General features: G+C 41.0%; 2 protein-coding genes across 2 annotated transcripts; one reads left to right on the top strand and one right to left on the bottom strand.

Moving 5' to 3' along the window:
* Window positions 1-25,784: 25,784 nt before the first annotated feature.
* On the bottom strand, window positions 25,785-98,731 carry LOC124616277 (actin-related protein 1). Its single transcript, XM_047144583.1, has 9 exons — window positions 98,626-98,731; window positions 93,174-93,238; window positions 88,811-89,012; window positions 88,600-88,724; window positions 65,535-65,678; window positions 38,352-38,517; window positions 38,069-38,242; window positions 37,869-37,931; window positions 25,785-29,409 (listed from the first exon to the last, which is right to left on the bottom strand). Exons 1-9 carry the CDS (start codon window positions 98,671-98,673, stop codon window positions 29,266-29,268), a joined length of 1,131 nt encoding a protein of 376 aa, XP_047000539.1. The 5' UTR covers window positions 98,674-98,731; the 3' UTR covers window positions 25,785-29,265.
* Window positions 98,732-98,941: 210 nt separating this feature from the next.
* On the top strand, window positions 98,942-235,343 carry LOC124616265 (suppressor of fused homolog). Its single transcript, XM_047144572.1, is given in 10 exon segments — window positions 98,942-99,130; window positions 188,349-188,441; window positions 196,289-196,338; window positions 196,341-196,466; window positions 198,869-199,097; window positions 212,421-212,599; window positions 221,941-222,127; window positions 224,495-224,650; window positions 225,157-225,364; window positions 233,542-235,343. Coding segments are annotated over 10 exon segments (1,455 nt in total). The 5' UTR covers window positions 98,942-98,981; the 3' UTR covers window positions 233,620-235,343.
* The last annotated feature ends 9,142 nt before the right edge of the window (window positions 235,344-244,485 follow it).

The following is a 244,485-nucleotide window of genomic DNA, read 5'->3' as shown; positions in this document are numbered from 1 at the left end:
TCAGGTTGGTCTCCTACCACTGTCCAGGGCATCTTCAGAAATGTCTTTGGCCTGGAATTTCATTGACTGGAGTAGAATTGTCTTCAGTGATGTGTCCCGCTTCGAATTGAGCTCCGATGACTAATGAAGACTTTTTGGAGATGCCTCAGACAGTGGTGAGATATTAACCTGACTGTTGCTCACCATACAGACCGACAACCAGGAGTGATGGTTTAGGGTGCCATTTTGTTTCATAGCAGGAGCCCTTTCGTTGTCACCCATGGCCCTCTTACATTGCAGTGATACATCAGCGAAATTCTACACCTCCATTTTGTTACCCTCATGGTAAGCCATCCTGGGCTTACATTTCAGCAAGATAATGCCCACCCACATATGGTGACAATTTCTACTTCTTGTCCTCGTTGCCAAAGCCTACCTTGGCCAGAAAGGTCACCAGATCTCTGCCCAACGGATAACTTTCGAAGCATTAGGGGCAGGGTCCTCCAACCAGCTTGGTATTTTGATGATCTAACACACCAATTTGACAGAATTTAGCCCACTATCCATCATGAGGATGTCCAAAAACTTTATCAATCCAAGCCAAGCCGAATAAGTGCTTGGATAATGGTCAGAGACGGACCAATGCATTATTGACTTGCTCAATTTTTGAAGCTCTTTCTCTTGAAGAAATCATCCATTTTTTCTGAAATTGTTATCATTTGTTTTCCTGTTCATGTACATCACATCTATCGATTTCTATACTGTTCAGATAATTCCTTCATGGTTTGTCTTTTTTTTTTTGTCTTAGAGTGTATTTCATCATCAGTGGGGTTCTGAATCATGTTGCTTACTAAAATGTTATTAAATGAAGTTACATCTAGACATTCCTCTTTGAAATTTGTCAAATGCAAAGTAATTTGAAGTCTCTTAAGAAGCCAAGGTAATGATGTGCTCTGAGCATGGTGTAAGACATTAATATGAGCCACACCAATCTTTGAAAGGTGATTCTTTGCATGGCTTGTGAAGCTTGTCAACTCCCACACTGTCCACAGCTTTGAATCTAGTCACTTCCAGTGATGGTTCAGGAGATACCACTCACCTGTTTAATAACCTAACCCCACGGGAGGCAGCTATACAAAAGTATTTCTACACAGATGCTACATAACAAGTGTTTACTATGATATTGAGGAGGCCTTTGATACTGCTTGGAGGCACAGTATCCTCAGACAGCTTCATGAATGCTGCTTTCAAGGGTGTCTTCCCATCTTTATATGGTCCTTTTTCTTCCATGTTATTTTAAATCACGAATCAGCAATATCCCCACTGATGGTGTTGAATGAGAGAATTGTGTCCCTCAAGGTATTGTTTTAAGTGAAACTGTGTGTGCCATAGCAGTTAATAACATAGTAAAGAGAGTAAGAAGTCTGTTCAGTTTTGCTTGTTTGTTGACAACTTCTCCATCTTTTGTTCTTCATCCAGTGTCACCACAATAACCTGTCAAATGCGTCTGACAATCAAAGGGCTGGAAGAATGAATGGAGACGTGTGTCCTTTTAACTGCTTAATTCAGTTTTCCTCAATTAAAAATGGGGACACTGTTATCAATTTATTGTAAATCAGTGCTAAGTGAAAGGCTGGGAAAGTGTCAATAAATAAGTATAAAATGAGAAATACAAAGAAGAAAGAAAAATAAGGAAAAGGCAAAGGGAGGGGAAAAAAAGAAAATCGGGCAGCAAATGAGGTTGATGCTACATGAATGTACCAGTTTTACTGTAATAGTCTGCCCACAGTCACCTATTGTAGTTAACTAAGATATTGCTGACTCGGTATTTACAGTAACATGGTAAGAGGAAGGATCATATAAAGATTGTAAGACATTCTCAGAGGCTCCCTTCAGTATTTGTCGATGAACATTTTCATCCAATAGTAAATATAGAATTTTTAAAAAAAAGTGCTACTAGTGAGAGTGAAATCAGCAACTTTGTCATTAAAAGACTTATACTACACACTGAGCTGTTGGCAGCTTTGTTAGAATGCTTGAAATCTTTTGCACATATCGCCATATGGAAATCTTCAAAGGCAAATTTTTCAAGTTTTTTTGAGAAGTGCATCATACTACTTTAGGAAATTGATGCTTTGGTACTGACCTTCAAGTCATCAGCATGAAGAAAACCAGAGAGGGTAGATCAGTCTGTAAGATCCCCTTGGTTCTAGAAGAGTTCATGATGGGAGGGACCCTGCATGGTGTATAGTCCATACACCACGGAAAAGATGACTACTGCACAATACATGTAAAACAAAGCATATCAGTAGAGAAATGCTAAATGTGACATGTTTGGCTGCATGAAGACTTCAATGAATGCTGCAGCAGAATCTTATCAAAAGACCTCCTAAAAACCCAAAGAAATTCTGGTCATATGCAAAGGCTGTACATGGCACCCAGATTGGTGCCCTGGCACTCATGGATGACACTGTAACTGAAATTTAGGGTAGAAAAGCAAAATCAGAAATGCTGTGCTCAGTTTTCAAATGTTAGTTTACAAAGGAGGATCAAAGAGCAGTGTTCTAGTGTAATTCTTGCACAACAGCAAAGATGAGTTATGTAGACATTAGTGTCTGTGAAATGATCGTATGGCACTGATGACCAGGAGTCCTCACCTGGGGAAGATCGGCTGCCGAGTTGAAAGTCTTTACAGTTGATGCCACATTGGGCAACTTGCCTGTCTATGATGGTGAGGACAAGACAACACCTAGTCCCTGAGTGGAGAAAATCTCCGACCCAGGTGGGCATCGAACCCGGGCCCATTGCATGGCAGTCAGATACGCTGACCACTCAGCTAAGGAGGTGGACTATTAGTGTGTGTGGTGTTATTGAACAGCTGGAATTACTGAAGTTAAACAAAGCTCCACAGTCCGGTGGAATGCTTGTCAAACTCTGTACCAAATTTGTGCTGGAGTTGGCCTCTATTTTAACCGTAATATACTGAGGTCCATCAAACAAAAGTATGTGCCCAATAGATGGGAGAAAAGTGCAGGTTAGCAGAAGTGATCCATAAAACTGTCATCCAATATCATTGTCATGTATCTGTCGTAGAATTGTAGAACATATCCTGAGCGCAAACATAATGAGTTACCTCAAACAGAATGACTTCTTCCTGCATGGCAAGAAACATGGGTTTCAGAAATGTTGATCATTTGGAACCCAACTCACACCTCTGTCATGTGACATCCTGGAAGCCATGGGTCATGGAAATCAGATGACTGCAGTATTTCTTTTGTAGTATTTCTTGACTTCCAAAAAATATTTGTCGTCGTACCACACCAACACTTACTAATGAAAGCACTAACATAGTAAAAGAAATTTGTGACTGGATTCAATATTTCTTGATAGGGAGGATAGTGAGTCACCAACAGGTATGCTCCAGGTTACTATGTTGGCAGCCCTGTTGTTGATATTGTAAGTTAATGACCTGGCAGCCAAAATTTTTTTCAGAATATAGTAAACTCCCAATTATCCACAGGTGGATTATCCATGGCCTATTTCTCCGACTTTTTTTCTTTGCTGCTGAAAATTTTACATTAACCTGGGAGTGGTTGCGGGTGCGCGATAATCACACGTTACAGCACAAATGAAGTAAACAATGTGCTGCTCGAATGCTAAAAGAGCTGGACAGTGTTTTGTTCCAAAGTAGTGTAAGGTAATGTGTAATTGGGTTGTTCTGTATTCCTTGTAACTACCGAATTTTCACATATATTATGATGATTAAAGCAGAATTTGTTATAAACTGTAATTAATGATTTCAATTATGATATTGTAATTAATTTTTGTTTTTGAACAACTCTAATACATTACTGTGCACATGAACTGTGGACTATCAACAGAATTCAATTAACTACAATTTTCAGGTCCACAATTACTGTGAGTAATCAAGAGTTTACTGTCTGTAGTTATCTATTTTATCTTAGCAAAAAGGCAAACTTACATTTATAGCATTTTTAGATGTAGAAAATTAATTCTAAAGGTAGCAAGGATAAAGTACAGGGAGAAAAGTTGAAGTTACAACATGTACAGAAACCAGGATATGAAAAGGAGGCAGTTGTTAAGAAGGGAGTGAGACATGGTTGTAGATTATCCCTAATGTTATTCAGTCTGTACATTGAGCAAGTAGGGAGATTTGGAAAGGTAATTAATGTTGAGTGTGAAGAAATACGAACTTTGAGATTTGCCAATGACGTAATTCTCACAGAGACAGCAAAGGACTTGCAAGAGGGGTTGCATGGAATGTCTAGTGTCTTCAAAAGAGGTTATAAAATGAACCTTACTAAAAGTGTTGCAATATAGAAAAATTAAATCGGGTGCTGCCGATGCTACAGAGTGAATCACATTAGGAAACAAGACACTAAATGTAGCAGATCAATTTTGCTTTTTTGGCAACAAGGTAATCAATGTCTGAACTAGACAGGACATAAAATGCAGACTAATAATAGCATGAAAATTTCTGAAAAAGAAAAATGTTTCAAGACCTAATACAAATTTAATTGTTACAAAGGTTTTTCTGAGGGATTTTGCCTGGAGTGTAGTCTTATATGGAAATGATGTGTGAGCCACAAACAGTTCAGACAAGAGGAAAATATAAACTTTTGAAATGTGTTACGGAAGAGTGCTGAACATTAGATGGATACATTGAGTAACTAATGAAGAGGTAGTAAATTAGATTTGTGAGAAAAGGATGTTATGATGCAATTTGACAAAAAAAGGGGGCAATTTGTTGATAGAAAGCATCCTGAGGCATCGAGTAGTAAGTTTGGTTATGAAGGTTAAGTGTGGAGTAAAAATTGTAGGAGGAGACTAAGATTTGACTACAGTAAGCAGTGATCTATCAGGCTTTCTCACTGTGACTGATTAATGGCATGCTTCTGGGTGTTATGCTGAGTTGTTTCCACTGTATGCACAATATTTTGAAATCTGGCCAAGCCATATTCTTCAGGTCCTCCGAGTTTTGCTGTTATGTGTACTGGCTGTTTACGCTCCAACCAGACTGTGAATTATTGTTGGTTTTGTGCCACTTACTGACACTCATTACACCATTTGATACCTTATTGTTTTTCAGAGCCCACATTGCTATTCGGTGAAATGCAAATTCTTGCAGCATTTTCCACCTGTGATAGATGTGAGGTTTGGCGAGATCTTGATAAATTGAGTGCTTTGTTTAAATTGAAAACTCCATCCCTATTTATTAGGTTTTCTGACATATTTATTTCAATTCAATCCTTAATGATGCTGTTCCAGAAATTTCACATTTGCATCATGGTACTAGTCTCATCGTATTTTAATTCAGGATTATATTCGAGGCAGTGTTCAGTAACAGCTGAGTTGTTTGGTTGTTAAGTCAGGCACACCACTGATGTTCCTCTTATCTCTCCTTGACCGTTCTGATAGTCTGCCCCATATAAGACATGCCACGTGCACATGGAATGTGATACACACCTATCTTTCAGGGACTTAGATCATCTTTAACATTACAAAGATGCCTTTTTTATCTTTGTTGAAAGGAAAAAATACACTGGATGCCATGTATTCAAAGGACTCTACCAGTCTTTCCAAATACTCGGCCAGCTTAAGGTGGATAAGTGATTTTAGGCTTCTCTTCTTTGGTTCCAACCTCCTTCTCAGGCCTTCTTGATTTTGCCTGCAATTCCTATTCAGTTTGACAAATTGAGCACTCGTTCCTTCAGAACACTATTTGTAGGTGTTTTAACTCTTCTGCAAGGTTCTCCCTGTCTGACAGTTTACAAGGTCTGGAGATAAGAAGCCAGTGTGCATAGGTTTTCTGTATATACTGTGACAAGGGAACCTGTGGTGAACCTATATATGGAACACACGGAGGCAAATGTACTAGAATCCACTAGTTGAAACCAATATGTTTCTGTCAGTATGTAAATGGCACATTTGTGATTTGGCCACATGGAGCAGAAGAAACATAAAGGGTTCCTGGAAAATTTAAACTCCATCCATTGAAATATAAAATCCACAAAGGAACTTGAAAAAGAGGGTCAACTACCTTTCCTCAAAGTATTAATTAAGTAAATATCAGATGGATCCCTGGGTCACAAGTGTGGACAGAAAACATATGCGCAATATCCATTACAAAGAAATGCGGTGCCAAAGACTCTGTTCCATAGAGCTTGTACACATTCAGACAAGGAGAACCTAACCAAAGAATTACAATGCCCACAAATACTCCTCCTTAGGAATGATTGTCAAATTGAGCAGGTGTTATAGTCAAAATCAAGAATGCCCGAGAAAGAGGTTGTGACTGAGACCAAAGAAAAGAAGCCAAAAATCACTTACCTACGTTACGCTTCCCCAATATCTGAAAAAATCGGTAGACTCATATGGAAGCATGGCATCAACCATATTTTGCTCCCTTCAGCTAAGATAAAAAGGCATCTTTGTAATGCTAAAGATGATCTAGGCCAGATGTGTATCGCATTCCATGTGTATGTGACATGTCTTACAAGGGGCAGACTATTAGATATTAGAATAGTCGAGGACAGATGCAAGGAACATCAGTGATACACCCGACTAATAAAACAATCAAGCAAATCACCTGTTATTGAGCTCTGCCTTGAATATAATCATGATATGAAATACGATGAGACCAGTATCGTTGTGCAAACACCAAGTTTCTGGGACAGTATAATTAAGGATTTTACTGAAATGGAGATGTCGGAAAACCTAATAAACAGGGATGGCAGTTTCAGTTTAAATAAAGCTTGGAGTCTGGTGCTTAATTTATTAAAATCTCACCAGCCATTGCATCTACCAGAGTTGGAACACGCTGAGAGAATTTGCATTTCACAGAATATCAGTGCCAGCTCTGAAAACAAAAGAGTCAAAGTGCGTAGCGGACATCGGGAGTTGAACTCTGCTATGTACAGCTTTGTGAGACCAACAATAGTTCACAGTTTGGCTGAGACCCGGCAGTGAGTAACAACAAAACTCACAGTGCCTGAAGAGGACAGCTGGGTGCTCATCGGAATATTGTGCACTAGTGAAGAGTGCTGCATCAAACCAGTTTTCATATGATTGTTTTTCAACAAGATAAAGCTCCCTCCATTTATGCGATGAGAATTTTCTAGTTCATTAGCCATATAAGTTTCGTTTCCTGTGCAGTTTGGTAAAATTATGAAAGTACCTTTGGAAAACTTGTAATTATTGCAGTCTTTTCTCTCATTGCCTCACTTTTATTGTGCTGATTTTATAGATTCATTTTCATTTTTTTCCAATTGTGTGCTGTTATTTTTGTGCATTTCTGTTTCTCAGTCATGACCATCTGTTTCCTATAAATGAGCAGCTCCTCCCCCCTTTTTTTGTTAATATAATTACATTTCATGAGTAGCTCATGAATGGTGATAAAACTGTATTTTCAAGACATTGGAGCTTCATTTGTATTAAAAATGTCAAATTATTACTTTTGTTTTGCTATGATTTTATAATTATTATCATTACTTGATTGATTACTAGGGTTGAGACTGGATTAATAAAAAACAGAGAAGAGGTAACATAACGGTTTTAATGCTTCAGGTGTTCTACAGTGTCTCCCCCATGAGTAAAACACATACAACATTCTTATAATTGTGTGAAACTGTCAGAAATGTCCATCTGTGGGATGTTATTCAACTTGCGTGCTATATTGACACAACTGTCAGCTATGTTGTCAAAGCATTGAGCCTTCATGTCACTTTCTGCTCTTTGTCATTTTCTGGTCGGTTTGAATTGGTAACACCAAGTCTTATCATCCACAATGATTTTTTCCAGAAAAGAATTGTCCACGTTTTGTATTTCAGTCAAGTGACGATAGGCGTCCATGCATTGTTTTTTTTCGGTAGTTAAGTATACAGGACAAACTTTATATACACTTTTCTCTTCTTCAGAACATTTGGAGAGTGAAACTTCTTTGCAGATTAAAATGTGTGCCAGACGGAGACTTGAACTTGCGACCGTTCCCTTCCGTGGGCAAAGGTCCCAAGATTGACTCTCTATCAGCACACTGTTTTCAGCTGGCAGGAAGTTTCATATTGGTGCACACTCCACTGCAGAGTGAAAAATTTTGGTCTGGGAATTCTGGAGAATGTCTTGACTACTTGATTTAGAGTTGTTGCTTCATTGCAACACAATATGGCTGGCTGCATGTTCACTACTGAACACTGCCTGCTCACAATATCTGATGGCATGCACATCTGTTGTCTACAGTTCAAGCTGTCGCCATAGTTACCACACTGTTGCTTGTGTCTAAGGAAGAAAATCTATTGGGGAACTTTGCAGATGGATGGTTTATATTCCGGTCCACAGCTGTTGTGTATTTTGTAGTACTCTTTCTTGTCAGCCACAGTTCGTCTTTTTATTTCACTCCTTGTTACAGTCACATGATTATTTTAGGTGGTAGAAATATGTCATAATAAAATTATGTGATATTAGAAGTACACATCAAATTCTTACACAGTATTTATTATGGTATCAATTACAAAATCCTAGTTGTCATACATGAAACAGCTATTTGCTGTGATTATAATGATTTGTCATTTTATACAAGAATATATTTCCCTACATGTCTTCACTCCAATATAACACTGTTTGAAGTTTCTCTGTCACTTTTTCTGAAGTTGTTTCCTGACTGTTTTGTTGTTGAAACACATTCCATTGCATGGACTCTCTTATGTCCAGTTATGCATACAATGACCATTCCAAGGAAATGACAGTTGGATGTCAACTGGCAGGTGGTTGGTGGTCAGGTAACACTGCATTGATTGGGCAACTGATATCACAAATATACCACACTTTTAGCTTATTGTTTTGTTGACATGGGAGAACCACCACCACGTGGCAATAACACGCTACTTTCTTCTAAACTCAAATCTTCTTTAGCTTCATGTTAAATACTGGCACATAGACTCGATACAGTGCAACAATATTTCCTTTTCAGATTGAAGAGTGGCAAATTTTCATTAATAATGATAACAAAATTAACTTTTGTTCTTTGGGACATGCAGTGCAAAATATGTCCTCTAATAACATGATTATTATTAATATCAGCCAGCTACACTGTTCTTTAAATGGTTTTTAATTTAAAAATACTCCTGATGAGCCTGTTTTGTCATATTGCCATCTTCAGGTGCTCCATAAACACATTAGGTAAGAGGTGGTCTTAAAATAAAGGCCTGTAGCTGTGATCATAAACGTTATAATACATTCATTTGGTGTTTTTATCTTACATGTAATATTGTTGCTGCCATATCCTGTGTCTGTCTCTCCTGTTTTTAAGAATAATTAGTTTCTTGATAGATGTACATTGGAGACATATCTCTGCATTTAGTCAGTTTTTATGTATGCTATTTTTCTCTTGACAGCTTAGATGACAGTTGATCAGAAGTATGAAGTGTTTACTTATAAATGGTAACTAAGACAGGACATGGCAGCAACAATACTACATGTAAGGTAAAAACACCAACCAAATGTATTGCAACTTTTCTAATCATAAGTTACAGACCATTATTTTAAGACCATCACTTACTTATGTATTTACAGAGCACCTGATGATGGCAATATGCTGAAATGGGCTCATCGTGAGTGATTTATTTGTAAAATAAAAACCATTTAAAGAGCGGTGTAGCTAGCTGATATTCATAATAATGTCATTGGACAACAAAATTGGTAATTTAACCTCATAACCTATGAGCATGGCAATTTTCATAACTTTCATGTTTTTATATTTGTGACAATTAAAGTCAGTGAATTTTTCCTTCTTCATTATTTTAATTAAAAAAGTCTTAGGGATAATTGCTTTCTAACCATCCACGGAATTAAAAGTGACTTCATCTGGTTCTTCTACTCCAGTGTAAGAAATTCACAGTCAGGGGGATATTTCAAGTCATTCTTGGAAATTTCTCATTTAAAAATGTTATATAATATTCTTTTTAAGAGCAAATGCCCTGTATGGGATGAAAACATCTGTTTAAGAAACTGATCACTGACAGGCATATGAAAAACAAGTGAGTCATGTTGAGTTATTAAACTTTCATTTTTCTTCAGCAGACAGGAAGCTGAAGAAAGAGCTATTGAGGTATCTTGCAAGCTGTTGTGTTGAAGCAACACAATTTTTTGGCTTCAGACCAAGATGCAATCAGATATTCTCATGTACTGACATGTTATCAGTTTCTGATATACCTTCTTCTCCAAGTCCTGGTGTACAGAGAGGGATGAAACCTGATTTCCAGCAGCTGGGTTACTTTGTGGATGTTCCATGCATTGTCCATGCCCAAGAGTGTGTGACCATTGTCACAAGAGGCTGTCACTTGGCTATGTTCCATGTGCCATTACAAATGCCACAGTAGTGCTCACTGTGCAAATAGAGCTTGCAGTTACCTTCACACTACACACCTGGAATAAGACTGGAAGTCCTTACCTGGACTCAGGCTCACATCAAATAGAACAGCTGCATGTTGACAGATGTCAAGCTTGCAGTGTCTCTCCAATAAGCATTTAGCTAAGGTACACAGTCAGACGGTCATTAGTTTAACTTACAAACATGTGGACAAAGCTACAACTTCAGCACATGGATATTTACCTTTCACTAACATTCGAGTGGCAGACTTACTCCAGTGTATTTTTTTTTAAGTTTGATAAGCCTGAGAGACTGAACTTGTGCACTTACATCTCTCTCCTTTATTATCAAGTGAGAGCATTATGAACAAACTGTTGGTGTGGGCATGGGAAGCCCACTGACAACTGTGCTTGTAAATCCTAATCACTCCATGAAAAAGTAAAAGTTCAGAGTAGTCTCCTCATGACAGTAAAAATATCTGTTTAACTAAATATTTAGATATATCAATTACATGCTTATGTTGTGGCTTTAACAGCCTGTGGAAGCCTTTCAGTCTTTCTTTATTCTGCTCCCCCCCCCCCCCCCCCCCTTCATTCTTTTTACACACATGTGAAATTATTCACATGTTGGCTGAATGCCTTTGTGGAACAAAATACCATCAAATTTTAATCACCAATAACTACAAGACCATAATTTTTGAACTGAACAAAGGTGGAGCCCACAATATCATGTCCTGTCTGTAAATGTTCGTCTCACAGTACTTATTTTTCCTGTGATGTCTTCATACCAATGCAGGTGCACAATGTGATAGCTGCAAATAAGCTTTGCATAAAGCTCTAAATTAGTGTAGTGTGGAAACACATTTAGCTAGAACATTGAGTAAGGTGTCATTGTGGAGAGCATGCGGAGAGAGCACTACTAGGACACAGAGCGAGACAGTAAAAATAATCACGGTAATATAAGTAAAAATCAGTATTAAATTGGAGATTACAAAATAATGAAAGATGTCATCTTATGTTATTGTGCTGGTCTTAACTCTGAAGACTAATTTGATGCAGCTCTTCAGGCTGCTCCATCATGTGCAAACCTCTTCACCTCCTAATAACTACTGCAATGTAAATCCTTTTGAACTTGTTTACTGTATACATCTCTTGGTCTCCATTTACGATTTTTACCACCCACACTTCCCTCCAGTACTACACTGCTGATACCTTGATGTCTCAGAATCGGTTCTGCCAACTGATACCGTCTTCTAGTCAAACTGTTGCACAACATTTTTGTATTGCTGATCTATTCAGTACCTCCTCATTAGTTACGCAATGCAGTCTACCCATTTAATCTTCAGGATTCTTCTGTAGCACCACATTTCAAAAGCCTCTATTCTTTTTTTGTCTAAACCATTTATCATTCACATTTCATTTCCACTTCCATACATGGCTACACTCCAGACAACTACCTTCAGAAAAGAATTCGTAACATTTAAATCTGTATTTGATGTTAACAAATTTCTCTTTTTCGGAAACACTTCTATTGCCATTGCCAGTCTACATTTTATATCCCCTCAGTTATTTTGCTGCCCAAATAGCAAAACTCATCTACTGCATTTAGTGTCTTGTTTCCTAATTTAATTCCTTCAGCATCATCTGATTTAATTCAACTACATTCCATTACCCTTGTCTTGCTTTTGTTGATGTTCACCTTATATCCTCCTCTCAAGACGCTTTCCATTTTGTTCAACTGCTGTTCTGAATCCTTTTCTGTCTCTTACAGAATAACATCATCATCGGCAAACCTCAAAGTTTTTATATCTCTGTGAACTTTCATTCCTACTCCAAATTTTTCTTTTACAGTTTGTTCAGTGTACAGCTTGAATAATGTCAAGGATGGGCTACAACCCTGCCTCACTCCCTTCTCGACAACTGCTTCCATTTCATGCCCCCTCGACTCTTATAACTGCCATGTGGTTTCTGTACAGTTTGTAAATAGCCTTTTGCTCCCTCCATTTTTCCCCTTCTACCTTCAGAACTTCAAAGGGTGTATTCTAGTCAACACTGTCAAAAGCTTTCTCGTGAGCTTCATAAGCATTGTAAATATGCTCAAAATTATAGTACTGCAGTAAATATGCTCAAAATTATAGTACTGCAAGTCAGAGGAAAGCTCGCATTGAAGGAAATCCAAAAAGCCTAAATGGTCTAGTATTGAGTCAGTGCAAGAGCTACGGCAGCATTAAAGAAGGAAAAAAATGATTACATAGCTGGTCCATCAGGCATGTAGTGGCCAACTACTGTTCAAACTTGTGAATTATCTAGTCTGTCCCATTACCCTACTTTGTTTAACCATTGTGCTGGGCGATTGATAATTAAATTACATATTAATAGAAATTTAATCCCAAAATTTGCATGAAAAATCTATGGTGCAGATCCAAACTGCTCACACAGAAATATGTTACAGAAAGCTCGTACATCTCAACATCAAATTCAATATGGTGCTCAAAAACAGTGGCCAGCTGTTGCTGTTGGACATTCTGGTTAAGGACAAACATGGTGAGTCACATAGGCACACACTTGTGTACATGAAACCTACACATACTGCAATTTATCTACTTAGGCCCAGTAGCCATCACCCAGCAAAGTATGCTCATGCATTGAGCTCATTTCTTTTCTGACCAAGAAGGTCTATAACAGGTATTAATGGAAGTGGAAAAAAAGGATATAGTGACTGCCAGATAAGTCTGGTTTTCTATTGTATACCATCAGCACATACAGAGATATCTTGGAGAACCACATTCCATGGTCTTCTTGCAATGTGCAGGCCAGACATAAAAGAGAATTATTTACAGTTGATAGAAATCTAGCATCAAGTATGTTTTCCACTTCCTTGCCAAAACACAGGTGCTGTTGTACACAGTGAAGGATAGCTTCAAGCTTTGAAGATGTGGTATATATAGTATTCCCTGTAGCTGCAGGTGTAAAAAACAATGGACAGATGATATAACTGGTAAATGTAATGCTGGAAAAACATCAGCACTGAACAGAGCAACTGGTACCCTGCATAACAAGTGTTGCACGGATCACGCCAGCAAGCAAAAATCCAGGAAGACATCCATGATAACCTCTGGTGATGACACTCAGTCCTTCCTGGCTGTTTGTCCATGGAACATCCATGACGAATGACAGTATACAGAATCAAATCTCCTCCCCCTTCCATTTATGCAAGAAATGGGGGAACAAGATATATCATAAACACTGCAATAGCATCCCTGTGTCGGAACACACCTGACTTGGTCTTGGACTGACACAAATATTATGCCACATCACACACTACAAATATACTTGGTTTCTATAATAGACACACCAATAAAGATGACAGTTTCAAACAGGAAGTCAGTACCCATCCCCCTCTCATTTGTTCTCTTTCCAAAAGCAATTAAAAAGTCTGTAATGCTTTCATTGACTCAAGTGCTGTTTCTAACATAATGTGCTTTTAAGATATTTCAAGTAGTGCCAAGTAACACCCTTTTAGATTTTTTTAATAGGAAGTATTTGTAATGTCATTGATAGAACGCTGCAAAACAAACTTCTATGAACTGTGTGAAAATGCCAACAAGGTACTTAAACACTGAACTCTCAGAAGGATCAGTTTAAGCCTTGTTATTTTTTCAGTTACTAGAGTGTCATAATATCCAGAGTGCATTTCTGGGAGTTTGGGTATACTAATAACTTGTCTGTCAAAACTTGCCTTTATCTTTGGAAGCCGCTCACTGATGATGAAACCATCATGGAAGTACGTGTACTTCCAGAAGTACAGGCTCTGTCCAATTATAGCCAAAACAAAAGTGTTATTTCCATCTTAACAACAAATTCGCATCAGAGGCTTATACCATAATGTATACAAATACTTTGGTGTGGCATCTACTGAACTCCTCTGCACAATCACTGCCAAACTTGAAGCTAACAACAGCATCCAGCATAAGTTATGTAAGATTCTATACTCAGTTTGTGGCTGAGTTAGCTCCTCTTCTAACTATAATCTGTCATAGATCCCTCAAACAAAAAACCGAACCCAGTTCTATGAAAAATGCACAGGTCACACCCATTTACAAGAAGGGTAATAGAAGTGATCCACAAAACTACCATCCAATACTGTTGACACCAATTTATTCTGAGTTCAAACATAATGAAGTATCTTGAATGGAATGACTGCCTCAATACCAACCAGCATGGTTTCTGAAAACATGAACAACGTAAAACTGAACTCGCACTTTTCTCACATGACATACTGAAAGCTTTGGATCAAGGCAACCAGCTGGATGCAGTGCTGCTTGATTTTTGAAAAGCATTTGACTCAGTACCACACCTGCGCTTATTGTCAAAAGTATGATCATATAGGGCATTAAGTTAAACTTGTGACTGGATTGAGGACTTTTTGTAGGGAGGACTCAGCATGTTGTCTTGGATAGAGTGTTATCGTCAGACATAGAAGTAACTTCGGGTGTGCCTCAGGGAAGTGTATTGAAATAAGGCTGTTGATAAAATATTGATGTTTTTCCAAAAAAAATATCTGTATATATCGGCGATACTTTTTTTCACCAATGTATCAATATCGAAATCTCGAGCCGATATTTTTATTTTGTATTATATTTTTTCTGCAATTTTTTATAAATATTTGAAGTTGTTCTTTTGAAATTGCAGTAGAACATAATTTGCTTTCGCTGTGTGAAGGTCTTTCTCTTTGACTGTGTGAATGGAATAACAAGATATCCGATGTGAAGAAATAGTGCACCAGTTGTGTTAAAAAACAATTTTTATTGCAACTAGTGTGCTGTTTCTTCACGACAGCATTCTTCAAAAACACTTGCTGAAACTGATGAACAAAAATCTAAAAGACAAGATTGGTCTTTGTGGTGGGCGGAGATGTGTGAGGGGAAATGCTGACGTAATAGGCACTCGGCGCTACCAACAGAAACTGGAGCATTTAACTTCACTACGCAATTTTGACACTACAACTGCTAGGTTGCTGGCGTTTGCAGAAATGAAAAAACAGGGAAGCCAACGTGAAGTGTTCCAGACAAATCCAATAAGTGATGAAACCGAACGATGGACCCATCGGACACCTTTTAGTGCCACTTACCTGCAGTTACCATTGTTAGCAATGTGGTTATCACAAGTGTGAAAGTGTTTCATTTCCCTTTCAATTCTTGCTCTGAGGGGAATAAGCAGGCTGCTAGCTTGCTGACATACAGAATATCTAATAATAACTTGCTCCAAATGTTCAGAAATGTAAAATTGTGCACTTCACAAAACGAAAAAACATAGTATCCTATGACTATAATATCAATGAGTCATAGTTCAAGATCATACAAATACCTGGGTGTAACACTTTGTATGAGTACGAACTAGAATGATGACATAGGCTCAGTTGTGGGTAAAGCAGGTGATAGACTTCGGTTTATTGGTGGAATACTGCGGAAGCACAATCATTCTACAAAGGCTCTGCTTACAAATCACACGTGTGAACCATTCAAGAATTTTGCTCAAGTTTGTGGGACCCTTACCAAACAGTACTAACAGGGGATATGGAACATATACAAAGGAGGGCAGCACAAACAGTTACAGGTTTGTTTGACCCCTGGTAGTGTGTTACTGTGAAACTGAACTGGTAGACTCTTGAAGATAGGTGTAAACTATCCCAAGAAAGTCTACTAACAAAGTTTCCAGGACCAGCTTTGCATGACGACTTTAGGAACATACTACAACCTCTACATATCACTTACATGGGGATTGTGAGGACAAGATTAGAATAATTACAGCGGAAGAAACCCTAATAACTGGTACAGTGGCACATATCCTCTGCCATGCACCTCTTGGTGGTTTGCAGAGTACAGATGTAGAGGTAGATCTGGATTTTTCTTGTGTTTGCAATATGATATTCTGCCATGGACTTTCTACATTCCACTCTAAAGAGGTGAAGGTCACATGTTTCGGATAAAACTAGTGGACAGGCAATGCAGTGGGTCAAGACATACAGCATTGCTATCTGTTTAAAGTGCAACACCAGGAAAGTTAGAAAATAATGAAATTTTACTTCTTGTGAATATACACTACAACAGAAAGAACACGACTACATTTGTAGACAATTTTGGGGTACACACTGTTGTGGCAATATGTGCAACAGAAACCCCTACATCGCAGTGGCAGTACTCCGGATGCAGAAATTCAAACTGACCAGCTCACTACCCGATCAACAGAGGGTGGCATTATTGGCCAGGCCAAAGCAGCTCAAAGTCATGTTTGCATCTCTGACCATCACAAGCAGACTGAACTATTTCTTACTTCCACCGAAACTAAGTATGAGCCAATCAAACAGAAGTGTCACTCTGCAAGCTTACTATTTAGGCTTGCACTGCGATGGGAACCAGCAGCTCCAGCCACATCTGTAAGACCACACCTGGACAGTATACTACTACGATCGACATCTCTACTCATCATTGCCACAATGAAGTGGAACTTTGCTAGTGGGATGCTGCCAAGTGGAGAGGACTGGGTATTCTGTTTTTGCTACATTTACCACACTTGGAAAGTGTCAGAATTAGTGCCATTATAAGAAACTTCATTTATACAGACTAAAGGATTCGTCCTGCGACTGTTACTTTTGAATCTAAGTTATTTGAGCATTCACTCATTGAAGGTAGTGCCCCCCCCCCCCCCTCCCCTCCTTTCAGGAGTCAGTTATTGTGTTCATACCAATCTGTGAATTTATTTTTTTGTGTTGCATTTAAAATTTTAATGGTACATCTGGTGAGTGTTTCTTGTGATATAACCAAAGTAACGGACATATACACTGTAAACTTAGTAGACAAACGGCCACCTCTGGTTGTATCTCTAGCCAGATTGGGCATTAAGTTGAACTGAACTTGAATGAGAGATCAGGTACATCATTCCACACTATTTCAGCTTGCCAGAGTTCATCAGTTGTAGTGTCTGGCGAATAGTGGAGTACCATTCTCTTGGAAATCCATGACCAGATGTTTTCACTGGGTGAGAGATCTGGAGAACATACTCGCCAGGGCAATGGTTGAATGTCCTCTATATTAATGTAGGTCAGGACAGCATGGACAACCTGTAATTTTTCTTTATCTTCTTGAAAGATGAGTTCAAAGATACAGCACAGCTACCAGTGTTGGGTATCTGACTACTACAGTTCAAATTACCAGCTATGCGAACCAGACATGATTCTTTTGTCTAGCAAGTGGCACCCCATACTATAATTCCAGGTGCTGGACCTGTACGATAACAGCAAATGGAATCTGGCATGATGCTGTACACAGAACTGGGATTCATATGAAAATAATGCATGGTGTCAGTCTTATGTCTAGTGCTGTCATTGGATGCGTCTGACCTTCCTGAATCCCCCAATATTGCATAACAGTCATAGGATCCCAATAAACACAAGCAGCAATATTGCAGAACAATGATTCCACCACTGCTGAAGTCTCATATGCACAGGTAGACATTTCATTACAGAAGTGCAACACAATCTTCTCACAAACCACCAACATTCCAGTATGACTGCTGAATGAGGAAGTCATTGCATAATCTTTCCTTACATACTGAATGCAGATGGTATTACTTATATCTTCCTTGTGTGGTCACACTGAAATGCTCATTATTAGAATACCAAGCATGTACCATGTGGTTATAATCAAACTGATGGAGTTCCAAGAGTGTGCATGCGAGCTATGCTGAAAAACATAATAGTTCCACTTTCTGCCACCAGTTGAAAATAGGGTGCTGCTGTGGGTGCAGGAAACAAACACATGATAACGGTGGTTCAGGCACTTTTATTAGGATATGGTCTTCTGATTCAGCGACATGCTGTATCTGTAACACGGCGTGGCTGACACTTGCTCACAGCATATTCAATGTAGTCGGAACAATTGTCACGTTATGCTACCTTTCAGATCACAAAGAGTGAGGATACATTCCTGACAGGTACTATCTGTCGGATGTCCCCACAATAAGAAGTCACATGGATTTAGTTCGAGGGAGCTGGAAGGTCACGCATCTTGAAATTGCCTAGAGATGATGCGGTCATTAGCAACGGTTTCTCGAAAAAATCTTCCACCTATCGAGCAATATATGGTGCCACCTTGCGTGAAAATAATGACGTGGACGCAGTTGCGTTCTTTGAAAGCTGGAATCACATTTTGCACAAAGAGGTCCATATAACATGCAAATTACTGTACACTCAATGCCTATGAGGTGTCACCTCCTCAAAGAACAACGGACTAAGAATGAAGGAGCTTTTAAAATCACACCACAAAGCCACATAAGCTGAGTGCAGTGGATGTTCCTGCATAACGTGTAGCAGAGCAGAACCCCATAACCGACAGTCCTAAACATTCACAGCAATACGTAGAGTAAAATGTGCCTTTTCTGTCCAAAGAATATTCTCCAGCCATATCATCCATTTCCATGCGTGCCAAAAAAACAAAGGGCAAAGTCACAGCGTTATAGCCTATTTTGGGGCTTCATTTGATGCACATTCTGGAATGCGCACCAGTGAAAAATGTGGTGCATTTCTTTAGCCCTTTTAGTGATATGGAACCTCTTTGCAGCTGTTTCTGTTGGTGATATTCCCACAGTGCAGCACAAGTATATTGCTGCCATTCTTATAAAGCACCTGTATCAGCAATGCACAATCTTTCTTCTCAACAGCCATTATGTTTCATATGGAAAACTTCAGATTTCATAATTCTTTTCACAAATGAAATCAATGTGCGTCGCCAAGCGACAAACAGCATATGTCGCCGAGCGACAAACAGCATACTGACGTCAAAAGCACAAATCATTTCAGGTTCAGACTACTTACAGCCCAAATTTTCAGCTGGTGGAAGAAAGTGGAACAACAGGATTATTCTAAATGATGGAATTTTTCAAAAATTCTTATATATTCGAGTACAAATCCAAAATGAACAAGCTTTATACCAATGAAAAGTGGAAGTTTCAAAGATTTTAGCAGGTGGCAGGCAACTGGTGATGATTTCAGAAGTGGCCGGTAGAGTTTGCGGAGCAATAGGGCCATCATTGTGTTTCACTGTCAGTTGCGAGTGAGATGGTGACTGTGGATCACAAGGTTTTCTGCTTTCTTAAGTTCGTGAAAAGTGAGTCACAAATTGCAATGCAGCGGGCATTTCGTACCAAATTCGATATTCAACCACCAACTCGAAAAAGCATTAGCCATTGGTTTAAGCAATTTAAACAGACTGGGAGTGTGTGCAAAGGAAAAAAAGCACAGTTCGACCGTGTGTGTCAGAGGATGATGCTGACGGATTCAAGAAAGTTTTGTGTGCAGGCCTAGTAAGTCTAACAATAGAGCCAGTTGAGAACTTGGAATACCCCAACCACCTGTATCGAAAGTTCTGAGATGGTGTTTGCTGTACAAGCCCTACCGATTACAACTTGTGCAGGCTCTCAACCCCAATGACAAAGAGAAGCATCTCACATTTTTTGGTTTTGTACTAGCAAAGATGGAGGATGACACATTTCTACAGTGTGTAATTTTTAACGATGAAGCGATGTTCCACCTTAGTGGAAAAGTCAACAGACACAATGTTCGCATGTGGAGCTTGGAAAATCCACATTCACCATTGCAACACGAAAGACTCACTGAAGATCATTGTGTTCTGTGCCGTATCCCGTGCAAAGGTTTATGGGCCATTTTTCTTTGCAGAAAGAACTGTAACAGGAATCACGTACATGTTGGAACAGTGGCTGTTCCTCCTCCAATTTATGGAAGATTCCCACGACTTCATTTTCCAACAGGATGGAGCTCCACCCCAATAGCACCATGGTTTACGAGGCATTTTGAATGACTCCCTTCCTCAGCGCTGGATCGGTCGCAGAGGACTTGAGGACCTGGCTCTGCTCTTCTGGCCACTGAGATTTCCTGATCTCTCACCCTGTGACTATTTCTTATTGCATTATGTGAAGGAAGCTATTTATGTCCCGCCTCTACCAATCGCTCTGAACGATCTGCACAACCGGATCACAGGCTTGTTCATTTTGGATTTGTACTTGACATTAATGTGCCGATTAATGAATATACATACGTCGTTTCATCATCTCGTGATGTATACAGCCTGCACTCCAGAAACATGAACATCATCAGTTTAATTATAATTTTTGACATGTTGCTTGCCAGTTTTGATGGTGTTGCAATTTTAATGTTCAAGAATCCAGGTGGCACATATGATGAGACAGGCACTGAGGTCACAATATCATATTGTAGAGCATGGTCTACAGTAGGATATTGTGTGTTGTCAGTTTATGCCCATTCAGTTTTAGTTCTGTTTATTCTGAGTTGCACGTTCTCATAAGTAATATAATTGGACAGATAAGAAATCTACTCAACTAGTGGTGGCAGGAGAAAACATACATAAATAAAGAAATGTGCAAGCTTTTGGAGCCAGTAGCTCTTCTGGCAGATTTGAAGGAGGAAGAGGGATGAAGGAAAATAACTGGTGAGGTTTAGGAAATGGGAGAGTAACAAAAAAGTTGCCCAGAACCTTAGGTCAGAACAGACTTATCAGATGGGATGAGAAGGAAAGACTGATTGTTGGGGACTGCACCAGATAAGATTTGAAATCCTGAGACCTTAAAGGTGTAAGATGGATAATAAGGAAGACAGATTACTGGCAAAAACATCGTGCAAGTGTTAACAAGAGTGAAAAGCTATATGCATTATATATGGTAGAGGTTGGGGTGGGGATGAGAGAAAAAATAGACAGGTCAGAAAATAAAAGAGAGAAAAATTAAAAGCGACTGAAGAAAGGAGAATACTAGGGTGACTGGAGGCTGGTCAAACACAGCAGGTCGTGGCATGGGCCCTCCATGTGCTGCAAAGTGTGATCTCAAGATTATGGCAACGATTCTAGCAGACAGGAAACGTGTCCAGCACTACAGTACGGGACGTGCACAGTGTACAACACCACAAGAAGACAGCCATGGAGTACTGCAGGTAGCCTTGCTCGGGACCTTACCGCAGCCACTGCAACAGTTGTCTCCAGACACACAGTCTACAGATGACTGAACAGACATGTTTATTCGCCCGGAGACCTGCAAGGTGCATTTCACTGACTCCTGGTCGTAGGAGAGCCCGTAAAGCCTGGTTTCAAGAACACTGTACATGGTCATTGGAACTGGGGTCCCAGGTTATGTTCACGGACGAGTCCTGGTATAGACTGAACAGTGATTCTCGCGGGTTTTCATCTGATGTGCACCAGGAACCAGATACCAACCCCTTAATGTTCTTGAAAGGAACCTGTATGGAGGTCGTGGTTGATGGTGCGAGGTGGGATTATGATTGGTGCACGTACACCGCTGCATGCCTTTGACAGAGGAACTGTAACAGGTCAGCTGTATCGGGACGTCATTTTTGCACCAGTATGTCCGCCATTACAGGGTTGCAGTGGGTCCCACCTTCCTCCTGATGGATGATAATGCACAGCCCCACCAATTTACCATTGTGGAGGAGTACCTCGAAACAGAAGATATCAGGCGAATGGAGTGGTCTGCCTGTTCTCCACACCTAAACCCCATCAAGCACGTCTGGGATGCTCTCGGTCGACATATTGCTGCACGTCTTCAAACCCCTAAGGCACTTCAGGAGCTCCGACAGGCACTGATGCAAGAATGGGAGGCTATACCGCAGCAGCTGCTCGACCACCTGATCCAGAGTATGCCAACCCATTGTGCGGCTTGTGTACATGTGCATGGTGATCATATCCCATATGGATGTCAGGGTACATGCACAGGAAACAGTGGCGTTTTGTAGCACATGTATTCCGGGACGGTTTTCTCAAATTATCACCAATATTGTGGACTTACAGATCTGTGTTTTGTGTGTTCCCTATGTGCCTTTGCTATTAGTGTCAGTTTTGTGTAGTGCCACATTGTGTGGCACCACAATCTGCAATTATCCTTAATTTATGAGCATGAGTGTAGTTCATGGCATGTGTCACTTCACAGGTGGCTCTCCCTTTACAGTATACATTTTATCAGTTATGATGCTGGTATAGGTGGTTGTAGGAGGGTGCATAGGGTAAGTATTACACTGGGAATGGACACAGGGATATGGGGCACAGAGTAGTGATTAGATGCAGGAGCATAGAGTCTGACCTATTCTAGGTGTGGTGAGCAAAAGATGCAACAGGCCTCATGCATGATTTTAATGTGTCATAGCCTTGTCAAAGTACCTGATTAATACATTCAAGACCAGGATATTACTGAGGGACAAGAGGTGTACTAAGCTTTTTTTTTTTTTTCTTGGAGGGCCCAGTATTATCAAGGTTGGATGTGATGACCAAGGAAATTTGCTTTATTGGAACTAGGCTTATGGAGTAATTATGTCTAGTGAAGGCAAGGGTGAGAATGGTAGGTATTGCTGTGCTGTAAAGAGTCTGCATCAGAACAAATATGTTTGCCTCAAATGCCAAGGCTGTATGGGAGAGAATGTTTGATATGGAAAGGATGGCAAATGTCAAATTGTAAGTACTGTTGCTTTTTTAGTAGCCTTAATACAAACAGAAGTGTGTAGCTGAATGTCGATGAGAATCAGGTCAACACCATGGAAAGTGGCATAGGACCATGTGAAATTTAATTGGAAGAATACATTAAGAGATTCCAAAAATTTTAACAGGTCACCCTCACCATGATAAGTGTTGCAAGGACATCATCAGTATATCTAAACCAAACCAGGTGCTGAAAGCTAATGGATCCCACAAAAGCCCCCACCAAGCAACCCACAAAAAGGTTGGCATAGAAAAGAGCCAACTCTTTTTCCCAAGGCTAAGCCCATGATCTGTTTGTTGTCTATGTGTCAAACGTAAAGCAGCCATTTGTAAGTACAAATCTGATTAAGGTGAGCGGGAAGAAAATCGTATGTTTGGAATCAGGTGGCTGCTGGTCGAGGTAACATTCAGCAGAGCACCTCCTTCTTTACGAACATTCCCCACATAACATGCTCTGCCTACTGCTAAACATTACATTCTCCCAATTAAACATGACATGGTCCTATCCGAAATCCCATGTCACTTTACTTGATATTGACCTCATTCTCACTGAGGTTCAGCTACACACTTCTGTTCACAATAAAGCTGCTAACAAGCAACAGTACTCACTACATTTTGACAACTGGCATCCTTTCCATATCCTTGTCTTGAATGTATTTATCAGCTACTTCAACAAAGTTGTGACTTCCTAAAATCATGACCCGAAATGAGGTCCATTCTGTCTGACATTTTGCCACCACACATAAAATAGTTTTTTTGTTGCCCTCTGAATCTCTGCAATATCCTGGTCAGACCCTATGCTCCTTGTGTACCTGTTTCCTTACTCTACAGCTCCTACACCTATGACTTAACCTACGCACCCTCCTACCACTACTTATACCAGCTTTGTAACTAGTAAAACATATACTATTAAAGGGAGAGATATCCGTGAAATGACACGTTGTGTATTATCTGTTATGTAAACACTGTTTGGCCTTCTGCATTGGTATGACAACCACAATGTTGCCAGTTAGGATGAATGGGCATAGAAGAGGATGTATACTGGCAACACGCAATATCCTGTTGTACAGCATAATGTGCAACATGACATTGACTTTGGTGTCTGTTTCATCACACGTGCCATCTGGATCTTTCCTCTTGAAACCAGCTTCTCAGAATCCACAGGTGGGAACTGGTGTTACATGTTCTTGGTTCTTGCCATCCACCTGGCCTTCATTTACATTAATTTCTTCGGTCTCGGCATTTCTTTACAGTAACTATTCCCTTCTTCAGTCCCTTTTTTTTCTGACCTGTCTATTTTTTCCCGCTCCCATCTTAATGCACTTAGCTTTCCACTCTTATTACCTCTAGCATAATGTTTAGTCAGTAATCTGTCTTCCTTTAAGCCCAGGTTTTTAAATCTTGTCTGGTGCAGTCAACAATCAGTCTTTCCTTCTCATCCCATCCAGTAAGTCTCCGCTGACCCTGGGCAACTTTCCCATTAGTTAAGTCTCCCCATTTCCTAAACCTCTCCAGTCTTTTCCTTGATCCCTCTTCTGCCCGAAGGAGGAGCCACGGGCTCTGAGAGCTTGCACATTTCCTTAAATTTTATTTGTATTTTCTCCTGCTGCCACTTGGCAAGTAGTTCTAATCTATCAAATTATGTTATATTTCCAAAAACTGATTATTTTTGTTGATATATTAAACGCCACAATATGTGTAGAACAGGAAACCATGGTTGGGAGAGAGTATACTAAATCCTCCCTGTTCACCAAGAAATTTAATATTTCCAAGTTAATTTACTTTGTTCGAGAGTTTCATCTTCTGTAATAGCTGAACATTTGGAAAGGGAATTTTATTCCTACTGAAGCTCGGAAAGACTAATGCACAACTCTACTCCCTCACAGACAGCATGTGCTAATAGGTGTCTTACGCTTTTTGACTCGCCATGCTAAATTGGAGTCACAATGAAACAAGATAAGTAGAACTGTGAAATAAGAACATATGCTGTTTTACTTATGGAATCATCCTCACCAGACTTCAATTGTCTACTAGTTACTTTTGGTATCAAAAGTGTGCAAAGTGTGATCTCAAGATTATGGCAACGATTCTAGCAGACAGGAAACGTGTCCAGCACTACAGTACGGGACGTGCACAGTGTACAACACCACAAGAAGACAGCCACGGAGTACTGCAGGTAGCCTTGCTCGGGACCTTACTGCAGCCACTGCAACAGTTGTCTCCAGACACACAGTCTACAGACGACTGAACAGACATGTTTATTCGCCCGGAAACCTGCAAGGTGCATTTCACTGACTCCTGGTCACAGGAGAGCCCGTAAAGCTCACACTTTGCACACTTTTGATACCAAAAGTAACTAGTAGACAATTGAAGTCTGTTGATAAGCCTTTTTCCCCAAGGCTAAGCCCATGATCTGTTTGTTGTCTATGTTGATAATATGTAATGTACTCCATATACCATTTCTCTATTCTGCCTCTCTAATTTTATAAATGTAACTGATATTGCCTTGAAATATGTTGTGCCTTCACCGTTTTCATTTTTAACTTGTTTCTCTGTAGATCTGTATCTAATACGGTTCTCTGAGTACATGCAGAACTGCAGGAGAATCTGATGTGATGCTTAAAACTTGTAGATAATACTTGGCAATCTTTTGAGCAACCAAATAGTGTCATTATGAGAAACTGTAAAATCCAAGTTTTAACACTTTCGGTTCCACATCCAAGGAGATACTCCACTTTTCTTGAAAAATGTTCCTAGTGCTATAAATAATATGAAACCATAGTGGGATAACGAATGAGCCATAACAATGCTCCCATTGTCGAAGTTCTAATGCCACAAAGCACTCAGAAAATAAGCAAAATGTATAAAATTTATTACAAACAAGGTAAACACACAAATTTTATATTTTAAAAATTAAAGTACACAATCAGCTTGCAACTACAGAAACTCAATAAATTATAATCTTAAAAAAATAATACTGTTTGCAGCAAGCTCTTGTGATTTCTGAAGAGAAACTGCAAAAGCAGCACAGCCTCCATCTGAATGGAAGATATTATATGGTATTATCACTCCCAAAACATCACATACATAACAAATTCTGCTTTATAGTTGGTAGATACCACCTCTGTTTCACAATCTGCATTTTACAATGTTTGTGGTCTGAATTACAGGATTTGAGTGTTATTGTCGGCATTATTAAACTCACCGAGTCATTTTTACTGAAAAAAATCTAACCATTACAAAAGTGGCATTCAGTTAATTAATCTTTCATTGTTTAAAGAATTACATTATCTATCGCTCTGCATTCCAACACCACAGTTATACATCATTTAACTCAGTCATTGTCACTCAGTTTCAAGTATACCAGATAATTCACAGATTACAAAATACAGGTTGTGTGCTTTCACTTATTACTAAGGAATGTGTGCTTAATCGGAGTTTAAACATATGACAGTAATAAACAGGCATGATTAGTAAGTTATTGGTGAGTTATCACAACGCAAAAGGCACTGAAAAAAAGTTTCCAAATGAACAAATAATGAAACAATTTCTGAAATATCTTTATATTTCCATAACAGGATACTGTTTATTTTTCTTGAATAAGTATACGTAGAAGGACTGCACAAAAGAAAGACTGTTGCAAAAGCTGCACTATGAAAGTTTTCCATTTTGTCTTTTAAAAAGTCAGTGTGTTTTATTGTGATACATGCTGTATTTATTCCTTGTATCAAAACTAATATGAGAAAATGCATATTTAATTTGTCCAAAAATCAAACTTTTACAATAATGACTACAGTATGCTGCAGGGCTAGTGCATTAATTTCTGGAGGGGGCACTATAGTTTTATTATGTATACACACTACAATGTAGAAAACTGTGAGTATAATTCAATTTATTAATAAATAGAAATGAGAGCAACAACAAATCTTAATGGTTATTGTATAAGTGCACTGTCTTTTTTATGAGTTATTCAAGCTGATACTGCAATTATGTTGTGCAGAATGAATGCATCCACAAGATAACTAATGCAAAACAAGCAACTTGCAGTGTGTTTATGCAGCAGTAGCAACAAATTAATGTTCTTCTCAATATTAACAAGTATGCATCTATTATACTTTCGAACAATTTCCTCCAAACTAAAGGCCACTGCTTTACACTAAAATGTATCTCTGATGATTTAACTTTTACTTTGCCATTAACATAAAAATTACAGTGACATGATCAGCGCATTATATCCTACTGCTTTTTTTTAAATTTTTTTTTAGCCTGACTGTCAGAGCTGGAGTTCAACTCTGCAATTACTCCTGAAAAGACAGTTTAAGCCAATGCAGGCTGAGTAATAGACCAGTTGCTTACCACATGCATTTGCTTTTCATTACTGCTCCTGTTTCATGAAGCAAAATAGTACTGGAACATAATATGCAACCTGTTTCTCAGTGTTTCATTTCACAATCCTGTGAACAAATACCTCCTTATAAAGACATACATTTCTCATATTTAAATAAACTGATGCACCAGCAACACCATACACTTGTGGCATATCTGTTACTATTCGAAGAATGGCAATAGGCAATTAATTTGAGAAAAATAGTACACCATTTTTTTTAAAAATTACTACTGCCTCACTAAGACATGCCTCTTCCCTCGCCTGTTCCTTTCAGATCTTTTTGTTACTGGAATCCCAATTTACCAATTTGTTCCATAGAGGCAACATTGATATGTACTAAACAACAACGTCATTTCTATTAGCAAAATTGCTGATAAATACACATTGTGTTGAAAAACCATCTTTCATAACAAAATTATACATATTACTGTGCCCAAAAAAACAATAATTACATTGCAACACAGGACCTGTAAATTCGAAAATGCAGCTTCATAAGTCCATCTTCCAGTTAAAATTTTAAAAATTTAGTTAAAAGAAAGTCACAAGACTGAAACAATGAATGACAAACACATTACAGCATTGAGTATGAACTAAAATTTAGCATACACCAACGATTTACTGACAGAGGTAGTCCTGAACTATCTCACTAGTTCCCTCATAAAGTGAAAAGACATTTACAGACTAGGAAAATTTTTCCTTAAATATAACAATATTGGAAACAAAACAAAGCTGTGCACTTATCTCATTAGTTCAGATTGGAGGTAATTAAACCTATTTCTTCCTAGCCCTGCACAAGTGTGGATTAACACCTCTTCTGTAAGTTTAACTTACAAACAGAAAACATTAAATATGAACACTTGGCCACCTCAAGCCGCCTCCTTTGGTACCACCGCACAGAAACAACAGATAAATTGTAATATATTTCCTCATTGATGACAGTGTTTTTTTCAAATTTATAAATTACCTGCACAAATTCTGGCACATAGCAAATGTTATCTGGTTATGACATACTGCTGCCCCACTTATAACAAAAGATAGTAATGGTTGTCGCACTGATTGTATATTCAAAGCCACTAACTATTACACAAATAACATTACAAACCATTATTTCTACAACTCAAATGCTCTACACATTACACACACTAGCAGTTTGAGTGCATTCCACCATAATTCCATAAGTTAGCTGCCGATACTGTTGCAACATAATTTTAAATTATTCAAGAGGAAATTACAAATAAATAATGTACACATCAATAGAATAGCCTCTCTCTCAACTTTCCGTGAGATTACAACCATTAAAATTTCATAATATAACAATACAACAATAAATAATTATGCAATAAAGACCTGCTATTGCCTACTGACATATATCCTACTTTTTCAAATGAAATTAAATATGCACATTAGTTACTTTAGCCTTTTCTGTGTAAAGGATGAGATCGAATTTGAGTTACATTATTGAAACTTAACATATTTCTGACAGTGATACTCACATTAAGTTTCCCGTTAAAACAATTTCGTTTGAAACTCAACATCCAGAAACTGGCACTCTGTATATCAACAAGAGTCAGCAAACCTGTGTATTTCTTCATTACCCTTTCTTTATTTTCTTTTTTGTTTTTTTAAAAAAGAAACTAAGAATTCAATACCTTGCACATTTGTATAATAAAGCTCAGACAGACTTTAGCAATAAATTATACATCTGAATGTTATCACATGATAGCTACAGTGGCTTGTAAAATACAGCAGTATAGTTCTTAAATCATCTTACTGTAATATAAAGCAAAGTTTAATGCATTTACCACATTACAACCAAACAAGTTAATCACTTAAACAGACATGTACTGTTTTGTGGTCCAACATTTTCTCAAGGCTGGTAACATAATTGCTCTGTACCAGCCTACGCAATATTGGTATATTATAATTCCAACAGCAGTGGTCTCTTCAGAAAGTCTTTCTATGGATTGCTCGGTGACCTTCTTCATCATACTCTCTTTTTGATACCCACATTTTCTTGAAAGTGTCAAGAGAGGCAAGAATTGAACCACCAATCCATGTTGTGTACAAACGTTCTTGTGGTGCCGATATCTGAAGACAACAAAGGAATTGTTAATAAATGCACTGAAGGTGTGGACAAGACTTCTTATTTCTTAGTGAAACTGTCATTCAGCTCAAGAGAAATTTCATTACAATATGGAAAAGATATAGACTGCTACTCACTGTATTGGAGATGTTGAGTAGCAGACAGGCACTACAAAGAGACTGTTATACATTTAAGCTTTCGGCCAAAAGGCCTTCTTCCAAAGTGGAAAATACACACACATTCACACAAGCACAATTCACACACATAACCACTGTCACTAGCCAATGAGGCTGGACTGCTAGAGACAATTTTGTGTGTGTGTGTGTGTGTGTGTGTGTGTGTGTGTGTGTGTGTGTGTGTGTGTGTGTTCTACTTTGAAAGAAGGCCTTTTGGCCAAAAGCTTCAACGTACAGCAGCCTTTTCATTGTGCCTGCCTGCAATTCAGTGTCTCTTCTACAAGGTGAGTAGCAACCTATGCATTCCATAATGCTGTCATTATTCCATTCTAGATTTTCCATTGTTTAAATTTCATTATGTACTTGACTTGTGTATTTCACCATATAGTACGCCAAAAATAGTTTACAAATTAAATTTACAAATATGGCTCTTTTACGAACATTATTATTATTTTAAATACTGGTGTTGAATGCAATGCAATGCAATCCTAAAACAATTTCTACAAAAATTGTGCTACTGTCTTCACACTAGTCCTGAAGAATTTAAGGAAACTTTAATCGTGGTGGTCAAATGGAAACTGAGTTCTTATTCCACATGAAATTTGCAAGGGTTCTTTGCTAGATGGTATTCATTCATCATTCCCATATGATATTTTGTAGATCTCATCATGAAGAAGAGTCCTCACACATCTGGAACATTAGTAACTGTAATTAAAGGAAATTCCTGGGTGGAATAATACGTAAAATAAATGAAAGGCACCGATAACTAACTGGTCAGTGGCACGTAGCTACCCGCAACAGGAAAAAGTATTCCATCAGTTAACTAAAGGTGAGTGCTTGTGTTTATTTTACATATAAACTATCACAAAGAATGATATGAGCAACAGCTCACCCACTGTATGGGACCCCCCCCCCCCCCCCCCCCCCCCCCCCCCCCCCACACACACACACACATGCAAAACTCAAAACTGTGCTTTAATATCACAGTAACACCATTGGCAGGGGTGGGGTGGGGGTGGGGGGCTAACATCCAAGTTCATCCAAAAACACTCTGATACTAATAAATATAAATTTTATTGACAGGTTGTGTTGTGTATTTTTTGTTAACAGAAAGCCAAGGACACAACCTTCCATCAGCAAAGTTGTAGTGCTTATTTAAGTTATACAATCACCACCCCCACCTCTTTGCATTGTACTGGGATTGTTTCCTTAACACATTGTTTGTTTGGTTGCTTTGTGGGGTTTTTTCCATGACCATGAAACGCCCATAAGGAAGAGAAACAAGTACTGGAGATAACAAGGGATGACACAGAACAAGAAAGACAAAGACCAGAAAAGAGGAATTAAAAACACAGTGTTACAGTGGTTGGCTGACCACAGAAACAAAAAAAGGAAAAGCCAACCACAAAGAGACACATTAAAAACCTCAATCTAAAACCGTAGGCCAAAAAGGACACAAACCCTCAGATCAAGCGATAAAAGCCCCCTGCCTGAGTAAAACTCAAAGCATGGCAGCATCCTATTTGAGTGCGGTTAAAAGCGGATAGTCCAACAAGATGTGGACCACTGTCAACACTGACTCACAGAAGTGGGTTCTCATGGTGCAATAACTCGATCAGCAACCATCAAACCATCGGTATAGACTACGTCAGAGCTGTGAAATGTGGCAAGGATGGAAAGAAAGCGTCAGCAGAGGGCCTCAGTAGTGATTGAGTCTATTGGGCCTTGTGCCTAATCCAGCTGAAGGCATGGGCAGGGTACACATCACGAGGGTATACATAAATGGGCCCAGAAAAGAGGTGCGAGAGGCAAAAAGTCAAGCCCAGAGAGAAGAGACCAGACGCGAACCGCAATCGTATACCCTGACTGGGGCTTCTGATCTGGAAGATGGACGACCGAGTTGGGGAACAGGAGATGGTAATTTGGATGCCTGGACAAGCTACAAACATGTGCAGCATAAGTGGCCAGTTGTCGTTGGCGCCAGATCCACAATGAAGGGACACCAGCCTCCACAAGTAGGCTGTTTACAGGGATGTGCGAGTCGGATCCCACAGTGAAGTATGGGCTCAAGCAACCGCTTCGCGGAAGATGATGCCGAACTGTAAGCCAGGCTCCCATAATCGAGACGGGACTGAATCAACACATGATATAGCCGTAGAAGGGTAGACCGATCGGCACCCCAGCTGGTGTGCCTCAAGCAATGAAGAGTGTTAAGATGCTGCCAGCATGTTTGTTTAAGCCGCCGAATACGAGAGAGCAAAGTCAACCAGGTATCAGAAAGCATTCCCAAAAACCAATGCGTCTCCACCGCAGCAAGAGGTTCGCTGTCAAGATAAAGCCTTGGCTCAGGGTGAACAGTGCGACGCCGGCAGAAATGTATGACACAAGTCTTGGTGGCCGAAAACTGGAAGCCGCGCGTTACGGCCCAAGACTGCACCTTGCGGATAGCGCCCTGCAGCTGCTGTTCAGCAACTGCAATTCCAGTGGAGCTGTAGTACAGGCAAAAGTCATCAGCATACAAAGAAGCTGATATGGACATTTGCACAGCTGCAGCTAGCCCATTGATAGCAACTAAAAAGAGCCAGACACTCAAGACAGAGCCTTGCGGGATCCCATCTCCTGGACTCAGGAGGAACTATGGCAGGAAACAACTTGATGCGGAAGGAACGAAGCAACAAAAAAATTTGAATAAAAATCGGGAGCGGGCCCCTAAAACCCCACCCATGAAGCGAGGTGAGGATGTGATGTCGCCATGTTGTATCGTACGCCTTCCGCATGTCATAAAAGATTGCAACCAGATGCTGACGGCAGCCAAATGACGATGCTTTCCCACCATTGTGATGGGAACTCACCCTCAACCCAGATACGGTTGAAAAGGTCTAGGAGGTGTCACAGGCAGTCCATGCAGCTTTTTGAGCATCTGACGGTGGATGCGATCTGGCCCGGGAGCCATATCAGGGCAAGAGGCTAGGGCACTTTGAAATTCCCACTCACTGAATGGGACATTGTACGATTTGGAGTGGCGTGTATGGAATGAAAGGCTCTGAAGTTCCAACTGCTCTTTCAGGGAGTGGAAGGCCAGCGAGTAATTCGTAGAAGTGTAACTCTGAGCATAATGCTCTGCTAAGAGTTCTGCAATCATGTCCCATTCAGTACAGACTGCTCCATTCAGGGAAAGCCCACGTACACTGACGGGGGTCTGATATCCGTAGTCACACCTAATCTTGGTACAAACCTGCGATGGAGAGGTACGGATCCCAACGGTGGAGATATTACTTTCCCAGCACTCCAGCTTCCGTTGGTGAATAAGGTGTCGGGCTCGGGCACGGAGCCGCTTAAAGGTGATTAGGTGTTCATAGGATGGGTGCCGCTTATGACATTAGAGGGCCCGCCTGCGATCGCTAATCGCCTCAGCTACCTCTGGTGACAACCAAGGCACAGTCCTCTGCCGAGGGGACCCGAAAGGACAGAGAATTGCAGATTCTGCTGCATAAACAATGCTGGTGGTAATCGTGTGATCCACCATCAATAGCGTCATGAGAAAGAGGCTCAATAGTGGCAATGGAGGCGAACGAGTCCCAGTCAGCCTTATTGAAGGCCCATCTGGGGAGGCCCCCAAAAGAGCAATGCTGTGGCAGTGACAGAAAGATCAGAAAGTGGTCACTACCGCACAAGTCGTCATGCACACACTATTGGACAGATGGTAGAAGGCTAGGGCTGCAGACCGAAAGGTTGATGGCCGAGTACGTGCCGTGCACCATACTGAAATGTGTGGAGGCACCAGTATTTAAGAGGGAAAGGTCTAGCTGTGCCAACACTCACTCAATGACAGTGCCTCAGCCTGTTGCCACCAATCCACCCCACAAAGGGTTATGGGCATTGAAGTCGCCCAGTAACAGAAAAGGTGGCGGCAGTTGGGCCACCAGCACAGTCAATACATGCTGCACGATATCACCATCAGGTGGAAGATAAAGGTGGCAGACAGTAACAGCCTGTGGCGTCCACACCCTAACAGTGACAGCCTCTAAAGGTGTTTGAAGATGGTCACGCTCACTGTAAAGAGAGTGAAGAGCGTAAACTCGGACTCCACCAGATACCCTCTCATAAGCTGCCCGATTCTTATAATAACTCCGATAGCCACAGAGGGCAGGCATTCACAACGCCAGAAACCAAGTTTCCTGGAGAGCAATGCAGAAGAAAGGGTGGAGGCTGATAAGTTGTCAGAGCTCAGCAAGGTGGTGGAAAAAACCTCTACAAGTCCACTGGAGGATGACACTGTCCACGGCCAAAAAAGGCATGAAGGGACCAAGGAGGTAGATTACGCCACTGGGTCATCAACCACTACTGAAGGAGAGCCTGAATTGAGAATCAGTGCGTCTGAGGTAGGGATGAGAGTGAGACCGTCGGGGGAGGCCAAAATCTGCAAATCGTCCTAACTCAGAACTGGTAGGAACAGGGGGCATGGAGGCAAACCTGAACCTCGTCCGTCCTACCCAGCCTATTATTTTTCTTCTTCTTCTTCGCCTCCTCCTGCTGCTCCTTAGGAGCAACCGAGGAGGGAGACTCAGACAGAGCGTCAGGGACAGACGAAGAGTGGGAAGCTCTCTGATCCACCGCTCATGGCTCCTTGAGCCACTGACTGATGTCAGCTGTCGCGCTGGAGGTGGTCTTAGAAGGTAGACTTCCAAGGGACCCTTTCTGCATGAGAGAAGCCGGAGGAGGCTGGTGAACCTTCGGCGCGGGGGGTCCGATATCCCCATCAGTTTGAGGGGTTGGTCTCCCAAAGGCGGTACCTTGGGAGCACCAGAAGAAACAGCATCCCCCAGCACAGACATGGGGGAAGAGCCAGTGTGGCCCCAAGGGCCCACTGGAGGCTTAACAACCGCAGGGACAGCCGTCTCCACCGGGGGCAACGAAGTGAAGTCACAGTTGCAGCATACAATGTAGTCATCTGCACAGGATGAAGTCGTTCGTATTTCCTCTTCACATCCTGATAGGTGAGCCTGTCCGGGGTTTTTGTTTCCATGATTCATCACTCCTTATGGAGAACAGGGCAGTCAGGTGAGCAGAAGGAGTGGTGCTTCCCACAGTTGACACAAGTGGGAGGAGGCACACACGGAGCGCCCAGGTGCAGAGGACGACCACAATCCCTGCATGTGACGCTGGAAGTACAATGAGATGACATGTGACCAAACTACCAACACTTAAAGCACCGCATAGGGGGAGGGATGTATGGTTTTATGTCACAATGGTAAACCATCACCTTGACCTTTCAGGCAACAAGTCACCCTCAAAGGGTCTTTGGGTCCCCTATGCACGAGCCGGATGACGTGGACACCCTGACGCCCTAAGTTGGTGCATAGCTCCTCATCCGACTGCAAAAGGAGGTCACGATGGAAAATAAGACCCTGGACCAAGTTAAGGCTTTTATGGGGAGTAATCGAGATGGGAATATCACCCAGCTTGTCACAGATGACCAACTCCTGCGACTAGGCTGGGGAGGCTGCTTGGATCAAAATTGCCCCGCTGTGCATTCTAGATAACACCGCCACTATCTTCAAGGTGGTCTATGAAAACAGAGGCTTCGTTGCCTGAAAAGTCTCGGCATCAGTCCTGCAGCAAACTAGGTACCGAGGCAAATATGGCTCACGAGACGAGTTGCCCTGGGAACGATCGGGAATCATACGTTGCAGCATTAAAATCATTTCATACACGCTTTGAGACTGCTGGGGCTGAGCGACCACCAGCTTGAGTCAATTTAACCCATTTCATTGCGGGTCATCCGCTCTGACGCCACCCACTCCAATCAGGGGCTCTGCCCGCAGGCACCACCCAGCCATAACAAGGGCCACATGGCGGGATGGCCATTTCTGGGAGTCCTGGTGCCCCAGAAAGGATGGGCACCTATTCCTTGCATATGCGGGGAGGTCGCTGCTCAGGCATCAGCAGTGCGATCCCTGTGTTGTCAGGGGGCTACCACCAAGACGGTACACTTGACAAACCCACCACGATGGACTGGACTGGACTGGATTTCGGGTGCCAAAATGCGCAGAATTGTTGGAGGTGCAAAGGATGGTTAGGCGCAAGAGACAAAAAGTACGCAACCTACAAGACTGAGGGGGCCAAGCCTGCCACACGACAATAAGCAGCATGCAAGATCTCAGTGCACGATGTACACACAAAAAAACACCACGTAAGACGTCCTTCCACAAATGGCACGCACTATCAACAGAAATTTGGAAAAGGTGGAGGTCAAACCCGAGAGGGGACCATGACAGAAAAGCTGACATGTTGGAGACTCCTTTTAGTCGCCTCTTACGACAGGCAGGAATACATCGGGCCTATTCTTACCCCCGGACCCGCAGGGGGAACACATTGTTTATTTCATTTTTTATTTATTAATTTATTTAACCTGGCAAGACTGTTGTGTCTTGCCTCCCGCTTTTTTCCCTTCTAACAAATTGGAAAGTCATGGGAAAGCGATCTGCTTATCTGCAGACTGTAGTAGTATCGCGTACACAAGCTATAAAAGGGCAGTGCATTGGCGGAGCTGTGATTTGTATTCAGGAGATTCACGTGAAAAGGTTTTTGAACTGATTATGGCCACACTACAGGAATTAAGAGACTTTGAACGCAGAATGGTAGTTGGAGCTAGATGCATGGGACATTCCACTTCAGAAATCATTAGAGAATTCAATATTCCGTGATTCACAGTGTCAAGAGTGTGCTGAGAATACCACATTTCAGGCATTACCTCTCACCTCAGACAATGCAGTGGCCAATAGTCTTCACTGAACGACCGAGAGTAGCAGCATTTCTCTAGAGTTGTCAGTGCAAACTGACAAGCAACAACTGCAGAAATCAATGTGAGGTGTACTACAAACGTATCCATTAGGATATTGTTGATAAATTTAGCATTAATGGGCTATGGCAGCAGATAACCAATGTGAGTGCCTTTGCTAACAACACAATATCACCTACAGCGCCTCTCCTGGGCTCGTGACCATATCAGTTGGACCCTAGCTGAAATCGTGGCCTGGTTAGATCGGTCCCATTTTCAGTTGGAAAGAGTAATGATAGTGTTCGGCTGTGCCACAGCCCCCATGAAGCCATGGACCCATGTTGTCAACAAGGCGCTGTGCAAACTGGTGGTGGCTCTATAATGGTGAGGGCTGTGTTTACATGGAATGGACTGGGTGCTCTTGATGTTCAGCTACTTGGAGATCATTTGCAGCCATTCATGGGCTTCGTATTCCCAAACAACGATGTGCCATGTCACTGAGCCACAATTATGAGAGACTGGTTTGAAGAACATTCTGGACAATTCAAGTGAATGATTTGGCTTCAATGGAGCATATTTTTCTTTCATAAGATTGATAAATAGTTGCAACTTATCCATTTGAAGACATAATTAATAATTTGTTCTCTTAAGAGGCTGTAAGTATCTCGTAAGTTGTAAACTCTTTAGGAACATAATAATAAAACAATTTTATTAATCATGAATGAAGACCTTGATTAGAAACAATGGTATGGGACAGTCGATGGGAAACAAGGTATACAAATAAAACAGTGCCACGATAAACTGAGAAATGACAACTTAACTACAATTTATTATTTTCATTAATGGTAGACTTGTCGGAATGTGTGCCTGTAAACAGTGGTAAGTGCTGAAAGCATTATTACCAGTAGTGTAATATGTGCTGTGTTCATGATATGAAAATGCTTTCCAGGGAAGATTTGTACAAATCCAAGGATGATGTCGATAACTATGACTCAAATAAAATCCGGAATATGTTCCTGAACAAAAATGTGCCTCAAAAGTTGTTGCTAATCAGATAAATGTGAATAATTATTTAAGCAATTATATTATGTTGTGTCCCTTGCCATGGTTTGCATGAATTTAAATGACAGTGTGGTGGCAGAGATGTTAAGGACCATCCCTAACATTGTTTACAAAATACCTTAACTAAGAAGATTTTACAGAAACTTTACAGCACAATTTGCTCAAAACAAACAACTTGTCCCACACCATTGCTTACAGCAGAGATACTCAAATGACATTCCTGACAGTACACCCTTGTGTAGTTATAGGTTTATAAGAAGAAAGGCTTTTTTATTTTGAAAAACATGGGTGTTTTAGGAATTTGATTTAGAGAGAGAGAGAGAGAGAGAGAGAGAGAGAGAGAGAGAGAGAGAGAGTAAAACATAAATTAAACAGTAATTGGAAGCTTATATATAAATTCAGTTTATTACAGCAGTTCACAACTAAAAACCAAGAAGAAACTTACCCGAATTTTTATGTCTTTTGGTGCCAATTTTCGTATTTCTGATAACAGTCTGTCTCCAAATCCCTGAAAACAGAAGAACATCAAGTACACTATGAGATCACCACCATCTAATTTGGATGATAAAAATAACAAATACATACAATGAGAGGGGAAGAACTTTATTATATTATGTACACAAGAAAAAATACAGACGACTTTACCTTAAACAATGTTGAGCCGCCTGACAAAATGATATTCTGAAAGAGTACTTTACGTAAATCTAGATCAGATTTCTGAATTGAGTACAGGAGAACCTCATGGAGTCCTTCATATTCTTCTCCAATCAGATCTGGTCTGAACAAAACCTCTGGTGCTCTAAATCTTGCTGGACCGATCTGGCATAGAAAAAAGGCCCATTAAGTTGTGTGCAGTGATTTGGGTGCAGTTATATAACTCTTGACTTTTTTTTTAAATCGACTGTTTTACAAGAACAAAATTACTTACTTCAAGAGTGCTGCCATCTGGCAGAACATACTGGTACTTTTCAGTTTCAACAGTTTCTTCCTTCTGAGGATTATTTGCAAGATAACACGCCTTTTCTTTAATTGTTCTCACTATTTCAAATTCAGCAGTTGTATAAAAATTAACACCTTCTCTCCGCAACAGTAACCTAAAAATATATGTACATCAGATAACAGAGAAAAGTTTAGAACAGTTAAATGAGTAAAGTTACTGTTAGACTGTAGCTGAAAACATTGGCAGTTTATGAGATTCCTTCCAACACTGAACAACTAAATTCATCACATTTTCTCAACACAACTGTCACTGTTAACCTCAAGAAAAGCCTAGTTTACAATATTCTATGCCAGCAAATTCATAAACGTTGTTTGCCTATCAATGTATGTAGTACAACAAAGAAACAAAGTGGAGTTTGAAAAGACGGATAGAGGTACTGACTGACTGACACTGTGAGCCTCATTGTGGAACATGCCCAAATGGATTAGTCCATAACAGCATAATTTTTCTCCAGAAATAACAGAAAGGTAGTGAGGGATGGTAAAGACCCTCCTTGACCATGTTAGAAAGTTGCTACAAAAGCAAAGAGGGCTTCATCTCTGATTTAAACGAACTGAAAGCCTGGTAGACAAACAGAAGCTAAATGGGGCCAAAAAGGGCGCACTGAGAGTAATGTGAAAAGCATTAAATGAATTTTAAGTAAAATTTGTCCAAACAATCTGACTACATACCCTAAGGAGTTTTGATCTTACATAGTAAGTTGCTGTTGTTGTTATCTTCAGTATAAAGACTGGTTTGATGCAGCCCTCCATGCTACTCTATCCTGCGCAAGCTGCTTCATCTCCAAGTAGCTACTACAACCTAAATTATTCTGAATCTGCTTAGTGAATTCATCTCATGGTCTCCCTCTACGATTTTTACCCTCCATGCTAATACTAACTGGTGATCCCTTGATGCCTCAGAACATGTCCTACCAACTGATCCCTTCTTCTATTCAAGTTGTGCCACAAATTCCTCTTCTCTCCAATTCTATTCAGTGCCTCCTCATTAGTTACGTGATCTACCCACCTAATTCAGTATTCTTCTGTAGCAACACATTTCAAAAGCTTCTACTCTCTTCTTGTCTAAAGTAGTTATCGTCCATGTTTCACTTCCATACATGGCTACACTCCATACAAATACTTTCAGAAAACACTTTCTGACACTTAAATCTACACTCAATGTTAACAAATTTCTCTTCTTCAGAAACGCTTTCCTTGCCATTGTCAGTCTACATTTTATATCCTCTTTACTTCAACCATCGTCAGTTATTTTGCTCCCCAAAACTTCTGTTTCGGTGCCAGTATGGTCACCGAGCGACTAAATACATGATTTTGATCTGTTTTCTGACATATTGTGCATAAACACGTGAAGAGATAATTCCTGTATTGTATCATGGTTCCTCCTTTCAATCACTGCATGAATACCTAAAATGGCAGATATTGAGATAAACGATTGTGGAATATAAAACAAGGTGAACTGCTTAACAATGGAAAAGCAACTCAACCAGGTGAGAATACCTGTAAGATTCTACTGAGATTAGGTTAAATAAGTTCTAGCAGTATTTTATCGTAGGTCACTGGAGCAATGAAGAGTACCTAGAGATGGGAAAAAATGCAGGTCATTCTCATTTTGAAAACCGCTCAGCAGACAGATGCGCATAACTACACGCCTATATCACTGACGTCAATGTGTTGCAGAATTATGGAACATGTTTTATACTCACATATTACGATGTACATGGAGAATGAAAAGCTCCTCTACAAAAATGAACAAGAATTCTGGAACACATATTATGTTCGAGTATAATGACTTTTCTGGAGACTAGAAATCTACTCTGTAGGAATCAACATGGGTTTAGAAAAAGACGGTCGTGTGAAACCCAGCTCGCGCTATTCGTCCACGAGACTCAGAGGGCCATAGACACGGGTTCACAGGTAGATGCCGTGTTTCTTGACTTCCGCAATGCGTTCGATACAGTTACCCACAGTCGTTTAATGAACAAAGTAAGAGCATATGGACTATCAGACCAATTGTGTGATTGGATTGAAGATTTCCTAGATAACAGAACACAGCATGTCATTCTCAATGGAGAGAAGTCTTCCGAAGTAAGAGTGATTTCAGGTGTGCCGCAGGGGAGTGTCATAGGACCGTTGCTATTCACAATATACATAAATGACCTTGTGGATAACATCGGAAGTTCACTGAGGCTTTTTGAGGATGATGCTGTGGTATATCAAGAGGTTGTAACAATGGAAAATTGTACTGAAATGCAGGAGGATCTGCAGTGAATTGACGCATGGTGCAGGGAATGGCAATTGAATCTCAATGTAGACAAGTGTAATGTGCTGCGAATACATAGAAAGAAAGATCCCTTATCATTTAGCTACAAAATAGCAGGTCAGCAACTGGAAGCAGTTAATTTCATAAATTATCTGGGAGTACACATTAGGAGTGATTTAAAAAGGAATGATCATATAAAGTTGATCGTTGGTAAAGCAGATGACAGACTGAGATTCATTGGATGAATCCTAAGGAAATGCAATTCGAAAACAAAGGAAGTAGGTTACAGTACGCTTGTTCGCCCACTGCTTGAATACTGCTCAGCAGTGTGGGATCCATACCAGATAGGGTTGATAGAAGAGATAGAGAAGATCCAACGGAGAGCAGCGCACTTCGTTACAGGATCATTTAGTAATCGCGAAAGCGTTACGGAGATGATAAATAAACTCCAGTGGAAGACTCTGCAGGAGAGACGTTCAGTAGCTTGGTACGGGCTTTTGTTGAAGTTTCGAGAACATACATTCACTGAAGAGTCAAGCAGTGTATTGCTCCCTCCTACGTATATCTTGCGAAGAGACCATGAAGATAAAATCAGAGAGATTAGAGCCCACACAGAAGCATACCGACAATCCTTCTTTCCACGAACAATACGAGACTGGAATAGAAGGGAGAACCGACAGAGGTACTCAAGGTACCCTCCGTCACACGCCGTCAGGTGGCTTGCGGAGTATGGATGTAGATGTAGATGTAGAATTCTGCAAACACGTATCTTGTGAAACTCAGTTGTTGTTCTCCTTCACGAGATCCAGGCTACCATACACAAAGCATGTGTGCAATTCTGCACTGTCATTTAGTGAACAGAATAAAAGCTTACCGATTACCGGACCAGATCTTTCATTGGATACAAGACTTCCTTGCAGACAGAACTGAACAATTCATTCTCAATGCAACTAAACCAACAAATTAGAAGGTAATTTCGGGTGTACCTGAAGGTAGTGTTATAGGGCCACCACTATTTGTCATTTATATTAATGATCCTGTAAATAATGTTGGAGGTCTCACGATGCTATCCAAGGATGATGCTGTTGTCTATAAGGATGGTTGCAACACCTAAGACTGTTGCAAAATGCAGGAAGACCTGTGAAAGATCGACAATTGGTTGAAGGACTGGCAGTTGCCCCTTCTTGGTTTCCTTGTGCCTCTGTCCCACATCATCATGGTTATGGTTATTAACAGATTTAGTATGGTTAATTTATGGCACAGCCGGGTGCTCTCCCTGTCACACCCCATTACCCCCTGGGATGGTGCCCTCCCTGTCACACCCCCTGGGATGGGGTATGTGTAGCCCAACTGACTGCGTGTCATGTTATTCATGTGAAAGTGAGCAAAAGTTCCCTATATGCTTGAGAATCATGTAACTGAGGTCAAATGGGGGTAACAGTCTGGTATTCAACTAGAGGGATTTGGGGAACCACCTAAAAACCATACCCAGGCTGGCCAGCACAATAACCCTTGTCGTTAATCTGCTGGCTGGAATTGATCCAGGGCTCGTGCACCTCCCTGTTCTGGAAGCAGTGCTTTAACATGCACAGCTATCTGGGCAGGTGTAAGTAAATGTAACATATTGTGCACAAATACGCGAAGAAAGTGGAGTGACCACACAAAACAAATAGTTGGATAAACAGATGTCAGACTGTTATTCATTGCACAATACTTAAGAAAATGTAATACATCCACAAATGAAGTAGGTCACAAGACACTTGGTCAATAGATTCTTGGTTATTGTCCCTCTACCTAAGACTTTTACCACGCAGGATCAATAAAACAGATAGACGAGATTCGGCAAAGAGCGGCACGTTTAGTCACAGGATCCAGGATCGTTTACTTGGCATGACAGCGTTATGGAGATGCTCGATCAAGTACAGTGGCATACACTGCTAGAGATGATAGTAAGTGTGTGTGTGTGTGTGTGTGTGTGTGTGTGTGTGTGTATGTGTGTGTGTGTGAGGTGGGAGGGGGGGGGGGGGGGGGAGGGGGGGCATGGGAACAGCAACACAGATCATAACTTTACATGAACAACTTTTCAATATGTGTGATTAAGAATATAAACAGGCAAAAAATGTCAACTACAAGGGGGGTTCCCATACGTAAGTTTCTATATTAACTAAAAAAAAATTTATACAATTTATCATGGTGAAATAATTCTATTGGCATTGTACAATCTTTCTGTTACTTTTCTACATAGCCATCATGTTTTTCCAAGCATTTTTAGTAACACAACACATTTTTCCAAACTAGTATTGTACCAGGTCAGGTCCCTTGCCCGTAACCAGTCGTTCACTGTTGATGTGACTTCTTCATCAGTGCAGAAATGTTTATCTCCAAGACGACCTCCAGGTTGGGGGAGCATATAAAGATCACTTGAGGGCAAGATCTGGTGAATAAAGAGGTGGCGGCAACACTTCCCAGTTGACACTTCCAAGCTCCACCTGGGTCATTCAAGCTGTATGAGGCAGAGTATTGTCATGAAGAAAGAAAACTTTTCCTCGTGTCTTTACAGTACTTCACTGCATTTATTGTGGTGTTGTGATGCAGGTAATGAACAAGTAACACCCCAAAAGTTTCTTGCTGTAACTTTTTGTGCCAAAAGTGTGACATTTTTATTTTTTTATTTATTTATTTTTTTTAGTTTAAATTATTATTTTTTTTTTTTTGGGGGGGGGATGCTTTCACTACGTTTCTTACACATCATGCTCTGATGTTTTGTCTCGGGGTTGGAATGATGGACCCAGGTCTCACCCCATTTGAATGCTCATAAGGCCTTCCCCACTGACAAAGATTAACTACCAATGGATACTGACAGCAGGTAGTTGTTTTGCTGTGAGAAAAAGAATGACAGAGTGCAACTTACAAGCAGAAACACTTTGTATTGGTAACTCCTTGCTAACTGGCAGCATACTAGCAAGATACTATGACGTGCATCATAAGCCAGTGTGAGCACTGTCAGCACATACCAGTCCAAATCGCCAGCCCTCATATGTTAAGGGCACAGTCTACTTATAGGATGACCCTTGTACACAAAATATTGTGAAAGAGCTACATCAACAAAAACATCCAATTATGAGATTTTTTAAAAGCAAGTTTTTTTTTCGCATGCAAAGGGAAAATATTTTCCACAGAAATACATGAAAGAATAAGTTATTCCCTCCAGGATTAAAGAACTACCTTTACATGACTACTCTGTATTTCACACTTAAGCACCTGGTACAGTGTTCATCGAACCACTTTCATTTGTTAAAGTAACTTATGGGAATGCAACTCAACAGGTGATCATCCTGTCATTTCGAAGGCAAAACTGCAGCAAGTAAGTGTTGTGCAAGGGAATTTAAGACCTATGTTTGCAGAGCAATTCCAGAAAGATAACACACTCTCTCTCTCTCTCTCTCTCTCTCCGTGTGTGTGTGTGTGTGTGTGTGTGTGTGTGTGTGTGTGTGTGTGTCTATCTGTGAAGACTAGCACCACAACACAACAAAAGGTGACCAAAGACAGAAGTTATTGATAGTGAGAACTACTAAACAATGGCTGAGGTAGTGTTCATTTCGTCCCTCTGTTTTTTGACATGCGAGAGAGCAGGATTCCACACAGAATTTAAGCAAAAAGCTCCACCTCTATTTACAAGGTTATTTTCTAATTTAATTTCAATTGCTTCCTTAATAATGGGAAGGGAATGCCAGAATCTCCGTGTAGTTATAGTCTGTAGGATAACTAGTACCAAAACAATGTTCTACGATAGCCGACTGCTCGTCGTTTTAAGTGTGTGAGACACTTGTGCTCAGTACACTTGTCCTCCATGGGCCTGATAGTCTGACCACCTTGGCTTTTCACCCCCATCCCTAGGCATGGTAGGTGTATATCGCCCCACAGTATTTTTTACAAATAGTGAGTCATGAATCATACAAAATTTGGTTGAAATCGCACCATAACTTCTTGAGTTATGCTTCTATGTCGCACCTCTTTTGGCTCTGAGTACTATGTGACTTAACGCACCTCTTTTACCCACACCCCCACCCTTACGAGAGATAGTGGTTCTTACCCCTACAGTGCTTCTTTCCAGATACTAAGTGATATGAGTAACAAGTTTAGTTGAAATTGGTGCACTTAATTTGGTGTGGAACATACAACCATTTTCATAACATACTAGCTTGTTTACCCATGACTTTGCGTGTGTATGCTTATGTCACATATATTGCTTACATATGTGACAGATTCTCTGCTGTTTTGTACCACACAACCCAAGTAACTATGTTAAATTTATCTGTTGTATTCAGCTGTGAGGCATGATATTCAGTCATGAAACATGCTGACAAGATTATTGGCCTACTGCAGTGCTCAGTCTCACGACTTAATCGAAACACTGAACAGCATAAATACGACACATATTACACATAATACTTTTAAAGTATTCCTTGTCAACTAAATACACAGAAAGAACTACCACTGTACACTACAAAAGGTAAAGGAAAGAAATATGGAATGAGACAAACAGAAATTACTCTGAACTCATCAATTCGTGATGGTCCCCTGGACATTACAAAAGGCAGCGCATGGTTCTTAATAGGGTTTGTGAACGCCACAAATGGCAATGCATGCTCTGCAATGTGCTCCATTACTGATCACAAGGTTACTAAGGAGTTCTTGTGGTAGGCCATTTCATTTCTCTAACAAGCGGTTGACAACTGCTGGATGGTCACTGGTGCATGCGAACATGTTGCAATACATCTCCCCAACACATCCCACAAATGCTTGAAGGGATTTAAGTAGGGGGGACAAGCAGGCCAGTCTACCCTCAGAATATGTCTTGGTCAAGCTCCTCCACCTGCACTGTTTGATGAGGTGGCACAATGTCATCCATAAAAATGAAGTCTGGGCCAGATGCATCACCAAAAAGATGTACATGGGAAAGGAATACAGTGCCATGGTAACAGTGACTGGCAAGTGTATCATGTTCAAAGATATGAAAGTCAGTGTGCCCATGTAACATTATGACTCCTCATACCACAATACCCGGACCACCAAAAGATCATGTTTGACAATGTTCCTGGGTGCATTCCATATGAGGACACATCCATTATTGTCGAACATAATCATTTTGGTGGTCTAGACGGTCCAGTTGTCCTGCAGTGATGGAGGAATGGAATGCCTTACCACAAGAACTCCTTACCAACCTTGTGGGCAGAATGGGAGTACATTATACAAAATCAATTGTCACCCACGTTGATCACACACCCTATTAAGAACCATGTCGCACCTTTTGTAATGTCCAGGGGACCATCACGTATCTCAGTAACTTCAGTGTAGTATTGTCTTCACATAAAAGTGTCATTTTTGTTCACCTCATTGCATGTTTCTCTCAGTTACCTTCTGTAGTATACTGCTGCAATTCTTTCTATGCATGGTTCGCACTTCATCGACCTATGTTACTTGGCAGTGGCACATCATACAAAAGTTGTGTTCGTCCTTAATTTTTTCACACCACTACGTATGCACACACACCATGCAACCACAAAGAGAATGTCAAAGTTATCTGTGGTATTCAGCCATATGGCATGATCTTTGGTCCCTAAAAATGCTAAAATAACCAGACAGGTGTGAGTAGGACTCTTGCACTGAGGGTTCTGTACAAACTTAATTACATAGACAGACAGTTTATCCATTCTGTGAATCAAGGATACTGACGATTTTTGCCTGTTTTCACGTTGATACTGATAAGATGTCAGTCACAGGCATTCCACGACTTACGAGAATGTTTTAATTTCAAGTCTGAAATCTGATAACAAATGGCAACAGAAATATTTTTTGGTGTGATATAATTACAAATTAACAATTTCAGATCTTCGTATTTACTTGCATTGTGAAACATTGCTTCTTGTCAAATTCCACGATTCTAGGTCAACAGGAAAATACCATGTAGGTTTTGGTGAGTGAGTTTCTGAGTATCAAAAAAGAAGCTTAAAATTTTTACACTGCCAAGACACCACAGACCTCAGTATGCGACAAATTTGAACTCGATAGGTCCACTGTTCCTGAGAAAAAGGGTTCTTAACAGTTGGGCGGGCAGATAGATGGACAAACTTTTTTAAATGTCACCCCCTTTTTTCATCCCTGTCACTAAGGATAATGGGGTACCTTAAATCCACAGTACTCCAACCTGCTGCCTCACACAAACTTCCTTTTCCACCTGCCCAATACCCCTCTCCACCTTCCACTTGCTTCCTACACCTCCCCTTCCTCTTCCTTCTCCTACTCCTCTTCAATGTCCCCTCTTCCTCCCCCTTTCTCTGTTAGCCATGCCCATCTGCATGTATACTGCATGGAATTCATTCCAATATTATCTGCACAATACGTCTCTCCTGCGGGAATGCCAAGATGTCAGGGTTACCACTCACATTCACACACATTTATGTACTAGCCTTTTCCCATGGCCTCACCTGCATATGCGTTCGATACATGCCCTCTTTCTGACTATATCTCCCCCCCCCCCTCCAATTCCCCCTCCCTCTGGTCATATCCTCCTCCCCCTATCTCTTTCCATATCCACCTTCCCCTCTTGTTTTTTCACCAGTCCACTACTCCTGTAGAACTTCCACCTGGCTCATGCATCTTCCCCCCCCCCACCCCCCCTGCCCCCTCTATCCATCTCAACCTGTCCCCAGCCATGCTCAATGGGACATGTAGCCCCTGCAATACTATTCAATAAAGCAAGCCAATATTACTCCCACAACACACTTTTCATGCAGAGCAGGCTACAAATAAGGGGCATGAAAATCATGTATTTGCCTCGACATACAGACCACGTTGCGAAGCAGGTCGATACTCCTTCAACACGACATGCCTGTCAGCCGGCATTTCTGGTCCCGGACAACCATTTCTTGCCTTAAAATGAAGGCTGCCCTGCAAACAAATTGATTTTGCAGACCAATACTGTTCCAACACATTTATGTTGCGCAGGGGAGCCTATACACAAGGGACTGGAAGTAAAACACAATTTACCTGTATCTCCGCTCCTATTGGAGCTAGAAGGTTATAAACCTAACGGTGGTCATACCTGTGACATATGTTGTTTCTGTGCCACATATGGTTAAAATAAACAAGTGTTTGGCAGGAGGTCCTGTACACACGCATGAGCACGCGCGTGCACACACACACACACACACACACACACACACACACACACACACACACTCACACAAGTAAGTACACTTCACACATTGTTTCTTTCTTTCAAATATTGTACAATATGTGTAATACATAAAGCTATGATCATAGGGTCATCAATTACACCAATATTGTCTTGAATAATAACTTCAGTATCTTTAATTGTCATCATTAAGCTTTAATCCTGTACAGCAATAATAAAAGAGGATTTGAACGAAATCTTAGCAGAAAGTTTTCACAGAGAATTTATGAAAATCTGTGACAGTGCATTTTGGGGTGTGAACTGACATTCTCCCACTAGAAAACATTGTACAACAATAACAGAATGGGCTGGATGATGATCTTGTTGAATACTGCACATTCTGATGTTACCTCAACAAAACCAAACGTTTCGGGTCACTACACGTTAAAAGCTACTGGCACCATGACGCCTAGAGCTAGTGCTAGTGCCACCCTCCAATAATTGCCTGCTCTACCTACAAATAAATATCAATGGTACCAAGGCAGAATCTCCACTCATCATCCAATTCAGCTTTGCACCAACCACACCTCATATTTGTGCCCTACATTTACAACTACATGAGTACCCTGTAAGTATTTGTCAGAGGGTTCAACCACTATCAAACTGTTTGTCTACTGTTCCACTGTCAAACAGTATGTGGGAAAAATGAACATCTAAATCTTTCTGTGCAAGCTCCGATTTATTTTATTATGATGGTTGTTTCTCCCTATGTAAGTGGAAGTCAACAAATTCTTAGGAGTATGCTGGTGGTTGAAATTCTGTGAAAAGATGTTGCCATGATGAAAAATGACTGTCAATTCACTTATCATACCGGTCACACTATATCCCGTATTTTGAGTCAGTATAAAACAAGCTGCTCTTCTCTGAAATTTCTCAATGTCCTCGATTGGTCATACATGTTTAGGATCCCATATTGCACAGGAACACTCCAAAAGAGGATGGACACGGATAGTGGAAGCCGTTACTTTGGCTGATCTGTAGCATCTTCTAAGTGTTTTGATAATAAAAAGGCAATCCCTGGTTTGTCTTCTCCACTAAATTTTCCAACTATGGTTCAAATTTAAGTTATTCATAATTGTAAACCTTAGATATTTAGATGAATCAACAATCTTTAAATTTGTGTGTCCTTTTGTGTAACCAAAATTTAATGGAAATTTTCTAATACTCATGTAGAGGACCACATTTTTATTGTTCAAGGTCAACTGCAACATTTCGCACCACGGAACTATCTTGTCTGAATCATTACGTAATTCATTTTGATCTTCTGATGACTTCATTACACAACAACAGCAATATCTGAAGAAAAGTTAAGAGGGTTGCTCAGGTTCTCCCCTAAACTGTTTACAAACATTAAGAAAAGCAGAGGGACTATAACGTTGGGGCACCCAAAATGTAATTTTGGTTTCACTAAATAACTTCCTGCCAATTACTACAAATGGTAACCTTTTGGACACGAAATCACAAACCGAACTGTATAGCTCCATAGCTCACAATTTGGCCACAAAGCATTTGAGGAATAGTGTAAAAAGCCTTCTGGAAATCTACCATATTTACCCGAGTATAAGATGACCCTAAATACAAGACGATTCCCCCTTTTCATATAAGAGGCTCCTTGAGAAAAATTTATTTTTTAACGAATTCTGGTTAATCAAAATTACAAATTTTTATATTTATTTAACGCATCTGCCTAAAAAGTTAACAGTGCATCTATTGTAAAGTTAGGCCATTTATTCATTGTCTACATCTTGATAATACGCGGGGAAGTAAAATAAACAAAAAGAAATGGTTTTACATTAATTTTTATTTTTACTGCCTTTTTTGTTTATTGTCATCCATGGTATCACTATTGTTAATCATCATCATCCTAACAGGACAGCTGTGAAACCTACGTATTTGTTGTCACAAATATTTGGCTATTTCTTCCGAACATGTTGTGATTTCTGAGGTCATGGTAATGTTGGGATCCGCGAGCTAACACCCCGCCCCATACACATAGTGGATTTCATTCCTATACTGACGTGGGAAAGTTACATTATCTCTTGCTTCAAAACATACCGTATGCCCTCCGATCTCTCATTGCCTGTGTTTAACCAGTAGCTGACACATCCCTTTATCACTCCTGTCGTACTTCACGGTGAGTGTTGACAACATTACTGCATGAAATGCATAAGTATGCTAATGGCCCCAATCTAGACTTTAAGCATCACCTGTAGAAATATATGCTACTGTTGGGTATTTGTCCAATTTTAAAACCAATTCTATTCAGAGTACAAATGGATTCAGGTAAACTGCAGTTTAAACACAGTAGATGTTCATAAAAAGCCATAATACGCAGTATAAAATCCCTTTATTAGCAGCACAACGAAATTTGCTGCCTTCTCACCAATCCATTCCTCGCACTCATCCTAGTTCTCAGCCAAGCTAGTGTCACTGCTCTCCCTCCAAATTCTGTACTGCTGTGCTTGAGCAATGGTGAAACATGGATGGCAGGGTGCAGGTATAAGCAGAACAACAACTAATACATAAATAAAAGATCGCAATAATGATCTAGTCCAATTCTCGAACTTTTGCTAATCCTGTGACTAGTGACATCTGTTGCTACTATCTTCACAATATCTCTTTCCACTGTAATATATTCTTGTAATACTTACAGTCGGTGTAATGCAATTTATTTTGTTTGTCAGACATTTAGCTCTGGTTTAAATTTCTTTCTTGTTTCATCTGACTGTCACCATACTACACAAAAGCTGATGACTTTTTCTCCTGCCTCGTAATATGTGAATATGGAAAGAATTTCTCATCTGTAATCTGCTTGGTAAATAATTACAGTTTTTCATAATCAAGTAAAATATTGAGTTGGGTCCAGAAACAAGGAACAGTTTGTGATGGGCAAGATTTTACCCTCTGAATGTTATCTTTACTTAAAAAGCAGCATATATGTATGTATCAAAAATGGAAAATCCAGTATGGAATGTAACAATATTAAGAGAAGGAAAGTTGCTACATATCATATGGCAGAGATGCTGAGAGACAGATAGGCACAACAAAAAGATTTTCACACTTAAAGCTTTCACCCAATGACCTTAACAATAGACTCACATACGCACATGTGTGTGAGTTGTGTGTGTGTGTGTGTGTGTGTGCGTGAATTGTTGACAAAGGCCATTGGCCAAAAGCTTTGGGTGTGAAAATCTTTTTGTTGTGCCTATCTGCGACTCAGCATCTCAACTATATCGCGAGTAGCAACTTTCCTTCTCATAGTATGGATATATGTATGTATATGATAACCACTCATGTACGAAGACTTTTATTGCAAACTTGTTCAAATATAACAAAAGTTAAGTTCTGCGTTTCACATAATTGTCAGTTTTTAGGGCAAAGCATTAGATTGCTGTAGTGGCTAGTTCATAGTCCCTCATTAGTTCATAGTCCCACATGTTTCCCTTGCACTAGCACTTAAGAGTCAAATATCGGGTATCACACAATTGTTCAAGCAAGGTCAATACAGTATCAAGCTCTTTGGCATATTCAGAAAGTCTTGAGCCTTTTCAAATGAACGCATTGTTTGACAAGCCCTATCCTCCAGAATCTTCAAAATAAATTTGTAAGAAACCTCAATAGCCAAAGCTTCCTTTGTAAATTTAAGATGTCCTCTCCACTAATCTACAAAAGAATGTAAAAACGTTGACATCAGCAGCAATAGTTTAATCTGAAAATGCAAGACGACCGCAGTTTTTCAAATGATGAATCTTGGAAAAACCTAGTCTTATACTTGGGTAAATACAGTATTTCCATTCTTACATATAGGTGTGATCTTACAGATCTTTCATCAAGCAAGGGGTTGTATTCAGTTGTTAAAAAAGGAGCTACTTCATCAGCACACTCTGAAAGGAACCCAATTGATATACAGTTTAGACTAGAAGACTTTCAAATAATACCAGAGAAGGAAAGTTGCTACTCCCCATATAGCGATAGGCGCAATAAAATGATTCACACAATTAAAGCTTTCAGCCATTAAGGCCTTTGTCAGCAGAAGACGCGTGCGCACCCACCCACCCACCCACCCGCCCACCCACCCACCCACCCACACACACACACATACATACATATAAACACAATTTGCACACACATCTGCAGTCTCAGAGAGCTGAGACCACACTGCGAACAGCAGCACCAGTGCATGATGGGAGTGGCGACTGGGTGGGGGTAAGGAGGAGGCTGGGGCGGGGAGGGAGAGGGATAGTATGGCGGGAGTGGCAGACAGCCAAGTGTTGCAGTTTAGATGGAGGGCAGGAAAGAAGTTGCGGAGGGGGGAGGGGGTAAGTAGCAGAAAGGAGAGAAATAAAAGAAATTAAAAGACTGGGTGTGGCGGTGAAATGACGGCTGTGTAGTGCTGGAATGGGAACAGGGAGGGGGCTGGATGGGTGAGGACAGTGACTAACTAAGGTTGAGGCTAGGAGGGTTACGGGAACATACGATGTATTGCAGGGAAACTTCCCACCTGCGCAATTCAGAAAAGCTGGCGTTGGTGGGAAGGATCCATATAGCACAGGCTATGAAGCAGGCATTAAGATGAGGGATATCATGTTTGGCAGCGTGTTCAGCATCAGGGTGGACCACTCGTTTCTTGGCCACAGTTTGTCGGTGGCCATTCATGTGGACAGACAGCTTGTTGGTTGTCATTCCCACATAGAAAGCAGCACAGACGTTGCAGCTCAGCTTGTAAATCACATGGCTTGTTTCACAGGTAGCCCTGCCTTTGATGGGGTAGGTGATGTTAGTGACCGGACTAGAGTAGGTGGTGGTAGGAGGATGTATGGAACAGATCTTGCATCTAGATCCATTACAGGAGTATGAGCCATGAGGTAAGGGATTGGGGGTTGTGTAAGGATGGATGAGTATATTGTGTAGGTTCGGTGGTCGGCGGAATACAACGGTAGAAGGAGTGGGAAGGATAGTGGGCAGGAAATCAATGAAGCCATCACCACTTGAAGAACTGGAATCAATTCTCGCAACTTGGTTCAAGCAAGCCTGCACAGCAAATGTTGCCATAGATGGCACTATCTTGAAAGAAAAGATCCTACATATTGCTGTCTAGTTAGGAACTGACAATTTCCAAGCATCCAATGGATGAATAGACTGATTTAAAAACTGCCACAATCTAGTTTACAAAACATTATGTGGTGAAAGTTCAAGCGTTAACGAAAAACGTTTGTGAGTGGAAAGTGAGTTGATGGAATTGATTGAGGACTATGAACTGGGAGATATTTTCAATGCACACAAACGGACTGTTCTATACTGTGCAGCCAAATAAAACTTTGTAATATAAAGAAGATGTCTGTCATGGTGGCACTAATTCGAAATAAACAGTCACAGTTCTGCTATGCTGCAATGTACACTCATGCTCATATATTAAGGATAATGCTGATACATAGTGAAAAAATGCTCTGGTGGGCAGTTTGCAGGTTTAAATCACCTCGGGGTATGACCATACGGTTTATTTGACCTGCGGTCATCGTACGGTGGCACTGGCAACAATCCACATACGCGGAGGTGTGTTGGTGCATGTCAGAGTATGGTGCAGCGGGTAAATGTGCAGACATTTTCAGACGTGCTAATTATGACTGTGTGTTGAAAATGGCTCAAAGAACACATATTGATGATGTTATGAGGGGAGGAATACTATGGCGACTGGAGGCTGGTCAAACACAGCAGGTTGTAGCACTGGCTCTCCGTGTGCCACAAAGTGTGATCTCAACATTATGGCAACAATTCCAGCAGACAGGAAACGTGTCCAGGTGCTACAGTATGGCACATCCACAGCGTACAAAACCACAAGAAGACTGATATCTCACTATCAGTGCCCACAGACGGCCACGGAGTACTGCAGGTAGCCTTGCTTGGGAGCTTACCGCAACCACTAGAACAATTGTCTCCAGACACACAGTCTACAGACGACTGAACAGTCATGGTTTATTTGCCTGGAGACCTGCAAGGTACATTCCACTGACCCCTGGTAACAGGAGAGCCCGTAAAGCCTGGTGTCAAGAACACTGTACATGGTCATTGGAACAGTGGTACCAGGTTATGTTCACGGACAAGTCCAGGTATAGTCTGAGCAGCGATTCTCACCGGATTTTCATCAGGCGTGAACCAGGAACCAGATACCAACCCCTTAATATCTTTGAAAGGGACCTGTATGGAGGTTGTGGTTTGATGATGTGGAGTGGGATTATGATTGGTGCACGTACACCCCTACATGTCGTTGACAGAGGAACAGTAACAGGTCAGGAGTATCAGGACGTCATTTTGCACCAGTGTGTCCGCCTTTTCAGGGATGCAGTGGGTCCCACCTTCCTCCTGATAGATGATAACGCACAGCCCCACCAACCAAGCTGCCATCGTGGAGGAGTACCTTGAATGAGGCGAATGGAGTGGCCTGCCTGTTCTTCAGACCTAAACCCCATCGAGCACGTCTGGAATACTCTCGGTCGATGTATCACTGCACGTCTTCAAACCCCTAGGAGACTTCAGGTGCTTGACCACCTGATCCAAAGTATGACAACCCGTTGTGCGGCCTGTATACGTGTGCATGGTGATCATATCCCATATTGACATCGGGGTACATGCACAGGATAGTGGCGTTTTGTAGCACATGTATTTCGGGATGGTTTTCTAAACTTATCACCAATACCGTGGACATATAGATCTGTGTCGTGTGTGTTCCCTATGTGCCTATGCTATTAACGCCAGTTTTGTGTAGTGCCACGTTGTGTGGCACCACATTCTGCAATTATCCTTAATTTATGAGTATGTGTGTAAATCTACACTGCTTAAAAAGTATTAAAAAGCTTTCCATATAGAACACAGCAAATTCGAATTCCTAGGTGACTTTCGAAATTTTGAAGACTTCCTCATCGCATTATATCATCAAATGGGGGAAAAAAAACAGAAAAATTTCTACTTGTCAATTAGTGTGCGGCACATCCGAAATATTTTCATTTGGTGAGAAATGTGAAAATGTTTTTTTCCTCAAATTGCACTGGGCACTTGCAGCCTCTAGATTTGGGGATTATCCATGCTTTTAAATTTAATTACTGATAGCAGCTAGTTCAGAAAGCAGTTGTGATGGATTGACAGAGGACTACTTGGAGATGCATCCACACTGAAGATAAATCTCCTCACTGCTCTTAACTTTATTTCAGAAGCGTGGAACAGCACCACAATACAAAACTGCTTTAGAAAATGTGGCTTTTTGGCACACAGGGGAGACTATAATGACATTTCTACTGTTCTGGATGAAGAAGCAGCAAAAGATTGGGATTCAGTGTGACCAGCAGACGAGGAGGAGGAGGAGGAATCTGATAAAGAAATTCCCGAGAAAGTGAGTTTCTGTAGACACTACAGGGTGTAGAGACTAAGAAAATATCTGCAGTAATCTGACGTGGGAGACACTATCTAGCAATGTCATCAAATGTAGAAAACAAGCTCTATTTAAGCGGCAAGAAAAATCCAAACCAACGAGTAGTCTGGACTCTGTTAAGGAGTGAATATTGTATTGCAATTACTAAATAATTAACCTCCAAATAAAACATATAGTTCAAATCTGTTTTGTATTTCATACATGGACTCTTTGACAATTCAATTTAGTAACCTAATTCGTGGATGTTGAGTCACGTGACCGTTCCTTTTGTATTTTATGTCCAAGGAAGCCTTTCTTTTGTGTCGTGTTTCCTATTAGCGCTTAGCGGCTCCTGGCAGAGCATGGAAAGTCTGCCACATTAAGTTCGATTTATTTATCATTCCTGTCAAGAAAACTTGGTACTGTATTTTACTTTCCTTTTACTTTACGGCATGTAAAGTGAAGAATGTACTTTTGAAATTATCATCTCTGATTGCCGACATTTTGTGTAATTTATAGTGTTCTGTAGAATAGTGTACATGAGCTGTTCTGCCAGCGAAATATGTTTTTAGCCCTACATGAAATTCTTTACACCCCCCCCCCCCCCACTGCTTATCCCTCCCGTCACTCTGTACCAGTCAAACCCACTTTGTTTAGCTCATTATGTAATAAGTTTACAGACCTCAGCCTATGAAACATTCGAAATTCCTAAAGTAATGGATTATACAGTATAAACAGGCACAGAAGCTATATCTAAGTAGGTGCTAGAATTTCATTCTTCTCCTCCTAGGTAGCAATTTTACAAACACTCACTCATAACGTCAACTGACATGACCAAATCCATAACCAAGCAACAAAGAAATTTCAAAATTTTACGTCATATAGAAGACTATTACGAAAAAAGGTGGCTTTTGCCATAGTAAGATACGAAACTGAAAATACTATCAGACTATTACTTTTGGTAACTATGTACAAGGTAACTGAGCCATTTATCAACACACTACTGCCACAAACTGTACTACAAAACTTTGCAGTTTTGAGGATTCTTTCATTTTATGTTCACCTCGAATATAGCAAATATTTATAGCCTATATGATGAAATAAACTGAAAACTGCTGTAAAATACAATGAAAACTGCTGGATTACGACATCTTGGATGTTTGTTTTCCCCCTGCAGCCAATAGCTGTATAGCATGGTGACCTCACGGTAATGCAGTGGCTTCTAGCATATAGAGTGATAAACAGCAAGCTTACTTGGTGGCTTGTTCCAAAGTATGACTGATGTGTCTTGTGTAAAGCAAATTTAGTGACTGTTTTGTTTTGTTTCATTTTGTTTTAGGGCGCAAAAACAACTAGGGTCACACATGCCCACATCAAAACTCTAGAACCAGAAGACTGAGGAGCCAGAAATGACTACACGTCAATCCCAATCAACAAAAGAGAAGACAGTTAAAAACAGGGATGTGCAGAAAGGTCTGTAAAAAATGCCAGAACTAAAAATTAAATGGCCTTTGCCATATTGCTACAATGGATAAAAGGTAAAACACTGTCGACAGCCCAGGAGTCGTTCGCTTAAAGGGCCAATAACTCAGACGGCAAACACAAATGGGAACGTAAGCAGTTAAAAAAAAAAAAAAAAAAAAAAAAAAGCCATTCTGTCAGAAAATCGTGGACAGTCGCAAGTTGGGCATAATGTGGACAAAGTGGTGGGGTATCACCAGTTAACAAATGGCGATGGCTAAAAAGTAAAAAGACAGTGCCCAATACAAACCTAGTCAAAATGAGAGGCCTGAAGCCGCTGGGAGAGGCTTAATGACCTAGAGCTTGTTCCTGTGAAGGGAGTACCAGTGGTGATGCCAAAGTGACACCACCTGCTGACAGACGGCAAACACAGAGATGTTCAAAGGGAATGTAAGGACTGGCAGGCTGACGTACAAGGACTGCAACCGTGACAGCAGCGTCAGCAGCCTCGTTTCCTGTCAGACAAGTGTGACTACGAACCCACATATACATCACAGTGGCTCCATCAAGAGCGAGCAAGTTACAGCTTTCCTGGCCCCGTTGCACTAATAGATAGATGGTGTCCAGCACACAGAGGCTTTGGAGGGCGCTGAGAATGTCTGAGCAGATGACACAATTGAAAAGCCTGTGTTGCCAGATGTACTGCATGGCCTGATACAGGGCAAAGAGCTCTGCTGTAAATATTGAGGAATGTTCTGGAAGCTGATACCGAAAACCATCAGCGCCAATGATGAAGGCATACCCTAAATCACGGTCAGTCCAAGAGCCATCAGTGTACACAAAGGTACTATTGCGAAGTTCCATGCGAAGGTCGTGAAACTGAAGGTAATAGAGCGTGGCTGGAGAAGTGTCCTTAGGAAGCAAATGAGGGCCTAGGTGAACATGGCCACTGCACAAAGCCGAGGTAGTGGAGGGAAAGTTGCAGACAGCGTGACATTAAGCTGCTGGAGCAAGAGCCGAAAGCAAACTCCAGGAGGTAACAGAGAAGAGGGACGCATCCCATACTGGCAATCAAAGGAGTCATCGAATGAGGAAGCATAGAAAGGGTGGCCATGCATGGCAGACAAATGGCACGCATATCTGCTGAGAAGGAAGTTATGGCGGTAGGACAGCAGTAGTTCGGCAGCTTCTGCATACAGGCTCTTGACTGGGCTAGTGTAAAAGGAGCCACTGACCAAATGTATGCCACAACGGTGGACAGTATTGATACAGCGTAAGAGGGATGGACGTGCAGATGCATACATGAAACGCCCATAGTCTTGTTTCGAACGGACAAGGGATTGGTACAAACAGAGGAGGGCAGCACGATCTGCTGCCCGTGAAGTACCATTGAGGACACTGAGGGACCACACACAGCATGTTGCCAGGTAAGACAAGTGGGAGGACCTATAAAGTTTCTATCAAACATGAGCCCCAGGAATTTTGTTGTTTCAATGAACGGAAGAGCAACAGGCTCAAACCAATGGCGCTGTCAGAAATTCATACAAACGGTTTTGTCAGTGGAAAAACAAAAGCCATTGTTGATGCTCCATGAGTAAAGACAATTGAGACATCGCTTAAGATGCTGCTCAATGAGACAAGTATGTGGAGAACTGCAACAGACGGCAAAATCATCAACGGAAAAAGGAGCCAGAGATGGCCGGTGGGAGACAGGCCATTATAGGGTTAATGGTGATAGTGAAGAGGACGAAGACCACGACAGAACTCTGAGGCACACGGTTTTCCTGGGTAAAGGTGTCTGACAAGGCAGAACTCAAATGTACCTTGAAAACTCGGTCTTTTAAAAATTTCTCAAGGAAACGGAGCAGGTGGCCACAGAAGAACCATGCATACAGACTACGGAGGGTACCAGTCCTCCAGCAGGTGTAATAAACTTTCTCCAAATTGAAAAACACAGCCACAGCTGGGATTTCTGGAGAAAACCATTCATGACACGGGTGAAAAAAGTGACGAGATGGTCAACTGCAGAATGGCGTGCTCGAAATCCATATTGAGCAATAGTTAGTAAACTGCAAGACTTGAGCCACCATACCAGCCGGGCATAAATCATACGTTCCATCACCTCGCAAACAAAGCTGGTGAGAGAAATGGGGCAGTAGCTAAAAGGAAGGTGTTTGTCCTTATCACACTTAGGTATGTGTATGACAGGGGCTTCATTCCAGCAATTGGGAAATGTACCCTCTGCCCAGATGCGGTTGTACGTATTAAGCAGAAAGTGCTTGCCTGCAAGAGAAAGATGCTGCAACATCTCAATGTGAACAACGTCTGGCCCTGGGGCAGAGGATTGGGGGAAGTGAAAGCATGATCCAGCTCCTTCACAGTAAAGAGGGCATTGTAGCACTCATGATTCTGAGAAGAGAAGGGTATCGCCTGAGCTGCCTCCACTCGTTTCCGATGGAGGAAGGCAGGGTGATACGGAGGAGCTTGAAATCTCCGCAGGAGATAGCAATAGGTTCCACAATGACATCATCTGCTACCGTCAGGCAGGAAATTAGGGAATGGATCTTGGTCCCAGAGGGCTGTGAGGTGTTGACCCACATGATGGAAGAGGGAATGGCACTGTTGGAAGAAGGAAGAGGGAACGGTACTGCTGGAAGAACTAGTGAGTGAAATCCAGCTAGCTTTTTTTTTGCTAGCCTGAAGAAAGCGATGACATTGTGCACACATCTGTTTATAATGAATGCAGTTTGCCACTGTAAGAGATGGTTAAAAACTGCAAGTCTCCACAAACAAATTGCATTGTGGCACGCCTCAGTCCACCAAGGGACTGGGACACAGTGTGGTATAGAGGAAGTGCGAAGAATGGAACATTACTAACCATTGCACAATGTGGATTTCGAGCACGCCATTCTGCAGTTGACCATCTCGTCCCTTTTTTGACTCATGTCATGAATGGTTTTCTGCGTTTGTAAGGTATTCCATCTGGTCATCACAACTGGAGAAATGTTGTTTGTCGAAGGTCGCCAGTGAGGAATAAAACTTCCAGTCAGCCTGAGTAAGCTGTCGTTTTGGTGTGCACATAGGCGGGGTAGGAGTCAGCACACAGATAGCACACAGGAAAAGTATGTGTCGGAGAGAACTGTACAATCAAAACGATGAGAAAGCTGAGCAGTGCAGGATAGGTCCAAATGGGAATAGGTGTGTGAGGAGTCTGAAAGGAACATGGGTGCTCCTGTGTTAAAGCAGAAGAGGTTAAGTTGATTGAAAAAGTCAGCCAAGAGGGCACCTCTTGGACGTGTTCTGGGAGAACCCCAAAGGGGATGGTGTGCATTAAAGTCACCAAGTGGCAGAAAGGGGTGAGGTAGCTGCTCAATAACTTGGAGGAAGTCTGCCCTGGTGACACTGAATGACAGAGGGATGTAAATGGTACAAAGGGAAATGGTCAAGTGAGGAAGGAATAGGCAAATTGCAACAGCTTGAAGGCGGGTAGTCAGGGGCCTGGGTTGGCTATGAACGTCATCCCATATGAGCAGCATGAATCCCCCATGAGATGGAATGCTGACCTCAGGAGGAAGGTTAAAACAGACTGGGAAGAACTGCAAGAGCTCAATGTGGTCGTGAGGATGCAATCTTGTTTCCTGAGGCAGAGAACAAGTGGAAGCTGTGATTCTAGGATGAGCCGTAAATTCTCTTGGTTGGATCAAAGCCGGCCGAAGTGGCCGTGCGGTTAAAGGCGCTGCAGTCTGGAACCGCGGGACCGCTACGGTCGCAGGTTCGAATCCTGCCTCGGGCATGGATGTTTGTGATGTCCTTAGGTTTAACTAGTTCTAAGTTCTAGGGGACTAATGACCTCAGAAGTTGAGTCCCATAGTGCTCAGAGCCATTTTTGGTTCAGAGCCATTTTTGGTTGGATCAAAGGCTGTGATCGTTCCACTGGAGGAGAATCACGACAAGGAAAAAATGAAGGGGTGTCACCTTGGAGGCTAGTCTTCAAAGACTTGCTGCTACAGGGCACAGAGGCAGGAGGATCCTGCTCCATGAGGATTACAGGAGCATCGGAATTCATCAGCTGTTGGCCTGCAGAGTCCAGGGCAGAAAAATGGTAGGTGGTGTGCACTCGCGGAAAAGAGGTTGGGTGGGTGAGGGTATCACATAACGACACCGTCGAAGAGGATCTTTGAGTCAACGAAGGAGAAGCCCGTTTGCCTTTGTTTGACTTCTTTGAACCTTTCCGGTTAGCAGAAGAAGACACAGATGTTTGTTGGCTGAAGGGACATAGGAAGTCTTCATGGGAGTATGCCTTCTGTCCTTTCTTGCCTGCCAATTGTGTGGCTGGTGACTTCGCCCACAGAGGCGAAAGTTTGGTAGCGTGTTGCACAGCTGGAAGTGGAGACAGGAATGCTACTATGATGCTGTGCAATTTCACAACAGCTGTGCTAAATTTGTCGTCATATGTCTGTGTAGCCATGTTAGTGATTGTGGCTTCATTTAGGTTTAATTTATACAGTTAAATCTTGTACGCCCTCCACTACCATGAATTAACTTTACTTACAGTAGTTCTGCTGTAAGCCTGTCGACAGAATCCAGAACGTATCATGCTTCTACCGACTGCGGCCAACGTAGGCTACTCCATTTGCTATTTGCAGCATCACACTTAATAAAACGTATTCAATGAATATGTTGAGCGATGGCTTGTTTGTCTTTGTTGCAGTCCACAATGCTATTTAATACATTGTGATGGCAGACAGATTGTTATAAATTTAATGGATTGCTGGTACTTAGTAACACAGAAATCACAGCAGGCTTAGCTTTATTTCATATTCACTGGTATAAATAAGCACCACATGTGAAGGAAAATGTTTGTATATACAAGTGCTTTCATGAAACTTGCTTGTTTACAATACAGCAAGTGACATGCTCCAAGTGCAAAAAACGCTTTGGCAATCTTGCAAAATGCTCCACTTTGACTGCTCAGCACATGAATAAGGTAAAGTTTACAAGCAATACACTAGAGGTCAATACGCTTATGTCACCAGAATATGCTGCACTGCCACTAGTTACAGAAGGAAAACACCCCCACATTACATTCTTATACCATTCACCTTGTTCGCCACTTTTTGCTTTTTTCTGGATGAGCATTTCTGGATGAGCACAAAGGAAGGGTTTCCCAAAAAAGCATGTTTTATCTTATAATTTATGATCATAGCATGTCGGAAAACAGTCCAATTACTTTGTACCCAGATACCATTTTCAATTTTTTGATGAGTTTTTACATGCTGTTACACATCTGTGATTTTTTAAAGAACTGATGAATTTCATTACTACAAATTATTGTACAATACATTTAATTTCCTCCACTTACACAGATTTTATACAATGCATTGGAGAGGATTACAATTTTTAATCATTTATGTCAATTGCATATATTTTTGTCCGTATTTTGGGAGTTTCAATATTTTCCTCGATTCTGCATTTTCTTCAGTTTTGTGTTTTTTTACATTTGGACTATACGAAAACATAAAATAGGGCTTCACTGTATTAAATACCAGTTCCACCCCCTAAGCGCTTGGGTCCAAGCCCCTTTGTTGTTCTGTGTATTCTCATATTATTTATTCCTGCTGTGTTTCCTTCCAGTTTTATGCAGTCATAATGTGAGGAATATTTCGGTGTTCAGCAGATCCAGAACTCGAAATACCAATGAAAGTTACAACTCTCTGATGACAGGAAAGCCAACCTCCAAGACAACATTTGTTTACAAAACTGCTGAAGAAGTTGTAGCATTTGATGCTTGTTTAATTTTTAACAGTGCTAATCTTTGCACACTACAGCCTCTCAGGAGGCTAACATTCGATCCAGGAGCTTTCACGCTGCAGATACTGAAGGAAACCAATAACAGGAGAATTTATGCAGATGTTACTCAATTTAGAATTCTGGTTAGCATGACACGACAACAAAGAAAAGACTGCTTGAGGATGAAGAGGAAAATGCATATGGCTCGCACTAGTTCACACAAGGCCTAATACAAACACTGCCAGATCTTTGATTCAGGTTTCCCTTAACTTGCAAAAGATGATGTAATATTCCATTCTACAGATCTCTGTAATAATTGTATATCAAACTTTATCCAAAACTACATTAAATTTGTTCAGACAGATTTTTCAAAAAATGAATACTTGTACCCATCTTGCCGAAAAAAATTTAATTGTTTATAATTTCAAATGTATAATTCAATAAGCATGAAAATGTATGTGTCCATCCATATAACATTCCTTAACAACTGTACCAAATTTATGCCTTGAAAACTTCGAACTTTGTAAGGTTCAACCCCCCCCCCCCCCCCCTTCCTCTCACCAAATTATTGCAACTTCGCAAGTGTCCATCCTTAAGGTAATGGTAAGAACGACACTACTTAGCTGGATTAGGATGCACCAAACAGAATATTGAACGAAGATCCAAAAACAGAAACACGGCGAGGTAATGTTGTCAAAGCCATGTTTCAGGGGAAGATCTGTAAACTTGGGTTAGAATAGAAGACAGATTAAACTCATGATAGGACTGATGAGTGGCTGTGGGAAGTTTAAGAAACCCCCACACACACTGGGTGTAGACAATAGAGTCCCTAAGTGCAGACTATGTGGTGAGGGGGATGAAACCACACCATATTTAATCTTTTGATGTGAAGAGCTGGGAAGCAGAAAGACAGGATACGAAGGTCAGTAATTCTAAAAGAACTTATATCCACTAAAGAAGTAATAATATGCCTCTTACTACTCTTTAAAGGTACTGGCTGGATTTACTAGACTTCCAGGGAAAGAAACAGCACAATAAACCCAGTTCTAGTACAGCCAACAGTCTACTAAGACCACTGTTGTTTTCTCTTCCTGCGTAAATCAATCAATCCTCATAAATATTGTACACTACTAAAGCAATAAACAAATTTAATCTTTCCCACTATTAAAGGGGAAGAAAGAAAACCTTGGGCTGGTGGCATGTCCACAGTGATACTTCTACAGATATTTTATCATGCAATAGTTACAGCACATCTCTTGTATGTGGTGTCCTCAGTATGAATGTAAAAGGAATCTTCAGAAATATTGTAAACACAGATGTAAATAACTTTCACTAGCAGTCACATAATTTGATACAAGCTGACAAAGGGAGTAAATTAGGTGTCTAAAAACAGATCATCAAATATCAAACTTACTTTCTGATGAAAACCCACTTTTTCATGTTTTACTCACATAAACTGCGAGGGTGTTTTGAAAAGTTCTCGGAATCACCACGAGAGGTCAGTGTTAGCGCAACAAGTTGTTCACGCGATATTCATTGGACTGTTGCCTGTATACACGTGCCTCGTCAGTGCTCTTGGAAGAGAGCTGTGGCTGTGACATGGCTCTGTTGTTCCCGCGGAGTGATTTGCAAAGTTGGAAAAAAATCGAGATTCGAGCGGTGATTAAGTTCTTCGTAAATAAAGGTGTGAAACCAAAGGACATTCATGTCAATTTCCAGAATACAATGGGGGACTCTGCTCCTTCATATTCAACTATTGCCAAGTGGACAAATGAATTTAAATTTGGTCAGGAGAGCTTAGATGATGATCCACGCAGTGGTTGGCCAACATGTGTCACTAATCCAGAAATCACTGCAAAAGTGCACAAAATGGTCATGGAGGATTGCTGATTGAAAGTGCATGAAATTGCTCACACTTGCCAGATGTCATCTGAAAGGGTGTATCACGTTTTAACTGAAGAATTAGAAATGAAAAAATTATCTGCAAGATGGGTGCCGCGACTCTTGACGCTGGATCAAAAATGCACGAGAATGGACATATCAGAACAATGTTTGACCCGCTGTAGGAGAAACGAACAAGATTTTTCGTGCTGGTTTGTGACCACAGATGAAACTTGAGTGCACTACTACACCCCAGAGACAAAACAACAGTCAAAGCAGTGGAAACATGCTGATTCTCCGCCACCAAAGAAAGCAAAGACAATTCCTTTGGCAGGAAAGGTCATGGCATCAGTGTTCTGGGATGCGAAGGGGATTCTGTTTGTAGATTATCTCCCTACTGGGCAAACAATTACTGGAGAATACTATGCTAAACTCCTGGACAAATTGCAACAATAGACATGTGAAAAAAGGCCAGATTTAGCAAGGAAGAAAGTCCTCTTCCATCAAGACAATGCGCAACCGCACACATGTGCCATCACCATGGCAAAATTACACGAACTAAGGTATGAACTGTTGCCACAACCACCTTATTCACCTGATATGACTCCGTCAGACTTCCACCTCTTCCCAAAACTGAAAATTTTTCTTGTTGGATGAAAATTCACTTCAAACGAAGAACTGATAGTCAGAGCTGACAATTATTTTGCAGGCCTGGAGGAAACTCATTTTCGAGATAGGACAAAGTTCATTTATCTACAAGGAGACTACATTCAAAAATAAAATAGTTTCAGTGATGTAAGTACTTCTTTTCTATTCCGTTCTGAGAGCTTTTCAAACCATCCTCGTATCTTACACTATAAGTAATTATAACATATGAAGCAAAGACAAATGTAATTATATTCTATTGTCAAATTTATTTCTAAAACATGCTTGTGCATGAATCACTTAAAAGGTATTTCTGTGAAACTAACATGACCCATTACGATTCTTCAGGGACAAAATGAATCATGCATCAATCAGCATTTTGAGACTAGGCAAGTTGCCAGAGACAGAAATAATACAAAGTAGCGTGACATACCTAAGGTACCTAGTTACATCTCTTCCAGCTATATCTACCCTCATTATGCTATGAGGCATGGCAAATCCCTCATATATAGGTACTGCATGAGTAACGCCATCTCCTGCATCCAAAACAACACCTGTTGTGCGTCCTGTTGCATACCTGTGAGAATAAAAAAAGGCAGTAAACATGGATGACTATTACATAACATCAGAAATAGACCTCTTACAACACAATAAGAGGTGAGCGATAAATGGGACTACAGATGGATAGGTATGAAGGAAGGAAAGCATAGCAGGAAGCGATCATAGGTTGCTGCTAATACACATAAAAATGAACAGTTAAGTCTTCCTAACCTTTTGAATTACCTTAGAAGTAAAATTGAAAAAAAAAAAAAAGCTACGTTTATAGCATTTGTAGATTCAGAAAAATCTTTTGACAATGTTGACTGGAATATACTCTTCGAAATCCTGAAGGTAGCACGAATACAATATAATGAGGAAAAGATTATCTACCACTCATACAGAAACTAATCTGCAATTATGAGTCAAAGGATATAAATAGAAAGCAGTACCAGATAAGGGATTGAGACAGGGTTGTAGCTTATCCCTGATATTCAATCTGTACATTCAGCAAGCTGTGAAGAAAACTCCGGAGCAGTTTGGAAAGAGAATTAAAAGTTCAGGGTGAAGAAATTAGAATTTATATGTTTACTTATGACATTGTAATTCTATCAGAGACGGCAAAGGAATTGGAAGAGCAGTTGAACAGGATGGATAGTGTCTCAAAAAAGTTATAAACTGATGGTCAACAACAGCAATACTAGAGTAATGGAGTAAAGTCTAATTAAATCAGACACAGGGAACTGATTAGGAAAGGAGAGACTAAAAACATTGGACAAATTTTGTTATTTGGGCAGCAAAATAAGTAACAATGGCCAAAGTAGAGAGGATACAAAATTCAGGCAGACAATAGCAAGAAAATATCAAACATAAAGTTAAGTGTTAGAAACTTTTTTCCAGGCCTCTGCAGTGCCATCTTGTACGGAAGTGAAATGCAGGTGAAGGAAGAGAATAGAAGGAGTGTGTGTGTGTGTGTGTGTGTGTGTGTGTGTGTGTGTGTGTGTGCGCGCGCGCGCGCCCCACAAGTCAATATTGCTCCCTCCAGTGGATAGAAAATTATTTGCTATATTATACCAATTATTTCTTACCCAAATATGATGAGTGGACACTTCAGTACCTCATCTGATATGAACTAGCACTAGACTAATTATACTTAATACATGTAAATCAGTCCGAACCACTATTGTGTTAGTGTAAGTTTTCATAAATGAAGCTGCCCTCAACCCAAATGTCGGCTAATTATACGCATGGTTGTATCTGAGTTTTCAACCTGAACAAATCAGATAATTATAGTGTGAACTTAAAAGTTCTCATGAACTCTGAATCACAGTAAAACTTGGCATTTTTTCCATTTACAAATCACTGTCAGAGGTGAATGAAATGATAAATAGATAGAAAAGAATCTTAGGGCCTTCTGAGGACTGAATCCCAAAATCTTTGGATTGGTAGTCTGCATTTACCCACTCAAAATCATGGATTTATTTACATAAGAGAAAATTTGTAAATAAATGAGACAAGTGCCAGATCTGGTACTAGTGCAACATACAAAGCTGGAGTAATATGAAATTTCACATAACAAAGGCTAATCAGTCTCTCAAAACTTTTATTTAGTTGTAGCAATAGTGTAGACTTCATGAGATAGTATACATACTGTAATTGGATAAGAACTTCACTCCAGGCACAAGTTTTTGAAGCACAGAAGAAAGTCGAGTGGGGAGGGGATTGGGCTTAACTAACTTGTAACGTACAGAACACCGCCGACTCATCTATCCAGCAAGATAAGTACAACTGCACACAAACTACTTCCAGTTTGTTTAATCTAAAATAAATTATTCGTGTTATTACTAGGGCCCTGTACTTCCTTGGAATAAGTTCAAACACACTATTTTAACCTTTTTGGAATCTTTTAATAAAAAATGTAATGAAAATTAATGTTGACATAGAAAATTTTATTATAATTATGACACAGTTATCCTACTTCTTTGTAGAAAATGAACAATTCACTATTTCTTATATGGCCCAAAAAATAAAATAAAAAATGCAATAACAATTGAGGTATTTTAATCATGCTACAATTATTTTCACTTCTTTTAATATTTTAATGAAAATTCTTTTACTGAAAAATTATTTTCATTTGTCGCTAAGATGAAAACATAAACTTAAGGTCTGTATATGTGTATGTATCACCACTGTCTGTGGCCTAGCATGACAACTAAAAGTAATTTTATATTGCATTTTGGTGCAATTTAAAAATATTTCTATATTTTTAAAATGAAACTTTTTTTATTGGGCTATCGGCACACTTTTGCACACTGAGAAATATCTCTCTACAGCACACAAGGAGCATATTTCATCAACACAACTGCTTGTGGCTCTCAATACAATCTACCTTCAAAACCTCTCCCCTTCAATAATGGAGGACGTTTTCTTCGTATTTGGGGTGCTTCAGAAGAATATTCCTTAATTTGGTGACATGCTATGCCCAATGATTCTCCTGATATCTGCACCTCAGAGATCATGTCTACAGCATCTTTTGGGGCAAAGATGTGGACTTTAGGCATTGTATTGCAACAGATAGATGTTGGAAATAAATTCTTAAAAATGTCAAGGATGCAACATTCTTGTTGTTCTTAATGATCATCAATGGTTTCTTCAGTGAACACTGATTCACTACAGCCGAATGTGTCTACTACCTCTTTAACTTTCTGGTCGTCTTTGGCATAATATAAGGGAGCGATCAAAAAGTTTCCAATCGAAGACCGCACAGTCCAGAATTGGTATGCCACTCAGACAAAACCGCTGTAAGCACTGAAGCATTCATCCCACCAACACACCAGGTTGAAGATACACGTTTGGTAAAACATCGTGTCACGCTGCATGAAGAAGTCCACAACTATCTGCTGTATATCCTTATCTAACAGGAATCATAGTGCATCCATGGCCTTATTTAATGGAATGAAGATTTAATATTCGCATGGGGAATGATCAGGACTATACGGCACATGATCAAGTGTCTCCCAATAGAATTGGTCCGTAACGGAAGAGGCTGGCCTCCCAGATCGAACGGCATCTTGTGTCAAATCACAACCAGCATGGAACTTGGCCTATTTCACAACCATGGTTTCCAGCATACATGTTGCCCCATACACATCCTTCATTCTCCAATGGATGTCTACCGGTGTTTGTCCTTCGGAAACCAAGAAAATAATAACATCATGTTAGTCTTGTTTGGAAGCATTTGGTAATACTGTTTGGAAGCATCTGGTAATAATGTCGCCATAGTTCATGTTTTGGCATTTACCATACGCATTTCAGAAAGACACAAATGCCACACTAGTCTCTTCCTACATGTCGATGCTTACACACCTAAATCAGAGTCGCACTGTGTTGCATATACACTGCAGCAATGCCCTCAAAAGGAAACTATGAAACTGCCAACAGCCATGTGGCCAAAAGTGTAAGTCTGGGTTCAGGTGGGAGAAGAATGTTTGGAGATTTTTTTAAAGGGCTAGGAGCTTTGAGAAGTATTTTCTTAATAGAAGAAATAATACTGTTAACCCCAGGAAAATTATTCTGACTTCCTCTGCTACATGGTGTCGACCATGGGCAAGGTAGGTGTAACAGATTATACAAGGACAGAATTCTTGCAGTGTTGCTCCCACTTTGAACATATAGGCAACACAGTCTTGTCACCAACACCAAAATTTTTTTATCCTTATCTTCTCCTGGTCACAGGGACCAGAGGTCTGTGCATGCCCTTAAAAAGCACTACCCACGCAATGGGTCGCTGGTGTAGTGCTGCACATGCACAGTAGACCTGCTGACAGCAGTCAGCGACCAAGTAGCCTTGAGGCACGCTGCTTGAATGTTGGTGAGCACTATTCTAACACTGGAGGCCTGAATGTGGGTGGTAGTTGTTGTAACTGGTAGTTTACTACAATTGGATGCATAGGGAATCCCTGACAGTGCAGACTACAGTACTGTGACTTGTCTTTTCCAACTCTTTACCCAGAAGTAAATGAAGTTTTCTTGCTGTTGTGGAATCTAATTTCCCTACCATGACATTAGCTATAAATAAACCACAACTGTCAGTGGTCTTGTTGACTCAAAGCCAAAAATAGTGGTCACCAATTTATGTTTTAATATCAGCAATAGCCGTTTCATACATATTTCAAATAATTTTTGTGCACCGTCTGCTCATGGGAGGGCATTGTGAGCTGGAACAGTCTGTACTGTATCAACTGCAGAGCACTACAGAAATTGGAAAAGGAAAGGAATTCAGGCCGTGATCACATTTCATCAGCTCCATGGCCCTCAGAAATGCATACAGCTCAGCATCAAATATGCTTAGAGAAAACAAATGAACAGCTAAGAGTTTCCTCCTGCTTAGGCCTGTTAGTAGAGCTCACTGGAGGAAAAATGCATTCTTGAGTAGACACTATGTAGTACTCTGTCATGTTTAAAATTATTCTGGACCTCACTAATACTAACAGTGGGGGTTTGCACAAACCCCATATCAGTGAAACCCCATGTCTACTTCAAGAAGATTTATAATGTGCTCCTATTCCAAATGGCTTCCACACTTGAGGATAATTTCAATACAATCATCCTAAGATTTCATTGATATGAATCATTTTTAAAATAATCAGCAAACAGTTGCACAAAAGAAATTTTATTTCCTTTGCTGGTTTCAGACAGCTAGTGCCCCTCTTCAGAAGGCTTATTGTCAGTTCCTTCCTTATTAAAATTAATGTGGTTGGAGATCTCACGATTCTTCAGTTTGTTTTTCTTGTACAAGTAGATGGTTCTTTGTGTCTGGCTTGACGTTAAGATTAGCATTTTATCCACCTTCAGCAACTGTATTTCTATAAATGAGTAAAGGAAATAAATTTCTTTTGTGCAACTGGTTACTGATTATTTCAACAAATGGAAAAACAGTTGCTGAAGAGGGACAAAATACTAAATATGAATGATTATACGAAAAATTAACAACTTAATGACCATAGCTTTTATACTTTGTTATCCACAAAGAACATTTCGAAACACATCACATCATGGAGATTATTCTGCCTCTGCGCATAAGATGCTATGGTGCTTGTCCAATTCAATATCCTTGTCGTGTACTCCATTAAGAGTTTTAAAATATGATTGCCACACTGATTCATAGATCATGCAACCACAATTTGAATGAGGCTAAATGCAGCCTTTGCAAAATTAGAACAAAGATGCCAAAACAAACGTAATGCTCTTTTATAGGTTGTCATTCACTTTTCGCGTTATGTCTGCTTTTAGAACAAAACCTCCATTCTTCTGCTCGGCAGGATCCTCATTCAGTAGATTTTGCATGCACAACCCTCAACTAGAATTTAGTTTTATGTACTTCATGTACACTACTGGCCATTAAAATTGCTACACCAAGAAGAAATGCAGATCATAAACGGGTATTCATTGGACAAATATACTAGAACTGACATGTGATTACATTTTCACGCAATTTGGGTGCATAGATCCTGAGAAATCAGTACCCAGAACAACCATCTCTGGCCGTAATAACGGCCTTGATACACCTGGGCATTGAGTCAAACAGAGCTTGGATAGTGTGTACAGTTACAGCTGCCCATGCAGCTTCAACACGACACCACAGTACATCAAGAGTAGTGACTGGCGTATTGTGACGAGCCAGTTGCTCGGCCACCGCGGCCGGCCGAGTGGTTCTAGGCGTGACTGCTATGGTCTCAGGTTCGAATCCTGCCTCGGGCATAGGTGTATGTGATGTCCTTAGGTTAGTTAGGTTTAAGTAGTTCTAAGTACTAGGGGACTGATGACCTCAGATGTTAAGTCCCATAGTGCTCAGAGCCATTTGCTCGGCCACCATTGACCAGACATTTTCAATTGGTGAGAGATCTGGAGAATGTGCTGGCCAGGGCAGCTGTCCAACATTTTCTGTAACCAGAAAGGCCCGTACAGGACCTGCAACATGCAGTTGTGCATTATCCTGCTGAAATGTAGGGTTTTGCAGGGATCGAATGAAGGGTAGAGCCACGGGTCGTAACACATCTGAAATGTAATATCCACTGTTCAAAGTGCCATCAATGCGAACAAGAGGTGACTGAGATGTGTAACCAAAGGCACCCCATACCATCACGCCGGGTGATACGCCAGTATGGCGATGGTGAATACACGCTTCCAATGAGCGCTCACTGCGATGTCGCCAAACATGGATGCGACCATCACGATGCTGTAAACAGAACCTGGATTCATTCAAAATAATGACTTTTGCCATTCGTGCACCCAGGTTCGTCGTTGAGTACACCATCGCAGGTGCTCCTGTCTGTGATGCAGTGTGAAGGGTAACCACAGCCACGGTCTCCGAGCTGATAGTCCATGCTACTGCAAATGTCGTCGAACTGTGGGATCCAGTATGACATTCCATATTACCCTCCTGAACCCACCAATTCCATATTCTGCTAACAGTCATTGGATCTCGACCAATGCGAGTAGCAATGTCGCGACACGATAAACCGCAATTGCGATAGGCTACAATCTGGCCTTTATCAAAGTCAGAAACGTGATGGTATGCATTTCTCCTCCTTACACGAGGCATCACAACAACGTTTCACCAGGCAACACCGGTCAACTGCTGTTTGCGTATGAGAAATCGGTTGAAAACTTTCCTCATGTCAGCATGTTGTAGGTGTCACCACCGTGCTGAATGCTCTGAAAAGCTTATCATTTGCGTATCACAGCATCTTCTTCCTGTCTGTTAAATTTCGCGTCTGTAGCACGTCATCTTCATGGTGTAGCAATTTTAAGTGCCAGTAGTGTACAATGGGTACTGGCAAGCATGTAAGATTTTAAATACTTAGTCGCTTGTAAATATGTAGCAGTTTTTATCATCAGTGAATGTTCCCATAGTCTCTCCTAAACTTTGGGACTTTTGCAAAACCCTCTATATCCTGTGTCCACCGAGTCTTTTGCAGTGGCACGTCCAAATAAAATCTCCTCGGTTTTCATGTCGCATCAATTTGGATAAAACACTCAAGGTTTCGATGGTTGTCTCTGCCATTGTCATCAGGAGTAAAAAGCACTGATTGCCAGGGCTAGCACAGCTTTCCACTTATATAGGCACGATTGTAGCATCTGGCACACATCAGAAACAGCTGGAGTGACATGTGCATGAAAAGTGAGTTTAGAACGGAATCCCAATATGTTGACAAGAGCCAAGAGTCTCTTCTTTTCAAACAGTATTTTGTGTCTTTTTCAGGCAATGTTCAGCTATAGCTATCTTGTCAAGCTCACTTTCATTTATTTAAAGTGTACCTTCTGCTTCCTATTGTTTAATATGGCACTTGTGCTTAGGAAAGTGCTCCACAACTGTGCAAATTTTTAGACCCATACAGATGGTGCCACTTGTCTTTAATGCTGCAAAATCCAGACTATAAGTGATTGTCATCAGAAATAATCTTTGCCCTGCTGTTCAGGACTGCTTTCTTGTGTACAAGATGATGAAAACTATCAGCGTTCAAGTATCGATCAGTATGTGTTGCTTCACTGTAACTGAATGACCAACTCAGCCTTCTGTCTTCCGCTGAACTAAAAAATTCAAGTGTGGTGCCTTTCCAGCCTTCATCATCTTGATAGGAAATTTAATTTTGAGATGGGCAACCATTTGTGTGACCGACGAAGAGCTGCAGTGCATTTTCCCTATGAGGCCATATCAGGAGCGTCATTCAATGGCCTTAGGGAGCAAGACAAACACGACACCAATAAAGTTCAGAGTCTGTTCATCAAAGTGCTCTGTGAAGAAATTCGCGACTGCTGGAAACAGTGGTGATCAATCGCTGTGCCATCTGTTATTTCATAATATTCGTCATGGCACAGGAAGTAAATTTGATAAATTCGAAGCTCGCTAGGTGGCTGGAGAAATGTACACCCCTGCTGCAGCTGTAGCAGACAGCGCATGCTACAACATGTTCATATACAACAATGTCAGTGATAAGTATCAGTGGATTACTGTTTCTGCAGCTTTATCTCTGTCTCCAGAAAATCAAGGTACATCAGGACCAAAAATTTGTAAAACAGTGTATTTACTTGTAAAAGTCTTGTAATCAAAATAGCAAAATCTGCAAAAACGGGACAGAATACTTTTCAATGTTACATCAAAAACTTCTTACCATCTGCAGAAATAATTCATTACTTTTGTTGGACTCTTGGCGTGAACACACTGACACCTGTGTCTCCGACAGCACTTTGTCGTTTCAGAATTATCAGCAAACAGTATTGTTAAACTCCAGTAATTTCTGTATTGTCAGTTTGCATCAACATACTTTACAAATTTGATGAAGAGTGCCTGGAACACGCCACCAATTTGCAGAAAGGCAGCCAAAACCATTTTTTACTCCATTCCAGTTCTGTCTAAACAAAACTAGTAGTGTGAAGCACCTGAATGCATTAGTTCTTCATTTATCAGGTGAGCCTTGTGTATGGAAAATGTTTGTTTCTGTCATCCAACAGACACTCCGCATTTTAAAAAAAACTAAATGCTAACAAAGACCTGTTACATTGTTAGTGAAATACATGTTATTGAAAAATTACAAGAACTTTGCTACAGTAATTGTAAATTCACTAAATGGCGAAGCCAATTGCAAGGTAAACATGCTGAAAGGCTAATAAATTAACATCTACAAAATATTTCATGACAACAAATTAAAGTATCGACCGACAGAAATCCTCTGTAATGTGACATCAAACACTGCCTCAATTTTCTCTCCTCTACTAGCCAATTGTTTAACAATTACTTTTGCAATAGTTTAGTTGTCAATAAGAACTGCAAGTTATTCAAAAAATTAATGATTTGAGGCAGCCTTTGTACGGTTTAAGTGGTTACAATTCACATGTGTGCACTTTGGAATTTGCATTGCATTCCATTGCAATGCATTCCATTGTGCTTTGTCCTCTTGTCACGACTGCTTCTGTTTATTCACTGAATCGCACACTAGACAGGTAGGGCTACAGAACCTAGCGCAAAAATGACCAACTAAAAACACCACCTTACAGTGCATCTTAACAGCTAAAATTATGACAGTGCACTTCTTTCGGTGTATTCTTCCTGCACGAAAAATTTTAGGTTGGGTTTTGACATGTCGGAATGGACCATCTCATGTTAGGCCCATTGTTAGTGCAATCAGCCTGACCACCTACAGACTGGCAAAACATCTGGCAGGTTTATTAGCACCAAAACTGGGACACTGCAAACATTATGTTGGCGTTGGTGTGTGACTACTACCACTCTCCAACCCAGATGGCAAGCGAATTCAAATCTCTACAAAAGTTATCTTCTTTTTACATCTGCTGCATTCCTAGAGTATCTGCTTAAATCAATTTGTATGTGGTTTGCCTGCCTGTGAATTGATAGTCACTATCAAAGCTGTGTGTGTGTGTGTGTGTGTGTGTGTGTGTGTGTGTGTGTGTGTGTGCGTGCGCGTGCGTGCACGAGGGAGGGACTTGTAAATATTCACAAAATATCACACTTGACCTACCACCAAATCTTTGTACTTACATTGCTTTTGTCACAACTTTTTCCCTGGAATTTTTAACATTTTGTAAGAATGAAATTCACCAAACAGCCATGCAGTTGAGAAGTTATTTTATTTTGTTTTTGCTACCAGTTTTTCCAAGAAGGTAATTTTTTCATGTTGTGTTCTCAGAGTTTCAAACCAGAGTTCCATTTCATTTTCACTCACTTCAGTCACTAGTATACATATTCAAATTACACTTTGTCCCTGTCTTACAATTTTCTTTTCTTCTTTCTTTTTCTCTAATTAGAAAAGCAACATTATTACTGGTTAACTATCCCTGTACAGTAAAACCATTTTCAATGCCATTAACAGAATTGCCTGTCGTCTTTCGTTACATTTCCTGTCAAAGCTGCTTCTTCTTATTATTATCCTCCTCCTTGCTTTCCCACAACTACTGTTTCCTTCTGATGTACATGTCCTGTGACAATGTGTTATTTTTTCCAATTTTTTTACACACACATATTTTCCATGTGGAGTCTGATTTTGTAAATCAGCGTAATGTTTTATGTTTCACACTATGACCTCAGGAGCACCAATTGCCAGCCATGGTATAGTGATAGTACAAGTCACAGCCTCTGCTTCAATATAAAATCATAGTTCAATATATGGGCAGAGATATATCTTATTGTGTATGGGGTAGTGAACACACCCTCAGGTAGCTCGCAGATGGGACGTCAGGCAAGGGGGCAGGATGAGGTTCCGACAGCCAGAAGTGCTCAATTTGAATGTGGCGACCACGAGGGCAACATCTGTTGTATAAAATCGTACCAATGATAAATGAAAAGTGCTAGTTTGCTTTTGTTCTGCAGCATTAATTTACTATGTTAACCAGTTTTCAGCCGAGTTCAATAAATGTGTTTAGTGAATGTGAAACTTTCATTTCAACCAATTGCAAATACTCTTCAAACATTTAACAGGTCTATACTTTTAATATGGTAAGATGATATCATAACATGGGGCCATGTCTGATTTGTCTGACAATCACAGACAAACCCAAAGTCGTGATTGTTTAACTAGCCAAATTAGAAGAATATGCTCAAGAGATTCCTTTTGAAGACTAAATGACTTCAGAAGTGACTTTGGAAGCCTCAATGGGTTTGGCGATGATGAAAAGCCAGGTTAACCATGTGGTACCACCAAGCAGTGGTAACAGTCCACACCAGCCAATGGAAAATCTAGCGAATGCAGCAGCCCACCTGAGCCAGGAAGCAGGAAACCCTACGAGCAGCAGAAGCGGCAGTGGCAGAGCAGTGTATCGGCTCGATACGTCTTGTGGGAAGCAACAAGACTACAAAAGTTAAGTACAGACTGCGAAACATGAACTGTCTAACACAGTGCTGTGGCTTTTTTAAAAAAGATGTGTTGGTTCATATAAAAGTACAACAACAAGTAATTCAAATAGTATTTGTGATAACAGAGTTGCCAGGTATGGCAATCTTCAGTCAGCGCACAATGAAAGTGGATACATTAAATTCAATAATGAAAGCTATAGTTAAAGTCGATGGCCAAATGGCTGAGATTAAGCAGAGTATTAAAGAACAGGGGACTGAATTTAAGAAGAGCATCCAAGTAATGGAAAGTATGTGGAATAGTTGATTAAATGACACTGAAAACACGCTGTAATCATATATGAACAAGAAATTTTTAAATCTGGAGCATGGAAGAGTAGTGAACAATGGCACCTTTTATTAGTAATTTTGGAATGAAAAGTTTTGATAATGCTGGGAATTAGGATCCTTTAGACTTTCTACAAGATTCTACGGATAGATTTCTAAATGCGAGTATTGATGGAGATGGGCCTAAAGCTAAATTTGTGATATGTTTGTTAGAAGGTGAAACTTTATCATTAATGAATTGGAATACTAGCAATTTTAGAACAAAAGGATTTCTGCACAGATGTTGGGGAGAAGCAAAGCAATGTAGGATACAAAATGAATTTTTGAATGGTTCACTATACAGACCAGGTAGACAAAACATAAAAACATTCTATATGGAAGAAACTGAAAAGCCCCATTAACAATCATTTCCACTCTAAAAAAGGCAACCTGACAATATTCAATGAGATTTGATTAATACACCAAATGAAACACAGATAGTTTCCTAGAATACATAGAAAGATAGACAGATTTTTCTTTTTTTAAGAATGGCAGGTAGAACTAACAAAGGGAAATGCATGGTGACAGAAACACAGGATGGGGCAAATAAAAGTACCCTAGATGAGTGGGTACAATTGGATGTGAATTAGTGGTAGCATTAACCTACAGTTACCTCCAACAGGAAGGAAAAACTGCCCGATCAGCCACCAAATCTTGAAGCACATTCACACTATCTTCCTGCCTGACAAAGCTCAGTCTGGTTGCAGTTCTGGCTGGCCACACAGATCACTTGATCTGTCAGCGTTTGATTACAGGGAGCCCTCAAGTCTATGGTGTATCCCAACAACCCTCCTAGCATTCAAAAACTGTAGCAGAACATTTCAGATGAGATTGCAGGAATTCTAGCAGTCCAGCTTCAATCCGCCTTTAGCAACTTGCTGACCGTGACCCAAAAGTGCAAAGACATGAATAGTAGCCACTTTCAACATCTGCTATAACCACTGTATTTCCTTTCCTCTACTATGTTTCTTTGTACACTGGTACTCTGTTCTTCAGGCCATTTTTATTTGTACCACCCTGCATAAATGTGCATGACAATGAGGGATGAAGCAGAAGTAAAGAAAACTATAATGGGCAGTATAGGCTATGGTACGGGGAGCATGGAAGAGAGATTTGGCAAAACAAATAATGGGAGGCTACACAGTAATACGGTGAACAGGATTCCAAGAGGCAGAAAAAAATTTCAAAGGCCAAAGGCCTGCCCTGAGGGCAGGGCACCACTGGAAAGAAGTGATGTGGATAAGTGTCTGCAGCAGCCAGATAATGTGAATGAGTGTGAGAGAATGAATGTGGAAGTGAGTGACATGCATGTTAATTGAGGTCAAAATTCTACGGTTTTGCAAGTAAAAATACTTCTCATGATAATGTTGATGATTTCATTTGTGTTAATGCAGAAATGGGTATTAATGAAGTTGGCAGTGATTCAAACAATGACATAGTGATTTTTTTTATATATGTAGAAAGTACTAATGAGGCTGAAGACTTTCTAGTTCTGGAATCAGCTGCAACAGTTGGGAAAAATGAAGACGATACTGTGAAATCAAGTGAGTTAAGATCAAGTATGAGTGCATTAACATAAAATGATAGAGAATAAATAGTACATAAGACTGGTGATGCTGCAAATTTTAAAGATATGGGAGACTTTATATTTAGCAGTTAATAAATTGCACGAAGGATATGATACTATAGAGAGGAATGGCTAGTTTTATAAACATAGAAATATATACAGTCAGGATGAATGTAAAGAATTTACTCACCTGTAGCAGGAGACATGTATAAGTTATTGGAAACCTAATAAAGTCAAGTTCGCAATGGAGAAGTTTGCAATGTACAAAACATTATTTCCTGAAAAAGACTTGTAACAAAATTTTTAAAGGTGATTTGGAAATAGAGCCTCCTGATGAGGAAAATAATGTAGGTACCATGTAGTCAGTTTGTGGTGTTTCTGCCACATCTCTGCCTAAATTTCATGACATTTTGTTGTTACATTTCAATGTACAGTATAGAAGGGTGTTGCTGGAAGCTAGGATGAAGGTAGGAACATTTGGTGTACTACAGCAGGTTGAGTGGAAGCTGTATCATGTTGGAGCATAGACAGACATTGGTGATTTCAACTATGAGGCTGAGTACTAATAAGTGTGACTTTTATTATTTATATTTAATGTTTAAATGTTAATGTACATCTGCAACACTTCTGCTGACATTAATTGCAATGAGAATTTATTAATAATAATTTCTGTAACTTTCATTTCACATTTAGAGACTTATTACAAGTTTAAGTTACCACTGATAGTCATTGGCAGATACTGAGAACTGATCACAAGTGTACCCTGAGCAGGCAGACGAAAAATAGTTAAGATAGCTCAACTACTAGTCTATGATCAGTTTCTGGGGAGGTAAAAAGTGGTTTATCGCGTGAAGTTTGATTTCACTTAAACATTGGTCGAATTTTTAAAGGATGCTTCAGAAAACATATATGTGAATTCTAAGATTATGTGGAGCATTTTGTTTTCACTATTTATGGTGGTCTGGGAGTAGTTAATAACAGGGAACTTTGCTAATAGCCGACCGGCTCTTAAGATTTTTATGATTCTATCAATAAAAGGAAAATTAAGTGGCATCCCAATAATTCAAAATTTCTCTTTCTAGTAGCACTAAGATTTTCCCTATCTGCCACTTCGTTACGCTACGTTTATTGCACACACATTAGCATAAGTGGCCAGTAGAGGTAGAGAAGAAACCAATCGGGGCCATGGCCAAGAGTCATCTTTACAAGACAGGAGGTAAGCAAGTTGCCTCCGGTTGTTTTACAACAGTGACAGCGGATGTTGCATTCAGAAATGCACCATGTTTGTTCCAGCAGATATATCTTCTATGTGGGAAGCATTACATCCACTGTGAACCATATGAGGGTTACAATTTGCTTTTTCCATAACACTGCTAATAATTTGAACCTTGAATGAAATAATTACTAGACTTGGCATCTTCTACAAACTTCATATACATAACAAGCTCCTTACACAGATAATTTTGAAGAAATACAGAGAGATCAGTTTGAGGAAGAGTAGCTTGAGGAGAGAATCACTACTAAAACTCAACCCGATGTGAATATATAAATAGGAGATTTTGAAGCAGAGCCTTTACTCGAAACAATGAGTCAGGTTTATGATGTATCAGAAATGTTTGTAGATCACATAAGAGCACACACTGAATTATCTGTGATGCCAGCCACTGGGGTGAAGATATGAAGAGCAGCAAATAAGCTAAGTAAGCCAATAAGAAATCAGATTTGCCTAACATTCAGAATACATAATGTTGAATTTAGTCAGGTGTAAGGGTCTACGGGTTGCAAGTAGCGGTACAGTACGTAACAATTGCTTGCCAGCCAACCTATCTTGGAATGCTGACAATTTGCTTGGTCAGTAGACGTGCGTCGGGCCGCAGTGTGCCACAGGAGAGTAAGCCACTGGCCACCGTCTGCAGCGTGCCGTATAACTATCGTGGCCTCGGGCATGAATATGTTTCTTTTCTAAGCTCACCAGGGAGCCTTTCGATAAGACCGTAATTAGCCGGTATTAGGATGTCAGAAACAGTGATGATGGGTGTGCATAGTGTATGTGTTTTATAATCAGTCTTTTGTTAATAAACTGTTTAAAGTTACTTCTTGGTGTTTGCGTATTCTGTACCTCAGAGACCCACTGCTTACGAATCCTGACAAATATTTCGTGTAATTATCATCCGGGGGTAACAACACAAACAACCTCCTTCTAGAAGAGGTGTCAGCATGGGGATAATTATAGAAAACCTACAGTCCTGAAGAGGTGCAGCACAGTGTGAACTTCGAGCAGCAGCAGCATGAACATCTTCCGACTATGCCGGGACATCCAACGCTGGAATTCAGGTTTGCCTACTCCAGTATGGCTAGAATATGAAAGGCAGTGATGGATTTTTATTTTACACTTTAGTGACTCATTGGCGTTAAATTAGACAAAATGTTGTCGATCTACGAACTGCAAGGAGAGATTTGGCAGTTCAAAGCAGAGAAGTGAGCATAACATTCCGAAAGAGTTGTCAAATGATAGTTCATGTGGTACAAGTACAACTACAATAAAGAATTTTTCATTATTGCCATCAGTACTAGTGTTTATCGGGAAACCCGAAGATGATGTGAGAGTGTTTTTTTGTAAATTTGAAGATGCCACCCTGTTAGGATCATGGACAGATTCCGATAAGCTAGTGGTTGCCAAATTAAGAATTCAGGGAGCAGCACAAGATTTCATTAGTGCGGAGCCTACTTGCGTGAAAACAGAAGATTACAAGGAGTTTAGAATGGCTCTTGTTCAGAGATTTAAATGTAAAAATGCGATCAGATTTTACAGAGAGCAGCTTTACAGTTTGAGAACGTGACGAGACGAATCTATCGAGCAGTTTGCTGGCAGAATTCGAAACATCAACGCTCAAACACAGAGTTAGAAGAAGTGAAAATGAAAATTGCATTCAGTTCTTCAAAGCCGATAGATTGGCAAGATGTAAAATGTTTCAGGAAGCAATAGAATCAGCTGTTGGTTTCGTTGAAGCACTAAGACGACCGAATGAGATGCAGAAACAAGAATGCAGAGTTTTCAACACAACAGTACAATTCCACAGATGCAATAAGGTGGGTCACAAGTGTAAGGATTGTAAAGAGAATTGAACCAACAAAAAGAAAAGTAATGTGAACAAAGATAATCTGCCAGATCTTCAAAAGAGTACGGGGACGTACAGGCCACCATTCTTTCCGCCCCCTGCCAGAGACAATGATTCCTGTTAGTTCTAGTGAAAATCAGACCGAAAATGATGTGATAGGTGCTGCATATCGTGGGAGAAACATCAAACTACTTATTGACACAGAAACACAGACTTCATTAATGTGGTGTTGCATAGATAAACAGGATAAACTGAAACCAGTGCTATTAAAAGTGCAAGGGTTAAACGGAGAAAACTACGTAACTATAGTTGACGTAGAATTAATTCTTGGCCAAGTCCAAGATGAAAGTGAAAATAAAGATACAGATAAATACACAGCAAGGGTACAAGTAGTTTCAAATAAAGAAAAGCGTTACAACAGTGTACTTGGATTTGATTTCTTGTCCGTTAACGAGGCAGAGATATTTGTTGCAGAAAGAAAGATCAGACTAGGCTGTAGCAACTACAACCTAGGAAATCAGCCTCAGCAAATTCCCAAGGTAGCAGGAAACACACTCTACGTTGAAGTTAAGTCACCCTGATGCAAGGAAGGAACTTTGTTATTAATTGAGCGATCTGGGAAAAGTGAGTTACTGGATACAATGCATTGTTATGTTGTTAGAAGTGTAGGTGTCACTACAATGGTGAGACAGAATGTTGCAAAAGTCCTGGTTACAATAACAAATATGAACAATGAGTTAGCTGTTTTGCCATGAGGAACGAAGGTTGCTGAAGTGTCGAGGATAAGTAAAAGCGATGTAATACAGATTCCAGATGAAGTAACAAACACTGCGGTTATGAACACAGGTTTTGGTAACAGTACCGCAAAATTGCAATGAGGAGACAAAGTTAATAATGAACTGAAGCGCAACATTTGGCAGAAGATAGAACATTTGGCAGCTGATTAACAGAAGATTTTGGGCCTGTTTTATTGGAGTATATAGATTTATTCCAAGAACACGCAAATTTACCTGTCACTCATTTAGTTTAGCATCATATTCATACAGGGAATGCAGCCCCAGACACACAGAAGCCTTACCGAATACCATTTAGTCAAAGAGAGTTGATAGAAGACATGGTTAAAGAACAATTAGAAGCCGGAATTATAAAACCAAGAGATCCTTTAGACACACTGTGGTGTTCGTCTGTTGTAATTGTAAATAAGGAATCAGTTTCTGGAGAACCACAGTTCTGTTTTTGTGTTGATTACCGATCTTTGAATGCTGTAATCACACCTGACATTTACCCCTTACAAAATCTAGTGGAAACCTTGGATTACTTGGGCAGATGTCGAATTTTTTCAGTAAGTGATTTAACAAGTGGTTATCACTAGTTAACAGAGCACCCTGATGATCAAGCAAAACCTTCATTTGTAACTGCAACATGAGTATACAAGTACCTTCGTATGCCATTTGGACTTCATAATGCTCCGGCTACATTTTAATGCCTGATGGATTCAGTTTTACGAGGGCTCACCCCAACACAGGCACTTGTTTATCTAGATGACGTAATAATTTTTTGTGAAAACATGAAGCAGCATACTGAGAGACTACAAGCTGTCTTTGAGGGTATAGGAAGTGCAAACCTGTCTTTGTCAATATATAAATGTCATTTTGCACAAAGTAAGGTTAACTGCCTTGGTCATGTTATAACCAGTGAAGGTGCCCTGATCCAAAATTAATTGAAGATGTAAAGAATTTTCCTGAACCACAGAATTTGAAAGAACTACAATCATTCTTGGGATTGTCAAATTTCTACAGATGATTTATAGCCGGTTATGCGAATATAGCACGTCCAATGACACAGCTACTGAAGAAAGGAGCCACATTTAATTGGTCAACAGAATGCAAAAGGGCAATGGAAGAACTTAAAACTGCTCTAACCACAGCCCCAGTGTTAGCCTATCCGGATTTTAGTACACCTCTTATTCTTTCAACAGATGAATCCAATTTTGCCATAGATGCAATCTTGTCTCAAGAAGTTGATGGTCATGAACATCCAATCTCATTTGCTTCCAGACAATTGAACAAAGCAGAATGTTATTATACTACTACCAAGAAGGAGCTTTGTGCTTTGGTTTTTGGTATAACACATAACAGATGTTTCTTAACAAGAACAGAATTTACAGTTATTACAGTTACTACAGATCACGCTGCACTTAAATGGTTGTTGAGCTTAAAGGATCCAAGTTCCAGATTAATAAGATGGGCATTAAGACTGAGTGAGTACCAATTTGTTCACCAACTTGGTAAACAACATGTGAATGCTGATGCAATGAGTTGAAAAGTCAATGTTTGTGCTACAATAAGTCGAGAAGAAGAGTTAAAGGCAGCTCAAGAAGAAGATCCACAATGTAAATTATGGAAAAATGAATAACGTTTTGTTGAAATAGATGGATTATTGTACAAAATCACTAGAAAAGGGAACCGCCTAGTTATTCCAGACAGCATGAAAGATCAAATCATGAGAAAACAACATCATTCTTTATTATCAGGACACTGCGGCAAAAAAGCAACAAACAGTAAACTGCTCAAATGTTTCAGTGGCCGAGCTGCAAAGCTGACGTTTTTGAGTTTGCTTTACAATGTGATTCCTGTAACAGACAGAATAATGTAGGAAAAAGTAGAGCAACACTGCAAGAACTGCCAGAGACAAGTGGACAATTTGAAAGAGTAGGACTAGATGATGTAGGACTGTTGCCTAAGACCAAAGATGGAAACAAATACATACTGACAATGTTAGATTATTTCTCTAGATACCTTCTGATGATACCAATACCTGATCAGAGTGGTGAGACTATATCTGAAGTTTTTGTAAAAGAACGGATTCTTAAGTTTGGATCACCATAAAGTATAATTAGTGATCAAGGAATGAATTTTATGAGTGAATTACTTAAACATACTTGTAAGTTCATACAAATAACTCAGTTAAGGACTACTCCAGCACACTCTGAAGGAAATGGAAGAGTTTAGCGAGTCCACAGAACAATTATTAAAATGGTTAGCCATTATGGGGGCAGCAGACATGACAATTGGGATGTCTGTTTACTGTACTTGGTAAGTTGTTACAATGCCAAAATGCACAGCTCAACGGCCTAAGTCCATATGATATCGCCTACAGAAGAAGAATGCAATCACCTTTGGACCTTGCACGATCGACTGCCAGAATCAGCAATGAACACACTAGGTATCTAGCACACAAACTAAAGGAAGCATGCGACCACCAAGCATCAGTGTCACAGTATCGAGTTGGAGATACTGTGTATCTGAGCAACGTGGTGTTAAAGAAGAGTCAAGACAAAAAGTTTAAGAAGTTTTGGAAAGGATCATATCCAATCTTGAAAGGTGTTGTTGCCAGTCACTCTTAATCTCCAACTGCCCTTTCGTTCTATTGTCATTCATGTCAATTGTGTAAAGTCATTTCTGGGTAGATTTCCTGTAGCATCGCAAGACGACGAGGACTGACCGAGAAGCAGACCTGCTGTTCTCAAACCCAGGAAGCGAGAAACACAAGGTCGCAGTCCAGACTTCGAGGCTGAGGCATCGCCACATTCTGAGTGATCCTGTTCCAGACACCCCTACAATCTGCATAAGTGTGTGTAGTGTGTGAGAGTGCAATGCATGTGTTTATTTCAGCCATGTGCTTATGTGAATGTGTTGTGAAAATTTAGTATTGAAGCTATTACAAAGGGTGCACAAGTGAAGCTAAACCTTTTACTACACATGTTACCAGAACTAATTAACCATGTCCATTTTTATTCTAATGTTTGCTATGACAGCATATTCTACTAATGCTATAGTAATAGTACCACAGAGTACAGGCGTCTTTTTTGAACCACAATCAGACAGGGTAGTTTCAACAAGTAATGCAAAACTTGTTCTGAAGTACAATCTGAGTGAAACCCAGGAACAGTTCAATTCTGTAAAGAAGCAAATTGATCTAATTCGTTCTGTTAAGGGTAATTATACAATTTTGGAAATCTTGGTATAGTCACTGAATCCCAGCCAAAATGCAGGTAGGGTCTACATTTGATAATTAAGAATTACTAATAGTTTACCAAATATTACAATTGATGCCCTTAACTTAAGAACAGCCTTAGAAAGTAGTACCCTGTGAAGTGGAGACGGGCAGGTATTCATGTAAAGTACGTACTAAATGATTATCTACTGATCAGCAAGGATCAAAGATATTTTTTGTCCCTAAATGAAAACGATTTGCATATGTGTAAACATAGTCATAAGTTAATTTGCCATGAACTGGCAGTATTCTAAGATAGCAGAGTGTACAGCTGTGAGAAAGAACTGCTTATGAATCATCCCCCAAGAGATGATTGCCCTAGAATTTTAACATGTCTTTATCATCCATATATTAAACGATGTTTTGAAGTTATAATTTTCTCATTTAACTCCACCCTAGATGTCACATTTACATGTAGCAATTATGATACACCTGAGCTACCCTTTACACTCAAACTGAATAACAGTGAATTAATCTTGAATGCCACACATTGTGATTTATCATTTATTTGATATGCCTAGTGTATTGCCAACTACATTTCATGCCACTGGACATTTGCCATTAACGAGAATGTTATCTGTTTATTACAATGATTCATACATATGGAAAGCATTCCGTATCAGGTTTTTCTGAAGACAATGATTTAATTAAGGATATCCATGAAAATGTAATTTCTTCCAATAATGAGTTAAACTTCATTGAAGCAGCAAATAGTATTAGGAACTTCGATTCATCCAATAATGTTAACGCATACTTGATTGTCAGTATTGTGTTTTTATTGCTTTTATTAATTTGTCTTTTGTCAACAGCATTTGTCATGTATGAAACTATCATCCTGAAAGCTTGCTTCTCTGTACTGAACGTTACTGTGTCTGCAAATGAAATACATGTTGGGATGCATTCTGATGCCACGAATGGCAAAATAAATTCATAACACCCAGGAGGTTGTTTTGAGCTACCTGTAGTTGCTCTTTTTCTCTGGGGAGAGTGATGTAAGGGTCTACGGGTTGCACGTAGTCATACAGTACATAACACGCGCTCACCAGATGACCTATCTTGGAATGCCGACAATTTACTTGGTCAGTAGATGCTCGTCCGGCTGCTGTCCGCTGCAGGAGAGTAAGCCACTGGGCGTCCACAGCACGCCATATAACTAGCACGGCCTTGGGGGCAAATATGTCTCTTTTTCTTAGCTCGCTATGGAGCCTTTAGATATGACCGTAATTAGCCAGTGTTAGGGTGTCAGACACACTGATGATGGGTGCACGTAGCATGTGTGTTTTATAATCAGTCTTTTGTTAATAAACTGTTTAAAGTTACTTCTCGGTGTTAGTGTATTCTGTACCTCAGAGATCCCACTGCTTACAAATCCTGACAAATATTTCATATAATTATCATCCAGGGGTAACAACACAAACAGCCTCCTTATACAAGCATGTTTAGTGAACCCAGATCTGAGTGAATTTTATACTTGTTATGGGATGAATGACAAAAGTAGGTGCCACAATTAACTGCAGCAGGTATCTGTTTTGAGCTTAAAGTAGGAGATAACAGTTTTAGAGTTCAGTTTTAAAGATTTTATTAGGCAGTAAAGTTGTAGCCGAACTGTACCACAAGTCTCCTGATAATTACAAACACTGAGATCAGCCTGTATTGTGTAACGAAAAGATAGTTTGTGCAGTTAATGAGAGGATTAAAGGGACTGAGGGATAAATGAAGCACAGGGGGAGCAACTCTCTGAATTGTTAGGAAATTTTAGTTGTCTACTTTCTGAATCTCCATGGAAGAATTTTTAATGCAACTTGAACATCAAGTAGCCATGAGGACAACATCCTTTGCATACGCTCAATAAACGGTTGGCTAATTTGGGGAAGGGGACCAAACAGCGAGGTCATCAGTCTCGTCGGATTAGGGAAGGATGGGGTAGGAAGTCAGTCATGCCCTTTCACAGGAACTATCCTGGCATTTACCTGAAGCAGTTTAGAGAAATCATGGAAAACCTAAATCAGGATGGCCAGACACAGGTTTGAACCATCGCCCTCCCTTCAACAAATTAATTCAGTGCATGTTGAACTTTTATTTCAACCAACCATGAGTATTCAACCCTTCTATATTTTGAAAATGACGTGAGAACATCATAACCTAGCTATTCAAAAGTAATAAAAGACTTGCACAGATAACAATGGAAGGGACACACACACACAGCTAGCCACTCTTCACATGGAGAACATATGGTACCCGGTATTTTTTATGCAAATCATGTTCTTCTCCTGGTCAAAGATATCACATGGCTCTATGACACATTACCCAACTGAGTCAATGTATGCATCGAGGCCAGAGGGGTGCAACATCATACTGATAATTGGGCTCATACTGTCAAGGTCTTTGTAAATTTTTACTCACTGAAATAACATCACATACCTTCTCAATCTGTAAAGTGTTAAGTTTCCTCCTCCCCTTCTTGGTGTTTCACCTTTTTTGCCAGGGATGCTATAAGCTGCTCGAAAAAATTTACTTGAGAACCAGCTAGTAAGTATTTACAAGCTCACTGGACAAAAAATTACTATCATGCAGATACTAGAAACTTCAGTCTCCTGCAGAGGGCAAAGAATGAGATGGAAAATGGCAGGTATATGCTTCAAGATCTGCATAGCATTAATGAGTTCCCAAGGATGTCATACAGCACAGTGCCCGTCTCATTCTTCCAAGTGTGTAGCATTGTGAACTACTTTTATTGAAAGACGGACAACAGGAGGCAATATGCACACAATGTGGACACACTATGCAAGTGCTCCAACAATTAGATAGTGTACGATCAGAAGCTTGTCAATTTATTCCCCAGTGAATCACAGTTGTCACTGAGGTTTACAGAAGTATTACAAGCTTACAAGAAAAGATAACTTTTTTGTCTAGTGAGGTTGTATATAGTACTCAACATAGCAGATTCAATTTTATTTCATGTTAATGTTTCACTGGGCATACTTACAAACTAAGCACAGCCTGCATTGAAACAAATAATGCTGGAACATTAAATGTTTCAAAAAATATTTCTGCTGCCTTCTCTCTGTTACGCCTAGGATTTAGTGGTGCCTCCGTTAACAGCACAGGATGCTGCAAGAAAAACAATTACGGCAATAATACCTAATTAAGAAACAGTAAACACACAGAACCACATAATTTTATGAAGACTTCTCTACCTCTTCAGCAAATGTATTAAGCTGATCTTTACTGTAGATATATTGCCAAATCCTTTCCATATCGTTCCAATCAGAAACAATTCCATGTTCCATTGGATACCTTATGCTTAACAATCCCCTGTGCTCTTCAGCTTTAGGTCCTACAAACAAGTCAGCTTCAAGTGCTCCAGCCATAACGCGGATATGCTTTGGACGTCCAATACTACATGAAAAAGCACAATACAAATATTAATGGAAGGACCATACACTGCTTCATCACACTACTGGACATCTCTCAAAATTCTGTAAAATGCAAGCTATGAGTTATATTGCACTAAAAGTACATAGACAAGCAAAACAGCTACATAACAACACTAAATCTAACACTGTCTTTCTTAAGAGAAACTTTGGTAAAGTATAATTGTTAATGGTCCTAATAGAATTTTTTTTTTAATTATGTTATATTATCTTAGTGAGATCTTTTAATCTGGCAAAAAGCCTTAAAAATTTGTATATTAAAAATTTTCTAAATAACGGTGTAAAATTATTGTGAGCGAGACTTTCTTTCAATCTGAAACAAATCACGGCAGATCAAGAAACTGTATCATGGCTTGAGATTTAACAGAAAGAGATAGTCCCTGTAGTGTTACATGTTTACGTGCCACATATCAAATAGAAAATTGTGGGCAAGTGCAATTTTGTCATTTCTGTTTATTAATACATAATTATATATAAAAAACAAAGATGCTGTAACTTACCAAATGAGAAAGCGCTGGTAGATAGACACAATAAGAAACACACACACACAAATTTCAAGCTTTCACAACCCAAGGTTGCTTCATCAGGAAAGAGGGAAGGTGAGGGAAAGACAAAAGGATGCGGGTTTTAAGGGAGAGGGTAAGGAGTCTTTCCAATCCCGGGAGCGGAAAGACTTACCTTAGGGGGAAAAAGGACAGGTATACACTCGCACGCACATACATATCCATCCGCACATATACAGACACAGGCAGACATATGCAAATGCAAAGAGGTTGGGCAGAGATGTCAGTCGAGGTGGAAGTACAGAGGCAAAGATGTTGTTGAATGACAGGTGATGTACGAGGGGCGGCAACTTGAAATTTGAAGTTGAGGCCTGGTGGGTAGCGGGAAGAGAGAATATATTGAAGGGCAAGTTCCCATCTCCAGAGTTCTGATAGTGGGAAGTATCCAGATAACCCGGACGGTGTAACACTGTGCCAAGATGTGTTACCTTTGTAAACTCTTGGTTCATCCCTATGAAATCCCCAAACCACCTTCCCTACCCTCTGGCTCCTACCCTTGAAACCATCCCCGGTGTAAAACCTGTCCCATGCACCCTCCCACCACCACCTACTCCAGTCCTGTAACCCGGAAGTTGTACATGATCAAAGGCAGAGCCACGTGTGAAAGCACCCACGTGATTTACCAACTGACATGCCTACACTGTGAAGCCTTCTATGTGGGAATGACCAGCAACAAACTGTCCATCCGCATGAACGGACACATGCAGACAGTGTTTGTTGGTAATGAGGATCACCCTGCGGCTAAACATGCCTTGGTGCACGGCCAGCACATCTTGGCACAGTGTTACACCGTCCGGGTTATCTGGATACTTCCCACTGACACCAACCTATCAGAACTCCGGAGATGGGAACTTGCCCTTCAATATATTCTCTCTTCCCGTTACCCACCAGGCCTCAACCTCTGCTAATTTCAAGTTGCCGCCCCTTGTACATCACCTGTCATTCAACAACATCTTTGCCTCTGTAATTCCGCCTCGACTGACATCTCTGCCCAACCTCTTTGCATTTACATATGTCTGCCTGTGTCTGTATATGTGCAGATGTGTGTGTGTGTGTGTGTGTGTGTGTGTGTGTGTGTGTGTGTGCGCGTGAGTGTATACCTGTCATTTTTTCCCGCTAAGTAAGTCTTTCCACTCCCGGGATTGGAATGACTCCTTACCCTCTCCCTTAAAACCCACATCCTTTCGTCTTTCCCTACTTCCTGATGAAGCAACCTTGGGTTGCGAAAGCTTGAAATTTGTGTGTGTGTTTCTTATTGTGTCTATTACCAGCGCTTTCTCGTGTATATATATATATATATATATATATAATGGAAGGAAACATTCCACGTGGGAAAAATTATATATAAAAACAAAGATGAGGTGACTTACCGAACAAAAGCGCTGGCAGGTCGATAGACACACAAACAAACACAAACATACACACAAAATTCAAGCTTTCGCAACAAACTGTTGCCTCATCAGGAAAGAGGGAAGGAGAGGGGAAGACGAATGGAAGTGGGTTTTAAGGGAGAGGGTAAGGAGTCATTCCAATCCCGGGAGCGGAAAGACTTACCTTAGGGGGAAAAAAGGACAGGTATACACTCGCACACACGCACATATCCATCCACACATACAGACACAAGCAGACATATTTAAAGACCGGTTAGGTGGTTGTGTTGCGGCCAAAACACGTTAAAGGACGGAGAAATTCGGGAAAATTTCGAAAAAACTGCGTGTAGTATATTAAAAGGAGTGGTATTGTGGTGGCAGATTATGAAAATGAGGCTAACAATTGTCTGACGAAGAAATAATGGCGTTAAAACCTGTGGGAAGCGGCTAAAAATGATCGGTGATGTGGGAAAAACGGAAATGGAAATAAAGCGAAAGTTATTAGAACTGGCCGAAATGGTTGTTTAAAAGGTGAAAGGAGCTGTTTGTGAACTAGAAACGGTGGATATTATAGCGGCGGTAGTGCTGAAAGCGGCAAAAAAATTTTTTGGTTATGGTTTGGAAGTGGGTTACGTATTGTTGAGTATATATATAGGCGGGATAAAATAGTATAGCAGATTACGGTAAAAAGGAGAAGGTGAATACAAAGTGAAACTACTGGCAAAAACAGAAAGAGGAAAATAAGAAAGAGGAAAATGGAAAGAGGAAGTGGAAAAGGAAGAGGATGTCTGCTTGTGTCTGTATGTGTGGATGGATATGTGCGTGTGCGAGTGTATACCTGTCCTTTTTTCCCCCTAAGGTAAGTCTTTCCGCTCCCGGGATTGGAATGACTCCTTACCCTCTCCCTTAAAACCCACTTCCATTCGTCTTCCCCTCTCCTTCCCTCTTTCCTGATGAGGCAACAGTTTGTTGCGAAAGCTTGAATTTTGTGTGTATGTTTGTGTTTGTTTGTGTGTCTATCGACCTGCCAGTGCTTTCGTTCGGTAAGTCACCTCATCTTTGTTTTTATATATAATTTTTCCCACGTGGAATGTTTCCCCCTGTTATATTAATACATAATTAATTTGATCAATAGAGTAACAATATTTACTTCAACAAAGTTTTGGTGAAAATACTGTTCAGCTTAAATCTTACTGTCATGCAATGTGCCACTAGACTGAAAAAATGCTGCTTATAAAGCCTTCAACAATTTCTCTCCCTTGCTGTTATTGTCTGTGAGACATCTCTGGAAAGCAAGTACCATTTTGGAAAAACTCATAAAAAACACTTTTTTCAAACCAAAATTTATTTTTACAAGAAAGACCACTTCTTAAATTATTTTTCTACACAGTTGCAAGCATTGTTCAGACAGTTGTCATAGAGGGAAAGCAACTTTTCTCTGCCCTCTTCATAAAAGACACCAAATAAAAATACAGCCACTGCTGAATATCATTTTTCGCATATTCATCACTGTCAAAGTGCCTTTCCCCAAAATAATGCCTCAAATTCGAGAACAAATGGTGGACAGATGGTGCAAGATCAGGGATGTACCACGGTTGATTGAACTACTCCCTACTGAACTGGTGAACACGGTTTTGAACGACACCAGCAGAATGGGGACATGAGTTGTCATAATGTACCACAATGCCTTGACACAGTGATCCAAACCTATTCTTCTGAAATGCGCGTTGAAGTTTTCTCAGTGTTTCATAGTACTACACCAAACTGATGGTTGCATCTCTGGGAAGGAACTCAACAAACAGAATGCCCCGTCTGTCCCACCACGCAATAAACAACCCCATTCCGCTGTTATTCAACAATTCGGTTGGGAGTAGTTTCATCACCCACTGTGGAGCCCTGGTCTCGCATCTTCCACTTGTTCTTGACCTTTAAGTGTGATTTTGGAAGGTGCTTTTACAGCGATGATTAAGCAAAAAATGCGGTTTCTTGTAAAAATAAATTTTGATTTGAAAGAATGTTTTAAGAGTTTTTTTTCTCCAAAATGGGACTTAATTTCTGAGCATCCTTCCTACATTCAACAAACACTCTCAAACATTAAGAACTTATCAAAAAAATATAATATCAATGATGATAATGTAATATTATGTGAACATATCCTTCTGTATAACGAAAAAAATATTGGAACTGACTTACTAGTTTGGAAACCGACATTTTGGAATGTGATCTCCTGCAAATCCTGCTTTGATGACTCCAGAGCCCTGTAAATAAGCATCTAGCAATAGAAATAACAAAATAACAACAACATTTATTGATTACAACAAAGTACAACCCAAATGGCACCCATTATCCTTTATTTAACCATAGAAAAACAATATAAGTCTTCTTATGCTGCAACTCTAGATCAGAAGATGACTAATTACGCTGAAACCAGTAATTGTATGAGTAAAACTTGCGATTGTCATCTGTCTACATAAAAGAAAACAGTCTCACCTACTGCCCTACATCCAAATATAACCATGTTGGACTTCTCAAAGAACTAATCTCCTTTTCTCAATCCCTGCAATGGAAACATTTCTTTGCCACCAATCCCTCCACTCAAAGCCAACCAAATCTCAACACTGAACCTGCCTCTCCACCATCCAACCATGACACTACCCCCTACCGCTAACCAGCCTGTGGTCACCTTCAAATAATTCCTTACCTCCAACTTGACCTCACCATCCTTCCCCAGGTTTCCTACTAAGGACACCAACCTTTCACAAAGGAAAGGAATACACAGTGTCAAAACAGAAAAGCCAATTGCCTGACTCCTCCACCTATTAACTCTGCCACAGAGACCCCATCTCAGAAGTTCAACATAACCTCCAATTCCAGCTTAAAGCCTTAGGCATTTCCCAGAGTCTCTCCCCTAAATCTGTTTTCTTCCTCACCCCACGGGCAACCATAACATACATGCCTTTTGAGATCTACAAACTCCACAATCCTGCACACCCCATTGTAGCTAGTTACTGAGTTCCCACTGAAAGAATTTCAGCCCTTACTGAGCAAACTCTGCCAACCAACTACCCAAAATCTAGTCTCCCAAGTCAAAAGATACCAACCATTTCCTTCAACAACTCTTCACCATATCTATCCCTTAACCTCCTGCATCCTTTGCATCACTGTTGATGTCACTTCCCTACACACCAACATCCACCATGACAATTGTCTTGCTGCTCTTGGACACTCTCTCTCCCCACATCCTTCGGACTCCAAACCAACTACTTTATTCCTCATCTACCTCAATAACTTTATCATAATACATAATTACTTTTCCTCTGAAGGAAAAGTATACTAACAAATCTGCAGTACAGCCATGGGCACCAGCAAGGCATCTTCCTATGCCAGCCTGTTTCCCACCCCTCCTAAAGTGGTGTTCCATTACCCACCCACTCTCCAAAACATGTTAGTCCATTCCTATGCCACTCCCAATTCAACCCACCCAGCACTTCCTATTCCAGTCTTGTCACAGACTTAACCTAATCCATCAGAGGTCGGGCCACCTGTAAAAGCAGCAATATGTTATACCAGCACTGCTCAAATTGCTGCAACGGTAGCAGTGACTATCAACTAGCTGTCCATCAAGATGAATCGCCACCATCAAACTGTGGCCACCAAAATGTATCACCCTGTGGCACAAGCTGAACATAAGAAGCTTGATTTCAATGGCTGCTTCACAAACGAGGCCATCTCAATCCTCCCCTGCACCACCAGCTTTTCTGAAATGCACAAATGGGAGTTATCTTTACAACACATTCTTTGCTCCCGAAATCGTCCAGGCCTCTAACCTACTGTGCACGCAGCCTGCACCAACAGTACCAGTATCCACACCTGTCCTTTCACCTCCTCCTAAGTCATGTCCACTCACACTTATTGTGCGCCTGTCAACATTGTCCTGCCACTACCTTGTACCTTGCCCCTGCACACTCCACCAGGGAGTGCTCACTTCTCCCCCCCCCCCCCCCCCCCCCTTGCAAACACACATCCCTTCTCCCACCATCCCCACCCAACTCCAGATTGCTGCTTCCAATCGACACAACACATTTGCTTTCCACCTGGAAGTGGTCTTGTGTGTGTACGGTGTGCTTGCCTGTGTGTGTTCCTTTTGGAAGAAGGATTTGGTTGAAAGTTCAATGTGTAACAATCTTTTGATTGTGCCTGTCTGCAGCTCTAGTGAGTAGCCATTTATCCTTTTCATAATATTAGTGATATGTCAATTTGGACTTTCCACTGTTTGATTTTACATAATGGCTTTCCCTGAATGGTAATTGTTTTGTTTCACATCACTTTTTTTTCTTTTGTGGATTTATCACAATTAATTGATCATGAATTTATCCAGTTCATATTTGATAAGGATTCTGGGGCATCTTTCCATGTCTATTTTTGGCAAGCCTTATAAAATCAGTCTCTCTCTCTCTCTCTTTTCTCCTCTCGGACATTCTTCTTCCCAGAAAGACATATGAGCAATTTTTTCGCAGATAGTGATGAATGTTGTGTATTTAAGCTGGGAAGAGTTCTATGGTGCTGTCAACCCTGCATTTTTTCATTTTATTTGCCATACGCATCAAAATACTTGTCAGAGATTTGCCCAATACTGTTATTCTGAATGCAATTTGTAGTTGTGTTTTTATAAATAAAGGTATGTTAAATGTGGCATAAACGTAGAATAAGGCTACACTACAGATCAATTGGATAAAGCAACCTTTACTTTGCATTCACACTTGTTGGTGTCACCAACTCAACTGAATTGTCACTTCCCAACTTAACCTAGACCTCTGGCTATGCTGCAGATCAGTCTGTAATTATGGAAAAGTTTTTATTTTATTTGTTTTAGTGTACTATAGCCATTTACACCAGCAAAATGGCAACAATATCAAATTTAATACATTTATTGATACTTTGAACAAGATATACATCAACAGACGAGCTGTATATGCTTAAAAAAACAATAATTATTCATCAATATGAAACACAATGTGATAAGAAAAACTATCATTGATAAATACAGAGGAATGATCAAATTTCACACACAACTAGAAGAACAAAATTCCTTGAAACTGGATCGCAAGTGTCCATATTTAAATCAAGACACATCAAAATATGTGTTGCAGGGTACTTTTCAATGTTATATGGATTTCTCAGATACTTATCTTTTACAGGTTCAGTTATGCCTATATACTTAAAAGAACAACATTTAATACTAAAATTCTCAGCATATAAATCATTTTGTTTGTCACTACCCACTCAGATTTCTGTATGTGTTTTTAAATCCCACTTGTCATGTTCTTCAAACAGCTTATTTAGTACATAAATAACTAGTGTTCTCACCATCTTTGGCATTTATCACTTTGTCTTTGGCAAGTACGTGAGACATTCCCACGAGACTGGATTTACTTCTCCATGTCTTCAGTACTACTTCCAGTTATATTTTAAACAGAGGAGCCAGTGGAAAATTCTGTCAAACCCCTTTGCTAATTTGGAATTTCTCCTACAATACATTACCCACTTTCACAGAGTTGATGCTTCTACAATACAACGTTCTACCTACATTGATGTAGGTCATTTGGACACCATAATTCTTCATGCTCAGTTAAAACTTATTAAACGGCTCAGAGTCTTGCACCTTTTCTTATTAACGAATATTACACGGACTGTTTGCTGTCTTTAAGCACATTGCTCTGTTAGATAGCTTACGTATAAAAAACAACCCACACATAAATGAAAAACTCAGAATCAATTTTTTTTTGTTCTTATCCGATAAAATGTTTCTCAATATTATTTTTTAACATATGTACATAGAATCTTGCCACCGAAAGCATTACATTTATACCTCAATTATTTCTTCCAGTCAAGGGATGGACACTTACCACTAAAGCTTTCCATAAACACAACAAAAAGTTGTTCTTCAAAAAGGGTCGCATTCAATTAATCATAAATTGCAAACGTGCTTTAGGGCACAAACATGCTATCTCCAACATAAAACTGTGTAATCTGTTGACATTCATTTGAAAAAGATGGATAATATTTATTCTTATTTACTTAAAAGAATATTCCAAGAGCAGCTAAAAACTTAAAAAATTCACGGTTGACACATTTTCCAAGGAATCATAACAAGTCTCAGGTCGAATGATTAGATACAACCCCCTCATATTTGTTTCCATTCTTCTAAGAGTTTACTTTCACTTAACAATTACAATCCTTACTTATCAACCTTTGCACTTGAAGTAATCAACCCAATAGTTCCTTAGTCTGAATACCGCTATTTCTGCACAGTAGGAATTACTTACGATACTTGTCCTGTGATAATTCATTTGTTCGCACATCATCACATTGCACGAATTCCATCATGAAGGAAAGGATACTTCCTATATGTGTTGGTGTACTAGCCTAACAACAAATTAAAACTAGTACTCATCTACTAATGATGATGGTTATACAAGACTTAATCTAGATAAAGATAATTGGAAGAGTGGGGGGGACTGCAATTCCTCTTACACTGTTCAGCTGTTGTTTCTCCATAATGAATCAAACTAAGATAATTTGTAACTTTACACAGAACATGCTCTGTCACTATATTCTGGGAAAGTCGAAGCCTGTTAGTTTTAACCAGACTTTACATCCAAATACAGAAATACTGCGATAAATTATTGAAGTGATTAATTTGGTTCCCTACAAGTAGGTTTTATTATTTTGCTATTTACAATTTCCTATCTGATGTCTGCTGGCATTATCTTACAGACATTTGCAACAAAACAAAGTTTTCTGAACCCGATCTCTAGATGAACATGATTTTTACATCTAGTATTGTGGCTGTGAATTTTACAGTTCATCCTAAATTCACTACTACAATTAACTACAAATACCATTTGGGCATCAATGTATTAACTCGTAAGCGTAAGAATTCCCAGATTCCTTAAGAGAATTCTGTAAGATGTTTTGCTATTAACTTTACATGATACTGTTAATGACCTTTTGCCTAAATACTGTTAAGGTCTTAGCTGCGTTGCCAGAGAAAGAAATGCTTGTATCAGATATGTGTATTTTATGCAAAACCATGTACACGAATACAGGGCTTCAGTTCATCTATTCCTTCTAACTGTATGTTCAAATCCTAAACCACGTTCGTTTATCTTCATAACCTCCAGAGAACGGACGCGGGACACTTAACACACTGGTTAAATGATCGAGTATCTCTCGCAATTATTTATTTACTTTTAACAATCAACTGCCTTGTAACTATTCAATATGTGTGTTTTGTGCGGCTTCTGGCTGTTGTGACTTCGTGGAGGCAAAAACTTCATCGAAATGACATGTGATGTGATAGTTATTTTTGGGAGTATTAGAATGATATTGGCCACCTCACAATTATTGATAAGGAATTCAAAGGTATGCTTCCGCACACAATATCGTTGCAATCTCTATGGCGATGCAGCAAAACTATTTGCTGTTTATTTTACTAGAACAATCGCAGTAAACAATGTAGACACTTTAGTGGTCACAGTGTTTCTTAAATATGGCGTTCCATAACACAAAATATTGTATTGATGGTATTAATACAACATTTATTCAGGAAAGTAAGGAACGTGTTTTACTAAATCAAACTTACATTATCAATGACAACTGGCTGGTTGACTATAACATCGTAAGGTTCCATCTCTGTTACAATTCCTCCTCCCACACTTCATCCAACCCAACCCGGCTGATTCACAAGCAGTCAATGTATTGAGCTTCCGAACCAAAAGTTCAGAAAGGAGGTCACACCGATACAAATTGATATTTCGACCAGAATAAATTTGTAACGATTTATTTTTCTATTATTGATTCTAACTGTGGCGTCAATTTATTGTTAAATATAAGTATGCTGATTTGGACTGCATCTCCAACCAGCCAGTGACACCTTGCGTGAAACGTACGAACTATTGGCAGTGGAAGTGGTGTGCTCGAGTTAGTTCCAAAAGTGGAATGAGCGAGTTAAGTGGTGCGAGGTATCGGTTGCCAATGGAGCTTTTTCCGCCAACTCCGGCAGGACTCGATGCTATTTATTCCCTATGTCGAAAAATTTATCCAGATCAGGTGAACCCTCTCCAAGTAACCGCACTGGTGAAGTATTGGTAAGTCCAAAAAATGCAGAAATTATCTAAACTGATTTCTACACGAAAATTGTTTTTGTACGGATGCTTTTTACACTATAAAAATGACTTGAAGTGTTAGATTCTATTTAAAAATGCGTTAGGCATTGACCTTAGTATTGTGAATCATAGTAAATACTTGCTTATTTGTAAACACTACCGTAAATAACTTCAGCCCGAAGCAGTTCCCTTTAATGTGTGCGCGCGTACTGTTTTTTTATTTTTTTAATAAGCTTTTCAGTACTACTGCACTTACGCTACTCATTACGTAGATCAGAATATACCTACTTATATATACACTTTTTGGGGTTGTCTGTGTTTAGATTTCATAACGTCAACACCATGGCGTCAAGTCTGTGCTCCATTGTGGTTTTCATTTTTTTGACAGACATCAACATTGCTTCTCAAATGTATGAGTTAACGTTTTTGATTGAGACTTCCATCAGAAAATAATAAATGTGAAGGCATGAACGAAAGTTATGGGCTTAAAACATGAGACGCAGGTTGTCTAATGTAACCCACGGCATTGTTAACTTCTCTCGTTGTAAATAAGCTACATAATTGTGTGTCAACGGTCTATATAAAATATTCAGTTCATGAGGAAGCCATTTACTTTGCATTTTCTCTATTTTACGAAAGAGTAAGACGTATTTTTAGACTTGTTTTCTTACAACAATGTTTTGTTGAGAATAATTGTGCTGTAAGCTCATCACGCCCCTCCCCTTTCCCCCACCCTTTCTGCAATTTCTCTCTCTCTCTCTCTCTCTCTCTCTCTCTCTCTCCAGATATTAATAGCAAAGGGAGGTGTCTTCGGAGCAGTGTTCTTCTTTCAGTTCTAGTAACAGTGATTTAAACCTATACTTCCGGTTTAAAGAACATTAAAATGTAGTATTGGATTTTGCAAAGTGATGTATAGGGATCCCCAAGATCTTGTAGGGTGCGGAAGTAGACGATCACCACATCTTTCTTTCATTGGCAGTGATATTCCATAGTCCTGTCATTTCATTGTTGCTTCAGACCAGGAGATCCCAAATCACAAGAACGACGATTTGTGCAGAGTACTGTGATGGTCAGATTCTGAATGTCAAATTTTCTTTCAGAGGTATGCCCAACTATTATATGTTATTCTTAAAACCTTATATATTTTCATAAAATGGAAAATTTCCTTGAATTCTACTCATTCTTCGTAGCTTATACAGTATGTTTACCTTTCCGCCATGTCTACAGGTTTCATTAAAGTTGCCAAATCATGCTGCTAGTTGGTTTGGTATTTCGTTTTCGTTCATGGTGTTTATAACGCCAGTCTAATTTTGTAAATGTTGTTTTGATAGGTGCTTGAAAACAAGTCAGAGTATTTGCCGTTATGCGCATAATTAATTTGCCTGAAGCAGGCATCACAATCTGTTGTAGGAATATATTGTTGATTTTAATCGGTTCAATTCAAAAAGTATGCGATGGAATGATATGAATAGTCGATTTAGTGGGAAGAAGCGGTGAAAGACTTAATGAATTTTCAAATTGAGGATCACAGTGATTTACAGAGCAATTGTAATTTAGGTGTTGTCCTTTAGAATTAATGTTTGTTGTAGAATCCAACCCACAATGCTGCTGTAGTTGTTTAGTTCGCATAAGCAGTTCTTTGCCAGAGGTAAGGCATGTACAGTATGTTGGACAAAAAGTTGAATGGAGCTTGGTCCCGAAGATATACAAAACAATAAGATACATTGTTGTTTTCGTGTCTAAGACGTGAGATTGGCTCTAATGGCTCTGAGCACTATGGGACTTAACTTCTGAGGTCACCAGTCCCCTAGAACTTAGAACTACTTAAACCTAACTAACCTAAGGACATCACACACATCCATGCCCGAGGCAGGATTCGAACCAGCGGTCGCGCGGTTTCAGACTGTAGCGCCTAGAACCGCTCGGCCACTCCTGCCGGCGACGTGAGATTATAAACTTATACTTTGAGATAAAGACAGATTTTCGAACTGTTCGAGGAAGAGAGAGAAATATTATGACAGTAAAAGATAATACATTGATCGAAGTAAGAGCCCAACATTCTGCTGTCTGGATAGGATTTTCTTAGAGTTGTTGGACAATAGGATTTTCTTAGAGTTGTTGGACACTACATAGGCTGGTGCAATTTCGTGAAGACACAAAGGTAACGTGCGTCTTGCAGGTCCCCGAAACAACAGTGCCTGCTGATGCCACTGCTTCAAGTTGTTGCACTGCGAACCCTCCTGTCAGAAACCAGTATTCAAGTAATGTGGCTTCTGATGACTGTTAACCAAAACCTACGGAAAATTTGGGGGAATTGGTATCGGATTACGGGATATTAGTTGGTAAATGCCATTGTTACCGCGACAATAACAGAGTAAGACCAGTGAACAAAAAACTTTGCTGGTAAAAATATAGTGCTTGAATGAACGTTAAATACGGTGTCTTACCCGGAAGTAATTTACATCGTTGGGATACATGCGTTCCGTAGACCTTTCAGTTGTTTGCTTCTTATGGTACAGCGAGACATGGCTGTGACGGTTGGATCCTGGTGTCGTCGCCAGTGATGTGATGCGTTAATGACCGGAATAAAGGTACGAGAGCTGTATACCGGAATGAAACAAGCTCTGGCAGAAAATATGAACCATTTGCACAGATAAATGTTGAAATATTCGAACGGCTCGTGGGATCTCATTTAAGGCAGCAAATTTACTTTGCACCTATCTGTCATGTTGAGGTTTAAAAAACAAAGTCACAAGACAGAGCACACAGGACAAAAAGAATCAAGTTTCTGTCGTTACGCAGTATGCGACGTGGAGCCGACAGTTACAGTTTTTCTAATTTATAACTGAAAGCTTGATTGACTTGTTGAATCAGCATTACACGTGTATGACTAACAAGATTTCTCCAGAATTCCCAGTATTAATGCGAAGGTTTTCATTCCTACGCTTGTCCTGGCGAAACGACAGTTTTAAGCACTATATTGACAGTTCTTTCTTTTCAAAAGCGACTTCAGCGAAGTCTTTGATACAGTGCGAGTCACTTAGTTCGCTGTTCCCGTAATAGTATAAGAAGTAGTAGTATTAGTGTGGTAGGAACCATTTAGTTTCCTCAACAGTACATGTGAAATGATGTATTATGCTTGCATAAGTAATGATATCAATTTCTATCAGCTATGTTCGATTTATAAACAAAATAAGCGTTTATATTTTATGACCTTTATTTAATCTTGTACAGATACCGAAACCACATCGAGAAGGTAAGTGTAGTTCATTAGAAATCGTTTATTATACAGAAAATTTTCGCAGTGAGTCAGTTATTGAGATACTGTCGTACGTCGATAGATACACAGGGCTGGACAAAAATATGGAAACATCAAAAACACATTATCATGCCAAATGCAGTGTAGGAAAACAGTTTGCATTCAAAGCAGCTTCCATTCGTCACGGGATGGATATGTACAGGTCCGATATAATTTTCGGGTGAGTGCGTCGTGACTCAGTTCAGTTAACTATTGGGGAGACTGATAGCGATCACATATCCATCTCTCCAAAGTAGACTACAGAAGCTCAGTAATATTGAGATCTGGTTATATGGTGGCCAGGGGAGAGGCGTCAATTCATCCTCGTGCTCACAAAACCAACCGTGGAGTATGCGAGCTGTTGAACAGGTACCGTGTCGCCTTGGAACACAGCATCACCATTGGGGAACAAACATTGTATCGTGAGGTGGACCTGACGCCGCAGAGTAACCATGGTGCCCATGGATTACCACGATATGGCTGCCCAAATCACCACCTAACTCCGCCATGTTTCACTCTTGTGACGTAAACTCGGCCAGAATTTGGAAACCGTGCGAAACTAGACTCATTCGACCAAATGACTTTGTTCCAGTGCTCCATAATCCAGGTGTTATGGCTCCGGTATCACGTTTTCCTGTTATGTGCATTTGCATCGCTGATGAGTGATCTTGGAATTTCATCTCCCCCTGCAATCCGCATCTTATGGAGCTCCCTTCCTGTTGTTTTGGTTCTGACAGGGTTCGCGAGTGCCACATTCAGTTCTGCAGTAACTTTTCCTGGTGTAATCGTCTTATTTTTCTCCAAATCCTCTTCAGTGAGAGTCTGCCATGAACACACAGCACACACTTTCGTCCGCGTTGTGACTCGCGGTATAAATCTTCACTGCGACGCTTCTTGAAACACTGAACGCTTACCTATCTTGGTTACGAGCACCAACAATGTGTCCACGTTGGAATTAATCTAGCTGCGACATAATTCACTCAGTGCGCAGAATACTTACGACCACGACAGACACTTGCAACGTGTTTAGGACATTGCACGTGTGCCGTCAGTGGTAACCAACAACAGCGAAACCTGCAGGCTTGTATAGCAACTGCATTTACATTCAAGTGTGCATTTCAGAAATTGTTTCCAAATTTTTGTCCAACTCCTCATTCAATTCGTAATACATAGACGCAAATTAATACTCACAATAGATAATTTCTACTTGGCTTGATAACGATATCACTCCATAACTTCCCTGTAAATTCACTGACTTAATTTGGAAATTATGTTCACAATTTTTTGCGTGTTTTGTAAGACAACTCTGCAAGTGAAACGACTTACTTTCACGTATTTTTCAGTGCAACCAAACGCTGCGCAATATAACTCCACTGTAATAAAGGAACTTCTGTTGGTGAGACTACATGTAAGATAAACTGAGAAGTACTTTGGAAGACGCCTGCAAATGTATGCCGATGTTAGTGAGATGACCGAGTTGTTGGCTTCACTATGACGACCTCCCAAAAGACGACCTTCCAGAAGAAGTGCTTTGACGCGCTAAGTTAATTCTTTGATATGTGGTAGATTAAAACTTATCGAAAGAGAAGAACTGGATTCGAGTTTTAACGAAAGCTAAATGTACGTAGAAGTAACACGAATAGTGTGTTGCCAGCCCAAGATTCACCGAAACAGGAGGAGACAGTTGACTTTGTGGCTATATACAGGGTGATCAAAAAGTCAGTATAAATTTGAAAACTTAATAAACGACGGAATAATGTAGAGAGAGAGGTAAAAATTGACACACATGCTTGGAATGACATGGGTTTTATTAGAACAAAAAAAATTCAGAAAATGTCGGACAGATGGCGCTGGACAGCAAAACTGCTACTGTGACAAGTGAGAGGTACGCCGACATGTTACAGAATCGCATCATCCACAGCCTGGCTGATAAACACTTGCTGGAACGTACTATGTTTATGCTGGATGGCGCTCCACCCCATATTGCTAGACGCGTGAAAGATCTCTTGCGCGCGTCGTTTGGTGGCGATCTTGTGCTCAGCCGCCACTTTAGTCATGCTTGGCCTCCCAGGTCCCCCGTGCGATTATTGGCTTTGGGATTACCTGAAGTCGCAAGTGTATCGTGATCGACCGACATCTCTAGGGATGCTGAAAGACAACATCCGACGCCAATGCCTCACCATAACTCCGGACATGCTTTACAGTGCTGTTCATAACATTATTCCTCGACAACAGCTATTGTTGAGGAATGATGGTGGACATATTGAGCATTTCCTGTAAAGAACATCATCTTTGCTTTGTCTTACTTTGTTATGCTAATTATTGTTATTCTGATCAGATGAAGCGCCATCTGTCGGACATTTTTTGAACGTTTGTATTTTTTTGGTTGTAATAAAACCCCATGTCACTCCAAGCATGTCTGTCAATTTGTTCCTCTCTATCTACATTATTCCGTGATTTATTCAGTTTTCAAATTTATACTGACTTTTTGATCACTCGGTATTTCGTGTTTGGTGAGCACAGAATAAATAGACCATAACTGAAACGCTTCTGGTTTGATTAATTCCCATCTCAATTTAAAATTAATGAAATGCTATCGATAAATTTCACGTCTAAGTTGACTCCTGTGCTATCATAAATAGCTTGCAACAATTGTAACGCGAAAAACTGAAGCGACAACGACACTTTACTCGGTAAGTTGAAAACATGTCAAGTAATGTACTTTGCCACTAAACAGTACTTGCTGAAGACAAATTCTTCCGAAATACGTTTGAATTTAAAAAAAAAAGGTTTTTATGCAAAAATTTACCATCAATTTCACAAGAATGTGTTTTTTTTCTTCATATGTCGTGGTAGAAGCCAGGATAATTTCACTAAATGTGTAGGGCAGTCGGGGCGTAGTACTTGTTTAAGCGAAATGGTTTAATCTGCAGTAGTAAAGAGATATCATCTCGCTCATTCAGCACTTCTCAAACAGGTGTGGATCCGTCGGAAAGGCTGGGAATGTCTGCAGCCTCCGGATCCAACAGGTGCAGTATGTGTGTGTGTGTGTGCGCGCGCGAGCTATTTCTGCGTTTAAATGGACGAGCGCTCGGCGCGGCGACGTTCCACCCGCCTGGCCCCTGCGCTGGGCTCGTTTTTTAGCGGCCAACTGTTGGTCGTCTGGCTGGCGTGACGTGTCGCACGCGCTGCTGGGGGCGCTGGCTCCGGGCTGCAGCGTGGGACCGGCCACTTCCGAGTCTCGGTCTGGAGCTGGCGGTCCGGGCCGTGGGAACGGCACCCACGCGGACGCTCACACACTGTTTTTACGCACCTCCCGCAGCCGCGTCGCCGAGGTGGCGACAGGCGGCCTCGCTCGACCCCCCACCCCCGCCCCTCTCGTCTCGCTCTTATCCGTTAGTGAGAGAAGTGTTTTGTACTGAACTAACCGCGGCATACGCTGAGGTGACAAAAGTCATGGGAGAGCGGTATAAACATATACAGATGGCGGTAGTATCGCGAACACAAGGTATAAAAGGGCAGTGCATTGGCATGAAGCCATGCGTCTTGACGGAAACAATTCTCAGCCAAAAACATAAGGAACAGCACGGGAGCAGTCTTTCTCGATATTGAGAAAGCCTTCGACCGTGTCTGGCACCAAGGTCTAATATACAGGGTGTTACAAAAAGGTACGGCCAAACTTTCAGGAAACATTCCTCACACACAAATAAAGAAAAGATGTTATGTGGACGTGTGTCCGGAAACGCTTAATTTCCATATTAGAGCTCATTTTAGTTTCGTCAGTATGTACTGTACTTCCTCGATTCACCGCCAGTTGGCCCAATTGAAGGAAGGTAATGTTGACTTCGGTGCTTGTGTTGACATGCGACTCATTGCTCTACAGTACTAGCATCAAGCACATCAGTACGTAGCATCAACAGGTCAGTGTTCATCACGAACGTGGTTTTGCAGTCAGTGCAATGTTTACAAATGCGGAGTTTGCAGGTGCCCATTTGATGTATGGATTAGATCGGGGCAATAGCTGTGGCGCGGTACGTTTGTATTGAGACAGATTTCCAGAACGAAGGTGTCCCGACAGGTAGACGTTCGAAGCAATTGATCGGCGTCTTAGGAAGCACGGAACATTCCAGCCTATGACTCGCGACTAGGAAATACCTAGAACGACGAGGGCACCTGCAATGGACGAGGCAATTTTTCGTGCAGTTGACGATAACCCTAATGTCAGCGTCAGCTAAGTTGCTGCTGTACAAGGTAACGTTGACCACGTCAGTATATGGAGAGTGCTACGGGAGAACCTGTTGTTTCCGTACCATGTACAGCGTGTGCAGGCACTATCAGCAGCTGATTGGCCTCCACGGGTACACTTCTGCGAATGGTTCATCCAACAATGTGTCAATCCTCATTTCAGTGCAAATATTCTCTTTACGGATGAGGCTTCATTCCAACGTGATCAAATAGTAAATTTTCACAATCAACATGTGTGGGCTGACGAGAATCCGCACGCAATTGTACAATCACGTCACCAACACAGATTTTCTGTGGACGTTTGGGCAGGCATTGTTGGTGATGCCTTGATTGGGCCCCATGTTCTTCCACCTACGGTCAATGGAGCACGTTATCATGATTTCATACCGGATACTCTACCTGTGCTGCTGGAACATGTGCCTTTACAAGTACGACACAACATGTGGTTCATGCACCATGGAGGTCCTGCACATTTCAGTCGAAGTGTTCGTACGCTTCTCAACAACAGATTCGGTGACCGATGGATTTGTAGAGGCGGAACAATTCCAATGGCCTCCACGCTCTCCTGACCTCAACCCTCTTGACTTTCATTTATGGGGGCATTTGAAAGCTCTTGTCTACGCAACCCCGGTACCGAATGTAGACTCTCTTCGTGCTCATATTGTGGACGGCTGTGATACAATACACCATTCTCCAGGGCTGCATCAGCGTATCAGGGATTCCATGCGACGGAGGGTGGATGCGTGTATCCTCGCTAACGGAGGGCATTTTGAACATTTCCTGTAACAAAGTGTTTGAAGTTCTGTTGCTGTGTGTTTCCATTCCATGATTAATGTGATTTGAAGAGAAGTAATAAAATGAGCTCTAACATGGAAAGTAAGCATTTCCGGACACATGTCCACATAACATATTTTCTTTCTTTGTGTATGAGGAATGTTTCCTGAAAGTTTGGCCGTACCTTTTTGTAACACTCCACAATCAAGGGTGTCCAAGGCAAATTACCAATATCGTAGCTTCGTTCCTGAGGAATCGTACATTCTTCGTCCATCTTTCTGGTGCAGTCAGCATCACCAAAGAAATAGAGGCTGGAGTCCCACTGGGCTCAGTTATGGGCCCAGTCCTCTACTCTATCTATACCAACGATATCCCGAAACAACCAGGTCACCTCTCACTCTTCGCTGGCGACGCTGCCGTCTACAGGAGCAGCCCAAACCTTCTCTTCATCGCAAAGAAGCTGGAACAAAACCTCACAGCCATACAGGAGTGGGAAAACCTGTGGAATATAACAATAAATAGTGCAAAGACGCAGGCGATAATGTTTACCCACCGTAGGATGAGCCCAAATGTTAGCATTACTTTCAACAACGTAGTCCTACCCTGGAAAGACAGCATTCGATACCTAGGAATTGTCTTCGACCAAAGACTTACATTCAAGGACCACATCACACAGATTTGCAACAAGGGCGCACAGTCTATTTACCAACTATACCCTCTGCTATAGGGAAATGGCCTCACGGTCAAATCAAAACTCAAGATGTACAAATCGATAGTACTGCCAGCTATACTTTACGGGTCGGAGCTCTGGTCGCTAGACAGTGACACTAACATTAGAAGCCGGCCGCGGTGGCCGAACGGTTCTAGGCGCTCCAGTCCGGAACCGCGCTGCTTCTACGGTCGCAGGTTCGAATCCTGCCTCGGGCATGGATGTGTGTGATGTCTTTAGGTTTAAGTAGTTCTAAGTCTAGGGGACTGATGACCTCAGATGTTGAGTCCCATAGTGCTCAGAGCCATTTGAACCATTTGAACTAACATTAGAAAAGTCAAAGTAGTCCACAACAAGTTTCTGAGACTGGCGTCAAATGCGCCCTGTTATCTGTCAAACAGAGACTTATACACAAACACAAATTTCCCCTCAATCACAGACATCATCATTAGGAAATCAGAAACATTCTTTCGCAACTCGCAGAACTCTCCTTACCCACTCATTCGAAACATAGGCATTATCCCAGACCATCACACAACCAAATTTCCAACAATGACGACCGCTCGCCTCTTCAAGTCTAGACGCCACCACCAATCATTATACAAGAACACAACAAAATAACACTTCCTACATCAAAAACCAATTAGCTTCGTTCCCTGTAAACATTTCTGGCAGAAGGCATGAGCTAACTGAAGCCTGAACCTTCAACACCAAGGGGTCCCTTCACCCATTCGACATATCGCTCGCTCGCTCGGAGCTGTCATTTCTCCTCATGTGATTCATGTGGAAAGGTTTCCGGCGTGATCATGCATCCATTCCGGAAATCGTTAGGGAATTCAGTATTCCGAGATTCAGTGTTAGGAAGAATATGCCGAGAGAGAATACAAAACTTCATGCATTGTTTCTCACCAACGACAATGCAGTGGCCGACCGCCTGTACTTAAAGACCGAGAGCAGCAGCGTTTGCGTAGGGTTGTCAGTGCTAACACACAACCAGCACTGCATGGAATAACGGTAGAAATCAGTGGAGGAGGAGCAACGAACGTGTCCATTAGGACATTGCGGCGAAATTTGGCATTAATGGGCTATGGCAGCAACGCGACGCGAGTTCCGTTGCTGACAGCACGACGTCGCCAGCGGCGCCTCTCCTGGGCTCGTGACCACATCCGTTGGACCTAGACTGAAAAATCGCTGCCTGGTGAGAGGAGTCCCGATTTCAGTTGGTAAGAGCTGATGGTAGGGTTCAAGTGTGGCGCAGACCCCACGAAGCCATGGACCCTAGTTGTCAACAAGGCACTGGACAAGCAGGTGATAGCTCGATAATGTTGTGGGCTGTGTTTACATCGAATGGACTGGATCCTCTGGTCCAGCTGAACAGTTCATTGACTGAAAATACTTATGCTGGGCAACTTGGAGGGCATTTGCAGCCATTCATGTATTTCGTGTCCCCAAGCAACGATGGAATTTTTATGGATAACAATGCGCCATGTCACCGGGTCACGGATTGGCTTGAACATTCTGGACAATTAGCGCGAATTGTTTGGTCACCCAGATCGCCCGATGTCAATCCCATCTAGCATTTATGGGACACTTATAAGAGGTCAGTTCATGCACAAAATCATGCACCGGCAATATCTAGGTAATTATGGATGGCGATGGAGGCAACATGGCTCAGTATTTCTGCAGGGGAAGTGCAACGACTTGTTGAGTCCACGTTACATCGAGTTGCTGCACTATGCCGAGCTAAAGGAGGTCCGATACGATATGAGGTACCCCATGACTTTGTCACCTCATTGTATTGCTTGTACTGGGAAAGGTTAGGCAGTTACGCAAGTTAGAGAAAGATTTTGGCATTATTATTATTATTTTTATTTTTATTTGCAGCTTCTCAGAACTATTATTACCGAAATACCCAGTTAGCCTACACTGTTATGCTACTTCCTAAGTGACGTTTTCACAGCTTGCATGGAGAAGACCAGAAGCAGCGGCTCTCCAATTTCGACGACCTGCGGCCGGGACCACTTGAAAGTAACTCACACTGTGAGAGATTTCAGGTAGACCTACTATGCTTCCATTTTCGGAAAGAAATGGAAATCATGAGGCCATGACCTAGGATCCATTTCGGGCTAGGAGGAATCATTAGAAGACTCGAAAACAAGCAAATTTCATGCTACACATCAGACCCGCAATTAAATAGTTTCCAGTTAGTGGGAGAATGTGTGATTTCTATCCGTTGCTGATACGCTAGAGGGAGGAAGAAACAAAGAAAAGAGGGGGCGGTGGAGATGATGTATGAGGCCTGCAGTTGGATCACTGGCAACTTCCGTATGCGTAGGTTTGAGTCGCACTTATTGAAACGTTTTTCGATAGTTGGAAAGAGAATGAAAGCTGACGCAACATTTACGTATTAATATTTTAGATGATATTAATTTTATTATTGCAAGGAAAATGACACCCGTTTTATACTCGATAGAGACTATGCCTGGCATTTTCTAAAAGAAATGCAAAGGAAAAAAAAATAGATAAGTGGATATGTTTCACGTTCTGTGGTTTCCGTGCAAATTTAATTGAAGCTTAAATTTTTACACTGCCACGGGACTGTAGACATTAGTATTTGATATAAATTTCAACTTGATTCCTGTTCCCATTCGTGAGAAAAGGGGTCCCAAGAGACGGACGGATAGACATACGGACAACGAAGTGATCCCACTAGGGTTCTTTTTTACCGGTTGGGGTACGGAGCCCTAAAAAGACCAAACCAGTTGCACAGTTCTCTCTTTCTAACTGGTAGATAAACTCACCAGAATACATTTCAGCCAGCCATTTAAAAAGAGCACACTGGGTGCCTTGCAGCACTGGAGATGTTGTATAATTGGTACCGGGCAGTCACGTGATCCTGTTCCACTGGCAGTGAAATGGTTTGTATATGCCAGTCTGTTGTACAAATCAGTACAGTAGGATGAGTCTATGTGGAGACGTGACAATGGCAGAGGAGCTATCGTATTGCACCTGCTCTTGACTATACTTTGAGCGAAGTTGCCTTATTTGTTGATGTGTCGCGTATCACCCCGATGAATAGTGGGTGCTGTTTCCATCTTTTAACATTTTGACTGTAACGGATCGGGGGTGGATGGCTATGAGAGGGACGACTCCCGTCGCGTACAGAGTCCCGGGCACACACGCCTGACCACACCCACCTCCAGACCTGATTATTTCTCTCACCTTAGTTTATTATTGTCGGTTCAGCTGATGTCTTTTACATTTAGCGTTCTCGCTTCTGCTATTATGAGTGGCCTGGCTAGAAGGCATTCTCTACTTTGTAACTGTTTTAGCCCTTAATCCGTTTGGAGTGGGTAAATGCGGGTGATTTTTCTCCGTTTGGAGTGGGTAAATGCGGGTGATTTTTCTCTCGCCACATATTAGCCCCATGGGAGGGGGTTGCTCCCTTCTGCTCCTCGTTGTACGTATCGGCCCAACCAGAGTATTTTTAAGTTATTTCTCAGATCTTGAATCAGTATTGCCTTCAGTGCCTTGACTTTTCCACTGCTACATACTTTCATAATTCAGTCAGATTTCTGATTAACGTCATTAGTTCAATCTTGCCCGAGGGACTTATGATCTCATTGTTTAGTACTTTAAACCCGCAACCAGCCAACCAACGTTCATCTGCCGTAAATACAAAAACTCAAACTTGTTCTGTGACTTCATAGTTAATTTGTACAATTATATTTCAATAATGTTTGTATATTATGTTTGTCTCATTGATTTTCAGACCTATTTTCAGATCTGCTCTATTAAGTTTTCCCGTTAGTAGATTATTTGCATTATATGCATAGAGTGCAATGTCATCAGCAAAACTAAGGGGAACCAGCTACGTTCTAGTAACATGTGCTCCTTCGTTTCTCCTTGATTGAGGGTATGAATACTTCCTCAGGAACTGCTGTGAGTAGTTTTGGTGCCACGAAAGCACCTTGCCTTTGTGTCCTGTTCCAGTTTTGACCTCTTCGCTAACCTGATTAAGTCGTAATGAAAGCTGTATTATTGACGGGGCAACCAGATGTTTATGTGTAGAGGTTCAAAACTAGATTCCGTACTCAATGTACTCATGTTGGCGGGATTTCTCTCCCCGCGTTTGACGAGTCTCTGCTGAGGACGCGTACGAGTTACTGCTATTACACGTCTTCGTTACCAGTGTGTGCGTATTACCTCACATCCGACATTGTGTAGTTTGCTGACAACTTTAGTGGTAACCGCCGTGTGGTCTTCCCGACTGTTTCATCACTCCACAGATTGTACTTCTGATAGTAACAAGTGTCCATATACTTCTTTTTCCTTTGGCTTCGGTTACTGAATCATATTGCCATCAAATTGGTACAAATGTAGAATCATATGTACAGAGAAATCGCAATGTAAATAGTTTGAACAAAATAAGTAGCGTTCGAGTGTTACATAGGCGCAGTACTTGCAACGAAAGAGTATCAGGTGTAGACAGAATACAAAAAAAAAAAACAAGGGATTGAGGAGCATAAACCTGGAGGGTAGAGTGTTCGTGTAAGCGCATATAGTACGCCAAATTTCGTACAGACTCGTTATTATCTCGTATGAAGTAAAAACTGGCTTCAGACAGAATAAAACTTGAGCTGTTGTTGGGAAGAACACCCTCAATTTCACGAGGTTTCTCAGTAATTAGTTTTGCTGTGCTTCGAAGAAACTGCAGCGAAACAAGTGGTTTACATCCTCTTTCGTCTGACAGTCCCCGAAAGGCTTATCTGTGATGTCTATGTGATTTAAGTGGGGTAGGTATTCGTGCTAAAGAAGCTTCCTGCTCGCGTAAAATTTTCGAACCCAGGGTCTTGAAATGTGGTTCGGCTGTGGCGGTAGAATGGATAACCATCTGTTCCACCATTATTCTGTTCACCACAGCGCCTACACAGCATTTCGGTAAGTAATATTCACACTTGTCTTCATAATCATTCGTGGATGTGTGTGTGTGTGTGTGTGTGTGTGTGTGTGTGTGTGTGTGTGTGTGTGTGGTCGGTCTTCAACCCGCTCCAGTTCCGTAACAATCGAAAATCGGACACAGGTCATGTGGGTTTTTTGGCTTATTTCCACACGTAGAATCACCTCACAAATTATGTGATATTACTTCTGAATCACCCTGTATACTCTCGAAACCACTGTTAAGTGAATGGCAAAGGGTACTTTCACATTGACCTGTCTGGATTGCTGAGCGCGTTAACGGTCTGCTCCTTGCTATTCGGGGAGGCGAGCCAGTGCCGGATGGAATCCGCTACACCAAATAACGACGAGGGCTGACGAACCGGCCAGTCTGGCTGTGGTTTTTTAGGCATCGACCGAGGTAAATACCGGGCTGCTGCCCACGTCCCGCTTCAGATATACGCTACGCAAACATATAGAAAATGTTCTCATGCTTGAAGATGAGATTTACTCTAGACGCAGACAGTTGAAATACTCTGGTCCATCCCGGGCTGAGTTGTAGCGTCAGGACATCCGGCCAACAATTGCCACTAACAGTGCCAAAATCCATATAAAAATGCCTGCCAGATAGGAACGGGAAAAGACGAAGAAGAAGGAAAAGAAGGGAGCGTACTTCACATTGTAAATTTATAATTTTTTACCGCCCCACTTTTGTATAGAGCGCGAGAAGAATGAACTCTGAAATGCCCTTTTGCGCAGTGTAATTATTCTGATCTTGCTTGGAGTCATGACAGACATCGACAGATACAAGCCGGCCGGGGTAGCCGAGCGGTTCTAGGCGCTACAGTCTGGAACGGCGCGACCGCTACGGTCGTAGGTTCGAATCCTGCCTCGGGCATGGATGTGTGTGATGTCCTTAGGTTAGTTAGGTTTAAGTAGTTCTACGTTCTTGGGGACTGATGACTCAGAAGTTAAGTCCCATAGTGCTCAGAGCCAATTGAACCATTTTTGACAGATACAAATACGTGCTGCTGTGATCATGTCGAGTCCACATTCACGTAAACTGAGGTGACTGAAGTCATGGGATACCTTCTAATATCGCCTCAGACCTCGTTTTGCCCCGCGTAATGTAGGAACTCGACGTGACATGGACTCAGCAAGCCATTGGAAGCTCCCTTCAGAAATATTAATCCATGCTGCCTCTATAGCCGTCCATAATTGCAGGATTTTCTGCACTAACTGATCTCTGATTGTGTCCAATTAAATGTTCGATGGGATTCATGTCGGGCGACCTGGTTGGCCAGATTATTCGCTCGAACTGTCCAGTATGTTCTACAAACCAATTGCTAGCAAGTTGTGCTCCAGTGAGTTGGCGCGTGGTCATCGTTGTTTGGGAACAGATGGTTTCCAAGCAACCGAACATAACCATTTCCATTAAATGATTGGTTCTGTTGGACCACAGGACCCAGACCATTTCATGTAAACACCATCCCATACCACACGCCGCTGCTCTCGGTCGGTAAGTGAAGGCCATCGGCCACTGCATTGCCCGTGGTGAGTGGTAATGCCTGTAGGTTTCGGAATACTAAATTCCCTGAGGATTTACGAAATGGAATGCCCCATTCGTCTAGCTCCAAGTACCATTCCGCATTCAAAGTCTGTTAGTTCCCATCGTGCGGGCGTAATCACGTAGGAAAGTACAAGTGACAATTCTGCCAATTCACTACCCTTTTACACCCTGTGTGCACGGTATTACCACCACTTGTGTATGTGCTTATCGCTGTCCCAGACTTTTGTCATTTCAGTGTAGTGTTATAACAGGGTTGCTTTGGAGGGAGGACCTGAGGCTGTCGCATGTCAAGAGAATGGTATGGCAGAGATTAGGCCGCGTACCGAGATATATTTAACCAGTAATTTACTCATACACGATTAGTGACTGGAGTGGGAAATACGAGGCGTGTTTTTTTAAGTAAGTACTGTTTTGAAATTAAAGAAAAGACGTGCTAAGGTATCTCAATTTTATTTTTACATGAAAGCCAGTACCTTAATCTACTTTTCTACATAATTTCCGTGAATATTGAGGCACTTGTCATAACGTTGTGCCAGTTTTTGAATATCCTCCTCATAGAAGTCTGCCGCCTGACTTGTTAACCACTGCATCACCACTGAATCACCACTGTTTTGACTTCGTCATCGTCTTGAAGACGCGGACCGCCCAGGTGTTTGTTCAAGTGCAGGAACAGATGGTAGTCACTCGGCGCAAGATCGGGACTGTACGGAGGATGATCTAGAGTTTCCCATCGAAAAGATATGATGAGATCTTTGGTCTGATTCGCCACATGCGGACGGGCGTTGTCTTGCAGCAAAATGATGCCCTTGCTCAACTTCCATGGACTGTAGCTTGATTCTGGTGTGACGTAGGCCACCCATGTTTCATCGTCCGTAACAATTTGGCTTAAGAAATCATCACCGTCGTTGTGGTACCGCTCAAGGAAAGTCAGTGCACTGTCTAAACGTTTGGTTTTGTACACATCCGTCAACATTTTCGGTTCCCAACGTGCGCACAATTCTCGGTAATTCAAGTGCTCGGTCACAATGCCATACAAAACACTACGAGAAACATTAGGAAAGTCATCCTGCATGGTGGAAATCGTAAAGTATCTGTTTCCTCTCACCTTATTTTCCACTTCCTGCATCAAACTTTCATTAACGACCGAAGGACGCCCACTCCGTTGTTCATCATGCACACTTGTGCGGCCATCGTCAAATGCTTTCACCCACTTTCTTACCAGTCCATCACTCATAATGTTTTCTCCGTAAACTGCACAGATCTCACGATGAATATCGATCGCCTTTAGGCCTTTACCACTAAGAAATCTTACAACAGCCCGTACTTCACAGTCGGCGGGACTCACGAATATCGGAGACACCTTAAACACTTAGTACCCAACGTAAACAAGGAAGAATCAGATTGTAATGGCGTCAGTGCGTAGATTAAGGTACAGGCTTTCATGTAAAAATAAAATTATTGAGATATCTTAGCACGTCTTTTTTTAATTTCAAAACGGTACTTAACTTAAAAAACACGCCTCGTATAATCGCTAATATTGGTATGAAATACCTTCCGCGGCTTGTTGTAGAATCGCTTGAGGAATACGTGTGGATATAAATTACGATGGCTTAGCTTATATCGAGGGTTTTTCGAATATAGTGTGCTGCTCCTTTTATTTATTTATTTATTTATTTATTTATTTATTTATTTTATAACAGAAAACATTTTCGTTAATTTCTTAACAGTTACCCACTCGTGTCATTATTTCGCACCCAGGAGCATTGCCTGCGAAGATCTACTCTGGTGAAATAGAGGCTGGAACTACATGAATGAGATCGGACGCACGCGCCACTTCACGAACAGTGTTCGCTCACAAAATTGGTCGACGGGGGCCCGTCGCGTCGACGGCGCTGTTCGTACAACTCTTCCTCGTTGTCCGTGGCCGGCTGCAGATGTGGCGCGCACGTGTTTGGTCGCCGGCGTGCTTTTGACGTATGCGCAAAAAAGGGCGCGGCGTGAAGCGAGAAGGCCTCTTTACGGCCCGCGATTCTGACAGATACAGGCCGGCGGGTGGGTGGCTGCCTTTGGGCGGCTTGGCTCAAAGACTCGCCGAGAACACCCACCCGCTTCGCTGATTTTTTTTTTCTCCTCCTCGCGAGGGGAAAGTTATTGTTCGAAAAACGTGACTGTATGGCCATGGAATACTAAACGGAACTGTAAGCTGTATACTGAAGAGGCGCCAGTGACTTCGAGAAGCCCACATTTCTCGCGACACGTGCTATCCAGTTCTTGCCTATGAAGAAACTGAACCTAGAATAACGGAGTAAATTCCTGAACATTACCTGGTGGTGCCATTATAATCGAGTGTGAAGGGTGCACAATACTACAAATCAGCTGCTAATGACGAGAGACCATTGTGACACAAAATGGAATGAATTACGATTTCATTAGTACACTCTTAGTTTCACGAGAACTCAGTATAAATGTATGGTGTTATCGTCACATGTAAGATTAGAATTTGCTAGCTTTAGGATGTCGTCCTTTGTTTTCAGTCAGTTAATTTGCAATAAGTAAATTTCATAATGTCCCGTGTATTCGGGGAAAAAAGAATTAACGGCGGAAATGAAAAGAGGGACAGATGCGCAAGACTGTAGAGCTGATCGTATAACAGCTCAACGCTGGTCTGATAAATCAGTTTTCTGAGCGTCATTCAAATGGCTCTGAGCACTATGTGACTCAACATCTGAGGTCATCAGTCCCCTAGAACTTAGAACTACTTGAACCTAACTAACCTAAGGACATCACACACATCCATGCCCGGGGCAAGATTCGAACCTGCGACCGTAGCGGTCGCGTGGTTCCAGACTGAAGCGCCTAGAACTGCTCGGCCACTCCGGCAGGCTGAGCGTCATTTGTGTTAGATGAATATCACTGTGAAGTGTAGTTACAAGTATGTTCGTAGGATTTGTAACGTAGAGTGAGTACGGTTTCCTTAAGGATATCTGTGAATTCTTAAAAATATGGAGGGGGAGATTTTTCACAAGAGATACTTGCATAACCTTTTTTATTATACCTGCCAAGATCTTGCTCGTTGTGGAAAAAGTGCGAAGTGGTATTTGAAGGGACATTACTGCATTCTCAAAATTTTGGAGAATTGGATTGGCTAGAAAGCTCCACAATTAGTAAAAATACATTCCTAATCTCGTATGCAGAATTGGCGAGTCTTTTGTCACTAGTTGTCGGTTGTGTGCGATAACCTTCGTCACTAAAATAGAGACTTGGTCTAGCAATTTACAAGTACCTATCCACGTATAGGGTTGTTGCCAAGCAGTTTAGGTTTGCTAGTTCAGCAAATGTAACAGCATATACGTATTTTTTATCTAATAACGATTAAATGTTAACCTCTTCAGTTAAGTAAAGGAAATAAATAACTTCCTGGTCAGTCCAATACTAATGGCAGGCAAATGGTCGGTGGACTTTTTGACGATGGTAGTGACTCCGATACCAACTGACTAGGGAACCAAGAAATGCAGTGAACAAAGGCCGATTATCCTCATTTCATGTGCAACTAAAGTTATGTTCAGCATCACGAATAAAAGACTGGAAAAGCTAATGGAGGGGATTCTGCCCGAGGAGCAGTTTGGGTTTAGAAGGAATACAGACACAGGAGATGGAATACGTTTTTTGCTAACTTCAAGTGCGAGGGTTATTGAAAAGGGAAAGACTTAATATGTAGATCTGGAAAGGGCATTTGACAATCTGGCTTGGGATAAGCTTACAGCTATAATGGTGGGAAAGGTAAAGGTGACATATAAACTCTCTCTGTGTAACAGAAAACTATCGACGAGATTAAGAGGGGAAAGTGTCAGTTGGACGGTATTTGAAATAAGTAGTAAGAGACGGCTGCTGTCTCCTACCATTTCAGTCTGTACTCAGAGAATATGATTGAACTCTATCCATTATATGACAGAGGGAATGGGGGTATAAAAATTGAAAGAAGGTCTACTATTTTTTTTATAAGTACATAGACCTGTTTATTTCTACAATGGTTTACATCAGTTTAGAGCTTGAACATTTAGCTATTTTTCGACATAATTACCATTTCTGTCGATGCATTTTCGTAGACGCTGTGGCAGTTTTTGTATGTCCATGTCATACCAGCTCGCCGACATGCTGTTCAGAAAGTTATGAACCTCTTCTTTCACCTCGTCGTCGGAGCTGAATGCGCTGGGCCACAATTAACACTGACACGTACTGTGAGACTGAAAAAAATTCAAACGGGCAATTCAGAACCGGAGAAGAGGAATGTTGAGCAAGGGCGTATACATTCTCCATGACAACACTCGCCCACACATCGCTCGGCAAACCGTTGCTCTCCTGCAGCAGTTTTAGTGGAACATAATGACCCACCCACCCTATAGTCCTAACTTGGCGCCCAGTGACTGTCACCTGTTCCCTAGGTTAAAAGATCATTTGGCCGAAAATCAATCCAGCTCCGAAGACGAGGTGAAAGAAGAGGTTCCTAACTTTCTGAACAGCATGGCGGCGAGCTGGTATGACATGGGCATACAAAAACTGCCACAGCGTCTACTAAAGCGCATCGACAGAAATGGTGATTATCTCGAAATGTAGCTAAATGTTCAAGCTGTGAACTGACGTAAACCGTTGTAGGAATAAACAGGTCTATGTACGAATAAAAAAAATAGAAGACCTTGCTTTTGCGATTACCCTCGTAGGTTTGCAGTCTACATAGTCTTTCTAGCAACTGAAAACAGTTGCAGGAAATAGTTGTTCATATAGAAGCTAAAGGAAAGAACTACAAGATGAAAATCAGTACACCGAAAACAAAAGGAGAACTTGATAGGGTAAAGATAATGAATCCTAAATGGAGAAACATTAGAACAAATGCAGAGCTTTACATACATAGGAAGCAGAGTAGAAAGTGACAGAAAGTTTAGTAGTAGTAGTAGTAGTAGTAGTAGTAATAATAGTAGTAGTCTGTCGCTTCGTGTGGTCTGCCCCACATTCGAACCTTATCATGAGCTCTTGCCAGCCGAAATCGGGACACATCAGACCAAGCGGCGGTTTTCCAGTCGTCAAGGGTCCAACCAGTATTGTAGTAGTAGTAGTAGTAGTAGTAGTAATAATAATAATAATAATAATAGTAGTAGTAGTAGTCTATCGCTTCGTGTGGTCTGCCCCACATTCGAACCTTATCATGAGCTCTTGCCAGCCGATATCGGGACACATCAGGCCAGGCGGCGGTTTTCCAGTCGTCAAGGGTCCAACCAGTATTGTCACGAGCCCAGGAAAGGCAGGCGATCTCGCGCTGTTAGCAAAGGCACTCGCGTCACCCATCTGCGGCCGTAACCCATTAGCGCCCCAATGCCCGAACGGATACGTTCGTCATAAGTCCCACATTGTTTTCTGCCGTTTATTTTCCGCAGTGTTGCTTGTCTATTAGCATTGACAACTCTACGCAATTGTCGCTGTTCTCGGTCGTTAAGTGAAGACCGTGGGCCATTGCGTTGCCCGTACTGAGAGGTAATGCCTGAAACGTGGTATTCTCGGCTCACTCTTGAAATTTTGGACCACGGAATATTGTATTTCCTAACGATTTCTGAAATTGACCTTACTAGCTCCAACTAACTTACCTTTCCACGTTCAAAGTCTGTTAAGTCCCGTCGTGCGGCCCTAGTTATGTCGGAAATAATTTCACGTGGATCACCTGAGTACAAATGACAGTTCCGCCAATGCACTGTCCTTCTATACGTTGCGTACGCAATGCTACCGCCATCTTTATACGTGCATATCGCTATCCTATGACGTGTGCCGTCTCAGTGTAATTTATCTGTAGAACACTTTTACAAGAATGTTGGACATGTCATGATATTGCATTTTGAGAACAAGAAAATAAAATTCATACGCACGGGCATTTACAGACGTTATGAAAAAATATACAGCTTTAAAATTTTTCACAAAATTAAGTGTGTCATCGTAAGCAACGAACACAACAAGAAATGGTCAAAAACAAGCGGTTGTTTCATGGAGATGGTTTCACATTGGAGATACGGCTATCAACTTCCGGTCATCTGCTGTGGAAACAAGCTCAGAAACACCTCCACCGAAGATTCACAGCTTACATCAACATTTGGTCCGACGTCTTCAGTGAAGGTCATGCACAGCTGCTAATTTGTACCGTGTAAACCATCTTATTTGTGTGTATGTCATGGCAGGCTCGCCTTCAGTATCATCAACTTCGTCATGAACCGCATTTTCAATGAGTAGTTTAGGACCTGTTCGCAGCTCGTGGTCTCGCGGTAGCGTTCTCGCTTCCCGAGCACGGGGTTCCGAGTTCGGTTCACAGCGGGGTCAGGGATTTTCACCTTCCCCGAGATGACTGGATGTTGTTGTGTCATCATCATCATCATCATCATCCGTCCCCATTACAGCCGAAGAAGGCAACGGGAAACCACCTCACCACCTCCATTAGGGCCTTGCCTATTACGGCGGTGCATGTCTCCCGCATCGTTCCCCTACGCGGTGTCAAGAAGCATGGGACTTAATTTCCAGTTCAGAACCTGGCAAAGGAATTAAAGTTGCTAATTTACCTGCCTGATGAGAACATTCACGGAAGCATCCTCATGGTCACTTCCTCCCTCAGATGTTTCTGAATCCAAATCACTAGGAATTTCATCTTCTAAAAGACGGACGTTTACATCATGGATGCTGTCTCGAAACTTCCATCAATCATAATACCTAAAGCAAATTATAGTCCTAAATAACAAACAAAAAATGGGCCTACACTTAATTTACATCCAGTTACAAAATTACTTATAGAAGTACATAACGCCCCAGTGGTTTCCTGTCGAAACTACTCATAAAAGCTGTAGTACAAACTCACATTTATGTGACAGTGATTTTAGATCATCTTAGCGAGATCGCTATGCAAGACCACACGCCAAGTAAATTATGTTACAAAAATTTGTAGATACAAATCTTCTACAGTCATGTAGCAAACACTAAGCACCAACCGTTGCTTCGAATGCTATAAGCGATTGCTGCATTAGTGTACTGCTTGGCGTCTCTGTCTTGGAATAGCATCGGTGGCACCGTGTTTTCACGTGAAAGACGCTGGGCTTAAAAAAATATAATAAATGCTGGTTTTAGGCAGAAACCAGGGCTTAAAGGGTTAACATCTGCAGTTCGACTAGGATGGGACACCTAGTTGCCCGTGGCCTCATAAGAACCACTATCGTAGCATTTGCCTGAAATAATTTAGGGAAGATACTGAAATTAGAACCAGGATAGCAATGGCGAAAGAGGCATTTTTAAGAAAAGGAGAATTTTCTGCAGCAGTGTGGTCAAAAAGGGAAAAGCTGATCAAGTGTTCTGTATGAAATGCCCTGTATGGTGAACAACGTGGGCGTGGCGCAGGATGGAAAGATTAGTTTGGTTGGCTAGGGATGAGACATGAGTAGGTATTGAGGAGGATCGGAGTGCAAAGACGATTACTGAGTGTAATACAAGGGAATAGAAACTGGATAGGACTAATATTAAGGAGAGGCGTATGAAATCAGTCTGAGAGGGGTGTTTGTGTAGAAAGGAGAGATTTCAGATCCTGAACGATGTCCTGGACGGCAGCACATACAACTTCATTAAGAAGGAAGCGCCAGAAATTGGAAACACCAAGGACCTACTAGCAGAAAAGAAAATATGATGATGGTAATGATATAACGAACCAGTAGTTATATTTGGAAACGTGTTTGTGATAAACAAGAATTGGGAGCTCTAGTAACCGTGGTAAGAGAAATACAGGCGACTGCTCAGAGAGCCGCCTTTGGCTGTAATAGCGTGAGCAGCGTTTACCCGGACTTCCTGTTTTAGCGTCTGCGACCGCTAGAAACCAGAAGCCCCCGCCCGCTTCCTGGCGCCAGTTTTTCTGCCGTCGCCTCACTCGCGCGCGCTCCTCTCCGTCTCGCAGAAGAGCGTTTTGGGCGCTAGGCAAATACACCAACCGCACCGGTAAGGTATTTTGGGACTGTCTCGTCTGTCCGCGCCGACTCATAAGTCTACAAGCAGGGACCCGGAGGCATTTCCGGCTGTTTGGGTACAAAGGAAAGTCCCGACGCCTGAATGACTGTGAGAATAACCTCCGCAAAATACACCACGACCCTCTAGGCCATCTTAGTCGCCTGCGAAAGGCGGTGGAACGGGTTCGGATCCCTCTTCAGTACCCAATTTTGTCAGGAAATATGAGCACTTAGTCTATTGTTTATCTGAACACGACTATTAAATCCTCACTAAATCCTTTTCTGTGCCGGTACACATGCCTTGAAGCCATCCTATTCACTGATAAAGGAGTTAATGGAGACGTATAAATCATATCACAAATAGAACAGCATAAAACATTTAGGCTTACTTATTGATTCAAGATTAACATTCAATAAACACATTGAACATGTCTGCAACAAAGGAAAGACACCACTATATCAGATCTACCAAATGATTAAAGGAGATACTCTCAACTTCAGTATTAAATTAAAGCCGTGCGGGATTAGCCGAGCGGTCTTGGGCGCTGCAGTCATGGACTGTGCGGCTGGTCCCGGCGGAGGTTCGAGTCCTCCCTCGGGCATGGGTGTGTGTGTTTGTCCTTAGGATAATTTAGGTTAAGTACTGTGTAAGCTTAGGGACTGATGACCTTAGCAGTTAAGTCCCATAAGATTCCACACACACATGAAATAAAAAAAAAAATCCTCACAGTATTTTTTCATCCAATGATAACTTACGGTTCTGAAATTTAGTAGTTTGCTGTAGCCACTAACACCAACAATGATAACTTGCGGTTCTGAAATTTAGTAGTTTGCTGTAGCCACTAACACCAACAAAGTACAAGTAAGGCAGAATCCTTGTGGGTTGTTGCTGATACTACCAGTTATCTACGAAACTCGCTTTTACACACAGAACACAAAATCCGAAATACGCGTAGTATCATTCAACAGCAAGTGCATAACTTTTACGCCGAGACTGAATCTTGGCCCCATCACCTGATCCAAGCCATAACCTAGCCCCGATTGAATATGAATTGTCACTTCAGTTTCACATTTATTCATCCCCAAAATACTTGCAAAAAGTAACACTGAATGCACTGTCAAACCGTCTTTACATAACGCCCCCACCCCACTCCCATCCCATCCCACCTCACCTCACCTCACCCCTCCCCACTTAAGGCGCGCTGAATGAGAGCAGTGCTATCGCGGATCCTGAAATTCAACTGGTCTTACTCTCTGTAGGGCACGAGGAATATTTAACTGTGAGACGTATTTGCGTACACGAGAATTAGATCAAAATCTTGTGACTAAGTTGTATGTGTTGTCGCATTTTAAACGAAAGCGAGTAAAGTGAGCCTTGCGCGAAGACGATGCAAGACTAGCTATTAGCAGGCATGTAGTGTTGAGAGATGCGCGTGACTTTCATACGTTAGCTGCATGCGGCCTCTGCTGTGGATGCCGTTCGGATGTGCTAGCGACAGAGAAGCTATGCGAATTGCTGCTTCGCCCTTCGTGTTGTCGCATTACGGGTTGTTGAGAGGCGAGTCAGCTGTTAAATGTTGGCGTCAGCATACTGGCACCCACCCGGAAAAAACTGACAGGATGTCTGTCTTCTATACGTCACTTTCTGTGTCACTTTGTAGAACATTCAACCAGAGAAGCAAATGTCCGCCCGTTTCTCGACGTAAGTAGATTTTGACGTATGAACTGAGTTGTAATTGAGTTTACGCCTTTCGGGATGTATACAGCGGCCTGAGGTAATTTAGTCGCGGTGACTCACCGAGTTATAGCTCCAAAAATAATAATGAAGCTAACTAACTCTGCCCGTGACATCTAATTACTTTGATCAAATCTCGGAGCTGTAGATTTATTCTCCATTTTTTATTTTGAAGCTGTTTAAAATGGGCACTTTGTCAGTTACATTTGGCATCCAGTGTGTGTTAATGTACTAAATTTTAGTGCAAGAGGGGACATCACTTGTGATTCTATTTAGTGAGCCCAGTCACATGCACTATATATCTTTTAATGTTGCCAGGCGCGTTTCTTTACGTACACACATAAATCAGTGTTACCTGTCACTGAGTTCCCAATAGGTGCATCTCATTGATCATACACCACAGTGTTACTTGATACTGTACTGCACGTATTTCCATACAGTGTGATTACAGGTACATAGAATTAGTAAAGAACGTAATATGGTTTGCCAAGGCACACTCGTTTTTGCTTGAAATATTCCAGGCATCATCTGAATGACTTTGGAATTCATCAAGTCCTTTACTTGATGTAGCTGTCACCAGGGAAATGGCTTTGATTACTTGCAATTCCGTAATTGGAGAATATCTGACAGTACGTTCAAATTTTGTATTTCTAGAGAAGGCGATAGGAAACGCCGAAGAACTACAGGCACATATGAGACACGGTTGGGGGACGGAATTTGCCATAGACATATTGAAGATATATTACCGGCATTAGTTTGAAGTAAAGTGATTAGTGACGACAGGAAACCAAAAGTACGAGAATCTGAAGTTCTCTCCTCTAGGAAAAAGTGCTGTGTCTTACGCAGTATCTTACGTGGAGGGGGCGGAGACAGTTTCACTCAGCAAACGCTTCATCATAAGTTACCGATCGATAGATTTTGCCTCTGATATGATCGACCTGTCGGAGATTACTGGATTGCTAAAAGCTTTCATTCAGTGCACAATAACAATTGTTAGGCGTTTCGACTTGTAAAAGTAATTATACAGAATGAAAATGCGAACCAGCCTCCATGGACTAAATCGGCTCCTGCTAAAAGAACTTGCAAGTGGCAATACTCTTCACAATTAATATTTCTTTCGCAGTCCTGTCCCTATTGTTACTGCTGTTGACATGTTTTACTTGTTAATTTACTTCCAGCACACCTTCATAAAGAACAACGAAGAGCGCTACCTTGTGAGACAGGGTGGTCATTCAGACCCAGATCGAATCCATACAACAGAAGACGAACCGTCAGATGGTCTGGGAGGAGGGATGGCGCCACTTCGTATGTTGGTTGGTCTGCTTATCCATCCCCGCACGAAAACACCAAAACCGAGTTAATACTAAACGCCAGATGACTTCAGCGAAATGCAGGAAGAACTGCCGAGGATCGGAGACTTGTGCTACGGCTAAATGCAACATATTGGGCCTAAATAGGTGGAAGCATTGATCCATTAATGTTGGGTTGCAGTGCTGGTGATAGCTTACAGGAAAACCTAATGACTGTCTGGAGCGACCTAAATTGCAGTCATCGCTGAGATTGATTGGATGAATCCTAAGGAAATGTAGTTGATCCAAGAAAGAAGTGGCTTGAACATTCGTTCAGTGGATTCTTGAATGCTGCTAGTCTGCAACACTTAACGGATTGGATTAATAGGGGACAGAGGGTTGGATTGTTAAGGGGGGAGAGAAAGAGAGAGAGAGAGAGAGAGAGAGAACCAACGAAGAGTGGAGCGTTTCGTCGCGAAGTTCTTCAGTAATCGCGAGAATGTTACATTGATACGAAGTTTCAGTGGTGGTAGATACTACAAGAGGTGCTTTGTACATCATGAAGAGGTTTGCTATTAAAGTTCCTAGAGTGCACTTTCCTAGGAGAGTGTAGCATCTTATTTCCTCGAACGTACTTCGCTGGCCGGTGTGACCGAGCGGTTCTAGGTGCGTCAGACTGGAAGCGCGCGACCGCTACGGTGCAGGTTCGAATCCTGCCTCGGCCGTGGATGTGTGTGATGTCCTTAGGTTAGTTAGGTTTAAGTAGTTCTAAGTTCTAGGGGACTGATGACCTCAGATGGTAAGTCCCATAGTGCTCAGAGCCATTTGAACCATTTGAACGTACTTCTCGCGAAAAGACTACTACGGAAAAAGGGGAGAAATTACAGCTCATACGGTGGCCTATTGGCAGTCGTTCTACCCACAGCGACACTAATCGTAGAGGTTAGAATATATTCTAATGTTGCGAGTACTGTACACTCTTTGCACAGTTCGGAATAACCTGGCAAGTTTTACGAACATGAAGAGAGAGCACTTGCTCGCGAAAGGCAAAGGTCCCGAATTCGAGTCTCGGTCCGGCACACAGTTTTAATCTGCCAGGAAGTTTCATGAGCATATCTGACCTTTTTTGTGTGCCGATAAAACATTTTTTTTTTACTTTCTTCTATGTGCCAGAATGTGGTCTATCGACGAAGCCATTATTTTACTCAAATTGTACCATAATTTTCTTTTGTCTCTTCTTCGATCAATACGTAGTCATTTAATGAAATTCATATCGGTAATGAATACAATTTTTCGTTGTTATGCCCAGAAAACAATTTTTCGTTGTAATGTCCAGATCGCTACACTTTGTCTGTATAAGAAACATGGGAAACGTCCCCAGGCCCTGACAGCGGAATGTTTATAGCGTTTTCTTGACTCGCACCGAGATGGTGCATGGCCGTTCCAAGTATAAAAAGAAAGCCTAGTGAGCATTATAATAAAGTTCTATACCTCCTCCTTGGGCAGGATTATAGCCTATCGCCGGTATTATTCATTGTGCACATTTACCAAGCTGTAAAGAAAACCAAGGAGGAATTTGGGAAGAGAATAAAGTTCAGGGAGGAAAAATAAAGTGTTTAAGGTTTGCTGATGAAGTAATTCTATCGGAGACGGGAAAGGACTTGGAAGAGCAATTGAATGGAGTGGGCATTGCGATAGAAGAATATAAGATGAACGTCAACAAAAACAAAAGAAGAGCAATGGAATTCAGTCGAATTAAATTTGACATTGCTGGTGGAATTAGATTAGGGAACGAAACACGAAAATTAGTTGCTGGGTTTTGCCATTTGGACAGTAAAATAAATGAAGATATGAGAAGCAGGGAGTACATCAAACCTAGATTGGCAGTGCAAGAAAAACGTTTCTGGAGAGGGGAATTTGTTAACATCGAATATAAACTTAAGTGTTAGGAAGTCTTTTATGAAGCTATGTGTCTGGAGTATAGCCTTGTGTGGAAGTGAAACGCGGTCATAATGAGTTCAGGCAAAAAAAAAAGAATTGAAAACTTTGAAATATTGTGCTATAGAAGAGCGCTTCAGATTAGATGGATAGGTCGCATGATAATGAGTAGGCACTGTATAGAACTGGGGAGATAAGAAATCTGTGGCCAGACTTGGCTAAAAAAAGGTTAAAAGGGGTGTGAAATCTTATGGGACTTAACTGCTAAGGTCATCAGTCCCTAAACTTACACACTACTTAACCTAAATTATCCTAGGGACAAACACACACACACCCATGCCCGAGGGAGGACTCGAACCTCCGCCGGGACCAGCCGCACAGTCCATGACTGCAGCGCCTTAGACCGCTCGGCACTTGGTTGAAAGAAGGAATCGGTAGATAGGACACTTTCTGTGAAATAGGGAGAGGGGGGGGGGGGGAGAGAGAGAATTGTAGAGAGAGACTAAGAGATGAATACAGTAAGTAGGTCCAAATAATGCAGGTTGTAGTAGTTATTGGTTACAGGATGTAGTAGCATGGAGAGCTGCATCAAACGAGATGGCAAGAGCAACTACTACTACTACTACTACTACTACTCCTCGTTAGGTATCCGATCTACACATCTGGTCTTCAGCATTCTCCCGCTCTACAACATTTCAAAATCTTCTATTTTCTTCTTCCGCAAACGGTTTATCGTCCGCGTTTCACTTGTGTGCAATGCTATATTCAGATTTCTGGATTTCCGGAAGGCTTTTCACACTGTACCACACAAGCGGCTCGTAGTGAAATTGCGTGTTTATGGAATATCGTCTCAGTTATGTGACTGGATTTGTGGTTTCCTGTCAGAGAGATCACAGTTCGTTGTAATTGACGGAAAGTCATCGAGTAAAACAGAAGTGATTTCTGGCGTTTCCCAAAGTAGTGTTACAGGCCCTTTGCTGTCCCTTATCTATATAAACGATTTGGGAGACAATTTGAGCAGCCGTCTTCGGTTGTTTGCAGATGACGTTGTCGTGTATCGACTAATAAAGTCATCAGAAGATCAAAACAAACTGCAAAACGATTTAGAAGAAATATCTGAATGGTGCGAAGAGTGGCAGTTCACCTTAAATAATGAAAAGTGTGAGGTCACCCACATGAGTGCTAATAGGAACGCGTTAAACTTCGGTTACACGATAAATCAGTCTAAATCTAAAAGCCGTAAATTCAACTAAATACCTAGGTATTACAATTACGAACAATTTAAATTGGAAGGAACACACAGAAAATGTTGTTTGGAAGGCTAACTAAAGACAGCGTTTCATTGGCAGGACACTTAGAAAATGTAACAGATCTACTAAGAAGACTGCCTACCCTACGCTTGTTCGTCCTCTTTTAGAATACTGTTACGCGGTGTGGGATCCTCACCACATAGGACTGATGGAGTACATCGAAAAAGTTCAAAGAAAGGCAGCACGTTTTGTATTATCGCGAAATATGGGAGAGAGTGTCACAGAAAAGAAACAGGATTTGAGATGGACATCATTAAAAGAAAGGCATTTTTCATTGCGACGGAATCTTCTCACGGAATTCCAATCACCAACTTTCTTCTCTGAATGCGAAAATATTTTGTTGACACCGACTTACATAGGGAGAAACGATTACCACGATAAAATAAGGGAAATCATAGCTCGTACGGAAAGATATAGGTGGTCATTCTTTCCGCGCGCTTACGAGATTGGAATAATAGAGAATTGAGAATTGTGAAGGTGGTTCGATGAACCCTCTGCCAGGCACTTAAATGGGATTTGCAGAGTATCGATGTAGATGTAGAAGAAACTTCCTAGCACCAAAATTCTGATTAGATTGACTTCTTAAGTAATAGAACCCAGGTAGAAGAAACTTCCTAGCACCAAAATTCTGATTAGATTGACTTCTTAAGTAATAGAACCCAGCACGTTGTCCTCGATGGTGAGTGTTCATCGGAGGTGAGGGTATCATCTGGAGTGCCCCAGGGAAGTGTGTTGGGTCCACTGTTGTTTTCTATCTACGTAAATGATCTTTTGGATAGGGTGGATAGCAATGTGCGGCTGTTTGCTGATGATGCTGTGGTGCACCGGAAGGTGTCGTCGTTGAGTGACTGTAGGAGGATACAAGATGACTTGGACAGGATTTGTGATTGGTGTAAAGAAAGGCAGCTCACTCTAAATATAGATAAATGTAAATTAATGCAGGTGAATAGGAAAAAGAACCCTGTAACGTTTGAATACTCCATTAGTGGTGTAGCGCTTGACACAGTCACGTGTATTAAATATTTGGGCGTAACATTGCAGAGCGATATGAAGTGGGGCAAGCATGTAATGGCAGTTGTGGGGAAGGCGGATAGTCGTCTTCGGTTCGTTGGTAGAATTTTGGGAAGATATGGTTCATCAGTGAAGGAGACCGCTTATAAAACTCTAATACGACCTATTCTTGAGGACTGCTCGAGCGTTTGGGATCCCTATCAGGTCGGATTGAGGGAGGACATAGAAGCAATTCAGAGGCGGCTGCTAGATTTGTTACTGGTAGGTTTTATCACCACGCGAGTGTTCCGGAAATACTTCAGGAACTCGGGTGGGAGTCTCTAGAGCAGGGCTTCCCAACCTTTCCAGCTTGCGGACCCCTTCTTCAGTCGAAAATCCATGGCGGACCCCTAGTCAGTCAAGAGTACATTAACTTTAAATTTCAGAGCGAAACCCATGGGAACTGAAAGCTTCTTAATACAAGTGCCATGTTCCGAATGACACCCCCCCCCCCCCCCCCCCGCTCTCTCCCGGAGTATCAATAGTCTTTGGTTTAGAGATGAATGAAAACAACTTGAAATTAACGATCCAATTATGAGATTTTCTGCAATGGTATGAGCTTTGCTTGTTTTTGCCACTCGATAACTAACCAAGAAAGAAGCTTTTAATGAATTTTCATTAATTGTTTTTGCAAGAGTTTTCATGCAATACTGAGAAGCAGCTAGTTCAGCACTCTTCCTTTTAAATAAATCGATGTCTTTAGCCTGGAAGCCCGGGTGAGTACCTTCAAAATGAGGGCGCAATTTAACTGGAACCCTTTTAACTCCTCGGAAGGACAGGCGCACAAATTACACATTGAGCTTTACCCTCCTTTGTCTCCATAAAGCCCATATCTAAATAGTTTCGTTGTACTTACGCTTCTTGGTTGTCCCACTTCCACAGGATATTGCAACCAATGGAGTACTTGCAGCGTTTTCACATAATAAATCCGGCTGTGGAGCTTCTTGTGATTGTTCTTCCTTTGGTCGTCCTCCCTCTTCATTCATTTCAACTGGAAACTTCCCTTCTTGTGAAGGCGATGGAAAAGCTGCACCCTTCTTCAATGATCCCGACTTCAGCCACCGTTCCATGTTATAAGTAATAAACTGGTCAAAAATCGACTTACGAAATAGGTAGTGCACTGACAAAGCAAGTTTAACATTTAATGATGCCTGAGGCCGCATACGTGCCAGCGAGCGCTGTGATTGGTCGACAAAGCTCGCTCCACGCATGCGTAAAAGGTTTCAGTGCATCTAAGCGCCGTGAGCCGGCACACAAACGACTCCCGTATTCTTGCGAAACAGTAGATCAGAGAACCCGCATTCTTCGGCACTAAACTGTGTATGCGTTCTCACTTAGGAACCGCAGAGGCTGCTTGGGAATACGACCTGAAGTAAAAGTACACACGTTTTTCACACAAATAAAATAGTGATGAATTTGATTTTCACATTTTTATTCAATAATTTTACTCATTATTTTATACGATTTCGTGAAAGGTGGCCGCGGACCCCCTAGGGAGAAACGGCGGATTCCTAAGGGGTCCGCGGACCACACGTTGGGAAGCCCTGCTCTAGAGGAAAGGAGGCGTTCTTTTCGTGAATCGCTACTGAGGAAATTTAGAGAACCAGCATTTGAGGCTGACTGCAGTACAATTTTACTGCCGCCAACTTATATTTCGCGGAAAGACCACAAAGATAAGATAAGAGAGATTTGGGCTCGTACAGAGGCATATAGGCAGTCATTTTTCCCTCGTTCTGTTTGGGAGTGGAACAGGGAGAGAAGATGCTAGTTGTGGTACGAGGTACCCTCTGCCACGCACCGTATGGTGGATTGCGGAGTATGTATGTAGATGTAGATATTAACAAATTTTTAATATTCAGAAATGCTTTTCTCGCCGTTGCCTGTCGCCATCATTTTGTTCCCTAAATAGCAAACGAACATTCGTGTCCAGCTTCGTAATCTAATTAGCTAAGCATTACGCTATTTAATTGCCCAGCTTTACATTACCCTTTTGTGGACTTGAGCCAGGCGAGGAAAAGGAAAAGCAGGTCGCGGTGGTTTGAGACGCGTGTTGTGAAACAGCGCGGCGGGGGAGCGTCCGCGGGCGGCGAGTCGGTCATCCGAAGTACAAGGCCCGCATGCGGCAGCGGCTGCGGCTGCGGCCAGGGCAACGCGGGCCGCCGGCCGCTATCAGCGGCGCCGCGGGAGACGCTGCCCCGGCGACCCCGCGATCCGCGCGGCACACACGCCACACACGCGCCGGCACGCTTCTCACGCGCCGCGCACCGCCGCAGCCGCACCAACTGCGCAAATTCCGGCGCCTTCTGCCGGCGTCGCACCGAACACAAGCAGCCCCTAGGACATATTGTACAGACAGCCGAGTACCCGGCGTTGCCTCAGTATGTATTTATTCCGGTCTTCTATTAGTCCATCTCCTCCTTTCCCCTCTGTTTATCATTTGCTTCATCCCGTCTGTCTATCTCCTCCTGCCCGACTGTCTGTCCATCTCCACCTCTCCCTCTCCCTGTCAATCTCCTCCTCCCGCTCTCCATGTCAGGTTCCTCCTCCCCTTCTCCCTGTCACTCTCCCCCTCCCCTTCTCCCTGTCACTCTCGTCCTCCACTCTCTCACTGCCAATGTCCTCTTCCCCCTCCCCTGTCAATCTCCTCTTCCCCTCTGTCCACCTGCTTCTTCCCCGTTTGTCTATCTTCTCCCCCCTTCTTGTCCATCCCCTCCTTCCCCTCTCCCTTTCATCTCCTTTGTCCTTTCTCTGCCTGTCTCTTCTTCCCCCCACTCTCTCACTGCCAATGTCCTCTCCCCCCCCCATCAATCTCCTCTTCCCCTCTGTCCATCTGCTTCTTCCCCCTTTGTCTATCTTCTGCCCCCTCCTTGTCCATCCCCTCCTTCCCCTCTCCCTTTCATCTCCTTTGTCCTTTCTCTGCCTGTCTCTTCTTCCCCCCATTAATTCCCTTTCCCCCCCTCCTCTCTCCATTCATCTCCTCCTTCTCAGTGCCTGTCTCCTCCCTTTCCCTAGCTGTGTGTCTATCTTCTCCTCCCCCTTTTCCTTCCACATTACCACACTCACCCCAATAAGAAGCTGGTGGTTCTTAGGCCGGCATTACAAAGAAATATGATCAAATATTAGTCCAATTTCTGTGACAAAGATCGTTGACATGGCGCTAAAAAGGGATATTACACTGTCGTCGCCGGCCGGAGTGGCCGAGCGGTTCTAGGCGCTACAGTCTGGAATTGTGCGACCGCTACGGTAGCAGGTTCGATCCTGCCTCGGGCATGGATGTGTGTGATGTCGTTAGGTTAGTTAGGTTTAAGTAGTTCTACGTTGTAGGGGACTGATGATCTCAGAAGTTAAGTCCCATAGTGCTCAGAGCCATTTGAACCATTTTGAACACTGTCGTCATATTTTTCGTCAGATTTCTAGATGGCGGGAAACAACTTATTGTTATGTGCTGCACTTGCTAATACCACGATTGCATTGTGTATTTGGAAGAAAAAGGGGAAAAAGGAATCATACTTGGGTGAGGCCACAGGTATTACGTTGAGATAATGAAAGCATTCAGGAAAATTTCTTACGAAAGCTCCAAGTGGAGGACGTCAAGTCTTACATGTAAATTACTTACGAATGGATCAGAGTGTATGTCAGTATTTGCACAGTAAAGTGGCTTCTCATATTAGAAAACAGAAAACTCTTGAGAAATGCTAAATGTGCAGAAGAGAGGCAAACATCTTGATACAGGAAGAGCTACCGTAGTTTACAACACGGCACTCGAATGTCACATTGCACATAAACCAAGATAATTCCCTAAGCGTGTGAAGCGATTTCTAAAGCACTGAAGGGAGGATATGTGAAGGTAAATAAATGTTTAGTACACTACATGGGCAAAGAACTACTTTTATTTTTTAATAATTTAATTAATGGAATTAGTGTTCCAACAACTAGAAAATTAATAAAAAGTACGATCCAGAAGTCAAAAATAGACAAAGTAGAATGCAAAGCTAAGAAAGATTTTTTTTATTTTAGAATGTGACCACATCCACTATTCCGGCTTGTTGAAAAGCTGCCTGGATGTTTCCAGAAGTAGAGGTGGATGGCTCTAGCTGTGTTTGCGGTCATGAAGTCGCCTGCAGAGTATTTCACCTGCCCGTCAACATACAATTAATCATCGGCACTGTGCCGTCTTGCTCCCCCTCACCCCCCCCCCCCCCACCCCCTCTCCCCCTAGTCGAAGCAAGTTTATCAAAAAAAAAAAAAAAAAAAAATAAAGGTCAAAGGAACACTCCAATCTTGAAGCCATGTTTACAAACACATTACAGAGACGTCAAATAGCTATAGCAACGCCACCGCTCCAAGCGGTTGCATTTCGCATTGCAGTGAACAGAAGACGAATGACTTTTATAATGAAATCTGGAGCCTCACCGTAGATTTGAACATATTTATTTGACGACAGGCGAGATTCGACAAAGTTCCCTATTACACCATCCAATTTCTTTGCAAAGAAACATGGTAGTGCAATACCGGCCTTACTGCCACCAACTAAGAGAAGGCCGTGGGGCGCCCGGTGCGACGTCACGCAAGCGAGCGAGGCTTGGCGAGACATTGCAGCGAAAGAATTTAGGCGCAACCCCTGCAGCAGTCTTCCTATTGTAGCACGTTTAATTCAGATCACACGCGTACAGGAGTTAAATATTCATAACCACACAACGAGCGAGCCGCGGCCATCTCATTAGGTGGTGGTGTTTTCTTTCCAGGTTGCAACTAATATGTGTACCAAATTTCGTTGAACTCGTTCCAGAGCTTTGTACCAACATACGTAGATGTCAAATATATTTCAAGAATATTTAACATTTTCGCGTTTATTTTTACACATATTTTGATCGTGTCTCTAGCGAATTTCGCCCTGCTATTTCGTCTTCACGCAGCTCAATGTTTATGACGTCATGCCTCCCGAACGTTGTGTCGTACAGTTATATATCAGCAGCATATGTGGATACTGTCTGCGAAGTGTGTTGCTAATAGAGGTAGTAGTAAAAAAATAATAAATTAAAACATCATGCTAATGGGGCACTTTTATTGCATGAACAGCGAAAATGTAGTAAACGGTAAACTTTTTTCCTTGCATCAGTTTGTGGATGTCATCCATGGAAGAGGTTTCGTAAATGTTATGAAATTATGTGTAAATTTTGTTGCAAGTCTCGTAAGTGTCGCGCGCTACACTGATTTTTAACACCTTTGATAGGTAGGTGGTTCTTATCGCCACAGCGATTCTTTCCAGACGGTAAGTAAAAATTGGAAATGTGTGGTAAGGTCTTATGGGACCAAACAGCTGAGGTCGTCGGTCCCTAAGCCCACACACTACTTAGTCTAACTTAAACTAACGTACGTTATGGACCACACACACACACACACACACATATATATATATATATATATATATATATATATATATATATATATATATATATATATGCCGGAGGGAGGACTCTAACCTTCGACGGGGGTAGCCGCACGGACCGTAACAAGGCGCCATAGACCGCGCGGCTGACTGTAAGTGGTATGTCTAGTAAACTTGCTTGAAATCTGCCCAGTGGTCCTGAAGGAGATGTGGAGCATAACACACATGCATACATACATTCGTACATACATACATATATTTTTATAATATGTAGGCCCATGCATACAGGGATATTGCAAATTATTCATTCGTTTTCGAAGTACCAAATGATTACATGTACAGATGTGACTGATAAACTCACGGAGTTTGCCTTGTGTCCGCCAGTTGCCATTGCCATTTGCAGTACGGTGTCAAAATGACGACGAAGCAGCAAAAAAAGAGTTTTTTCTTTGTTGGAAAATGCGAGATGCGTATCTGTTACAACAGTGCAGTGTGCATTCAGAAGGCATTAGGAAAAGAACGGCCATGTAAACAGAACACTTTGCGCTGGTATCGACAATTCGGGGACACTGGTTGTCTCTGTAAGCAGAAAAATACCGAAACTTCCTGGCAGATCGAAACTGTGTGCCAGACCGAGACTTGAACTGGCGACCTTTGCCTTTCGTGGGTAAGTGTCCTACCGACTGAGCTACCTAACACGATTCAAGTTCCATCCTCACAGCTTTACTTTCACCAGCACCTCATCTCTGACCTTCCAAACTTCACACAAGCTCTCGCACAACATCCAAGACCAGCACTCTTGCAAGAATGGATATTGCGGAGACATGGCTTAGCCCACAGCCTGGGGGATGTTCCAGAATGAGATTTTCTGCTCCGAAGTTTGCAGTAACCTCAGTAGCAGTCTCTGGTTTTATAATCATGAACTAGGCAATATTTTGAGATACATACATAACAATCAGATTAATATATTTACAAGGTAGAGTTAAATCTTTCCAGCATTTTAAAAAATTTGAGGCAGTGAGCTGTCTCTCCACTCTTGGTCATTACATGTATTTTTTTTTTCAGTCTGAATACAGCTTGAATATTTCTCTTACTCACTCCCCAAAAAGTTATGCCATAGCTAATAACAGAATGAATATAAGCAAAATACACTGATCTGATACAGTAAATATCACATACTGTTGTAAGAATTCAGTGGGCATTGTGTGCTGTAGAGAGGCTATTACTAAGTATTTTTACATGCTCTTCCAATCTTAATTGACAGTCAGCATGCAGTCCCAGAAGTTCTGTGCTTTCCACGCGTTGTATAACTTCATTGTTTATTTTCTCTTTGTTTCAATCTGACCTTTTGTTTATGTAGAATTTATATTAGGAGTAACTTTATTGTTTACCGCCCACTCATATTCGCAGCTAAGTGTGTCTTCAGCTGTCTCTCTTAGTGCTTCTAATGATTTGTCAGTGATCGGTACACTACAGTTATCTACAAACAATATTGTTTGCTCATGCTTGATACTTTGTGGGAAATCATTTATGTAAATTAAGAACAGTACTGTACGTAGCAGGCTAGCCTGTGATACCGCTATATTTGTATATTTAGCGTCAGAAGTACGTTTTTCAATATATATATATATATATATGGTGCTATGTGATATATGTGTAATTTCAGTCAAGTGCAACCTGTTTTGTGCATATGGCTGCAACCACTTTTTCACCACCCCACTTATTCCCAGTCCATCTGAATTATTTAACAGTATTTTGTGTCAACGTGGCGAAAGCTTTAGTTAGATTAAGTGACATACCTGTTGCGCAATTCCCATTATTCAGTGCACCAATAAATGTTTTCTTAGACTTGCTTCCATGCCACAAGATGTCGCCACTGTTATCTGTGCTAAAAGTGGACATACCGGCTATTATGTAGATGGACATAATGTTCTGGTTGATCAGTGTGTATTGGCAGTACTATTCATTTCTGTGATAAGCACACCAGACTAAGAATTGGGTATGCCGATGAGGCATCACCCTAGTACTGTGTGTCTAGTCTTGGTAATGGACTGAGTTTGGCGAGGGAAAAAATCCACAAGTTTCTTCAAGCAAGCTACATGCAGCTGAAATCACGCGTTGTTGTGGTTTTCAGTCCAAAGACTGGTGTGATGCAGCTCTGCACTCTTTAGTATCCTGTGCCAGACTCTTCATTTCCAAATAACTACTGTAACTTACATTCTTATGAATCTGCTTACTTATTTATTTCTTGGTCTCCCTGTACAATTTTTACTCCTCACGCTTTCCCCCAGTATTAAACTGGTGATCCCACGATGTCTCAGAATGTCCTATCAACTGATCTCTTCTTCTAGTCACGTTGTGCCAGCCATTTCTCTTCTCCCCAATTCTGTTCAGTACCTCCTCATTAGGTACGTGATCTACCCACCTAAGCTTCAGCATTGTTTTGTAGCGCACATTTCAAAACCGTCTATGCTCCTCATGTGTAAACTGTTTATCGTCAATGTTTCACTTCTGTACACGGCTGTACGTCGGTTAGAGATACAAAATTGCAGGGATGCTTATTGCTATGCTCCACCCGCTGCTCCAAATAGTTCGTAACATTGCCAGTGGAATTAAGGTGGGTGATTTTTCGGGTTAGTCATGATACGATAGGATGCCTGAGTGTTCGCCCAACTACGAATATGCGTGCAATCCTTTGGCCATGGCTGTTGCCACCTTGGAGGACGGGGATGTCCACAGCATGCAAGTCATAAAGATGTAGAAGAAGGGTTAACACTAGTCACCTAGGATGTTGAAATAACTATCTTGACTCATGTTCACGGTAACCTAAGTGGGCCACATTCCTTATAGATTAAACGCGTCATGGGACCATCGATAACTCGTCACCTTGCATCCTTAGAAAGAAGTCAAATTGACTAGCGTTCTCTGATAGTAATTTTTTTCTGGGTTGAAACGTATTGTCACTGACAAGCCGTGTGACAACCACTGTTCTTACGCCGTGTTACATGGCAGCGAGTGCTGCACTCGTCCTGGCAGACGCCTTGGACATTCCTTGTTTATACACCAACAAACCGGGCTACTTCATTCTCGGTGTGACCGTGGGCACGTCCAGACTCGAAATATCCTTTCTACCACGCTGTCACATCTCCACATTGACCTATCTTACTGCACTGATTCCTTACAACCGGCTGGCATATACACGCCACTTCAGTGGCACGACTTTCATTAGCTGTGGAGAGTCACGTGACCATCTGATACTGTCTACAGAACTCTACAACGACCGGTGCGCTGTTTTAAGTGAACGGTTAATAGTTTGTCCGGTGGTTAATAATTTGTCCGGTAAGGTTATCGACAGTGTGCAGAAACAATATCGGTATCGTACACGAATATTATACTGTCGGTGTATTTGCAAGATTAATGCATTTTGTTGGTATGTTGTGCTTTCTTAATTCAGTTTTGTGAAGTACGACATCGTTTTCACCAGGCTGCTGGTTTAAATGAGCAGTCTGTTAAGCTCTAATGGCCGGTATACAGCTTGGTTCTCATTTTCAACTGCTCATAAAAACATAAGCTACTAGAAGTGCAAGAAGTTCAAAAATACGGAAGTCTTTACAACTGAAGCGGATAGTATGATCGTCACTGGACGCACCCTTGGTATAGATGTTCACAGACCACGTATGATTGATTACACTGATTTAAAACTTGAATGCATTCTGAAAATAAGAATGATTCTAACCATGTCGGTAGCAGATAAATCTTCTTTTCTGTTTAATGTTTACTCGGGCATACGCTACAAGCGCAATTAGACTAGCACTGTATTAAAGTGCGCGTCATTTATGTTGGCGGCCGAGTTTAGGTTCGTTCTGCGCATCTGACGTCACAAAACACAGTCAGCCAATGAACAGAGAACGACGTTGCCAGATCTCGACTGCAGTGCATAGCATGGACGAGTGTCTTCAGTTTTAGAAACGTTCAGTCATAAATAAATAAAACAAAAGCAATGTCTTCATAGCAGACTTTCTTTTATACTGCTTTTTCGCAATAAGGAACAGCGGTAATTGTTTATTTCCTATTGTACTTCGACGAAGCGTGAGTAATTCATAGTTATACCAAAAGTGTTTGTCAGTATTTTGCGTTATAGGGACGAGCCGCGATAGCGTAACGGTTAAGGTGTTTGGCTTCTATGTGAAAGGTTATGAGTTCAAACCTTGTGTGGTGTTTAATATTTTCATTATTTAATAACAATATCGAAGTGACTTACTTCACGAATTATATTCGTTTGAATGCAATTTTTTGAAATTTCTAGTGCTTTGTCTCTTCATTAACCCTTTCGCTGCTGCAGACACGTGCTCCCCGCATTCCGCGCTGTGGGCGATTTTGTCATCACTGCACTGCTCGCCTGTGCAGACACATGGTGTTCGCACTGCTTTGACACGCTTATCATTCGATTTCACAAAAACTATTTGGCCCAAAAATTTGATTTTTACACGTCTTCTTGACTGATACCTTCCCCCCATAAATGACATAATTTTGTTTCGATGTTCAACGCAGTTATTATGCAGCATTAAATGTAGTAAACCATTGCACGAAATTTTTAAGAGTTTGCAGATGTAGAAGTCCATAGCGTATACTTTCCGTATGGTCGATTTTAGTAGCCACAATGTTGAGAATGAAATGTTGACAAGATACCTAAATTTCATATAAAATTTACTGTATAACAATATCTCATTTAATTTAAGTACCACATAGGTGTCGTATGTAATATTGAGAAATATTCTGTCTTTCGCGACTGTAATAAAAGTTTTATTTACACCGGACGCGTTTGGCTGTATTTTAAAGCACTTCAATCAATGAAAGGTATGGCACATACATAATGGTACTCATGTTCTCTTTCTTGTTTTTGCTCCACAGTCGCAGTTTTACCAATGGTACTGAAATATATTCCTCTTCTGCAACTGTAATAAGCGGCTTATTTAGACCAGACGCGTTTTTCTCTTTTGAAGCACCTTCAGTGGACAGTATTTTGTCTCCTCCATTGCCAAGTCACCTTTCGTAGTTTTGTGCTGCGGTAACACAATATTCAACATTTGTGTTGGTTGATCAGTGTTTTAGCAAATAAATGATGTTTGTGTGTGCCACACACAAAAATTATATTTGACATAGCTCAGAGCGCTTCACTGATAGACGGTATATTCAAGTCCTAATGTTTTTGTAAGTCCACAGTTTTGTTTAATGTATTTTGTCAACTTCCTTTTGATTGATTGAAGTGCTTTAAAATAAAGCCAAACGTGCTCAGTGTAAATAAATCTTTTGTTACAGTCGCGAAAGACGGAATATTTCTCAATATTCCATACGACACCTATGAGTTACTTAAATGAGATATTGTTATACAGTAAATTTTATATGAAATTTAGGTATCTTGTCCACATTTCATTCTCAACATTGTGGCTACTAAAATCGACCTCTGCAAACTCTTCAAAATTTCGTGCAATGGTTTACTATATTTAATGCTGCATAATAACTGCGTTGAACATCGAAACAAAATTATGTCATTTATGGGGGGAAGGTATCAGTCAAGAAGATGTGTAAAAATCTAATTTTTGGGCCAAATAATTTATGTGGAATCGAATGATAAGTGTCAAAGCAGTCGGAACACGATGTGTCTGCACAGGCGAACAGTGCAGTGACAAAATCGCGCACAGCGCGGAATGCAGGGAGCACGTCTTTGTAGCAGCGAAAGGGTTAATGCGGCCGTGGTGGCTTTACTTCATGAACTGCGCGCTGCCCCCTAAACGTAAGCTTGCGAACTACGCTATACTATGGCGCTGCTTCTATTGGCGCGTGCGTTGTGTGCAACTGGCAACGCAGCAATCTCCCGCGTCTGGGCGGGCATGAGCGAGCCGCCAAGATAAAAGAATTGAACGTAGATTCCTTAGAGAATGTGTGATGCAGTTTCTTGGATTTATGAACCGGTGACTTACATGTATTATTAATTTTAAAAATGTTTTGTTTATTATAAAATATATTGACATTTGCTGTCGCGAAGCTGAGTATTAGGCAATTTTTTTTGTTTCCGTACCTCAGCCTGTCACCCAAGATTCATTCAACAAAATTTAAACCATGGTGCGAGGTCGTGGCTGACTTTGTATGCTGTTCCTACAAACACGACAGGTGGATGGTGTTTCCAAACTATCCGGCTCATTGTGACACAGGACGTAGGCTGCAGTAAAGAAGCCAGCAGGCTGCGTTGTCACGTTCTCATGTTATAGCCGAGACGTTCTCTGGAAGTAGAGCCCGTGGTGTGGGTGGCGCGTGTGTACGTGAGCTGCTTGCTCGTAGGGGAGCTAATAAAATATCGATATATCGATAATGTTGCGAAACATATCTATATGTACTAGAGATTACCAGCTGCTAGATCGCTGCCGTTTGCAGAAACGAAAAACAGGGGAAGTCGGCATGCAACATTCCAGACAAATCTGATATGTGACGAAATCGAACGACGGACCCATAGGACACCTTTTATTGTGCCACTCACGTGCAGTTACCATCGTTAGCAAAGTGGTTATCACGAAGCATAAACATTCATCGTTTTCCTTTCATTTCTTGCTCTGAACGAAGTGATTTGTGATGCGACCAGCTTAAGACTCAAACTTACTATGGGTTTTTACTTGCTGTGGGTTTTTACGTAATGTTATTTAGAAGGAATATCATTGTTGGAAAGAAGCAACAAGAAATTGTGGGTAGCTTTGCAACATTGGCTCCCAGAATGCCATGTGTAAACGCAGATAAGGAATGTACTTTCGCAAGGATGGTACGCGAAGACATTTCAAGTGGTACACGGTCATGTAAACAAGAGCGCTACTGATATAAGTAAAATTATTCTCTTTTGTTTCTTTATTTTTAAAGCAAAATAATAGTGAGAAAACTGACTGATAAGTAGCGTCTGTATAATGTTAAAGAAAATGGCTTTACTGGAGAATCGTTTGATTAGGACTGTACGCGGAACAAAGGAAGGTCGGATTATACTCACCCCGGCCCTCTCTTCAGTAGTCGTCCCTGCCTTGGCCGGGAATGATTCGCCTTTTTGTGAAGTTGGTAATATTTTGATATGGTCTTGTCTGCGTTTATTCGAAAGTTTTTTTTGCAACTGCTGCCAACTACGGCGTGTACCAGTGTGAAGCTCCGTAGTAGTCTTAACGCAGTGAACGCTATTGTTGTTGTCGCCGCTTTGTTGACCATTACGTTAAATGCTGAATATTTGTATCAGACCAGACTTAATTTACTTGCTACAAATACGTACCACGTTTGAACTTGAAATGACTGTAAAAAATACTTCCACGAAACCTTATTACTTGTTGTCACATTATGTACCGCACACGGCAGTTGACTGGCACGACGCAAGAACTGTATGTGCGTTGTCAGCATCGAGCAAGATGGCGAAAGTTTTCTCTCCGTACTGCTCCTCACACCTGAGCAGTCGTCGCTCAACTCCCACTCCTCACCCGCTCCTTCTCCACCACAAGGTTCGTTAGAAAGTGAACGAGTTAATAGTGGTGCGACCAAATTTTTGCTAATGTTGTGTGGTAAGCAGTGACAAAAAAAATCTGGAAACCGCTGCACTATTGTATGAAGTGTCTGGTGCCCTGACCCGTTCAAACCTTGCAAGTTACCGTCGTTCTGACTGGATAGCTGGCTGCAATCAAACTAATAGTCCTCAGTGCTACATGCTAGTGCGGTTACATTGTCTTATTGCGAAGGAAACTTCCCATCGCACCCCCCCCCCTCCCCCCCCCCCCCTCCACACACACATATCCTTAGATTTAGTGGTAAGCCCTTCAAAAACTGAGCGTAGATCAAGCATGAAAACGTGAAGAATGTGCACTGAACTGTGGGGGGGAAAAAAGCAAAATAGAAACTGTGAAAGGCCTAAACTTACAAGTGCAATATTGTGATTAGGTGAGTGGTGAATTGCAGCGGCGTCCTGGTTAAGTTGTCACGGTGTTGACTGTAAAGCGGACGAGCAGTGTTCAAAACTCCCTCGTGCCATTTACTTTCTTCTTCTTCTTCACAACATTATCGAATGTCCGTCCCGTCATTGAAACGTTTGTTCTCTTTCTGCAGTCTTGGCCGTTATCATACTACACATTGATTGTAGAATCTGTTCAAGAAATGGTTCAAATGGCTCTGAGCACTATGCGACTTCTGAGGTCATCAGTCGCCTAGAACTCAGAACTAATTAAAGCTAGCTAACCTAAGGACATCACACACATCCATGCCCGAGGCAGGATTCGAACCTGCGACCGTAGCGGTCACGCGGTTCCAGACTGTAGCGCCTATAACCGCACGGCCATTCCGGCCGGCGTAGAATCTGTGTCATGTGGTAAGAATACGTTAACGTCGCAGGCACACGTGATGAACAGTGATGGCAGGCGAGATATCACATAGAAGTGTCACCGAAATGAAAACAAATAAAAGGGTCTGAACTATATTTCAACAATGAAATTCAAGAGTCAAAGCTTCCAAAACGGAAAGCAACTTCAAAAACGTTAAAAACATATATTTTCACAGAGCACAGAGGAACAGTGTGATTGTGAAACTGTTCAGTTATTGCAGTCTATGCGACAATTATGTTTTCATAAATTTCTTGGGAGTGATCACATTCACATTCATACGAACACATAAATCGGAGAAAGAGGCATATCTCACTCATTTACCAGGTGTACAAATTACGTGCGTAGGTAAGATATTCCTACCATATGACACACGTACTGTCATTAACGCTGGCCCCGGTGGCCGCGCGGTTCTAGGCGCTTCAATCCGGAACCGCGGAACTGCTCCGGTCGCAGGTTCGAATCCTGCCTCGGGCATGGATGTGTGTGATGTCCTTATGTTAGTTAGGTTTAAGTAGTTCTAAGTTCTAGGGGACTGATGACCTAAGATGTTAAGTCCCATAGTGCTCAAATCCATTTGAACCATTTGAACTGTCATTAACGCCGTGTGTGACACAGCAGACGTGTTTTCCGGTGTAGGATTCAGTAGATTTGTCACCCTGTCATCAAACTTTGCGGTTCCCTTTTGAAAGCCACTTCCATTCGGCAGCTAATAGAGTAGTTGTGCAGAATCAACTGTCGTTATAGGTCGCTTCCTTACACCGCGCTGTTGCAAAGGAATGTTACACCACTACACAGACTCAGATTTGAGTACAGCGAACTACGGAGGAAAAAAATTGGTGTGAAGGTGGTTTGGACACGGCTCGCCTGCTTGACAGGCCAACATTGTGACCACTTAACTACGCCGGCGCTCTGTCACGCTGCTCTATATTGCAGTTCTTGTCCTTGGGCTGTTTCACTCTTTCGATTTTTTTTTCATACTTCATTGCACCTTCTTCCTGGTTTCAAGCTTGATTTACGTTTAGTTTTTGTCCGCCTCGACAGCTGAATGGTCAGCGTGACGGACTGCCGTCCTAAGGAGCCCTGGTTCGATTCCCGGTTGGGTCGGGGATTTTCTCCGCTGATGGACTGGGTGTTGTGTTGTCTTCATCATCATTTCATCCCCATCCGGCACGCAGGTCGCCCAGTGTGGCGTCGAATGTAATAAGACCTGCACCAAGGCGGCCGGACCTGCCCCGTAAGGGGCCAATAACGCCAAACACTCATTTCCATTACGTTTAGTTTTCAAGGGGTTGTCCACTGGGGCCCTGTTACTACTAAATCTGAGGGAGGGTGCGATGGGAAGTTATCCTTGTGAGCTGTTAAAAAGAGGAAATCAGTTTCAGAAGCGCGTGACACTAACGTTGGCGGTTTTAGAAATGTCTACGCTAAGGAGCGTTCTCTCTCTCTCTCTCTCTCTCTCTCTCTCTCTCTCTGTGTGTGTGTGTGTGTGTGTGTGTGTGTGTGTGTGTTTACGCCCGCCCATATGCATGCGCGTATACACTGTGGGTTGCGTCATTGCTTGTGTTTGTAGGTCTTAACTGAAATCATCAGTTATTTTGTCGCTTTGTTTAGGGAAGGAAGTTTTCAAGAGCCCTCAGCTGCATATACGTATAACGAGGAGCTCGTACGTCTAGCCATACTCTTCCTTATGCCTGCTTCGTGACGAGAGGGCAGACGACATATACTCTTCTGCGGTGTAGAGAGCCGAGTCATCCTTCCGCGAACTGCGTTGCGAGGCCGGTGCTCGACACGACCGCGGTCGCAGCTGCTGCAGGTTTCTGGTTCCTCGGAGGGCGCCAGGGCGGCCCGTCAGCCAGCAGACGGCGGTGACGTGGGGCTGTGCCCGCAGCACGTGCGCCGCTTCCGCCCTCCCTTCAGACGGGCCGCCGAGGAACAGCTGCTGTTTTTTTGCCGCTTCTATTATTATGAACACCTCTGCCTCCGCACACGGTGTTCCAGAGCAGCGGCACCGACTGATCACCTCGACGCGAGCGTGCGATGACGTAGTATTCGGGTCGAGCAGGAAAGCAGTGGGTTGGGAAGACTAACGGGAATTAATGAGACGGACCACCACCGAAAATGTTAGGGAATTATTATTCTGGTAGATATTGTTTGGCAAAATATGGCGCAGTCTTCAAATAAGTAGTGTGAAAGCCCAGACTTCTACAGCTATACTTCGCAATCCACCTTACGGTATGTAGCAGAAAGTACTTTGCATACCACTCACTTCTCGCCATTCCTGTTCCAGTCGCGAATGGTTCACAGGAAGAACGATGGTTACAAAACCCTTGTGTGAACTCGAATCTCGGATTTTATTTGCGCGAGATATATGTAGGAGAAACACTATATGGCTTGTTAGTAATAAACCAACTATCTTCACCTAATCATTACTGTAATGTTGAGAATGACTTTCCATGCAAACATTGTACCAAATATTTCGACCGACTCACACAATGGGCTTGAGTAAGTATGTTGGACACTGTTTCCTTAACTTTATTCCACAATTGACTTCCGGGTACAGTCATTATAGTTCGATCGAGTGAATAATCCACATGAAAATCCCGTAGTAAATTTTGCTCTGTCGATTGGTACCGGTATGAATCTAACCTAATTTGCAATAAAATTCCAAATTTCTTTGCACACAGAAACCAGCGTGTTATCTGAAACGGAGAATCATGTAAATAAAACATATGTAATGTCTAGTGCAACTCAGAAAATTATAGTTGGCCGTACGGGCACTTCTATTTGTGTTGTACGTGACAGGCTTGGAGTATATTAGTTACAATTTCTGACTTTTCCTTGATATATGCATGAGAAAGTTTAATCCGTTAAAAATGGTTATAATGCCCAGGTGATTCCTGACAAAATATCGATGTAGTCCAGAGTTCCGCAGCGAGCTCTTAATGTCGAGAAGTGTAAGGTTGTGTAGGCTTTGGTTGACTTTACCTAAACACACGGGAGTAACAGTATGGGGAAGTACGAAAGTGAACGATCAGGTACACCAAATAGAAGGCATTAATTTATTGATGAGGTGCTAGGAAACGGCAGTTGATCTGCCAAAGGAATCACTTAGAAAGCTCTTATACTTTATACACTGGAACATCGCTCATGTGTGTGGGATCCGTACAATGCCTGACCAACAAGGAATGATTTCATCAAGGAATCCATTATGGGATTTCGACGCGCAAGAGAGAGAAATACCAGCAATGGGGAGCAGCAGTGGCACATGATGGATTGTGCGAAAAGCCTTAGAGCTAGACAGTCGCCAACGTGGTCCTCTGTGATGGGACACTGACTGTGCAGTCGCTACGTTGTTGACTGTACCAGCACACCGACAGAAGTGGGGGTGAGTGACCCGGCCGGGTGTTGCCGTATTAAAAAGACTCTGTCCCAGCAAGAAAACAGTAGACTGTCAGGGCTGTCACTGTTGTCTGTTGCCACCATAAATAGCCGTTCCTCCAAAAGTTCTGTCGTCTTTAAACGCGAGTTCCGAGGGAACTCTCCAGACCTACGACGTAACCATTGCCTAGTTGCTGCTAACCGCCAGCTATCTCTAAGAAACATAAACCTGCGCTCCTGGCGTCCTTATTCAAACCAAAGAACTCTTGAATCGGTGACAGTGTCCTGGTGACCACCAACAATTATTGTTTGAAAGGCATTGGCAGAACCGTGACCACCAATAATTACAATTTGAAAGGCGTTGCAGAACCTGTCCCAGAATTACTCTTGTACAGAGGGGATGGTATGTAATTTCCTTCTTGTCGAGAGCAGTTTTTTTTTTCGAGTAATTTGTAGCCTAATTCCTTAACAAAATAAGTGTATTACAGCGCTTTTTTTCGTCTTCCGTAAATTACCCGTCCGGCGGTTAGAACGGTGAACTTAATCTGTACTGGTAGTGAACAAGCTGGTGTAGGCAGGTTCGCCCTCAGACTTGCTGCAATGTGAGCCCTGAAAAGCTCGGGGCACGCTTGGCGGAGCTCACAGCTCACGTTGCAGTTTGTGGCGTGCCAGCCGTCCTCTTGTCACGGCAGCGCAGGCAGCCCTATTACCGCAGGTTGCCACTCGTGTCCTGGTAGGGCAAGGAGGGGCCACGTAGCTGGTGTTGGCCGGCCCTGTAAATATATCTGCCTATTTATTTAATGTATCACATGTTGTAGAGGATCAGCAGCACAGAGGTTAGCGCAACTCGAAACCCATGTTGCTCTCTCCCCGATTCATAATACTGGCGAAGGCTTGTCCCGTTAATTCTAGCTTATAGTGCAAATCAATTCACATTCCAATTGCAGCTCTGCATAGCAAGGCACCTAATATTTTTTTCGTGTTCAAAACAAATTATTACTATTCCCGTCGGCTCAGTTTTAGGGATATATAATTTCTAGATATCCTGATCATTTTTAACCTCTCTAGATAAATTGGAATTATGAAGCTTTCTAAAAAACATCTCATTTTTTGACATGGGAGCCATTTCATCACGTCTGGCAGCAAAGAAGAGTCGCAGGGAGCAGTGTCGAGCGAATACTGGGGTGCGGCCCCGGTCATTTTTAACCTCTCTAGAAAAATTGGAATTATGAAGCTTTCTAAATAAACATCTCATTATTTGATTTGTGAGCCATTTCATCACGTCTGGGAGCAAAGTAGAATCGTAGGGAGCAGTGTCGAGCGACTACTGAGATGCGGCCCAGTTCATGCAGTTTTGCAACTTCAGATGAATGTGCTTGTGCGTTGTGGTGAAACAGCACTTCCTTCATTTTATTATCGTAGCAGTCCGATAACTCAATGTAATGTTGTCAAAAGATAGTTATTCTTTCTTTCTTTTTTTTCTTATCTAACAAGTCTTAGCGATGATGCCCATCATACCCCAAAATATCGTCTGTATAATGTTTTGGCCCCTGGGGCCGTTTTTGTCTTGTTTGGAGCAGGTTTACCAGTAGCAACCCTTTGTTTGTTGCTTCGCTCTCCACGGCGAGAACTCGATGTACCTGAGAATTTTTTCGTCGTTTACGGTATCTGTGAACATATGATCTCAGCTACTTCTCGAACTTTCGTTCGACGATTAGGAGAGTTACGGCGTGGACTTTTTCAGTGATTTCGTCGGTGGGCCTAACCACGTCTGCGCGGCTTCCTGAGCGATCCTCATCGAAAACGGGTGTTAGACCACATTTAAATTCGTTGAACTAATATCGAGTTATTGACACTGATGGTGAATGTCGACATAAACACCATCGAATTTCGTTTTGTCTCGTCACATGTTTTTCCACCCAAAATCAAAAATCTCATCACCAAACGTTACTGCACTTTTCTCATCTCTGCGAAAATCCCGAAGCACAACTTACTGAAATGGCTGTCAAATCAAACTTAACATGTTGTGTTATGTCGTCTATCAGTTGGCTGTACTCGACGGATAGTTAGTGAACCGCCGTCGTAGTATCCATTATGGTTTGGTTTACCACTAGTGACTTATTTTTATCATACGTAATATTTCCTCCCAAATATCTGTATCAGTATCCGGATTTTCTTCTTTTAAAGACTTGCAATTTTCAGGCTTCTGAAATTTCTTCTGTTTTCACATTCGTCACGAAGTAGAACAAGTTCCGCCGAACTCGAGCATTGTCATTAGTACTCAAGTGCCATGCGTTTCTTCAGTACGGATGTAACGAATGCTTAAAGTTTTCATGACTGACTTCTTGGCATTTTAATTTGTAGTCAGCATTTGGCGACATTTTTAATTATTCTTCTCATGTCGCATTTTAACCAAAACTCGACCGTAGAGTAGGCCTTGTTGGACCATAAATTGCTTCATCACGCAGACTGAAACAAGCAAACCTATCAGCGCAACATGACTTTCACTTACGTATACTGACAATATTGTAATAGTTCGATCTGTAATGTTGGAAATAGCCAGATACAAAACATTAGCGCTTTGAAGTCTTCCCATTACTAATGTATGCAGATGTGGAACTAACTAGGGAGTCAGGTGATCAGTAAAAGTTCGATCATTATTGCGTGTGTGTGTGTGTGTGTGTGTGTGTGTGTGTGTGTGTGTGTGTGTGTGTGTGTGTGTCGCTAGGTTATGTATGGCGTCTTGTCTTGTTGTCCAGTAAATAACTTCTACGTGGCTGCATAAATCCCATAATACTATAGAATCTCAAGGGCATGAAGGACGTCAACGGTGGGGCTGTTCCCTTTTCTCTTATTAATGAGAGAACGTCATTGACGTTATTGATTATTGATTCTTGCTTCAACAGATGGTTGGCTTATGTAGTTATCGTACGCAAGAGAGGGTAGTAAGAAGGAAACACCGAGCGAGGTGGCGCAGTGGTTAACACACTGGAGTCGCATTCGGAAGGACGACGGTTCAAACCCGCGTCCGTCCATCCTGATTTAGGTTTTCCGTGGTTTCCCTAAATCGTTTCAGGCAATGCCGGGATGGTTCCTTTGAAAGGGCACGGCCTTCCCCATCCTTCCCTAATCCGACGGGACCGATGATCTCGCTTTTTGGTCCCTCCCCCTAATCAACCAACCAAGAAGGGAACAGGACTTCCAGTTCTGCGCAGTAGGTATGAGAAACAGAAAAGTGATATACGATGGGAGAAATGCGATGAAGTGCAGTGATCTGTGGCTTGTCGTATGTGAAAATGTACAAGTTGACATAACCGACCGAGCCAGCTCTTTTCATTTTTTAGTTTTTTTACGTTTGTGCAGGGAACATTCTCCTTCGAAAGCTGGAACAATGTATTATTGATACGGTCGGTGTAGTTACTAAACGTACACGTCATTCTACAATAGGGCTGCAATTTGTTTTTATGCATGTGTTTACCGTAGGGCTGTGCTTTTGTTTTGAACTTAATGTTGCTCTACAAGCGCGCGTGTTATTGATGCGGTTTTCCTTTTTAGTGACCGGGTAGAGGTCACCATTAACTCGTTTCGTCCTTATCAATAACCAGTTCTCGCGGGTTGGTGGTAGTCTTATCGGTATTCCAGCATAAATAGCCTAGACACAGCTTATCTCTGTGCCCCCTGCACGCTTCTCGCTTATGACTAGTTGCTTTCTGCGATGTTTATTTTCCGAAACTTTAACTTCAGGGTCAAATTGCGTTTCTGTACCAGTGTCCACCTAAGAGAAATAATAAGCTGAAAGTCGCACAGTCTGCTCGGTTTTCCCAGTTTCGTTATTAATTTACTCTATAGCACATGGTCCGTACTAACCACACTTCAGAATTAACGCATTTGCGTGACTGACGTCTGTGAGAATATTTCTTTCTACCTAAATATAAATATTTAGAAATGTTTCCCTCCTTTGTCCGGAAGCTGAAAAAGATGCGCTTCGTTTGCCTTTATTTTCATTTGTTTTCTGATAACATTCCTGATCACTCCAGAACATCGTAAAAATAAACATTCAAAAATATCGAAAAACATTAATGTTTTACGCTCAAAGGTACGCTAGAATGTTCAGAAATCTCTTCAGTTATCTTAATTCTACTTAAGTAAACGGCAGTACCCTAACTTGAAAGAAAACACACCGTCCTTATTTATTTCTTTGTAGAGCACCAAGGAATCCCACAAAATTCGTTTGACAATGGCAACAGTGATCCTACCTTATGGCAAACTTAACGAAGGAATGAATCGATTTTCTTCACTGGTCATGGAAGTGACATCAAATGATGTCGTTCGAAAGTAAAGATTATACACTCTCATTTTGCAGGAAATGTTTTGATTCTGAAGTTTCTCTCAGTCATGCAATGAAATAATTCTGGTGGTTGCGCTTCTAGTGGTGCTAAACGAATTTTTTCACTCATGCCACACAATCCTAGTGTTCCTCTATTGAATGTCTTGGCATCACAGAATGGATACACTTATCCATTTTATCAATTACGTGTTTGTTGTGCCCTTTAGTGTGATCATAACGGAATGCTTAACCTGCCAAATTTTAATTTCTACTTCTTTTGCTTTGCACTTCTCATTCAGTAATATTTTGCTCATTCGTTTGCGATCGTTGTCTCTCAAGAACTTGTCTCAGTGAGATTTATTTATGCATTCATTTTGAAATCTTGTTTCTTCGACAGTGCCTCTCAATTAGCTTGTTCCCGCCCACTTCTCTTGTTACTTCTCGTTGTTCATGTATTAATATGTTCATGATCTTCCATTGTGTAGCTAAAAGTTATTCTTGCTATTCATTAGTTTCATTTCTTTTCTGCTCCTTCTGTTTCCTTCTTGTCACACACCACTGTCAGTTTTCTGATATTTTTCAATGTTTATTTTTACGATGTTCTCGAGTGACCAGGAATGTTCTCAGAAAACAAATGAAAATAAAGGTCATGAAAAGCGCATCTTTTTCAGCTTCTGGACAAAAGAGGGAAACATTTCTAAATGATTATATTAGGTATAAAGAAATATTCTCATAGATGTCAGTCACGCAACAACTGGCAACAAAATTCACGTTTCGGCATCTTGTTATACGTTTATATTAGTTACACACTAACATTCAATCTCCGTACACTGCTCACTGTGCTAAGCAGTTCATTTTACATCAACTTGATTTTCAAAACTATATTGACGCATGCCTCTCGCCAGCGCCTATATATACCCTTTTAAGTTGAACGAATACTTACCATAGCAGGACAGTGGAATATACAAAAACTTTGTCAAACATCCTTAAGAATTCGAGAACATTCTTGAAAGAAAATTCTAGCCGGACTTGGGCATTTCGGCACTCGATTCTCAGCTGTTTCACCCATAAGGAGTCGATTGGTACAATACCCTCGTTTGCCACCCGTATCTTCGAACTCAATAAGTGCATTTCCAAACCAAAACCTTCTTCGTGGTTGACGGTTGGAGGCCTATCGTACCGTATAATCCCTATGAGGGCTGCGGGAGTTGGTTGCCGAGTCAAGCGGCACGCACGGAGAAACCAAGCTGACATTTATTATTTATATAACTTTTTGGCATACCCCTTCCATGATTTTTCAGGCCTTTCTTTGGAATAATGTTTTGCGTCTTTATAGGATGACTGTCAAAAACTTTGGCACCATCCTACCACAGAAGTCACGGTTTCCCCATGTGTGACCGCCGGCCGAAGTGGCCGTGCGGTTAAAGGCGCTGCAGTCTGGAACCGCAAGACCGCTACGGTCGCAGGTTCGAATCCTGCCTCGGGCATGGATGTTTGTGATGTCCTTAGGTTAGTTAGGTTTAACTAGTTCTAAGTTCTAGGGGACTAATGACCTCAGCAGTTGAGTCCCATAGTGCTCAGAGCCATTTGAACCCATGTGTGACCAATTATTTTCCCATTAACTTGCAGTAAGTTGAAATGTAACTGCCAGACTCAAATAATTTTCCTATTTCGTATTCAGCTTTATTAGAACACAAAACAGTGTGTCTGTGGTTTAGTAACGCGTCAGGTTTTCTTATTTCAGCCCAGTTTCATTTTTTTCTCCAGGCGTATGTGCAGTACATCTACGTACAGGGTAGCACCTAAGAAAGGCCACCCCAAATATATATGCTGAACTAGGAAATGTATCGATGCGCGGTTTTCGCTAAGTTATTTAGTGATGTATTTACGACGAAGAAAGTAGCCTGTGATCATTGAAGACAGTGTTACAGGTCACCCAAAAGACGCAGCATAACACACACATGTAATATTAGTACACATAAGTCCCCATGGTGATGGACCTTTGAAACGCTTTGTGGAAATAAACAGTGACTGGTAACAGTAATCTTGTTGTTTCATTCGATAAAGGTGACACTTGACGAATTCGGTGGCATATGCAAGTAAGTTTGAACATTTGTAGTTGCCAGGTTGTGATACTGGTATTTGTTTTATATGTGTGTAATTCGAGTTGTGTGGTGGTTTTTTCGTTTGGGACTGAGGGGGAGATGTTTGTGGGATCTCCTTTCGTGATGACGTGACAGTGATTTGTGGTGCGTTATCTTGTTACAATGTGATCAAGTTCCACAAGGTATTCCGTTTAAGTCCTCTTCGAATGTGCTTTCCAATGCCACAAGAAAAAAGTATTCGCACTTGGGTAAGTCCAGTCCATACATTATTTCTAATAGAACCAGGCTATGTTGTAATAGGTTTGTGAAATCATTGTACATAGTAGATTTATCTTTGTACTTAATTGCTTAATAGAAGCCCATTGTTCCACACGGGGAATGGGAGACTTGATCTTCTGTTATTGTCTGGCAAATGGAAGCAACTGTTGAGCCCGTATCTTGTAAATTGAAAAATATCCAGAAAGTACTAACAGAATGTGTCCTTATTTGTTTACTTATTTGTTTGCTGCATTCTGCAGTTCTTTGACATATTTTGAGTTTTTTTACGCGGTTTCCATACCTTCGATTGAGTGAGATTCCAGACGCGCTTGCCCGTATCTTGTAAGTTGAAAAATATCCAGAAAGTACTAACAGAATGTGTTCTTATTTTTTTACTTATTTGTTTGCTGCATTCTGTAGTTCTTTGACATATTTTGAGTTTTTTACGCGGTTTCGATACCTTCGATTGAGTGAGATTCCAGACGCGCTTGCTTGCGTAATTCAGCCACCGAAGTAGTCATTTTCATTCTACTCGCAGACTATCAGAAAATATAAAAGACATGCACCCATTTTATGAGCCTGACTTCTTCGCTGGATGTCACTTCTTCGTTAGATCTAACTTCTGTGATAGCTTATTCTGCAACAGACGATTTTTGAGTGAAATTTTGTTTCGGCTTTCTTACGACATTAGCGCTGATTGAGTGTATATCTTAAGAGTAAATTTTGCGAACTATTTCTTGATAAACATTCAGTCTGTTATTGTGATTGTGGTTATGCAGAATGCATTCTAAGGTAATAAAGTAATATACAGGGTGATTCAAAAAGAATACCACAACTTTAGGAATTTAAAACTCTGCAACGACAAAAGGCAGAGCTAAGCACTGTCTGTCGGCGAATTAAGGGAGCTATAAAGTTTCATTTAGTTGTACATTTTTTCGCTTGAGGCGCTGTTGACTAGGCGTCAGCGTCAGTTGATGCTAAGATGGCGACCGCTCAACAGAAAGCTTTTTGTGTTATTGAGTACGGCAGAAGTGAATCGACGACAGTTGTTCAGCGTGCATTTCGAACGAAGTATGGTGTTAAACCTCCTGATAGGTGGTGTATTAAACGTTGGTATAAACAGTTTACAGAGAATGGGTGTTTGTGCAAAGGGAAAAGTTCTGGACGGCCGAGAACGAGTGATGAAAATGTAGCACGCATCCAGCAAGCATTTGTTCGCAGCCCAGGAAAATCGACTCGCACAGCTAGCAGAGAGCTGCAAATTCCACAATCAACTGTATGGAGAGTCCTACGAAAAAGGTTAGTTATGAAACCTGAACTTCAACTACCCGAGGCGATGGATCGGCCGTCAGGCAGCCCGTGACAGAGGACTTCATCACTTGCCTCCAAGAAGCCCTGATCTTACCCCCTGCGATTTTTTCTTATGGGGGTATGTTAAGGATATGGTGTTTCGGCCACCTCTCCCAGCCACCATTGATGATTTGAAACGAGAAATAACAGTAGCTATCCAAACTGTTACGCCTGATATGCTGCAGAGAGTGTGGAACGAGTTGGAGTATCGGGTTGATATTGCTCGAGTGTCTGGAGGGGCCATATTGAACATCTCTGAACTTGTTTTTGAGTGAAAAAAAAACCTTTTTAAATACTCTTTGTAATGATGTATAACAGAAGGTTATATTATGTTTCTTTCATTGAATACACATTTTTAAAGTTGTGGTATTCTTTTTGAATTACCCTGTATAATGTGAACTTACTTATAACTGGTATTATTTTTAAAGTTGTGGTATTCTTTTTGAATTACCCTGTATAATGTGAACTTACTTATAACTGGTATTCTTTTTGAATTACCCTGTATAATGTGAACTAACTTATAACTGTGAATGTTTGTAGATACCTATCAATCAAGAACGTATGAAATATTAATGGCAATTTTTATTGAAAATAGATGTGAAATTTCGTGATCTTATCTGGAAGGATAGAATTTCACAGTCTTTATTCAAATTAGTTTTTATTTTCCTGATACATGAACCTGCTACGTATCAAATACAAACGGTGAGATTATTCATAGTAAAGCCTACAATAATTAGAAGTCCTTTCCACTGCCAATTGCTACCAGATAAGATGGATGTTATTGTCATATTGAATACTATTACCGGCAAACAAAGTACAGTTTTCGATATTCCCATGGTAGTCGAAATTTTATAATAGTGCCTGCCACGCTTCTATTATAGGTAGTAGCGAAGATAACCGCTGCTCATAGTTTTTAAGGTATGCTTTTTAGAACCTATTTTTTTCTTGTTTTGTTCCATACTACCACTTATCAAAAATATGGAATACTTTAACAACATGTATAGTTCCATAAAAAAAAGAGTTCTGTCATAATTTGGCAACTGTAATGGCTGAAAATTATTTGCATATCTCAGAAAATTTGCCACATTTGCCCTCTATAATTTAGCGAAAACCACAGCACTATATGTTTATTCACTCTGGATATTTTTAGGTTGGCCTGTCTAATTGTTAGCTGACGCTCCATGCGAATGTAACTCAGCAAGCTACTGTACGTGGCGGAGTGATGAACGTAGCAGAACTCATAAATTTACCCGGTAATATATTGCGACAACCACTTCATCTTTCTCCCAAACGTTCCCATTTGACATCCATGAGCACCTGTGTTAAACCTTTTTACGATCATAGCAACGAATCCCTAAATTCCTTTGGTATCTTGTCAAGTTGATACGGACCGCAGACGTAGGTTGAGTACTCAAGGACTCTTCGCAGTAGCTGTTTTATATTAGATCGGTGCACAAGTTCGCAGCGTTTTTCCGTAACTTTAATAAATACAACAGATACATATACAACAATCTGCCAACGCAAGGGTAACTTTTCGATTACGCGACTGAAGAAATCCGAGGTTTTGAGGCGAAGAACTCGTCGAGCCGTGTTCAGTCCGCATTTTTATGTGGAACGGAAGTTCATTGGAGGCTCTTCTATAGAGATAGGAAATGGTGAAAATCTGAGGGCGCAAGATCAGGTGAATAAGGCGTGTGTATAGTGTTTTTTGTCACTAGCGGAAAGCGCAATCTTCCTGGTCGTTGTTCTTGCATTGCGTCTGCAGGACATCTCAGTTGACAATAAATGTCAGCAGTGATGGCTACACCTCGGGTAAGCAATTCGTAGTACATCATGGCGTCGCTTTTCCACCAGATGCACCGCGATATCTTTTGTGGATGTGTGCAGTTCTTTGTATGGAGAGTGCTGCTTTGTTTTGGCTTGACCATTCGTTTTCCTTAAGTTAGCACAAAGACATCATTTGTCGTCGTCATTTACGACACAGGATAGGAATGGTCGATGTTGTTCACGAACTAATTTATGACGAGCAAGCAGAGATGCTGGAATGGCCACCCGCTGATTTTTGTGGTTTTAGCTTACAGCATTCGGTACGCATACACCCGATTTTTTGATCTTACCCGTTGCATGCAGTGTCGCACGATGGTGGGAAGATCACAGTTCATCACGTTTGCTATTTCTCGAGTACACTGACTGGATCGTTGTGGATTACTGCGTTTAAAAGATCTTCGTCAAACCCCGAAGGGCTTCCTGAACGTGGAGTGACTAATGTCAAAAAGATCCTGCTTAAAATGAGAAACCCATTTTCTTGCCGTGCTCTACTCAGTGGTATTATCCCCATACACGGCGCAAATGTTTCTGGCAGCTTCCGCTGCTGTCACCCCTCTATTGAACTCAAACAGAAGAATACGTCGGAAAGGTTCCGATTTCTCCGCTTGGTATTCCATTTTCTAGCGTCCACAGCTCCACTCACTATCTCCAAATGACAAAATGACAATTTGTGAACTCAGATAGCAACAGTGCACTAGAAATTAAAAAAATGACAATCGGTAAAAAAAAAAGCCGTAGCAGCCGGAATATCAACATGAGCAAAACAAAACGCTGCGAATTAATGCACCAACCTAATACACTGCCCCAGAACTGTTGCAACAAATCTTCTGTTCACCTTCCCTTCTGCTGACGTTACGTGTTCGCCTCATTTTATGTCGCTTCTTAGTGCACCCATAAATATTTAAACGGTGTGATGGGCTCCAGAATTTTACCACTAATCAAACGGTTGGATGCTATCGGTGTGCGGGCATTTGCCACGATTTTACCTGCTCTGAGGGGTTGGGTTCCTTGTCTTCTCCTCCTCCTCCTCCTCCCCCCCCCCCCCCCCCAATCGCTTACTGAGCCTTTCCGCTGATTTACTTAACATAGAACCAGAATCTCTTTGGATTTTCCTCCACATGTCTAGAGAGAGTTTTGTTGTGGAAACTATTAAAGGCATCTCGCATTGAAATCCGCACCAAATTTCGAGCCCCAGTAAAACTTCGCAATCTTGGAGATTTTGCGTTCGTCTAAATTATAGTTGCATTTTTCGGTGCTCCTGCAGCAGCTTTCTGTCGTGTTTTGTGTACCATGGGGGATCAGTTCCGTCTCTTATTAATTTACTTGGTATGAATCTCTCTAGTGCTGTTGATACTGTTTCTTTGAACTTAAGACACATATAGTCTTCACTTACATAGTTTGGAAGGATTGGAGACTGTCTTAGGAAGACGTCAGACGAATTTTTAGTTGCTTTTAAAAATAGATATATTTCGCGTTTAATTTTGGTGAATTTCTTTCTTACCGAATTGAGCCTCGCTACGACTGTGTGTTCACTAATCCCTGTATCCGTCGTGATGCTCAGGATTATTTGTGGCTAAGAGGTCAAGTGTGTTTTCGTAACCATTTAAAATTTGAATGGCCTCGTGAACTAATTCTTCAAAATAATTTAAAAAAAGCATTTAGAACAATTACGGAAGTTGTTTTCTATTTACAATAGGGTCTGAAAATGTATTTTTTTGTCAACATACGGAAGGTAGGTAGAAGTCACTGTCAACTATAATTGTGTGAGTAGAGTACCTATTTGTGATGAGACTCAAGTTTTCTCTGAACTGTTCAGCAACTGTTTCATCTGAGACCGTGAATCAGTAAAAGGAGCCAGTTATTAATTTATTCCGGTTGTCGAGTATAACCCTGCCCATACTAAGTCACAGGAACTATCTGCTTCAATGTCGCTTGTGAGCTGGAACACACTCTACATTATTTTTCCTTAAGTTGTGCTTCTTGTTTCTGTTGTAGTGCAGACCATTACAGTTAACGGCTTTTCCCTCCAAAACCTAGGATGCTTTCTCTGTGACCCTGTAAATACCAGAGCTAAACAATATAGAACAACAACGTACGTTACAAGCATAGCAATCTGTGTTACTTTATTTCCTTATTTCTAACATTTTAAAATTGAACGTCGACTTTAGATGACATTGTCAATCATAGATGTTCTTATCTCCATTTAGTGAACGTATTTTCAGTCATGTTTTGAATATTGTCCCGCTACACTTTATTATATAACTAATGTTTCGCCGCAAGGGATATCTCATTTTAGAGAGTAAATTAATATGGAGTATGTCGTTCTTCTTTTCAAACATTCACATACCCATTTCTTTTTTCCTTGTTGTCTTTCGGGCATGCAGTTGTAGTAATTAAAGTAGGCACAAATGTGGTGATCAAAAAGAAATGATTAGCGTACATTCGCATTCTCTTTACATCGTTCCTTTTTTGTTGCTCCCATGGGGATGGACTGTTTCTATCGCAATCAATAAGTGTGAAAGAAAGCTACCGCACAGACAGAGGGATCTATATTTATACTTGGCAGAACTAATTACATACTGACATAATAGTCGATATTGCTTTCGTTTTCCAAAAGTTATAAATATTTCGATTTCAGAAAAGAAGCTCTGTATTTGGCCAAGATGTCGAAGAAGGAGGTCGCTTACGTACTGGTTGTATCGAGTAAGATGTGGAGACGGCGCTTTGAAAGCGGACAGAAGTAGTACGAGGGAGGGCGTCCCTTACCTGAGGGATCGCTACCTGGCGAAGGGGCAAGTGTGGCAAATGTCCGGCATTCGATGCTATCGGACATCTCGGCGTAGCAGTGCCGTACGGAAATTTGTGTGTGCACCGGCTCACCCAGGCGGTCGGCCCCTGTCGGACACGCACGTCTGCCGCAGAGGCCGCCTCGCTGCTGGGGGACCCAGCCCTTCTTTTTATTTCCGTCCCTGCCGTCCACAGTCGCGTTCCAGCTCCGTCGAATGCGCTTCGTGGGTGGTCTCGGACGCTGGGCGCCTCGGCAGCAAACAAACGCAGACGGTGCTTCCTGCACCGTCCGCCGCTATTTTCGGACCCTCACATTCCTCCTTTGACCACTGTCCGGTCCTTGAAGTCTAGGACCTAAACGTCCTCATTCAGTTTCATTGTAATTTTAGGGATTCGTACCCTACTCTGTAAAACGGAACCCTTATAGGCTCTCCTTGTTGTCGTCTATCTGTCCGACTGTTAACCCCACCCCCTGCTTTTTTTTTTTTTTTTTTTTTTTTTTTTTTTTTTTTTTTTTTTTTTTTTTTTCAGAAAAGGGTATAGATGTTGTTGTTGTTATCTTCAGTCCTGAGACTGGGTTGATGCAGCTCTCCACGCTACTCTATTCTGTGCAAGCTTCTTCATCTCCCAGTACCTACTGCAGCCTACATCCTTCTGAATCTGCTTAGTGTATTCATCTCTTGGTCTCCCTCTACGATTTTTACCCTCTACGCTGCCCTCCATTACTAAATCGGTGATCCCTTGATGCCTCAGAATATGTCCTACCAACCGATCCCTTCTTCTAGTCAAGTTGTGCCACAAACTCCCCCCCAATTCTATTCATTACCTCCTCATTATTTATGTGATCTACCCATCTAATCTTCGGCATTCTTCTGTAGCACCACATTTCGAAAGCTTCTATTCTCTTCTTGTCTAAACTATTTATCGTCAATGTTTCACTTTATACATGGCCACACTCCATACAAATACTTTCAGGAACGACTTCCTGACACTTAAATCAATACTCGATGTTAATAAATTTTTCTTCTTCGGAAACGCCATCCTTGCCATTGCCAGTCTACATTTTATATCCTCCATACTTCGACCATCATCAGTTATTTTGTCCCCCAAATAGTAAAACTTCTTTAAGTGTCTTATTTCCTAATCTAATTCCCTCAGCATCACCCGACTTAATTCGACTACATTCCATTATCCTCGTTTTGATTTTGTTGATGTTGATCTTATAACTTCCTTTCAAGACACTGCCCATTCCGTTCAACTGCTCTTCCAAGTCCTTTGCTGTCTCTGACATAATTACAATGTCATCGGCGAACCTCAAAGTTTTTATTTCTTCTCCATGGATTTTAATACCTTCTCCGAATTTTTCTTTTGTTTCCTTTACTGCTTGCTCAATATACAGATTGAATAGCATCGGGGAGAGGCTACAACCCTGTCTCATTCCCTTCCCAACCACTGCTTCCCTTTCATGCCCCTCGACTCTTTATAACTGCCGTCTGCTTCCTGTATAAATTGTAAATAGCCTTTCGCTCCCTGTATTTTACCCCTGCCACCTTCAGAATATGAAAGTGAGTATTCCAGTCAACATTGTCAAAAGCTTTCTCTAAGTCTACAAATGCTAGAAACGTAGGTTTGCCTTTCCTTAATCTATTTTCTAAGATAAGTCGTAGGGTCAGTATTGCCTCACGTGTTCCAACATTTCTGCGGAATCCAAACTGATCTTCCCCGAGGTCGGCTTCTACCAGTTTTTCCATTCGTCTGCAAAGAATTCGCGTTAGTATTTTGCAGCAGTGCCTTATTAAACTGATAGTTCGGTAATTTTCACATCTGTCAACACCTGCTTTCTTTGGGATTGGAATTATTATATTCTTCTTGAGGTCTGAGGGAATTTCGCCTGTCTCATACATCTTGCTCACCAGATGGTAGAGTTTTGACAGGACTGGCTCTCCCAAGGCTGTCAGTAGTTCTAATGGAATGTTGTCTACTCCCGGGGCCTTGTTTCGACTTAGATCTTTCAGTGCTCTGTCAAACTCTTCACGCGGTATCGTATCTCCCATTTCATCTTCATCTACATCCTCTTCCATTTCCATAATATTGTCTTCAAGAACATCGCCCCTATCAAGTTTAAATTTATGTCACATTTTAAGTTTTACGGTCCCTTCGTAGCAAGAACAGTTTTAGACTCTTTAAGTCAGTGCAATAAAAAAAATAGAGTCAGTTGTGTCGTACTTCGAGATTCGCAATCTTATTCATCAAACCCTGTTCGGTACTCTTCCCGTTGACCCAGAATCAAGAAATTTTACAAGAAACAAGGTTTCACAGTAAAAGTGAAGGGGAAAAACGGTTAATTTGTAATTATATCACATTAGAAAAGAATCATTTTTTTTGTTTCTGTCGTCCGTCTGTTAAAACCCTGTTTTCTCATGAACGGGGCCGGCCGTTGTGGCCGAGCGGTTCTAGGCGCTTCCGCCCGGAACCGCGCTGCTGCTATTGTCGCAGGTTCGAATCCTGCCTCGGGCATGGATGTGTCTGATGTTCTTAGGTTAGTTAGGTTTAAGTAGTTCTAAGTCTAGGGGACTGATGATCTCAGATGTTAAGTCCCATAGTGTTCAGAGCCATTTGAACCATTTTTGAACATATATGCCATGCAATAGAAGATACATGTTTACACAACACAAATATCAAGACTGAGGCAGCAACAGGAAATGTGCCTAAGATCCCATCAGTGCGTAACAAAGAAAGATATTCTTCATTTTTCTGCCTCGGTCTTTATGTTCAACTTTTTGCATTGCCAAGAACTGTAGATTAATGTCACTCGAGATCATGTCCTGATGCTTACTCTCTAGTTGATACTACTGAGGTGAGATGATGATGTGACTGAGAAACTGCCTTGTGTTCAAGACAAATTGATTTTATGTTTCCATCTCATCATCTTGGTTAGGTGTTCTGTGATTTCCCTTAATCAATGAATGTGAATGCTGGAATGATTCTTTTAACAGGCCATGGCTTCTTTCTTCCACATCCTTCTCTAAGCTAGTGCTATTTGTTTAAGGTCCTTACCATCAATGTGCTAATCTCAAGGAAACTCTATCTGATATGTAGCGACACCTTTGATACTAGCATTATTGCTCATTACAAAAATTACTGCAAAGTAGTGAAGAAGGTTGTCCAGAAATCTAAACACCTGCATTATGAGAAGAAGATAAATTGATCCAGCACTAAAATAAAAACAATATGGGTGTAGTTAAGTCAGACACAGGTAGGACCAGAAACGAGGAGGAACAAATAGCTCTAAAAATAAACGAAACCCTGGTAACAAATGCATGTTGTGTTGCAAACCATTTAAACAAGTATTTTGTCTCTGTTACTGATAGCATGGGGTTGTCATGTTCAGTAAATAATGCAATGGAATATCTGAGACCAGTGCACACAAGCACCCAAAGAATTAGAATCCATCATCGAATTTATGTCAAATGCTTAGGTGCGCATGGTCCCTTAGCGGTGTGACAAATTTGTGCTTCAGAGTCAATGCAGTTAAACGATACGGCCTTATGCGTCATATATTTTGATACTAGAAAACTCGCCCATCAAAACCTGTAGCTGAACTACTTATATACATGTCGGTCCTGGTGATCTAGTGGTCATCGGAGCTGTAGCTCAGCGCGTCCGCTCAGGGGCCTGGTCACTGTCTGTATTAAATAAAACAAATAAATAAAAATAAAAAACTGAGTGCAGCTCTCATCGATAGAATGCAAAAGATGTCAGGCGACATTCGCAGCGAAACGACGACGAATATACTGATCGGAAGGAGGGAAAAAAGTAGTAATGCGCGTGCCTGGAAACCGAGAGGTTGCGTGATCAAACCCAGGGCGACCACTTATTTTTCAGTCAGCGCTTCAGTGTGTAGCCATCACGTCTCAGTGATTTGAGTAGTCGCTAGAAGCCACTCGGGGTTCGGATTCCACCTTAAACTGTAGGTCCCCTTTCCCCGGTTGGATAACTGGAGCAGTTGCGGGACATGCAAGTCGCCGAAATGGAATCCAGTAGAAAGACTTGCACTAGACCATTGCACCAAACTCAGATATTATCCACATACATAATTACGTTTGAACGTACTCTCAGAGCCCGAGACCTACTCGCACTAGTCCGGTTTTTATTATTATTTAACTAGCGCCCTTGATTTCTTCGTTCGTGTAATGCTTCTCCCATAGATACTTCTTTATTTATGCAATTGCTTCTCCTGACAAGATTTTCGGGCCCTATCTTATATCTAACCAAACGTTTTTAGTGAGTCAACCTTGCAGTATCTTTAATACAAGCGATAAAATAGAGAAATCAGCAGAAGACCCAAATGTGCGGATCTACAAAGAAGCTGAGGAAGCAGTGAACTATATCTTGAACTGTTGCAGAAAGATCACTCAGACCGATTACAGACGGAAGTGCTATGACACGAATGATCCACTTGAACACAGCCCAAAATTGTCATCTGCCGGTAGCAAGGAACTGGTGGGCTTACAAGCCACAAAAAGTAGTCAACAACGAACATGCCAAATTACTATGGGTCTTAAGATGAATCGAATGCTATAACACAGTACATCAGACATCACAATTCTGTGGAAAAAGAGTGTGTGGGTCATTGACATTACCATCCCAGATTATGGCAAACCGACGAGAGACAACTTGAAAAACTTGCCAGATTCGAAGAGTTGAAAATCGGACTACAGCTACTGTGCTGTGAACCAGTGAAAGTGGTACCAGTGGTTCTCGGCACACTGGGAACACTGCAAAAGATGTCATGGACATTCCAAAATCATTGGCATGGATAAAATGTTCATTTGACTACTACAAAAAACCACTTTACGGCAATCTGTACGGGTTACCCTGCAATATATCACGCAGTCATAGACGCTTGACAAAGTATTACACATTGATCTCATCTGTTGTGTTTACTGTTGTAGTAAGGGTAATACACTGAAGAGCCAAAGAAACTGGTACACCTGCCTAATATCGTGTAGAGCCGTCGCGAGCACGCAGAAGCGCCGCAACACGACGAGGCAAAGGACTCGACTAATGTCTGAAGTAGTTCTGGAAGGAATTAATCCTGCAGGGCTGTCCTCCGTAAGAGAACGAGAGGGCGGAGATCTCTTCTGAACATCACGTCGCAAGGAATCCCATATATGTTCAATAATGTTCATGTCTGGGGAATTTGGTGGCCAGAGGAAGTGTTGAAACTCAGAAGAGTGTTCCTGGAGCCACTCTGAAGCAATTCTGGACGTGTGGAGTGTAGCATTGTCCTGCTGAAATTGCCCAAGTCCGTAGGGATGCACAATGGACATGAATGGATACAGGTGATCACACAGGATGCTTACGTACGTGTCACCTGGCAGAGTCGTATCTAGACGTATCAGGGGTCCCATATAACTAGACGCTTGACAAAGTATTACACATTGATCTCATCTGTTGTGTTTACTGTTGTAGTAAGGGTAATACACTGAAGAGCCAAAGAAACTGGTACACCTGCCTAATATCGTGTAGAGCCGTCGCGAGCACGCAGAAGCGCCGCAACACGACGAGGCAAAGGACTCGACTAATGTCTGAAGTAGTTCTGGAAGGAATTAATCCTGCAGGGCTGTCCTCCGTAAGAGAACGAGAGGGCGGAGATCTCTTCTGAACATCACGTCGCAAGGAATCCCATATATGTTCAATAATGTTCATGTCTGGGGAATTTGGTGGCCAGAGGAAGTGTTGAAACTCAGAAGAGTGTTCCTGGAGCCACTCTGAAGCAATTCTGGACGTGTGGAGTGTAGCATTGTCCTGCTGAAATTGCCCAAGTCCGTAGGGATGCACAATGGACATGAATGGATACAGGTGATCACACAGGATGCTTACGTACGTGTCACCTGGCAGAGTCGTATCTAGACGTATCAGGGGTCCCATATAACTCCAACTGGACACGCCCCGCACCATTGCCGTCCGCGGTGGCCGAGCGGTTTTAGGCGCTTCAGTCTGGAACCGCGCGACCGCTACGATCGCAGGTTCGAATCCTGCCTCAGGCATGGATGTGTGTGATGTCCTTAGGTTAGTTAGGTTTAAGTAGTTCTAAGTTCTAGGGGACTGATGACCTCAGAAGTTAAGTCCAACAGTGCTCAGAGCCATTTGAAACCACACCATTACAGAGCCTCCACCAGCTTGAATAAGCCCCTGCTGACATGCAGGGTCCATGGGTTCATGAGGTTGTCTCGATGCCAGTACACGTCCATCCGCTCGATACAGTTTGAAACGAGACTCGTCCGAACTGGCAACATGTTTCCAGTCATTAACAGTCTGACGTCGGTGCTGACGGGCCCACGCGAGGCGTAAAGCTTTGTGTTGTGCAGCCATCAAGGGTACACGAGTGGGCCTTCGGCTTCGAAAGCCCATATCGACGATGTTTCGTTGAATAGTTCGCACGCAGACACTTGTTGATGGCCCAGCATTGAAATCTGACTTCCGCCATGTTGAACGATTCTCTTGAGTCGTCGTTGGCCCCGTTCGTGCAGGATCTTTTTCTGGCAGCAGCGATGTCGGAAATTTGATGTTTCACCGGATTCCTGATAATCTAATCACGGTACACTAGTAAAATGGTCGTAGAGGAAAATCCCCACTTCACCGCTACCTCGGAGATGTGTCCCATAGCTCGTCGCCGTCTATAACACCACGTTCAAATTCACTTAAATCTTGATAACCTGCCATTATAGCAATAGTAACCAATCTAACAATTGCGCCATATACTTGTTATCTTATATAGGCGTTGCCGACAGCAGCGCCGTATTGTGCTTATTGGTATATGTATCTGTATTTGAATACGCATGTCTATACCAGTTTCTTTGGCACTTCAGGGTATATTTTTTTCTGTTTACTCGTGTGCACATGGGGCCTGCAATAGTTTAGAAAGGACAGTATTTTCCACTTGGATTGTTTTTACATTTACTCAATCTTGAACGTATTGAATTAAAAATATATCAGTTATTAACATTATATTGAGCAAAGGTGAGTAATGGTATCTAGCAGAAATGGCAACAGCACAGAAGGACTCAGTGTGGAGAAGAAGTTGATTTATCTGAGGATAAGCGAGAAATAATAGGATAAGAGTAGCAGAAGCTTTGGAAGGAAGAAAACAGAAGTACATTATGGCTGAGAAAAGTATGGTTAGTTTACAACGTGAATGATGCACCTGTTCGTTATTGGAGTGAAGGAAAGCAGCTGAAATATGAAGAGAGGGATAATAACAAATGAAGCGTCACCAGTTTCTTCTTGAACGCAGAGTGGTTTTGGGTAAGACGCAGATTATAGGGTAGTTTGTTCCAACATCGTGTGGAAAATTTGAAGGAGGAGATGGAGAAAGTTACAGCAAAGTTACAGCAAAAACACTATACTTAACCGTTGTCGTATTGCTGTTACAGAATAACAGATATATAATAGTCAGGAAGAGATATGGAGGATACCAGTCACGTAGAAGCCGACGACGAAAACAGGCGTGTGAAAAAAACACCATAAGATGTTACATCTCATACGCAAGCATTCGTAGCTGGCTCGAGTCATCTGCAGTTTCACTGCTTTTTCCATATTGAACTGTATCATAGGAATAAACAGTGGTAGGACTAAAGACGCTAGACTAATTAGTCTAATTGATTAATTTGAGGTTTCAGTATTTCTTTAAATCCTTGATTGCTTGTTGGTAAGAGAGATTTCTTGCATCCCGCAAAAGTCTGTTCTTTCCAGTTTAGACGTTAATATAATATGATGGATACCGATATCTTGTACTGTTTCCTGGTAGGGGGAAATGAATACTGTCAAGAATTCTGCGAGAAACGGTTTCAAGGAAAAGCCCGATCATGGTGTGTTATATTCTGCAAACAACTGTGAAGGGCGTGGTTGGGAGTATTTCCCGTTGTACCACACACAAGGGTTTCCTCCCGTTCCATTCGCGTGTGGAGCGTGGTAGGAAATGACTACTTTAATGCGTTATGCGCGCTGTAATTAATCTAATTCAGTCTTCACGTCCGCTACGGGAGCGATACGCAGCAGTATTGTATTATATTACTAGATTCCTCATTCAATATTGGTTCTCGAAACTCAAACTTCGTTCGCACAGGCCTCAAAAGGCACAACGATGCCGACCGACTGCCGCGTCTTCCTCAGGCGATAGGCGTCACTGGGTGCAGATATAGGTGGACCTGTCGTCAGCACACCGCTGTCCCGTCCGTTTCAGCTTCGTGACCGGAGCCGCTACTTCTGTCAAGTAGCTCCTCAATTGGCCTTCAAGGGCTGAGTGCATCCCGCTTGCCAACAGCGCTCGGCTGTAGGTTACGGCTCGCCAGACCCGGACAGTCATCCATCCAAGTGCTAGCCAAGTCCGACAGTGCTTTTTTGGGTGATCTGACGGGAACCGGTGTCACCACTGCAACAAGCCGTTGGCAAATACAGCTTCTTCGAACTATGTAAGTAGTCTGTCTTCATGCGTCTGCCGTTTCAGAGTTTTCTGCATCTCCATCGCGCTTTGTCTTGTTCAGGTAAACCATTCGAGCGACACACTCAGTATTCTAGGGTGGGTCGCTCGATTGTTTTGCAAGCAGTCTTCTTTGTAGACTGATATCCTTTTCCCCAGTATCCCACAAGTGAACCACCTGCTTTACCCCCGACTGAGCGTACGAGTAGGTGATCGTTCCATTTCATATTCCTATAAACTCCTACACCCAGGTATTTGTATGACTGATTCCATTTATGACTGATTCATGTAGCAATAGAAAATTAAAGTTCTTATACTTTTTGAAGTTCTCAATTTTTAATTTCTGAATATTTATTTTAATTTCTGAACATTTAAAGCAAGCTGCCAATCTCTGCACCACTTTGATGTCTTATTAAGACCTGAGATCGAAAAAGTTCAAAGAACGGCAGCACGTTTTGTATTATCGCGAAATATGGGAGAGAGTGTCACTGAAATGAAATGATACAACATTTGGGCTGGACATCATTAAAAGAAAGGCGTTTTTCGTTGCGACGAAATCTTCTCACGAAATTCCAATCACCACTTTCTCCTCCGAATGCGAAAATATTTTGTTGACACCGACCTACATAGGGAGAAACGATCACCACGATAAAATAAGGGAAATCAGAGCTCGTACGGAAAGATATAGATGTTCGTTCTTTCCGTGCGCTATACGAGAGTGGAGTAATAGTTTAACTGTGAAGGTGGTTCGATGACTCCCTCTGTCAGGCACTTAAATATGATTTGCAGACTATCCATGTAGATGTAGGTGTATATGTAGACAGAATACCTCTTAAACTTGTTCCCGGAATTATAGACAATTACCTCTTCCGCAAGAAGTGTAAGATTACTATCAGTATTCTCTGCCAGGCGATTAATGTACAGCATTAACAGCAAGGGTTCCAGCTCAATTCCCTGGGGCTCGCTTGTAGTTACTTCTACATTTGTTGATGATTTTCCATGCAGGATAAGGTACTGCCACTTGCCTACCTTGAAATCAAATATGATTTGGTTACTAATTTTTGGCGTGGTACTGAATCAAATGCTTTTGGAAAGAAATTTTGCATCTATTTAATTGCTTTAAACCGTGGCGTTTAGGATGTCGTGTAACGGGTTGGGCTTCCCTTGGCCGATGCGCGTAGCCAGTTCGTACTGGTTGGCATAGAGGAGATAAATAATTCCGTTCGAAATACCTCAGTGTATTTGAGTTCAGAATATGCCGTAAGATTCTACAACAGATGGAGGTCAACGATATTGGACGGTAGTTTTGTGGATAATTTCTACTGTCCTTCATGTAGGTGGGTGTGAACTATGCTTTCATCAGATTTCAGGCACTGTGTTTTGCACAAGGGTGTACAATACATTATTTTTAAAAGGAAGTGCTGTCTCACCCGCAAACTGTGAATATAATCTGATATGAATTCCATCAGGCGCTGCAGCTCTGTTCAGCTCTAGTGATTTTAGGTGTTTTCGACAATACTGGCATTGGTAACGGTATCATTCAAGTTTGCAGTGGTGCTAGAAGTAAACTTAGGCAGTAGCTTGGGGTTATAATTTTCAAAGGAACAATTAAAAGCGGAGTATAGCATTTATGTTTTGCTTTGCTATCCTTAATTTAAGTTGCTGTGTCATTCACGAATGTCTGTATAATATTTCTTTTGGTTTTGTGAGAGGTTCTTCGATTAGATCCTTCTCCGGTAATCAGTGAAGACTTCACGCGTGGACCTTTTGACAGCCAAACTATTCGTTCAACACCTATCTATTCTCCTATACTTTGTTTCCCACGTTGTGTGCAGTAGCCTCTATCTGTTTCGAAGTTTCTTTGTACATACTGTATTTTGACAACTTCAGAGAATATATTGGAATGTTCGCGCCGAAATGTTCTATAACGTTTGAACCTGTCGTGATTTAACACTTTAGTGGCCAAGCCCGAACATAGCTCGGGCCACAACGCTGTGTTTTAAAGACCGCATCCGAGTAAAGCTCGGGCCGCGATTTTCTCGACGCACGAGCCACCTATCGCTCGAAAACTGCGCTCATTTAGTTTGAGAACAGTGGACAGACGTCTCGTTACATGTCCCTTGACAGTTGCTGCCTTCTGTTGTTACTTCCTAAAATTATTTCGAGAGAAACAGTAGCGAACGTTAACAGCTGATGTCGCGAATGGCTGAGCTAGCATGTGATCGCGTTGACGTAATTTTGGGCATGTGTTCGTTAGGTTACGCACTTTGCTGTAATTCTGCTACAAATATGTAAACGTTTGGTGAGTGAGCATAACATTTTGGAAGAAATTGCCCAATAATTCACCTCACACTTTTTTCTTGGGATGGTAATTGTACTTTCTATCACTATTATTTTAAAATCTGTAATCTACACCCCTGGAAGTACAGTATCAAGTAACACTGTGGTGTATGATCAATGAGATGCACCTATTGGGAACTCAGTGACAGGTAACACTGATTTATGTGTGTACGTAAAGAAACGCGCATGGCAACATTAAAAGATATATAGTGCATGTGACTGGGCTCACTAAATACACTCCTGGAAATGGAAAAAAGAACACATTGACACCGGTGTGTCAGACCCACCATACTTGCTCCGGACACTGCGAGAGGGCTGTACAAGCAATGATCACACGCACGGCACAGCGGACACACCAGGAACCGCGGTGTTGGCAGTCGAATGGCGCTAGCTGCGCAGCATTTGTGCACCGCCGCCGTCAGTGTCAGCCAGTTTGCCGTGGCATACGGAGCTCCATCGCAGTCTTTAACACTGGTAGCATGCCGCGACAGCGTGGACGTGAACCGTATGTGCAGTTGACGGACTTTGAGCGAGGGCGTATAGTGGGCATGCGGGAGGCCGGGTGGACGTACCGCCGAATTGCTCAACACGTGGGGCGTGAGGTCTCCACAGTACATCGATGTTGTCGCCAGTGGTCGGCGGAAGGTGCACGTGCCCGTCGACCTGGGACCGGACCGCAGCGACGCACGGATGCACGCCAAGACCGTAGGATCCTACGCAGTGCCGTAGGGGACCGCACCGCCACTTCCCAGCAAATTAGGGCCACTGTTGCTCCTGGGGTATCGGCGAGGACCATTCGCAACCGTCTCCATGAAGCTGGGCTACGGTCCCGCACACCGTTAGGCCGTCTTCCGCTCACGCCCCAACATCGTGCAGCCCGCCTCCAGTGGTGTCGCGACAGGCGTGAATGGAGGGACGAATGGAGACGTGTCGTCTTCAGCGATGAGAGTCGCTTCTGCCTTGGTGCCAATGATGGTCGTATGCGTGTTTGGCGCCGTGCAGGTGAGCGCCACAATCAGGACTGCATACGACCGAGGCACACAGGGCCAACACCCGGCATCATGGTGTGGGGAGCGATCTCCTACACTGGCCGTACACCACTGGTGATCGTCGAGGGGACACTGAATAGTGCACGGTACATCCAAACCGTCATCGAACCCATCGTTCTACCATTCCTAGACCGGCAAGGGAACTTGCTGTTCCAACAGGACAATGCACGTCCGCATGTATCCCGTGCCACCCAACGTGCTCTAGAAGGTGTAAGTCAACTACCCTAGCCAGCAAGATCTCCGGATCTGTCCCCCATTGAGCATGTTTGGGACTGGATGAAGCGTCGTCTCACGCGGTCTGCACGTCCAGCACGAACGCTGGTCCAACTGAGGCGCCAGGTGGAAATGGCATGGCAAGCCGTTCCACAGGACTACATCCAGCATCTCTACGATCGTCTCCATGGGAGAATAGCAGCCTGCATTGCTGCGAAAGGTGGATATATACTGTACTAGTGCCGACATTGTGCATGCTCTGTTGCCTGTGTCTATGTGCCTGTGGTTCTGTCAGTGTGATCATGTGATGTATCTGACCCCAGGAATGTGTCAATAAAGTTTCCCCTTCCTAGGACAATGAATTCACGGTGTTCTTATTTCAATTTCCAGGAGTGTATATCAAAGAACTGAAATAAACATGAAAATTAAATCTCGAAGCTTAGACTTTTTCAATATTACTCTTGAAGATATATCAATTACGTATATGCCAGTAACGCTTTAAATAACGGCATAACTGATCGGCTTTCTAGGCCCGACATTCTTCTAAGTGGCTTTTCTTCGAAGTGTTAAGTAAATCGTCTAATTTCTATCCTGACGATGTTAATTGAATGTGTGTATAAATATCACCTACCGTCACACAATTTCGGATCCTGTGGCACCGTGCTTCTTTTCTTGAAGTGTCGACGTTGTCCTCTGAAACGGATTCATGAATAAGTGTATCTGCGTAAACTTGACTGTAATACAACGAATAGTTAACGTAACACGGCAACAGCACAACAGTTAACTTAATGTTTGCATATTTAACGTGGGGAAAGTATGGTAGGCGCTGCGAACTGCTTCCATAATATGTTGTCATTTTGTTATCTGTGTCGCTATTTTGCTGGGAAAGAAGTGATCTAGCACGACGGCAGTATGTTCATATTTGGGGGTTACTTTGCGTTGCTCCTGAAATTGTTTTATGACTGTCCTTGTTCCTTCATGGAGCTTAAAGCTTGCACCACTAAAAATCATGGAATTTTACGTTTAGATGTTTTCCTCCGTACATTTTCAGAGTACGGACTTCATTGTGTGTAAACTTTGTCGGTGCAGCTAAACATTGTAATCAACTCAAGATTGATACTTTCACTATGACTCCGTGGTTAACTGGATAAGTGTTTGAGACTTTCCCGACGTAATAACTTCTTCATTGGTTCAGGGCGTCTCCTCGGATACTGCTTTGGAAGCTGCGCAGTATTTCAACGAGACAGCTGCTCGTCATATTCAGGTGCTTACTGCTGTTGTTTTTCTCGTAATTATGGGCTCTTTCTCCTTTGGCAATGTTTTGTACGTTTGAAAAATGCAATGCGCACGTTAATATGTGAGGTCGCTTGTAACTATCTGGGCAAGTCGATTACGCGGTCGGAGGAAGGCAAGGGCACATCACATCAAATAAAACCATGCAAAGTTGATCGCAATAGTGTTCTAACCAGCCGTCGGGTTCAGGGCGGATGTAACGACCTAGCATTTAATAGAATGCATATGTGGGCACAGAAGATATCTCTCTTAGTCGAACGTTGAATCCGGCTTCAAAGAGTGCCATCTATCTAGTTTTTCAGTTTGTGAGAAAAAGTTGATGTTGTTCACACAGTATGTGAGCATCACAAAAAATTATTCTGACGTGAAAGACTTAACTTGCGGAAAGCCTTCGAGACTGTTGCGCACTAATGCCTAGTAAACAAAATAAATACGCATAGAATATTCTAAAGAATATGCGATTGTATTGAAGACTTCTTAGCAAACGGAACTCAGCTAGGTAAACAAAACTGTTCAGGGTGTGTGACCAGCGCATTGTCAGTATGTAACAAGTCTCCAACGTTTCGCCCGGTGGTGCATATGGCCTTCCTCAGGGTGTCGAGTGGACTGTGCTCAGCTCACCAGTCCGAGGAAGGCTATTCGCAATAGTGGGCCCAAAGTTGGAGTATTTTACGTATCGCCAAATCGGTTACATTCGAGAGGAATTTTACTGACAGTGACAGTGACCGCGGTAAGCTTCAAATACATATTCTGCAGCCGCATGAGGCTGTCCACAAATGATGCAAGTAGTGTGCAAGGTCCAAATAAAGGATTGTACAAACGGCTCTTAGCGGTTTCATTCCACAAGATAAATAAAGGTAATGTGTTGCACATAAATAGTCGGAAAGAACTAGTATCGTTGGACTATACGATCGATGATCAGTCACAATCCGAAATTTCGCAGGGACTGCAAAAAGGTGAGTTGCATATGTCCCACGGTAAGGCCAATTCGCCGCAAGAGTGGTGCATTATTAAAAGAGAGTACATGTTTCGGGTTTCCTGCTGCGGAACGGATGACAGGTGCATGTAGTACGCCAGCGAATGGGCGCAGCAACTGGAAACATACTCGAAAGTTGAAGTACGCGGGGCAGTCAATTAGCTTCTTGAGGACAAAGGTCTGAACTACAGATTCACCGCGATGTTCTTGCTATATGTGGACCAAGTAAAATGTCGCGTCCAGCCTCAGTAAAATGGTCTCTGTTGATCCATTGTGGACACGGAACAGCGGTTGGTCAAATATTTAACAATGAAATTCGCCAAACTGCCGTGTAATTGAGAAGTTAATTTTATTTTCGCTACCAGTTTTGACAATTCATTATGGGATCTTCAGGCCCCATATGCACCTCTCAACAATAATCGATATTGGCATACTTGACCATGTTCCAGATGTCGTGAATTACCAAGTATTTCCTTCGGAGACTTAACTGGAGTTGCAGTCTGGTCTTCGACGGAAGCGACATCCAGAAATAGATGGCCCCAGTATGCCAATATCGATTATTTTTGAGAGGTGCACATGGGGCTTGAAGATGGCATGATGAATTGCTGAAACTGGTAGCGAAAATAAAATAACTTCTCAATTGCACGTCTGTCTGGCGAATTCCATTTTTGAAAATTGGTGAAATGGTGGCAGTGATATTTGACAAAGCCGCACTGACATGGGTAATGCTGATGGGGAAGTCTAGATCTTGCGTAATGTGAAAATTATCTGACATGCCATGTGGGAAGGGGGGGGGGGGGGGGGAGATTTTTTCAGAGATTGTGACTTTCACACGGCTCCGCTAGCAAGGAGCGGATTTTTGTCGTCCACGAAGTGAACGATGGGTAGAAAGCTCCAACCGTTGCTTACATAGACTTTGCGACTACGTTGACAAACAGTGTCATGTATCTGTGTCACTCTGAAAGCTCGGTGCAGGGCTCCAGAAGTTACTTGGCGTGAAATAGCAATGCGTAACTTACTTTCTGACGTCCCCTCGTATCTTGGATTTTTCGTCCGGAGTAATTGTAAACTGGAAGAACAAATAAAGGTAGTTGTGGCGAAGACAGACGTCAGACTAAGATTGTTGAAAGACTTATGTGGAATAATCATTCAGGCTTGGTAGATTCCGCCTACAAAGCCGTAGTTCCACCAGTTTTTGAGTGCTGTTCGTCGGTCTGGGATCCATGCCGGTGGCATTAGCGGGAGAGAGAGAAGGTTTCAAAGAAGAGCTAAACAGTTCGTAACGGACTTGTTTAGTCAGCGTGAGAGAGTTACAGAAATTTTTAACAAACTGAAGTGGGAGACGTGAGAAGGAAGACTGTGCATCGTGAAGCGCTGTAGTGCTCATTTACAGCTTTCTTAAAACGCGCACTAAAGCGAATGGGAAAAGTCGCATGTATTATAGACGCGCCACAAAGTGCGCATTAGTACTGCACGCGCTGAGAGCAAGTAGTAGACGAATACCGGTTTCGAAATTAATTGAGGATAGGCGAGGATAATCATCGATTCCATGCGCAACTGAAATTAATGAAGCAGGAGACTGTGATAAGAAGAGCAATTACTTCCTCCGAGTTATCGGCAACTAGATTCAATCTCACTACTGAAGTCTGTTAAAAAGTATTTGAGTACTGGCTCAATTACATTTCTTTTTCGGCAATATACGGAACATAAAGTTGTTATATTCTTTTTACAGCTACCACAGTTGTATATCTCTTCTTTTACAGCTTATTTCGTTTATTTCTGTAGAACGTTTGTTTCTGTTGTTCTAATCCTTATTTCTGATTTCAAGGAGACACTACTTGATGTTCATATTGTCTAATGTAACACTTATGTGTTCTTTGCACCAAGTTGCCAAATTCTGCCTTCTCTTTACTAGATATCACTAGTGAATGCTTCGTCTTCTATCGGCAGCATCCTCGTAACATCGCATGCGCACTGTGGACTCCGCGCAACTTGCAGCAGCAAGGTGGGGATAGCGAGGTAGGCAGTCTGCACAACTCTTTTTTTTGCACACTACAAGGAACATGTAAACAGGTATTTACCCACAAAATTGCGAGAGGCTGCGTTCCAAAGTTTGCTACTTGCTCTTACATATATCTTGTGGAATGATCATAGCCTGGGGAAGGGGGAGCAAGGAAGTTCGAATGGCAGCACTGGAGAAATGGAGTCAGTGGATAGGAGGCTCGTGTTTCACTGATTTCGTCTCCTGTGTGGCTCTGGCCTCACATACCCCAAACAGGACCGTTCCCAAATCATGCATCATAGATGCAAACATTGGTGCAAATAAAAGTTTAACTTGAAATGCTTAAGGCGGCCCCTCGCGAAAAACAGAAAATCCTGGCTCGAGTCAACAGTCTGGGACATTTTCGATTCTCCCAACATATTCTCAAAATCAAAAACAACTCGTCTGAGCGACAATTTCACTTTTGAGGGTGAGCGAACTAAGATATTTATCAAAAGATTCCCATAACTCCCTTTCGAACGGCGCATCTGAGCTGCTTGGCAACCACGTGAGTCACGAACCGACACGCCCCAGAGCAAAGCGAAACGAGTTTTTATGGCTCGGCCTCGGTGAGACATAGCAGGAGGCGTATCGGCAACAGTAGCCGCTGACGCACACGGACCGCCTGCCCACCCCCTTCCCCTTTTTGCTTGCGAGGGATTCGGCATTTCAAGTTGGGTGCCTCGGGGGAGACGGAACATGTGTGCTGCGGTGTGGCCTGGCCTGCATCCTAAAGCCTCGCGGGTGGTCGCCGTGTAGGCCACATGTCATTTTTAAGTCGCCCGTTGCTCCGTAATTATTGTATTTCTCCTAGCTTCTAATTTCCACTGCGAGTTCACTGAGTCATGGCCACCGGTCGGGTAGGTTGTTCCTCCATTTGTACACCGGCAACCCGTTGCGCCCGAGTTACGACAAGGGAAGCGTACACTAAACGGCTCAGAATTTTTTTTTAATCTTTCGCACGGTTGTACAGGTTTTTACATGCTTAAATTTAACGAATGCAGCTTGCATATGCCACGGGACAACCGGAAAATCGAGGAAAAATCCGGGGAAAAAAACGAGGATTTTTTAGATTTCGGGAAATTATTCATTGTTTTAGTATTTAGTTAAATTTCCGTGTTTTTGACCGGTAAAAGCTGATACTCTAGCAAAAAAATTATTTTAGTCCGCTACGGAAGAATAACACTGCAGCAATAAAACATAAACGAGAGAATAGCACTAAAATAAAGCTTTGGTTATGAAGGAAGTGTGGAATTTACAACAACAAAACACAGTGCAAACACATAACCATCTACCTACAGCAGAATACGTTAAAAGGTTTAGGACGGCTGTGCAATACTTAGGAACAGCCGGCCGGGGGTGGCCGAGCGGTTGTAGGCACTACAGTCTGGAACCGCGCAACCGCTACGGTCGCAGGTTCGAATCCTGCCTCGGGCGTGGATGTGTGTGACGTCCTTAGGTTAGTTAGGTTTAAGTAGTTCTAAGTTCTGGGGGACTGATGACCTCAGAAGTTAAGTCCCATAGTGCTCAGAGCCATTTGAACTTAGTAACAACAAACTGCTTTTTGCTAATGTAATGTCACAACTGTTTACATTTCTAACAGGTCGCGGGATAATATTGCGAATAGTGGTTTCAGAAGCATTACTCCCGAAGTAAATTTTCTTTTATGCAAGATAAATTACGTTATGTGTGAGAGTGTGCAATGTGCATTTGACTCTCATTCAAAGCTTAACGCTTTGAGGACCAGCCGCTTAGAAAAATTTCAGGTCTAGAAGAGCATCCATTCATGCCATTATTTAAAATTTTACAGGCTCATTTGTGCTTATTATATCTTAAAGCATAACAGACGCTAAAAACACCAAGCTTTGAGGTTAGTTTCTATTAAAGAGTAATGCACGCTAAGAAACACCAAGCTACAAGGTTAGTTTTTCATATTTATTTTAGTTCTTTCATAGATTGCAAAATATACAATAATGATGGCAAAAAATAATATCCTTTAAAAAATTGCAATGTGGGTTATTGACCAATTTCACACGTAATTGACTTTTCTGTGGAAAATTCGAAGTGCTTGACGGAACGTGTTTAGCCAAGAAACCCGCTTAATGTTCTGTGCACTCATTTGAAATGTATAATTGTGCTTGTGAGAAACATTCAGCTACTGCAATTTAAGCTGTGCTCTTAGGATCCTGCCTAATTACACACTCGAAATAAGAGCAAAAAAACAAGTAGCTATACTGTATGTGTATTAATTTAAACTATAAGGTTCTCGTACATGTGTGTTGACATGGAGTGATGTTCCTATTGGCTAACTACATCACGTGTCCTATGCTCTGAATATCTGCTATTATTAGCTGCTGAGATCATGCGACATGGGCTGTGATTGCTGACAAAAGCACTTCTCAATCTCGATTTCAGTAACTGGGAAGCTACCATGCTGTATTTGGTAGAATTTTATTTATACTTTCATAATACCGAAATATGCAGTGTAAATGTTGCTGCGCATTAAATACCTTTCCAAAACGCATTGTTTCTTACTGGGTTTTATTTCCTTAAAGGTGGGAAATTCTTTGCTGGTGCATAAAACCTTTACCATTTAAAGGATTGGTAAGCTTTCCAACTCCATGTATATTGTCACTTAACACAGAATAAAAGTGTACATTCTCCTGGAAAGAAAGTGTATTTTCACCGAGGAAGAAGCGTGCTTTAGCTGGGAAATCTGGGAATCGTTGTTTTTTGTCTGTGTATACACCCTGGAATGATGCTCTAGTACGGTGCACTTCTCATTCAGCTCTAGTACAGTGCGCTTCTAATTCATTTTAGAAAAATTGAGATTCAAAATTTTAAGAGTTTGTTAAATACCATATGAGAGCACCAGCCGATGAGCAGTGGTGGTAGCACAGCTGAGTTAAGATTGATTTACTCAATGTCAATGGAACAGGGAAAGTAGTGACGAAGTAGACGGAATGACAGAATGTCACTGAAGACATTGGAGATGAGTACAGTAAGGTAGATAGTCAACATCCCACCCAAGATGTTTGGGAATAAATCTCTACTGTGGTTTCAGCTGTCGTGGATATATATGGTTGTCATTTTGATCAGTGTTTGTAACCTGGATTGTAAACATGGTGTCCAAGTAACAAATGTTACCCTCTTGTGGAAATTAAAAAGTGTTTCTTTCAGTGGTTTATTCCTTATTCCCATTCATATGTCCTTAAAAATGTTTCCACAAAGTTTCATTGTCTTATGATCACTCATTTTTCATGAGGGCCCTCTCAAGTAGTGAAAGTTTAATTATAACCACCCTGTATAAAGAAATATTGATTAAATGAATATCTGTTTGTGAACACATTCAAGCACTTATTGCAAATACAGCTCCATATGGAGGATTAAAGGGGAAAAATGACTTGCAGCTGCTCAGTGGTAGACGCTCTCAGAACCACGCTACTTCTAATACTTGCTTATAGTTTTGATTTGGCAGAAGGGTACACAAAAGCTAATAATTGTCACCTTTTGATTTTGTCTGTGTCATTTACCACTGAACAATATTCGATTTTTGCAAGTGATTGTAGTTACATCTTAGTTATATGTTTCAGATTACAGTACTTACAGGATTGCATATTTTCTAAGGGTTTTATAGTCAATTTCATGTTCATCTTTCTTGGGATGTTCATCTTTTGCTCTTTAGGAATTTAATCTTTTGTTCATGAAATTATGAGACATCACATTTTAATCCTCTTTTGCTGTTTACTGCAAGGCTGAAAACTTTTGCCTTTTACTGAACACTGGTTGTTGACAGGATATTATGCCTCTTGGGCAGTCTTTATTAAAGATGATTTTTGGGCACTTCAGTCATTTCAGAGACTATCAACACCAGCATAACATGTTTCCCCATAAGTATGTCCTAAGCTAATGAGAGCCAAATGAAAGTCAAGACACATGATTATGTAAAAGTAGTATTTTATAGTAAGACATTGTAAATATTGTGACAAAGGCATTACAAAATTTATATTGGAGCTACTTATTGTTATGACTCTTTTAGTGACACACATTGTTGCTTAGCAACAGATATCTATAAGCAATGGTTTAGATGTTTGTTTGAAAATTATGTGCTTCAAAATCAAATGCAAACAAATGTAACATACCGTTGAAGGTGAAAATTTTTTCAGTTGTTCTATGTCAGCGCTCTGCAAATAATGTGCAGGCTGAATACTTGCTGCTTTGGACTTCTGTCACTGAGGAATGGAGCCATTGCAATTGCTTGGGGACTTTCCGCAGTCTCTTTTGTGGCTATCATGATGGAGGTTGTGAACCCCTGGATCCACAAGACCTATGACACGGACTACAATTCCACGGCATCATGGATGTTCATAGGCTGGACACTTGTGGACATATTTGCAAATATAGGTCTATTGGTTGGCATTTATAGCTGCCGCCCCAGACTATTCATATTTTGGCTGGTGGTATGTGTTTTGAACATCGGCATGACACTGTGGGACCTTACCTATTACGTTCGATATTCCAAGGCAGTCAACCTGTTCAGCCAAATCACAAGTTCAGCACTTATCCTGGAGTTCTGGATTTACATGTTCATTGTGATCTACAATTATTACATGGATCTGGAAGGCTACAGCAGGAATGCAAGCCTTGTAAATCTCTTAAGTGGATGACGTTTGAATTTGGTGCAGTGTTATGTTGTCATTGAAATTATGAGTGCAAACTGATTATACAACCACTGAATGAATCAGTATAGAAGTTTGTCTGATAAAACTTCTATGTGCCATTTAAAAGAACTGTATGTGATCTGGAATAAATTCATTGTAATATATTGTTGTGTGAAGTGTGTTCTATGTATACTGGACGAATAATATATTTGTTTTGGAAATGTGTTACTGGTGTATTGTCTTTTTTGTCATCAGTTGCCATGTGGTACTATTTATCAACTTTTAACAAACAAAATTTAGAAAGCAAGTCACCTGTGATTTACAGTGGACCTTCAGAGTTTATTACTACTATCTTCCTGAGATGTGTTGGACTTTGCCAGAACACACATAACAGAGAACAAAATCAAATCAAACTTTGAAGATTAACGGCATAAAGGAACAATTATACATATTGTGGACAGGAAAACAAGGAATAGAACTTACCATATTTCCAGCCATTTTGAAAAATAGAAACAGTCTGTTTGCAGTTCAGAAGCTTAAAACTTCATTTAACTTTCAGTTTAAAATTCATCAAAAAGTCAACTGAAATCTGTTATGTTACAGCCACAAATCTTGTTAGTGATTTGTTAAATTTGAGCATGTACTGGTAATAAACATTGTGGTGCAGGTGACTGTAAGTCAGTGTAGATTACTCGAAACTATTCTCTCAAAGATCTGATACAGATGTTACATCAAATTTCTGGTGACGACATCCTTGTATAAAGTTCTCTTAATCTACAGACTATGGGCAGATCTCAGTTAAAACCATCTTCTTTGTCATCTCCTGACAAAGAAGATAGTTGTTTTCTTCAAAAGTTCAAGTTTTAATTCAGATTTGACACAGTCTGTACATTTATAACATTTTATATAATGAGGCATATATTGATGGACATACTAGTTTAGGAGAAATACACATATCTTTCATGAAGAACGTGTTTGCAGAACCTAGCAGAGACTGCAGTTACCGATCACAACATATTTTGTGTAGATGGAAATCGGTAATACACAAAAAACATTTGTGAAAATCACAGTGCTGAGAAAGATTTACCCAAATGATTGAGAACTTGGAGAAGGTGTGGAACAGTGTTCCAGCAACAAGTGATTGAAATATCCAAGATATGACAGATGTTTAGATCAGCAGATGTGTGACTTGAATGGTCAGAACTATAGCAAGCACAGTATGTGGAGAGCCATCAGACTAATCTGAAATGTAAAAGCAAGTGTAGGTATGCTAACAAAGAATATGTATCAACATCAGTATGCTTGTGCAAGACAATCAACAGAGAAAATCTGTGTGCATCCTGGCTAGACAAGGAGCCGTTATTATTCGTATTTGTCCAGAAGGGACTCCATTAGGAATTTCAAAGCAGTGTTTGTTGGGAAGTATTTGTAAACGAAAGAATTTTTGGCATGATTTAGGCACAGCAAGTGGACTAAAACCTGCAATTAAAGATTTAAAGATTATTCCTGAAGATTATGTTCCGCCATATAGTGCAGCACCTAAAACCCAAACAGTCTTGATAGCCAACTGTGAAATTGTTATTCCATCCAGCATATACCCTCAATTTTCTCTTGTTTTACACCAATCACAGTTGTGGCCCAAAATACAAACATCCTTATGCACATCACCATTGCCGCAGTGTGAAACTTTTACAGTTGTGAAATTCCCAGAGTGAATTGTAAAGCCATTTCTGTTGATGGAACAAGTGTATGAAATGGAGAGATTGTATTGAAAAACAAATTAAGAGTAGTAAATGACATGATACTGTAACGGAACTGCCAAATAGACCTCATTTTGTTATATTATACACTAATATTGTGTTAAAAAGCATTTTCTTAATATAATACTAGGTTAGGTGTAGCGATCAATAATCGATATCAAAATTGTATGTTCTCAGTAGCTTATGACTGTGATCTTTGGTCTACAACGGGTTTTCGGCCACTTGAGTTTTGGCCGCAGTTGAGTGTAGTTGCTTTTCAAGTTTTGGCAATAAATATGTGTTTTTGTTACAAAGAAACCATGGAATACTGCATCATGATTTCATTAGTGCAGTGATTATTAAAAAACCCGCACCTTTTCTTGGACGCAGAGCAGCAAAGGAATTATTGCCTAGACAACGAGAAGCCACATGGACAACACAGACTCAGCAGCATCAACAAAGCAGACATCATGGCCAGCTCTAAAAAAGTACTATACAGGTATTAGCCACACTGTAATGGTGTGCTTATGGAGATAACTTTTCCAGCATAGTAGAGAGGGGTCATGAAAATATCCAGAAGGGAAAGAGCTATATGGAACCACAAAAATTTTCAGGCAATACTAAAACAATGCATAATATCACACTAGCGACCAGAATGGCTCTGCACTAATAAATGTCTAGTATTGGATTGTAAATTAGACAAACTAGAAATTTTAGAGCAAAGAATAATGAGAAAGTCTGGAGATAGAAAAGCAGTGATGAACGGAGATAGAAAAGCAATGATGAACTATACAAAAACATAGAAAAAAATAATGAGGAAAATACTAAGAAAAAGAAGTTTGATATTTTTTTGGACATTTGCAGGTGAATGACGATAGGCTGACAAAAAAGAAAATTCTTTAAATATGTTTTGAAAAATAAATTGGCAACAAACTGGACCCAAGAAATTTAAAAATAATTAAAAATGTATATCATGAAAGCAGAAGAAGCAACACAAAGATATTTTCAGAATACTAGTGTTAAATTTAGACAAAATTCTATGACAGAAGCACTAAGAGAGCAGGTATAAAGAAAGAAAAGGGAGCTAGGATAAAAGTATAGAAGAATATTGGTGGAAAGTTCATTTACTTATCTACAAAATCATGTTAATGATCTGGGATACAAGTTATAGCAGTACATAGCTAAAAGAGCATAAACCTTTTTGTTACATAGATTCCTAAATGTACATGCACTTATAAGACAGAATTTACACACATTTACATTACAGTAGTTCCTAAGCAGCAATCTACTTTAAAATACAAAGTCAACATGAGCATTATTATTACTTAATCTCCTTCACATTCATGGTTAATACCTGATGGACAAAATTAGTTACAGGTGACATACATTAGTCTCCATAAATTCAGCAACAGAATAAAAATAGTACTGGAACATTATATTGGTAGCATTCTCCTTGATTTTTTGTTATTTTTGATTGAGCAAGGTATGCTGCTTATGACCCTCATACTGTCATGGCATTTACTCAGTCTCCGATGTGTCAGATGAGTGTTACCATCACTGCATGTGTGATAGTCAAGTATGTCACTATTTTTTTTATACAGATGGAGATCCCTATTTATAAATGCAACTCTCTAAGATGTATATGCTTAGGATTTGTAATACTCCCAGTTTTTAAAGTTTGGCTTGCTAGGTGTATGTGGTGGTACTCGAATCATGATCTCAACAATTTGCTTCTGTATAACAAATATTTGCTTGTATGTTGACCCCCAGAAAGGAATGCCAAATGAGATGACTTGAGTTGACTAACGCAAAGTACACAGTTTTAATGGAGTCAAGTTACCTTTGATTGAGAACTCTAAAAGTCATAGCAGAGGCTACTCGGTTTACACATTTGTTTCTCTCTGTGGATATTCCTTTGTTAGTTTGTTGTCTATTCAGAGCCCCAAAAATTTAGTCTCACTGACCTGTTTGATAACTTTCTTGTCTATGCCTAATGATTCTATACGTGTTGTAGGGACTTTTCATGAACAAAATATCATCTGCTTTTTCCATGTTAAGTAAGAAGTTGTTTTCATAGAGCCAGTGTAGGAGCCCTCTCACAGCTGTCAACTATGTTGGCTCTCATCAGTTGTGGAGAAATGTTGCAAGAGAGGAAGTTTGTATCATAGGTGAATAATCAAAGTTTTGTTGAGGGTAGGTGTTCTGGGGGATCATTAATAATAAATTGATGGAAGAGGAGGGAGCCTAAGTTTGAGACCTATGGGACTCCTGATGTGACTGAACAGTTTGTTCTTCCGTCATGTGTAGTTATTTCTACCAGCTGCCCACTGTTTGATAGTTATGACTGAAAACATTCACTACAGACAACTCGTATACTGTAAGCATCCAGTTTACTTAGAAGCAGTGGGTGGTTGGCTAGATCAAACACCTTTGTCAGATCACTGAAAAGGCCAGAAGCATAGTATTTTTGATTAAGTGCATGTATTATCTTGTCAGCAAATGAAATGGGAGCCTCGTTGGTGGATTTATTTTTACTATAGCGAAACTGTTGTGCTGTTAGTAGGGAGTTTTTTCAAGAAAGGATGTTACCCAAGTATGTACAACTTATTATTATTTTGGACACAGTTGGAAGGAGGGATATAGGTTGGTACTTTTTAACCTCGTGCTAGTCCCCATCCTTGTTAAGTGGGACAGTTGTCAGTGGTTGAGGAAAAATGCTACTACCCAAGAAGCAGTTAATTATGTTCCAAAGTGGTCGTCCTATTTCGTCAGCGAACCATTGTATTAGATAGCTAGCTAAACCACAAGGCCAAACAAGGAGGAATTTTCATATTCTTAATAAGTAGGGGAAGCTCATTCAAAGTATTAGAAAAAGTGATTTGTTAGATCTTTTACACTTGGTGGGGGGGGGGGGGGGGGGGGCAAGATTATGTTGTTGGAGAGGGACCAACTGACTCAATAACAATTCCAAAAACGTGTTTATTTATTGTATCAAAAATATGTTTGGTATCTGATAATTATTGGCCATTGTATTGTAGAGATTCTGAGGTTTTCTATTTTACATCAGTTTGTAAAGTTTTTCTCTCAATATCTCGCACGGCTTCACATTTGATATTACAGTCATTTATGTAGGCTTTATTTGCTAGTTGTTTGATTGTATGGATATTCTTGTACAGTTTGAAACAACTGTGGAAATTTGGATCATCTGTTTTATACTTTGCTCATAGAGTTACCTCTTGGTCTTACTTTATATTCTTCTACCTTTTGTGAGCCAAATATTATCTGTTTTCCAGGCTGAATTTTGTACTTTGATTTGGTTTACTGCAAAAGCCACATTGAAATGATGAGCCAGTATGTCAAGGAATAGTGAAGTTTTCTTATCTTCATTATTTTCCTTGTAAATGATATCCCAGGAATGAGATTGAAGTAAATTTTTAAACATGATGATATTGCTAGAGTTTTTGATCTGCCTTCTGTAGATGAAAATAGGAGAGGACCTGTCTTTTATTTGTGCTAAAACAAGCCATAACAAGATACCCTGATGGTCTGAGTCCATTGGACCAGCTCAGGATACTAATAAATAGGAGAGAATTTGGGTCCAGGAATATTGCTTCTGCAAAACTGCTTGAGTTACATTGTTATTCATGTTGGATCTTTTCCTATGTTTTGGTTATTGACAGTTACTACCAGGACAATGACGTTGTTCACGATGTGTGAAATGTTACCAAAATTTACGTTAAAATCACCAAACAATATGATCTCCTTACCTTTGGATTTGTAAAAATATGTTACTCTTTCAAACCTGTTCAGAAACCGTCATATGTTGCCATCAGGAGAAGGGTAAATACAGATTATCATCACATTAGGCTGGTTAATTGCTATAGCCCAGTGCTCAAAATGTTTCTCAATATGTAGGTGGTCAGGTTTGTTGCATGTGCCAAATACTGTGTCCTCCTTAACAAGTATTAGACAGCCAACTTCCCCTCCCTCCCTTTTGCTGTTACATTGGCAGAAACTGTTACCAGTTGTATAATTTGGAAAGTTGAAGAATGACAAGTTTTTATTTTTGAGCCACTGCTCTGTGGAACAAATTACATCTACCTTGATACTGCTGTCTGACTAGTAGACTTCAACTTTTAACTTTTTATTATTTGTTGATTGGATATTTTGATAAATATATAATGAAAGCTGAGTCTGCGTGGCCTGTATTTCTACGTTGCGTTCCCAAGTTATTTTATTGCATTTTGGCCAAACTCCATGAGGATTGGTCCACTCTAGTAGTTTTCCTATGAAGGAGAAACCCAAGACAATAAAAGCAAATGAGAAGGAAGTGAAATTGCCATGTGGTACCTAGTTGGGGAGGATAGGGGAGGGGGGGGGGGGGCAGTAATAGGCGTCATTAATGATTATTTTACTATTCTTGTTGAACAACACTAATGAAGAACTGAAGTATCAAGTAAAACAGGTAACAAGACAGAGAACATTCAGCTGGCAATGGTGTTTGATGACATTAGTTGTTTGTTGTTACTGTCTTTAATCAATAATCAAAACAAATTGGTTACAGGTTGTATATGCGTATAACATTACAGATCTCATTTAACTTCTTCATGCATTTTAAACAGAACGGTAAGTAAATTTTTAAGATCCTGAACACAAAACAGATATTTTGTTTTTCAGAATGATTGGAAACTTGCTCATTTTTATACTCCACCGTTTATTTGCCTTGCTTGCCACAACATGTATTCTTTTTCCTGTATTCTAATAATCTTAAATGTTTGATTTGATGTTGTTCTCTATTTTTAACCTCAAGGATTCTTTTTCTGTGCTCTGTTGTGCAGGTGTTTGGCCCCACATGTTCTTTCAGAGATGTGGCTTCTCCCCTTGTAGCACTAAAAAGTTTCTGAAATGTGTATTCTGTCCAGATGGGATTCAGTTTTTTAGTATATAAATGAAGACCCCAAGGAAATATATAACATATTGCAAAACTGCCTTGTTTTTACTGTTGCCGGCCGAAGTGGCCGTGCGGTTAAAGGCGCTGCAGTCTGGAACCGCAAGACCGCTACGGTCGCAGGTTCGAATCCTGCCTCGGGCATGGATGTTTGTGATGTCCTTAGGTTAGTTAGGTTTAACTAGTTCTAAGTTCTAGGGGACTAATGACCTCAGCAGTTGAGTCCCATAGTGCTCAGAGCCATTTGAACCATTTTGTTTTTACTGTTATGTTCTATGCTTTTATTCTCAGTTACATCCATTGTCCATGCATCACACAATTTTTGGGCCACCTATGACATACATAACAGAATTTCACTGTGCTTGTTTTTTATGCCTTTTTTCCCCTCCCAATCAGATATTTGTAATTTTCAAAGTTCAGTGCCCATTTCACTTTCCAACACTTCACTCTGCTTTTCCTTTTTCTTTGGTAGAAATTGACAGCTGCTATCACCAGCTAGTCGTGAATTGTAACCATTAGTTGCTTACATAGTCTTTTTCAGACAGTGCAAAAATGTAATGTTTCTGCTCCACATTATATTGTCATGAAAACAATGATCTTGTCCACTGCACATCTTCTCGTGGTCTCATGCTTTTTCACCTTTGCCAACCCTAGTGTTCTTCCCATAACTCTAGTTTGCAATGTCATAGGAAATGTGATACCAGGAGAATACAATATTTTGTTGTAAACATTTTCTAATTATTCATGAAAAATTATTCTTTGGTTTTCAGGCTTGGTGGACCTGATCCTCTGGATTATATAAGCATGTATTCTAATCCTGGTGTCCCAGAAAAGAATATCCCTCCACATTGGCATTATATCAGGTAAGTGTCGTGAATAACTGGTTCCCACAGTCAGGCTATTTTATCGACTTGAAAACAACAGACTTTCATTTGGATGTTAGTGGCTGTTGATACTGAGTAAATGTAACATATGCTCAATTATTACACATTCTATTGTGAAATAATTCTAGATACTTTTTATTGTAGCGCATATTACGCGTTCGTACCATTATATTCGCTGTTGTAGCTTGGGAATGGTGACTGCTCGTTCACCTGTGTATGAGCTGTTATTTACGTGATATTATGTGTGCCTACAAGGTTGGAGAATATTCATAAATTCTCCTTTGAAAGTTTTTAAGCACAGTCTAGTTAATGTACAGTGTCTTTTCTTAGAGTGTGTGTCATTTGAGATTTTTCAAGGTTTCTGTTACACGGTCTCACTGGTCTAACAGACGTGTGAACCATGTGCGCAGCCCTCCTATACATATGCTCACTTTCTCTTGTTAGTACAAATCCCATACACTCGAGCAGTACTCAAATATTGACCATACTAGTGTTTCCTGAAAGTATGCAGTGCAGTCTTTTGGGTTCATAGACATCATAGATGATGTATGGTGACAGGCTAATATTCCATTCCGTCTTAGTTGGTGTAGGTCATATTCATGAAAAAACAATACCATTATCATGTGAAGAGAAAAGTAGATGTAAAATATGTGAAGTGGATTATAGATATGTGTTTTTAATACAGGTACAGGCTGGACCATCAAGCTGTGCAACTTTCAGAAATGTACGCAATAACTACTATTTGGGCGCTCCAGCAGTAGAATTACATGTTATAATACCAGTGAGTGATCCCCCTTCTAACTACATGACCATTATATAATTATATTAGTTTGGGTTCCTTAGTTTGTGGTGTAACCAACAGTCAGAGTCATCCATATCTCCTCTATCCAAGATTATCTGGCTTTTTCATTCAATTGACATAAAAGATAAAAGAATGCTCTTTCGAGTTTGAATATATTCACGAAAGTCACCTCTTTGGCGTGCTGACAGAAAACAGACCAGTCTGTCTGTCACTATTTAGTGAGTACTTTACTCAAAGTGATAATGAAACCAAGCTACCCTAAGTACAGAAATTAAGTTACATAGGAAACTAATGACACAGAACTTCCCTTGAGACATATGAGGCAGCAGTCAACATGTAGGAAGCATGAAAAACTATAATAAGATTACAGAGTTAGATTTTCCCCCCAAAACAAGTTAAATGGGAGTGGATCTCCATAGGAAGTTTGGGATGATTGAATTGTGCAGTGTATGTGAGTAAAACATATTGTTGTAATCACTATTTAAGAAGTACTGTACTCAAAGTGAAAATGAAACCAAGTTACCATAAGTACAGAAATCATGTTACATAGGAAACTTATCACATAGAAATTCCCTAAAGGTACCTCTTTGTAAATGTAAATCTAGTACCTCCCACCGTATAAGTCGAACACGCGCCAGAACAAATGGACGTGGGCAGCCCATAGAGGACTCTGCGTCCGCGGCGGCTCTTCCGCGCAGCGGCTCTTGCGCAGCGAGGGCGCCACTGCTATACTACGTGCAGACCACGGCCAATAGCCGCTCCCTCCGGTTTCGTATACAGGGACCCGCTCTGCCCTAGTCCAGTCAGTCTGGTACTCGCTCTGGATTGCGTCTCTATCTCAGCGGTACTGCTTCCGGGCCGTTGCTCATTGTTGACATTTGCCTGGCTCTGGTTCCGAGTGGATTTACTGTTGGTGTTTGGTGTTGTGGTTTCTACAAGCCTCCGTTTTTTTCTCTCTTCTTTGTTGTGTCGCTCACAGTCGGTCGTTATCGGTTGTCGTTGGTCTGTCGTCCGACTCATCCTTGTGTTTACCCGGTGGTGTGTGCTCCACCGCCGGCGGCTTCCCCGCCTGGCGGCTCTGACCCCACAACCCAAGGCGTTCCTGCGGTTGGTTTTGGTTACTACAGTAAATTTATCAGAATCCAAAATGTTGAATAATGACATTTTCATACCTGCAAAACAAAATCGTATTACAGTAGGGCTCTGATAATGCAGCACACTCAAGGATCCATCGATGCCAGATTATCAAATATGCCATATCATGAAGTCCAGGTTTAAAAATATGTTTTAGTGAAGGGGATACGAGCAAAACCTATAGTTCTAACATACAAGAACAAGTAACTGTTATTTATAAATAAAAAGGAGAGCTTCCCATATAAAATAAATTGATGTTGTTGATGACAGCGCCACTAAAGCAAGAATTACAAAACATGGTTATTACTTCACAAAAGAAGAAGAAGTATGTACTCCAGAATTCAAATCAAGAACAACTGTCAGCATGAGCAACTTAGAATTAGATATCGTCAGTGTAATGAAGCAGCTTAAAAAAAACTTAAGAGGTACAAGTTTTCCAGTACAGATTGTATACCAGGCATGTTCTAAGTATGGTATACATAACTGAGTGTGCTGATACAGTAACTCCAGACGTAGCAATCGTATACAACCACTCACTTGTGGATACCCAAAAAAGGAAACTGGAGTAATCCAATGAATTACAGGTCCATATCACTGACATCAATTTGCGGTAGGTTTTTTGGGATATATACTGTGCTTGAATGTTACGAATCATCTCGGAGAAAATGATTTATTGACAAATAGCCAACACGGATTCAGAAAATATCATTCTTGCGAAACACAAGTACCTCTTCATTCTCACGAAGTAATTAGTGCTATTGACAGGGGTGTCAAATTGAGTCCATATTTTTAGATTTCAGAAGGCTTTCGACACTGTTCCTTACAAGCGACTTCTATTTAAATTGCATACCTATGGAGTATCACTTCAGCTTTGTAACAGGATTTGTGATTTCCTGTCAGAAAGATCAGAGTACTAAATAACTGATGGAAAGTAATATCTGGCATTCCCCGAGGAAGTGTTATTGGCCTTCTGGCATGCTTGATCTGCCTAAATAATTTAGGAAACAATCTGAGCTGTGCTCCTAGATTGTTTGTAGATGATTCTGTCATTTACCACCATGTGAAGTCATTGGATCATTGAAACGAATTGTAAAATGATGTAGACTAAATATCTGTATGGTGCAAAAAGTAGCAATTGACTCTAAATCATGAAAAGTCATCCACATGAGCACGAAAAAGAATCCACTAAATTTCAGTTTCACAATAAATAACGTAAAACCAAAGGCTGGAAACTCATTCAAATACTTTGGGATTACAGTTACAAGTAATTTAAAATGGGACAATCACATAAATCATGTTGTGGGGAAAGCAAACCAAAGACTGCAATTTATTAGCAGAACACTTACAAACTGTAACAGGTGTACTAAATAGACTGCTTACACTGTCTTGTCCACCCTCTTCTGGAGTATTGCTGTGCAGTGTGGGATCCACATCAGATAGGATGTTGAAAAAAAGGTCAGGCCATTTTGTATTATCACAAAATAGGGCAGAAAGGGCCAAGGATACAATACATGAATTGGGTTGCCAGTCATTAAAACAAAGGCATTTTCACTCTGGCAGGACCTTCAAAATTTCAATCACCAACATTGTCCTCAGAGTGTGAAAATATTTTGTTGGCACCCGCCTACATAGGAAGAAATGATCGTCATAATAAAATAAGAGAAATTAGAGCAGAGAAGAAACTTAAAAGACATTTGATGAACCCTCTGTTGGTCATGTAACCATTAAATGAAAAGTAATCATGTAGATGTAAAGATAGATGAATAGTATGTGTCACTTTCTTTAAAAACAGAACTGAATTAAACTCAAATATTGTACTGCTGTATTAAACCACTTTAAGGCTCAAAGTTTTAAAGTACTTTAGTATACGTAAACAACATTTATGTGCATGTAACGAAACAAAATAAATTCCATTAATTGGAAAGGATCAATGAAGAGCTAATTAATAAAAATTGTTACCAAGAATTTGGCACAGTTCAGTTGGAATCACTGTCTTTAGATGTATTTGTCGAAGGTGTGAAGTATGTCAGACAGTTACTTAAAATTTTCTTCTGAGCCTTTTGAAACCTTGCATAAAGGCTGTCCTGTTTCTTGGATTGAGCTCTTTTTTTTTACAAAAATTATTTTATATGGTGTGTGAATTCATAACTTCAAAAGCACTGTATTGTTGACTACCCTCAGCAAATTTCACAGCAGTGTCTAAGGCATCTGAAGTCTCAGCCCAATAGATAAGGGTTTTGGATATTTCTTCTTCATCAGTCTCATTTTTGTGCACTTGCTGTCGGTTGAAAACACATTGTAAAATCACACCAACAGTCCCTCTCTAAATTACTGATGTGTGCTGCGCTGATGCGTGTGCTGGATTACAAAGTGCCAGATTACTGTGGTTATACTGTACATGAAGATGCTACTGGAATTTGAACAAGTGTGACACAGTGACACTTTGTTACAATTTTTTTGTATTTATTGTGCAGCTTACACCGGAAAAAAAATGGGAACTGTTTACAGTGATGTGAGAACTGTTTACAGTGATGTGAGAACTGCTTACAGTGATTCTGCAAAATGTTTTCTTTATAGCTTTCTGGCAGGGCAATGCGATGTAATGGAAGTCACTGTATCACAGGGAGTCCAATGAAGAGTTAAATGTAACTGGAGATGGATAAAATGGTTATACCAAGAATTTTGCGTCCTATGTTAGATAGTTGCATTGCAGAACTAACTGGGGCTGTTGAACATGCAAAAACAAGAGTGGCATGAATTTGTTTGATTCTCATTGAAATGTTGAAAAACCTGATTTAGCATTGTAGAGAGATGTTAATTATCCCATGATAGCCTACGTAAAACGTTTTGGAAACCAATATTTTTGGAAACCAGTATTAAGTGAAGTCATTTTTCTTTCTGTCCTTATGTGATTGGAATGGGAAGAAACTGCAACATGGAGTACCAAGTTATGTACCATCTGCCATGCAATTTAAAATGGTTTGCGAGTGTATGTAGATGTTAATTGTTTGTGGTACGTTGTACATTCCTTTAGTGCAGCAGTGAAGAATTCGGTCTTCTTCCCCCCCCCCCCCCCCTCCCCCCCCCCCCCCCACACACACACACACACACACACACACACACACACACACACACACGCACGTAGTTTGGCGTATGAACCAGTCGAATACTTCACAAGCCCACATCTCATACCACTTCATTTACCTTACATGAGAATATATGGTTGAGGCCCTCCTGAAGCTCCTTACTTGTGCCATATTCAAAAGGGGGACATAAGCAGTAATGCACTGTCTTCATCAGACTTTATTTTGTAACTGTCATGTTGAACAGGTGCTATAGATTTTTTAAATTAAAATGAATTTTTTCATAAATGTTCTTTGTCATACTTTTGTTTCCACTATTTGAAAGTTATTGTGAAGTAAGGGCCAACAGCTTTGCCACACGAGTAACATCAGTTCCTGTCGGATCACCAAAGTTAAGCCGTGTCAGATTTGGATAGCACATGGAGTGGGGACTGCCAAGGGCTGTTGGCAAGCGGGTGCACTCAGCCCTTGTGAGGCCAATTGAAGAGCTGCATGATTGAGACATAGCGACTCCAGTCACAAAAACTGGCAATAGCCGGGAGAGCTGAAATGATCAGGAGGGCTATGTACTGACTGCATACTTCTCCATATCCGCATCTGGTCATGCCTGTCAGCTGAGGTTGATGTGGCAGTCAGTTGGTACCATTGGTCCTTCTGATCCTGTTCATAGTATATTGTGGAATAAGAGAGAAACTGAGAAAAGTATCAGAGAGCGGCTGCATTTTATGGATTGCATTACACTAGTGAAATATAAATATGTAACTGATATTATATCCGTTGACAGATTACATTTTATGTCTTGTCTCCCATTGTTGTCAGAGCCGGGAATCCTCAGTTTTTGGGTCTGTGGGGAAGGAGATGTCTACTCCTCCTTTCCAATCTTCTACAATCTAACTTACTTTCCCCTGAAAAATGAACTAATAGTTCCTAAGTTAGGACAGTTTCTTAATAATTTTATGAGTGACTGTTGTCAGCACTTAAAATTTTGCCTTCTGATGATAATTACTGACCAGTGTCTTGTTTTCTTGTAATTAGTAACAAAATACTGAATGTGGTGTGTATGCCCTATGACAACAGGGAAATCTAGGAAAACCATTGGAATTTTTTCATCCGGGAGAAATCTGGGAAAAAAAACCTGGGAATTTTTTTAGAATGCAGGGAATTTTTCATTGGTTTAGTTTGCAGTTAAATTTTGGTAAGTTCTACTGTTAAGAACTGATACTCCAACAAAAAATTTTACTTTAATGTACTACTGCAGAATAATACTTCAGCAATAAACGAGAGAATATCACCACACTCAAACGTCTGCCAACAGCAAATTGTTCAAAGACAGTGCAAAACTTTTTGACGTGTCTTTCTCATGGGCCTCATTTCAGTGAGGATGATGTCACATCTGTTTACATTTCTAACAGGTCACAGGAAAATATTGCGAATGGTGGTTTGTGAAGCGTTGCTTGCAAAACAAATTTCCTTTTATTCAAGATGAATTATGTTACATGAGAGAATGTGTGATGAATTTTTCAAATCACAGAGCATTACACACACATTCGGAACTTAACAATGAGTACCACTTAGAAAAATTTTGGGTGCAGAAGACCAGCCATTTATGCTATTATTTAAAATTTTATAGGCCATTTGTGTTTTGGTATATCTTAAAGTGTAAAACATGGCAAGAAAGACCAATTTTCAAGGCTAATTTCTTATTTTTATTTTAGTAATTTCATAGATTACAAATTATGCAATAATGATGGCAAAAAGTATAATTATCCTCAAAAAAGTGTGAGATGAGTTCTTGAGCAGACTCTCACATAATTGGCTGTTCTATGGAAAAGTCAAAATGCTTGACAGAACAGCCAGGTAGTCCACAAAATATTCAGTGCATAGTAGTGAAATTTATATTTTTGCTTGTGAGAAATATTCAGTTGCTGCAATTTAAGCTGTGCTTTTAGGACCCTGTCTAGCCAAACCCTCAGATTAAAACAGCAAAAGCTTTTGCTGACCAGTTTTATATTTTAAAGCTTAGGTTTTCTTGTAGCTATGCTGTGTGTGTATTAATTTAAACCATTGAATTTTCCTATTTGTGTGGTCGCGTTACTTAATAGAGATGTTGCTATTGGCTAAGTACGTCATATGTCCTATGCTCTGAATGTCTGCCGTCATTGGCTGGCAAGATCAGCTGACACAAGCCATAATTGGCTGACAAAAGTGTGTCACAGGATTTCTGTAGCATTTGACAGAATTCATGTTGCTGTAGTTGGTGGAATTCCTGTTTATACTTTCATAATACAAAAATATGCAGTGTAAATGTTGCCACTCATGAAAGATGTTTTCAAAACGGTTGTTGTTTGCAGTATTTTGCTTCCTGAAGGGCTGGGAAGTTTTGTGCTGCTGTATAAAACCCTGCACCATTCAAAAAATTGATAAGTTTTACTGCACCGAGGGAAACTATAAAGTCACCTAACATGGACATTTCCCAGTGGTATAGTGTATTTGGGGAAGGTGTATTTTTAATTGGGAAATACAGGAGGCCCCCCCCCCCCTCCCTCTCTCTCTCTCTCTCTCTCTCTCTCTCTCTCTCTCTCTCTCTCTCTCTCTCTCTTGACTGAATACTGCTATGTTTCTCACACTTTTTTTGTTTCGTTAATGTCATTAGCTGCTTTTGTTTTCTTCTTCTTCTTCTTCTTCTTCTTCATGTTCATATTCTAAAGGTGTCGTTTGTTGGTTTATAACTATGTTATTTTAGTGTTGTGGTTCTTTGAATCCCATATGTTTAAAGGCAAAAAACTTAAATTTCTATCTACCAACAGCTTTGGCCTGTCAGATCTTCATGGTGATGGCAGAGTGCATGATATTACTGGTCTGAATCACCTAGTGGTTTTGGTTTTGAGTTGACATTCCGATTGAAGCGTGAACCAGGTGAAACAGCACCACCAACTTGGCCAGCAACAGTAATGCAGTCACTTGCAAAATACGTGTTCCAGTCAGGTATGTAGTAGTTGTTTCTACAATCTTAATATTGATTTATTATTTTAGTATATTTCTCCTCTTGGTATTTTGTAAGGAATGGTGCTTCATGGGACAGAATAGTTTCTCACAAGAATCAATACTTGTGAATTCTTAGCTTATGTGAATATCATTTTCTTTGCTGAAAAGTGAAATGAGAGTTGACAGCATTTTCAAAACTTTTTCTCTATGTCACAGAGTTAAAATCACCAGGTACCCTAGGTTAAGGAAGACACATAATGTACTTGTCTGATACAGGTGAACTTGACATTCTTTGTAGTTTTCATATGATTGCTCAATACTATATTTCATTACTTGTTGGATGTTAGTAATGCCAATTGGAAGGCAGGATGATTTTTTTTTTTTTTTTTTTTTTTTTTTAATACGGATATGCAGTGTAGGCAAATAAGTGTCAGTAGTCAGTAGTGTAATTGGGAAAATAAGTAAACACTATGATGAGAGACCTTGGTACATGCCATCATTGCAGAAACTTTTACCGTTGATGTACATTTGTCACAGAACAGGAAATGATAAAGAATATTTTTTTATGGAAATAAGTTTTGTGGAAATAAAAATCAATAAAAACCACTGTTTTGTAAGAAGACATTTATATGACTGGTAATAGGGAAAGTGGAATGAAATATGTGGGTATTTAATTTTCAAATTATGCAATTGTCTTTTGAAACTGGGAGAATATTGTGAATTGTGATCAGCTTTGATAAGTTTACGTGCTACAGCTCAGTATAATACTGTTTTATCCTTTGATGTAGCATGAATATTTTTCTGATAACTTTACTATTGCAACCAATAAGATCAGATGTGAGGATTGTTTAGGTGAACCAAAATTGGCCATTAAAAATTTTTAAAGCAATCTACACAGACAAGAGAATCAGTTTTGTACCAAGTGATTGTGGAATTTCTCCAAAGAGAGTATAATCATTTTTGTGGACTATACACTGGGTGATTATAAAAGAAAGAATAGATTTCAGTTATTTATTACAGAGAAACTGTGAAAGATACAAACATATTGTAAAAGTCGCTGGACGGAGGAAGGTTCAGTGTTTTATGTTCACACAGACACTATACCATACAGTCATTGTGAGCACCATGTTTGTACTCAAGAAAGATGGAAACAATAGTCCATTTCATTTCAGACATGAATCAATATGTCCCTGTTTATTGAATCAACAGCTTCAGCAGTTCAATTTCTCAGGTCTTGAAGAGCAGCTGCCATAGGTGTGACACAGACTCTGTCTTTTATGTAATCCACAGAAAAAAAAGATGTGAGGTCTTGTAGACTGGGAGGCCAAAAGAAATGAACAAGATCTTGTTGTCCAACAAGCAAAATGTTTTTTCTTGTGAATTAGTTGCTGTGTTGCTACAAACAAACAACAGTGCAGCTGTGTTGAAACTTTGAGTCTTCCTCTATCCAGTGACATGCACAAGTTTTCTACATTTGTAGTCTTGTCTGCAACAAACAATTGCAATCTGTTCCTTCTTTTTGAATCACATGGTATTTTCTTCCATCCCCTCTCTTGCACATTAACTGAAGTCAAGCTAATCATATATTTTATTAGTACTAATTTTGTACTTGGTATTTGATCCTTAATATGTAAGGAATAAGAAATAAGAGCACTTGCCCGCGAAAGGCAAAGGTCCCGAGTTCGAGTCTCGGTCGGGCACACAGTTTTAATCTGCCAGGAAGTTTCATATCAGCGCACACTCCGCTGCAGAGTGAAAATCTCATTCTGGAAAACATCCCCCAGGCTGTAGCTAAGCCATGTCTCCGCAATATCCTTTCTTTCAGGAGTGCTAGTTCTGCAAGGTTCGCAGGAGAGCTTCTGTAAAGTTTGGAAGGTAGGAGACGAGGTACTGGCAGAAGTAAAGCTGTGAGTACCGGGCGTGAGTCGTGCTTCGGTAGCTCAGTTGGTAGAGCACTTGCCCGCGAAAGGCAAAGGTCCCGAGTTCGAGTCTCGGTCGGGCACACAGTTTTAATCTGCCAGGCAGTTTTAAGAGTGAAATAATTTGAAAACAAATGAAGAGGTGGAGTTTTTATGGGTTAACAGTGGCATGCTGATTGTATCACACTGTAACAATTTTTTCCTCTTTAGTGATAATTTTAGTTTTACATTGCCAGCAAACCTTATATAGATAGGGAATTTCATCTATCTTGTTTTAATTGAGCTGTTTCATTTTGTGTGTCACCTGTATCATATTCTTACCTTTTACTTTGAATAAAATTATAATATCCCCTTATGTTCTACAAACATTTTGTTGTTCATTTGTGATTTGATTTTACTCAATGAACTCGTTAAATAACTATCTGCATTTCAAACTTTTAATTTTATTTTAAAATAAAAAAATAATTCTCTCTTTACCTGTAGATAATGTTCTTTGTGCTGGTGACCATGTTTCCTGGCACTGTGCACTTGATGGCAGTGAATCGCGTATACAGCATATGCTGATGACACAGGATCCTCAGTTGGGTTCCATACGCACCCCCTATGGATCTGTTAACTTCGTGCAGATTGTTGGTGTAACAGCTGAAGAATTGCAGGCAGCACAACAGTGGAATGGGCCTGGAGTTCTTGACATACTGAAGAGGTTACCAGGGTAATAAAATCTATACCAAATTTGTTTGCCTACCTATGTAAGAGTTTTCTTTTGTGCATTTCATCATTAACCTGATGTGTTCATCAAAGTACATGCATTGCTAATCAACTAAATGGTAATTTTTTGACACTTTGTGTTTACTACAAATTTGCTAGACACTTACAATTTCTCATGAGGACAAAGTTATTAGTCTTGTCAGTTGTCCAATATTTTTCAGGTCCAAGTGGAAGATATTGAAAAATAAATAAATCTGGCCTTTTTTTGTCTATGTTGTCTGGTTGTTCCAGAAGAGTTTTTAGTATTTGATGGTTATTCTGGTTACTTTTCTCAAGACAGTCAACACAAGACTCACTAAAAGCACTGGCCTTAGGCTTTACAGAAAATGAAATATACTTCACCCTTTTATCTGCATCTCGTTTGATGAAGGCAGGGTGTGTACGAATCGGGACAACCGGGAGATCCGGGAAAAACTCGGGAATTTTTTCATCCGGGAGAAAACCGGACCCAGGAATTTTTTAGAATTCTGGGAATTTTTCAGTGTTTTAGTTTTCAGTTAAATTTTTGTGATTTTGACTGGTAAGAACCAATACTCTAACTAAGGATATTACTGCATCCCGGCACTGCAGAATAATACTGCAGCAACAAAACATGAACGAGAGGGGGGGGGGGGGGGGGGGGGTGGGGGGGAACTTAAATTGCAGAGGAAATGCACTGTATACAACAAAAAAACAGTGCTCATACAAGTGCCTGTCAACATCAATGTGTGTCAAAGGCTTTAAGAAGACTATGCAATGCTTTATAACAACCAATTGTGTCCGATGAGCTGATGTGACAACTGTTTAAATTAGATTCGTTTGACCCGTTGCGGGCGGGCTCTTGAGCATGCGCAGTTGAGTCGCGATTAGTAGTACCTTCTCCCGCTTCTGGTTACAGTAGTGTGGCTGGGTGCCACTAATTATTATTGCCCCGGTTCGGAAATATAGTAAATCTGGGGCTGATGCACAGAGCAGTCTGAGTTGTAGTGGGTAGGTGGGTAGTCTCCACGTGACCTATGTTTACGTTCAGTGATTTTGTTGTTTCCTCTTTGTTTATTGCTCTCACGTTAAATGATAACAAAACAGCTTTTTGTGGCCGGGAGCTATCAAATGAATTAAAATACTTTTTCATAATAACGGAAGGCTAAAATATGTTATTAGTTTCAAATTTTATTCCCATCTTTCTAACAGTCAAGCATTAATCGCCTTACAGAACAGTGAAGTTATTTTTGCCGGTTTGTTAAAGAGATTTGGCTTAAAATTAATCTTTTCTGCTGAGGCAGTCTATTTATTTGAAACAAAGTGTTTAATTTCACACTATTGGCTAGTTTCAACTGTTCACTGCATTTCAAGTGCACGTATGGCATTATGCCATAATAAAGAACCAAACATGAGATAATACAGTACTGGTACTCCAAGATATCTTGTTTCTTTTATGACATACGTAAGATCTTTTAATGTTTTACACATATGAACATATGGGCTTCCTGCGTCATCGTAGCTGGGCAAGAGCAGCGATGCCTGTTATCCGGCACTCTTTTGCAACTGCTGAAACGAACCTATTTGTAACAGGTTGCGGGAAAATATTGCGAATGGTGGTTTGAAAAGCGTTACATTCAAAGCAGATTTCATTTTACGCAAGATGAACTGTGTACGAGAATGTACGATGAACTAAATCACAAAGCGTTTTACTCTCATTTAAAATCAACTCTTTGAGGACGACTATTTAGACGAATTTCGAGCCCAGAAGATCAGACATTTACGTCGCTATTAAAAATTTTACCAGCACATTTTTCTGATGTATCTTAAAGTGTAACACGTGCAAAAAGATCAACATTATATGTGGAAGCCTAGCTTCTCTTCCAGCTTATTAATCTTCAAGACCAATATTATATGTGAATGCTATGTATATTAATTTAAACCATTAACTTTTCTTATTTGTGTGTTCGCGCTACTTAAGGGTGATCTTGCTATTGGCTTACTACATCACGTGTCCTATACTACCATCAGCTGGTGAGATCACGTGACATGAGCTATGACTGTCTTACAAAAGCGCATCACAATCTCGATTTCAATGTTTCGGAAAGTACCATGCGGTATTTGGTGGAATTCAAATTTAAACCTTCATAATACGAAAATATGCAGCGTGCATGTTGCTGCACATCAAAGGTCTTTCAAAACGTGTCCACCCCCCCCCCCCCCCCCCCCCTCTGAGTTTCGTTTTCTAAAGTGCCGGGAAATTCTACTGTGGTGTATAAAACCATAAACATTCAAAGGATTAATGAGTTTTACAGTGCCGAGGAAGAGTATACTTTCACTTAACACGGAAAAAGTGTATTTTTAACTGGGAAATGCGGGAAAAATCCGGGAATTTTTTTCCCTTGTCCACGTATACACCCTGTGAAGGGCTACTTGCTTCTACTCAGTGGTCTGATTATGCTTTCCTTTCTGGTGTAGTATGGAGAAACTGTGTAACAGTCACACTAACTAATGGGAACACAAAATTAGTTATGTTTGTTTTTGAAATGGTTTAAACATTCTGATCAATATCTTTTTGTATTTTCTTTTGGTCAGAATTCAACAAATACTACCACAAAGCTTTCTCACAATTATTTTACCATGTAGTATATACCATATACTATCTTGATATTACCATGGTGTCAGGTACTCCATACTTCTCTACTTGCCAATTTTCCAGTACCATACTTCTTTTACATCGTTTTCATTTGTAGTTGCAGTTCTGTGACATATGAAACATGGATTAGCTTCAAGATAATACTGTTGAATTCAGCCAAACGTTTCTTAAATGCTGAAATTGGAAGAGCACACTCCTCATAAAGTTTAACTAACTTTGAATGACTACCTGTGAGCAATAAATCACCCCAGGACTAAGAACTTTGAGTGTGTTTCATTCTAGTTTTTCTTCCAATTTTGACAGAACTGTGGTGACACTTTGAAAATATGTATAACAGTAGTTATATAATTACGGAGATGAAGTTCTGCCTTGCTGCCACTTCTTGATGCCCTCCTGCGGGTCCGGGGCTAAGAATAGGCCCGAGTTATTCCTGCCTATCGTAAGAGGCGACTAAAAGGAGTCTCACATATTTTGGCCTTTATGTGATAGTCCCCTGTAAGGTTTGACCTCCATTCTTCAAAATTTTTCCGAAGAGCGAGCCAATTGGGGAAGGGCACCTTACATTGTTCATCATGTCCATTGTGCCTTAAGATCTGTCATCGTCGCGTTGCAGTCCCAGTCATTCTCCATCTCTTGGGTGATGACACCTTCCTGGGTGCATTTCCTACCATGCACTATGCAATGTTGCTTTCTGCACTGACGATGACCATGGACTTGTTTGCATCTGATACCCAGGACGGTAGCCAGTCCATTGTGGTGGGGCCGCCATGTACTCTGTTGGTTGTAGCCCCCTGACAACACAGGGATCGCTCTGCTGATGCCTGTGCCATTAACTCCCCATGTATGCCAAGGAGTAGATACCTGTCACCCTGGTGCATTGGGACTCCTGGCGAATGGCCATCCAGCCAAGTGGCCATTGCTGCGGCTGGGTGGCGCCCGTGGGGAGGCCCCCTGGTCAGAGTGGGTGGCAACAGGGCAGATGACGCGCGTTAGTGTACCATGTCATTACTTTCTGGTGATCAAACACCAGCAGTCCTTAAGCATTCTAAGTCTCAGTACAATGCAAGGAAGTACGACCGTAAATCATTCCTTTCCTTGGCCACACCATGGGAGGAATGCCAGGCTAAGGATGGCAGCGAAACTTATTCACCCCGGTACCTCGTATGTACGAGAAGTGATGGGGACTCCTTTGTACCGATGAAGCCACAGTTTTTGTAGAACATTTAGAGGACAAGTTTGGGGAGGTGGAGGGCTTGTCCAAAATGCGGTCAGGGTCAGTCTTGATAAAAACAGCATCCTCTGCCCAGTCACGGACATTACTTGCTTGTGACAAGCTGGGGGATGTTTCCGTTACCATCACGCCTCATAAGAGCTTAAATATGGTCCATGGTATTTATTCCACAGGGACCTTCTTTTGCAATCTGACAACAAGCTGCGTGCCGACTTAGAGCAATAGGCATTCATTTTGTCCAGCGCATCCATTGGGGTCTGAGGGATAATCAGGTTGCCACCGGTGCCTTCATCTTGGCCTTTGAGGGTGACACATTGCCCGAGAGGGTCAGGGTGTTGGTCTACCGGTGTGATGTAAAGCCATATATCCCTCCCTCTGTGCGGTGCTTTAAGTGCTGGAAGTTCGGCCATATGTCTTCCCGCTGTACTCCCAGCATCACATGTCGAGATTGTGGACGTCCATCACAACTCAATACTCCATGTGCCCCACCTCCCATCTGTGCCAACTGTGGAGAGCATCATTCCCCTTGCTCACCAGACTGCAGGATTTTACAACGCAAAAGGAAAATTATGGAATACAAGACCCTGGACTGAGTGACCTACACTGAGGCTAAGAGAAAATTTAAGCGTCTACATCCTGTGCCTGTGACCTCTTCTTATGCTGCTGCTATGAGAACAGTTGTAGCCTGTCCGTTCCGCGAATTCCAGTAGGCTCTCTGAGCTGGAAGACTACACCTGTCCCCTTGATGGTGGGGGGCCACTTCCACCACTGTTGCTCCCACACCACCTACCTTGGGAGCAGTGCCTCCCCCCCCCCCCCCCCCTGCCCACCAACCATTGGGGACACCAGTCCCCACTTCTCAGCCGGAGAAGCATAAGTTTTCTTCGGTACCTCTCGCTAGGAAGGGTTCTCTTGGGTCATTCCTTTCCCAGGCTTCTACTAGTGGGAAAAATGACTCCTGCCAGTGGCTGAAGTACCCAAAAGTACCTCGTTGTAGGGCTTCACGATCATCCTCGGTCCCAGAGACTGAATCAGTGAAGCCCTCCCAGCCAGAGAAACTCAAGGAGCAGTGAGAGAAATCCAAAAAGAAGACCTCCAAGACCAAGGGACTTGCGGTGGCACTCACACCACCGCTTTCTACATGCTTTACTTCTGAGGATGAGGTGGAGATTCTGGCATCCGCTGAGGACCTAGACCTCGCCGGACACTCAGACGCCATGGATACAGACTGCTCAGGAAATAAATTGGTGGCAGCAGATGACCCTGAGGCATCAACTGCCTCATTGAATGCTCCATGCCTTCCCAGCCTCACGATCACGTCATCCTCCAGTGGAACTGCAGCAGTTTTTTCCACTGCCTGGCTGAGCTATGGCAACTGTTAAGCTCTACACCTGCTGTCTTCATTGCCCTCCAGGAAACCTGGTTCCTGGCAATGCGGAACCCTGTCCTCCGCAGCTATATGGGAACCATAGTGACTATAATCGAGTGTCAGGTGGAGTTTGTGCCTATGTCCTGAACTCAGTATGCAGTGAACTTGTGTCCCTTCAAACCCCTCTTGACGCTGTGGCTGTCAGGATAAGGACGACAAAGGAAATAACTGTCTGTAACGTATATCTTCCTCCAGATGGTGCAGTACCCCTGAACACATTGACTGCACTGATTGATCAACTCCCTAAATCTTTCCTACTTTTGGGAGATTTTAATGCTCATAACCCCTTGTGGGGCAGCATCATGCTTACTGGCCGAGGCAGAGATGTCTAAAATTTATTGCCACAATTCGAACTTTACCTCTTAAATACAGGTCCCATTTCAGTGTGACACGTGGCACATATTCGGCCTTTGATCTCTCGGTTTGCAGTCCTGGCCTTCTCCCACCTATCCATTGGAGAGCACATGATGACCTGTCTGGTAGTGATTACTTCCCCATCTTCCTGTCCCTGCCCCCGTGTCAGGCCCACAGGTGCCTGCCCAGATGGGCTTTAAACAAGGCGGACTGGAAAACTTTCACTGCTGCTGTCACCGTTGAATCTCCCCCACATGGTAACATCAATGTGATGGTTGAGCAGGTGACTACAACTATCGTTTCACGGCAGAAAATGCAATCCCTCACTCTTTAGGGTGCCCGTGCTCAAAGGCAGTCCCTTGGTGGTCACCGGAAGTCACTGAAGCAATTTAGGAGTGTTGGGGAGATCTACAGCGGCATAAGCGGCACCCTTCCCTGGAGCACCTCATAACCTTTAAAACGGCTCTGTGCCCGCATTCGCCATCTTGTCAAACTATGGAAGCAGAATTGTTGGGAGAGATGTGTCTCGACCATTGGGTGCCATACATCACCTTCCCAAGTCTGGGCAAAGATCAAACGTGTGTTCGGGTACCAGCCCTCAACAGGTGTTCCCGGTGTTAACGTAAATGGTGTGTTATCTACCGATGAAAATGCTATTGCTGAGCACATTTCTCGACCCTCTGCATCGGATAATTACCCCCCAGCCTTTCGCACTCTCAAATGGCAGCTAGAAGGGAAAGGGATTTCGTTGACTACATGCCACAGTGAATCCTGTAATGCCCCATTTACTTAGTGGGAGCTCCTCAGTGCCCTGGCACATTGCCCCGACACTACTCCGGGCCAGATCAGATCCACAGTCAGATGATTAAACGTCTCTCATCTGACTACAAGCGACATCTACTCGTCATCTTCAACCGGATCAGGTGCGAAGCCATCTTACCATCGCAATGTCGGGAGAGCACCATCATTCCAGTGCTCAAACCCAGTAAAAACCCGCTTGATGTGGATAGCTATTGGCCCGTCAGCCTCACCAACATTCTTTATAAGCTGGTGGAATGTATGGTGTGCTGGCGGTTGGGTTGGGTCCTGGAGTCATGTGGTCTACTGGCTCCATGTCAGTGCGGCTTCTGTCAGGGTCGCTGTACCACTGATAATCTTGTGTCCCTTGAGTCTGCCATTCACACAGCCTTTTCCAGATGCCAACACCTGGTTGCCCCATATTTCGATTGAAGAAAAGTGTATGACACGACCTGGTGACATCATATCCTTGCCACATTATACGAGTGGGGTCTCCGAGGCCCGCTACCCAATTTGTATCCAAAATTTGCTGTTGCTTTGTACTTTCCATGTCCAAGTTGGTGCCTCCCATAGTTCCATCCATATCCTGCAGAATCGAGTCCCGCAGGGCTCTGTAATGAGTGTCTCTTTATTTGTAGTGACCATTAATGGTCTAGTGGCAGCTGTAGGGCCATCTGTCTTGCCTTCCTTGTAGGTGGATGACTTCTGCATTTCTTACTGCTCCTCCAGTACTGGTGTTGCTGAGCAGCGCCTACAGGGAGTCATTCACAAGCTGGAGTCGTGGGCTCTAGCCCATGGCTTCCAGTTTTCAGCCGCGAAGTTGTGTGTCATGCACTGCTGTCGGCAGTGTACTGTTCATTCGGAACCAGTACTTTATCTAACAGAAGGTCCACTCACTGTAGTGGAGGCATATTGATTCTTAGGACTGGTTTTCGATGACAGATTGACGTGGCTACCTCACCTTCATCAGCTTAAGTGGAAATGTTGGCAGCATCTCGGTGCCCTCCGCTGCCTGAGCAACAGCAACTGGGGTGCAGACCACTCTACACTGCTGCAGCTCTAGAGAGTCCTTGTTCAATCCTGCCTTGGCTATGGGAGTATGGTTTATGGTTAAGCGGCACCATCAGTGTTGCGTTTACTCGAGCCAGTGCTCCACTGTGTCGTTCGCCTAACAACAGGGTCTTTTAGAATGCGTCCTGTGACCAGTGTCCTGGTGGAGGCTGTAGGCCCTCCATTGAAGGTTAGGCGTGCACAACTTCTCGCCAGTTCCATTGCACATGTTCGTAGCTCTCCTGCGCATGCGAATTACCGTCTTCTTTTCCCACCTGCGGCAGCCCGTCTCCCGCATCAGTGGCCCACGTCAGGGCTAACGATTGCGGTTTGCATTTGATCCTTTCTGTCTGAACTGGAGTCCTTCCCTTTACCACCTATACCTGAGGTTCTTTCACGTACACCTCCATGGTATATGCCTAGGCCGCGGCTTTGCCTGGACCTTTCACATGGTCCTAAGGACTCAGTTAACGCTGCGACTCTCCACTGTCACTTCCTCTCGATTCTCGACATGTACTGGGGCCATGAAGTGGTTTACACTGATGGCTCAATGGCCGATGGTCATGTTGGCTTTGCCTATGTTCATGGAGGACATGTAGAACAGCACTCCTTGCCCGATGGCTGCCGAGCTGGCAGCCATATTTCGTGCTCTTGAGCACATCCGCTCATGCCCAGGCGAGTTATTTCTCCTGTGTACTGTCTCCTTGAGCAGCCTACAAGCTATCGACCAGTGCTACCCTCGTCATCCTTTGGTAGCGACCATCCAGGAGTCCATCTATGCCCTGGAACGGTCCAGTCGTTCAGTGGTGTTTGTCTGGACCCTAGGTCGCATCGGAATTCCAGGCAACGAACTTGCCAACAGGCTGGCCAAACAGGCTACGTGGAAACTGCTTCTGGTGATGGGCATCTCTGAACCTGACTTGCATATGCGGCAGTTTCTTTTTGGCTTTGGGAGACGGATTGGCATAACAGTATGCACAACAAACTGCGTGTCATTAAGGAGACTAGGAATGTGTGGAAGTCTTCCATGCGGGCCTCTTGCAGGGAATCAGTTGTCCCGTGCCAGCTCCTCATTGGCCATGCTTGGGCGACCCATGGTTACCTCCTGCGCCGTGAAGACCCGCCAGAGTGTCGGTGCGGCGCCCGGTTGACAGTGGCCCATATTCTGGTGCACTGTCCCACTTTGACTGCCCAGCAACGAAATCTTGGGTTACTGGACTTGTTGCCGCTAATTTTATCTGACAACACCTCATCGGCAGATTTTGTTTTACGTTTTATTTGTGAGGGTGGGCTTTATCATTTGATCTAAGTTTTAGCTCATGTTCTCTGTCCCTCTGTGTTTCGGACTGGCTGGCTTCTCCTTTTTATTCCCATGGTAATCTGCTTTGTTGTTTTAATCTCTTCATCCCGTTTCTTGTGTTTCCATGGTTTTCTTGTCCCCTTTTGTCCATTGTTGCCCTTCATTGTTCTTGTAATTTTTCCTTTCATTCCATTTTGAGCTGTCAGTCTCGTTTGTTTTATTCTCACACTTGTGGCATTTTTTAAATTCAGAACGAGGGACTGATGACCTCTTAGTTTGGTCACTTTCCCCCTCTTTTAATCCAACCAACTTGTTGATGGCCCAGCAGTGAAATTTGCAGCCATTTGCGAAAGAGTTGCTCCTCTGTCACATTGAATGATTATCTTCAGTTGTTATTGGTCCCATTCTTGCAGGATCTGCTTTCAGCTGCAGTTGTGTTGGAGATTCGATGTTTTACCAGATTGCTGATATTCACGGTACACTCGTGAAATAGTCTTGTGGGAAAATCCCCACTTCATTGCTACGCCGGAGACATTGTGTCCCATCGCTCATGCACTGTTTATAACACCACATTAAAACTCACTTAACCCTTGAGAACCTTCTGTTGTAGCAGCAGTAACTGATCTAACAACTACTCTAGACATTTGATGTCTTACATAGGCATTGCCAACCACAGCACCATATTCTGCCTATTTACATATCTCTGTATTTGAATAGGAATGCCTGTACCAGTTTCTTAGGTGCTTCAGTGTGTATTCATTCAACAACATTCATACATAATTATAACAACATGGTTATCATTTATAAGGTTTTTCATTTTCTCTTCATCTTCTCCAGATCACATTGAAATGTGACCAACACTTTTGTACAACATTTACAACAAAATAAATACAAAAATTTCATTGATATCAATGTAATTTCTGTCCCAGATCAATAATTTTTCGTCTTGTCCTTATATTAATGAGCGCATGGTTTTCTAAGCTTAATCAAGCCTTTGCCTTTGCCTCGTGGAAAATTATGGCAGATTCAAAAGTCTTGATTCTTTTATCATTTTTGGAATCTCCAAGCATAGTGGCAAAAGCTCGGCTTCTTTTTATTGTAAGTTGTTTTAAATTTCCCCTCTTTGCATGTATCATAAACAGTTGATGTGATTTTAAACGTGTGAGATACAAGAGCCTCTTAATTCCTAACAGAAATGGTTACCTGTGTAGAAGATGCTGCTTGCAAACATTCATGTGTGTTTCACCTCACATCATGTACTGAATATTTTTTAGCATGCAGCATTAAGTGAGACGATACAGCTGTTAAGATACTGCACCTGTATTTGATGGAAAAGGTCTTCAGCTGTTTCGTAAAATTACTCACATTAAATAATAGGATGATTCTCAAAAAAAGTCTTGATTTCTACCCAGTCCTTGTCAGTGTTCCCTGTGTTCATTCTCTGATGAGACATTATCTAAAGTTTCCTTCATTATTGCATAGTAATGTTCAAACACCAGTACAATTTCTTACCAAAAACTGTGCTTCAGTGGCAAGGTGAGAATCTTGTATGGCTTTCTCCACAACTTTCTGGTTTCTTGGTGCCTTCCTTAAAGCATTCACTGTGGTTTCATATTACAGCCATATCATATAAACAACTGTTGTGTGTGCTTCCTATTTTAGTTAAATGTTCATGACATTTTTGTGCTTAAGTATTGAATAATACAAAATGCAATGGGAAAACCAGTTTGCCAGTATGTAATTTGATCATTTCATGTTGATCTAATGATGTCTCTGCACAAAATGCGGTACAGGTAGCCATAAATGTTGTCACATACCCTCACTGTGAGAAATACTGTCGAAAGGCTGGTATATAACTCACGATATTGAGCACAGTCTACACATTATAGCCTGCCACTTCTCCTCCCCTTATTGGCCAAAGACAGATGCTGATAAATTTTTCCTGCTAACATATTTTAAACTTGCTACCTCCTGATCAGACACCACTGCATTAGCTTGAAGTAGTGACTCAGTTATGGTGGGGCATTATAGCCATTCGTGTACTGTGTAATTAAAGTAGTTTCTCTCACTATGATAGTGCAGTACTTAAACACACTCAAATATCTGGTGGGCGCAGTGGAGGGGGGGGGGGGGGGGGTGTTCAGATCTTTTTTTGTTCATGGTTGTTGTTCACTCTCTTTTCTCAGAAAATGGCCAACGACATTTGTGGCTATAGAGTATGATGTTTACTGAAACTGCCAACCAGATTAAAACTGTATGGTGGACTGATGTGGAACGTATAACCTTGCATTTCATGGACAATGCACTTGTTGACTGAGCTACCCAGGCATGACTAATGCCTCTCAGCTTCACTTGCATCCATGTGTCCTTCTTACTTTCCAAACTTTACAGAAGCTCCCCTGCGTACCTCACTGGACTTAAACTCCTGTCATCAACATCATCATCATCATCATCATCATGGGTTCTGCCTAAAGGCAGGTTTTCACATGGTAGTTCTCCAGGCTGTCCGGTCTTCTGCCATCCTCTTCAGGTCTGCATAATTTCCGCTTCCCTTTATGTCGTCTATCACCTTGTATCTCCTTCTTCCTCTCAGTCTTCTCCCACAAACCAATCCTTCCAAAGCATCTACTAGCAAGCACTCCCTTCTCAATGAATGTCCCAACCAGTTCTTTTTCCTTTCTCTTACAACCTTCAGCAGACATCTTCTCTCACCAACCCTTTCCAATACTCTGTAAGAAAGAACTCCTGTAAGATAGAATATTGTGGAGTACTGGCTTAACCACAGTGTTGTGAATTGTTTCCAGAATGAATCTTTCACTCTGGAGTGAAAGGTGCGCTGTTTTGAAACTTCACTGAGTTATGCAGAAGAACTTCTGTGTAGTAGAGAGGTAATGGCAAAAGCGAAATGTTAGGCAGGTCAGCAGTTGCATACGGATAGCTCAGGTGCTAAGAACATTACCCACAAAAGTGAGGTTCTGGATTCAAGTCCTGATCTAGCATTCTGGCCACAAGTCTCAAAACAATGTGCACTCTGTTGCAGAGTGAAAGATTCATGTTTGAAATGATGGTTGTTCTCAAATATTTCAAGTTGAATGATGAAAGACAATGGTTAAATTAATCTGTATTTTCTTTCAATTAACTATCATTCTTTCCCAAAATCAATTTAGTGGCACCCCCCACCCACATATTGTGCATGCGCATTTTGGTGGACCATGTGTAAAATAAACTTCTGGCTCAGATATTACAGTTCCCATTTGAAATTTGTCCGCAGCTCGTGGTTTAGTGGCTAGCTCTGCTACCTCTGAATCATGGGGTCCCGGGTTCAATTCCCAACCAGGTTGGGGATTTTCTCTGCCCGGGGATTGGGTGTTTGTGTTGTCCTCATCATTCCATCATCATCATTTGTGACTATGGCTTGATTGGAATGTGTAAAAAAAATTGGACTGTGTAAAAATTGGGACTTTGTACCAGCGCTGATGACTGCGCAGTTGAGTGCCCCTCCCCCCTCTCCCCCCCCCCCCTCCCAAACCGATCATCATCATCATTTGGAAGTTTTCCATGATTTCCAGTGTGTGAACAATAAAGTAAAGTCGGGATATTGAAAGTACTTCCTCTCCTTCCACCTCCCCTTTATATTATTATTAAAATAAATTTCAGCGGTTTTCCTGTCATTATCACCATCTTATTGGCTGCTGCTGAGATACTTCCCATTCTTTGTTGCAGTAGAGTCCAGTTTCTGTTCCATCAGAATCCTTCTGTATCTATTTGTGACCTAAATAGTTTCAGTATTAGGCATTTTCGTTTTGGACATCACAGTATCTTGTTAGTGGTCCTCTACCTTACTGTTATAGTGATGAATGTTTAATTATTTCACGCCACATCAGAAAAATGGAAAACATTGTAATTAATAGACGTTTAATTCCAGCCAGGTCACACACTTTTGTTACTTAGTCCTGACTGAGTTCTGCAGATTAAACGTTTGAAGTTTCAGTCCATATTTCAGTCCATTAGTTCATGTCCTACGATAACTTGTACATTAACATTTAATGCTTAACTTTTGCTCTTATATTTACTGTTCTTGTTGCTTTTTGATATTCATTTATAGGTGTAGTTCCCTTTCTGTCAGGAAACAACAAATTTTCTTTTTAAAACTTTACACATTTTTCACTGGAGAGCTGAATTGTAATCAATCACAGGCATGGTACTAAATAGAATTTTAAATCATTTTCTCATCCAGTGGTACATGCATAATCAATAGCAGTTTCTAATTTTGCATTTAATGCATATGTTTGCTTTGTCCAAATATTATATGCAAACCTACATTTGCCTGTATCGTAAACATTGAAGTAACTAATACTAAATACTTAAATTTCTTTTAGGGCGTACTTATGTTGTGAGATATCACTTAAACTGTTCCTTTTTATCTAGACTGGCTATTAATGTGTTGTTATGCTGCTAGATTAAGTATTTTGCGTTGTTTTGTTTATGAAGGGCTGGCAGCCAATGGCTAGTGACTGACATGCGTCGGGGGGAAAGCATGCAGGAAATAGACTTGGCAGTCCAGGAGGAAGTAGATCAAGGTGTTGAGAAAGATGGCTCCAATCTAAGTGGCGTAAGTGCTCGGTGTTCCTGGACAGATGTAAACATGCAGAACCTGATCCATCACATTGGTAAGCCACATAGTGAGCAAATTTTGAACTATTAATACTGGACAATAAAGAACATATTTATTACAGTCACTGTTTATATTTATAATGATTCCTGTCTGCTCAGATTGTATGTGAATCATACCATGCATCGCAACAAATCGGTAATAAAGTAGCCTTATTTTGAGAACAACTGCATATAAATAATGGGACAGTTCCGTCAAAGATTTCAACTAATCCATCTTTGAAATTCCAGTATTGTAGTGAATATTAATATGGATACATCAGGTGATAATATTAGCAACGTAGGGAAAGATAGATTGCTACTTACTGTAAAGTTAACATGCTAAGTGGCAGACAGGCATAATTAAAAGACACTTACATATAAGCTTTCAGCTACAGCCCTCATCAGAAAAAGAAAAACACACACATCCATCATTCACGCAAGCAAACACACCTCAAACACATGTGACCGCCTACTCCAGCGGCTCGGGCTAGGCCTGAGCTGCCGGAGTTGGCAGGCATGTGTGTGGATGAATGGTGTGTTCCTCTTTTCCCAATTGAGGCTGTGACCGAAAGTTTATATGTACATGTCTTTTAATTGTGCATGTTCGCAACTCAGCATGTTACCTTTACAGTAAGCATCAGTCTTATTTTTTCCATCATTGTTAGCATGAATACATACTTGGTTTACTTATTGGTTAAAGACAAACTGTCTTTCAGTTCTCAGTAGTTTCAAACATCCATATCCTGATTAATTGTGGCCATACAGACAGAATTTAGGAATCATGACTATAGAATAATTATTTGTGTTCTCTGCTACAAGTCACATTTATTTGTGTTTATGTAATATATGACAGTGCTTTTCCAGTATGTTTGGCACATCATCAGGTGTATATGTTTTTTTAAAGATACATCATCATATTTACCCCCATTTACTTACCCCCGAAGCAAATAATGAACAGAGCAGCTCTGTATTATTTCAGATTAAGACAATTTTATCTTTCATTAATATATGTAAATACCTGATGGTGAGCAAAACATACCTCAAACACACTGCAACATGTCAATTAAACATAAAATAAATAAGTGAAGTGACACAATTTCAAAGACATTATTGGCGCCATTCAGGTATGATTTTAGGCATATAGACTGAAATGGCAAGTGAAAATTGATACCAAGGCTGGGAATCGAACCTAGGTGTCCTGCTTACTAGGCAGGTGCATTGGCCGCTAAGCCACGTAGGCGCAGCATTTCACACAACTGCCCATATTAATCTGGTATGCCTCCCCCACTTTAAGGGCATAATGGCTTAGTGGCTAACGCACCTGCCAAGTAAGCAGGAGACCCAGGTTCAATTCCTGGCCTTGATACAGATTTTCACCCGCTGCTTCGGTCTATATAAAATCATACCTGTATGAAACCAGTAAAGTCTCTGAAATTGGGTAATTTTGTTTGTATAAGTACCTGCACCTGGGTTTCAGGCTGGACCTCCTTTTATGTTTGATGCTGAGGTGCTATTCCAGAACATGGAGAGCCTTGGCAATTCTGTTCATATGTAAGGGAGAATTTAAAGAAGAGCGGAGTGGCAGTAAGAATTTGATTAAGGAGGGAGGCATGCCAGGATAATCCTTGCAGTTGTGTGAACCGCTGTGCCAAGCTGCTTAGTGGCTAATGCACCAGTCTTGTGACCAGAAGACCCAGATTTATTTCTCTCCTTGGTACACGTTTTTACTTGCCACTTCAGTCTATATGCATAAAATAAATAAATTTGACTGATAACAGAAAATATAAAAAGCAAATCCTGAATTCTCTAATATCTGTTGCAAACCTATGATAACCTAGGACAGTGTATTTGCAACAGCAAATAAATGAGGAGAACTAAATGTTAGAAAGTGACAGTTGAAATGACAGTTCAGATTACATTAAATGTAGATGCTTTTTGGGAGAATTCTGAGTATTCGCATAGTTTACTGCTATTAATTATCAAAAAAGAAATTAAAATAGTTACGTTGTTTACTCAGAATGATTCCTTAACATTTAAGTAACTGTTCACAAATGCAGAAAATTAGTGAATCAAACAATGGAAAATCCAGGATGGACTGTAACAATATCATGAGAAGGAAAGTTGCTACTCACCATACAGCGGAGATGCTGAGTTGTAGATAGGCACAACAAAAAGACTCACAATTAAAGCTTTTGAGCATTAAGGCCTTCGTCCACAATACACACACACCACACACACACACACACACACACACACACACACACACACGACTGCAGTCTTGGGCAACTGAAATCACACTGCGAGCAGTGCTGCAGTTACGTGCTGGGCAGGGGAGAGGTGGGGAGGGGGAGGGGGGAGGGGGAGGGGTAATAGTGGAAAAGGAGAGAAATAAAAAGACTGGGTGTGGCGGTGAATGATGGCTGTGTAGTGCTGGAATGGGAACAGCACTACACTGCCATCACTCCACCACTACACCCACACTTTTTATGTCTCCTTTCCTGCTACTTACCCCCCCCCCCCCCCCCCCCACCTATTCGCTTCTCCTCTGCCCTCCGTCTAACCTGCAGCACTTCACTGTTGCCACCCCCACCATAGTATCCCACCCCCTCCCCGTCTCAGTCTCCTCCTTACCCCCACACAGTCACACTCCCATCATGCACTGGCACTGCTGCTCACAGTGTGGTTTTAGTTGCCTGAGACTGCAGTCGTGTGTGTGTGTGTGTGTGTGTGTGTGTGTGTGTGTGTGTGTGTGTGTGTGTGTTGTTGATGAAGGCCTTAATGGCCGAAAGCTTTAATGACCAACAGCTTTAATTGTGAGAGTCTTTTTGTTGTGCCTATCTGTGACTCAGAAAATTGGTGAAGACTTAAACACCCTTGACAAGTTTAAACACTATGCTGAACAGAGACTCAAACCCGGATACCTGCCTTTTGCAAGTAGTACACCATCAGTCATGTTAAACAAACATGCCTTAGTGTTAAACCCAGAGCGTCAGTCTGCCATTAATTACTATACATACCTTCCTACTTCCCCTGAGGCTCTTCCAAATTGCTGAAGGGGTAGCAAAGATATAAATCTAACCACAACTCCTGAGATATTATGGAGATGACTAGATTTCATTTTTAGTGAGTGTACATCTCACTTTTTAGTGAATGTACACTGCATTATGGTGTACTTTTGTTTCTTCTAGGGGATGTTAGGATCACAACACACAGGCCATCCCCAGTAGAGCTTAAAATGTATGGAGAAAACTTAGGTGGCAAGTTTTTACTCAGCTCACGAGGCATGCTCAGATAGTTCATTTGGTAGCCCACTGTCCAATGAAAGGCAGATGTCTGGATTATTGCTGCTGTGAAAAACAATTATTTAAACACGTTGCAAATACTCACAGGGAGATTATTTTTCAGAATGAAATTACACCTCCTTATGTTTCCCGCACTTCATGCTGTTCTCACGTTTCCAGATAGACAAATACATGATTGTGACTTTTCCATGTTTGAATTGGTACACATTTGTGGGCAGAATTCAGTATGCAGTCATTTGCATAGGGTTTGGAAAGTTTGGTATCCAGAATGTCCTTATTTTAAACTGCAGGTTTTGATTCAAGATCCCATATGATGGGGTACCCAAAAAAGACAGGGATCACTTTTTAAAAGCTATATATTTTCATATTGTTTACAAAACAAGCTTATCCCCTTCAAAATATCCTCCAGTACAACTAATGAATTTATCCCACCAGTGCGTCCACTGTTCAAAACATTTTTTGTAGCCATTTCTAAAATGGCTGACAGCTGCTCCCTCGTTGTTTTATTGACTTCTTCAATGTTGTCAAATCAGTGTCCCTGCCTGCTACAAATAGGGTCTCTCTTGATGAACACTGTTGCGCAGTCTTCTTAACAACTCCCTAATAAGAAGTTTGCTTGATGCTCTGACCTGGGAGAACACACTCTGAATGAAGTATGCCTTGGCATCAAAAAAGCAAATCGGCACCATTTTGAAGTTTGACGACATTTTTTTGGGCGGGTTGATGATGATGACGTCTTCCATGGCATGACTGTTGCTTTGTTTCTGGGCTGTAACCATAGTGCCATCACTCATCACTTGTAATGACCTTTGTCAGAAAATCTGGATCAGTTTTTCAAGCTGTTGTTTAAAAGCACAATTTGTTGCAGCTTGACATTTCATCTTCTGTTAAAATTCACTGAACCGAGCTCCAAGATAACCCACTAATCTCTGACAGTTGACCATTCATCTGCCGTCAGTCTTTGACCACAAGCCCTCAAATTTTTTCAGTATTTTTGCCAGTTCGGGCAGTTGATGGATTGCCCAGAATGAGGTTTGTCATCAATCGACGTGTCACCATTTTTAAATCGAGAAAATTTCTCTTATACTTGAGTTTTTCCCATAGTGTCATCTTGGTAAGCTGTTTTCAACATTAAAACAGTTTCAGCAGCATTTTAACTGGTTAGGAAACAAAATTTACAGCTGCAAATTGTTCACTTAAATTGCCATAATAAAAAATGAAACAAGAACAAAACAGTGCTAGCAAAAACTTTCACTGCAGATGAACAGAACAGGCCTGTTTTACGACATGGGTGCTCTGAACTGGGAGTGAGTTTTGCTACACACGTTTAGCGGCAGAAATGCTTACTATACAACTCTGCCTATGGATATGTTATCCCGTTTTTTTTTTTTTTTAATAACCTCCTCGTAAACTACTGATATTCGGATCCAGAACCAAGAATGTACTCAGTTTGTATCCAAGAGAATTTTTCTTGTATTCGAACTCATTAAACTAGAAGCAAGCTGTTACTTTGGAAGTGAATCTCTAAAAGGCTGCTGCAAATGTTCCAGATACTGATTTGCATTCATTCCTACATTAAAAATCATCATGCGGAATGCCTCCCATTTCACTTTCACTGTGCCTCAGACAGAAACAGAGGAAGGAGTTGCAACATACGTAATAGGTTGAGCAATCTAAAACTTCCACTTTTGCTCCCATTGGGTGCTTCCCTTCTTGGAAATGAAATTATGAATAGCAACGTAGGAAGTGAAATGTGAGTTCTATGTATTGGAGATAAAAATAATGACTAGGTTCTAACAGACTTGGTAATTAGAGTGTCATGTTACACAAATCCATCAAATGGATTCTCTGTCTTTCCAGTGAAGGGTAAATTAATCTTGTGGGCCACAGACTTTCGTAGAGAAGTCATTCTTATTTTTCTTATATGTTACTGGTGCCTGACCTTATATTGATAAAGTGGAAATGATCATTTTTGCTGATGATGGGTGCATTGCAATTAATTCCATCACAAATGCACTGAAAGAGCTAATCATAAATTGAATATTCAAATGTTTTTTATTATATTTTTTATATTTTTATTTTAATGTATAAATGAATTATCATTTCTATAACGTGATATGCACCTAATCATTTCCTGGGTGTCCATTCGAATGAAGTTGTATGACATACGTTTTTTTTTTTTTTTCTTCATATCTAGTCATTCCCCCACCTCCACCCCATCCATGTTGTGGTCCAGCTGTGCAAAGGGCAAAAGTTCTCATTGGATCATCAGCTTTTTGTCTGTCTATTTCTCACTCTTTTTTTCCCCTGTCACAGACTCTTTCACAAGACTGATAATACCTGTCTTAACCTTCACTAGAAAGACAGAGTATTGTAGCCATAAGGGTGGAATTGATGACAGGACTTTTGCCATCTTAATTGTTTCCACCATAGCATTAATTTAGCTATGGAGGTGGAGAAATGCTTTCTGTTGCCATTCCTGCTTGGCCTCATCTGGTGAATAACAGATGGATGTCTCAGATGTAACATATAGTGCAGATAGACACAGTAAATCCATTTGCATTTTGTAGTGTGGGGGAATACTGAGAACACTTTCTCAGAAACTCATGCTCAAAGCATAGATGAAAAGTTATGCAGTTTGCAGGCAGTTTTCTCGTGGAAGAAACACATGAAGTTACAGATCAAGTGTGCTTTTCGAAGAACCGTGATCAGCTGTAGGAATGGTTTCATGAAAGGAGAGAAATGTAAAACAATCATTTATTTGCTATATCCCAGCAGCTTATGGGGTGAAATCAGCAGACTATTAAAACTAGATGCATCCACCAGTGCTCAGACACTTTTCTTTCTTTGCACAGTTGAGCAACAGTGCAAGGAATATCACCACCATGTATTGATGTTTCAACCTAAGAAGTCTGCTTTTGATGAAACAGACTTGGATTTTATAGTCTTTCCTCGGTAGCATCAATGTAGATCACATCAAAGCTGAAAGTCTACAAAAGTTTGGAACATTGTTCATTTAAAAAACTACCTGTCACAAGCATTTAGATTTCATTATCACACACACCTTTATTCCGTGTGAAGATCACTTGATAAGTACAGTGACCAATTTTTACACTATGAACAAAGTATTAGCACTGTTATGCAAGTCCACAATATTTCGCAGTCACAGTCCAGTGAAGAAGTTGCATTTTCTCATGTGGTACAAAGGCAATGTTCCTATTTATACGAAAATACCACATTTGTCACTTACCACTGTGCTGGTTAAAGATAACTCACTCTGGTGTTCATTTAAGTGTGTCCATCACACGAATCACTGGAGTGTAACAATACCTCAGGCAGTTGCCAATGATAGTTCACAGTACTTGTTGATCGCATCACATTTGAATTAGCAAGGCCCATTAATTTAGATTAAAGCTATCACTAAAATGTAATTATTTATTAAAGTTTTTGAGTTTTGTGTTGAGTTTTGTGGTGTTTGGAACGCATATTGTCACTTATAGAATGTGCATAATTGTGGCGCAAATCAAAATGAGAATGTGTCTAACATAGATGTTATTCATTGGCTCTCAAATTGTGGCCTGCCGGTTTTGGGTGATGTCTGACTACTTCCTGACAGGTGTAAGAACAGTCTTATTTTGAAAGCTTCATAAAGCTTTAAAATTTGGCTGGATTGGAATTTGCTGTTTTTGGTGAATTACAAGAACCAGTAACATTTTGGAAGACAGAAAATGGTACTGGTTACAAATTTTAAAAAATGCATGGACACCCTTTTCCTTCCAGATTGTGAATCCCCTTGTTTACATGCATGATCCCCATATTACAATACCGGGCGAGGTGGCGCAGTGGTTAGCACACTGGGCTCGCATTTGGGAGGATTATGGTTCAATCCCGCGTCCAGCCGTCCTGATTTAGGTTTTCGGTGATTTCCCTAAATCGCTCCAGGCAAATGCCAGGATGGTTTCTTCAAAAGGGCATGGCCAACATCCTTCCGTAATCCGATGAGACTGATGACCTCGCTGTTTGGTCTCTTCCCCCAAACAACCTCAAACCATATTACATATTAGAGTGAATTACATGAAATTATTAATTTGTAACCAATCAATACTTTTGTCGATTAAACAGAAAAATTAAGGTAACAAAAGCATGCAGTCAAAATTTTTAGTCTAACAGTGGTTGTGACGAACTCTGGAATGGAAAGTGACATGGGCGATTTAAACTTCGATGTTAATTATTGCAGAAAATAATTAATTTTAGGTAATTTAAAGTACTTTACAGAAAAGTTGGTATTCTTGACATTCAAATGGCGTAGGCCACCCTTCTCAGATATTAGCTCATAGTGCTTTGCACGCAGTGAACTGTGCTAACTTTTAACTAACTGTAACTTCTAGTTCACACTGGCATAATAAGTACTAATTACGGAAGTCCAAGCAGAACATTTGAAATGTCACTCTGAATAATAAATTTCTGTGAAATTAATCCTAAATAGGATCTTGAGATTTTTGTACATCTATTATATGACAATTGAGAAATAAATTGAAAATGAGATAAAATTTATCAAAAAACTTGTTTATTTATGGGAGTAGAAAACCATAACAGATGACAATAATCTACATGCTACAGTGGAATACTGCAGTGCCAAAGGACATCCTATGAACTGGGACAACAAAAAATTACATTTTCAAGTAACTATTTATTTCTTCTTCCTCATATTTGTATGGCTTACTCAAATCCCAAACTTAGGCAATGTAGTGGCCACTGCAGCTCACAAGTCAGTCTTTGACTCTTGTGATGAGATGGATAAATGAGGCTTAACCCGGATTGCATGGTAGTGTGAGAATGTAAAAATGTATGATAACTCCACCTCCCCATTCGTGCTGCTCCTCTCTGTATCATGTCAGGCCACTTTTTAATGGGAAAAGATAGATTCCTACTTACTGTAAAGATGATAAGTTAATTTGCAGATAGGCACAGCAAAAAGACACACGTTGGCTTTTAGTCAAAGCCTTTGCCAGAAAAGGAAACACACACACACACACACACACACACACACACACACACACACACACACACACACAAGGTAACACTCCTCACACTCAGGTGGCTGCCATCTCAGGCAACTCGAACCAGAATGCAGCTGTCACTAGAAAAGAAAAACAACAATCTGGAGTGGGTGGGAGAGGGGAAGGGATAACAAAGTACGAGTGGGGGCAGAGAATAGCACTTTCAGATGGATTGTGCAGGCACTAGATTGCCAGTAGGTGCAGTGTCAGGAAGCTGTGGGGCAGGGAGGTGGGGAGAGAGGCCTCAGTCTACAGTAATATACTGTCTCCACACCCTCCAACCATCACTTCCCACCCCACCTGTCTTATCACCTCCTCCCTATTCTTGTCTCCCACTCTCTTTGTGTGCCTCTGTGTGCCAACTGTCTCACCCGTCTTTGCCCTTCCCCACTCCTCTCAGTTTTCACTGCCCATTCCTGCCGCCCTCCCCATCACCTCTGCCTCACAGCCTCCCAATACTGCACCTTTTGGTAGTCTGGTCTCTTGGTCTCTGTATGCTCAACCAGAAAGCGCCCCCCCCCCCCCCCCCCCCCCCCTCCCCAAATGCCCTTTTCCCACCTCCTCAAGATTTGCTGCTTCTAGTGACATTCCAGTCAGAGCTATTGAAGATGGCTATCATGTGTGCATGAGGTGTGTTTTCTTGTGCCTGTCTGCAACTTAACTTGTCATCTTTACTAGAGTAGCAATCCATCTTTTCTTTATATTGTTTATATTTCAACCTGGAGTTTCCATTGATAGATACAGCTTGTAAATATTTTTGGCAATTTGTTGTTTGTTTTATAGATTTTTTAAATGTTTACATTTAGCAAGTATGTTCGGTGTTTAACCAAATGAGAGCTTTCTTCAAGTACTAGCTGTTTCACTTGCACGCTACATTTGACTAATGAATTCAAAAATTTATATTGAACACTAGATGACTGAAAATGTAGTGATGTTATTGGCATATTTTGTAGTGAACTGACTTGAACTTGTTGTAATAGTTGTTACTTCTTGTAGTTGGAAATCGTAATGAGGAAACTGAAGAGCTTCTACCAGAGGATGGTGTTAATCGAAATGAATGTTCAAGAGGACAAGGCTGTGTTGACCGTCCCTCGATTTCTGAAAAAGATTCTCAGCTCATCAAAGCAGCATTGAGAAAAGGGTTACTGAGCACAAAAATTGGAAAATCATTGGACTTGGACGAGTAAGTTTAGTATCTCTGTGTGTTTCATTTATGGTCTTACTTAATATTGGGCTGCTACTGTTCAAGAAGATTTCATACCAATTTTTTGTATCCCAACTGAAATGCTAGCAACTGTTGGGGAAGGTTTTAACTGCAAGTTGTGTAAAATTTCGTACAAAAATAATAATATTCTACATCTACATCTACATCCATACTCCGCAAGCCACCTGACGGTGTGTGGCGGAGGGTACCCTGAGTACCTCTATCGGTTCTCCCTTCTATTCCAGTCTCGTATTGTTCGTGGAAAGAAGGATTGTCGGTATGCTTCTGTGTGGGCTCTAATATCTCTGATTTTATCCTCATAGTCTCTTCGCGAGATATACGTAGGAGGGAGCAATATACTGCTTGACTCTTCGGTGAAGGTATGTTCTCGAAACTTTAACAAAAGCCCTTACCGAGCTACTGAGTGTCTCTCCTGCAGAGTCTTCCACTGGAGTTTATCTGTCATCTCCGTAATGCTTTCGCGATTACTAAATGATCCTGTAACGAAGAGCGCTGCTCTCTGTTGGATCTTCTCTCTCTCTTCTATCAACCCTATCTGGTACGGATCCCACACTGCTGAGCAGTATTCAAGCAGTGGGCGAACAAGCATACTGTAACCTACTTCCTTTGTTTTCGGATTGCATTTCCTTAGGATTCTTCCAATGAATCTCAGTCTGGTATCTGCTTTACCGACAATCAACTTTATATGATCATTCCATTTTAAATCACTCCTAATGCGTACTCCCAGATAATTTATGGAATTAACTGCTTCCAGTTGCTGACCTGCTATTTTGTAGCTAAATGATAAGGGATCTATCTTTCTATGTATTCGCAGCACATTACACTTGTCTACATTGAGATTCAATTGCCATTCCCTGCACCATGCGTCAATTCGCTGCAGATCCTCCTGCATTTCAGTACAATTTTCTATTGTTACAACCTCTCGATACACCACAGCATCATCTGCAAAAAGCCTCAGTGAACTTCCGATGTTATCCACAAGGTCATTTATGTATATTGTGAATAGCAACGGTCCTATGACACTCCCCTGCGCCTCACCTGAAATCACTCTTACTTCGGAAGAGTTCTCTCCATTGAGAATGACATGCTGTGTTCCGTTATCTACGAACTCTTCAATCCAATCACACAGTTGGTCTGATAGTCCATATGCTCTTACTTTGTTCATTAAACGACTTTGGAGAACTGTATCGAACGCCTTGCGGAAGTCAAGAAACACGGCATCTACCTGTGAACCCGTGTCTATGGCCCTCTGAGTCTCGTGGACGAATAGCGCAAGCTGGGTTAGCACAACCGTCTTTTTCGAAACCCATGCTGAATCCTACGGAGTAGATTTCTAGTCTCCAGAAAAGTCATTATACTTGAACGTAATACGTGTTCCAAAATTCTACAACTGATCGATGTTAGAGATATAGGTCTATAGTTCTGCACATCTGTTCGACGTCCCTTCTTGAAAACGGGGATGACCTGTGCCCTTTGCCAATGCTTTGGAACGCTACACTCTTCTAGAGGTCTCTTTGTAGTTCAATGATAGTATTTAGGTAAAGATACCTGTGAGAGGAACAAGACACAAATCCCGCTCCAGACAGCCTGATTTCTTTTTTTCTGTGGTTATTCTGACCGCTTTCATAGCTGAGTGATCAGTGTAGATAGCTGTCATGCGGAGGTCCTGGGTTGGATTCCCAGTAATGCTAAGGATGGTTCTGTGTTGGTAAGACAGTCATGGGGTGCACTCAGCCTCTTGATATCAATTAAATAGCTAATTCAGTGAGAAGTAGTAGTTTCATTGTCTGGAAATGACCAGGAGAGCAGTGTTGACCAAATGCCCGTCCATACTGCATCCACATGACTCCATATGGCAGAGGATTACACGGCAGCCATTCTATGTCCCTTGGACCTTCTGGCTGTGACTGAGGAGATCAGTATATGTGGTTACTCTAAATAATCATGGAAAAGTGTGTTAGTAGTTGTTTGGAGAGACCAGTGTCAGTTCCACTTGCTCTCTCCTGTCCTTTGTCTCCTCCTCATCCATCTTAGCCAGTGATAGCTAGGAAATGACCCATAGGTGTTGACTGTTTTCTTTCATCATCAAAACTGGAGGACTCAGTTTGTACTAGATTAACTTTTCTTTGGTGATGGTGATTTAATTGGAACAATAAGAGCATCCTCAAACATCAGACTACTATCAGAGATATTTGAAAATACCACAACTAGGACAGTTGTTGCTTAGTATATTTTTTCATTTTCTTAATGTTATCTAATGCCAATTATTCACATATTTATTTTGAAATAATAGATTTTATATTTTCTACTTTATATTTGTTTCAGTAATGACAATGTATGCAAGAAGGAACTAACAGGCACTACATCAAATGGTGATGCAGATATTCTTGAGTCAACAGAACTTCTACGCACCAGAAAACTGGAGGGCTTACATCTTACATTCAACCTAGAAGCAGGGGAATTATTGCCATTAGCTATCAGGTTAGTTACTTAGTTTATGTAGGTATGCAAATTTTGTCATTTAATACTGAATAGCCAAGTTGCGTGTTAAGATCTTTGTTCAAATAGCAACTAGCAATACTACGCACATTTTCTTTGTCAGCTTCGTTTTAATGTACATATCTGCACATGTGCAGGAAGCTACTTTTATAATTCATTTCACTAGATATCATCACAGCAGTGGTTACACACTGTAAATAATTTACATAACATTGAGTACAGAAGTACAAATCCATGGACTTCATTGTAAGATTGTGAGAGCTGTATTTGTAATGAAAACATACATTATGGCATTTATTCTTTATTAATGTTGTTAACTGCTATTTAGTTTATAAGATGTGTCACCTAATGAAAAATGTAAAAGAAAAACCAGTGAAAGGTTTAAATTAAGTGTAACATACACAGTTTTTGTTTTAATTTCTAGAATATAAATTTTTGCACTAAGGAATGACGAATGGATCCAAACATTTTGAATTTTTTCCTTACAGGGGACGTGTAAAACATGGTAGACATTTCACATTCAAATCGATGATGGGGGATACAGCTATAACTTTCGTAGCTCCGACAGTAACTGGAACGTTGGTCGATGATGATAACCCTTATGTAGCTCATGGTCCGTGGTTACAGGTTCTCATTCCAGATGAACTGGCTGATGAGATGTCGGAGAGCTTCGAAATATTTAGTAATCGTGGAATGGTGAGTCAAGTAATATTTTCATATGAAAGTTTCAGTCTGATAAACTAAAAGTTAAAGATGTCTTTGCTACACTGAATAAAGTCCCCATGTTGTATTTGAAACATTCAGCAGTAATCAATTTATAGAGATGTATAAAATATAAGATGTGTAAATGTTCAAGTGAATCTTTTCAGTATGAATGTTCTTGCTAATGGGAGATATGAGGAAGAATGAGTGTTTTTATTTTTATTTTGTACTGATCATATCCTCACCCAATCAGTGTATTGTTCTCAGTGTTTTCTTAAATTTGTGAATTGTGTAAGATGTATAGTGTGTAATAATCATGTTGGTTCAGTATTAGTCAATTTCTAACATCTGTTTAAAAAGTGTGAAAATTTAACATAAATGTTAATATCTCATTCACAATAAGGCTTACATTTCACAGTACCAATTTCTTTGAACAATTCGTTATTTTCCACATCTCATCCTAACGTTGGTTACATGACTATATACTCATGTTTTAGTTCCTGTGATTTCCCATTCCATGAATTGCCACAGCTATTAAACCATAGCTTTTTGCCTTTCCAGTATAGAACTACTAGACTTCAAACATCAGTGGGTGCAAAAACTGAATGTTGCATTCTTCACTGTCAGAATAATCTCCATTATCCCGGACACTTGAAAGTGATGGCTTGTTTATTTTACTTTGTTTACATTCACCCTATTATGTTGTATGGTGTTGGGGCAACTCTGTGCATTCACCAAGAAGCCCATAATAGGACTGTCATACAGATCTGTGGTGAAGTGCAGCATTCATTCAGTGAAACTGGATTGAATATTTGAGTAACACTTCTTTCAGCATTATACAAGAAAGTGTGCACTATAAGGCAGGTTTCATCTTCAGTAGGCTTCCAGCAGAAGTGAAAAAATTAGTTGATAAACCCAAGTCTTCAGGTCTGAGTTGAAATATTTCTTCATGCCACACTTCTTCTGTTGTGTACAGGTGTTTCTCCCAGTAGTTGGACTTTTCTCTGTAATTTGTTATTTATTCACACACTCTTCAGCTTTTTTTGTTTTATTAATGTTTTTTTAGTTTCTTTTCTTTATAAATTTTGTAACCAGCATCCTGTAAACCATTTCTTAAAATCATTCCTTCATCAAGTACATTTGGCTCGCATAGCCCCATGTAACATCATACATAAACTAATAATACACAATTAATGTGTCTATTCGGCATAAAAATAAGGTTGTACAGTGTTTTGGACAGATCTGATACTCAGAGGTTTGTTCATACGTGCAGGTGGAGATACATATATTTTTTGTCCTGTAGAATTATTTTTCACTCTCAGGTGTATTTACAGAGGAAACATAATTTTTTCATAGCTGATTCTACACAGCTATTATAAAATTTACATGTCCCTCTTTCCAGTTGTGTAGATTTTAAGTCCTGTAGTAGCCATGGAAATAACCATACATGATTTTCTTTCTGTAATAGTTCTGATCTGTTTTGAAATCTGCTCAAGTGTGTTACTACAGTTCATTACCATATCATGCCAGCACATTTCTTCAGTCTTTTTTTTCCCCTGGCCAATGGCTATTCTACATCTTCTTCTCTGACTGCTGTATTTGCTTCATAATGGAGTATTACACAAGCTAAATCACATATCTGCTAATTCCAACTATTCAGTTAGGCTATCTGAGTTTATCTTAGACTTCAACGTCCCATGAGAGTAACAGTTCATACATTATTCATATAGTTTGTGCCTTGTATATTAAAACGAAGGAAGTACTATGGTCTAAAACACCAAACAAAAATGGGAAAGCCAAAGCCTAACCTGCAGATGTGTGAAGGGTTGTAGATCTCACTTATTTGGAGTTATGGCATTCCTGTTTTTGTAGTACAAAACACACACACGCACGCGCACACACACACACACACACACACACACACACACAAACACACACACACACACACAAACAAACAAACAAACACACACTCACTCACTCACTCACTCACTCACTCACTTACTCATTTCGTCGGTAAATTTAATCTGACTTACCTGTTCATGAATGACAGAAAACACCTGCTGAAGAGCAGGTGAGGCGAACAGTCCTGGGCTGTATATTGGGGGGGGGGGGGGGGGGATGAGAGGTGGAGCATCTACCATCAAAGAAAACTTTTACAAGAAATTCAAAGGAGAAGCAAAAGGTGCTAAACATATTATTAATTGATACATTAAAGTAATCCGTAGAGTATCATTGCTACACTCCAGACCAAATAAGTGAAATAGAAGAGTCAGATCTTTAAGGGGAATGTGGAACTTCTCAAACATTAATTTGTGCCTCCAGTTTAAGGTATTCCTGGACATTATTTGTCTTTTCCCACCCAGTTTGATAATCACAAAATCTGCAGTCTATTTAAAATGGAGCTGTCTTTTCCCACCCAATTTGATAATTACAAAATCTGCAGACTATTAAAAATGGAGCCGGAGGAGACAGATCATGAGCATGACAATAAAAGAACCTTTCCATTATTTTCAACATGGAGGAACCGTTAACTGGTTAGACTTGTAAAATGGACACAGGGAAGTTTTGACAAGCCATAGAATTTTAGCGTATGCTTTACAAGATTATTCTTGAAGGGAAATGAAAATTAAAGCAACTTAAGATTTCATATTTTCCTGAGCAAATATCATATGAATTTTAATTAAATGGTACTTCTGTGTTAATGACATTGTAAATCAGACATTTAAATACAAACTACAGTTTTTGAAGCAGTATTGAAAATTACTGGTTGGAATACAAATAATGGTTGGAGTAAAAGCAACCACTCACGTTACAGTTGAGGCATGGAATAGTCCAATATCAGTTGTTCAATTTGTGCTGTATGATGAAACTGGGGCAATAAAAAATCAAAATCAAATCAAAAGGCTCATAAAGAAGGCTGAAAGTGTTCTTCAGAGCTAACAAGTAACAAACAGAATGGAAAAGTTCACGTTGGCCCCAGATGACAAGGCTGTATGGGAAGGCTTTTTTGATGTGGAAAGATGGGAGCTGTTGAAATTCAGGTAGTGTTCATGGTTGGTGGCTTTATTGTGGACAGAGGTGTGTTTGGAGTCATCAGAGAGAAGCAGGACAAGATCCAGGAAGGTGCAAGCCAAGTCGAGGAGGACCAGTTGAAGTGGGCGGGAGAGAAGGTGTTGAGATTGTGAAGGAAAGAGGATAGGGTATGGCATATCTGCAGTGACAATATCTCCTCTGCCCAGTATGCTGAAGATCTCACAAAGGCCATCACAATTTCTGCCCCCTCTGTCCTATAACCTCCTCCTAATTTATGCCCCCTCACCCTCATTGTGCACTGCTCTCTGCCAGTGCACTCACCAGTCTTTTCCCCTCTCTGCTTATCTCCTTTTCTTCTTGTTGCCACCCTCCCCCTCCCAGACCTAGTTTGCAAATAGATTTCCGATGCTGTATCACCACATAGCCCCAATTCTCCCACCGTCCTCAAGAACAAGCTGTAAAAGAGCACCCTCTTTGTCACCAAGTACCACCGGGGACAGATATAACTGAGCCACATCCATCGTTGGGCTTTGATTATCTATCACCAGGCTCTGGAATGAGGGATGTCCTACCAAAGAACCTTCCCATCCTTCCCAAAGTGGTGTCCCGTCGCCCACCCAACCTACACAACCTAGTCCATTCCTATGCCACACCCAGTCCCAACCCCTTTCCACAGGAATCATATCCCTGTGGAAGACCCAGGTAAAAGCTCTGCCCAATCTACCCACCTTGCACTTCCTTTTCCAGTCCTGTCACAGGCTTGTCCTACCCAGTCAGGCACCGGGCCACCTGTGAAAGCAGTCATGTCATGTACCATTTCTGCTGCAATCATTGCACAGCTTTTTGTATTGGTATGACTACCGACCAGCTGTCCACCAGGATGAATGGCCACCAGCAAGGTGTGGCCAAGGGCAAAGAACCTAACATGCTTGATTTCAATGGCTGCTTTCGAACCCAAGCGATCTGGATCCTCCTCTCCACCACCAGCTTCTCAGAACTGTGCAGTTGAAAGTTGTTCTTACAACACATTCTCCACTCCCGAAATTATCCTAGCCTCAACCTGTCATAACTACTGTTCCCACATTCTCCAACCAACAGTTTCTGCCCTCTGTCCCATAACCTCTCCCAGTTTACATCCCCTCACCTTCATTGTGTGCTGCTCTTTGCCAGTTAACCCACCAATCTTTTTTCCTCTCTGCTCATCTCCTTTTCTGCTCCCTCCCCAGCCCTCTTCCCCACAGCCTCCCAACACTTCCCTGCATGCTCTGCCAGTGTCTGCTCCTCCCCCCCCCCCCCAATACACTGCTATCACTCCCCCTTCCCCACACCACGCCTTATTGATGTATTCATTCAACATGACAGTTGCATTCTAGCTGGAATGGCCAGAGATAGTGGGTGTGTCTACATTAGGTGTGCTTGATTGTGTGAATTTGTGTTTCTTCATTTATGAAGAAGGCTTGGGCCAAAAGCCCAATGTGTAACAGTCTTTTGATCATGCTTATTGCAACTTACCGTGCCATCTTTTCGATGATTAGCAATCTGTCCTTTTCATATATTGAAAATAACTCTCATATACAAGGGTTGGAACGTTATTAGTGGCAGCTATTTATTTACAGCTCGTACAAAATTGATACGTGTTTCAAAGTTTTACTGACCTTCAAAGTGGTCATCAGCATTATTGTGTATAACCCGTTGCAAGTGATGTGGAAGTCGTAGGATACTCTTAGCAGTGCCAGTTGTGTTGACAGTTCGAGCAGCGCGTTCTGTTGCCTGACGAATTTGTAGCAGTTCTGAAGCGCATGCCGTGAAGTGTTTCCTTCAGTTTAGAAACCGAGTTGAACTTAACGAGGGGAGTGCAGTAGGTGGTATAGCACTTAGCAGCCCAATCAGTCAAACAAATCAGTAACAGCTTGCACTGTACGTGCTTGAGCATTGTCCTGCAAAATGATGGTCAAGTCCTGCAGAAAGTGTCATCACTTCTATTTCTATGCTGTTCATTTTTGGAACACAACGTACGACCAGCTTGACTGCAGTGGCCTGTTGCTGCCAAGCCTGCAGAGTGGATACTATGAGTGGAGGGGGATTGAGAATGAGAGATTTGTAAAAGCTGGTTTTCTTTCCACAATTTTGTTACTTTTGTTTCACTGAAAATTGTGTTAAGAGGATCATATGAACATCTCATCCATTGCCAGCCCTATTTTGATTGAAAAGGGCTTCCACAATACTTTTCTGCAGTTAATATCCAATGTGACTATACATTGTGTACCAGATATGTTTTACCAGTGTGTTTCACTCTCTGGTCAGATATGCTACTCTTTAAGTTCACAAATCGCATAATCAGTCCTCATTTGTCTTAATCAGTGTTTCAAGATGAAGTGGTTCTATGCGAGACAATCCAAACACTCAGCAACAAGGCCTCAACTCTTAAGTTACTTACTTATTGGCTTCAGTCAGCGCTTTGTAAAATAGCTTTTGTGTAACTTGGAAGTGGAATATTTCTTTGTAAATGTTGACACCTGTGTTGACTCCTTCTTTTGTATTGTGGGCATATGATCATGGTATTTCATTCATCAGTTATGGTTTTTTCTGTGAGTCAGTTATCTGTTGTTGTTGTTGTTGTTGTTGTTGGCGGTGGCGGTGGCGGTGGTGGTGGTCTTCAGTCCTAAGACTGTTTTGAAGCCGCTCTACATACTACTCTAGCCTGTGCAAGCCTCTTCATCTCTGAATAACTACTGCAACTTGTATCTTTCTGAATCTGCTTACTGTATTCATCTCTTGGTTTCCCTCCACAATTTTAGCCCCCCCCCCCCTCCACACACACACACACACACACACACACACATAAAAACCTCTTTATAGTACCAAACTGGTGATCCCTTGATGTCTCAGAATGTGTCCTCATCCATGTTTCACTCCCATAAATGACTACATTCCATATAGATGCATTCAGAAAAGACTTCCTAACAATTTAAATCTATTTTCAGTGCTAACAAATTTCCCTAATGTTAGGGGAAAGGCTGCAACCCTGTCTCACTCCCTTCTCAACCACTGCTTCCCTTTCATGCTGTTCAATTCATATAACTGCCATATGGTTTCTGTACAAATAATTGTAAGTGGCCTTTCGCTCCCTGTATTTTACCCCTGCTACCCTCAGAATTTCAAAGAGAGTATTTCAGTCAACATTGTAAAAAGCTTTCTTTAAGTCTACAAATGCTATAAATGTAGGTTTGCCTTTCCTGAACCTATCTTCTAAGGTAAGTCATAGGGTCAGTATTGTCTCGTGTTATCAGTTACAAGAACTTAAGAAAACAGTTTTTTCTTTCATGCACTTTTTAGTCTGTTTGTATCCTTTGGTATTTTATTTCATTAAGAATGTTTGGACTGATAAACACATTATTGCTACTTTCTCTAGGTCTTCTTTGTGGCAATGTGCAGTTTAAACAGTTCTGTGAAGATTTTTGGCAGTGTCAAAGTGTTTGATTCTTCTTCTTTTCTTCATCTTGCTGCTCTTGCTGCATTGAGTATTAGTGAATAATTAGTAATTGACTTGCTGGTTTTAGTGAAAGTACTATGTAGATGTACTGTAATGTAAATTATTTAGGATGAAAGGAGACCACTCACCGAATAGCAGAAGCCTTCAGTAGTCGAAAGGCACAAACAAAAGATAGAGCAAATATTGCTAGTGTGTGGAAGAACTTGTCTTATGAGCTAAAGTAGAAATACACAGACAAAAAGCCATGCCCCCCCCTCCCACACACACACACACACACACACACGTACGTGCAGTTACGTTGTGCCAGCTAGAAACACAATACTGGTAATGCAGTTCGAGAGTTGTAATAGGATGGAGTGGAGGTAACATCAGGTGGAGTGGGTTGAGGAGGGAAAGAGACAAGAAGCAGAAAGGAATGTTGGGGATGGGTAAGTTGTAGCTTGGAGGGAGGCAGTAGGGTTGCTGGCTAGGAATGCTGGAGGGAGGTGTGTGGTTGGTTTCAGCCTGTGATGATATTGGAGCTGGTGAAGTGCAGTGCATGATGAAGATGACCTGGAGGTGTGGATTGGGAGGAGGTGACAGGACAGAGGAAGGGGAAACTGTTGGGTAGAGCATATGGGGACAGTGGTTAGCAGAAACAGAGGCCAGGACTATTATGTGTCAAGGGGTGTGTTGTGAGGATAACTCCCATCTACATAGTTCAAGGAAGTTAGTGCTGGAGGGAACAATCCAGATGGCACGGGTTTGAAGTAGCCGTTGATCTCAAGAATTTTGTGCTTGGCAGTGTATTGTGTCACTGGGTGGTCAAACTTTGTTCTTGGCCTCATTTTGGAAGTTCTGATACATTCTGGTGGACAGTTGGTTGGTTGTCATGCCAACGTAAAATGCTGTGTAATGGTTACAGCAGAGTTGTTTTTACAGATGCCCCTGCTTCTGATGGAATAGGCTAATCCTGCGAGAAGACTGGAGTAGGAAGTGCTGGGTGCATGAATTGGGCATGTCCTGGATCTGGGTCTTCCACAGGGATACGACAACTGTGGCAAGCAGCTGGAAATGAGTGTGGCAGAGTGATGTAGCAGGAAGTTAGGTAGATTGGATGGGTGGTGGAATATCACTTGAGGAGGGATGGGAAGGATCTTTTGGGCAGGTATTGGGCCTGTGTCTTCCTTAGGAATGTGGCAGCTGTGGCAAGGGACTGGAAAGTCATGTGCCAGGAAGTTGTGTAAGTTTGATGGGCGATGGAATACCACTTGAGGGGGGTGCAAAGGATCTTTGGTAGAATGTCTGCCATTTCCTTCATAAAGTAACATTTGTAAACAGAGTTAAGTATTTCTACTTGTGTTTTGCTATTCCGGTGTCATCCACGAGTGTCTGGACACTTAGTACGACCAAAACTCCTTTGGGTTTTGTGAAAGATCATGCTACAGAGTTCAGCTATGGCAGTCATTGAAGGCTACATGCGTTGCTCTCATGGCAGCCAAGTGCTTACAGTGTCTTTTGTGTGTGTGCGAAGAATTCAGTACTTCTGCTAGTCTGTGACTGGTCTCCTTTATTTCTAAATTATTTACTTGTTGCCATAACTGTCCTTGCTGTATTGGTGCTGTAACGTAGAAGTGTAACAAGGATTATTCTGTTTTTGTTTCAGTTGGAACTACCGAAAACATTTCTTTGGCCTCACCATAACCTTGCCATCACAATAGTCGAGGACAAGCCACACATATGAAGAATAAGATCTGTGAAAATCTTAGATTTTTTAAAATACATTTCTATGTGTATGTATATATGTATTTTGGCTGCCTAATTATGCTGTTGTTAATATGATTACTGGCTTAGTGTGTGAAAGAAAAGGTAGTGTCTTGTACTTTCAGCTCATTTAGGCAGCTTCCGTCCTATTAAGAGAACTCAGTTGTCATGTCACGTCATGTCCTCTTAATAATTTACATAAACAAAGACCATGAGGTACTGTCAATATTTAAAAAGTGAATGTCAATGACTGGGTAATTTATAAGAATGTGGAAGTTACAAAATTTAAAATGCCTGCTAGGTCAAATGCATCTGTCTGACTCAAGTTTTAGGGGACCATAAATACAAATTTGATGTATGAAGTTACAAAGTTTTGAATTTGTAGTAAATTTTTAATACAGTCACTAGTAGTAAGAAAATAATTGACATTTTGTGCATACTGACAAATGTTGAAAAAGGAAATGCTTCATTATATTGGGTTGTTACCTCAATTTGGTCATTGATGTTTATTTATCTGTTCATTGATGTTTGTTCATTGTATCAAGATAGAGACCAGCACATAATTTTTAATTACTTCTTGTTAAAAAGTTTTTTTTAAAAGTTACTAAAAGACTATTTGGATTCCTTTGCTTCACAAAGAAATCTCTTAAAAAGAAACAACTACTACTGGTAACCATTTTTTGCTTAAGAAAATAGTAAGATTAATTGGAGTATAGTACAACTTTACTCCTTGTGGCACAGCTGTTAATATTGTTCTTTTTCTTATGGAATGTAGTTTCATTTTGGTTATCACTGGTTAAACTTTAGGATGCTATTTTCAATAAAAATATGGACAATATACTCACACTATATCCTCTTATTCTGATAAAAGAATGTAAAGTTTGTAATAAACAACATGGTGTGCACTCTTTTTATAATGACCAAGACTGAACTATTACTTGTTAACTTTACAGTTACTGTTTCTCATTATGGAGGGCTTGACAAACCAACTTTTGTGTGTGTGTGTGTGTGTGTGTGTGTGTGTGTGTGTGTGTCGAGAGAGAGAGAGAGAGAGAGAGAGAGAGAGAGAGAGAGAGAGATATCTATGCTCATTTGTTCTTGTGAATGTGCCACAGTAGCTGTATCTGCATCCATGGCTCTCCCTCTTCCTCCCTTTCTCCAGAATATGTTATTTTACCAAGGTGGGCGCACTTGTTTTCTAGTTACAATATAATATTAATGAGTCCACTTGCAGCTGTATTTAATATAGTATCTCATTTGCTGTGTACAATTCTGTTATCAGTTGTTAAGTGTTTACTCCTGTTCATATATTTATTTATAGATTTTCTCCTTAAATTATTATTGTAAATGTTTAAATTATGATTGTGAACTACAGTACTTTCCATTCTTCATTATCAGCAGTCTTCTTTCTTCCGTCATGTTTTTATTTATTTCACTCTCTTAGTGCTTAGTAATTGAATCATATTTTGTATATTGAGTTACTGCAGTATTAAATTGATTGTAAATACCTCAGATTGTTGACATGCTATGTTTCTTTTGTAGTATATGTTTCTGCTTTGACAGTATGAAACCTGTGTATCAGTATTAAATACAAGTGAGCTCACACATCTTTTAATTTACAAATCATTGTAGCAACATTTTTGTTTTATTTTTATCCTTATTTTGTGCTGTAATGACAAAATAAAGAATATTATTGTTAACTAATTTTCTTGTTTTTATTTTATGTTTTTCTTATCCTCTTAACTCATAGGTCAAACATTGAGAGTTATAGGCAAGGATGTACTATTACTTGTCACATAATCTAAAAACACCAACTTAGGCATATATATGGTATTAGTAGTCTGAAATTAGATATGTTGTCTGCAAATATGAGGTGTATGAGAAAAGTAATGAGAGTGAGAACACTATGAGCGATCTGGTAATGCTGTGTTGTTCTACTTGTGCAGACAAGTGTGTTCCTCCCTTCCAGATGCTAGTCAGAGTTTCAGTTCCCTACACCCATTATGCGATTTTTGAAAGCGCAATCAGTGAAGTAGTATTTTTGTTGTGTGTTACAAAAATGGAACACTGGAATTTAGAGCAGTACTATGTCATCGAGTTTTTTGTTTAACGTGGGGAATTTGTCAGTGTGACCCTTGAAAAGTTGAAACAGGCCTCTGGGAACACTCCTTACCAATAACACTAGTTTTACACTGACACAAAAATTATTTTTGGAAGACCGAGAACATGTTGAAAATGAGCCTCCTTCAACATCAAAAAGTCGCAAAAACATCAAACTTACAAACCTGAGACACACAGGTAAAATGAAGAGTGGCATACTGAGACAGCTCTTCAACCAAAAAAGCTCAAACGACCAAATCAAAGATCCAAACAATGCTGATTTGCTTCTTTCATAGTTGGGGTATCATGCATAAAGAATTTGTTCCTACAGGATAAACTGTCAACCAAGTGTTTTACAAAGATGTCCTTGAAAGGCTCAGGAGTGGGGTGAATAGAGTGAGACCAGACATTGTAGACAAGTGGATGCTGCATCATGACAACACCCCATGTCAAACAGCCATTTCCATCATGGAATTTTTGACATCAAAGGCATTTCTACTGTTCCACAGCCCCACTATTTACTTGATCAGAGCCTTCATGACTTTTTCTTTTCCAGATACTAAAAAATGTCTTAAAAGGACGTCATTTTGGGACTCTGTAGACTATTCAAAAGAATGTGACCATCAAGTTAAAGGCCCCACCGATTGAAGGCTTTCAGCACTGTTGCCAAGACTGGAAACAATGACTCTGCCTGTGGAAAGAAAATCAGTGTTATTATTTTTTCTCACACATATAGTAATAATGTAAATGTTATTGGTGTGCTTATTACACTAGTGACTGATACCTGTCAGCAAAATGATTATTTGTCCAGTCAAAAATGTAGGAAAAGACAGATTGCTACTTACTGCAAAGAAGGCATGTCATGTTGCAGACAGGCTCAATTAAAAGACCCTCACGTGGTTTTCGACTTCATTCTTTGTCAGTAAAAGAGAGAGATGCGTGCACGCACGCACACACAAACACACACACACAAAAAAAGCAAGCACACCTCATGCACACACAGTCGCCATCTCCATCCTACGTCAGGTGAGCTTGCTTGTGTGTATGCATCACTTTTACTGATGCAGGCTGTGGCGAAAGCTATATGTGAGTCTCTTTTAATTGTGTCTGTGTGCAATTTGAAGTTTCTTCTTTATGGTAAGTAGCAAACTGTCTTTTACTACATTGTTGATTGCACAAATAACCATTTTGCTGACAGGCATCAGTCACTAGTATAATAAGCACACCAATAACATTTCCATTATTACTGCAGGGTGTTACAAAAAGGTACGGCCAAACTTTCAGGAAACATTCCTCACACACAAAGAAAGAAAAGATGTTATGTGGACGTGTGTCCGGAAATGCTTACTTTCCATGTTAGAGCTCATTTTATTACTTCTCTTCAAATCACATTAATCATGGAATGGAAACACACAGAAACAAAATGTACCAGCGTGACTTCAAACACTTTGTTACAGGAAATGTTCAAAATGTCCTCCGTTAGCGAGGATACATGCATCCACCCTCCGTCGCCTGGAATTCCTGATGCGCTGATGCAGCCCTGGAGAATGGCGTATTGTATTACAGCCGTCCACAATACGAGCACGAAGAGTCTCTACATTTGGTACTGGGGTTGCGTAGACAAGAGCTTTCAAATGCCCCCATAAATGAAAGTCAAGAGGGTTGAGGTCAGGAGAGCATGGAGGCCATGGAATTGGTCCGCCTCTACCAATCCATCGGTCACCGAATCTGTTGTTGAGAAGCATACGAACACTTCGACTGAAATGTGCAGGAGCTCCATCGTGCATGAACCACATGTTGTGTCGTACTTGCAAAGGTACATGTTCTAGCAACACAGGTAGAGTATCCCATATGAAATCATGATAACGTGCTCCATTGAGCGTAGGTAGAAGAACATGGGGGCCAATCAAGACATCACCAACAATGCCTGCCCAATGAGTTGCCTGTCAACACAAGCACCGAAGTCAACATTACCTTCCTTCAATTGGGCCAACTGGTGGTGAGTCGAGGAAGTACAGTACATACTGACGAAACTAAAATGAGCTCAAACATGGAAATTAAGCGCTTCCGGACACATGTCCACATAACATCTTTTCTTTATTTGTGTGTGAGGAATGTTTCCTGAAAGTTTGGCCATACCTTTTTGTAACACCCTGTATATGTGTGAGAAAAAATAATGAGAATGATTTTTTTTATCTAACAAAGTTTTTTTTTTTTCTTTCTTTTTTTTCTTTTTTTTTCTTTTTGAAAGAGTAATATTTGTTGGAGTTTCCATTGTTTGATACTTGTGCAGTCAGCTCATTTTGAAATACAGCTTCCTCATGGGTGAGAAAATGTATAGCAGTGCACAGGTCATGTGTTTGGTTGTATGTTGATGTACCATCTCATGATTGCAATGATGATCGACGGTCCATGGGGTCAGTATGCGGTGCACAAACACTTTTCAAATAGATCAGGAAATTTAACAACATTGCGAAAAGGATTGTTGCTACTCACCATATAGCGGAGATGCTGAGTTGCAGACAGGAACAACAAGAAAGACTGTTGGAAAGGGAACTTCCGACCAACAAAGCCTTTGTCAAAAATAGACAAAACACACACACTCTTCTGGCTTCTGCTGCCAGAGGGTATGGTTTTGTGTGTGTGTGTGTGTGTGTGTGTGTGTGTGTGTGTGTGTGTGTATTTATTTCCGACAAAGGCCATGTTGGCTGAAAGCTGACTTACTGGCATTCTTTTTGTTATGCCTATCTGTGACTTAGCATCTCCACCATATGGAGAGTAGCAATATCCTTTTTATAATAGCATGACTTCCATCCTGGATTTTCCATTGTTAGACCAGGAAATCTGAATTGTGAAGTTTTTGTGACATGCTGATACTTCTGGGTATTAGAACTTTGTGGATCGTTATTTTGACCATGTACCAAGCAGACATTTTCAGTGTGAGAGGAGTGTCTAAGCTGAATGCAGTTATATTATTGTGCAAAATTGACAGCATACAAAATGAAATAACACATATACTGTCTATGTTTATGGAGGACTTCCCATGCAAAATTTGGAAGGCTCCAAATCAGAAAAGAGAGAAGGCAAAATGTTGAAACAGATGACAGTTTTAATATTTATGGAGACCACTTCTTCAAGATAGTAAAAATTCCCAATAATGATAAAGGCGAAATCATATTTCATTAAACTTTAATGACTTTACTACTTCTAGGGACACTTGTCAAACGGGGTGAAACTGACTGATTTTAAAAGATAAACGAAATATTTCAGAAATCAATAGAATTAATGTACTGGTTTTTCTTTCAGAGCATGTGTATTGAGCTGTAGTGATAAATTTTTTTGCCTTTGTTACCTTCTTCTCTAACAGATTGTAGAAATTAACAAAAAAAAGGGGGGGGAAGGGGGGGGGAGGGAGGGAGAGAGAGAGAGAGAGAGAGAGAGAAAATAAAACTGCTCAATCAGCTGCAACCCACTTGAGGGTAAAGTTGACTATCTGTTATGTGATGATTGTGGATTGTTTACGACTATAGGGTAACTTTAAAACTTCATTAACACTCTGCCGTCTGGCGACACCACAGTGGTGTCATGTGCGAAATAGCGGTCAACGGCCGGCAACACCACAGTGATGTCATCTGCATAGTATCGCTCAGTGGCCGGTGACACCACAGTGGTGTCGTGAGCATAGTATCGCGAAGTGGCTGGCAACAGCAATTTACTATCTTTTGCATTCTGTTGGTATTTTGTTTAGGTAACAATAAGTTACACACATCAACAAGTTTTTTGTGTTTGTAAGTACTTGTGCTTTTTCATCATGGCAGACGAAAGAGACAGTACGATTATTTACGATGAATGCGCGGACGTCTTGTCTGACATTCTGAATGACTTGGCTGATTGGGAAGAAGACATGGGATATCAAAAAAAGAAAGTGAAGCAGAATCGTTGGAAGATAGTGAAATACCTCCAACAAGAATTCGGTGAGTGCTGCAGTTGCCAGCTGATTCGGATGAATCCATCTAAGAAGACGGTGCACAGTGGTCAGACTGAGATTTACCGAGGACCAATAATAAATTTGAAGGATCTCAGAGTCGAAACATATTTCCCAAAGATACACACAGTGTCGAGGATATCATATAATTATGTATTGGAAATGATCTATTTGAATATATTAGCAATGAAACCAACAAGTACTACACTCAAAACTGCAATAGAAGGAAGCTGGATAAAAATTGCCAAATTTGTCGACATTGCAGGACATGAACTTAGAAAATAGTTTGGACTTGCTATCCTTATGGGAACTGTAAAAAAAAGCAAGGATTGATGATTATTGGTCAACGAATCCGTTGATAGACACACCGATATTTCGCAAAATGATGTCACGCAACCGATTCAGACAAATATTATTATTTTTACATTTTTCTGACAACAACAATAAACCGGATAATGCTGACTGGCCTTTCAAAGTGCAATTCATAACTGATTATTTTTCCAAAAAGTTTAAAGAAACTTTTAATCTAAGTCAAAACATCTCAGTTGGTGAAGGAATGATACCGTGGCGTGGACAGTTAAATTTTAAAGTTTACAATCCATCGAAATTTACAAAATATGGCATACTCATTTGGATACTGTGTGATTCGAGTGCGGGATACATTTCGTCATTCAAGATATATACCAGCGCTGGACAGCCTTTATCAAAAACAGTGATGAAACTATTGACACCTTCTTATGGAAAGTGGCATCACCTCTATGTGGATAATTATTATAACAGTATAGAACTTGCAGAGAAGTTACTTAAAAAGTAAATTCGAGTTTGTGGAATGATACGGCAAAATAGAGGATTGCCGGAAAAATTAAAAGTGCACAAAAGTCAATGTGTTTGAAGCTTGTCAGCTACAGAAAGGTGAAGTACTCGCACAGATATGCCACAGCTATATCCCCAGGTGCCTTATGTCAGAAGTCTGTCGACTGGACAATGCAGCTATCAGCTGATTCTAGACAGTGGTCAGGTCCCCCTGCAGCCATATACAACAGGCACAGTCCTTATGCACCTTTAATCTATGTTCAACTATATGACAAAAATATTACATTAACCCAAGCAGTCATTAGATGCAATCTAATGACTGCTACTAAGGCCTAAGCACAATGAGAAACTCAGACAGGAGAGTACTGCAAATGTTAGAATAAGGAAAGGTTCTCATAAAAGTATAATTAAAAATAATGTAAGTATATTTCATCAAAATATTGGGAGTTTAAAGAATAAAGTAGATGAGCTTCTGGTTTGTTTAGAAGATTTAGAAGCTGAGAATGAAATAGATATACTATGCCTGTCTGAGCATCACATTGTTACTGATATGGATAAGGTAAATGTAAGTGGATATAAGCTCTCTGCACATGTAATGAGAGAAAATATGGAGAAAGGAGGAGTTGCCATATATGTCAAAAGTTATCATTGTGCAAAAAGTATAGAAACAAAAAAGTTTTGTGTAGAGAAACATGTAGAAGCATGTGCCTGTGAGCTTAAATTAAATAAAGGCACATTTATAATTGTAACTGTATATAGGTCCCCATCAGGAAATTTTCATCTATTTCTGAAAAATTTGGACTCCTTGTTGTGCTATCTGTCAGACAGGGGGAAGCAAATTATTATTTGTGGGGACTTCAATGTAGATTCTCTGAAAGAGGGTAATAGGAAAAATGACCTTGAAGTATTACTCGGTTCTTTCAATTTGACACCCGTTATTGATTTTCCTACTCGGGTGGTAAAGGATAGCAGCTCACTGATAGATAACTTCTTTATAGACCAAGATAAGTTTAACCAGATAAATGCTCAGCCTGTTGAGAATGGTCTTTCTGATCATGGTGCACAGCTAGTTACAATATATGACATAGCTCCATTCAGCAATACTAAACAGTCCTCCAAAGTAGTACGTTCAGTCAACGATTTAACAATTGCAAATTTCAGGGAAAGCCTACAGCAGTTAGACTGGGATGAGGTGTACCGTGAACCTGATGCCAATTTAAAATATAATTTATTTCATGACGTTTTTGTAAATGCATTTGAAAACTGCTTCCCCAAGAAAATAGTTAAATATACTCGTAAGAAACCTCGTAACAAACCATGGCTTACTAAGGGTATAAAAATATCTTGTAACCGGAAAAGGGAAATGTATCTGACAGCAAGAAAGAGTAGTGACCCAGAAACTATCAAAAATTATAAAAACTACTGTGTTATATTAAGAAAAGTTATTAAAAAATCCAGGAGTATGTGTATCATGTCTGAAATCAGCAACTCTGATAATAAAATTAAAACAATTTGGAATATTATTAAAAGAGAAACAGGTCAACCAAGAGCAGAGGAAGACAGTATTACCATCAAATTGAATGAAAACTTTACGAACAAAAAGTCAGAAGTTGAAAATATTTTTAATAATCATTTTCTAAATGTTGTGGATATAGTAGGATCCAGGTGTTCATTAGAAGATGCTAGGCTGTTAATGGAAGAGGCCATACCTATGCAATTTGATACAATTGAAATCTCACCCACTTCTCCCTCTGAAATTAGGAAAATAATAAACTTGCTTAAAAGCAAAAACTCACATGGAATTGATGGCATTTCCAGCAAAATACTAAAAGCTTGTTCTCAACGGATAAGTAAGATTCTCAGCCACCTGTGTAATAGCTCTCTGGAACAGGGCATTTTCCCTGATAGACTGAAATATGCTATTGTTATACCTTTGCATAAAAAGGGGGATAGATCTGATGTCAACAATTACCGTCCAATCTCCCTTCTAACAGCTTTATCCAAAATTTTTGAGAAAGTAATGTATTCAAGAGTAGCTTCACATATCTGTAAAAATGAAGTACTAACAAAATGTCAGTTTGGTTTCCAGAAAGGTTTTTCAACAGAAAATGCCATATATGCTTTCACCAGTCAAATTTTGAATGATCTGAATAACCGAACACCACCCATTGGGATTTTTTGTGATCTCTCAAAGGCTTTTGATTGTGTAAATCATGAAATTCTGCTAGACAAGCTCAAGTATTGTGGCATGAGTGGGACAGTGCACAAATGGTTTAATTCGTACCTAACTGGAAGAGTGCAGAAAGTTGAAATAAGTAGTTCTCGTAACGTGCAAAGATCAGCACATTCCTCAAACTGGGGAACTATCAAGCATGGGGTCTCTTTGCTGATGATACAAGTATAGTAATCACACCTGACAAACAAGAATTAACTGATGAAATTGTCAATACTGTCTTTCAGAAAATTACTAAGTGGTTCCTTGTAAACAGACTCTCACTAAATTTTGATAAGACACAGTACATACAGTTCCGTACAGGGAATGGTATGATGCCATTAATAAATATAGACCTTAATCAGAAGCATATAGCTAAGGTAGAACATTCCAAATTTTTAGGTGTGTCCATTGATGAGAGATTAAATTGGAAGAAACACATTGATGATCTGCTGAAACGTTTGAGTTCAGCTACTTATGCAATAAGGGTCATTGCAAATTTTGGTGATAAACATCTTAGTAAATTAGCTTACTACGCCTATTTTCACTCATTGCTTTCATATGGCATCATATTTTGGGGGAATTCATCACTGAGGAATAAAGTATTTATTGCACAAAAGCGTGTAATCAGAATAATAGCTGGAGTCCACCCAAGATCATCCTGCAGACATTTATTTAAGGATCTAGGGATATTCACAGTAGCTTCTCAGTATATATACTCTCTTATGAAATTTGTTATTAACAACCAAACCCAATTCAAAAGTAATAGCAGTGTGCATAACTACAATACTAGGAGAAAGGATGATCTTCACTATTCAAGATTAAATCTAACTTTGGCACAGAAAGGGGTGAATTATACTGGCACTAAAGTCTTTGGTCACTTACCAAATAGTATCAAAAGTCTGACAGATAACCAACAAGTATTTAAGAAGAAATTAAAAGAATTTCTGAATGACAACTCCTTCGACTCCATAGAGGAATTTTTAGATATAAATTAAGAAAAAAAATATTTAAAAAATAAAAAAAATAAAAATAAAAAAGAAAAACAAAAAACACAAAAAAATAAAGTTGTTATATTAACTTAAGTATGTTGTTAAATTAACCTAATTATGTCATGTATTAGAAAATTCGACTCGTTCCACATCATTACGAAATATCGTATTCATGATCCATCGAACTAGTATTAATCTAATCTAATCTAATCTAATCTAAGTACTGCTGTTAAACTGTATCACTATGAAGATGCTACAAGTCAGCTCAAGTGACACTGAGGTGTAAAAAATACAAAAGCATTTGGACATTATCATTTAACACTAGTCATTAGATAAATGTACAGATGCTATTCACTTCTCAAGAGAATCACAACTAAATGTTGTGTAAAAAGAGAAACTTCTGCTGCTGCTAGCAGTTAGCTCTCATTTTAGTGACTGGAATGCTACTAAAGAAATATTTAGATGGGGTTTCTGAAAATTTATAATTTAAAGAGTTTTATAAAAAATTATGATTTAAACATAACTTGTATGTATATATCAGACATACAAAGAAGAGTGCTTCCTAAATAGTTAAAAAGCTGTAAAACTATCACTACATAGCTCCATACCCTACAGGAAAAAAAAAAAAAAAAAGTTGTGACCTGACAGTGATATGTCCCCTCACTGAGCTTGTTCATTTCAGAGTTCTTAAGTTCTGGTCTTACAATAGTTAAGCAAGACAAGAAATCAGATAGTAACATGAGT

Source organism: Schistocerca americana, chromosome 1, assembly GCF_021461395.2.
Source record: "Schistocerca americana isolate TAMUIC-IGC-003095 chromosome 1, iqSchAmer2.1, whole genome shotgun sequence".
Lineage (NCBI taxonomy): Eukaryota > Metazoa > Arthropoda > Insecta > Orthoptera > Acrididae > Schistocerca > Schistocerca americana.
The sequence above is the reverse complement of the archived record's forward strand: the minus strand, read 5'-3'. Positions and strand labels throughout refer to the sequence as shown.

Coding starts and splice junctions, on each gene's coding strand:
- LOC124616277 (XM_047144583.1), bottom strand. CDS start 98,673: ATGGAACCTTACGATGTTATAGTCAACCAGCCAGTTGTCATTGATAAT. Junction 38,243..38,351: donor CAGATGGCAGCACTCTTGAA/GTAAGTAATTTT, acceptor TTTCTATGCCAG/ATCGGTCCAGCAAGATTTAG. Junction 29,410..37,868: donor CAAAAGACATAAAAATTCGG/GTAAGTTTCTTC, acceptor TGTTGTCTTCAG/ATATCGGCACCACAAGAACG.